Source organism: Polypterus senegalus, chromosome 4 (genome assembly GCF_016835505.1).
Source record: "Polypterus senegalus isolate Bchr_013 chromosome 4, ASM1683550v1, whole genome shotgun sequence".
Classification (NCBI taxonomy): domain Eukaryota; kingdom Metazoa; phylum Chordata; class Cladistia; order Polypteriformes; family Polypteridae; genus Polypterus; species Polypterus senegalus.
In genome coordinates, this window is record NC_053157.1 from 123,363,866 (window position 1) to 123,613,757 (window position 249,892).

Here is a 249,892-nt window from a genome sequence, read left to right on the forward strand (position 1 = left end):
TTAAAATTAATCAAGGTAAAACAAAGTGTTCAAATAGTGCAGCAAATCTATAAATAATCTATACAAACCAGTGAAAAAGTGTGGAGATTAAAAACAAGTTAGTAAATAATCCTTTAAAATGAGGTTAATATCACAAAGCAGGAATCTGTCCTTTAAAAAACTCACAAGCCCCGGGGCAATCTTCTAAAACCAAAGTCTCCCCTCTTCGGATCCAGCAGCACAACGAGCCGCCCTATGTGCAGGCACAGCCAACCTTCATATACCGTTTTCTTTTTATTTCTTGAGTTCCTTTAAAGTTTGTTTTTTGTTAAGATTTTGGGATGTGTAGTTTTCAGTTCTGTGCTTAGTCTGCATTTTCATTTTGTTATAAGGTTTTTGGAAGTGATTTTCAGTTAGTGTGAGGTTTCCTTGGTTTTTGACTTCTGTTTACACTTAGAGTTCTCCTTATGAGTTTCTCCCTTTTGAAATTAAGATGTGCAGCATTGACATTATTTGTTTTTTTTGTAGGTGATTCATTTTATTATGATTTGCACACACAAAAATGGCAAAAATGTATGTCGCTTACAACATAGTCAAAAAGCCCAAAAAGCAGGCAAGGCTTTTTCTAATGCCTCCAACTGAGGTGAGTAACATCGTCCCCTTTACTGTGTAAAAATGGCAAAAAAAAGAATCGTTATAAGAAAAATGTTTATTGAAAAAAAGTGAAAAAAATAACAACAAAATATTCAAAAATATACCAAGGCAAAATGATCTGCCTAATCCACAGAGACCAAGTCCCAATGCAAAATCCACTAATTCAAATGCAAGACAGGCATTATTTACAGGAAACCACGAAAATTCAAATAAGGGCAATATACCCAATAGGAAACTCTCTTCCATCAATGCCTATTCAAAACACTCAGTTTCCCAGCCTGCCTTTACAGGCTGGGGCGGATTTTTGCAGTGAGGTAATGATGGTCCTGCCTCTTTAGGGTCCACCCACAAAACACAAGAAACTTCAAAGAACATAATTACTCACATAAAAGCTAAACAATGGACATAAATAATAAAACTGATTGAGAATAATAATTAAGAATAAAAAATGCATTTATATGCCTCCTTTCACATACTCAAACCACTTAAGAAATATTGAAACAGGTACAAAGGGAATTATAGCACAAAAAACGCATAGAAAAAGCTCAAATTAATAACACTACATATAAACTAATATCAAATAATAAATACCAAATAAATGATTAATACATGAAACTCAAAGTTCTGAATTAGAGTGACAAACGGCAAGCAGGAATTAAAAAATACAGAAACACAAAATTCTAGAAGAAAACAATGAGCAATGATAATTTGCGTAAGACTATATAATTAGAAAAAATATATAAGCAAATAACAGTATCAACATAAATTATAGTAATTAATAAATCAAGGTGAATGCGCGCTCATATCATATGATTCTTTTTTAGCAAATGGCATCTCAAAATAATAATTATAATCAGATTATAAACAGATTAATTGACTCAGGCTTACGCAGTGAATTGCTGGTTTAGACTGATTTAGCAATCCTAAGGACAACAATCCAATACTTTATTCTACAGCATTCTGATCAATGTTCAGTTGTGTGACCACTAGTGGAACTGTGGTTCCTGAGAGAAGCGTGATATGCTATTCTACAGTATATATGGTGGAAAATAAGAGAATAAAGTCAGCTCTCCCCATGTTGAAGAAGCCTCTCTACCCCTTTTTTAACGGTACAATACACAGCCAGTACACTAGCATACACTAGACCAACAAACAACTCATACGGGATCAGATAGACGTATACTGAAAAAAGTATAACATGGATGTCGTTCATTCAACGTAAATTTTCTCTTTCAAGCAACTTAAGATTAGTCATTTATTGTTGCAGCTTGAAATATTTGGTTTCAGATCTCAATCAAAGTAAAAAAATTGTTTGTACTAAATGAAGTTATGGTGGAGGGAATAAACGTAAAAATCCTATTTCATTTAAATTAATATTTTAGGTTGTTCATGTGCTGTGTTTGAGGGGCCGTTTGTATATTCTTTCGGTCAAACTTTCCAGTTTGATGGCTTTCCAACTGCCAAAAAAGAACAACTTAAAAAACAGATTTACTTCAATAAAAAACACAAGTGAATTGCACCCTATCACTCTAAATGATTTGCCTCAACTTAAAAATTGTGGGATCAATAAGCTAAAATGAATTACAGTATATTGGTTCAGATTGAAAATATTAAGTGTGAATCATCACATTTTTTTTTCAGTGTACAGGTTAGTTTGGTTGGTGCTTTGAGCAAGTGTGCCCTGTGATAATGCGGGGATCACACACTAAGTGGCCTGAAATCGAAAGACCGATTTCCGCAATCCTCCCACATACCTGTATAGCTCCGTGATTCAGGAGCTCTGCAGGGCAGCCAATTGGATTACGTTCTTTTGTCACATGGTTTTCTTGTTTTGAGTCAGATAACGCTCCCACAACCCTAATCTCAAACTATAGTGTAACCTGGCATATCACTTAACTTCACTGATTTATAATGTATAGTGACAACGTCCTCATCGAAGCAGAGGTCTGGAGGTGTGCAGCTAGAATCTGTTGGTTATTTTGCTTCATGAATCATCAAATTAACATTGGTTCGCAGTCACCTGTTGTAATAATTTTCCATTAACAAGCAAAGTGATGGCTTCGCGTCAACAAATGTCAGGAGCATAGAAAAGAAAAAAGAAGAAACAGCTTGTGCATCACTTGCAGCATAATTAAAAATCTAAATTTGTGTAACTTCCATTAAGCTAGCTAATGTTACATTAGTTGCCACTACACAAAAGCTAGTGATATATATCAAGTGTTTAACAGATATTATCTGATGTTACAGTAACTAGCTTACACATGGTTGAGGATTACTTATTACCACCATGTAGACCTTAGGACCACGCATGTTGTTAAAGGCTGCTAACATTAGTTGACATATAAAGTGCTCTGAGTGTTGTTGTATTGAGGACATGTTTATAAATTTTACTGATACACAGACTGCATTTATGCTTACTAGCTAGTTATTGGCTGAATTATGAAAAACAAGAAGACAATCAACTTTGACATCCAAAAAGAATAATCAGCTCAGATTAACTTCAACCGTTGGTTTGTTTTACTGGTAGCTAATATCACCGATTTAGTTAATGCCTTAATGCTATCTGCTGTCATTGAAAGGACAAAACTGAAGTTTACATAAATTCATAAGTGTTAATTATATTATTTTTATCTCAATATTCAGCTTCATTTTTGACCCTTTATTTACTGCATTAAGTAAGTTTATTAAGCACATGCAGTATTAGTAGTTGTTCTTGCATTATATTATTATTAGTAACGGCGCACTGCAAGATAACATGCAGATAATACACTTGACTTGAGCATTCCTAGTTTTCATACTGTTTCTCTGTACGTTTAGCATTCATTTTCTCAGATGTCGATGCGCTTACTGCTTCCTGAGCAGCTCTTCTTTTCTCCACCCTAGCGGACCGCTTCTTCTCTTCTTTCATCTGCATCTTTTCGCGTTAAAACTGATTAAGTCGGCGTTTGTGTTGCAATTACGTTTTCTTTCATTTTTCAATTAAACTGGCACTTACTGTAAGTCTTCAATCAGCCTCAAAAATGATTTAAGATATGAAGAGGTAGGGGAAATGATGGCGAAGGTGGTAGGGATGAGAACGGCGCCGGTACACATGCGCCACACGGCCTCCCTGTTGATTCTACAATAAAATAAAATAAAAATAAAAAGAGGAATAACCTTGGAGGTCAATCATCACCCCGAAATCAGACAGTAGTCGTCACGTAGTATATGTGTACCAAAATTTCAGGTCAATCGGTCAAACGTTTTGCGAGCTACAGGTGATTTAAAATCCTGGACAGACAAACATACAGCCACGGTAGCATATTATATATAAAGATTATTATTGTTGTCGTTGTTTTTAGCATTAGCGATACTAGTATTTTATGTATTATTATTAGCAGTACTATTAGCATTTAATATTAGCAGAAGTAGTACTATTAGTATGTTATTAGCAGTAGTATTACTATTAGTATTTATTTTCATTAGCAGTAGTAGTATTAGTAGTAATTGTAGCAACACAATTGTTTTGTTTTTTTTTTGTATCACATGTCACAATTGATACTGTTGACTATATCAAATAACAAAAGATACCCTGAACCATTATTATTATTATTACTAATTAGGCCTTAATTTTTAAAGGAAACAAATCAAATATAAATGTTGTAGTTAAGTTTGTGATTTGTACTTCTTTGTTTATTTATTTGTATATTTGTTGTTCAAGCTAAATATGTTATAAGAAATACTATCATGGTGGATTCTTGGCTTTGGGTGGCAAGGAAATTCTGTTTAGGGTTCCAGTTTGTGTAGGGGCAGCACTGCTTGTCATGACAATATTTTTAAAACAAGAGGAGTTGAGCTTGAAGACTGATTTAAGAAAGTTGTGAATTTCAGATGAGAACATATTAAGCTCTGTTTTGTCATTAACACTGGAACCATTTTAATTATGAATTATGGGCAATATTGTAAGAGGAAACTATCAACATAGAGATAAAAAAAAAAACCTTGGGGCTTGAAAATTCCACAAAACATTAGGAGCTGTTCACCAAGAGATTAAGCATCAAGGCATGCTTTTATTAGACATAATATCATTTTCATCCATAAAAAAGCACCACACAGATGCAAATAACACATTTTTCATAACTGCTGCATTCATTCGCTTTGATCTTGGTTAAGCCTGGTGAAGGTCTATTTGAAGTCCATCAAACACTGGTCACAAAGATGTTGATGAAGTGTTTCGTAAAGAAACAACAAAAGCATTATTTTCCATTTTAATTATCTTTTTTGTATCTTTTACAAAGAAGAGCATCTCACTGAGTTATTAACTTGCCCAGCCGGATATTTCTGCTTGCAAGTGAAATTTTAAAGGAAGCCACTACATATCAGAGGATTAAAATGAACAAAGAAATAGAAGCAGACAAATAGCAAATTATGGAAGCCTACCGATTTGATGATTTGCTTGTAATAAAAGTATATTTTTGTTCCCTAGGCTGGTCTAAAATACTATTTACTTAAGACAGGGTTGGGCAAAGTCATTCCTGGAGGGCCGCAGTGGCTGCAGGTTTTTGTTCCAACACAGTTGCTTAATAAGAAGTACTTACTGCTCAAGTAACACTTGTGCTTCACTTTAGTTGTCTCGCTCGTTACGATTCGGAACCCTTATTGCTTGTTTTAGTCTTAAACAGCTGTTCTCTTGGTTTTTAATGGTGTTTTATTAGCAACTAGACATTAAGCCCGTTAAAATAACGGGCGCTAGAACAGTAGTGCATAAACATTAGTAGGAGCAGTCTATATTAAATGGCAAGGGACCTTGTATGTGGCTGTAATATGCGTCACTGTATTGTGTGCCTTTAATTTTCTCTCTCAGTAATACTGGTTTGTATTTCCGTGAAATGCCTGTAATTTTGTCTGACAGTAATACAGTGGAACCTCGGTTCACGACCATAATCCTTTCCAGACCATATGAACTGTATGTAAATATATATTTTTTTAAGTTTTTAAGCACAAATATAGTTAACTACACCATAGAAAGCACAGCGTAATAGTAAACTAAATGTAAAAACATTGACTAACATTAAGAAAACCTTGAACAACAGAGAAAACTAACACTGCAAGAATTTGAGCTATAGCTCAACGAACCACTCGCTAAAAACTCTTTTTTAAATGAGTTTTAAGCACAGGGGAAAAAATTAACATTTGAAAAATCTGTAATTTAATAAACAACCAAGAAAAGTAACATTGCAACAATGCACGCGCACGCGTGTGTCTCTTTCTCTCGCGCGCTTTTGTGTGTGTCTCTTGCGTGTGTGTCTCTTAAGCGCACGCCTCTGTGTCTGTGTGTGTGTCTGTCTCTCGCCTGTGTGTGTGTCTGTCTGTCTGTCGCGTGTGCCTGTTTGTCTCGCGTGTGCGTGTGCGCGCCTGTGTGTGTGTGTGTATGTGACTCGCGCGCGCCTGTGTGTGTGTGTGTCTGTCTCTCTCTGCACAGGGAATGCACAGGAAGAGACTGAACACGTGCTGTGTGGCCCTGCACATGCGCACTTCTCCAGAAGACACACACACGGACTGTGCGCGCCTGTGTGTGTGTGTGTGCGTGACTCGCGCGCCTGTGTGTGTGTGCGTGACTCGCGCGCGCCTGTGTGTGTGCGTGACTCGTGCGTGCCTGTGTGTGTGTGTATGTGTGACTCGCGCGCACCTGTGCGTGTATCTCTCTGCACAGGGAATGCACAGGAAGAGACTGAACGTGCTGTGTGGCCCCGCGCATGCACACTTCACCAGAAGACACACACACGGACACTGGACGCACACAAGGGTTTTATTAAAGAGGATAAAATTCAAATGAAAAAAGAAACAGCTTTTCTCCATTTAGCTTGTTACCATTTACACTTGTGCGTGTTTATCATGCACTATTGGGTTTAATTAAATACTTGGAAGGAAAGTGAAGAGAAAAAAGTGAAAGACTGAGTATTACTCATCCATTTTAGCCTTCAAATCATTTGGATGATTTCCTTACAAAGGGGAAGAACATCTAGGATATGACAATGGCCTGATATGGCAGAGTTAAAGCACTAACAAGCCATGAAATTAAATTATTTGCAAGGATTGTTTTCTAACTAAGCAACTAGGTTGGAGCAAAAACCTGCAGCCTCTGCGGCCCTCCAGGACTGACTTTGCCCACCCCTGACTTAAGACATGTCAAATCATTTTAATAAGACTGAATTATTAATTTAGTTTATCCTTATAAGTTCAGTTGAAACATAGAAGCAAGCACACTATACACTATTACAATTATTATTAAATCACAACATGGCGTACACGAAAAAAAACAAAATTGTGTTAGTTTCTTAAAGCATGAAACATTTTAATCCCAGATTCCAACTATCCTCAGTACGCTAACTGCCCAGGCCCGCTATGAAAGCTCCACAACATGTCACAGCACAAGTAAACAGCAATCATTCCAGCAGAATACAATAAAACTCTAACACTACCTCCAAAACCATTTGATAATCTTGTTCCAACATCAGAAAGGAAAGCTCAATAAAAATGGCAGAGACAACAAATGCCATGGCAGGAACCTAAAAAAGGAAAGAGAATGGGAGAAAAAATTGTTGCAGTCAATCAAAATGATTATTAGAATTACAAACATCTTCAGCAGAAGCTCTAAGAAGAATGAGACATGTAAAAATGTTGAGTTTTTAATGAGAGGTTATTGGATCACTGAATGAGTTAAAGTTCCCAGGAGAGCAATGCTGAAAGGTACTGTACATTAAATTCCGGGCTGGAATTGTGCAAGGGATGAAGGGATGCTATAGCATCAGCTCATACAGAGCAGGCAGAGGATACAAATGAACTAAGAACACACTCTGTGTTTGTCAGAAAAGAAAGGAAGGTCTTCAGCTTCTAATTCTGGAAATTCAGTTTTTAAAATTTCTAATTACATGACAAAAGCCAAATGTTAAGGTTGTAAGATGCACATGCATATCACAGTTCAATGCAATGGCCTAGTACTGCTCAGAGTAACAGAAAGAGAAAGGGAAAGCAAATCTACATACCAGAATGTCGTGAGTCATGTATATGTTATGGGTGCTTTTAATGAAGTTATTCAGAGGGCACCAGAATAAGGTTAAAAAGTTTTAATTAGAAGCCAAAATGCCACTAAGAAAATAGTGGTTAAACATATTCCACAGCTATGAACGTTAGGCTCATGTTGACTTTTCAAATATGAGAATCAGAAACACTACAAGGGATTTTCAGCCCGTTAAATACTGGTACGTAGGAGCTGATCACTTAAGGAAGGCAGGGCAGATGCTGTCTTAAAGTGCAGAATCTTTTAGGGTTACATAGAGCTCAAGGGAGAGGTACCAAGATGAAGCTTTTCCTTGCTCACTGAGTTTACAAAATAGGCTGTCTTCATCTATTAACAAATTTCACTCTAGGATAATAAACTCTACCTAGCCTAACCCAAATGGGTTAGTGATTCTGGAGTTTGAATGAATTCATCTGCAGTGGTCAGGAAGTTCTCTCTCTCTCTGTCTGTCTCTCTTTCACTCTCTCTCTCTCTCTCTGTTAGCTGAGGTGTCCTGGTGCTCTCTTGGTTGGGCAGAGGGTTTAGAGGTTGAAGTTTACAGGGGGTTGCAATTCAAACGTACCCAAGGGTTGAGCAGATTGGAGGTTGTGGTGGTCCAGAGTATTCCAAGGTTCAGCAGTTGTGGGGTTCTCATTTGCCATGGTGTGATAATGGTTTTAAAAGCTGTTAGATAATATTGTTTTGGTATAAAAAAATCAAACGATGTTTACCTTGAAGCTTTGCCTTTCTTTTGCTAGAAATCTCTGAGAATAACATTTCTGTTGGGAGAGTTCAACATAATATTGAAAGCTATCATTAAGAAGGCATAATATAAAAAGAAAAGGAAGCAATGTAACATGAGAATAACAGTAATTAAGAGTTAAATATATATTGCATATGAAACAATAATCTGTTTTTTAAACAAATTGCGTATGTTTGTGCAAAGCTTATTAAATACACAGACCACATTGATGTAGGATTGGGCAGTATAGTCATACATCCATCTCCTGTTATAACCAAACATTCTGATGCTTTTGGTAAATACTCATCGAGTGTGTTTATATACACTTTTCTAACTGAAACCTATTTTAAAAAAATAAACTTATGTCTCAAATGTGCGCATGGGAGGTAGTTTACATGGTCAAATAAATGTGTTTCTCAGCCAGGCCAGGGTTAGGCACTGCCCTTTGACACTTTCTCCTCTTTTCACTCTACAGACCATCAGAAGAACCAGCCTCCTAAGACACCAATTCCAGTTCTGGTCCCCTAGCACCCGTATCTTCCTGTCCATGGAACATATAACTGCCATGTTTTGTTTTGCTTCTTAGTTCCTTTCTGAACTTGTGTCTGTAAAGAAATATTTTCATTTGCCTAATTTTCAAGCATATGGGGTGGAATCCCCAACGCTTCACATGTTTGTTTCTGTTTATTTCACACTTATTACTAATAATGTAATGATGTATTGTAATGAACACATATGTACCGCTTATCTGTTGAACCAGTTATTAATGCTATATTCCACAAATAGATCGATTTCAGGAATTCACCTTGTTTAAGCCACTTAGATAACAGGTTTTCTCTCTTCTCCATGCTACTATACCTTGTTTATATTGCTGCCACCTGTGACGATGTGGGTTCTGGCTCCACACTCCCTTTGCTATTGGAAGCACTCGAACCCAACACCGTCGATAATGAAACCGAGAGAGCTAGTCAGTGAAGGCAATAATTGAGCATCTTAGCAAGGGGATGGTTAAAAGTGAAAACAGTGCGTTTATTAAAAATCAACAACCAAAACAAAAACAGTGTTCATAAATAGTGCAGTACTCCAATAAATAAATAAATAATCCATTAAATGAACGTGGAGGTTAAAAATCAATAGAAAAACAATCCTTTAAAACCAGAGGTTAAAATGATCAGGAAGCAGTCTTAAAAACCATCAAACAAATCCGGTGCTCTTCTGTTAGCGTCTCACCTGCTAATCCCGTTTGGGCATCGCAGCAGGCAAGACGCTCTCTGCAGCTGCCCTCCTGAAACACACGCACGAGACTGGAGACCTCCCGATCCCTGGCTTCGGTCTGGCACTCATCCCAGTCCCCGAGACTTGATTACCCTCAACGGCCAGGTCGCCCACGTTGGGGATTCCATCACCAAGTCTCCCGACTTCCGTTGCCTTTTCCATGGCCTCTCTGCGGCCCATCGCTTTCACCTTGTCACTCCCGCTACCAGATCACTCAGCGGGAGCGACATCTACACAAACACCTGGGTGTCGGCCTAACACCCAGCTTCCTCGCAGCTGCCCACGAGCGCTCGATCGCGCGCTCACCACACGCTCCGCATGTCCGTCTCTCTCCTGCACCGCTTGCTTCCACGCTCCCTGTAACCTCCGTCCTCTCCTTTCCTTTCTCTCCAATCGATTCTCTCTCCATTTCTTTTTCCCCCCGAACGTTTCTTTCTTTTTCCCTCCAACCGACTTGCGCTTCTTTTAAAAACGAGAGGGGCCATCACAGCTGCAGCATTAGCCACGGGAGCAATCACGAATGTGGGCAGTTCCTCACCTGTGCACACGGTGAGAAACGCCCACATCGACGACTGCCCCGCGGCTCGCTACGACAACGCCCCCCTCACGAAGCCGCCTCGGGTGCGGTGATTATTTATTTAAAATCAATGGCCTTTTCTCCACGAGCTGTGGACCCATAACACCACACCACCAAGCAAACATTTCACAAGATAGCTTCTTCCTGGCCAATCTTCTTTTTTGCATCAACTTAGCAATTAGGTTGAACTGTACAGCAATTCGGGTAATGTTCTTAAAGAGGTGTACTCACTACTACTCACTTATTAAACACAGTTGTCACACATGAGCACTTAGGAGACAGCCAGCAAGCCCTAAGGTGAGTGGAAGTACACAAGGCAAAGGGTTGATTGTGTGTAATAATCCCTGTCTCTCTATTTCTACAGAACCAAAGAAGACAAATAATCCAAATGTCCGCTTACCTATAATACTTCCGGTTTTCCAAAATGTCCACCATATATCTCAGAATACCATTGGTAACATCACTTCCGGGTCCCCTGCGATGACATCACTTCTGACCTGTAATAATGACGTCACTTTTCAGCTCTGCCATGATGACATCACTTCCAGACCCTGATGATTACGTCACTTCCGGCCCTCCACATTGACATCTGCTTTGTTGTCATTTCCTGCCACCAATTTGAATAAAAACACCATGTAAACTTCTACACTTTGTCAAATGCCTTGGCTTTTTGATCCATATTTCATTACTTTTGTACTTAGTCCGATGGACATTATACGGGGGTAATTCCCCAACTCTTCTTGAAGTTATCCGTGTGATTTCTTCTTATTACACAGTGCATACACAATCACATTACTTTTAAGACACTTTTATGCCGTCACAAAATCACATTTCCATTTTTCTTTTGCATGCACTTTTTGCGTTTTATGTTTTATGTTTGAATATGTTGGAGGCTTTGTACTAATTTCTAGCATAACGGTTGAACATCTGATATACCGGATCAGCTGGTATACTGCATACTATTGCATTAATGTTTTGAATTGACTTTGGTTGAATTTGACTGTTGCATACACAGTACTTAGTGAATATTATTGGAAATGTATTAGCATTGACAAGGTTTATATTGCAAAATTAAGCTTGTTTACTGTTATTTCTCTTAATAAATAAGTCTCAAAAAGTTTTCATCACACCTTGTATGCAGAAAATATCAGTCATGGAAAAATTGTTAGAGTGAGAGGGATATTTCAGACAATAATAAGAACTGAAAACACAGGCAAAGGTCCGAATGATTGATCTTTTTAACCAATTAAAGTCCACACCAAACTTCAAGTCAGATAGACATAGCTGAAGAACTTGAGATTGTCAAGCAAAATTTATTTCTTTTATCAAGAAGCAAAAAGTCTTTCTACTTTTCTCCCTTATAAATTCAGAAGAGAAATGCACCTAGCCCCCATCCTTTTGTAGTATACAATGAAATGCCGCTGTCTGTGTGTGTGTGTGTGTGTGTGTGTGTGTGTGTAAGTGTCCTTTACCTCTGAGCAATCCAATCTGTAAGTGATTTTTGTTCAGATTGTACACAGACTTTGATGATGCTATGATATGTTGGGGGTACAAAAGTTCAATTTCTGATTGTGACAATTTTTTTTTTATTTGTACTAAAAAGCCTTTAGAATGGAGCATTTCAATGACAACATAGCAAATAACTTTTGTCTGCTAAGTACTAATGAGGCACAACCTGTGGAGGAGCTATTTGCAAGACTACAAAGGATGTTTTCCTAGGCCTGTCTACCACTGGCGGTAGTCACAAAAAACAGACTAGAGGTGTGCAGGGTGCCTCAAAATGTCAGTGTGACAAGCAGAGTTCATAGGAATACGATCAAAAAAAGAAAGCATCGGGCAATAGGGGTCGAGACACACAAAGATACCGAGGAAAAGAGTAGGAGGAATGCTGAGATTCTCCTTCAAAGACAAATAGTATTTGCAAGAACATGAATGACGTATTCAAGGCAGGTAATTGGGCCCATGCTCCATTGATGGAAGTCAAAAAGAGGACACAAGGCACGAAAGGGTCTTCAAAATCATAGAGTCAAAGAAGCAGGTTTTATAGAAACTCGATAAAGGTCGAAGCACTGGGCAAGAAAGGTTGAGACACATAAAGATACCAAAGAAAGACTTAGGAGGAATACTGAGGGCACATGTAAGGTAGGAGATATCAAATATTTTTACATTTATTGTGTTACTTGTCTCTGACAGGTAATGTAGCTAGTATAGTATAAAATGGAAATAGCTATACTGTATCACAAATTGCCATATGCACCAAATCACCTGGCAATGAGCATGGAGCTGAAACTTGGACATAACAGATAAAAACTCACCTAATGCGTAAATACAAAAAATAAGTTACACGATAAAAATTACTTTCTACCAAAGTAAACTGTGAAGGAATCTAAAAATAACTCCAGTGAAATATTAAGAATGGGCAGCGTTTACATCTTTTGTTTTTTTTTTTACTGTTCATTTATTTAAAGTATACATTTTGCATTTTTTCCCCTACTGTCTTTCAGACACTCATTCTGTGAAGAAGAGTGGACCATCTGATATATTTAATTCAAGCTATAGAGAGGTGTCTGAATTGTGTAAGTTTTCAGTTTACCTTCTTGACCAAATGTAGTTTCCAATTCTATTTAATACAGGCATACTGTATATTCTAATCCAACTAAGATCATAAATCATGGTATTTGTAATGACAGGGCTAACTGTCTAGTTAGAAAAACCCAACAGAAGGAGAAATATGGGGGAACGGTATAGGAAGATAGCACAATTATTTTACCCATGCATTTGTAAGGGCCTATAGAGGGGGCTGAGCCAGTATGTCTCAGAAAATACTTCACAAGGGACTTTGTCTGAGCAGTAACAGCACTGTAATCTGCATACATGAGGGAGTTTTGCACCCAGTTTTCAAAAACACTGCACACTGCACTCCTATTAAAGAAGGTTTCATAAGCCGTTCACCTGGCTCACTGGATAACATGTAGCTATAATGGAAACTTATTGTAAACATATTTCCAGTCATTTGTTGTTATGCCACATACTTTGAGCTTGTGTGTATACTTTTTGATAATAGTGCATTGCTACTTTCTTTCTGTCTTTAGCGTGCATATATTGTGGAACTAATTGATATATTCACTTTCTCATAATGTTCTATAAAATGATTATGTTTTAATTTTGTTTTGATACTTTTCACAACTTCCACCATTTACTGGATTTCCTCATCGAGTCTGCTATTTTGACTGGCAGTTGTTAGTCAAATGAAATACAGGTCATGTGGCCTATGACATCATGGAAGCCGTACTATATAGGATGTTGATGCACAGTATTGAGCTCTTTAGTGAAGTCCTCTGGACTATTAGGTTGCAAAACCTCCGGTTTCCTTTTGTCTTTTCTTTTTTTTTTTTTGCTGATATTGTTGACTTTTGATACAACTGATACAGGCATTTTTTGATTATCCTTTTTTAGGCCGTAATTTGTGCTCTAATGTGCTAGTCAAAGATGTTGTTTCTCCCCTCCTTTCTAGGACTTACCATTGACACTTTAGTTATAATAATATTATATATATATATATATATATATATATATATATATATATATATATATATATATATATATTCATTTTATTAAAATCAAATAACAATCAAATAACATTCCATACAAATAACTCAAGTTTTACAAAAAAAAAGGTTCGAAACATATCAACCCCCACCTCTGAGAAAGAGAGCTAGGCCAGCAGTGTAAAACTTTATGCTAGTAGAAATAAGTAAAAAGATAAATTAATAAATGAATAGAGGTAAATGGAATAAAAGAGGGAAGAGAACCTACTTTATCAATTTAAATGCTTATTCCAAAATGTTATTGATTAGATCCTGCCAGGTTTTGAAAAAGTTCTGTACAGATCCTCTAAGTGCGAATTTGATTTTTCCATTTTCAAATAATATAAAACATCAGTTACCCACTGACTTAGAACAGGAGAATTAGGATTCTTCCAATTAAGCAAGATAAGTCTGTGTGCCAATAGTGTAGTAAAGGTAATCACAGTTTGTTTGTTCTTCTCCACTTTAAGACCATCTGGAAGAACACCAAACACAGCTGTTAGTGGATTAGGAGGGATTGTGACATCCAAGATGTCTGATAGGCATTTAAAGATTTTGGCCCAAAATGATGTTAATTTGGTGCAGATCCAGAGTATGTGGCCTTGTGAGGCTAGAACTTGATTGCAGCGTTCGCAGTTTGGATCTTGCCCTAGAAACATTTTGGACAATTTTAAGCAAGACAGATGTGCTTGATATATAATTTTAAGTTGAATAATTCTATGGTTTCCGCATATGGAGCTCAAATGAATTCTGTGTATTGCTACTTTCCACTCCTTTTCTGAAGTATTGAGTAAGAGATCCTTTTCCCACTGTTGGATCTTTGAATGGGAGGGACTCTAGAATGGTTTTATATATTACGGAAATTCTGTCTGACTCCTCAAGACTGAGCAATAGTTTTTCCAGCATAGAGGAAGGTGCGAGATGAGGAAAATTGGGCAGGTTCTGTTTAACTGTTTAACAAAGTTTCTAATTTGAAGATAGTGAAAGAAATGTGTTGCTGAAAAGTTAAATTTGGAGTGTAATTGTTCATAGGATGCAAAGACGTTGTCTATGTACAGATTTCTAAGTGATTTAATCCCAAATGTTTTCCAGGCTTTAAAAACTGCATATGTTTGAGAGGGTGGGAAAAGGTGGATCTCATGCAGAGGAGCCAGAGATAAAAGCTTCTTTATCTTAAAATCCTTCCTACATTGGTTCCATATTCTGAGTCAGTGAAGTACAATTAGGTTATTAGTATATTGGCGATACCTTGTATTTATTGGGGTGCAAAGCAAGGAATATAAAGAAGTACTGCAGGATTTTATTTCTATTGTGGACCAAGCCTGTGTATGTTCATCTATTTGTGTCCAGGTTTTTATAGCTTGTATGTTTGCTGCCCAGTAATGAAATTGAAAGTTAGGTAGAGCCAAGCCAGGTCTTTTGTAGGGTCGCTCTTTGGATACATGGATGTTTTGAATTCCAAATAAATGAGGTTATTGTTGAATGTAATTTCTTAAAAAATGATCTATTGATAGATATTGGAATGTTTATAATAATATAAAATATTTTTAAAAATCCTAAAATACTTTATTGTGTTTTGTGGAATTTTTTGTTTCATGTGTATGATGTGTCAGATAGCCACAATCCATCGACTTTGAAATCTACTCAATCCATTTAAGAGCTGGGGCTCTAAACCTATCCTAACAACAAGGTGCCAACAACATAAACTTTGTCCTTTTGAAAAGAACACATAAACTGGTGACAAGCTGTTTCCAATTTTAAACTATCAATTTGCTCACGTTAGTGCTACTAGATTTCATTGTTTTTTTCACATCTTGCTTTGCCTTCTTATGATGGACAACTTGTAAGTAGAGAGAAAACCCAGAAGGTGGCGTAATGGGATACTCTAGATATCACCAGAACATGTTCCTCTGTCTTTTTGGGAGGGGACCGGAAGCATCTCAAGAATAACAAAGCCCAGAAAGAAATTGGAGGTGTATGGGAGCACACAATAACCTTGTCCCGAATAAAAGACAGCGTACATCTTCAGGTCACATGACCCAAGTATGCCATTAAAAATAAAAGCAGAAAAGAGTTCATCCTGGAGGAGCACAAGAGAAGGAGCGCCATCTGCAAAACTAAGCTGTTTCCTTTGGAAAGATTTGGGGTGGCACCCTACTCTTTTAACTAAGAGCTGAGGTTTATGAAAAACTGCTGTAGCTTAACTATTTAAAGACACAGTTGCAATAAAATAGAGTTATCTCTGGTAACTTTCGAAGGAATTAAAGATAATCTTATCATTGCTGTAAAACCATATTTTTATTTTTTGAATAAAAATACTTGTGAACGGCACCCGGGCACAGACAGGCGGACATGTTGTTTTTAAACCACCACACGTTTATTACCGAGAATATTTACAATAGTTATGGTCACAAAGACCCCCAAATAATGGTCACAAAGCCGGATGAGCACCTGGTGTTCCCGGCATACCTTACGCCACAGCGTGGCGGAAGTGCCGGCTGTCCTCCGGCTGCTCTCCGGCGCCGTCATAAATCTTCCCCAGCACTTCCTGGTGTGGCAGGAGTGCTGGGGAAACAAGTCCCAAGGCATTGGGGCGCCTCCTGGCGGTGACCCGGGCTCCTACAGGGAAGGGCTTCCATGCCCTTGACCCGTGGCCCCAAAGCAACCCGGAAGGCAAACCCCACGTGATCCAGGCAGGGCTCTGACCCTCTTCCGGTCCCTCCTGGCGTCCCGGCCGGGTCATGGCCCCTGGCATCCCTGACAGTGCCCCACAGCCAGCGAAGACCACTCGTGGGAAAGAGCGACCCGTCCCGCGAGGGCAGCAGAGTCCCGAAACGGGTCCCACCGAGGATAACCGGGTCCGCCCGCACTCCTAGCAGGGACAGGGCGGAGACACAATCTTAGCCCCAACCCATGGTGCATCCCTGTGCCTCGCACAGGTTGTGCTCCCCCCTTTTACCGGCCCCCCGGGGCCTCCTCGGTCGGCACCCCCTCCGAGACCTCCACGCCCTTTGTTCCGAGCCACCTGTTCCCCGTTGGCTCCTCCAGCTGTGAGCGCACCTGCACACCGGCAGAGATCATTCTGCAGACGGCCCGACATCAGAGGGCTGTTCCGCCACGAAGGGGTTCCTTCAACTCGCCCGGGGTCCGTCCCTACAAAAGAGAATACAGGGGCAGAACCGCTGCCAAAGCACCCAGCTCGTGCCATGCACGGGCAGCGTCCCCCTCAACCGCACCCGGCACTTGCCTGATCGGCACCCTCTCCGCGGCTTCCGTGTCCCTCTAGATAGTGGAACTGTCGGCACCGCCTGTTCTCTCACCGCCGGCCTCAGGGATTCCCTCTGCTCCCTCAGAGGGCGGCCAGCCGTACGCGTGCACCCAGCAACGCGTCTCACTGTATTGGAGGAGGCGGCACCCAGCCGCTTAATCCTCCCTTCACTTTTGGACGCCTTGACGATATGCGACTCCGTATAACCCAACACGAGCCCCTTTCCGTCTGCGTCCGCAACATATCGGAGGAATCGGCACCCAGCCTCTTATTCCTCCGTTCACTCTGGGATGCCATGACGGTTTGAGACTCCTTATGGAATAAAAGGCGCTCTGTCCCGTCTGCGTCCCTATAGTGCGGCGCAAGACCGCAGCCGACTCGGGCGGGGGCGCTAGGACCCGGGCACTTAGCAGCCCGTGTCCATTCAGCGCCCTCTCGGACTCCCCTCGCCAGCGATACAGCCCGCGGCGCCGCACTCCTGTCGGAGGGCTGCTTACTCGGAACTGATCGTTATCATCACAGCCTTTTTCAACAGACCCTCCCGCATGCTGTACGGAGTCGGCTGTACTCACCGTCTCCGCCGTACCTCTCCGGCTGGAGATTCCAGCGTGCGCCGTCCGTTGATCGAACGCTTTGCAGCGCCGCGGCGCCTTCCTCTCCAGTTCCAGCACCTCAGCCCGAGGGCACGTAGCATCTGTAATACACGCTGCTCCACGGGCTGAAGGGACGCCTCCAGCTCCGCCAGAGCAGCCGGCAAAGACAGGAAGTTAACCGACGCGAGCCTACCTGTCTGTCAGCCTCCGACGCCGCCACTTCCTGTGGGCCTTTTCCTCCGCCCAATCGGGTCTTCCCCTGCCCGTGATGGACATTCCTTGGTCCCGCCTCTCTGCAGTCATCGGCGGGCACACAAGACACACCGCCCAATCGCGTGCCTGTCAGGGGAGGGACTTCTGGTCCGCGGCCATCTTGGCTCCCCTTCTGCGGCGGCGACGTGCTTGCCGGCAGCCTTGTCGTTGCCAGCACCTTTCGAGCTGCAGCGTTCTTCCTCCGCAGCCCTCGCGCTGCCGCCGCTTACCGGAGCCCGCAAACCAGCATGCGCCCGCCACTGACGCGGATCCGGGAGGTCCCTGCCTGGAAAACAAAACACGCCCGCCCCAAGGGCCGGCTGCCGATAGGCAGGGAACTCACCTCCCAGGTCCCGCTCTAACCGAGGAAACGCCCTCGGCGTGGCCTCTCTGGACGCCATGCCGCCCGGGCGCCTCCAGCAACGGCGCGATCGTGGGAGCCCGCTGCACTCCTCCAATGCACGCCGCCCGCCCGCTTCAGGGAATAACGGCCCTCCTGCGGACCCCTGGCGGTCCGTGGGGTTCCTTTACCCCGCGGGGCTGTGTGCACGCAGCACCCGCGGTACGTGGGTGGGGTCCCTGCTGCACCGGGCCGCCCACAACAATATTTTTGAACAGGTCTCCGCCTTGAAACAGGCGGAGCATCCTGCCGACTACGCCAGATGTGAATGGCACCCGGACACAGACAGGCGGACATGTTGTTTTAAACCACCACACGTTTATTACCGAGAATATTTACAATAGTTATGGTCACAAAGACCCCCAAATAATGGTCACAAAGACCCAGTTCAGTGCACAAACCCCTAATCACACAAAGTCCTGGCCACAATGCCTTTCTTCGGGCCGCCTCCACTCTCCACTGCTTCGTCCTCCTTCCACCCGACTCCAGCCCTGAATGAAGGGAGGCGGCCCCTTTTATAGCTGACCCGGATGAGCACCTGGTGTTCCCGGCATACCTTCGTTGGCCACGCCCCAGCGTGGCGGAAGTGCCGGCTGTCCTCCCGGCTGCTCTCCGGGCGCCGGCATAAATCTTCCCCCCAGCACTTTCTGGTGTGGCAGGAGTGCTGGGGAAACAAGTCCCAAGGCATTGGGGCGCCTCCTGGCGGTGACCCGGGCTCCTACAGGGAAGGGCTTCCATGCCCTTGACCCGTGGCCCCCAAAGCAACCCGGAAGGCAAACCCCACGTGATCCAGGCAGGGCTCTGACCCTCTTCCGGTCCCTCCTGGCGTCCCGGCCGGGTCATGGCCCCTGGCATCCCTGACATACTCTATTAGAAAAACATACATAACTGGAAAGAAATTAGTCTCTCTCCCTGTCAGCTTTTTTTTTTTGTTTCAACCCACAATCCAGAAATTTTTAATTAGAAGCCAATTATTGCTGGCAATGCAATATTTGCTCCAGCACCATTATGATGCTTTATTTTAATTACCTTGCTTGTTAAGATTCCCAACCCTGAACTGATTCATTTAGGCTTGTGAATGAAAAAGAAACCATCTTAAAATCTAAACTAGGCCCACATAAATGTATTCATTATGATGAATATGTTGTAGTTAAACTCTTGGAAAAAAATGGAATAGAAAGAAAGTAAAGCACTAAGGACCACTAATCTTTCCTGAGCCAAAAATGATGTGGATGACATTGTTGGAAAATAAAAATCTACATTTATATGTATTGAGTACAGTAGAATGAAAGAAAGCCATTAAATAAATACCAGGTTCCAGTTTCAGCAAGGATTGGCTCCTAATTAAACAACTGTGGTGCTTTAATAAATCTTGCTTCTTTTTAGATATGACAAATACAAGTACTGTAAAGCTGATTGCCTTGTATTAAATTAAAGTAAAATGTAACAACACTGTGGGGTGTTGAGTATTGGTCAACTGAAAATGATATGATAATCACTAGTAATGAAAATAAATATGCCAGCACTAAATCCGTTCAGTCTGGGTGTCTGTGCAAATGTCTTTTTTGCTCATTGCTACCAGTGCAGGCTCCCTTAACAGGTAAAAATAAATATTTCATGCATGCGAGCCTCAGGTCCACCTTCCAGGCTTTGAGACGGTAGACATTACCACCCGGTAATGATGAGGTCCCTGAGCACAGTGCCTAACCTGCCCACAAGGGCCTGAGTAGGCCGTGCCCTTCCATCTGGTAGAGCATTTAAACAGGCATTCATTCTGGACCAGGACCTCAATGGAGACAAAGCACATGCTGAAGTGACATACTATAGGCTGGAAAACCTCACTAATCGAGTACTGAGGGCCAAATTTTATTTCTTCTCAGTTTCATTAAACAGGGTTTCCCAGTTGGTATCCCAACTTCTCTTCTGGTATCCTCTCTCTGTTCACACAGTCACAATATATATTAGTTTGCACTGTATTTCTGGGTTAAAATGCAAAATTACTCTCAAAGAACTATAAATAAACTATAAACCTATTTGCATTCACACAGGAGTTAAATTATGAAGCAGTTACTAGCTTTTCATCATTTGGTGGATGTGTGGTGGCACTGGTGGGTGTTATTATTGGGAATCTCTGCTCTGTTTCACTCGATTATATGGATCCTTTGCTCACAGCATCTCCTCACTACCTGGTAGATTTCTGTTCAAGAACTGCATTTGAACAATTGTCATAATTAAGGCATAATAAAAGGAGACATTGACCTTTCCTCGCAATTTGCGATGTACTTCGGTCTTTTTCTTGGAACCAATATAAGCTAGTAAATATTTAACAGACATGGTCTTGTTTTATATTTTTATAATACATACACACTCTTTGTATTATTAATATAACAGATATTTATCATACCATATACAGTGAATGTAATGTATTTTATAAATATTTCAGTTACATTCAGTTATGACATAAGAAGATGAATAGCAATAACTATTTGGATTAGCCAATAAGAAAATCATGCCATAATGCAGTGAGTAGCTTTAGCTGCATTACATTAAAACAATCCTGTTTAACTGTTTTGCGCTAGTTTATGATTTCTCTTTCCTAGAAATATAATCAAGTCTGTAGTTAATGGCACTCTAGCCTAAAATGGGTCTTTAAATTGAATGGTGTAGCTTTCTATAATATAGAAACAGTAAAGCAGCAGTCTAAACTGGTTTAAAAAGAGATCCTCCTGTTGTGATGTAAGATTTTGCATATAACTTGATAAATGTTTTGTATGTCTTTATTTTTAATTTAGGCAAAGCAATGTAATTTAGTGTTACTTTGGTGAGAGGCATTCGTGTTTGCCCCCCTCCTTTACGACTAAGTCTCTTTGTAATTTTACGACAGCTGGGAGAGGATGTGTCTTAAACCAGTTTGGCGAGTGTTTCTCCGCTAAAGTCTTTTAACTCCCCGCTAGGAAGCCAGGATGTTTAACATATGGTTTGGGAGCAGGTGTTAAGATGTTCTATTTCCCCCATTGGTCTGAGGTATGGCTGTTTGGAATTGGCTTGTCTCAGAGGCCTTTAAGTACCATGATGTCCTATTGGCTGTAGGGGTTGGACAGAAAAACCTATAAATTTGCTTGCTTTATCTCACTCTCTCTCTCTCTTATTAACGTCTGAAAGAAGCTCTCTCTCGTTAATCTGTGATGATGAAGACAACACAATAAAGAGCACAGCTCATCAGCCATAATGAGGCAGGCACTGCAGCCTGTTCAGAAGAACGCTGACCACCAATGATGCCTCAACTAGAGACATTTGAAGTAATTACAAGTCTGTGTGCCAGCTGAAACTACACATCACCATTTAATCAGGTTGTATGGTTGCCAATATTCAAATGTACTTTGCATTTTGTTATTATTTATTAATATTACCAATAATACATTTTTTTATGTGTAACTTAACTCCTGCTTGTCTTTTTACTACATCTAATTGCCTGAGGTTATAGATATAGAAGGGAAGGTGGGGAGAAGTTATATACAATACTACCTTATAAACAGTGGTAAGTCTGTGAGATTAGGCATTGTGACAAAGGCTACAAAAATAATAATACATTAGGGGAAAGTAGAACAATATATTACTCTACCAAGATAAAACACCTCCCTTCCTTATATATCATTCTCAATCTCACTTAACTTAATCATGGAAGTGATGGACCACTGCCTATACTGTCAGCATCAGACATAAAGCTGGAATTAGCCCTAGACAGGAAAACCAGTTCATTTCAGGACACACACTCATACACACCTACACTTACATTCACATTAGCTAATTTAGAATTGCCTGTTCCACTAGGGATATGGGAGGAAAGTCAACCCAGACACTTGCAGAACATGCAAACTCTAAAAATGACTGGGTGCAAAATTTGAATCTAGGATGCTAATCAGTGAGGCTGCAGCACTAAACACTGTGCCACAAAGCAGCACTTTGATGAGTTTACTAATTTTGAGAAAACAAATAACAGAAAAAAAGCAATCAATAATGTACATTCTGTTAAAATGGCTTCTACAATGCCCATTTCTGAACTGATCTGGCAATTGAAATTCAAAGAATTGTAAAATATTGTAAGAAATGCAATTTGTATGGTAGGGCTATAGCTGGCATTTCTGCCTTACTGCTCTACAGTCCTGGGGTCTAATCACACCCTGGTCACTGTGACGTTTGCCCCTACTCCCCTTGTCTGTGTTGGTTTCTTCCTGGCTACTCTGCGCTTCCTCACAATTTCCAAAGCTAACAAATGTGCATGTTTGGTGGGCTGGTGATATTAAATGAGTGAGTATGGTTGTGTGCCCTGCAATGAACTAACTCCCAATCCAAGACTGATTCATGCATTGCATCTGATGCTGCTGGGGCCCTGAACTAGAATACTCAAATTTAAAAAGGAATGGATGGATAGTTGTAGAAATAATTATTTCTGATTTACTGGACACTGTGTGGCTATCACTGTTATTTTATGGCTGAAGTTCAGGTCTAGTCAACATCTTTGTGGAGATTACATGGTCTTCCTGTGTCTACAAATCAAACATAATCATTTTAGGTTAATTGAATTGGACAGGTATAAGTGAATATGGGTACCTGCATATTTAATGTTGCTTCCTGAATTCACACCACAATAGCATAAGGCTACCTGCAACCGTGTATGTACTTGTATGTGTATTTTTATTACTTTTTTATTACTTTATTACTTTTATATTGCCACATCAGACAAATGAGAATTTCTGAGTTGCATGTGTGAAAACCTGCCACTTTGTGTCAGAAATCTGATATCCTAGCAAATAATCTGCAATATAACAAGAACCTGCTGACAGTTACATGTCAATTGTATTCTAACTACAGTTGAGTCATTTTAATTCAGTATGAAAGATGGGGATTAGTAGGATGTACAGTAGAAGACTTTGAAACAGCATGACAGGGCATCCATTTCTCACTCAGTAGACAGGTTTTCAATTGTGATTGACAATTAGCCCATTACTGTCTTGCCTCGGTGACAACTGGAAAGGTCATGTTTGGATTTTAACCATATTTACAGTGAAGCCCAATTTCAATAAAAACACTATTGCACCAGGGAAGAAAGACCAGATTTACATTTGCTTTTTTTGATACAAAAATTATATATATATATTTTTTAGTAAATATAAAGTGTATTGTTCTCCAGAGACCTGTGATGCTTTTTTCTCATGTATCATTGTCATTTTCCCTGTCTTGTTACTTGCAGGTTGGTCATTACCACTGTATTTAGATTCTATTGGAACTACTGGATCTGAAGATTGTTTTTACTACCAACAGCATTCAGACATCAAGATGGGCAGTACCATCCATCAGCAGGCTTACAGTTGCCGAAGCCCAGACCAAATGATCAACATCAACAGCAACAGCGTATTTCTAGTCCAAAATCACACAAGCAATGCGTCAATGGGCTTTAATGGGCTCTATTTTATAGATAGACTAACTGATTACCCAGTGGCTTTCCTCACTGAGTGTAAGGGAAAATAATAAAATGCAGTACTTATAAAATAAGTTTGTTAATTACCAATTTTATTTTTCAACAAATAAAGAGCATTTACAATAACATAGGAATCAATATAAACAACATTATTAACATCATTATCATATGAGAATATGAAGCAATATATAAGAAGCACATTGCATATAAATATAAATTATTAAACAGTAAAACATTTTGATAAAAGAATTTGAACAACATATAAGATAATAATAATAATAAATTATTAAATTATTATTAATAATAATATAAATTATTAAACAGTAAAACATTTCAATAAGGGAATTTGAAAGACATATAAGAAGCGTATAAATTATTAAACAGTAAAACATTAACATTTTAGAAGTAAAGATACATTGATTACTACTGCAGTGCTTTTGGGTAAACTATATTTTTTGTTTGCCCATTAGGTGCATAAATGTATACATTTCTTGGTGTACCCACCCAAGAACACATTACATATAACTGACCGTGGGAGGAGCATGGATTTTTGTTTTAGGTCATACGCACGTAGTGTATTATAATATGTTCTGTGGTCATACGTAATTTACATTTCAAATGCAAATCCCCCTATCAGCATTTGTCAAGATTGTCGTCTCAATAACATTTGGCATAAAATGTAAGCGCTAGTTATGCTGTTCAAGAGCACGCTACATATAACTGACCGTGGGAGAAGCATGGATTTTCTAAATTGATACCTACAATTTTAAGTGATTGGCCTTGTGCTCTATTTATTGTAATTGCAAATGCAAAGCGGACCAGAAATTGCAGCCTTTTGAAGTCAAATGACATGTCCCCAGGGATGAGCGGGATACGTGGTATGAGGACATTATTCCCTCTACTGGCATTTGTCAAGATTGTCGACATTTGGCATAAAATGTAAGCACTAGTTACACTGATTCTGGTCATACGCACGTAGTGTATTATAATATGTTCTGTGGTCATACGTAATTTCCATTTCACGTTGTGGTCATACGTAATTTCTGTTTCAAATGCGAAAATAATTTTATATATTTAGAATGACTGCCTAAGACAACAAGAAAAAAATAAAAAAAACACTTGTAGGAAAAAATTGGGAAACATTCTGGGAAAAGCAATTCAGACAGAGAAAGAGATCACTTCTTCTCCACTCCAGTGCATTATGCATGCAGATAACCTTGAACAGGGAGCCAGGGCAGACTTTATCTCTCCATCACATAGGTCATCACTGAATTTAAACTAATACTGAGTGCCCCCAACCAAAGTTTATCTAGCATATGGATAAACATACTAAAGTGTTCAGTATATCAAAATTTAATAAACTCAGTGTGATGGACAGCTGGTACCCTTTACCAGCCAGGACGTTTTCATAGAAGAACCAGGGGGGTGAGAGAGTGCACAGGGTCGCTGCCTTAATTTGGGGAGCCAGAGTTGGAAAGAAGGAGATGAAGCTTACTGGAAAGAGAGGAGGATGCAGTGATCAAGAGAGAGAGAGAGGAAGAAAACAAACGAAGACAAAGACAGAGAATGTTCCTGTGCTTTGTAATTGTGGTTGTGTGCTGGGAAACACTTACTGGAAGGGTTTCCCACAATAAAAGCCTTTCTTCCCTGTGACTTGTATCCAGAGATTGTCTATATCAGTTGTTTGGGGAGCTGCAGCACCCCCTGGTGGCTAATTCAGTCAACTTGTTTTCTAAACATTTGCAGTATTGTAGCTTGCATGGTTATTGTACTTGCCTTGAGTTATGTGTTTAAATATTCATTGCACACACCTAATATGTAAAATTTGCATGCTCTGATTTCCCCCTACAGCCTTAGGGATAGAAATTAGTCTTGAACTTTCGTGTCAGAAGGTAACAGACCAGCAACCTAATCAGGATTTTGTCACTGCTTTTAATGTCATTGGGCACCAGCTTTAACAAGCAATTGAACAAATAGATACACAAACTGCTTAAAAGGGCACTGCTACTTCACAGTTCCAGGAACATGGGTTCAAATTTCAGTCCCAATCACTATATGAGTTGAGTTTGCTTTGTCTGCATGCCTAGGTAGAATGCCTAGAGGGGGCTGGGTGGTCTCGTGGCTTGGAAACCCTACAGATTTTATTTTTTTTTCTCTAGCCGTCTGGAGTTTTTTTGTTTTTTCTGCCCTCCATGGCCATCGGGCCATACTTTTATTCTATGTTAATTAGCGTTCCCTTATTTTAATTCCTATTTAGTTTGTCTTTTATCTCTTTCGTCATCATGTAAAGCACTTTGAGCACTTGAGCATTTGTATAAAAATGTGCTATATAAATAAATGTTGTTGTTGTTGTTGCATGCGTTTTGCTTACATATCTTAATCACATATCCTCCCTTGGTAAAGTGGATTTTTCCAAAGGCCTGGTTCCTGATGTTGTCAGTCTAGGCTCTGCTCTCCACGACCCTTCATTTGACTGAATGTGTTTAAATATGCTTTCATGTTATATCTAATTGACAGAGATTATTCTCCCAAGATTGCTCTCCCAATATCTGCATAAGGTTTTCTCTGGGTACTCCAGGTGTGCAGCATAGGCTAACTGGTAACATTAAGCTAGACTTGTGTGAGTGTGTGGTCCAGGTACCTGTCCCTGGCTGGCTCTGGTCTTGTACCCAACGTTGTCGGTGTAGGCCTTGAACCCCAGTGAACCTCAATTGGATTAAGCAGGTTTGAGAAAAATATTTTATGATATTTTTTGGCTAATTAGTTGGAAAATAGACCTTTAAAATATGACTAACTGTACAAAAGTTTTAAGAATACACCACATTATAACAAGATAACTCAAGCACTAGACAGAGAGAGAGGTTACTGAAACCACCACGCGTCAAACCATCTGGATTGGGACCCGAGTGCAGTGGGTGACACCTCAGCCCCACACTGGAACAGTGTAAGGTTTTTATGGTGGCTGGAGTGCCATTCCTGCCACCAACCCCCAAGTTTTCCCTGTAAGTTGGAGGACCTACTTGCAGGGCTGGATGCAGATTAATGTCATACCCAGGATGGAGCAATTGCAGGTTAAGGACCTTGCTCAGAGGCCCAATGGAGTAGAGTCTCTTCTGGCATTTATGGGTTTCAAACCGGCAGCCTTCCAATTACTGGCGTAGATCCCTAGCTTGAGGGCCACCACTCTGCTCCAAGCACTAGATACATTGCTTGAAAATGTTTTGAAGACCCTGCAATTTTAATGGTGTCAAATGAGAAGAGCAAATTGAATTTACTATACACACAAGTCAGTTAGCAATATAGATAACATACTTGCTCCCTCAAATTTTAATTTATTATTACCCTGGTGGGGTTTTCACGGCAGAGTCTATTTGCAGCCACTGCAAACTGGTTCATTTGTAGCCTGCAGGAAGTTCACAGAGGTCTTGTATGTCTGTGTATATATAGTACGTGCAATGCCTATAAAACACCTTAGAAAATTTCACATTTTATTGTTATGCAACATGAATGACTGTGGATTTAACTTGGCTTTTTTGACAGTGATCAACAGAAAAAGGCTCTTTAATGTCTAAATGAAAACAGATCTTGGCAAAGTGGTCTAAATGAATTATAAATATTAAACAATAATTCACTTGATGACATACAAATTCATTGTCTTTAATATGACGCACCTAAATAAGCACTGATGCAGCCAGTTGGTTTTAGATGTCACATAGTTAGTTAAATGGAGAAAACCTGCCAGTAGTCAAGGAGTTTCAAATGACTGTAGTATAAATGCAGCTTATCTGTGAGGTCTGAGTTGTGGTGAGTCAGTATTATAGCACAGCCAACAAAACAAATACAAAAGAACACTCCAAGAAACTCTGTGAAAAGCCGAATGAAAACAGATACAAAAATATATCCAAGTTACGGTATATGCTTTGGAGTCTAATCAAATCAATCATTAGGAAGTGAGAAGAGTATGGCATATCTGTAAATCTGCTTAGAGCAGACTGTCCATGAAAACTGAGTGATCGTCTAAGAAAAAGACTAATGAAGGAGGCCACTAAGACACTTAAGATAATTCTGAAGGAGTGACATACTACAGTGAATAGGATTGAACAGACATATAGTATCTGTTGCCCACATGAGTCACTAGTCACAGCTTAATAGGAGAGGAGGAAAGACTAAAAACCCACATGACATCTCTGCTTGAGTTTGCCAGAATACAATGGTGTCCACTGTCAAACGCGGCTAGGGTCAGATGAGACCCAAATTGGGCTTTTTGGCTATCACAATAAATGCCATATTTGCTGTAAGCCACACGCTGCACCTTAACAAAAGCACACTATCATGTTGTGGAGATGTTTCTCTGCAGCAGGCTTTGGATGGCATGTAAAGGTAAAAAGTAAAATGAATGCAGCAAAATACAGGAAAATCCGAGAGTAAAACCTAATCTAGTATGCAAGAAACCTGATCTGTTTTTCAGCAAGACAATGACCTCAAGCACAAAGCCAAAGCTTCACAGGAATGGCTTAAAACAACCATGTTCTGCAGTGGTAGAGTCAGATTCCAGATCTCAATACCATTGAGAATTTAGGCTGTTCACTCACAATTCCCATGCCATCTGACAGATCTTGAGCAGTGTTACTAAGATGAATGGGGAAGAATTGTTGTATCCAGATGGGTAAAGCTGATAAACGGTCATGTACACACATATTCAAGCTTGCCAGGGCTGCCAACAATGAACCTAGCTAAATACTGACTTGAAGGGGTGAACATTTGTATGATCAGTCATTTTGTGCCTTATACTTGTAAATAACAGACCACTTTTTAGAAATCTGTTTTTACTTTGACATTAAATAGTCTTTTTCTGTTGATCAATGTCAAAAAAACCAAATAAATCCACTCTGATTTAATAATGTACTAGCAAAATACCCGCGCTTCGCAGCGGAGAAGTAGTGTGTTGAAGAAGCAATGAAAAAGAAAAGGAAACATTTTGAAAATAACGTAACATGATTGTCAATGTAATTGTTTTATCACTGTTGTGAGTGATGAGTGTTGTTGTCATATACAGTAATCCCTCCTCGATCGCGGGGGTTGCGTTCCAGAACCCCCCGCGATAGGTGAAAATCGCGAAGTAGAAACCATATGTTTGTATGATTATTTTTATATATTTTAAGCCCTTAGAAACTCTTCCACACTGTTTATAAATATTCTCCGCACAGTTATACAGTAAACCCTTGTTTATCGCGTTAATCCGCTCCAGACAGATAAATGAATTTCCACGAAGTAGGATTCTTTATTTATAAATCTAATATTTTCGCAGTTAGAGCATAGAAAACCTGTTTACGACCTTCTAAATACGCTTTTTAACATTATTAGAACCCTCTAGACATGAAATAACACCCTTTAGTCAAAAGTTTAAACTGTGCTCCATGACAAGACAGAGATGACAGTTCTTTCTCACAATTAAAAGAATGCAAACATATCTTCCTCTTCAAAGTGCGCGTAAGGAGCGGAGAATGTCAGAGAGAGAGTAAAGTAAACAATGAAAAATCAATAGGGCTGTTGCGCTTTTAAGTATGCAAGCACCAGCGATAAAGCAGCGGCAATGAAGGGATCAATGCGAAGGTAGCCTTTCAGCATTTTTTACAGGAGCGTCCTATCTTCTAAGCAAACAGCCTCTGTGCAAAAAGCCCTCTGCTCACATCTCCTCCGTCAAGCGCAGAGAACGTCAGAGAGAGAGAGAGAGAGCGAGATTAAAGCAAACAATCAAAAAATCAATAAGTGTGCTTTTGGACGCACCTCGATAAAGCGGCATTTCTTAGAGGATCGTCCGTATCCACTAGGCAAACAGCTTCTGTGCAAACAGCACCTCTGCTCACACCCTCCGCCAGGCAGAGAATGTCAGAGAGGGTGAGATAGAGGCAGAGACAAGCAAACAATCGAGCACCGCGCAGGAGGCATATCTTATAGCATTGAGGAGTTTTAGTTAATATGTAATACGTGCTCTGATTGGGTAGCTTCTAAGCCATCCGCCAATAGCGTCCCTTGTATGAAATCAACCGGGCAAACAAACTGAGGAAGCATGTACCATAAATTAAAAGACCCATTGTCCGCAGAAATCCGTGAATCAGCGAAAAATCCAAATATACATTTACATATGCTTACATATAAAATCCATGATAGAGCAAAACCCTGAAGTCAAAGCGCGATACAGCAAGGGATCACTGTATATATATATTTACACACACACACATAAACATATATATATACATATCTATACATATACACATATATACACATACACATATATACATACATATATATCTACATATATACACATACATATACATACACACATACATACATACACACATATATATACACACACATATATATATATACATACACACACACATATATAAACATATATATACATATACATACATATCTACACATATACACACACAGCTATTTCGTATCAGTGCAATACGCTGCTTGCTAAAACGGATAACTCCCGCTCTTACGCAAGTCTGCGTGGATATTATGAACTATCGTATTTGTTCAAGTTCTATTTAAATTTTAAATAGAAGGAATTTTTATTTAGTCGACAGAAATATCTTTGGTAGGAATGGTAAAAACAGACAGGAATATTATTTGTGAATAAATCAACTCAAACCTTAAATAACTTAAAAGAACAAACATTCAAATTTCTTTACTCTTATGTAAATTTATATAAAAATAAACTTAGATTTTAAATATCCCAAAAGATTTTGCTCTCCATAAAAATATATCCTTTCAAAATTATACAAATTCAAATATGAACATGCTGCATAACAAAACCTGGAAATATAAATAAAATGTGTTCCTTTCAGCAATAACAAATCAAATCATTAAGTTGTCTTTGCTCATATGTCATTTTAGAGCTGGACGCCTGGCATCTATTTTTGGCAACAGGTTCGTTTCTGTTTGGTGTGAGGTTCTGTGTTGTGGAGATTCTCAGGATGGATTGCAGGTGCTCATCAGTGAGGCGACTCCTGTGTGCTGTTTTGTTAGTCTTTATCACTGAGAAGAGCTTCTCACACAGATATGTGCTACCAAACATGCACAAGGTTCGAGCCGCATGTAGACGGACTTTTTGTTCTTCAAAGTCACCAAAGCGCCGTGCAAACTCAGTGCGCCGGTTTATCAGCAAAGTGCGATTTGGGAACACCGTAGTGACGACTTGGTTTAACATTACTTGGCAACAGGGAAAGTTGCACTGGTGCATTTGTGTCTCCCATAAAAGCAACTTCACTTGAAATCACTTTGTGATTGTGCACGGGTAAAACGTCCGCTGGTGTCAGATTCTTATTTAATTCTTCTGCTTTCTGTATCTTCTGCATTGCATTCAGGTCTTTCAGCCTCACTGATGAGCACCTGCAATCCATCCTGAGAATCTCCACAACACAGAACTCCCTGATGTTTTGTCTCATAGTGCCGTCTTAGATTAAATTCTGTAATTACAGCCACATTAGCTCCACAAATGAGACACACGGGTTCAGTAAACATATACTCAGCCTCCCATCGGTTTTAAAGGCTCTATTTTCAGAATCAACTTTTCTCTTCAGCATCGTGTGAGCTAGCTTCGCAATAACTTGCAGCATCATAAGCTAGACTTGATTAACGCGTAAGTGTTCGCAAGGCAGCTGAAGCGCTGCATTATGGGATCTGTAGTTTATTGTGTTACCAGCGCTTCATATACCGGGCCATTAATAACAATAATACAGTATATAAAATGATCTCGCGGGCTGGATATAATTACACGCCGGGCCGGATGTGGCCCGCGGCCTTGCGTTTGACACATATGGACTACATAGAACTTGAAAAGATATATTTTTCAAATGTGATCGCAATTCAGATAGAGTTGGCGCACTACAGCCTGCATGCCTCAATAAGTCATCCTCCCCTCGCTCTTACTTTTTTACCGTTCATCTAATGAATACACTGAGTATGGCTTTACCAAAACAATCATTGATGGCGAATAAAGTATCCATTATTCGAGTATGTAGATCGGGATATATATATATATACATATATATATACCCGCGTATCGCAGCGGAGAAGTAGTGTGTTAAAAAAGCTAGAAAAAGAAAAGGGAACATTTTAAAAATAACGTAACATGACTGTCAATATACAGTATTTGTTTTGTGAGTGTTACTGAGTGTTGCTGTCATCAAGGATTTGATTATCATTATTTCTTTCAATCAGGTTCGTATTTGTAGGATGTGTTGTGTTCAAGTTACATTCCGTGTTTGTCAATCGTTGTAAAGATGACAGGTTTCATTCATCGATTCGTTTCTTACTGCATCAATAAACAGCTCGTCTTCTTCTTTATCCGAGACCTGACACACTGCATGCACGGGTTTTTTACACTGTCTTCCTTTAGCGGGACATTGACTTTTTCCACCGTGTGCTTTGTTTCCACAGTAGCAGCATTTATGAATATGCTTGTATGTATCAGACGCTTCATATTTTTTGCTGCCTTTTCAATTGTGTAATTCGGTTTTGTTCAGCTCTTTGGAACTGTTGCTTTTATCTGTGCACTCGTCAGTTCACGTGAGCCACTCGGTGTACATGCATCGAAGGTTCCCAGCTGTGCTGGTGCCATCTCGTGCTATGTCCATGGCTGTATTTAATGTTACCTTAGTCCTGGCACTTAAAACTTTCTCTCGCAGTTTCGCTGAGTTTGTGCCAAACACCACGCTGACCATCTCATCTTCCTCTGCATAAGCACAGTCCTTAACCCGTGAATATTTAGTGGGAGTTTGCTATTGGATTGCCACTGATGGACGGCCTTACATGGGTAGGCACTAAATTACAAACGCCAGCGCAGCCTGTCTATGAACTTAATTTAAAGTGTAGGTTTACATCGTGCTTTGTTTCCGAAGTAGCAGAACTCATGAATATGGTTGTATATGTCACTCGCTCGCTTCTTATTGTTTCGCTGCCTTCTCAATTATATAATGCATGTTTTCTTCAGCGCTTTTTGGAGGTCTTCCTGATTTTCTATGTACTGCGTGATTACGTGGGAGGCGTGATGATGTCACACGAAACTCCGCCCCCACAGCGTTCAAGCTCATCTCCATTACAGTAAATGGAGAAAAACAGCTTCCAGTTATGACCATTACGCGTAGAATTTCGAAATGAAACCTGCCCAATTTTTGTAAGGAAGCTGTAAGGAATGAACCTGCCAAATTTCAGCCTTCCACCCACACGGGAAGTTGGAGAATTAGTGATGAGTGAGTGAGTGAGTGAGTGAATGAGTGAGTGAGTGAGTGAGTGAGTGAGTGAGTGAGTGAGTGAGTGAGTGAGTGAGGGCTTTGCCTTTTATTAGTATAGATAATAATTATATGTGAAAACATCCAAGAGAATGATTCCTTTTTATAGACTCTGTATGTATGTTGTGATAATAATACACCAAAGACATCATAAAGGTTTGGGGCAGCCACCCATATATTGTTTTTCTCAGCTGCAAAAGGGTTTGTTGTATCAGAAATACGATGTGCATCTCACAGAGTCTAAACTAGAACTGGCTATAGCAGCCCAAGATGGAGGCTTTAAAGGCCTGGAGAGGAACTGATGTCATCAAAATGGCTGGAACCAGAAGTGACGTCAGCTAAAGGGGCCGACTTCGGAAGTGACATCATCAAAAGGGCCGGCTTTGGAAGTGATGTCATCAAAGGGGCCGTCGGAACCTTGCAGGATTTCCCGGGAAAGGTCTGTAGGGAACTGAGAAAGACAGTCAGCGCAATCCACCACCCCCTGGTCAGATGTTTCATTACACTTACTCAGGCCCTTTAGCTGCCTCCTACTCACACGTGTGACAATGTATATATTATAAATAGAGACAACTGCAGTGAGTGCTCAGCAAACTAAGAAACAGGACACCAATGTGATGGGTGTCCTTCCACCTATTTTGGATATATTTACTTCAATATATGGTATTTTTGTTGTGAAAGCCAAGGTTGACTTGGATTGAATAGTTTTGAGTCTCTAATGGACCTCATATCTACCCCAGTCTTTATTCTCCTTGTGAAGTACACAGACAGAGTGCATGTTGTATGGGGTGTCAGCATCCACCAACATCTGCCTTTTATAAGTCTCTCACAAAGGGTGTGACTAGAAGGACTTTTGTCCCCTGTTGAATGTCTTCTGGTGACCCTTTAGGCACATACAGTAGGTAACTTGTTTCCAATAAAATTGAGTTTGACACCCCTACCTTAAGTTATTTTTAATTTTTAATTCAAGGTCAGTGATTACAAATACTGTGGTGGGCTGGCACCCTGTCTGGGGTTTGTTTCCTGCCTTGTGCCCTATGTTGGCTGGAATTGGCTCCAGCAGACCCCCGTGACTCTGTAGTTAGGATATAGTGGGTTGGATAATGGATGGATGGAAAAAAGGGGACTTTTGAGACATTTTACCTGTGTTTGCAGAGATTCTGTTAAAAAGAGGTACAGTGGAACATAAATATATGTGTACAGTAATTTTTTTTTTGGCCAGTTTTAATGAGGTGCTGCTCCTTGCTTGTTGGTTTACACAGGCTCTCCTTTATTCATCTTTCAGAAATCTGCACCATACAGCGCTGGATTAGAACTATAGATAGATGTTATGGTGCAGATATTTTTGGTTGTTATTTTATTACATGTAAAATGGATGTTCGTTTCTTTAAGATATTTTTTTTATCTCCTTTATTAAATATTTGAAAATAAAATACATTTTATGTTCAATTTCAGTAGTGTCACACATGCATATCGGAAGGTCACCTTACAGGTTCATCGGAGGTATTTACTCCCACTCTTGGATAGAAGGGGGCGCTGTCTCTAACGTTATCATCATCTTTCTCATTCACAGCACCAAGAAGTTGACCCATGAGGAGAACTGACTCCAGTCCTTCCAGCTGGAGTCCTATAAAAGCTGTCTGTCACCAAAAAAATGGGGTCTCACTTGCGCCAGAGCTGACCACTCGATGGAGTACCACCACACCAGACCTGCTTTACTGAGCAGCATTAATCTCTATCAGCAGCAACCATTACTTACTGTTTTCTATTGCACTATTGTGCATTACTTTCCTTTCTATACTTAAGACATTGTACTAAACAGGGAAATTCATTGGTAGCATCAGGCCCCAAAGTAGGAATGAATCACAGACACATGTTCATCTATCACTATTTCTACAGTATATTTTAAGTTTTTGTTACATTTTATTCTAGGCTTTAATTAAATGTGTTTTATAATTAGTTAATAAATGGAAGTATGCTTTATAAGAATAAAGTTGACATTTTGAAAGGCTAAGGAAATCAAAACTCTTCAGTCTGGTAGCAAAGAAGGCCACATGAGGACCTAATTCAGGTATTTAAAACTCCCAAAAGCATCATAAAGTTAATCCAGCTGAATTCTTTTGATTAAATGGGGAATAACGTACCTGTTAACACTGGTCCAAATTAAGGGGGTTGCTTTTAAGAATGAATCTATGAAATTCTTTTTCAGGCAAGGTTTCATAGGAAGCTGGAACAAAGAATGAAGAGAAACCTTGACATTTTTTTAAAAAAGTATCTAAATGAGACATGGGAACAAGTCCGCTATTAGCAAACCAAACAAATTTTGGGGACTGAATTTTCTTGTCTTGTTGGTTAACCTCATGTTCTTAAAAAATGGATTGAATTACATTACTATTATTCTATCTGTTGTACAATGCATGCTTAAATGCATGCTCTGCTTTTTGATGTATCAAATCAGGGGACCGTCCTGCGGCGGGCTGGCACCCTGCCTGGTGTTTGTTTCCTGGCTTGCGTCCTGTGTTGGCTGGGATTGGCTCCAGCAGACCCCCGGGACCCTGTAGTTAGGATATAGTGGGTTGGATAATGGATGGATGGAAATCAGGAGACTAGCATTTTGTGAAGGGTGAATGAGAGGAGCAGAGGTGGATGCTGTTAGGGAACTAACTAACAATCATTATTTGCTTGGCTAATCAAATCCTATTTTTAATTTGTTTAATCCAGGTCATGCAGTGGTTAGCAATTCTGCCTCAAAGTTATATCAAATTGGGTTCAAAAACAGTCTGTGTGGATTTTGCAAACTCACCTCTATCTGTGTTTTATACTCAAGGTTGTATGTTTCAGGTTCATTGGTGGCTCCAAACTGAGTATGAGTGTGTGCCATACAATGGACTAGCTTTCCCTTCACCATGAGTGACCCTTAAATTTCTTTAACTCTGTCCAGTAAGTAGACATCTTTATGCAATACTCTCTGTGTCTTCATCGCTTATCCTGTACTGCCCTACTTTGGGTTTATAGATCTAATACAATGTGATGTGAGCATAATTGTTTATATCCAAAACTTGAGAAGAACTTTTACCTTTAAACACACGTTGTTTTACATCAACAAATGATAAAGCATGTAGCACTGATTTTGCATTAAAAAAAGCACTGGCATTCTTTCAAGAGGTGAAAAAAGGCAGCTTGAGATTCAACGTCTTGCACGGTTGCATGGTAACTGGCAGCATCGCCCCATGGCTACAGAAACCTGGACAGGATTCTGCTCCTTGATTCCCTATCGGCAGGTTGTCATGGGCTAATGAGCTGCTTTTAAAGGCATGCTTTGGAAGGGAGAACAGTGATATCTAAGGATACGCATTCCAAGGTAAAATAAACAAAGAAAAAAGTGCTTTGTTGTATTGATTTCTCCAGGCTTTTAGGTGAGATAGGGATAAATATATTACCATAAGTAACACAACACAAGTATCTCAGAGTATCTTAACTTACTAATAAGTACATTAAATGAGTTTAACTGGGCAGTTAATGAGGTAAAAATCAAGCAAATAGGGGGTTTCTGATCAATAAAAGCCACAAATTAATAAACCATTTCATACATAGCTAAATGGTTACGACAGTGTAGGCAGTGAAGTATGAGACCCACTTTTTATATCCAAGCAGGAAAATCAGAATTAATATAACAAGGAAAAATGACTTTTAAATATCAGAAAGTCTTCCTCCTGAAGTGCCATTTGCAGCATGGACCCCATGCACCCTGATTCACTTGACTATAGGGTTCATCTACAGCAGGCAAACCACAGAATCGCAAATGTTGAACAAACACTTCAAAGGGTACAGGTTACAACAATGTTCCAATAGATGCACTTCCAAATTTTACTTTAACATTAGGAGTTCTTTTAGTGTGAGCAATTTAGCCGTGCAGGCCTAATTTCTGCCATTACACACTTTTTAAGATTCTGAAGAGAATCCCTTCAATGTCTAGGCAATGGATCTCAGTTACTTGTGACAAATCAAAACAAGAAAAGCACATGACACCTCAATAACAAAAACTTAATAAAACGAAATTGATTCTAATCTAGAGATGAACTGAGTTACTAAAATGCTATTATATAATTACACAATATCTGTAATTGCCAACGGACATCAGGAAAGGGAATAGACCTGGAAGGAAGAATCAGAAAAGGTGGATGGACAGCCCATTAAAAGAGAAAATGTAGATGGAGGTTTTTTATTCCCCCAACACGCTAGATGGCAGCAGCCCTCGAGTTAGGTGTACCATAAGGAACCAGCAGGGCATGCCAGGTGTGGAACATGGCCCGGACACAGACGGGCAGACAGCGATGGTTCACCCAACACACATTTATTATACATTATTTACACAAGTGAAACATACACAACCCCAAAACTCCCCCAAAGTCCAAGCTTCACACAATGCCTTTCTCTCTTCAGGCCGCCTCCTTTCCTCTCCTCCCGAGCTCTGTCGTTCTCCGCTCCCGACTCAAGCCCCTGAATGGAGGGAAGCAGCCCCTTTTATAATCACCCGGATGTGTTCCAGGTGCCTCCCAATAATCTTTCGCCTGCACTCCTTAGTGTGGCAGAAGTACCAGCTGCACATCCAGAAGCACTCCAGGTGTCCCTGGTCTTCTTCCCCCCGGCACTTCTGGGTGTGGCGGAAGTGCTGAGGGCCAGGGCTCCTCAGGCATTGGGGCGCCCCCTGGTGGTGACCACAGGCCCCTATAGGGTTGAGCTTCCAAGCTCCGTTCCCATGGTTGCCAAAGCCACTAGGGTGGTCCCCCCTCGTGGTCTGGAGGAGGCGCAAGCCCTCCTACGGTCCTCCTGGTCATTCTGGCTGGGTACCACCCTCAGCCACTCGCCACACAGGATATGTAGTCCGGCAGAGCAGCCCTGCTGGGGTCTCTGGGTACCATGAGAGGGCGCTGTAGGGAGACTTGCTCCCTATTATGGACTTCCATATGACCTGGAAGTACTTCCATCGGGCACTTGCCCTGTTAATAAAAGGAACCGTGCTCCATTATTCAGGCGAGTCAGAGCTGGGTGGTTGAGAGGCAACACTTGACTGGAGTAGGGCAGTGTGGTGGTCAGAGAGTTATTGGGAGAAGAAAAACTTGTGGGTTGTGCTTTTTTTACCATAAAAAAGGTAATCGTGGTTAATAAACACAAATTTTGTGTTTACAGCTTTGCAACAAGCTTACGGCTAAAATACAAATTAGAAATTTTACAAATTACATGATGAACACCCTAAAATACAGATTAGGATAAGCCTTCAGTAAATAAAACAGTAATTTCTGATGGGTTAACAAAACAAATGATTATAATTTCATTAAGACTACTGTTCAGATATGACCAGTTGACAATGAAGAAAAGGAAAAGCAGCATTCCTGGACAAATAAACCTCTAGCTGTCCATGGAATCATTTATAAAGTCAGTTCAGAGGCAATGTTCTGGAGACCTGGGCCAATTGGCTACCTAATCCAGTTCTGGGAATTGTTCATGTGCACATAGGGAAGAGCCAAAGGGCTCTAGTGACTGCAGTTCTACCACCGCTCCTGGTTTTACCATTGTAACCTAATGTCTCTCTCTCTCTTTCTCCCTCTGTAGACTGGTTGATTGATGGCTAGGACACATCTGATGTCACTTCTGGTGTCTGTCCACTTAGATCTGCCTCTTCCTGTCTGAAAGGCCCAAAACATGGAAGCTCCACCATCTTGGAACAGTTCTGTCTTGAACTTAGGTCTATAGAGATGACTCTGCAATATTTTGTGTGTATTTTTTAATCTCACCCCCTCCATCCCAACTCTTTATCGTTGTCTTCTCTTTCTGTTACAAGTGTTATGTCAATTTGTCACAGTGACTGAAGAACCCATGCATTTCAACAATTTAATATCAAACCTATCTAATTTAACTGGATTAGTGATAAGACAAGGAAAAATCAATCTACAGTACAGGACAAAAGCTCATTGCAAGAACGTAACTTACATGTCTTTGGTATGTGGGATAAGAACTATTGCACCCAGATAAAAGCTCACACAAACACTAGGAGAATTTGGAAACTCCACACTGTACGAAAATACAGTTGTCCCCTTATAATGTTCAATGATCTTCAACAAAAAAGTTGCAAAAAGGTTGATCAAATGCATAACAATTGATAATACATGACAGTGGAAGGTGGACTTAATACAAAATGGCAAATGGAAGGAAGTATTAGTGGAAATGTCGTCATAACTGTGAGATCGTAAGTGACATCATCAAGAGGAGACCAGAAGTGATGTTATCAATGAGTGTCCGGAAAGTGACATTGTCTTTGGGAGTCGGAGGTGGAAATGACGAGCAGGAATAGGAGCCATTTTGGGAATCCAGGAGAATCGGTGAGTAAGCTTGTTTACTGTTTTTCTTCATGAATTCTGATGAAAAAGGGAGGGAGGCGTTAATACCCAATACAGCCCCTTTCTCTCGTGAACTTTCTCTCACCTCTGGGCTTGTTGGCTGCCTCCTAAGGCACGTGTGTGACAATACTTAGTGACCACAATAGGATTTGGACCCAGTGTTCTAGAGCTGCGAGTTAACAATACTAATTATAGCACCATCATGTTAACCAAAAAAAATGAAATCAAATTATTCCTAATTTAAGAGAAAATGGAAAATGGCATGTCTTTGGTGTATATTTACTAATAGCCATTCACAAAATATAACATTCCAGATTCAGATTTTGCACTCGGTCAGTGTTACTTGCGAGGGTTTCCTCCATGTACTCCAGTTTTCCCACCAACATTGGCCTTATGTAGATGTGAGTGAGTGTGTGCGTTTGTGAGTGAATAGAACTTGCAATAGACTGATACCCCATCCAGGGTTGGTTCTTGTCTTGTACCCAATGCTGTTGGAACAGGTTTGGAGACCCAGCAACTCTGAATTAGATTTAATGAGTTTGAGAAAGTTATGTTATTTGTTTTTGATAAAACGTTTAATCTTGAGTTTTGATAATGATATAATGATTGAAATTGCTACATCATAACCTACTAGACATGTCAAATCCCTGTTTTGGTAAGATTCCATGTGAAATGTCAGTGTTGTCTATAAATCTACAGATCATGTGGGTGCAAACTGAAGATGGAAATGATCCACCTCCTGTTTATTTCTCCACATGACCTTTTAAAGTAAAGTGAGGTCATAAAAGCAATGCCTTGAAATATCTATCTTCTCATCTATCTTATCAAAATCTAGTCATTCATCTTCCTACGTCCCATTCATCATTCCAGAAAGTTGATACTGAAATAAAATAATAGTGCTGACATTTTCTATCATCTAGGCTCAGTCCAGGGAAGCATTTGAGGGATAAGATGAAATCAGACTTTCTGAGTAGAGAGACAATACTAGACCACTGTGGGACACATTGTAGTTGATGTGGAACTGCATATCTATGTCACTTTCAAACATCTTGTGGAGTCCATGACTAAAAAAAAACAAGCTTGAAATGTAGCACATTATATTTCAGTCTCAAATTCCCATTCAGGTGTGTGGAGGGTCAGAGACAACTTTGGGTGCAAGCCAAAAACCAGTCTTGGATAGGACACCAGTCCATTACAGGGCCTATTAACGCATTATTATGTTCAAATAGGACATCATATTCCCAGCAACCAAATAGCATCATAGTAACCAAAAAATATAGAAAATGGCACCATTCATTGCAAAACAAATGCAGCCAGAAAATGATGATGTTACCATAATAACATTTTCACACTGTTGTAACGGCCGACCCCTTTACCCAGCCGGCAGCTACACCTGTGGCCTGGATAATTTACTAAGAAATAATCTAACTATCAAGCTGTACTTCTAACCAATTAAACTTTTCCCCACAATCGACGGTGTAAATGTAAGTACACAAAAACAGGATGTAAAATTAAACGAATTAAATGAAACAAGACATGCAAAAAACAGAAGGCAGATATAAATATCTCTCCACCCCAGCAACAACAAGACACCACCAAATATAAATACAACAAAAACCCTCCCTTGCCCCGTAACATATAACACACAACACGAATAACAAAATGACTGATAAACTGAATGATTGTGAACTTGAGTCCGATAATAAAAATGTCCTGAATACGGATGACTGAACTAGCGGTAAATGCATTGTTTGATTTTCCCGGCGACTGGAGCAACCTCACCGTGATTCCTCGGCGTATGGTGGATGGCGAATCGACCCCGGGGTCTCAGCAGATGGAGGTTGAAAGACAGTCCGGCAAAATGAAAAGCAAACTGGTGAAAAGGCGCGATGTGAAAAAACAGCAAGTAAGTTGAAACGTGGTTCAAACAAAATGGTCTCCTTTCTCCTTCTTCTCTCCTTCCCTCTCTCCTTCTCTTCTCCTTCCTGATTAGTTAAATAGTCTATGTGACGGTTGTGATTGATTAATTAAGAACAGGTGTTTTCCAGGTTTGCGGCTGTGGTCTCCTTCCATCATCCGTCCTCCTTTTCGGGGACGGCATTAACTGATACACATACAAACAGCAAATGGGACAATGAAACGAGACGCACTCAGAACTGACATTTAACACTAACTATGTGGCCCCGCTATACTGTTGCCAATTTTGAAGCATCAATTCACCTATCAGGGCATAGGCAGAACATGCAAGCTCCCCACTGAACAAGACCAAGCACAGGACTTGAACTCAGAACACTGGATCCATGAGGCTTCAGCAGTAACTACTAAACCAAATTCAGGTAAAGGCTTCTAAATAGAGGCCACTTGGTTTAGAAGTGCCTTGTGACTGAGGAGATAAAAGACTAAGTTCAGACTAGTGTGAGGAGCATGAGTGTTTTCACTCTCTCTCTTCTTTCCTTTTTTTTTCTAAAAGTATTATATGTACTGTCTTTACCCAAGTCTCTTCTTTCCTCTTACAGAATGTTCTGCTTAGTCCGAAACAGTACAGTTTCAGGAGGGTTCATTCTTCCAAGATGACTCTGCTGACTATTGTCGACACACTACCACTAGCTAGATGTAATACCATGTCATCTCTTTTCATTCTTCTTGACCTATTATTTGCTTTGAACATGGTAAACCATCAGATCCTCTTTGTTTTCCCTCTCCAGCCTAGGCTTCACAGGGTTTGCTTTCACTTGTGGGGAAGACCCCAGTGGGTGTTGTGGAGTGGAATGGTGTCAAAGTCCTTGCACAGCAAGTCCCATCCATCCATTGTCCACTGCTCATCTGAGGTCGGGTCGCAGGGGCAGCAGCCTAAGCAGGGAACCGCAGACCTCCCTCTCCCTGGCCACCTTCTCCAGCTCCTCTGGGGGGACCCCGACGTGTTCCCAGGCCAGCTGGGAGATATAATCCCTCCAGCGTATCCTGGGTCTGCCCCGTGGCCTTCGTCCAGTGGGACATGCCCAGAACACCTCCCAGGAAGGTGTCCAGTGGGCATCCTGACCAGACCCCCGAACCACCTCAACTGACTCCTCTCAATGTGGAGGAGCAGCAACTCTACTCTGAGTCTCTCCTGGATAATTGAACTCCTCACCCTGTCCCTAAGGGAAAGTCCAGCCACCCTGCTGAGAAAACTCATTTCGGCCTCTTGTATCCGTCATCTTGCTCTTTCGGTCACTTCCTAAAGCTTGTGGCCATAGGTGAGGGTAGGAACATAGATCGACTGGTAAATCGACAGCCTCGCCTTTTGGCTCAGCTCTCTCTTCACCACGATGGACCGTTGCAGAGCCCGCATTACTGCTGATGCCACATCGATCCATCTGTCAACCTCCCACTCCATTCTTCCCTCATTTGTAAACAAGATACTTGAACTCCACCACTTGAGGCAGTAATGTGTTCCCAACCCAGTGAGAGCATTCCACCCTTTTCCGGCAGAGAACCATGGCCTCGGATTTAGAGGTGTTGACTCTTATCCCCGCTGCTTCACACTCGGCTGTGAACCGCTCCAGTGAGAGCTGGAGGTCACTGTCCAATGAAGCCAACAGAACAATGTCATCTGCAAATAGCAGAGATGAGATTCTGAGGTCACCGAACCAGACCCCCTCCGCTCCTTGGCTGTGCCTAGAAATTCTGTCCATAAAATTTATGAACAGAATCAGTGACAAAGGGCAGCCTTGGTGGAGTCTAACCTCAACAGGAAATGAGTTTGACTTATTACCGGCAATGCGGACAAAGCTCCTGCTCCTCCTGTACAGGGACTGAATGGCTCATAACAACGAGCCTTATACCCCGTACTCTTGGAGTACACCCCACAGGATGCTTCGTGGGACACGGTCGAATGCCTTCTATAAATCCACAAAACACATGTGGACTGGTTGGGCAAACTCCCATGCCCTCTCCAGGATCCCGGCCAGGGTGTAGAGCTGGTCCAGTGTTCCACGGCCTGGACGGAATCCGCATTGTTCCTCTTGAATCCGAGATTCGATCATCGACCGAACTCTTTTCTCCAGCAACCTTGAATAGACCTTACTGGGGAGGCTGTGGAGTGTGATCCCCCTATAGTTGAAGCACATCCTCCGGTCACCCTTCTTAAAAGGGGGGACCACCACCCCGGTTTGCTAATCCAGAGGCACTGCCCCCGATGTCCATGCGATGTTGCAGAGATGTGTCAACCACAACAGCCTCACAACATCCAGAGCCTTGATGAACCCTGGGTGAACCTCGTCATCTCTGAGCTTTTTAACTACCTCGGTGACCTCGTTCCCTGATATGGATGGGCCCACCCCCGGAGTCCTCCAGCTCTGCTTCCTCTAAGGAAGACATGCTGGTGGGATTGAGAAGATCCTCGAAGTATTCCTTCCACCGGTCAATAACGTCTGCAGTTTAAGTCAGCAGGGCCCCATCTCCACCGTACACAGCACCCTACTAAGGTGCTTGATAGTTTGCCAGAACCTTCTCGGTGCCGACAGAAAGTCATTTTCCATGGCTTCCCCAAACTCTTCCCATGCCCGAGTTTTTGCCTCTTGTAACTGCCGATGCTGGCACACACTTGGCCCGCCGGTACCCCTCAGCTGCCTCTGGAGTCCCACTAGTCAACCAGACCAAATAGGACTCTTTCTTTAACTTAGGTGTCCACCACTGGGTTCGTGGACTGCCGCCATGAGAGGCACCGACAACCTTGCAGCCACAGATCCATTCTGCTGCTTCTACAATGGAGGTTTGGAACATGGCCCATTCAGACTCAATATCCTTCGCCTCCCTCGGAATGAGGTTGAAGTTCTGCCGGAGGTGGCAGTTAAAGATCTTTCTGACCGGTTCCTCTGCCAGATGTTCCCAGCATACCCTCATTATATGTTTGGGTCTGCCTGGTCTGTCCGGCAGCCTCTCCTCCCATCTGATCCAACTTACCACCTGGTGGTGATCAGTTGACAGCTCAGCCCCTCTCTTCACCTGAGTGTTCAAGACATAAGGTTGCAGATCCAATGACACGATTACAAAGTCGATTATCGAGCTGCGACCTCAGGCTCTTGGTATCTTCAGCACTTATGGACACCCTTATGCTCGAACATGGTGTTCATTATGGACAATCCATGACCAGCACAGAAGTTTAACAACTGAACAAAACTCGAGTTTAGATTGGAGAGGCCGTTCCTCCCAATCACACCTCTCCAGGTTTCACTGTCATTGCCGACGTGAGCGTTCAAGTCTCCCAGCAGGACGATAGAGTCTCCAGGAGCTGCGCTTTGCAGTGCTTCTTCCAGGGAATCCAAGAAGGCTGGGTACTCTGACTTGCTGTTCGGCGCATAAGCACAAACAACAGTCAGAGTCCTTCTCCCAACTCGAAGGCGCAGAGAAGCAACCCTATCGTCCAACGGGGAGAACTCCAACGTGCAGGCCTCAAGCCGGGGGGCCATAAGCAAGCCCACCCCTGCCTGATGCCTTTTACCCACAGCAACTCCAGAGTGGAACAAAGTCCAGTCTTTCTCAAGAGAAATGGTTCCAGAGCCCAGACTGTGCATAGAGGTGAGCCCGACTATATCTAGCTGATACCTCTCAACCTCTCGCACCAGTTCAGGCTCCTTCCCCGCCAAAGTGGTAACATTCCATGTCCCATGAGCCAGTTTCGGCAACTGAGGGTCGGAACGCCAGAGTTCCCGCCTTCGGCCACCACCCATATCACATTGCATCCAACCCCTATGGCCTCTCTTACAGGTGGTGGGCCCACAAGAGAGCGGAACAAAGTTGCTCCTTCGGGCTGAGCCCAGCTGGGCCCCATGGTCAAAGGTCCAGCCACCAGGCACTCGCCAACGAGTCCCACAGCTTCTCATATCACTGCTATGCAAATGACGCTCAGCTCCGCCTTACAATCCAAACTGGACTTAACGACGCACTTGATTACACCTGTTTTCTTTAAATTTCTTCTTCCCATCACTCCCTGTGAACATCTACACAGTTGAAGAAGATGCCATTACACTTATACACTTTGGTAAGGACAATGTGTTTTCTATCCAGTTTTTATTTTATACTTTGTTGTTACATTTATTCTCAACTTGGCATTTCTCTTATTTTTAATCCATGACCCTTTTTATTTTTACTTAATTTCAGCCTGTAGTCGATAATTCAATAAAGCATTTCATTCATTTGTGTTCAGATTTAAACGAGATGAGCCCATGCTAGCCCATTAATCTTTAGTTATTGCACTGCTCTAATTAAAAATTTTTTTTTGCAATCTCTTAATTTATGATTGCTTTTTTATATTACTGTACTTACTAGAATTAGTTTCTTTTGTTGTGTTTTACTTCAGTATCCCTGTCCTACTGAGTTGTTGAGTTAAATAACCTTTGCAAGATAGCTTTTTTTGTTTTTCTCAATTTCTCATTCTGCCTTTTGTAGTATTCAAAACTTTATTAACTTCTTCTTTAAAAATATTTTTACACGGCCCTGGAGATGAGGCCCTTTACCCTTTACTTGTTTATAGTATAGCCAGTGCTTCCTTGAAGGCAATGGACATTTCTATTTCACACATGTGAAACTACAGAGCTGGAAGGTGTGTATTTACAGTGGGATGCAAAAGTTTGGGCAACCTTGTTAATGGTCATTATTTTCCTGTATAAATCGTTGGTTGTTACGATAAAAAATGTCAGTTAAATATATCATATAGGAGACACACACAGTGATATTTGAGAAGTGAAATGAAGTTTATTGGATTTACAGAAAGTGTGCAATAATTGTTCAAACAAAATCAGGCAGGTGCATAAATTTGGGCACCACAAAAAAGAAATGAAATCAATATTTAGTAGATCCGCCTTTTGCAGAAGTTACAGCCTCTAAACGCTTCCTGTAGGTTCCAATGAGAGTCTGGATTGTGGTTGAAGGTATTTTGGACCATTCCTCTTTACAAAACATCTCTAGTTCATTCAGGTTTGATGGCTTCCGAGCATGGACAGCTCTCTTTAACTCACACCACAGATTTTCAATTATATTCAGGTCTGGGGACTGAGATGGCCATTCCAGAACGTTGTACTTGTTCCTCTGCATGAATGCCTTAGTGGATTTTGAGCAGTGTTTCAGGTCGTTGTCTTGTTGAAAGATTCAGCCCCGGCGCAGCTTCAGCTTTGTCACTGATTCCTGGACATTGGTCTCCAGAATCTGCTGATACTGAGTGGAATCCATGCGTCCCTCAACTTTGACAAGATTCCCAGTCCCTGCACTGGCCACACAGCCCCACAGCATGATGGAACCACCACCATATTTTACTGTAGGTAGCAGGTGTTTTTCTTGGAATGCTGTGTTCTTTTTCCTCCATGCATAACGCCCCTTGTTATGCCCAAATAACTCAATTTTAGTTTCATCAGTCCACAGCACCTTATTCCAAAATGAAGTTGGCTTGTCCAAATGTGCTTGAGCATACATCAAGCGGCTCTGTTTGTGCTGTGGGCGGAGAAAAGGCTTCCTCTGCATCACTCTCACATACAGCATCTCCTTGTGTAAAGTGTGCCGAATGGTTGAACGATGCACAGTGACTCCATCTGCTGCAAGATGATGTTGTAGGTCTTTGGTGCTGGTCTGTGGGTTGACTCTGACTGTTCTCACCATTTGTCGCTTCTGTCTATCCGAAATCTTTCTTGGTCTGCCACTTCGAGCCTTAACTTGAACTGAGCCTGTGGTCTTCCATTTCCTCAATATGTTCCTAACTGTGGAAACAGACAGCTTAAATCTCTGGGACAGCTTTCTGTATCCTTCCCCTAAACCATGATGGTGAACAATCTATGTCTTCAGGTCATTTGAGAGTTGTTTTGTGACCCCCATTTTGCTACTCTTCAGAGAAAATTAAAGGAGGAGGGAAACTTACAATTGACCCCCTTAAATATTCTTTCTCATTATAGGATTCACCTGTGTATGTAGGTCAGGGGTCACTGAGCTTACCAAGCCAATTTGAGTTCCAATAATTAGTTCTAAAAGTTTTGGAATCAATAAAATGACAACGGTGCCCAAATTTATGCACCTGCCTGATTTTGTTTGAACAATTATTGCACACTTTCTGTAAATCCAATAAACTTCATTTCACTTCTCAAATATCACTGTGTGTGTCTCCTATATGATATATTTAACTGACATTTTTTATCGTAACAACCAATGATTTATACAGGAAAATAATGACTATTAACAAGGTTGCCCAAACTTTTGCATCCCACTGTATATAGGTGTGCATTTTGGTTATTAATTTGTTATTTATATATCTTTCTGTGTTCATTTTTTCTGTTGGAAAATAGAATACAAGATTACAGATACAAGCACTTATGATATTTTTTGGTTATAAATTTATATTTATTTTCTGTGGATGAATACAAATTGGTTTACAAAATGATAAATATTACATAAGAGAAGTCATTCAGTCATACAGGATATCTTTATTTTTTTCCATACCGATTTTCTTTCTTGTTGATTTTTATACATTCTGTAGTACTGACTAATTTTTATTTGCATCTCCAATTTTTTTCTCTGCATGATAACATATTGTTGATTGCTGTGTTTTTCTATGAATATATCATAGTTTTAATTTTTTGCTTATTATTTTAAATATATTTCTGTGATTTATATCTCCTGCTTATATTTGTCTTTACTAATAGTTACCTGTTAATATACAGTAAGTGGGCATATAATTACAGTGACTTTTTTTTAAATAATGTCTAATTTCATCCATCCATCCATCCCCTCTTCCGCTTATCCGAGGTCGGGTCGCGGGGGTAGCAACTTAAGCAGAGAGGCCCAGACTTCCCTCTCCCGGCCACTTCTTCCAGCTCTTCCGGAGAATCCCAAAGGCGTTCCCAGGCCAGCCGGGAGACATAGTCCCTCCAGCGTGTCCTGGGTCTTCCCCGGGGCCTCCTCTCGGTTGGACGTGCCCGGAACACCTCACCAGGGAGGTGTCCAGGAGGCATCCTGATCAGATGCCCGAGCCACCTCATCTGACTCCTCTCGATGCGGAGGAGCAGCGGCTCTACTCTGAGCCCCTCCCGGATGACTGAGCTTCTCACCCTATCTTTAAGGGAAAGCCCAGACACCCTGCGGAGGAAACTCATTTCAGCCACTTGTATTCGCGATCTCGTTCTTTCGGTCACTACCCATAGCTCATGACCATAGGTGAGGGTAGGAGCGTAGATCGACTGGTAAATTGAGAGCTTTGCCTTACGGCTCAGCTCCTTTTCACCACGACAGACCGATGCAGAGCCCGCATCACTGCGGATGCCGCACCGATCCGCCTGTCGATCTCACGCTCCATTCTTCCCTCACTCGTGAACAAGACCCCAGATACTTGAACTCCTCCACTTGGGGCAGGATCTCTCCTCCAACCCTGAGAGGGCACTCCACCCTTTTCCGGCTGAGGACCATGCTCTCGGATTTGGAGGTGCTGATTCTCATCCCAGCCGCTTCACACTCAGCTGCGAACCGATCCAGAGAGAGCTGAAGATCACGGCCTGATGAAGCAAACAGGACAACATCATCTGCAAAAGCAGTGACCCAATCCTGAGTCCACCAAACCGGACCCCTTCAACACCCTGGCTGCGCCTAGAAATTCTGTCCATAAAAGTTATGAACAGAATCGGTGACAAAGGGCAGCCCTGGCGGAGTCCAACTCTCACTGGAAACGGGCTCGACTTACTGCGGCAATGCGGACCAAGCTCTGACACCGGTTGTACAGAGACCGAACAGCTCTTATCAGGGGGTCCGGTACCCCATACTCCCGGAGCACCCCCCACAGGATTCCCGAGGGACACGGTCGAATGCCTTTTCCAAGTCCACAAAACACATGTAGACCGGTCGGGCAAACTCCCATGCACCCTCCAGGACTCTGCTAAGGGTGAAGAGCTCGTCCACTGTTCGCGACCAGGGCCGAAAACCACACTGTTCCTCCTGAATCTGAGGTTCGACTATCCGACGGACCCTCCCCTCCAGAACCCCGAATAGACTTTTCCAGGGAGGCTGAGGAGTGTGATCCCTCTATAGTTGGAACACACCCTCCGGTCCCCCTTTTTAAAGAGGGGGACCACCACCCCGGTCTGCCAATCCAGAGGCACTGTCCCGATGTCCATGCGATGTTGCAGAGACGTGTCAACCAAGACAGTCCTACAACATCCAGAGCCTTAAGGAACTCGGCGATCTCATCCACCCGGGGCCCTGCCACCAAGGAGTTTTGACCACCTCAGTGACTTCAGTCCCAGAGATGGGAGAGCCCACCTCAGAGTCCCCAGGCTCTGCTTCCTCATTGGAAGGCATGTTAGTGGGATTGAGGAGGTCTTGAAGTACTCCTCCCACCGACCCTAACGTCCGAGTCGAGGTCAGCAGCGCACCATCCCCACCATATACGGTGTTGACACTGCACTGCTTCCCCCTCCTGAGACGCCGGACGGTGGACCAGAATCTCCTCGAAGCCGTCCGAAAGTCGTTCTCCATGGCATAATGTCTAATTTTCAGCCATTATTTTCTTCTCAGGTCCTGGTAGCAGCACACTTCAGATCTTTGGGACTTGCCTACAGGACAGTGATGGGAGGCCTTCACTAGGGCCTAAACCAAATCCTGCTCACTCAATGGCGATGCTACCTCCATGCAGCATCAGATTTCATGTGTACCCCTTTGCTGGTGGAATGAGCTGCCTGCATTCATTTAAATATTTGCCCCCCTCCGTGTGTTTAATACTGTAAATGTTTGAAGACTTTACTACTTTGTGAATATTTTCATAATTGTTAATGTTTTTGAGGTTAGGTTCTTCTTTTCTAGTTAAAGTAAGTTAATTAGTTTTGTGTTTGAATTGGTTTAATGGTTATTTATTTTTAAGGTCTACTGCATTTTTCTGTTTACGTCAACTTTTGTAATCTGTTCTTGTAATACTTCTTTGAAAACAGACTACTTAGCTGATGTTAACTTGAATATGTTGAATTCATGTGTAAGATGCTTTGGATAAAAGCATCAACTAAATAAATAAATGTAAATGTACCCTACTTTATGGTCATGCACAGGGAAGAAACAAATGGAACTAACAATGACAACCAACAGACATGTGGATTAAGAAATAGGTTGTGAAAGACAGACCAAAAATAAGCCAAATATAGGAGCTACACCTTGAATACAATAAAAATAGTTTTAATGTTTGGAATTATGCAACAAATACTGTTGTGTCTGAAACAATTAGTTTATATTCTGAAGGTCAGAACTTTCAAGGCAAGACAAGTTTATTGTCATGTATACATTGCACAATGAATGTCATGCTTGCATCTCTCCATGGAAAAATTGACAAAAATAAAATACAGAAAAAAGTTTAATGAAATTAAAAAAGTAGTAAACTTCGCATTCAACATACTGCATATATGATTACATGCTATATATACAATATGTTTTTAAGGGGAAATGGTGGTGTAGTGGTAGTGCTGCTGTCTCGCAGTAAGGAGACCCATATTTATATCCTGGGTCATCCCTGCGTGGTGTTTGCATGTTCATATTGGTATCTTCTGGGTGCTCTGGTCTCCTCCCACAGTCCAAAGACATGCATGTTAGGTGAGCTGGCATCATCAAATTGGTGTGGGGGTGTGTTTACTCTCCGTGCAATGGATTGGTGCCCTGTCCAGGGTTTATTTCTGCCTTTCCCCCAGTACTAGCTGGGTTGGGGTAGGTTAATAAAATTACATGACAATATGCATTTGTAAGTATTGTATATTTGTACTCAAAATAATTGCTTGTTATGTTACAATATTAGAACTCTTATGATAGATTGCTCAGCAACCTTACAACTTGTGGATTGAAACTGTTCATAACTCTAATGGTGCAAGCGTATCCTAGGTGATGATAACTGTTACTAAGGTCATTATAAAATTATTGCATCTTAGCAGCTGTGGCATTCCACTGTCAACAGGTCATTTCCTTCTGCCTTGGGCCTCGAATGACACAGTCAGTGATCACGTAGATACGTTAATAAATATTTCCATTTTAATGGAGTATTCAACCATTTAATTTACTTTGTGACTGCATGAATGTCATCTTCCATCTATTCACTTTCAAGTCACCTTATTTCATCTACTGCATTGTGGGCAGCTGGGACCAGTACGGTACATAAAGAATTAATCAGTCTAAGACAGGATATCACCAGCTTTCAATGTAAACAGCAAAAAAAATCACAATGTTACTTTATCTCAAATTGATGCCTGGTAGACTGAGGAAGTTTTGGGACTTTGATTTTTGGTCAGAGATACGTTCTGTCAGAATTGAAGTAAAAATGGCACTATTTTGTTTTGTTTTTAACTATTGACACACACGTGCGAGTTGGGGGACGTTGTGCGGACCGAGTAAAGGTAATTCCACGCCAGGCCAGGGGAGGGCGGGGTGCACTAAACCTTCTCCTGTTATCTCTAAAGACCAGCCACGGGAAAACCTATCTGAGTCAGTGATGATACTTCCGGTTCCGGCGCCCAGAAGAACATCATTTCCGGTTCCGGTGCACAGTGTGATGTCAGAAGGACATCACTTCCAGTTACCCTACATCACTTCTGGTCTGATCCCTTAAATCTGCCATCTTTCACAACCTTTGTCAGTTCTATCTTGGACTCAGTACTATCAACAGCTCTGTAGCATTTGAAAAAAACATTTGCAGCCAGGAATATGATACGGGTGGCTGCCCCAAACATTTTTATGTGTGTCGAGTCTGTTTCTTTTCACACTGTCTTGAGTAAATACTGGTGACATTGTAGGTTCCACCATTTGCTAAGATAGCACATGCTGCTATTGTCGTGGTCTAGCTTTTGTTTTTAATTTTTCACAGGTGTTCCTTGTGTTGTGGTGTGAAATTCTGTATACAAGTTGATAAATATTTTGTATGTCTTTATTTTTAACTTTTGCAATTAACACAATGTAATATTAGTATTACTAGGGGGCTTTGCTCCCTGCTCGCTTTGCTCGCCAACCCCCCAGCCTGCGCTATGTGGCAGCCACTTCACATTTCTGCCACTCACGTATGTGGATTTCACGTTCACCAATCAACAAATCTTTTAATTATCGCGGATATGCCACTTTATTGGGAAGAAACACTTCTTTTCCTGGTTTGCAACACGAATTAGACAATTTGTAAGTCTCCGACTTAAAGTTTAAATCCGAATATATATTCAATCTCTTTTCGCTGTTCCATTATTTCACCGAGTAATAATTTCCATTTATTTGCGCTAATGTGATCTTTACTATAATTTTTTTGAGACTTTCAAATTTTAGTACTTTCATTACTCTAAGCTGCTCTGCATGTGTATCACACCAGTTTTTTAAAATTCTTTACGACATTCTACTTTGTCATCTACTCTTTGTCTTTTATTTCTAGCCCTAGGTTTGGTTAAATCACTTGGCACAAAGTCTCATCTTGCGGGACTTGAAAGTATCTCTCTGATAAAGTCACATCTCTTCCCAAGCTCAAAAGTCTTATCTCATCCCAGGATTTTTTTATATAATAGAGAAATATCATTGATAAGAACAGCAATGGTTTGATGTTTAATTAACACCCTGCAGGCACTGAATAGGGTAGCAGTGCACTAGTCCAAAATTCCTCCTCACATGAGGAAGAAACATAGGTATATATTGTGGACACCAGAGGGTGCTTCAGCTCCCCAAACAACCTACACAAAGGCTCAGACACAAGTATAAAAGGATCAAAAGTGTTTCATTGCGGGAAACTCTTCGGATAAGTGTTTCCCACCACAGCCACAAGTACAACAAACCCAGCAAGCACACAGCAATGCTTTTCTTTTCTCGGTCTTCTCTCTCTCTTTGTCACTGCCTCCACTCCTCCGTGCAAGGATTGTCCTCCTTCCTGTGGACTCTGGCTCATTGAGTTGTGGCAGGCAGCCCTTTATATCAAAACCCCGGAAGTACTTCCAGTGATATGAAGCTGCAACTCTGAAGCATTTCCAGGTGAGGTTGGAACCCTACAGAGTATTGACTCCCAAATCCCATCACACCCTGATGGAGCCCACAGGAACCTGGAATGTTGTCCCCTGGGACTATAATACCCGGCAGGAATCCCAGCCTTGGTTGGCTGCCATCTAAAGTCCAGGAGGAGACAGAGCCCTGTGTAAGTTGTCTTCCCCTGTCCTTCCAGGTTGAGAAAATCCCGCCTGGACCAGGCTATGCAGTAATTAATTAAATAATGACAATACAGTATATAATAATGAGCACACTCATTTTAAGAAACAGAATAATGCAATTTTTTGATAAATGCAAGGATTATAAAAATAGGATAACTGCATATAAATATTGACATATATGGCAGGGCACAGGCAGAGAAACACATAACACAGAAGGGGTTTGCTGTTTACTGGTTATTTAGAGTTCTAATTTATCTTGGCACAGATAAATACTTTTATGATACCAATTCTTTAAAGATGATATCTAAAGTTGTGTGGAGCGGTTGCTGTTTTTACTCAAATAGAGGATTCTTCTTGCATTGGAGTTCACTCTGTCTCTTTTCAACGTGGTCTTTCGTCTGTGGTGTGCAGTACTTTCCAAGTTAGGTTCTTGGCTGTGACATCTACTACTTCTTAAGAAAAAGCATTATTCTTTCCATCACAAGAGTGTAGATGCTTAAGTTCCTTTCTTGAAGTAATGGCTGCTTCTCAGCCTTCTCAGCCCAATGGAATGGTGCTTAGCTCAGCTTTCTGGTCAATAAATAGAAGAGACTATCAGCTTTCAGCTCTGCAAAGAGGGAGCAGCTTGTCAGCATTATGGATTCAGAGAGTGATTTTAGAGGGAAGAAGAGTTTCACTCTGATCTGTACATTTGTTATTAGATGAAGTACAGGATGGTCCTAGTAGGAAGAGTTCAGTTATTTTATGGAATTTATTTTGAGGGAAATGAAGCTAGATGTTTGCCTCCCTGTTAAATCTGCTTTCTTAGCAGGCCTGGTGTTCCACTAAAGCCTAGCATAATGAGCAATGCCTATCTTGTCCTACAATAAACAGTATATACACCTGTATATTTATATATATTGTGGCCTGCAGAAGGTGCACCACTGCCCACACCCGACACAAACACATGCAGGAGACAAGTTCAAGGCACACACAATTTTTTAAGTTTTCTTTTTCCTTGTGAGAAATGCCTTCCTCTGTTTCCCATAAGCACAACACAGTCCAGCACAGTCACAGCTCAAAGCACAATACCAATCTTTACTTCTGTTTCTCTTTTTTCTCCTCCCCTCCTCCAGACAAGGTTTGTCTTCTCCCACCTGACTCTGACTCCTGGAGTAACTGCTGCTGGCTCTTTTTATAAGGCACCTGGAAGTGCTCTAAGTACTCGTTGTTCCACTTCTGGCAACACTGCAGCAGCAGCTGCAGCACCCCCTGGCTGTGTCAACGGATCCCAACAGGACTGCATCAAACTCCAACTCCCATAGAGCCCTGTGGGAGTCTGAGGCACTGGCTGCAAAAGTTTGCAAAAGTTTGAACAGATATGTTCACATGACTGAGTCCAAAATAGAACTGAATACTCACCTGACTGAGGTTTTATGGTCTGGGGAAGGAAATCTTTGTCGGAACAGGAAGTGACGTCATCAGAGGTGCCGGAGCCAGTGAGATTTCCTGGGAATGGTCTGCATAAAACTGAGAGAGACAATCAGCACACTCTGCCACCCCCCTGGCCTGGTGTAATATTACATTTACTCAGGCCCTTCAGCTGTCTCCTACTTACCACATGTATATATATACAGTAATCCCTTGCTATATCGTGCTTCGACTCTCGCGGCTTCACTCAATCGCGGATTTTATATGTAAGCATATCTAAATATATAACGCAGATTTTTTCCTTGGACAATGGGTCTTTTTACTTCTGGTACATGCTTCCTCAGTTGGTTTGCCCAGTTGATTTCATACAAGGGACACTATTGGTGGATGGCTGAGAAGATACTCAATCAGAGCACGCAGTTAAGTTCCTGTGTGCTGATTGGCTCAGCGACGGAGCACCAAATTCAATTCTGCTGCATTAACCGGGAAGTCTCATCTCGTTCATTCAACATCAACGCGTTTCGCTGTGTAAAGAGCTAACTTTTGTGCATTTTCTTGCATTGTACGTATTTATTGCTGGTGGCCTGTCTATCGTAACGGCTGTAACATAACATGTAACATATGTGATATTGGAGACGCTCGATATCTTATCTATAATATTTAGGTTTTACTGTATATAAACAGTGTTTACATACATAATTTCAACGAATCTTACCTAATATCTAAGAGAATACAAAGGGTTTATGCTGTATAACTGTGTGGGAAATGTTTATAAGAGTGTGGGAGAGTTTGTAAGGGCTTAAAATATATAAAAACTAGCAAAATACCCGCGCTTCGCAGCGGAGAAGTAGTATGTTAAAGAAGTTACGTTAAATAATGTAACATGATTGTCAATTTAATTGTTTTGTGACTGTTATGAGTGTTGCTGTCATCAAGGATTTGATTATCATTATTTCTTTCAATCAGGTTCGTATTTAGAAGATGTGTTGTGTTCAAGTTACATTCCGTGTTTGTCAACCGTTGTAAAGATAACAGGTTTCATTCATTGAAGTGTTCACTACCCAAATCGGTACTCGTGAATCTAAGATGCTTAACAGGCATTCCTATTAAGTTGGTGATTTGCCTGCGAATATTTAGCAGCAGCGTGTCTATTAACTTAATTTAAACTTAAGCTTTACATCTTGCTTTCCTATTGATATGTCTAAAAAGGCTTGTTCAGCTTCAGAGGGTTGTTCCTTTCTTACTGCATCAATAAACAGCTCGTCTTCCTCTTTATCTGAGACATCACACACCTTTCCCAGTCCTGCAAACTTTAGCGAAGTGGTTTAATTTACCACATTTTTTACACTGTCTTCCTTTAGCTGGGCATTGACTTTTTCCACCGTGTGCTTTGTTTCCGCATTAGCTGCACTTATGAATATGCTTGTATGCGTCACACGCTTCATATTCTTTTGCTGCCTTCTCAATTGTGTAATGTGTTTTTTGCTCAACGCTCTTTGGAGCTCTTGCTTTTTTTGCGCATATTGCGTTCACAGTCAGTTCACGTGAGCCGCTCTGAGTACATGCAGCGAAGGTTCTCAGCTGTGGTTGTGCTATCTCGTGCGATCTTGCAATGTCCACGGCTTTATTTAATGTTAGCTCAGACCCGGGCACTTAAAAGTTTGCTGAGTTTGTGCCAAACGCTATTCTATCTCTGACCATCTCATCTTTGTTTACATAAGCACAGTCCTTCACCAGCAATTTTAACTCCGTTACAAAGTGATCAAAAGTCTAATTTATATGTTACATTTTCTCACTAAACTTGTATCTCGCGAAAATCGTATTCGTCTTAGGCATGACAAACGCCTCGTAGCGGCAGCGTGTCTATTGGATTGCTGGTGACGGACAGCCTTATATGGGCAGGCACTCAATTACGTGGGAGGCGTGGGTAAGGGGGACGCAATATAGGCAGGCAGCCAACTCTGTGGGAGCGTGTTGATGGGTCACGCAACTCCGCCTCACACGGCGACCGAGCTGCAGGCTATGGCCGTATATATGTACGTAAGTAGGATTCTGTTATGACCGTTACGCGTAGAATTTTGAAATGAAACCTGCTTAACTTTTGTAAGTAAACTGTAAGAAATGAGCCTGCTAAATTTCAGCTTTCTACCTACATGGGAAGTTGGAGAATTAGTGATGTGTCAGTGAGTCAGTGAGTCAGTGAGGGCTTTGCCGTTTATTAGTATAGATAACCATATAAACAAATGGTTTTTACTTTGCGGACTTTCACCTTTCACGGGGGGGTTCTGGAAAGTAACCCCCGCGATAGGTGAGGGATGACTGTATATATATATAGAGAGAGAGAGAGACAGAGCAAGAGAGATGCCATAACATTCTCAAACCTGTTTTATTTCAATTCAGTGTTGCAGTAGGTAGCATGCTATCTTTTTCAGCAAGGAAAGAATTAGTCCTGAATGAGATATCACTTATGCAGACACATACACTGATTCTTACAAGGCCAAGTAACCTAAAATGGTGATAGAGAGAAAGATAGAATAATAACAAGAGGCAAATGACAGAAAAACTTAACATGAGCTGCTAAACAGATCAGATAAAGAGTCTGATGACACTTCACCAACTTGGTAAGCTTCCTCCTTAAGAAAGAGCAACCTTTCTAACACTGACACTGTCCAAAACTATTCTGAGTCTTAAGCATTGATATTTAATTATTTATAATTTTCTACTTGTTGAAGAAGTTGCAAAATATGTATTGCCATCTTAGATGCAGCTTTGAGGACAGATGTTGCATTTTTCGTTTGAAAGCATTAACTGAGCTAATCATATTGACCATGGTTTTCTCTTTTCCTTGCAACGCCCAGTAAAACTCATTCAACATGTTGGTCAGATCAGAAAAAAAATGCCAAGTCTAGCGGCCACTGATCGTTATTAAGTTGCTTGTATTCTGCATGTTTAATGACAAGGAGAACAGGGGTCTTGAAATCCCAGCAGGAATTTCTCCCTAGCCATCTGCCTCAACGAAGGCATCGTTTATCATCTTTCCATCTTGGAAGGACTTCTTATGTTTAATGATCGAGTGACACACCCTGAAGGATGCTTTGGTGTGCTTGCCTTTGTTTTTGAATTCAGTCGAGTGAAAAAGGACGGCTGTCCGATTAACTGCGATTTTAGTTCCCTCTCCTTCCTCTTTCTCAGAAGCTTTTCAGATGGAAGTCAGTTTCGTAGTTTTTATGAACAGCTTGAAAGTGCCTTTTCACATTTTCCTTCTTTTGAATAGCAATGATAGATTGACAGATCAGACAAACGCACTTTGATTGTGACATTGTGAGAGAAACAAATCCACATCCAGCCCATAAACAACAATTTTTAGTCGATATAAATTGGAAGGCTAACTAGATCACTTAGATAGCCGGAGTTTTGCAGTGACTCGCGCGTTTGATCGTGCGTGCGGGATGACCAGTGTGCTAGAAGAAAAGAGATCTTAGACTGGCTGCCCTGTATGTCAATCCAGTGGCAAATGCCATAGGGGGGATATATAGACTAACATTTAAAAAACATTTTTTTTTAATGCAACGCGATCTACCTGCACTCCCTTTCCGATCTACTAGTCGATCACGATCGACGCATTGGATACCCCTACTTTACATAATTTCACAATAATACAGCATATACTGAAGATTATGTTGTATTCTTTTTGGGTATGAATGCCAAGCAAATTTGTCAAAGTGCTGTTTCCTACTACACACCTCATAATAAATGACAGGTTTAAAGCACTGTGTCAAGGAATAAAGTTGTGAAATAAATGGTGAAAAGCTGTAAGAAGCCTGGCTGCAAAGATGTGAAGGCCCAGACAGTTCTGGGTTCCTGATTTTGTGTTTTCTGATTTCTTTCTTCATGATAGTAATTATTTTGTTATCTCTGTTCTGATGAAACTGACATATTACTGATTAAACAGTGTTTGTCTTTGACAAAAGATTTTTTTTTTCTGATAAGGATGTGTGCCCTAAATACTTGGAATTAAATATCATTACTTATATCATACAATATCATATCCACTCAAATTTTCAGATCAGCAATGATGCAAGTGCCACTTTGTGATTTAGTTGCATATGGCGCTAAGACAGATCCTAAAAAAAAATGCATTGGGTGCTCAACGTAGTTAAAAATAGTTTAGTACTTAACCACGAGGTTCTTTGTCCCAAGGTAAAAGAAATTAAGCTTTGCTCATTAGATAAAGGTGCCATATTCAAGACAATCTTAGGATCACATGCAATAAGACTTTTAGGTTGAAGCTAAAGTCATGCAAATCTAGTCAGTTATTTTTGAATTAAGTAGCATAGTGTCTCAGGGGTTAGCACAAATGCCTTCTATTTTTTCAGATCCCAGTTCATTTTTTGAACATGCTAGATGCGAATGACTGCTTTGTCTACCATCATCAATGGATCATTAAATTACTGCCTCAAAGGCTTGACACTTGTGTTAAATTGAGGCTTCAAAATGAGTGAGTGTGGCTGTGAGGGTGACTGTACTTTCTGATAGCCTGATATTCTTTAATTTCCACTTTGAGTCTATTGGTAGCTGTCCAAAGGTTTATCAGAAACAAACAGAAAGTCATACTTATGAACATTACATTTCAAACCAGCTTCAACCAAATTCAGGGTCACAAGGGGCTGGAGCTTAGCCTGCCAGGACTGGGTTCAAGGCAGGCAACAGCACTGGACAAGTTACTATAATGAATTTGAGTTTTTGGCATCATATTCTGTTCATCCATTTTTGGACTTTTTAAAATTTGTTTTTGGTTGGTTTATTATTTATTATCATTATTGTGGTATTGCCCTTTTGTTTCTTATCTAAAGATGGTCACCATCATTTTATGTCGCTCTTTGCATGACATGACCATACTATTTACGGCTACTACACCTGTTACCTGCCACATCGAACTGACTTGACATATATTATCATTTAGTCCCACATATACAGTTAGGTCCATAAATATTTGGACAGAGACAACTTTTTCTAATTTTGGGTTTGCACATTGCCACAATGAATTTTAAATGAAAAAACTCAGATGCAGTTGAAGTGCAGACTTTCAGCTTTAATTCAGTAGGTTGAACAAAACAAGTGCATAAAAATGTGAGGCAACTAAAACATTTTTTTAACACAATCCCTTTATTTCAGGGGCTCAAATGTAATTTGACAAATTAAATAACTGGAAATTAAATGTTCATTTCTAATACTTGGTTGAAAACCCTTTGCTGGCAATGACAGCCTGAAGTCTTGAACTCATGGACATCACCAGATGCTGGGTTTCCTCCTTTTTAATGCTCTGCCAGGCCTTTACTGCAGCGGCTTTCAGTTGCTGTTTGTTTGTGAACTTTTCTGTCTGAACTTTAGTCTTCAACAAGTGAAACGCATGCTCAATTGGGTTAAGATCAGGTGACTGACTTGGCCATTCAAGAAGTTTCCACTTCTCTGCTTTAATAAACTCCTGGGTTGCTTTGGCTGTATGTTTTGGGTCATTGTCCATCTCTATCATGAAACGCCGCCCAATCAATTTGACTGCATTTAGCTGGATTTGAGTAGACAGCATGTCTCTGAACACCTCAGAATTCATTTGGCTGCTTCTGTCCTGTGTCACATCGTCAATAAACACTAGTGTCCCAGTGCCACTGGCAGCCATGCATGCCCAAGCCATCACATGTCTCCACCGTGTTTTATAGATGATGTGGTATGCTTTGGATAATGAGCTGTTCCACGCCTTCTCCACACATTTTTCTTGCCATCATTCTGGTAGAGGTTGATCTTGGTTTCATCTGTCCAAAGAATGTTTTTCCAGAACTGTGCTGGCTTTTTTAGATGTTCTTTAGCAAAGTCCAATCTAGCCTTTCTATTCTTGAGGCTTATGAATGGCTTGCACCTTGCAGTGCACTCACTGTATTTACTTTCATGTAGTCTTCTCTTTATGGTAGACTTGGATATCAATACTCCTACCCCCTGGAGAGTGTTGTTCACTTGGTTGGCTGTTGTGAAGGAGTTTCTCTTCACCATGAAAATGATTCTGCGATCATCCACCACTGTTGTCTTCTGTGGATGTCCAGGTCTTTTTGCGTTGCTGAGTTCACTAGTGCTTGCTTGCTTTCTCAGGATGTACCAAACTGTAGATTTTGCCACTCGCAATATTGTAGCAATTTCTCAGATGGGTTTTTTCTGTTTTTGCAGCTTAAGGATGGCTTCTTTCACCAGCATGGAGAGCTCCTTTGACTGCATGTTGTCTGTTCACAGCAAAATCTTCCACATGCAAGCACCACACTTCAGATCAACTCCAGGCCTTGTATCTGCTTAATTGATAATGACATAATGACGGACTTGACCACACCTGCCCATGAAATAGCCTTTGAGCCAATTGTCCAATTGCTCTTGAGCCCCTGAAATGAAGGGATTGTGTTAAAGAAATGCTTTAGTTGCCTCACATTTGTATGCAATCTTGTTGTTCAACCCACTGAATTAAAGCTGAAAGTCTGCACTTCAACTGCATCTGAGTTGTTTTATTTAAAATTCATTGTGGTAATGTACAGAACCAAAATTAGAAAAAAGCTGTCTCTGCCCAAATATTTATGGACCTAACTGTATAAGATGGTAAAGCACAGCTTCTGGGATCCACGCATCAGATTCTTTTCTTAAAAAAAAAACTGAGTTAGTTAGTGGCAAATAAGATAAGCTAGTATGAGGACTTGGACACATTTATTTTCAGCTACAATTTTTGGTTTAGCATATTGGCTTTGATGAATAATTTTAATGGCTTCCTTGGTTTTCTAATTTTTCCTTATATATAGTCAATGACTCTGCCTGTTTCTATTTGTTCCTCCCATTACCTCATAATTTTTAAATTGCTCCCTGGCACCAGTTAATTGCCAGGGAATCATAACAGGTATCAGTCCTTTCAGCCTCCAATGAACACACACACACACACACATGCACACACAAACACAAACACTCGCACTCACCCAGAGGCCAGTTTGAAGTTAATTATTTATATAACCTGCACATCTTTGTGTATGTGGGAGGAAAATGAAGTACCTAAGGAAACACTCATATAAACAAAGAGAGAATGTTCAGATTACACAAGGACAACAGTCAAGTAAAGGATTTGAAAGCAGGACACTGAATATATGAAACTGTATACTACTCACAAAACAATTAGGTTATTGTGATTCCTGCCTAAACAAACAACAAGAAAGGGAGAAGACCTCCAAAAACTCAAAACGGAACAGCCCTAAATTAAGGCCTCATACCCTAAATCGGCCTCATTCTAGGCAGCCAAACATCTACTCAAATGTCCTTTTGGCCTGCACTTTCCAGAAATGGGGTTAAGGATTATTGAATTAAAAATGTTAAAAAAAATCCACAGGAGACCATAAAACCTCCAGACCAAAATCAAAACTTTAGCTCAGAATACACAACCAAGGGCAGATAAACCAAAGTAAAACATTGAAACTTAACATAATGCGAAATTAAAAAAGAATTAATGAATAACACAGTGTTACATAAGTATAAACTGAGGCAAAACCAAACCAAAAATAAAAAAAAACAACAAAAAGTGAAGAAAAATAAACTTAAACAAGGGCAACAACCCTGAATGAAACATAGCACAAGTCTTAGAACATTAGACAAAGGCAGAATTCAAAAGGTAGATACAAGCTCACTAATGGCGCTTTTCCACTGCATAGTACGGCACAGCACGGTTCAGTACAGCTCACCTTGGTTCGGCTCAGTTCGCTCGGTTTGCGTTTCGACTGCAGTTTAGTACCGCTTTAGAGTGGGCGGGATTATTCACGTATCGTTATAGTTGCGCCGCCTCTACTGCCGTGACACCGTGGCACTTTTACAACAACACGCAGACAACGACAACACTTTAGCTCGACGACGCACAAGGGTAAGCATCTAAAAAAAGCATGTCACTAGCTAACTTTTATCACTGTTGCAAAGCATAAAATGAACTTAACTGCCAGTGTAACATTAAAATACTGATTCTGTATATTACAGATCTTCCACATTTTGCAAAAAAGTCGCCGCAACAGACCATCTGTTTGGACATTTAACCGTGCTTCAGAGTGGTGGGATGTGATTGTTCCCGGTTTTACAAACACTCAGTGGCTGGAGAACTTTCGAATGTCTGAAGAAACATTCATCCACTTATGCAACAAACTGCGTCCAGCGATGGAGAGACGGGACACAAACTTCCGCGTGTGTGTACCTTTAAAGAAAAGAATAGCCAGTGACGCAGTAATGACGATTTTCTCCGGCCAATCAGTGACCAGCAGAGTTTACACATCACGTTTTGGTAACGGTTCGGCGCACTTGGAACCTCGGCTGAGGTGGTACTAAAAAAGGACCAGGTACCAGGTACTGTTCCCAGTGGAAAACGCCCCAAAAGTGAGCTGAACTGAACCGTGTCGTGCCGTACTATGCAGTGGAAAAGCGCCATAAGTACAACAAACAAGAGCAATCAGGTCATAATTTTACTTACGCTTCATATTATGTGACCCCTTAGCATTGCTGAGTAATAGATAAAAGGGGCAATGGGACAAAGTAAAAGTGAAAGGAGGGTTTACATCCCAATTCCTGCGTACTCAGCATCTCCCTCCCACATTCTCTTGCAACTTTTCATCAGCAGGTACTGGCTATTTGTATCTCATCCTAGCTAGTCACATCCAGGGTTATTATGTTGAACAGGGTGACCTTTGAACACCTGTAACTCTGGATGTAAGTAGCTAGAATAGGACCTACAAAGGAAGTTTTATCCATTAAGTTTATTTATAAAAGTGAGATGTAAAGTCCTGGGTCCAGTTTCCTTTCTTTAAAAGCTTCCCATTCAGGCAGTGTTTTGGCAAACTTCATCAATTCTTTGCATCCTGCCTAACTATTTTATGTGTTTTCTTCAAGTGACCAGAAATCTATTCCATGCACATGATATTGAGTGACAGTAACAATTTAAAAAGCGAATGGATATGTAGTATGTTTTTTCCACTGACATTAAAAGACAGAGCATCTAGAGAAACTGAGGTTAGAAAATTGTTTAAGAAACATCAGGATATGTTAAATCACTTACCCTTCCCTGATGAGCACAATGGCTACTGCTTATTTGTAAACTTGTCTTTATATGCTGAGCAATTCCTCTTGAGAAGGGTAATCCATTTCAGATTTTTTCCTCTTCGCTGCACAAAAGTGGTATTTTTATATTAACTGTCTGTTTTCATGCTACTTTGAACTCAGTGGGGTTGCAGAAACACCTGCTTGCTATGCTGGATTTATCCACCCTCCACTGACACCAATCAACACGTGTATCCTGATGTCAAAGTGAGTTACATCTGGGGCAGGCAGCCTGTCTTCAGGCAAGTAGAAGTGTGGAGATATCAAATTATGCAAAATGTTACAAATATATGTGAATAGCATACTGTGAATACTGCAAGGAGAAAAATGTCTTATTTTTATGAAGGTAAAAACCTACAGAGAATGTCAAAGCAAATGTTATCTAAGGTCCAAGAAATTAGAAGATGGTAAAAGATTCAGATCTAGATGCTTCTCTTTGTTTCCCTCAACCAAGCCAACAACTCCTTCATATACTTTCTGAACCTTCTTTCTCCATTACACGAGCGTAACGATTGAAATCCTTTCACAGCATAGGGTACAAGATAGAAACTGATCTGGATAGTGGCCAGTACATTATAGGATTCACTCTTGCACTACATGAAACCCTACTCCCCATATTCTGAGTGATGAAACTAAAACAGATATGTATGAGATGTGGGGCAAAAAACACAGTATTTAGTGAAAATGTTCATATTTAAAAGAACTAGGAAAGAAACTGACCCAAGACTGTAAGGTAGCAATGCTAATCAAAACACTGGTTTAATAATATTTTAGTAGAACCTGTTTATGGTTTAGTCATTGATTTTCTGAACACATTTATTACAGTGCAGGAAATGGGATGATGCCAGCCATTTCTCAGGAGTTTTGCGTACAAGTAAGTAACTAACTTGGGATGGGATGTCATTCTACTGTATATCATACTAACTTATGCAGTACCACTTTAAACTTAAGCCTCCTTATTATAATTTGAATATTTATGTGAGTCAATGTTTTGGATTATTGTTTAAATTGCACCCCCTTTTGGACCTGATCCATACAAAGATAACCTACCAGGAGCAGAAGGCTCATGACAATATACCTCTCTGATGCACACAAGATGAATCCCTCCCAAAAAAGGTCAAGCTTGCAGTTGCAGAAAGGGGCATGCTGCTTTTGTGATATCTGTACATTCTTCCCTTGACTGTGTGGATTTTTCCATTTATATTATGGTTTTCATCCCATGCAAGTTAGTATCCCTGGTATGATGGTGTAGCGACATACAAGGGGGGACCCAAAAATAACGAGAATTATTTCCTGGAGACTGGATGGGCATTAGTTCCGACGTTTGCCGGCTAGGTGCGTGTACTAGACTGCCCTCTGCATCATTTGGCCAAGTGGCGTCCTTGGGGATAGGTCTGTACGGTTGGTATAATTTTTTTCTTTAGCCTCTGTTACCGTCTTTATTGATTTTGCAATGGCAGACTTGAAAGAATAATGTGTTTGCATCAAGTTCTGTTTCCTTTTGGGGAAAACAGCAGCAGTAGCTGTCACAATCAGGGCAGGATTAAGGTGGGTGCTATTGATGCTGCAGCATTAGGCCCATTCCTGAAATAGGCCCAGATTAAAACAGATTAGAATTTTCCAGAAGCTGAACAGTTTTCCTTTGCTATATTAACCTCAAAATAATTCTTAGAATGAAATTTGGAGTCTGACTTTTGGACGCCTAGACACATAGTTACTTATTATACAGTTACTATTGTTCTTTGCGCTGTGACGTCATTGTGTTAATTGTTAACCGAAGATCTCAAGTTAATGCTATCAATTTTACGTTAAACAGTTTACTTAGTAATATTTTGCAATATCTTGGGGGTTCTTGCCACTTTATTATTCGGTAAGTGCCACGTAGTAAATTTTTCACCTTGAAAGTTAGTTGTACAGTAAAAATCGATGGCTATTTAAATGGTTATTTGTAAAGGTAAAACTAAAAGCTGGCCCACAGGCCCGGCATTGATGTTTATAATTTTTAAAATCCTTGACAGGATTCTGGTCTATTACGAAAGTTAAATCGTGGACAAATTTTTACCCTCAAGAGCCTGAACTTAAGTCACTTTGACCCAATGTCTTTTTTTCTTACTCTGTTTCATAAGAGAATTGTGAAATTTGGTGTATTTCATTGTTAGGTTTTTTGTATTAAGTGCACTTTTCATACAATTGCTATTGAATGTTGATGTTACATAGTTTGATGTTAATCTCGAGTTGTTACGATACTACATCATTATTATTATTCATGTTCAATAAAGGCTGGCTGGTTGCGTCACAAGCAATTAAGGCTCCTGGATTGGTCTGAGTGCGCATGTACGGTGAGTGTCGAATGCACATGCACCAATGGCGAGAAAAAATAGGGCTTTTTTGCGCTGCAGCATCAGGCCTAATTTCATCTTAATCCGGCCCTGATCACAATGCTTCGAGTGGCTTTCAAAGAAGAAGCTTTGAGTCATGTAAGGTTTTACCTTAAAGTGCTCAAGCGATTATGTGATGCAGTATGGAGAAAACGACCTGAATTGCGGCAATCAGGCGAGTGGCTTCTGCTTCACGACAACGCTCCCGCCAAAACACCACTGAGTGTGTGGCAGTTTCTCAGAAAAAAACAGGATGACAACAGTCTCCCCCGCCTTACACCCTAAACCTTGCACCCTGAATGAAGACAGACCTTAATGGAAAGCGTTTTCAGGATGTGGAGGAGGTCAAGAAGCAAATGACGGAGGCACTGAAGGCTATCACTTTGCAAGAGTTTCAGAACAGTTTTGAACAATGGAAAAAGTGTTGGTACAAGTATATTGTGTCTCAGGGAGAGTATTTTGAAGTTGATTAAATTTTGGAAATGTTCACAGAAATATTTGATTTTTTACAAAAAAAAGTCTTGTTATTTTTGGGTCCCCCCTCGTATACAGGAGTGTTTATTTTCACCTTGTGGCAAATGCTGTCCAGTTAAGCTATTTACAACTTGATCTGGAATGAGACTAAATGAATTAATTGATAGATGTAAATGTTATATAAAATGAAAAATGGTTCTCTTAAAATGAAGGCCAAGGTTTTTGTAATTTGCCACAAAATGGATGCCAAAATGTGAAGAGTACAAAAAACTTAACTGAAATAATTATTTAAAGAATAAAGTGACTAAAAGGAAAAATTGACAAAATATCAAATATACAAATGAAAAATTTAAATGCAACGATCCAAAGTAAAAAAAAAAAATTAAACAAAATGAATTGATCACAGCAAAATCTGTAATCTTTTACTTGAATTCTGAAAATAAGCCAAAAGTTCAAAACACCTGGAAACAAAAATAAGCAAAGAAGCAAATTACAAAAGAGAGCAGATGAAAACTACAACAATGTTAATGCCATTATAATGTGGAAATGACCCTCAGATGCTTTATAGCCCTCAGGTACTGCCATACAGCATAATGACAGCACTAAAGGTAAATTAAATAATTAAGGGTCTTACCCTCCTCAAATCTGAGCAAGAAACAAAAGTACATACTTATCTACATATATTAATAACGATAATAATAAGTTTTATTTATGTAGTGCCTTTCATACACTCAAGGACACTTTAAAATTCAATACAAGACAGTAGAAATTACATACATGAAGAAGAATAATACTCATTGAAGAGATATGTTTTTAACAGATGTTTGAAGTTAATAATAGCCTTTTCCATGCGAAGACTGAGAGGGAGAAAATTCTAAGTTTTAGGGGCTATCATTCTGAAAGCTCTGCCACACATAGTTATTAACCTGTATTTAGGTACAGTGAGTAACTTAGCGTCCGATAATCATAGTGCATGGGCAGGAGCGTAAAGAAGCAGCTGCTCAGACAGATAATCAACCAACATTTATTTATATAGCACATATTCATACAAAAAATGTAGCTCAAAGTGCTTTACAAAATGAATAGAGAAATAGAAGACACAATAAAAGATAAACATAAGTCAACATTAATTAACATAGAATAAGAGTAAGGTCCGATGGCCAGGGTGGACAGAAAAAACAAAAAAACTCCAAAGGCTGGAGAAAAAATAAAATCTGTAGGGGTTCCAGACCAAGAGACCGCCCAGTCCCCTCTGGGCAATCTACCTAACACAAGTCAAACAGTCCTCTTTGTATTTAGGGTTTTCATGGAAGGACCTGATGATGATGGTCACGTAGACTTCTGGCTTTCAGTCCATCAATGTTGGTGCATCGTGATGCTTTGAGTAGGTGGTGGTGGCGCAGGCCGCCACCACAAAGAAACCGGAAAAAGAAACAGAAGAGAGAGTAGGGGTCAGTATGGATTTTAGAGCCACTGTGAATAGTTATTATGAAGAATTAAACATACAGAGTATCAGTATTAAGTTAAAGTGAAGTTATGAGAAGGCCATGTTAAAGTAATGTGTTTTCAGCAGTGTTTTAAAGTGCTCCACCATATCAGCCTGGCGAATTCCTATTGGCAGGCTATTCCAGATTTTGGGTGCATAACAGCAGAAGGCCGCCTCAACAGTTCTTTTAAGTTTAGCTTTTGGAATTATAAGGAGACACTCATTTGAAGATCTAAGGTTACGATTTGGAATATAACGTGTCAGGCATTCCGATATATAAGATGGAGCGAGATTATTTAAGGCTTTATAAACCATAAGCAGTATTTTAAAGTCAATCCTGAATGACACAGGCAACCAGTGTAGTGACATCAAAACTGGAGAAATGTGTTCAGATTTTCTTTTTCCAGTTAGGATTCTAGCAGCTGCATTCTGCACTCTTTGCAAATGATTTATGTCTTTTTTGGGTAGTCCTGAGAGGAGTGCGCTACAGTAATCTAGTCTACTGAAAACAAAAGCGTGAATTAATTTCTCCGCATCTTTCAGTGATATAAGAGGTCTAACTTTAGCTATGTTTCTTAAGTGAAAAAATGCTGTCCTAGTGATCTGATGAATATGCGATTTAAAATTCAGATTACAGTCAACGGTTACCCCTAAATTTTTTACTTCCGTCTTAACTTTTAATCCTAGTGCATCAAGTTTATTTCTGATAACCTCACTGAATCCATTATTGCCAATTACTAAAATTTCAGTTTTCTCTTTATTTAGTTTGAGAAAATTACTATTCATCCATAATGGTAAATGATAAACCATGAAGGGCTTTCAAAGTGAGAAGGATAATTTTATATTTGATTCTTGAAGAAACCGGTAACCAATGTAACTCACAGAGGACAGGAGTGATGTGAGCAGATTTTTTAGTGTGTGTAAGTAAACAAGCAGCAGAATTCTGAACATATTGTAATATTTAGTCGGGAGGCCATAAAAGAAAGCATTGCAATAGTTCAGACGGGTAGTGATGAAAGCGTGAATGAGTGACTCAGTATCTTTCACACTGAGGAGAGAATGCAGATGAGCAATGTTGTGAAGATGAAAAAAGGCTGTCTGTACTATTGAGCTAATGTGTGATTGAAAAGTAAGAAGCTGATCAAAGATGACACCCAAATTACGGACTGATGCTGAGGGTTGAACCAGGATCCCATCAATGTCAATTTTTAGCCTACAAAGGGTAGAGAGGACAGATTTGGTGCCAACTAATAAGATTTCTGTTTTATCAGAATTGAGTTGTAAAAAATTATCTGTCATCCAATGATTGATTGACATATGCAAGGGAATTAATAACTTAAAAAGTGGAATGGCACAATTATTAAACAATTAACACAGAACATATATATTTATTTTTTATTTTAACAAATCTTGACCAAAAGGAAGAGAAAATAAAATGCAAAGAAGGGCAAGATCCAAGGAAGACCTTTACAAAGGTAAGACAAAGCAAATTGTGTACTGCAATTTTCTGTTTTAGCTTAACAGAAAACAAGATCCAATTTATAGTTACTGTTAGCGTGCTGTGAAACAAGAAGACCAAATTGGTTGTGTTAAAAGATAAGGCATAATTCCTTAATGGGTCCACATTACTGTGCCACTGACATATTCAATCTGTTATCTGACTCTTCAACAACAAGAAGAACAAATAAACACTACGGGAAATATGAAATGCATGCAACAACAACCTTACTGACAACATTCTGTTAACTGCTTTCCCTTCATTTGCCCTCCGTCAGCCTAACTTTCCTTTGCTGGACATTGATTGATGTTTCTGTGGCTTCATTATGTTACCCTCTCCCACAAAAAGGTTAATTGTCTGTAGTTTGTCAATTAGTTTTGTTAAATGCAAGTAAAACAAGCTAGATTGTAAAAATGCTTAGTGGAAACATAAAAAAAAGACTTAATTGTGCAGCCCCACATATAATTGTGTCATTTTCAATAATCTAGCCAATGGTCCTGCACTAAGTTGAGTGGTTCAGAAAGAGAAGGATAGTGGTGGAAAAGTTGGCTCTACTGCCTTGTAGCTCCAAAATCCTAGGTCCAGATCTAGGCTTTATCACCCTATACAGTATGTGAGAGTTTGCACTTTAAAACAGTTGTAAAACAGTTTGCTATAGTGCACGCGGTCGTGCGTCGTAACCGAAAACTCCTTTTTTAAAGACTGCTCACTTCATTGTGTTTTAACCTCAGTTGTAAAGGAACATTTTAAGGATCCCATGGGGTACCCCTCGCAAACAGTTTTACACGCTGCATATGGCGATTCACCTCCGCGAGAAACATGCCTCTATTAACAGTCAACGTGGGTCGGAGCTGCATGTGACCTCTACGACAGACGAATATAAATGACGCCGGTTTTTCTGTGTTGTCGCGTCCGAGATGGTGGGCGTCGCTCTGTGAGTTGTCGTCGTATCCAATGGTCTTGGAGTTGGTGGGCGTGGCTCCTTCCTTCCTTGTCGGCGGCTTAGTGAATCCACGCCCCTTCTGACGTGCTTTCCATGGTTGTCTTGCCTTAGTGAGTTATATATATAAATTCCTGTCATGGTTCAGCCAGGGTTTAATCCCTAGCTCAGTTATGTTTTCTGTTTATTTAACTTTTAAATAAATTTCTTTTAAAGCAAAATTTTATTACTGTTAATAATTTTACCTTAATTTCCTTTCATATTGTATTATTCAATTAATATTTTTAGTCTATTGAAAATTTTGTATTTATGAATAATGTTTTATTGGTGACTTATAGTTTAAATTATTTTTCTTGTCTCTTACTGTACATGTCGAGCCCAAGGGGGGCAGTGCCACCTAATGCTGCAGCTGGGAAACTGACCACATTGCTATGTTAGGATCAGCTGCACATAAAAAGATTTTGGTTGTGCTTTGTGTGATTTACTTTGAATTCTCTGGTTTTGGCTAATGGCTCTTGAATTAGGGTATTGTTCCTAGTGTGTGATTTTTGTATTAAATCACTTTTAGGTTGGCCTTTTTATGCAAACCTATTTTTGCTCCTCCTCCTTTTTTGTCTACTCTTTTGCTATCTTCTTTTAAAAACATATAAATATTAAAGGAAGTGTGTTTTATCCTTTGTTTAAAGTTTTTTTTTTAAAGACATTTAGAATCTCGGGCACAACCTGTTCACTGGGCTCACACCTGCAAAAAAGGCAGGTCTGGAGTGTGTTTTTTTGAAGACTGCAGGTGCTTTTTTTCTTTGCTGTGGTAGGAATCAGAAATCTCCATGTACATATTATGCTATGTCACACATGTGCGCTTAGGAAGCAGTCAACAAGTCCTAAGGTGAGCGATATAACAATTGATAAGGGTTTGTTTCAGGGTACTAATGCCTCTTTCTCTGACCTTATAGAACCAAAGAAGACAATTAAAACAAACACTCACAGCATAAACAGTAATTCAGAGACTGGAACATCCACCACTTCATCATTTACATCACTTCCGGCTCCTGGAGATGACATCACTTCCGGCGCCTGGTGATGACGGCACTTCCGGTCCCCCACCGATGACGCCATTTCCGGCTCCTGGTGACGACATCACTTCCGGTCCCTCAATGATGACGTCACATCCGGCCCCCTTCTGATGACGTCACTTCCCTTTTCATCATTTCCTGCAGCCATTTTGTCTCCCATATAAAAGCCACCAGTTCACCAGTTATTTTGTCAAATACTGTATTTGGATGTTTTTTCATTTATTTGGACCAGCTTTGCTTACAAGCAATATACGGGGCAATTCCCCTAACACTTTTTGAGTTGTTTCCTCAACTTATTTATCACAGCTAATATATTAAGTGTTAAAATAAATATGATCTTCTTTGATCAATACATCTTAAGATGCTTAGTAAAGGATCACTGTGTCCTATATAGACAAACAGAAGACGTAACAACAGAGAAAAAGACACCCGGATCTAAAGATCTAGGATTTTGGGCATGCACCTCTTATCTTTATCCCCTTGGCAAAAACTATCTGCCAGAATATCCACATCTAACCTTCCAGCATAACCTTTCTGCAGTAGCATTAAGCAACATTGGGTGAAGCCCCTGTGCATTTTTGTTTTTTGAGACAAAGTTTTGTTTTTTTTTTTTTAATAAAAATTCTGGTTGGAGCGCATGTAGCTTGGAAAGAGATGCTGTCAGGGGCAGGGCTGGCGCCACCATTAAAGTAAATTAGGCATTAGGCATTTTGCCTAGTGTGCAGATCATAAGGGGGAGAAAAATTCAGCTGACTGGGTTAGCTACTGAACAGTCGGTTTGCACAAGAATAAGCTTGGCAAAATAACCAAGCACCAGCACTGGTCAGGGGAGTAGATCCATCCTAAGAAGCTGTGCAGTGTGTGTGTGTGTGTGTGTGTGTGTGTGTGTGTGTATGGGGAGTGGAGAGAGAGAGAGCGAGAGGAGCAATCTCTTGAAGAGCAGAACTTGTAAGACATTGGCCAGGTTACTTGGCTGCCACCAAAATCTCAGGAACGATCCTGACTTGAAATGCTGTGCCGATTTGTGGAAAGTGAGTGGATATGGTGTTACCTCTGACCATAAATACTGTAAGTGGTTTAAGGAGGAACCAACAGCATGAATGTGTTGTCAGTGAACAATTATGTAAGGAGTCATGAAAGACTGGAGCAGTGACATTTGTGTTGGAGCGTGGCAGAGATACCTTAACACAGTGGTTCTCAAACTGTGGGGTGGGCCTCCCTGGGGGGGAGCGATGTAACAAAAAGGGGGGTGCGAAGATGTGAAAAAAAGAAACAAGAATCGAAAAATACATCGATTGAAACCAAAACAAATTAACTTAAACTTCATTCTGATACTAGAAAAATAAATATAGAGTTAGATAAATGTTGATAAAAGTTAAGTAGGTATAATAAAATATGCATCTATGATATATCATTAATTAAAAAAGAACAAATTGGTATAAGTGGGCTCCTTTCAAAAAAACCTTAGGGGGGTGCAATTAAAACTGTTATGAAAACTCGGGTCGCAAATACTTAAAGGTTGAGAAATGCTGCCTTAACATCAAAATCAGAAACATTAACAAATTAATTTCTATTTTTTGTTCAATGAGCAGAGTGATACATTGTCTTGTGGACAAATAATCAACATGGTTTATGATGACAATGACTACTCCACAATAGTGAGATTAAATTGTGTCAAATAAAAACAAATCATAGGTGATCTAAAAGAACTCTGGCCTTCAAACCCAAAGTCAAAACTAAGAATGTCTTGTACATTCATGAGCAATGTCAAGCAAAGAACGGTACAGGATCCAAGGTCCTGCCCAAACAATCTGTTTAGCAATCTGTTTAACAATCAGGTTAGCAGTGTCATGCACAAAGAAATGTTGGCATAATCCTAAAATAAATATTTTTTCTAGATAAGAAATTGTTTACTACTTATTTAGAATTTGCACAACAGTGCTAGCTGCTGGGAGAAGGGTGGCAGTGCCCCACTTGCCCCTACTGCAAAGGCACCACTGTAGCCTTTTAAAAGGCTATACCTTATAAAGCTACCATGGACCTTCACTGTCCATGAGTCATTTTTACCTTTAATTCATCATGTTTCTTCTTTTATTTTACATTCAGAAAAGTGCATTAGTATTAGATTTACATTTATACAAGACTAAGAAATATTTGCATTTCCCCCATATCTTTAAATAGTTAACTCTGTCACTTTCCTTTTAATTTACTTTTTCTATAGAGTTTGCGCTCTTGATTGTATCTGAATACTGACAATTAATGACAAGCATAGTAAATAATGGCATAAATAAATCAAAAATTACAAAGATCAGAATTCTTAAAGGTAAAAAGAATTGTTGTGTATCTGAATTCCTCCTTCATTCAGTAATAATTTAGCATAAGTAATTTATAATGTTGGATTGATTCAAAAAACATAAAGTTGGGAGTAATAGCTTGCTTAATTAACTCATTAAAAAATTTATAATGTTTAAAAAATGAGTAGATTTTTTTGTATAAGGATAATGTGCATATCCAGCCCAGGAAAGTGCTTGATTGAATTGATTAAAGTGAAATCACCTCTGAGATATGAGCAGGTGACAAACGCATTTTTTCTATCCACTAGTTACACTAGAAACTGTACTGTTTAACCATCTTTATTATACATTTGTCATCATTTTTATTGACTTTGATATTTCTTTCTTTTGGGATATTTTTATACAATTTAGATGCAATTTGAACTCTTACAACAAAAGGATTTTATCTGGAAAAGCAATGACAAATAAGAAGCAGCTGGAAAATGTAATAGCCTGTAATTGATGGGCTAACATTATGATTCATGTTTTAATAGTGTTTTAAAAATGATGTAGAGATATTGAAAAATCTAAGGAAAATTGCCTACAAATTGTTCCTCTTAAGTCTGACACAGAAGAATTAGAGATATTAAGTCATATTGAATGTAGGCATACAGAAAATGCCTTTTGATATTAGTTATGTCCTTATTTTTCAATCAATTGTTATTGTATAAGTAAGTACTCCGAAATTTTAACCAGTAATGCTTATATAATCATTATGTGAAAAATTACATGCAATTATGTGATGAAGTAGCACTCAGTAAAACCCAGTCTTCACTGTCTGTAAACCTATTACAATATTCACACAGGCATTTAAGACCTTAAATTCTACTATAAAATTTCCATATTTGTATAGATAGATAGATAGATAGATAGATAGAGTACATACTGTAGATGTATATGTTAATGAACGTATTGCTTGGTGATTTAATGAATGTTATTTTTGTGTTAAATCTATTTTACTTGCAAATGAGTATCACAGAGCACTGACTTAGAACCTGAGAATTTTGGGTTGAATTCCTACACTCATCCATGTTTCTATGTTTACATGTTCACCTTTCATATATGTGGTTTTCTCTTCCAGTAGTGTAGTTGCCATTGTTTTATCTTTGATTTGTTCCTGCCTTGCCCAAGTGCTACTTTATTGATGGACAAACCACATAACAACATTCAACACCATAAAACTTCATGTTGTGACAGTATATGTTTATCTGCTTTTAACTATGAGAGCTTTGCAACCCCTCTCTGTTCTGGATGAATAAATCCTTTATTTCACTATTTTTGTCACCTCTTATGTTTGCAAACTAGACAAGTTATACTGGGTGCAATTATTGTTTTCATTGCATTTAGAAATATATATGCAGAATACATTGCGATATATTTGAATGGTAATATCACTTCAAGAGAGGTCCATTGAATCAACAAACTAATTAAAACGTCAGGCTCAGTTTTGTAGTTTGTAGCAAATGAGAGATTTATAACAAAACTGAGTACCATTATGAACAATGCTTCACATCCTTTCTCTGACACAGTAACACTGAGTACTTTCAAGCAACAAATTATTCAGCAGAAGTGTGTCAAGAAACACCACTGAGGCTCCTTTATACCAACAACAATATCTTCTTATATAATACGCTGCCGTGGCTGTCCGTTTCTCTGTCTAGGATTTTAAATCACTTGTGGCTCGCAACCCATTTGACCTATTGACCTGAAATTTGGTACCCATATACTACGTGACATCTACTATCCGCTTTTGGGGTAGTGATTGACCTCCAAGGTTATTCCTCTTTTTATTTTTATTTTATTTTATTGTACAATCAACTCTTGGCAGTGGCCAGCAGGGTGGCTGTGCAACGCATGCGTACAGGTGCCGTTCTCATTCCCTACCACCTTTGCCATCACTTCCCCTACCTCTTCATTTCTTAAATCATTCTTGAGGCAGATTGAAGACTTAAGTGCCAGCTTAACCGAAAAATTAAAGAAAACATACTACGTAATTGCAACACAAACACTGACTTAATCAGTTTTAACGTGAAAGATGCCAATGAAAGAAGAGAAGAACTGGGCCTCTAACATGGAGAAAAGAAGAGCTGCTTAGGAAGCTGCAAGCGCATCAGCCTCTGATCAAATGAACGGTAAACGTACAGAGAAAGAATATGAAAACTATGAATGCTCAAGCCAAGTGTATTCACTGCACGTTATCATGCAGTGTGCCATTACTGGTGTCTGTATAATGCCACACTATGACTGTGACAGCCAAGTTAGAAGTTTTCTTTCTTTTTAATTTTCTTCCTTTTTAGTCATTCTGGTGTGTTTTCAGATCAGAGTGTGTGTGTATATATATTTATTTATCTGTGTATTTATGTATTTTATTATTTAAAAAGCTTCTGTAAAAGGCCATATTTCCCTCAGTGGACAAATAAAGCAGGCCACACATTTACACAGAAAAAAGCATTGAAAATAAATTGTGCAGGAAAGGATACACAAGAGGGACAGTACAAAATCCAAACCCACCACACAACAAAATAAAATCCTGTTGTTAATTTGAGCCTTCCTTCCCAGGTCTTGAAATCTTAATCTTTCACCACTTAAGAAAAGTTTATGATAGTTTGACATTCTTTCTTGTTTATCATCTACTAGCTATGTTATTTGTTGAACATAGTTAATAGAATAAATGTAAAAATATTTGATATTTGATATCTCTTGCCTTACGTGTACCCTACATTCAGCGTTCCTCCTATGCCTTTCTTTAGTATCCTTGTGTGTCTCAATCTGTCTTGACTTTCACTTTCACGCCTGCTTCTCAGTCTCTTTCAAATTGACACGGAGACACTGGCTCATAGTGGTTTTCATCGCCTTTAATAGTGAGAATAAGAGAGATAATATTGTAAAATGAGTTTTAGGATGCCTGTTTCCCATTTTTCCCATTTTCGCTCTTTCTGTGAACCCTTCAGTTTTTTTTTTGTTCTGATGATCATTTCACTGTGGCACTGTCTAGATTTTTTGTGGTTGTCACTGTTTTGTGCTTGTTTTGCATGACCATGGTTTTACTGGTAAAGTCTATTACTCTTTTTTGTCTTTGAATTTAATTTCAGGCTTTTGTTGGTTGGAAGGTTTCACTTCTCTGTTGTATTTTGATCATTTTGCCTGACCTCATTTCTGCTATGGTGTGCCTTTTGGTATCTCTTAACATTAAAGGAACTATTAGGTGCTTATAAGAAGACTAGTGCTAAGATCTTTACCCGTGTCTTTTACCACAACTTATGTTTGTGAATGGTCAGCTTGTTTTCTCCAATTTTCCCAGTACCAGACATGCAACTACCTCTTTGACATTGATTATTGCCTGTCCTGTCTTGTGCCATCCAAAAATTTGACCACCTCTTTCAGTCTCTGTACGATAACAGAATAATGTTCTGATCTGTTTGTGAAGCACTTCTGTGAACTGATCAGATACACATTTCTACCCAGCAGGCACTTTTCCAGATTTTAGAGACAAGAAAAAAGAGTCTAATGAGAGCTTGTAAAAGTTCTGTAACAAATATTTTGTAGCACATGTGGATCAGTCCCCTTATGGCTATTGGCTTTGCTGCAATACAGGCCTGCCGAGGATTTCACAGATCTTGACATTGTTGCTGCCAAAGCAGATGTCAGTAAAACTGTTCAAATGTGAAGGATCGGCAAGGGTAGCCTCACCAACAAACCTGCATTATTGCCTACCAAGAGGTTTGATTAGAACCTGTCTTAGGTAGGAGGAATTGTACAATGGTGTCAGTTCTTTTTTTGGTCTTTTTACTTTTTTATGTTAATATTGTTATTTTTTTTTATTATTTGTCTAATTATGTGTTTTATACCAGTTTTGTTAAATTAGTTTCAGTACATTTAGATTTGTTCTCTGATATTCCATGGATTTTGTGTGAAGTTCCCCAAGAGTTAAGACCACCTGTCCATCACTGTTGAGAGACTGCTCCCAGCCCTATAAAGGCTTATGGGAAATACATTCCAACTTTAGGAGAAGACACTCAACAATCATTTCCCAGAGGATGCTAGACTTTGTCTGAGAAGCACCAATGCCTGGTCTATGATGATGAGCTGTAACCATAACAGATGATGGTCAGCTTAGTAAGGTCAAGGTAGTGCACAGATAACCAAAGACATATACTATGCCAAAGTACCTCTATGGGAATCTTGGTCATGCTGGAACTTGATGAATCCCAGAATCAAAACATCTGAATCATAAATGTCTGCATTCAGGAAGATCTCCCATAGGCTAATGATATCATAATCTCCAAATACTCAATGTTGCTCCTCAAAGCTTGATAGGAGGCCATGGTTGTACCTGACAGAAGGCATAGACAAATATTTTAAGTGCTGGAGACTGATCTGCTGTCGGTAGCATCTGGGAGAAAATTATAATCATAATGGACCATACCATTCCAGCCATAACTCCATTGAAAAGTGTATGGTCTGCAATTAGCAGTTGTCTTGTTTAAAATTTAAAACAAACACCTTAATATAACAAATCATACTCAGTACAACTTAATCCAATTAGGGTTGCAAGTGGCCAGGGCCTATTCCAGTAGCATCTGACACAAGCCTTTAACTATCCATTGCATGGCCCTGTCACACCCCTCACTGGGACCAATTCAGAGTCGCAAATTAATGTAACATTTAGGACATGGGAGAAAATTGTATGCAGACAGGAGGAGAACATGCACATTCCACACTGACAACAACCAGTGACAGAATTTGTACCCAGGATGCTGTATCTGTAACACAGCATTGGTAACTGCCACGATATTGTGCTCCTCTAAGCTTTGTCATCCATCAATTTCCTAAACCCACTTATCCAGAGCAGTGTCATAGAAGCCTATCCCAGCAACCAGCGGACACAATGCAGGTACAATAAATGGTGCCTGGTACCAGTGCATTGCATGATGAACACACTCACAGGCAAAGACAAATATTAAGGCCAATTTAGCAATGCCAGTTCACCTAAACTGCAAGTCTTTAGATTGTGTAGAAGAAATCAGAGCACCCAGAAGAAATACACACAGGGAGAACACATAAAACCCACACAGGGATTACCCAGGGTGTGAACCCCAGTCTCCTTGTTGCAAGACAGCAGTGCTACACTGTAATTTTGTGCCACCCAAACTATGTCATGTTTTTTCTCAAATATGACTTCAGTACAACAGAGAACCTTTCTACATCAGTAGTTTTAAAATTTTAAATATGGCATTTATTGATTTTTGCGATAAAATGAATGCATATCATCAACCTCAGCTAGCTTAACTAGATCAACCAGTGAAGCAGCAATTCAGCTACAAGGTCCTCCTGATACTACTGAATTCCTAACCTACCATGGACAGTGAGCTCACCAACCTTATGCTGGAACTTTTTTTCAGCCACCTATACTTGTAAATCACATTCTTTTGCTCACCACCCATATTTAATGATCAAATGTAAGAAATGTGGATGTGGATTGAATTAAAAGCTCTATCTAATAATTTACTTCCTGTTTCGCCACCACTGTCTGGTACAAAATTATTGTATGAGTACATGTGGCCATATGAATGAATGTAATCTGCAAGGGAATGGCACCCTATACAGGGCTGGTTCCTTCTTGAGGTTGATACTGCCAGGACAGGATCCAGCATCCCTAACTCTGAACTGGATTTAGTGAACTTAATAATGTATGGCTATGTTATGGCTTAGTAAATATTAAATTAAATCATTAAATAAAATTTTTGCATGGTAAATTGAAAAATGTACATTTTTTCTATACCTTGGTAGGTCTCCCAACTAGGGAACTAATGGAACACCTTACACCTGATTCACAACAAAGGAGTATGAATTTGTTTAATTTAGGGTCTCATGAAAATGGTCTATATTATATATAAATTATGGCAAATGAATTACAGCAATTATACACCAGACACGGTGAAACTGAGAGGACATAGAAAACAGTACTATTTTGATATATACATTGCTTTATACTACTCTATAATCCTCTTCTTCTCAGCTTCCCCACACTGTCAACACTGCAAAAGACATCTGAAGCTTATTCATAATGCAAAATATTTAAAAAGCTGCAGGCCCAGACCTTATTTCCCCTTCTACAGGCAGGCACTGTGCAGACCAGTTGTTTACAGCATTGGTCCCCAACCTTTTTGACACCAAGGACCACTTTACTAGAAGCAAATTTTTCCAGGGACCGGAGGGGTTGGTAGGGATATTGGTTGAGGATTCAGGGTGGGTTCGTAGGGCAGTTTTATACACAATATACATTACATTTCTATTATTATTAAGTTATAATATCATAATAGAAATTATACAACTTACCATAATGCAGAATCACTGGGAGCCCTGAGCTTTTGTTACTGCAACCAGACAATCCCATTTAGGGACGATGGACGACAGTGACACACAACACAAGTTTGTTGCTTATGTTCAGTCTACTCTGTAATCTCGTTTTAGTTGCTGTCACAGCAGAAAACACTGCCTTACAAAGATAGGATGTTGGAAATGGAAGCAGACTTTTCAGTGTTTTTGTGGCAAGCTCAGGATATTCTGCCTTGACTTTCATTCAAAATGTATGGAGATTTGAACTTGTCTCAGACATACTTTTAAGGCCACCATTATTTGCAGCCTCAAGCAGTCGATCCTCTTCAAATACAGACAAAGTTGATTCACCTGGCTTATTCACAAATGGGTCACATATCCATTCCTTCCCATTTCGGGGTTCTTTTGTGGTTGGGAATAATGCTCAAACTCTATTGAAAGCTAAGATAGGTGATCATACACCAGCCGGGAGAAAGTCGGCCCTGGCTTGGTATCTTTAACAACCTCTGCTAACGTTTGAAACATATCAAAAATCCCAATGTTCACTTGTCGGCCACATAAATCAAGTTTGGCTTTGAATGCAGCCAGTTTATTTGCCAACTTGAACAACAGGTATCTGCTGCCTCTGCCCCACGTGCTGCTGCTGCACCGCTGCCTCAGATTTTCCTCCTCAGGCTCCTCCAGCACTCCTCCAGCCTAGCTGGATACTGAGTCTGCAGAGTGGGTAAAGGTGGGGTGCTCAATAGTGCCTGTATGCCAGTTCATATTGTGAGGTTTCTGAACTCTTTCTGGGATCCCCAGAAACAGGAACATCACGTTGAAGTGCCTCCTGAAGTCAGATTGCTTCGCAGTAGAGCTGTGAGCCTGCTGTTGCCCCGGCAACAGATAAACAGTCTTAAACAGACGTGGTGATCGTACTTCGGGATGCACTTCAGTGTGTTGTCCAGTTGTGGGAGGTCCCAAGAGTGTTTAGAAACCTCACATTTTCTTGAATGAGTGCTGCATTAATAGGAATATTTCTTGAACAAGCATCACTGAATCACATAAAAACTGTCTTCAAATGCAGCAGTACGCAACGTTTGCAACCAGAGATTTTTCTTCTTTTTTTGCATATAACAAAGGCATATGCATTGCATTTGTCATTCCAACAGATTTCATATCACAAACATTAACACTGTCTGCTGTTTCTATAGGAGAGTGACAATGAGTTAATTTCCAATGGATGTTTTTCAAATGTTGACAAGCAATAAGCAAAAGTTATCACTGAAAATCACAGAAAACAAAAACAGCAAAAAAACAGTACAAGGAAAGTTTGAAGAAAGACTTTTTTTTTTACAATGCTTCTTTTTGGGGATCGTTTTGCAAATGTGCACAACTGAGCTATGACCACAGATCTAACTGCTCTGTGGATGATTCATTCAAGCATTTCAAGGTCACTTCGTTGTAATGAAAGTATCTGCTGAATGTACTTCGTAGTAACGAGATTTCTATGGACTCGTGTCATATGGGGAATCTGTCAGGACCATAAAAATACTTTGTTGTAATACTCTCTCACCTCAGTCTCTCTCCTCTCTCTACGCCGCTGCAAAGCCCCACCCCTTTTGAAAAGTGTCTTCATTGAAGGGGGCAGCCAATTTGCTGGTGGGCTGCAGACCGGGGGTTTGGGACCCCTGGTTTACAGTATTTGCTGACATTTTCACCTGATCTCTGAATCTATGCACTGTTCCTGCCTCCTTCAAGACCTCTACCATTATTCCAGTAGCAAAATAAATCATATGACTACAGACCAGTAGCTTTAACCGCTGTGGTAATGACGACCTTTGAATGTCTTATTCTGAATTATCTCAAGAATGGTACAAAAGTCTTTCTGGACCCATTTCAGTTTACATACAGAGCCAACTGGTCTGTACATGATGCAATGAATTTAGGTCTGAGCTTTAATATTAAAAGCCAGGGACATATGTGGGGATCTTGTTTGTGGACTTTAGCTCTGCTTTCAGTACAATCATCCCAGAGCTCCTAGAGAAGAAACTCACCCAACCTACCCGGTTCAATCTGCCATTGGATCACAGACTTTCTTACACAAAAGAAACAGTATGTGCGGTTGGGCACACACATGTCTGACCCATTAAGTCATAGTACTGGTGGACCACAGGGATGTGTCCTTTCCCCACTGCTCTTCACAAGACAAACAAATGACCGCACCTCTGGCAATTCGCCTGTGAATCCTCTTAAATTTGAAGATGACATTGCATTAATAGGCCTTGATTCAAAAAATGATGAGTCCATATACAGACAAGAGGTGAAAATCTGTTTCTGTTTGGCTGCCATTTAAATAAGAAACAAATCAATTAAGAGGACTGAATCCTTAAAAACAGGGCTATTAAAATGAAGGGAAAAGGAGTTAATTAGCAGTTAAAACTGCTTGCTGATTAAAAAAGGGTTAGAGTGAAAACCTGCAGCCACTGAGACCCACCAGGACCAGGGTTGGACACTGCTGCATTACAGGGATCCTTCAAGGATCTTTCAGAACTGAAGTACAATTGACAGAGAAAAACTGAAGAAGATGCTGAAAAAAAAGTTTTGCTTTGTGTTTTCTAAAAAAAGTTTAACTGAGTAAACAATTTTATTTCAGCAGGATAAAGATCCACAGGCCAATAGCAAAACTACTTCAGTATGACTCAAAATGAAAGTTTTGACCTTAATCCTATTGAGAAATAATGACAAACTACAGTATAATAATTGCTGACTTTAACTGGTGCAAATGTTTCCTGATTGGAGTTTTTATTCTGTCAAGAGGCTGGAACCTTTCAGTTAGAAGTGGACCTAATACTTGGTTTTGCAAACAGCACACTGGTACAAATTGGTGAGAGACATTAACTGGAGTATGTGAATGTCCCCTTGGGATTAATAAAGTATCTATCTATCTATCTATCTATCTATCTATCTATCTATCTATCTATCTATCTATCTATCTATCTATCTATCTCTAGGACCAATCAGAGTTGAAGGGTTATCTGAGTAAACACTGGTTTCTCTCTCTCTCTCAGCTTATGTTCATTGTATGTATTTCTAATTTATGGTTTTAAAATATATTATATAGTCATGGGCAGAGTTTAAGAGGTGGCCAGGGACCCACCACCAGATGCAGTGTTACTAAAATAAATGTGAAGTTTGCATTTGGGTCTGCACGTGTTTGCTCCGGTTCCTCCCACAGTCTGAAGATATGCAGGTTATGTGAACTGGAGATGCTACATTGGCCCTTGAGGTGTGTGTGTGTTCATCCTGTGATAAGTTGTATCCTGTCTAGGTATTGTTCCTGCCTGCACCGATTTCTTGCCCCCTGCTCTGAATAAGTGGGTTTATAGGACGGATGGACCAACAAACACTATAATTTATCCTGCACAAAGCAACTCTCTCTTGCACACTACCTTACCTGAGAAAAAAGAAATATTTTTTAAGATTTAAATTGCAGATTAGTGTACTGTTTTAGATTTATAATGAGAGAGGTTACTTCAGTTTGGATGTTTTGTATTCAGTATCTTACTCTTTTACATGTTCGATAGCTACTCCTGTTGTTAGCATGAATGACTGAAAGGGCAGTGCGTGCATGCTATGTGCTTATATAAGTAACTGTCTGCAAACACAGTGTGGCAGTTTGAGCAAATTGTAATCAAACTTCATACATCCCACTGTGACAAAATATTTTTAAAATCTGTCTCTGTGGGCAGCACGGTAGCGCTGCTGCCTCGCAGTTATGAGACCTGGATTTGCTTCCCGGGTCCTCCCTGTGTGCAGTTTGCATGATCTCCCTGTGTCTGTGTGGGTTTCCAATGGGTACTCCGGTTTCCTCCCACACTCCAAAGACATGCATGTTATGTGCACTGGCCACCCCACATTGTCCCTAGTGTGTGCTTGGTGTGTGGGTATGTGTGTGTGTGTGTGTGCCCTGCCCTGGGTTTGTTTCTTGCCTTGTGCTCTGTATTGGCTGGGATTGGCTCCCTGTAGTTAGGATATAGCGGGTTGGATAATGGATGAATGGATCTGTCTCTGTGATGAAATACATAACAGAAAACACTCCAACTTCCAAATTAGTTAACTAAGATTCTGGGCGCACAAAAAATTTGCCGTATGTGTACATTTTCTAAATTCTAAAGTAATTTTGCCACAAACAACCGTGTTTTCTGTCATTGAAATATTGTTAATAGTATTAGTGTAATTTTTTGTAATATCGAAGTTTTAAATGTGTCAATGTAAGTGAGACTTATTTCATATATTAAGAACAATGTAACTATTTGACATGGGATGTGATGTAAATATGCAGCAGCACAGCCGAGCCTCCAAAAAAATAAAATAATTTTTTATGGTTCATATAGACACAGCAACAAAAATGTCAGACTTTGCCCATGAACATAATGGTCTAAACCCAGCTTAATTCTTTTTTGGGTCACAAGGGATTAAAGCCTCTTCCAGCAACATGGATGCAAGGCAGGGACCAGCCCTTAAACTGGCTGCCAGATGCAGGGCTCACTAATGTATATGCCCACAAGAGGCAAAAAGCCTGACCTGTAAATCCTTTGAGATGTGGGAGGAAAACCTTGAGAACAGGAACAGAGTCCACTCTGACATTAGCCGAACATACAAACTCCACAATCATGTGCAGGATTAATGCCCAGGATGCTGGATTCATCAGTTAGTAGCAATCAGCATCGTAGAACTCCTCAGTTTTTTTTATTTTTTTTATATAAAAAGATTGAATCAGTACTGCACAGTAACAATAAACTCTAGTGCAATCCCCTGATGGGAAGCAACTTGCATACGCTTCCTTGGGGTAGTGTTCTAGTTTGGTACTCTGGCTATCTATCACTCTCCAGGAGTGACATTATGTATTGAACTCCTCGAACATACTACTGTAAGACTGCCAGGTTGACTAGTGGTGCCTATAGCTAATCCCTCTTGTGTTGAACTGTCTGGACTAACCTTCACTTCCTGAAACAGCGTCAAAGAAACTTAGCTTTTTAAAGTGAATAGATGGAGGCAGTCTAGTTTATTAATATAGAACTCTCAAATTAAATGGTTAACGATCAAGGTTAATCACACTAATGGAAATAAAAAAGAAAAGCATGAATTCTTTTAAAATACCAGATGACGGGTTCCATTGCGGCATAAGCATGATCAGCCGGTGCACAATAGAATTAATAAGTTGACAAGACTTACTATTCATTGTTTTTCTAGAAGGATACACATCTGTCTGTTGGTCTGTTGCAGTTATAGGTAGGTGGATCATTCCATCCATCTTCAGAGGGAGGCGTGGTAATAAAGTTTAACCTGGGACTGCATGTGCTCCTCACTCCGCCGTCGCTTATGAAAGCAGAACGGTGCTGCGTGCCCGTGATTTGCTGGCAGAGCGCTGCTCTCCTCCGGCGACCGCTGACGAGGGCGCTAGGCTGGTCTCGTCTCAGCTGTTCCCCACAGCTCCACTTCGCTCCAACTAGAGAGGAGTGAGCATCTTGAATAGAAGGGATCCTGCAGCCGGTATAAGACACGGACCAAGACCGAGGGAGGAAAGAGACAGAGAGAAGCAGAACGCACACTCCAGGGGAAGGGGTCTTCGCTGCCCTAATGTCAGCTAAAGGGAGGAAATATCAAAAGAGGGTCTCATTCTCCGAGGACGACAACGAACAGGACTGGAAGGAGGAGAATGGAGGACTGGACTCCCATTATTTGAAATCCGTGAAAACGGTCCGGGATTCTTCCGGATACTATCAGTGTGCCGCGTAAGTCACAGTGCCTGAGCTGCCGGTGCGTCCCTTGTAGTCTGCGCCACTGTAGCTTTGTTATAGTAAAGCAAAAGTGTGGAAATTGGTCATCTAGTAATAGCTGGTTTTAAAGGGAATGCGGGAACTTTACCTGGGAGAAACAGGTCTAACAACAGGACGATCGGTTGTGTTGAGTGGAGCGCCGTGAGTTACTTTTCATCGTTTGGTCGAACATTTGCCACAGACCTGGAAATGTTCTCGTGCAACATACTTGATTTTGGGCATTTTATGGAAGATGATTTTTTGATGCAATGGCAGAAAATGTTTCATAGACGATGTATTTTAACGATTAAATTAATTTACACTCGTGTGGTTAAGGAAACCTCCGCTATCAGCCCATCCATCCGTTCTCTGATCTCACCTCTTCCAAAGTACGAGCGCGGGTAGCATGGAGGGGATAACAAGCCTTTGTTAGCAGTCCTAAAATAAATTAAGACAAGATTATGACCCGTCAAATAGCCACCCGTGCTTAAATTGTTCAACTCGTTTAGCCTAGTGTGGTGGCGCGGGGAAGCGGAGACTTCCCCTGTAACATCGGGCATAAGGCAGGAATTAACTCTGGATGAAACACAAGTCAATGCAAATAAGACTTAAATGAAAAAAATATTTTTTGATCGTCTATTCACATACAAATCTCGTTAACGCAAAGTTACAGACGGCGAAACGGAATCAGCTCTAGCAATATGGGAAGCAGGAGTCGACTACATCTGTTAGCTGAACAAACGGATATACTTAAATTACTGTGAGTTGTCATTTTTTAAGTTCTTTTCTTGAGCCCCGTTGCTGCCGGGATATTCTCACGGTCACCCGATACGCTATTAATAAACGGAATTTGTAGTTTTCCCGTCGGTCTCGTCACTTTGTCAATTTTTTGAAGTGGAATCGGAAAAAGAATGTACAGTTAAAAATCGAGATGACAAAAAAAAGCGTTTCTTGTTGGCATTCCAGGTTTTTATTTGCGATCAGACAGAGAACGTGGAGAAAGCAACAGAGGTCATAGAAAGGCTTTACTTTTAAATGGAAAAGATCTGTTGTTATCCGTATGATCCAATGATAGGGTGTCTTGACCTGTACAGCCAGAAAAGTCTTGACCTCCGTTAAAACTAAGGCAGGTTCAACTTGGAATAAGTTGAAGAGATTAAATCATATGACTTAATCAGTCATTGTTTGTTTAAGTTTATCACAGTATATGCTTTTATATTGTGATTATTTGGATTGTTTGGTTGCAGTGGATAGTGGTATTGCTTCTCAGATCCAGCGTCCTGGTTTTAAATTCTGCTAGACATTTTCTGTGTGGTGTTTACATATTCTTCCTGTATCAGTGTGGGTTTTCCCCTAGTTTTTTTTTTTTAATCAAAGGTGCTGCTTTCTGTTTCCAGAATAGCCCCAGTGTATCTGTACCCTGTGCTGAACTGACACCTTGTCAAGGACTGTTGCCTGCTTTGTTTTCCAGGATAGATTCCAGACCCTGTGACACTAAATTGCTAAAAACTGGTTTGAGAATGTGATTTTTATTAGGCATTTTATCCTCTTTTTAGGATATCAGTGTTTTTTTAAATATGTATAACCTGTTGAAATAAGAGAATGATCTACTTAGAAGTATGCTATGTAAAAAAAGATACGTGACTTAGGCTGACTAGTAACTCCATATTGTCACAGTGTGCGTGCTTTGGGATGTTTGTGTGACTGTGTTATACATCTCATCCATGGTTACTTCGTGACTTTAATCCAATTATCCTGGTAAAGGCTCTGACCCTCTGCAACCTAGTACTGTATTGTAAGAAATGAGTACAGAAAATTAACGGATGGATTAATTAGGCAGTCTGAAAAAAAAAGTATCCTTGTATACATTTTCAGATGACTTAGAAAAACACAGAATGTTATTTATTTTTGGGGCCCTGCTTTGTAAGGCAGTTGCTGAAACCACTTATTTTTCAGGTTGACTTTCATTTATTCACTGTATCGTTTTCTAATGTAGACATGAGAGATCAACATAAACCTTTGAAAATCACCCCCTCCTCATAAACCCCACACTCCCTTTCTCTCTTACATGCAGTTTATTTGATATTTAATTAGCCAGCCAAGATATGGCTATTGTATTCTCATTGCAGAATCTGTTTTATGCTGCGGCGATCCTGTCAAATTATCCATATATCCATTCCTTCTCACATTAACTTAATCCAATTCAGGGTCACTGGGGACTGAAGGCTTCTTTACTGTCAAATTAGACATAGTTTAATACTTTAATCCTGTATGAATCTATAAGGCATTGGTAATTCCTCTTTACTGCCCTATAGACTCATCTGACATGAATATGTAAAAGAAGTAAAGTACCTTCTAAATAGGTATCTGCCAGAAATCATATGAAAAAGTGATATGAAGAGGATAGAAAACTGCACTGTGACATTATAGAATAATCCTTAAACTTAAATAACTTAATATTGAGTTCCACTAGAGATGAAACATGGATGTCTAAGCTAAAGGTATCTATTCTCATTAATTAAATGCATGTCATGGAAGATTTTCTTTTGTGCATAGATAGACAGGCGAATGACAAAATAATCTCAGCACTGGGCATTGTGGCCTCATAAATCATTTTCTGTGCTCCTTCGACTCCTTGTAAAAACTTCTCACTGTAGTATTAAGTGTATCTGCCATAGATGATTCTTAGGCAAGTCCACAATGACCAATCACTAGACAAACAGGCCGTGAGTGTCCAGAGAAGCTTATGAGGTAATTATGCAGGATGGTCTTACAGAGTATTCTCTAAAGGGTGAAGAAGAAGTATTTCTGTCTGCTAAAGATTAATGACAGTTTGTGTACTTTAGTTATTATAAAGTTTGAATTTAAAATTTACTTTATAATGTAATATGTTTTGCATTCAAGCTAATTCTTGCATCCATTATCAAACTCTCTTAATCCAGTTCAAGGTAGTGGGCAACCAGACCCTATCCTGGAAGCATCATGTACAAGGCAAGAGCCCATCTTCGATAAGCCACCATTTTTACAACGTGTATTCTCTCATTTTGATCCAATTCTGGGTTGCTAACTAACCTAACCTGTACATAATTGAGATTTAGAGGAAAACTGAAATACCTGGTAGAAAGCTGACACATACACATAGAGAACATTTAGGCCTCCATGGTATAAGTATTTGTGCTAAGTGATTTATGACAGTTATTATTATAAAATGTGCAAAGTAAATTGTAAAATGTATTAGCGCCTTAGGGTTAAACATTATTGTGTTATATATTTCCAAAGTCCAGAGAATGGTTTAAAATAACTTCATAATTATTTTGAATTTAAAACAAACAGCTAAGTATTGTATTATAGCTCACCATCAGATAAGGAGCAAAGGTACAGATAATGCACCAATGCATATTCTACAGTACATTGTCATGGAGCACATAAAAACTGCACAGAGTAGCTTCAGATAAGACCAAACAAATCCTTTGCTATAGAGTGTGAAAGTACAAGAACAGTGTTTCCTGAACGGCTGTAATTATTTTTTTTTTATTTAGAATTTTATATATATAGCAACCCTAAAATTATTTGGAATATTATGTGTAGTATGAGTATTAATATTTCAAGTAGGTTTGTCATTTCATAACATAAATGCTGGCATTTTTTAGATCAAATAAAGGAGAACATGCTTCAGAAAAGATTATGATATGATGTTGAAGTTGTTTTCTACTGGGTACTGATTGGAAATCTTGGTTTAGTCACTAACTGTGCAGAGTTTGCACAAATCTCCCGGAGTAGGATTTTTATGAGTACTCTAGTTGTTTTTGCACATCCTAAATACTTCAGATTAGATTGATTGGCACTGCTAAATTGGCCTAGTGTGTTTGTGTATGCATGAATGTTCTCCTGTATGAACTGACAACTTATCAGGGATTGAGTCTTCCCATGTGTGCAATGGTGCCAGGTGAGGCTTCAGCTGTTAATGACATTGATTTGGAATAAGCAGGCATAGAAGATGAGTGGGTGAATGGATGGATAGACTAATTGTCATTCCTATCTATGTAACATACAGAGCATACAATAACTTTCTCAGACCTGTACAAACTGGGTGCTTGGAAAGGAAACAGCCCAGGATGACACTTGCACAGATGCCCATATTCACATAAAGGCCATTTTGGAATCACCAGCTATCCTTTCCTACAAATTTTTAATAAGTGGTATGAAAACAGAGTAACTTGAGAAAATCCATATAGACAAAAGCAAGGAACAGGTTTTAACTTCAGAATGCTGGATGCGGAGGCAACCATACCAACTACCACACTACCGTCATTTCTATACTTCCTTTTATAATATAAAAACAACTGTAGAAATACTATATTCAATGAAATTTACATCATTTCTTCCATATAAATCATTCATTTTCCTTTCATCATATTTCCCATTTAATTTTAAATGTGGAAATGGCCATTAATTACATTACAATAAAACACAAAGATAATGAGTCACCAAATACAGTAATCCAGGAAGCCAATAATGTTTAATAAATATGATTAACATGATGAATGCTTCATATTAAAAAAGTGGTAACTGTTCTTTTATTAACCACCAATAAATTACAAGTATAAAACAGGTTTAATTTGTATGAAAGTGGATCGCTGAATGTACTGAAGTTAAAAAAAAAAAAAACGCTTATAATATCATTTGAAAGAAGAAATCATACAATTTAATATGTGTATGTTTGTGGCAGCGTCACTCAGTGTAAAGCTGCCTTGGGTAAGGTGCTAAATGATTAAAACCTAAAATTACAAAGGTATATATATATATATATATATATATATAGTGACAGATTGGGGCGCTCTTGAACCCTCAGACCACTCGTCAGACACCACATAAAAGTCCAGAACTATTATTTATTATAATAATAATGTGCACAAAGCACCACTACTCCACAATACTCTAATAATACAATCAATCAATAATTCACAATAACAATAAACCTCCACTCCCAGCAGCTCAGTCACCCTTCCTCCCAACTCGGCTCACTGCTGGGATTTCCCAGAGTCCTTTTAAAGACCCGGAAATGCTTCTGATCCCCCCAGTCCATGTGATTCCTAGCACTTCTGGGTCAGATCAAAACTCCTCTTTTTTTCAGCCTGGAAGTATGTCATTTCTTCCATTTCTGCGATTGTGAATTACTTCCGGGCTATAAGGAAAGTATGTCCCTGGGCCTCTCTGCAGTGTCCTCCGGTGGCCCCCATGGAATCCAGCAAGGCTGTGATGGAAGACTACAAGTTCCATGATGCCCTGCTGGAACTCGGGGCCCTTCCATTTTGCATGGATGACTCCATCTGGCGGTTTGGGGGTGTTGGCCGGGATACACGGCTGGCACTCCCTCACAATATATACATATGCCTGTGTTAGGATATAGGAGGTTGGATAATGGATGGATGGACAGATATATATATGTTTAGACATTGAAGAAGCCTATTATGGTGATTTCTTGTTGCACTTTTGTAGATGAAATTTAGCAACTTACTGGATGAGCCACTATGTAATTCAGTTGCACTTTGTAGTCTATGATGCACGTTTAGTTATCAGTTCTTCTAACACAGCTTAAAATGATAGAAACTGATATTGTGCCTGTTTAAAATTTTGTCAAGCTTGAATTACAAAGATAGTTTGTATTTTTTTTGGAAAATAGTCTCTTTCTCAAAAATGTATAGGGCTATTTGTTTGATCCTGAGGCAGTTTTTTCTTCCTCACCTCCCAGCCCTTTCCCAGAGACTGTTGATGAAGGGTTTCTAGGGGTCTGAGGGATGAGATGGGTGTAATGATATTTATGGAAGGAGAAACTGAGGCAAGATGGTTCACAACAGATTTATATAAGAGAGCTTGATTGAAAGTCTCCATCTGATATTGTTTGAAAAAAGGAATAATTAATAAATTATGGATTTTTTATTTTAGAGATACAATACAAATATTTCATTTTCTGAAAAATTATTTAGAAAGTTTGCCATAACAAGTTTTCAACTGGACCCAGACATGGAATAGACACCAGACTATCCTAAAACATAGTTGTCTGTTCACCAGTTAATATCATCTGCATGTCTTTCAGATTAGTCTAGACAACTTGGGGCAGAACACAAATATTATAGAACCTTCTCCACTGCTGACAGGTGCGGAATTTGAATTTAAGTCTAGAATTTTAGAGCCTTGTGAGACAGGATTGTCAACAACTATGCTACATAAAAAGTCTGTAATGTGAATGATTGCTGTTTGTTGTCATGCACTGTCTTGTGTAGCCTGTTTAATGTTTAGATGTAATTGAACTTTGCAAATTGGACATCATTATTCATTTTGGAGCTCTTAAAGATCTGTGGTATTTTGTTTTTACCTTAAGTTAAGGGTGTCAAACAAAGTCAAGATCTGTGGACCATATCAACCCCTTAGGCCATTTTAATGCAGCCCATGCCATCTGTATTCAAAACATGTTACATATGGCAATCCTGCTCGGGTGTAAGGACTGACTACTCCTTAGTGGAACTGACAGGTCTATATCGTCTATTTTGTATTTGAAAAGAAAGTTTCATGTTCTTGATTTGCTGCTGTGAATTATATGTATTCATGATGCTAGTTTTTGTTTACTGTGAGAAACTTGGTCAACCTGAGGTGATTGAGGAATTCAAAGGTATTATTCTGCCAATGGACTTTGCTGTTTACTTTGTTTTACACTGTTGTTTAGAAAAGTTCTTCACTCGTTTCATAGACTGTGAAACATCAGTATGCATTGGAAAATGAAAAACGAAGCAAGAAGAGAGAAGGATAATGGTGCATAGAGAAAACAGATGTTTCTTTTCTAATTTTTCAGTTATGAGCATCGGAAGAGTGTTGTGTCAAAAAGCACATATAGAAACTAAAGCTGCATCTGATTCTTTTAGTAATGATGACGTAAAAGCACATGAGACAGCCCATTACTATTGTCAAGAAGAACTATTTACCTTCCACTGTAACCCAAGAACATTTATTTAGTTCAGCAAGTCTAGTGATTGAATGCTTTGCTCTGCAAATATGCATTTTGATAAAGTAGTTGACAATTTTGTGCAAAATATATACAAATATTTACTGAGTTACTATTTTTGTGTGTATCATACAGTATAAGATTGGTAAGAAACCAGTACTGCATAAGTAAAAATGATATTTATAATTACACCTTAACAGTTAGGAATGACTTATTAGTAGAATGTAAAATAATTCCCATAAAATGCATTTACTTAAAGTTATATCTAAACAGTAAAAAATGTAATAAATTAATAGTTAAAAATAATTTAGTAAATTTCTTTACTATAGCAGTAGTTTTCAAACTCAGTCCTGGCAACTCCATATGGCTGCAAGTTTTTATTCCCTCTGGTTTCACAATACTGAATGCTGAAGTGCTGCAACTGCTTCAGTGTCAGCCTCACTAATGTGTCATTCATAAAGAATGGAGAATGAAAACTATAAATACTAAGTTGAAAAAGAACACTAAATGATTCCAATGTAACATACATCAATTCTTGGTACACTTGGTACACAAAAAAAAACAAAACAGTTATTTTATGTATTTCTACATTGACACTCAAAACATAAAATCTGGTAGATAACTGTTTACCTCATTAGACTGGAGGTCCAATTAAAAAACAGAATTAGGTTTAAACAAAAACCTGCTGTTCTCAACCACTTTACTGTATTCGAAATCTAAAGCAACATTGTTGGGTTGCAGCGTGTTAAAATCTGTTCTGGTAAAATAATAGGACCCTAGTAAAATTTATGTATGCAGCCCCATGATCTCTTAACCTGCTGCTGATTCTTGCCAATTTTTGGATATGTAAAGTGTTATTTTTAGCCCACAGTAAAATTGAGTTTGACACCCGTACCTTAAGTTATTTTTAATTCAAGGTCAGTGATTACAAATACTGCGGTGGGCTGGTGCCCTGCCTGGGGTTTGTTTCCTGCCTTGTGCCCTGTGTTCGGATTCAGCGGGTTGGAAAATGGATGGATGGATGATTACAAATATGATGGTGTTTTTGATTTATAATGTTTCACTTGGGATCTAGCCCTCTAAGGACCCTATCTGAGGGTGAAAATTACAAATTCTATTACAATTGAGAATATTTAGACTTAAAACATTTACATTGAAGCACATAGTGTATTTCAATATTTCAAATATTTGACACAACTATTCTTGTTTATTATACTTCTACCTCATGAAGCAAATCATTGCATTTCTGATGAACACCCTGAATTAGAATAGCTTATGCTAAATCAGACTTTTGTTCTTTCCGTTAAATTTTTTAAATATATTGTTAATTTTGATATAATTTTGTATATATATTCTAAACCTAATATTGTCGACTTGTTTTTAATGTTCAGTATTCATTTGTTAATTTAATCACAAATTATTTTATTACCTTGACTCATGAAAATGAATACTCTGATATGGTGGTGCTGTTTTTAGTGTAGCTCCCTCACAGATTCATCATACTGCACTACAGTAATGACCTAATCGCTGTCTGCGGGGAGTTTGCCTGGGCTAACTGTGTTCATTTGTTTTTTTTTCTCCACGTATTTCCAAAGATGTGTGGTTTTGTACATCAGTACACTCAGTGATTAATGAATTTCTTTTCAGGGTTCATTCTGCAGTATGGGCTTCTTGGAACCCTTAATGAATTAAGTAGGTTCATAAGATAAATGGATGAAACTGAATATTTATCGCCAGCAAACTATCCATTCATCTACTGTTTAAATAACATATAGTATATCAGACAAAATCTGCAAGTGTGAAGTCAGAGTACACTTGGCTAATCTTCATCTTCCAATAGGGATCATGTGATTTAAAAAAATAAACACATAGCTCTGCTTGGCTTTTCTTCAGGAATGCTTCAAAATTTACAGTTACTGATGATGAATTTCAGCATATACAGTATATTTATCAAGTTATACTGCTTTTCATGTTTACTAGTAAATATTTGATAACAAACTATTGATAACAAAAGAACAATGTTTTAAGTTTGATTAGTGTGATTTGTGTACACCATTAATTAATTAATGTGTAAAGATGTGGTTTATTTATTCACTAAGCTTTATCCATTTTGCTTTGGACAGCCCATTTTCTGATCCTGCTTATATTAGTTGATTACAAAATTGCAAGGAAGAGAATAGAATTAGTACACTCCTTTGGAGAACACACTCCTTTGCACTGGGCCCATTTGGAAATAATCAAGAACATTTGAGAAAAATAAAAAACATGTATACATAGGGAAAACATACTAACTCCATACAGACAGGGACTGGGCCAAAATCTAAACCTAGCACTTACAGGCACTAACACAGCACCATCATGCTTTTCACACATTAGTAATTAGTTTGATTAACATGAATAGTTTTTGGAACAGTTTCAACTCCTTCACAAAAACAGCTGTAACACAATTATATGCGTGTCATCAACTGCATGCCATTTTCCATGACAAAAGGAAAACTGTAAATTGCCTGTCTTGTTTATTTCCAAATTAATGGAAAACAAAATCAAGTGTTGGTGTTACGTTTAACAAACAGAACACAGCATCACCTCTTCACATTTAATACAGTGATCCCTTGCTATATCGTGCTTCACTCCATCGTTGATTTTAAATGTAAGCATATCTAAATATATATCACGGATTTTTCGCTGGTTCGCGGATTTCTGCGGACAATGTGTCTTTTAATTTAAAGTACATGCTTCCTCAGTTTGTTTGCCCAGTTGATTTCATACAAGGGACGCCACTGGCGGATGGCTTAGAAGCTACCCAATCAGAGCATGTATTACATATTAACTAAAACTCCTCAATGATATACGATGTGCTTCCCGAGCGGATTGTTTGCTTTTCTCTGTCTTTCTCTGACATTCTCTGCGCCTAATATGGACGCTCCTCTAAGAAATGCCGCTTTATCGCGGTGGCCCTAAAGAACGTATTGATTTCTTGATTGTTTGCTTTAATCTTGCGCTCTCTCTCTCTCTCTCTCTCTCTGACGTTCTCTGCTCCTGATGGAGGGGGTGTGAGCAGAGGGGTGGTTTGGACAGAGGCTGTTTGCCTAGAAGATACGGACGCTACTCTAAAAAATGATGAAAGACTACCTTCACATTGCTCCCTTCTTTGCGGCTGCTTTATCGTGGTGCACATACTTAAAAGCCCAACAGCACGTATTGATTTTTTGATTGTTTGCTTTTCTGTCACGCTCTCTCTATCTCTCTGACATTCTCTGCTCCTGACGGCACTCCATTGAAGAGAAGATATGTTTGCATTCTTTTAATTGTGAGAAAGAACTGCCATCTCTGTCTTGTCCTGGAGCACAGTTTACAATTTTGACTAAAGGGTGTTATTTCATGTCTAGAGGGCTCTAATAATGTTAACAGTGTGGGAGAGTTCATAAGGGCTTAAAATATATAAAAATAACCATACAAACATATGGTTTCTACTTCGCGGATTTTCACCTATGGCGGGGGCTTCTGGAACGCAAACCCCCGCGATCGAGGAGGGATTACTGTATATGTGTTTTTGTGGAGTGTGACTTTTTTAAAAAAGTTGGTTCCTTAAGAAATGGCCAAGCCTCCAACATACACCTTTATGATTTTGTTGGAGGCGAAAAAAGCATAGAATAATATTGTGATTTTTCAACTGAAGATGGAAAATTTTGGTGCTGTTAATAATGTATGTCATCTTCCATCTGTTACTCCAGAAATCAAAAATTCACAACTTCTTAGTATATTATACTAGCTGTTCCCCATGGCTCTGCCCACGTAGTAGTGAAACAAGACAAACTTTAAAAATCAATAAACAAAAAGGTATCACTAGCTAAATGGAGGCAAGGTACGCTCCAAAACACAGAGGTAGACTGACTCCACACTCCTGACGTCACGCTTCCCCCTCCCCTCGGCCTGTAGCCTCTGTCTTGGATTTGCGCGAATATATCGGTACCACAAGCGAACTATGATGAGAGTAGTCACAAAATCTAGCAAATTATAGAAAAAAAACAATCTAAATCCGTTAAGTAGTTCTCTTGTGAAAAGCGGACAGTCAGACTGACGTTGGATTTTATATATATAGAGATGTTGCACATCTGTGGACACTGAATAAGCATAAAGGTTATTCAGGTGCAGTATGCTTACATAATTTATAGAGTACATCATGAAACAGGTAAAAGTAGCAATACATTTACCTCCTTCTCAGAATCCATTCTCTCATTATACTTTTTCAATTTTAGATTAATAGGCAACAGAAGCCTATCTTAGATACATTTTCATAACAGTCAAAAACTTCATTGAGTGCACATTTAAATATTTGCATAGTAATCTTCATTATTAATAATGATGTTAATAAGATATTTTATGAGAGTGGCGCTGGCAGTTCTCCATATTTAGAACAGTGGAATACAAAATATCAAGTAGAATCATTTTGTTTAACCAAAAACAAAACAGAAGAATGAGTCAGTGAAGAATATAAAGTGTCTAAGTAAACAAACAGGAAAGAAAACTCTTACTGAACATGTTTTGGCTTTCCTACTTTTTCAATCCTCAGTACCACAAATTTAAGTGTTCCTCTTATCACCCATTTTTGTCAGTTTGACAGTACCCCCAATCTCCCTGCTTCTTGCAAGGGGGCCTTGACTCTATCTTCAGTTTAGACGTATTCTAGCTTGGAAATATTCTTCTGTTCTCCAACAAGGCTGAGGCAGCTGTACGAAGATTAGGGCCACCAGTTCAGAGGCCCTCTTTTTGCTCTTTGAGTCCCTCCATCCTTGAGCTCATTGTGGCTTTTTAAGATCAGGCCTTCAGGACAACTTCCAACTTTATTTTCTTAATCTTTTTGGTAACAATGTCACAGTTTTTCTAGGCATGGCACACCTTTATGTCATTGTAATGCATGGCCTCTGCTACTTCTTCAGAGCTTCACTGTTTCTCTCAAGGCATCACTCATCCTTGCTTGGGGTTACATGTTGCCCTCTCATACACTAGGAGTATCCTGCAGACTTCCTAATAGGATGCCACACTCTCTTGTCACTCATGTTCTTGCAACTTTTACAGTTATTGGGAATATAGTATATGCACTCTAGCACCTAATACCTACTCACACTGGCATGGGATGTGGAAATGTTTTATTTTTGCTAATTATATCTCTACTCCTGGCAAGAAAGCAGTCAGAGGCCCCATTTTTGCATATAGCTGATTGGGTAATAATAGGATTTACAACTGCTACTTTGCAGCTTCAGGTACCTAGGTTTCAATTCTGATTCTTTGATAAAAATTAGTTATTTATCAATAAACATTGTATGTGAGGTCTCTGGGCAATCTTTATTTTGTATTTCACCTTTCACAAAGAACATCATTGTTTTTTAGATAAAAGTAGTTATTATTATGTATTAGTATACTAAAAACTCCTGCATTTATTGCAAGAAAGACAAACATTTATTTCAGGAAGATGTGAAAGAAAAGTAAAAACCTTCATTTTTCCCAGCAGCATGTGCACAACCTTGTATTTTTGGCAGTGGACAACTAGAATGATTAGCTTGATGTTAAGAGAGAATCTGGTGCCAACTTCATTATAGGAATAAAAGTCATTGTTATGTAGTATGCAAGGGTGGAGTGGGAGTTAACTTGCTTCAAAGGCTGGGTGGTTCAGGATGGCTTCAACTATTTGGACATATTCTTGTGCCCTGTAGTATACTGATGACCAATACAGGCTTGGTTCCTAACTTGATTTTTTTGTCTCTTTGGAGGTGAAGGACTGTAGCCAAACTAGTTGTGTTTTTATACCTTGAGAAAAAAATGAAGAACCAAAGATGAAAATGGTGATGATAATGGTATAGTAACCACAAGAAAACAGCATCAGAAATAAAATATCATAATCTAATCATGCTGCATTGAAGAATCTATGAGAGTCCACTATTAATAAGGTAGTCCTCCTCTGGAAAAAGAACTAAAAGTATTCAGTCAATGTTTAAAGATTGGATTTTGTTGTTATTTTTGTTGATCTTATCAATGTTAGTAGAGTTCACAATTAGCTGTATTTTCAATTTAATATTTAACACAGTATATTTTAATGAGCATTTTTGTGGAATGAAACTCTCTTCTTAAATATATTTCAATTATAAGCTTCTACCAGTTATTAAAGAGTTGTGTGCCACATCAGGAATACTTTTCCAGTGTTTGATAGGTGTTTAATCTAAAGTTGCTGTTTTTGGCTGAAACATACAAATATATTGTAGATCAGACCTCTGTGGACCTGTACTTAATGTTGTTAGTGACAGAATTCATACAGAGCCAGGATAAAGATTCCAGAAAAAATAACATAACAGATTGTGAATATATATTTACATAATATGTTCTAATGAGGTGGGCAAAGTAGTTAGACCGGTCTCATGGATCTAAAGAGGTTTGATTTGTGAGGACTGTCTGTTTTGCCTTTGTTAGGTTTTACTTGCATTTGCACATGTTAGATTCTCATTCATGCCTCTCCTCCAGCTTTACTCATTTTATTTTTTATTTTGACTTTTTATCCTGTAATTAACTAAACTAATTTAATGTGGAGTCAACCATGAGAAGACTTAGGTCCCTCAAGTGTAGGTGGAATTAGGGCTGCAATCACTGAAGGGAACGATAAAAGATGTCAATCTATAGCGCTGTAAAAGATCTTAGTCTACCACAGGTCCTTGTTGTTGCATTACCTCTGGCTTTCTTCTACTTCAGATTAGGTCCTTAGAAAATCTTAAGTCGTTTTTTGAAATTTCTGACATTGCATGTTTTTTTTATGTAATAGTTTTGTTTGCTGCTTCAGTTTTGGTGAATTAATAGTTTAGATTGTAATAGTTTAATATGGTTTAAAGATTTCTAGTTTTACTTTTTTTTAATTAAATTTGTCAATTTTGGCTTTGGATCTCTTTTGTTCTCCTTTTTGTTTTTTTTAAGGTTAATTTTGTTCCTTCCTTTCATTAATTTAGTTTAAATTACCTGCCCTAGTTTTTGCTATTCTGTTTTTGTTTGAATCTTCTTACTGTCAATTTTTTTAGATATCCATTTGTGGTTATGAGGAGGGATCTTTTATGGCTTTACCTTCCCTATTTAACTAAGTCATACCAGCATGGGTTTTCTCCAAATATTTTGGTCTCCTGCAACATTCTTAGGACGTTCTTGTTAACTGGTGATTATATTTTGACCCAGTACAAGTAAATGTGATTATGTGATTGTCCTGAGATAGACTACCATCTCATTCATGACTAAATCTTTCCTTGTACATAATTCTGTCTGGATTGGCTGCTTCAACTATATATAATGGAAAAATTCATTTGAAAAACGGATAGATAAATGGATGGATGGGAGAATAATTTCCATAGAGGAGTTAGGAGGTTAGAGGTAGAAATTAAAAGGTAAAATGCATATGACAATAAAGATCTAATTAAAGTTTTATTTCTTTGGCAGGAATTAAATGTTTCAAAGTATTTGTTATTAACAGCCTATTTTTCCATTTAGAAATACTTGAAGGGTGAATCTGCTAACCTTCTGTCATTCTTGTTTTCAAGACCGGCTGACAATAATCCTGCACAGCGAAGACTAACAATGATGAGGGAGAAGGGGCGAAGGCAGGCTGTGCGAGGTCCTGCATTTATGTTTAACAACAGGGGTACCAGCCTGACAACGGAAGAGGAAAGATTTCTTGATGCTGCTGAGTATGGCAATATTCCTGTTGTGCGCAAGATGTTGGAAGAATCCAGGACCTTAAATGTCAACTGTGTTGACTATATGGGTCAAAATGGTCTACAGCTGGCAGTCGGAAATGAGCATTTGGAAGTGACAGAGTTGCTCCTGAAGAGAGACAACCTGGCACGTATTGGTGACGCACTTCTTCTTGCTATCAGCAAAGGATATGTCCGAATCGTTGAAGCCATCCTGAACCACCCAGCCTTTGCAGCAAGTAAACGCTTAACACTCAGCCCCTGCGAACTACATGATGATGACTTTTATTCCTATGATGAAGATGGAACTAGATTCTCTCCTGACATTACTCCAATCATTCTAGCTGCCCACTGCCAAAAATACGAGGTTGTACACATGCTGCTTATGAAAGGGGCTCGTATTGAGAGGCCTCATGACTATTTCTGCAAATGCAATGAGTGCATGGAAAAACAGAGAAATGATTCTTTCAGCCATTCCCGGTCCAGGATTAATGCCTATAGAGGGCTGGCTAGCCCAGCTTATTTGTCGCTGTCCAGTGAAGACCCAGTACTTACTGCTCTGGAGCTCAGCAATGAACTGGCAAAGCTGGCAAATATTGAAAAGGAATTTAAGGTAAGATGGCAAATATTTCAATTGTGGCTACCTTCTTATGCTGGGATTTGTTTTTAGTTATAACCCATGTTTGGAAATTTGAAATGGCTTGAATTTTTAACAAGAAAGTATTTACTGGGTAGCGTATATACGCCATTGTTCTACGTGGGGAGTATAGGGAGACAGGTTACTGTAAAAATTTGATGGTGCTTCAGTAATTTAACTCTATCTTTCTTTCTCTTGTATTAACTACATGTTAATTGTTTTGTGTCATGTAACTTACTGCCCAATATTTGTGTGCTGCTGTCATCACCAGGACCACAATAAAAAAGAGGCTGCACAGCTCACTCGCTTCTCCCTGGTAAATATCTTTAAATCCATAAACTAACTAAATAAGTATCGTCTTCATTGTTTGACTGTAATGAAATGGATGATGAGCCCTGAATGGGTTAATTGTACCATATACATTTCTGAGCTTTTGGTTTTGTTCTTCTGAAAAAAAAACTACCATCTGATTTTTTGTTTAAGGATTATTAGAGCAGATAGCAACTTTTTTTCTCAGTTGGGCTGAACATGCATTGTTTTATTTCCAGCTTTAGTTGATATAATTAACATCTTTATCATGTGCCTAACATGTGAAGTTTGCCTGTCACCTATTAGTTCCTTCATTGGTTGACACTATAACCAAGCAATGCACTGTTCTCTGTCTTTTCTGTATTTTCAAGTAGGCATTTTAATTTTAAGTAATCAGTTAAATAGTTAATCATTTTAAAAATATGGTAGTTAAAAAGTGATGCATTATCTAATTAATATAAGAACTGATGGAATTTGTTTAGCTTAGACTAAAAGCCTATGGGCTATTATGAATTTAGGGTCTCTACTTCTCTTGCATTTACCTCTAACTAGAATCAAATTCATGTTGCCATTGTTTCACAAAATGACTGAATAAATTTAATTTATCAAAGCCTTAACTTCATGTTGAACAGTAAATTCCTTTAAGGAAAGACTAAAATTTTTAATTGCGGGCTCCACAAAAGTTCTCCCCTTGCTTTATGTCAGTTGTTTCCATTTAAAAAACATTTTTTTGTAGTGCAATTTTTTAATTGCTTTATAACCTGGTGTTAACGATTATTTATTTTTTAATTCTGTTTATTTAATAAAGGCTATGATGTTTTATAATAAGTATGATGATATTGGTATGTTCATTTTTTGTGACTTGTTCATTAAAGGCTGACTCATCAGTTAACCTAGAGGACAGTGACAATGATTGTATCATTGAAGACTGATCACGTGGTTCATTTAGTGGTGACTAATGCACTCTCCACTTAGCAGTCCTTTCCAGCTGAGGACATATTAAATTCATAATTTAATCATTTTTTCCCTTTTCTCTTATAGTATGTATGATTCTTATTATCTACTTAGTTTTTATGAATCAGACTTCCTTAATAAAATTTTGTTTGATTTGTTTTATTTGTATTTATTTGACAAAATTAATTCTGTGTGTTTCTACCATTCAGTGCTTCTGGGCAACTAAGCAGAGTAGGCAACAAAAGGGTACTTGGTATAACTTCTGTCTGAAACAACATACTGATTCTTCATTCTTTCTCTATATCTTGTCAGTGCTGGCCAGCACATAGAGTTCTTAAAGGCTACATAAAAGAAATTTGTGAGTAGGACAGGGGTTATTTGAGAATGCTAGTCTTCTGGTAGCATAGATTGTTTAAAGATGCCTTCTCATCACTTAGCAAGTAGGTCAAGCTTATACTTCAACCTGGCTATACCTGTTAGTCCTCAGATCGCAAAAAGGCTATGTACAACCTGTCACAGAATGTTAAGAGGCTTCAATTTAATATCAGTCTAGGACATGGCATTTACAGTATTAAAGTGGGCTAGCACAGGATGTAAGCATAAAGAATGTTGTGTTAGGTTTGCCCAGGGCTTCTTAGAGCTTCTTACACTAGACTTTTCTATTTTTATGCTTTCAATTTTAAACATACTTGATGTTAATGATACCTTTTTATAGGCAATTCATTTTCAGGATAAGATAATGTGTGAGTGAAAGATGGAACTATATAAAAAAAAAAAAAACTGACCAAAGAATTTAATTTTTTTAAGGACTATAATTTCAAGGAAACTGCTGTCTTGGCTTAACCATCAAGATTAAGCAGACAAATGTAGTTAGTCATTATATTGTTATGTAAGATAGGCTGATATTGATACAAATTAGCCCCTCATAGCAGACTCCAGCAAGGACATAGGTAAGTCCTTTTAGTAGATGAATTTGTTATACACATGAGCACAAAATATAATGTTTGTTTTGTAAGGTCTGCCATTAGGAAAATGTTTTTCAAAAAGAACAGATTTTGAAGCTGGGAGATTAGTCACCATCCATGCCAATGAAAATTGTCATGAGACTTTAAGGAACATTATACAGTATATGTATAAAATATAATATTAAAGTATATATAAAAATGTTAATTACTGTTTATATTGGTGTATGATGATGTTTCAGGTTGTAATACTGACTTGCTCTGTTGGTGTTCTGTTGAGCTTGGTTCTGACAATCTTTAAACCACAAAAAGGAAAACTTAATTTGCAAAAAAATCAATAAATTCCATTTTATAACATTCTTCCAGTTTACCTTTTAATGACATTTTCTTTCCATCCACAAAATTGTTCCTTATATACACTCTTATTACATTTTTCCAGTATTTTCCAATATCATTATCAGTGTTGATTGGCAAAATTTGCCAAAGTGTTTTCTTGCTATGAATATGCTGGTGACCTTGTTTATTGAATATTTTCCTGGAAATTCATCTTGCTTAGACACACATTTTTCCTAGCTCCCCATGATGCTTTGCAAGGTCAGAGTGACATCACACAGCTGTAACAGCCATGCACAGAGCTTTCACACATCTGTACTATAAAATCATTGGTGGTCTGCTTTGGGCATGCATGACATCACAACTCGATCACTACTTCAGCATTCCACCCTGCATGTGTTTAAGAAAAAATAATGAGCATATTATTATTACTGCCACTGGATATATAACACTGATCCTGTTTGGGTGCATGCATAATTAAATATATGCTGGAACTGCAATCCAAAACAAATCGTAAAGGAGTCCTCCCCCTCCCAGAGAAAAAAAACACGTGACCCTGATAAAAAAATAATAATAAATAATTTGTAGTCTTTACAGGCGTTCTTATCTTCTTCATAGAAGAAAAAAGTGCAAAGTATTTGTATAGTTGCATGGGAAACAAAAAAGACATTACTGCTGTGCCTGGAGCCACATCTTAAAAAAAATGGAATAAGCCACTCCCACACCACCGCTTTGTCCCACATTGTATGTTTCAAGGTTGGAACTCTGTGAGTGCCATGACATACACACACACATATATATTTATATGTATATATATATATAATATATATATATATATATATATATATATATATATATATATATATATACTGTGTGTATATATATATATATATATATTGTGGTCCCCGGCCGGGCTCCAGGAGGACGAGAGGAGGGCTTGTGCCTCCTCCAGACCGCGAGGGGGCGTCCGTCTTGGTTATGTTGGGGGCCTTGGGTAAAGGGCTTGGAAACCCAGCCCTGTAGGGACCCGTGGCCACCGCCAGGCGGCGCCCCGATGCCGGTATATCCCGTGTGGGGACCAGAGGAGGGCTTGTGCCTCCTCTAGACCGAGAGGGGGCGTCCGTCCTGGTTATGCTGGAGGCCTCGGGTAGAGGGCTTGGAAGCCCAGCCCTGTAGGGACAGTGCCTTATTATCCTGGTGTGGCGGAAGTGCCGGGGGGAAGACAACAAGGGACACACGGACGGCTTCCGGGTGCGCAGCCGGCACTTCCGCCACACTGGGGTGTGGCCAGGACTAATTGCCGGGAAGCAGCTGGAGCCCATCTGGGTTACCATAAAAGGGGCCGCCTCCCTCCAGTCATTGGTGGATGTCGGGAGGTAGCAAGACAGAGCTGGGGAGAGGACTGGAGGCGGCCAGAAGAAAGGCACAGAACTGTGAGCCCTGGACTTTGGGGGAATCGGTGCAAGAGGCACTGAGGCTGAGTGCACGTAATTATTGTATATAGTGTGAATAAACAGTGTGTTGGGTGAACTTACGATGTCCGTCTGTGTGTGTCCGGGCCAGCGTTTACAATATATATATAATCTTCATTTGGATCTTGATCTTTGTCCGCAAATGAATTAGAAGAAGAAACACTAGATGGCAGTAGAGAGACAGCTAAAACATAGGCATTGCATTGAGAATCTCCTCCAGGCTTATACTACTGAAGACTGTAGTACAGTCAACCCTCGTTTATCGCGGTTAATCCGTTCCAGACTCTGCCGCGATAAATGAATTTCCACGAAGTAGAAACCATATGTTTGTATGGTTATTTTTATATATTTTAAGCCCTTATAAACTCTCCCACACTGTTAACATTATTAGCGCCCTCTAGACATGAAATAACACCCTTTAGTCAAACGTTTAAACTGTGCTTCATTACAAGACAGAGATGGCAGTTCTTTCTCACAATTAAAAGAATGCAAACATATCTTATCTTCAAAGGAGCACAATCAAAAATCAATACGTACTTTTAAGTATACAGAAGCACCGCGATAAAGCGGCATTTTGTAGAGGAGCGTCCTATCTTCTAGGCAAACAGCTACTGTGTAAACAGCCCCCTCTGCTCACACCCCCTCCGTCAGGCAGAGAGTGAGAGAGACAGAGAGAAGCAAACAAAACAAGCGCCACGCGGGAAGCATATCTTTTAGCATTGAGGAGTTTTAGTTAATATGTAATACATGCTCTGATTGGGTAGCTTCTAAGCCATCCGCCAATAGCGTGTCTTGTATGAAATCAACTGGGCTAACAATCTGAGGAAGCATGTAGCATAAATTAAAAGACACATTGTCCGCAGAAAGCGGCGAACCAGCGAAAAATCCGTGATATATATTTAGATGTGCTTACATTTAAAATCCGCGATAGAGTGAAGCCGCGAAAGTCGAAGCGCGATATAGCGAGGGATTACTGTACTCCAGTCACACCTCAAAACACAGACATCCAAACTAAACAAATTGTTGTGCTTTAAAATAACTAAAGAGATCTTCATTTACATCTTGATCTTTGTTTGTCTGTGAATTCCACGCATTTGTAGACCACCGTCCAGTTTAGTACGTTGTTGTTACTCACGGATGTCAACAATATGCCGGAATAACGAAAGGGGTGGTGGACAGTGTTACGCTGGTTAGCTCCTGAGGCCTGGTTAGAGAATGAGATTGCCGAAGATAAAAGGTACGTGCCTACGTAACATATGAATGAAAGAAAGACAGTGGGTAAAGTGAATGACAACGTAACAGCACGTTCCGGAAACTATTATCGTTACGCTGTAGCCAGCAAGTGCTGCGCTTCTCACAGTTGTACCGTGCTTTGCTCACATGTCAGTGAAGTGATCCCTATTTATGCTTTAAAGAGCCTGGATACCTGTGTGTCCCCCTTTTATAACCATTGCTCCGTGTATATTGCCTTGCTTTGTGGCAATCCAAAGAGTAACCTGTGAGATTGGAGAAAGGTTGAGAAGAGATCGTGAGAGGAAACGATATCATCGTGAAAATGAGACGGACTGTGAACGGACAGAAGCAGAAATGCTCCTACACCACCACATAATTACGATTCGGACAGTGATTCCGAGTAGGCCGTTCCTATCGAATCAATATCCAAGGGATATATATATATATATATATATATATATATATACACAATGGAACCTTGGTATACGTCCTTAATTCGTTCCAGACGCTTTGACTTATACCAAGCAGGACGTATACCAAACAAATTTTTCCCATAAGAAATAATGGGAAAATGATTAATCCGTTCCCATGAAAAAAAACATCCTATTGCTATTGGCATATTATACATTGATGGGGTTGTATAAAATAATTTAAACACTGCTTAATACTAAAATACATAAATACAAAAGCAATTAGATGAAATAAATGAAAATTTTACCTCACTTTACTTTTTAATAACATCTTGGTTTTTCACAATCGTAGATACCGTCGTTCTCGGCAAACGGTATGCAACAGCGATGTCCCGGATATGCATGCCACCTTCATACTTTTCAACAATCAATTCAAATTTACATGAAAAAAACACAAAATCACGTTGTGACGATGCAGGTTTGCTGTATGCTCCCATCTGCTGCCGGGGAGCCCTTGAACCCTACACCGTCGGTAATGTGCCTCACTGCTAACCTCATCGGTAAAGCAAGGGGATGGTGAAAAAGTGCAAAGTGCCTTTATTAAAACAATTAACAAAACAAGGTGTTCAAATTAAAGTGCAGTCTCCAAAGTTCCAATAAATAATCCATAAAATCAGAAGTGAAACGTGGAGGTTAAAAACAATAGAAAAAAGTCTTCTTAAAAACAACAAAGTTAAAATAGAACAGGACGCATTCTTTAAAAATAAAAAAATAAAAAAAAAAACAACAAGAAGCCCGGTGCCTTTTTACCTGGCGGCCCCACTGCTTCCCAACAGGGTAGTCACCCTACTTGCAGCTGACGTTAACTCTGCCTACTTCAGCTATAGTACTTCGCTTGCTCTCTCTCTCTCTCTCTTTCTCTCTCTCTCTCACTCACTCACTCACTCACTCACTCACTCACTCACTCACTCACTCACTCAACCTCCTGTCCGTTCTTTCTTTTTACTCCCCTTCAAGCCAACTCGCGCTTCTGTTTATCAAGATAAGCAGCCCCAGGAACAATCATGAATGCGGACGGTCCCTCACAAGTGCACTTTGGTGAGAAACGCCCACATCGCTAATCGCCCTGACAACCTTCAGCCACATAACCACCACACCCCCTCACCAAGCTGCGAGCACGGTGATTATTTATTTTAAAGCTGGACTTTGACAGGAGCTGTGGACCCGCTATATCACACACATGAAAGTTCACAGAGAGTTATAGCGAGGGTTGTTCACTGAATGCTAGCAACTGGCGCAGTAACGCTCGTGGACAGTCGTGGCTTTGTCTCGAGAGAGGTAAACAAGGTTAGCACGCGAGTCGTATTCCAAACAAAGGTCGTATACCAAGCAAAATTTTTCGTGTCCAAACAGGACATATACCAAGTTGGACTTATTCCAAAGCAGACGTATACCAAGGTACCACTGTATATATATATATATATATATATTGCTTATTGCCAGTTTGCTGTATTTTGTTTGTGGTTATTGTTCCATCTGCATCTTTTGTTATTTGAGACATGATGGCACAGTGGTCAGCACTGCTACCTCTTAGCTCAGATTATATTTTTGGTTATAGTAATCAGTCCAACTTGTTGGCAGATGCTTCCCTTGACCCCAGGGACACTTAAAAGGCCATTGCATCATTATAAGCCACTGAAAACTAGTTGAGTTTCTCCTTTCCAGTTGACTTAAATGCATTTCACAAAGTTCAGCGAAGATCCACAACATTTCTGTGATTTTGCCAGACTCACAGCAAAGTGAACTTTACAGGGTTCACACATCACTAATTATCATGCAATATTATTCAAGTTTTATACATAAATTGTCTGACATTTTGCATCCCCATTAATTTAGAGAATCAGCTCTTCTGAGTGGTTTGTACTACCTTTAGCATACAGGTTGGCTAAAAACATATTACAGGGCCATTTAGGGGAAAGATTTCTGTCCCTGCAGGAATAAGAACAGGTGTATGATGGAACACAGCAGTCTGTGTATCTTTATGTGTGCGTCTCTAAAGATGTAGCCTTAGAAGAAATTAAGTAATAGACTAAAAATATGTATATATACAATAAATGCATGTATGTGTACATATATACTGTGTGCATTTATATATATATAATATATATATATTATACTTTATAAATACACAATATAAATTACAGCCATGAGAATAAATGTTAAAACCTGCCAGCAGCAGGGCTTTTGTCCTGCACTAATAATTACATGAGTCACAATAACACACTCAATTGCTAATAGTACTAAAGCAAGGAAAGTGGAAAGCTGTACAAGCTCTGTTGCTAAGCCTTGAATTTCATAACTCATTTATGAAATATGATACAAAGGTCTTCAGTGAGCCATAAAAACATGCAGAACATCAAACATAATAAAGTAATAGTCTCATACATGTGCAGAATAAATGTAACTAGTAAAATATGTAAGTTCTGTGTACCACTGACCAAAAAGCATTGCTTTTATTTTATATTTCATATGTAGGTCTGGCAAAGGGGCAATGTCCACTGTGTCTAATACCACATTGGCTGTCGAGCACAGAAACAACTCTTTTTAAAAGTTAACCAGAAGTCATGTGGTCAAGGTCACTGGCCAATAGTATATTTGTAAAATCAGACTTTGATTAACTAAAACACAAAAGATGTCTGAGGGATGTGGAAGAAATTCACCTCTAGTGGATGTACTTATCTATAGACCACATACATATATACAGATACATTCTCATCCATCCATCCATTATCCAACCCACTATATCCTAACTACAGGGTCACAGGGGTCTGCTGGAGCCAATCCCAGTCAACACAGGGCGCAAGGCAGGAAACAAACCCTGGGCTGGGTGCCAGCCCACCACAGCAGATACATTCTCAACCCTCTTAATTCAATTTAGGTTGAAGAATTCTGCTGCAAATAGATTAGTATAAAAAAAGAGCAGCTGGCATCTTAAATGGTGTAATTTAAAATATTTGAAATCTCTCAATTTCAACATAAAAATGCCATGTAAACATTAAAACTTCAAAACAATGGAGGATAACTTCTTAAAATATTAATAGTGAAACTTCATTTGATAAGACAAAACATGCATATAAACATAATGTATTGGTTACATATGCACAGCACCATGAAATGGATAAATCTTGGGAGATTACAAATGTTATTATTTTCAGGGCCAGTGGGCATTGAGCCAAATTCTGAATATGTATGCGTTTATTTTATTGTGAATAGCTAAATACACTTATTTTTACAATTAGAACTCTGGTATATTTAGCGGCTGACAAATATAAATGCTTATACTACTATGAGAAATTTACTTTGTCCTATTTGAGGTTTGAATACACCACTTTGGTTAGCACAGTGATAATTATTGATGCTTCAAATCACAGACCTAGACATTATCTGTGTAAAGTTATCACATTCTCTCTATGTTCTCCTGTTTGTTTTTCTCAGTGCTTTTTTCTTGCACATCCCAAAGATATACTTGTTGGGTTAGTATGTGACTCTAAATTGAGCCTGCATGAGTGAATATGAGAGTGCTCTGTAGTGATGTTTGATCCAGTATTAGTCTTGATTTGCAGCAAGTGTACTCTAAAGTGGATTAAATAGGTTTAAAAACGGATTGAATGGACTTCAGTCTTGTTTAAGATAGGCAAACACTTTTTTGCTGGAAAAAGAGTGTTTTTTTCAAAAAGGTGTAAATTTATAAGTCAAACTCTGTCCAGATTCAGTTTTGTGTTTAATTAATTTACCACAAACATGGTTTGATTCAGAATATTTTTTTCCGTGACTTGGTATCCTACATGAAATGGTAAGGACCTGAGTAAAGAGAATTACATCATGAATCATTATTCACTGTTAAGTGATCAGCCCTGTTGGATGTTGACATTGACTACTTTTTTTTGTAAGACATAAGGTATAAGCATAAACCTTTTTTTTGCTTCTTCTTGACTTTAAATATTTCAGTCTGTTGCAGATTTTGTAAAAAAAAAAAAAAACTATGACTGAATTTTGATTCATATTTAAAGAACATGTAACTGTTTACATGTAAAGTGGCAATGAAACTAGTGATCAAGAGAGGTTGAATGAGGCAGTGAGGGGTGGTGGTTTAATGGATCTTTTTTATCTGTGTGAAATGTCACTTCTCTGGTAAAGATAAAGACTAACCATATTATGCAGGTACAACTATTAGTGAGGGTACTTAGATTTTATTTATTCTTTCATTTATGGTATGTTTTATGATTTTTTTTCCTATATTTGTCAGTGTTCAGGTAGCATTTTTTCCTTGTCAGGATATGGTAGTACTCGCATCCTCGACTTTTTTTTTTCTGCAACTGCATCAAAAGTTCTCAGGCCAGGATGGTCATTTATGTTGTGAATCCTTTGGCAAATCAAGGTAATTACAAGATAACAATTTAAGAGGGTGGCACGGTGGCGCAGTGGGTAGCGCTGCTGCCTCGCAGTTAGGAGACCCAGGTTTGCTTCCCGGGTCCTCCCTGCGTGGAGTTTGCATGTTCTCCCCTTGTCTGTGTGGGTTTCCTTCGGGTACTCCAGTTTCCTCAAACAGTCCAGAGACATGCAGGTTAGGTGCATTGGCGATTCTAAATTGTCCCTAGTGTGTGCTTGGTGTGTGTGTATGTGTGCCCTGCGGTGGGCTGGCACCCTGCCTGGGGTTTATTTCCTGCCTTGTGCCCTGTGTTGGCTGGGATTGGCTCCAGCAGACCCCCGTGACCCTGTAGTTAGGATATAGCAGGTTGGATAATGGATGGATGGACAATTTAAGAACAATAAGATGCAACATATTCAAGTTTTCAGGTAAAACCAGAAACTCTCCTGAAGCTTTACAAAACTTAATGGGCAAAGGAAAATTGGCAAAAAGTTATGGATAGGGTCCTTTTTTCCTTTTTTTGTTATGGCTTGATTACTGTTGTTTAAGTCCTTATTTCTATCTTCTTCTACTAGTCTAAAGCCTTTTCGTCCTTTGAAGACTAATCAAACATTAATTAAACAGTAGAAATGTTTAATTTTAATTTTTGCACGATGACTAAATTTGACTGTCACTTAATTAAGGCTTTTTTTTTACTTCTACCATTCTGTGCTTTTACTGACATGGGCATTGTTGCTTATGTTATCTCCATTAGCTTAATGTTATTATGGTGACACTATTTAAGATGGTGATGTGCTACTTTGAGTGTCCAAGCTTTTCATTCAATTCACTAAAACTAAGATAATACTAATCTACTTTAAGCTCAGACAAAGTAATTTTTAGTTAATAAAGGATAGTTTTTCTTTTTATTTTGACTTTTAATGCTGACTTTATTTTTTGATTTAGTGTTTAATTTTGTGCTTTGATGTTATTTTTTTTTACTTTTGGTCATCTGACTGGTCTCCTGACCATTCTGGCACTTTATGAAAAATATTCTTTATGTACCAGTTCTTTTCAATCAATGTGCTTTTCGAAGCTGCCTCTTAAAATAGGCATTATACCAAAAATCTGCCCATGTGACCTGATTAAATATTAATTTTGCTGAGCATAGCAGAGATCAACAACATCTTTCTTTGGCGAAAATGAAAACAAACAGTCAAGAAGCAAGCAGTGATCAGCAACAGAAATGATCTTTCATGTCTAAGATCAAAAACACAGTTTTAAGCAAGAAGTTCTGGTTGATGTTTTAAGAACTTGTCTTAATACAGTATTGTGATGTTATCATCTATGATTTTATAGGTAACATAGCACATGTATAACGTATCTGGCAACCAGACACAAAAAATGGCAGTGCCCAAGAAAAAAAATTGTAAAATATTTGTGCGACCTGAAAAACCTACACAAACAAAATGGTGATGAAATGTCACCAAATAACAAAATGTCTCAAAAATAATTAATAAAAAATTAATGACATTCAAAAACAAAAAAGATGAATTAAACATTTGTGAAATATTCCTCTTTTCACATTTCAGTCTGATTCTGTTGTTCTGATAATGTGCTGTTTCTCTGTGCTGTGAACGCTGGCCCCGGCACAGACAGACGGACATCATATTTTGCACCCAACACACTTTATTTACACTATGTACAACAATATCAACAGTCACGTGCACTCACAAAACCCCAGTGCCTTCTGCACTGATTCCCCCAAGTCCAGGGCCCACAGTTCTGTGCCTTGCTTCCTGGCCGCCTCCCGTCCTCTCTCTCCAGCTCAGTCCTTCTGCCTCCCGACTTCCACTAATGACTGGAGGGAGGCGGCCCCTTAAATAAGGCTCCCGGATGAGCCCCAGGTGTTCCGTTCTTAGCCACGCCCAAGCGTGGCGGAAGTGTCGGCTGTCTTCCTGGCAGCTCTCCGGGTGCCACACAAAGTCTTCCCCCCGGCACTTCCTGGTGTGGCGGAAGTGCCGGGCTCCCGGGATAATTAGGCACCGGGGCGCCGCCTGGCGGTGGCCACGGGTCCCTACAGGGCTGGGCTTCAAAGCCCTGTACCCGAGGCCCCCTGCCTAACCAGGACGGACGCCCCCACTCTGTCTGGAGGAGGCACTCGCCCTCCTCCGGTCCTCCAAGGCGTCCCCGCCGGGCTCCAGCCCCATCCGGCAACCGCACGGGATAAACCGGCATCGGGGCGCCGCCTGGCGGTGACCACGGGCCCCTACAGGGAAGGGCTTCCATGCCCTCAACCCGTGGCCCCAACAGAACCAGGACGGACCCCTCGCGGTCTGGAGGAGGCACAAGCCCTCCTCACGTCCTCCTGGCGTCCCGGCCGGGCTCCAGCCCCGGCCGGGGGCCACAGTGCCCCACCGCTAGCGAGGACACGTGGGTCCGAACGGCACAACCGAAAGGGCAGCACGTTCCCGGTGAGGGTCCTACTATGCCCCAGGGTCCAACACGGCACCCTGGGACATCCGTCTCGGCACCCCCGCGCGCAAACGCGCCCCTGTGGTCTGCGCCGCTCTCGCCCCCGCTGTTCCCCGCAGTTGGGACACTATTGGCCTCTCGGCGTGGAGCCCTCCCGCGGAGCGGCCCGTTTCAGGAGGGCAGGTCCCTGACGACGTTGTCCTCAGCGCTCGTCGGGGCTTCGGGCCTGTGGAAAAAAGGAAAAGAGGGCCAGAAGCACTGCCAGGACACTCAGCCCGAGTGCCCTGCCGGTCTCCGTACCGCAGTGCTCCTGCCCCCTCCTACAGCCCCTGACTTGCCTGCTGAAGTCCTCCGTCGCAGGTTCCATGCCCGTCCGCCTGTTGTCCGCGGCACGCTCGCAGGCGGCTCGCCCAGCCGCCCAGGGATCTCCTCTGCCCGCACAGAGGACGGCCCTTCTCGGACGCGCACCCAGCGCGCGTCCTCTCTATCGGAGGAACCAGCATTCACCCTTCGGTTCCTCCTTCTTTTCTTGACGCTGGCGGTCTGGGTCTGAGCACAGCAAAGCTCAAATCCAGCCCGTCTGCGTCCAGGCAGAGCGACAGGAGACAGCTGCAGGCTTGGAGCGCAGGGCGCTGGACCTCGGGGCATGATCCCGCTGTCGGGAGAGCTCCTCCTGTCGGCCTGGGGTGCGGACCGGCCTCGGAAGCCGGCAGTCTTCCACAGTTCCCCCTTAGTGGCGACTTCTGGGCGGAGCGTCCGGCCCCGAGAGGGACGTCCTCCTCCAGGAGGACGCCTCATCCGGGCCTTGAATGCGTTGTCCCTGTCCTCGAGCGAACCTTGGAGGGACGGTGTACTTCCTGTCTCCCCGGGGACAATAGCGCCTCTCGTGGCCCGGTCGCCGGCAATTATAGCACCGGCGGAGTCCTCCTGGCTGTTCCCCTCTGCGGGACAAAAACATCTCGGGAACTCCGTCCAGCGTCGTCTCCGCCCCTTCACCTGCCAGGGAAGTCATCATGGCGCCTGGCGCCCTCAAGCCTTCCTTCCATCCTGTTGGGAGACCCACCATTCCTTTTGGGGATCTCCGCAATGTGGGCTTGCGCTCAGCCTGAGGCCCTCCATGGGAAGAGGAGAGCCTCTGTGCTGTCTGCACACCCGCTACCTTCCGCTTACTGGGAGTCGGCGTCATTTGCACCGTCCCGCACCGATGAACAGCACTATTCAGCTGCACCGGCACGAGCGGCGCATCCCCCGGCACTCCTACCACCGGCGCTACCCCGCGCTTAAGACCGGTCGGGTCCTGGTGAGCCGTACTGCCCGGAAAGCCACGCCACGCGCATGCCGGGCTGTTTGCTCCAGTCCCGACCATTCGGTCATCGTACCCCAGTCTCTTGTCGGGCACACAGTGCTTTGGCAGCGCTCCTCATTCTCCGCGGTGCCTGATCGCACTGTGTCCCCTTACTCTCTACGACACGGGAGGGACTCACCTGTACTCCCGCATCGATCATCTCCGGAGCTTCCCGGCGCAGCCTGCGAAATCCTTCAGCGCCTTTACAGGTGCTGCTGCCGTCGCTCCTAGTTCCTCCACTCGTTCTTTAGGTCTTGACACCCTGCAAGAACGGTGCAGGGGCTCGAGGTATTTCTCGAGACCCGTAAGTCCAAACAGTTAGTTACTACGGCCGGCTGCATTTTCGCTTCCGCGTTGTGCTTACCTTCCGGCCGGGAACCAATGAGCACGTCGCCCCCAGGCACGCAGTTCCGCTGGGTCGCGCAAAGGCTCCTGGGAGTTGGAGTCCTCAGAGGGACGGCTGGCTACTACAAGCCGGCTGCGATCTGCCTTCTCCTTTACCGCGGCAGACTCGTCAGCCACAACCCGTCCCTCTTTGTCGGTGGCTTTTTGTTTGGCGCCGCCGCCTTCCCCCTCCCGAGGAGGCTCGGACCCGTTAGGGGCGACCGGCCTCGTCGGCGGACTCCGGGTTTCCTCCACCGTCCCGACATCCCCCGCGGGTGACCAGTCTGTTGTCGCCGACCGCGGCTGTCTCTAGCCGTCTTTCACCGCGACTTGCCTTCTGGGAGCGCGCCATTTTGCCGAGGCATGAGGCCGTCGTCAAGACGCCGCTGCAATCCTCCGGCGGACGCCTGCAAAACAGGATAAAACAAAGACGGGGCGTCGGGCGGTTTACCTGCAGCCGCCTCCGTAGCGGAATCGGCACCCCGGACCGTCTAAGGAGTACGATCGCTCGGCATTTGTCCGTGTCCGGGTCGCCGCGGCCGGGCTTGTTTGGCCCGTATCAGCGCTTTGTCTTCTTCGCTCCCGGTCAGGAGGGTCCAGGACATCGCGGCGTCCGTCATGCCCTGCAGGCGGCTGGGACTGACCTTCTTTTTTCCCGTTTTCTTTCCCATGGCCCTGTAGAGCGGGATAGCACGCACTGTTGCCGCTTCCTTGGCAGCGGGTGGTGTTGTGCACCTCCGTGAAAAAATGGGGAATCGACCGAGGGTTGTCTGCCCACACGAAATTTGTTTTTTATGCAGGTCCTCTGCCAACAGACGGCCAGAGAATCCTGCCGACTACGCCAGTGTGGCAGTAGGGGGCAGTAGTGCACCCTTGAACCCTCAGGTACAACTCCGGAGACCAGGTAATAGTCCAATAATCTTTTATTTTCTTCCAGTGCACCAAGCACCTTCCACACTCCTTTCAAATCTCTTCCAACACACACAATAACCTCTCCTCCTCGCCCAGACACTTTGCTCCTCTCCCACCTAGCACAGCTCAGTGTCTGGACTGAGGCACCGTCCTTTTATAGGCCCCGACCCGGAGGTGTTCCTGTCCCAGCAGTCTATTATTCCTTCCGGGTCAGGGCAATCAGTCTATTACTTCAACCCGGGAGCACGCCATACCTTCCTGTCACGTGACCGTGACGTACTCCCGGGTCATAAGGCACAACAGAGCCCATAAGTCCCCCCACAGCGACTCCTGGTGGCGCCAAGGTATCCAGCAGGGCTGTGTATAAACACCACAGAGTCCATAAGGCCCTGCTGGACCTCGGGGCATGATCCCGCTGTCGGGAGAGCTCCTCCTGTCGGCCTGGGGGTGCGGACCGGCCTCGGAAGCCGGCAGTCTTCCACAGTGCCTTAAAAAACCATTTGTTTTCAGTACTTAATTCAGTTTTAAAAGTAAAGCTTTTACATCATGCATTATTGTTACTAATTTTATTTTTGTTTTATTGCTATTTATTTTATTTTAATTTACTTAATGTATTTGTTAGATTTTACTCTACTGTGTATCTTAATGTGTCTATGTCATCTTTTGTGACTTCTTGTCTGCGAAAGGCACTTTAAAAAAAAACTTTTCTTACCTAAATTTTCTGTCGTTTTTGACATTTTCTCTCCTGGTCTTCTCTATTTTTCAGAAACTGTGTTTGTTTTCACAGCTAACATAACAATCAGCTTAGTAACCTTCTATGAAATGCATAGAGATTCATGTTTTTATTTGACTTTTGTTGAAAAAGTGAGGCAGCACAATGGATCATGCCTATGCCTCTTGTGACCAGCTTTCTGGATTTAAATAAATCTACTGATAATTCCACATTATCCAAGTGAGAGCATGGGGCAATGAACTGGTGCCCCAACAGGATTGTTTCCCACTTTGCACCCAGTACTATTAGTATGGGCACTGCTCAACCACGACCCTTAAATAGATAAGTGGGTTTGAGAATGACATGATATGAGATGGGACTGTTCTGTTTTAAATAAGCATGGAATGGATGCTGAAATAAATACAGTATGTTTGCAAATAAAATGCATGTATGACGGGTTTTAATTAGAAAAACATAAGGCAGTCTGCTGTATTTACTCAAAAATATTTTAAAAATTAGACAAATTCACAGGCATATTCCTGGAAAACTTGTAATACTGTGTGTTATTTTTCTTATATACGGTTATCATATGAGCTGTATCAAACTATAGACAGTAAAAAAGCTCTTAACAGTTGTGCTATTCTAAAACTGATACTAAATTAACTAGTAAAAATGTACATGCATAATTTTAAAAGTTACATGAGATTATAAATTAATACAGCATGTCTTTATCATCAGTTTTTGCTAGTGGGAGACCTCAGTAGAAGATATATGCTAGTGCATGTCACTAAAAGCACTATATTAAATGAAAACATAGATCAATCTCAAGACTTGCATTGCAGAGTTGGATTCTTGTGACTTTGTAAAGGAGTAGGCAGTGAGTTCATCTTAAGATATTTGTATACTCCATAATGAATACTTAGCTTGGTGCACAGGTGGATTTTGTAATTGTGTAATTGAATCAGCTTTTTTGTTGTTTAACTGCTTTATTGATTTGTTTCTATCCATGTAGCTAAAATCATATTATTTATATAATTGATCCCTTGCAGGTTTCTAGAATCAATTGTGGTACATATCTGTTTCATCAGACATTGGATTCACAAGGGTACATAAGAATGAAGAGCAGTAAGCCTGGCTAGGAGATAATAATTCTTTGCATTTATATAGCACTTTTCTCACTACTCAAAGCACTCAGCAATTGCAGGTTAAGGGCCTTTCTCAAGGGCCCAACAGAGCAGAGTCCCTTTTGGCATTTATGGGATTCGAACCGGCAACCTTTGCAGAACCTTAACCTCAGAGCCATTAACACTTTGTAAATGCCCTACATATAAACCACAACTTACTTTTACTTATTTAAAAATAAGTTAAGGATCCTCATTTTCAAATAAGCATTTTTAAAGTGGCATATGTCTGATTATCTATATATATAATTCACTAAGTCGCCCGACCATGGGATACGCACGACAGAGCCACGCCCACCAACTCACAGAGCCCCGCCCACCAACTCTAAGACCATGGAATAAGCACGACAGAGTCCTGCCCGCCAACTCTAATCCTCCTTCCGCGTCCACCTTCGATCTTCAATCATGCGTACTGCCTGCTCATGTGCCCGCACGCGTTAATAGTCTTACTCCCACTGGCATGCCTCAAAATTAAAATTGGTTCAGTCGTCATGCTTCTCAGAAACCTCCTGCCAGCAAGAGGTCTCAGTAATGGCACTAGACTTTCTGTTACCAGCATTCACGGCAATGTACTGGAGCTGCTACCTCACAAACTGTCCTTATTCCCCAGATTTCCCCAGATTTCAATAACCCCAGATTCAAATTTGCATTTTACTTTTACACGCAGACAATTTCTTGTTAGATTGGCCTTTGCAATGACAATTAATAAGGCACAGGGCCAAACTTTCAAAAAGATATGCCTGTATCTGCCAAAACCAGTTTTCAGCCACAGACAATTGTATGTTGGTCTCTCCAGAGTTCCATCTTTTCATTCACTCACAGTCGTATCCTCAAACCCACCCCATTTGGACAACTGTGTCTTTCAGGAAGTCTTCACCCATCAATGAATAATTATGTGGCGTATGCTACGCCGCGGGTTGGCTAGTAAGCTAATAAAAACTAAAGAGATTCTTGCACTCATTCAGTCATTCTTTTGTTAACTGTACCTGCTTTTCTCAGTTCAGCGATATTGGGACTGGAGCCAATCCCAGCAGCTTCAGATGTGAGACAGGAATCAGCTCATTTCAAAGTGCACAAAACTAAAGACACAAGTCTAAGTCTTTCATGCACTCTTTTTTTTTGCTTTTCTTAATAGGCAGTGTGACCTAGTAACTAACACTGGACACTAGTTGTTGGTTCTGCCTTTTCCTCTGAGTCACTGTAATACTCTAAGAAATCACTTTACCGGCCTGTGTGCCATCTATGAAAAATATACAGTATGTAAACAGTTATATTATTTGTTTATAGTTGTAAAGCATCTTAAGATAGCAGTGGCTGTTGAAATGTGCTGCATGAAATAATAGTGGCAAGTCTGGTCAAAGTATGTGCATGCAAGGAATTTCTATTTTCAAGTTTTTTAAGTCTTTGTAATTCAATAAAATATGTGAAATAAAACTCTTTGTGACAGACAACTAAAACGCTAAATATGTATATCCTTATCAGTCACTAGTTCTTAGAGTCCTGTGAGACTAACATACCATTCAGTTTATGGTATTGAATTGCTTTGTGTTTTCCTGACTCTTGTCTAAGTCCTTTGTGATTCTGCTCTTGTTATTTGGATTTCTGAGCCTGTTGCATATTGTTAATGTATCTTATCTGCTCTGCTTCTTGCTGCTTTTGTCTGTGTTTCACCAAGGAACACTGACACATCCACATTCACCCCATTCAGTAAATCCAGATTCAACAATCAATTCCACCAACGTGCCTTTAGAAAATTGTTGGTAACTAGAATACCCCAAAAAACACCCTTGATAAACATGGCATAATTATGTAAAATCCATGAAGCCAGTTTTTAAAATATTACTAACAAAATAAGTCATTTCAAATTAAATAAAGAAAAAAATAAAATGCTTCTGGGATTTTCTGGGACTTTCTTTGATTGTGGAGTGAATGAGCAGCTTAGATGATGTATATGATGATGATGATTAAAAGTCATATTAGTCATTTTTATATATAATCTTGACAGGATTTAATTTTGTTACAAAATGTCATTTTCCACCGCATGAAAAACACCTGAGTGCAGGATTCAGTCCCAAGAGGCTGAGGAGCAGAAGAAAGCAAAGTGCCACAGCTGTATGTGCTTTGTGAAAGTGCTATGACAGTTGTTATGAACTAAATGGAGGAACGAATGCATTTTACAAATTTAATGTTATTGTTTCAAGCATCAGGTTAGGGGAATTAGTAGTGTACATTTAAAATGACAACCTGTTAACTTATAACATTTACACATGACAGTCCCAACTTGAGAGAGTATGGCATTTGTGACTTGTTAGTTCATACAGAAACCTTAATCTTGTATGAATTTAGAACCTCTGTAATCTGAGTATAGATTATGCCATTTTTCATTTCAGAATATTGCATTGACACGTTACTCCTTGGCTTAAATGGAGAATAGTTCAATCATTTCAAAGTTCATGTCCATCCATCCATCCACTTTCTAACCCGCTGAATCCGAATACAGGGTCACGGGGGTCTGCTGGAGCCAATCCCAGCCAACACAGGGCACAAGGCAGGAACCAATCCTGGGCAGGGTGCCAACCCACCGCAGGACACACACAAACACACCCACACACCAAGCACACACTAGGGCCAATTTAGAATCGCCAATCCACCTAACCGGCATGTCTTTGGATCGTGGGAGGAAACCGGAGCGCCCGGAGGAAACCCACACAGACACGGGGAGAACATGCAAACTCCACGCAGGGAGGACCCGGGAAGCGAACTCGGGTCTCCCAACTGCGAGGCAGCAGCTCTACCACTGCGCCACCGTGCCGCCCAAAGTTCATGTCATTTCCAGATTTATTTTAATTCTGTGTTTAGTTGCAGCCTGATATAACAAGCATCATTGCACGAGTCCCTATTTATGTTTCACTCACATTAATGTCTTTCATATTATGGTCATGATGCATTTTGTGTTTGTTGCAGTTTTATACCTTTTCTTATTCTTAGTTCAAAGCAATAGATTGTCAAGTGTTACATTATGTCTTGACATGTAAATGTTTTATTTCCTCGGAATTTGACTCAAGATTTTATTTGCATATGACTTCAAATCAGGAATTTTCTCATTCCTAGCATAATCAGTATGGGTGAAAGGAGTTTGAAAATGGAGAGAACAATATTTAGTGGGTTTGGTTTATAGGACTGTAGTTGAACCACATTCTAATTTTTCAGTGTAGTTTGAGGTACAGTAGCTTTCTTGTTTCTAACAGTTTGTCAGTTTCTAAGAATGTCTGCCATTTTGTTATTCTAATTTTTGTTTTAGTTTTTTTTAAGAGATTCAATTACTGTCATTACTAAGGTGACATTTTGTGTTTACGTTGTTGTGATGATGTGCTTTCTTAAGGTTTGTGTGTGAGAGTAACATCTGAGTGACAATGTTCAAAAGACCATGACATGGATCATTTAGTGGCTATATCTTGTTTGTTTTAAACTAAAAGACTGGTCTGCAAAATAATTTTTTCTTCTTGTGCAATTTTGACCCTGCCTTTCTGACAAGTGTTTTGCATCACGTCGGAAAGACTTGAACTACTTTAAAATAAACAATTCTGTGCTATACACATTTGTACAATCATGAAAAGATACAAAGTATGTACATAACTAACTTACTATTTTTTGACTAAATCACTGGTGTCAGGAGGGAGAGCTTTAGAGACTTAAAGCCATAATATATTGTTGCAAGCTCCTGATCTTTTCAATCTAACCCCACCTTGATGTTATATTTGTAAATCAACTTGCTTATAAACTTAAGGGGAGCATCAACTGTATCCTCCCAGATGTTATATATGTATATTAATGTGTTTGAAACACTAAGGAATACTCATCCCTCGATTTTTGGTTCTACTTAGATACCCATAAAGGGGGCTAAAGGCCCTGAGACCATCACATTTTAGAAACCCCCCGGACTTATTACAGTATCACTTAGGCGTGTGCCATATACATCATTTACGATTATATCTTAATTGTGTTTTAACAATGTGCCAGATTAAATCATCGAGTATGTAACTCGCTTTGCAGAAAAAAAAGAAAGTTCATTCAATAATGCAACAGTATAGACCACTGCGCGTGCGCAAAGCGAGTTGCGTAGGTGTGCACGTCCAGCAAGCCGCAAGTTAACGTCGCTCGCTGCCTCAAAATGAGTGAACAAACAGCGCCAGATGATAAAACAGCCTCGCCATCTACGTCGTCAGAGTTAATTGCCAGGCGTGGTTCATTCTCACTCGCATGGCAGTGGTTTGGTTTCGAAAAGTCTGATGTTGCTCAAAAGACGGCAATCTGCAAACTATGTGGTAAATCGGTTGCCATTAAAGACAGCTCGACAACTAACTTGTTTCACCATTTGCGAACTAACCACCGTACAGAATACGAAAAGCTTAAGGAGTCAACTGTCCAGCACAAGTCTAAAGTAACCAAGGTACAAGCACAAAAATACACTCAGCAAACTTTAGCGGACTCATTCTGCAAAAAAGTGCCTTACGACAAGAAAAGCAACACATGGCATGACATAATAAACGCCGTCACCAATTACATAGCAAAAGATATGGTGCCAATTCAAGTGGTTGAGAGAGATGGTTTTAAACAACTTTTGAAAACTTTAGACCCAAGGTACACACTGCCTGGCCGAAAATATTTCAGTCAGACAGCTCTGCCTAAGTTGTATGATTCGTGTCGCCAAACTCTGATGCATAAACTGCAAAAGGTTTCATATTTTTCCACAACAACGGATTTATTGTCAAGCCGAACATCCGAGCCATACCTCTCCCTGACGGTGCATTTCACTGACGAAAACTGGCAAATGCAAAGCTTCTGTTTGCAAACATCATACTTCCCAGAAGATCACACTGGCGACATCATTGTGCAAGGTCTGAAAGATGCGCTGGCATCATGGACACTCCGGAGACCGAATGGTTTGCATGACAACAGACAGCGGGGCTAACGTTGTCAGTGCACTACGGATTAATAACTGGAAGAGGCTACGTTGTTTTTGGCATAGGCTTCATATTGCGATTGGTGAGTAATTTGAGGTTCATTTATAAAATGCAGTTTAGGTTAAATTGATCTTATTTGTTATGACGTTTAAAAATACAAAAAGACCTGATAAGTAAAGCTATAGATGACAAAAATATAATTCAATATAATTTCAAATAATACATTACATTATCTTGGAATTATCGTTATCGTCCACGTCCCAGAAAATATTGAGATATTTTTTTTTCCAATATTGCACACCCCTAGTATCACTTAGCTTCTTATTGGAAAACAAAGTTCCTAACAATTGATGCAAACTGGAAATGATTTTTTTGAGAAAAATTGAGCAATAATGTTAACTTAATTATGCAGACAAGCATGAATAATATGTTATGCTACAATGAAGAGAAACTGGAAATCACAAACAAATGTACAGCTTTCAGGCCAGTGAACACACCTGATACCATTATTGTACCTTATTAGATTATTATTTTCTATAATGAACATACACATTTTATTAAAGTTAAATTTACTAGTGTTAATTTTTTTGTGTGTTGTTTCTACTTTCATTATTTAAAAGGTAAACAAAGAAGAGGTTCATTTACATTTACATTTTTGACAATTCCACTTGATCTAATCATTTTTATAAGTGATATTGTTTAATATTTTCAGTGTATTATTTAGTAAATAGTTTATTTATTATACAGGAAACAAGCATCTTCATCTTCTTTCAGCTGCTCCCGTTAGGGGTTGCCACAGTGGATCATCTTCTTCCATATTGTCCTGTCTTCTGCATCTGTTATACCCACTACCCGCATATCCTCTCTCACGACATCCATAAACCTTCTCTTAGGCCTTCCTCTTTTCCTTTTACCTGGCAGCTCCATCCTTAACATCCTTCTCCCCATATACCCAGAATCTCTCCTCTGCACGTGTCCAAACCAATGCAATCTCGCCTCTGACTTTGTCTCCCAAACTTCCAACTTGAGCTGACCCTCAAATGTACTAATTTCCAATTCATATCCATCCTCATCACAATCAGTGCAAATCTTAGCATCTTTAACAATGGTACCTCCAGCTCTGTCTCCTGCTTTCTGGTCAGTGCCACCATCTCCAACCCATATAACATAGCTGGTCTCACTACCGTCCTCTAGACCTTCCCTTTCACTCTTGCAGATACCCGTCTGTCACCAATTACTCCTGACACTCTTCTCCACCCATTTCACCCTGCCTGCACTCTCTTTTTCACCTCTCTTCCACAGTCCCCATTACTCTGTACTGTTGATCCCAAGTATTTAAACTCCTCTACCTTCGGCCAACTCTACTCCCTGTATCCTCACCATTCCACTGACCTCCCTCTCATGTACACACATGCATGCTGTCTTGTTCCTATTGACCTTCATTCCTCTCCTCTCCAGAGCATATCTCCACCTCTCCAGGGTCTCTTCAACCTGCTCCCTACTATTGCTACAGATCACAATGTCATCAGCAAACATCATAGTCCACGGGGATTCCTGTCTAATCAGCTCTGTCAACCTGTCCATCACCATTGCAAATAAAAAAAGGGCTCAGAGCCGATCCCTGATACAATCCCACCTCCACCTTGAATGCATCCGTCACTCCTACCGCAGACCTCACCACTGTCACACTACCCTCGTACATATCCTGTACAACTCTTACGTACTTCTCTACCACTCCCGACTTCCTCATGCAATTCAACAACTCCTCTCAAGGCACCCTGTCATATGCTTTCTCCAGGTCCACAAAGACTTTTTCTTTGCCAACCTCTTCCTCTGTGTACTCTCCTGTACTTCCCCATTCCACCACCAGGTTTCCTTTTCCTCCTTCCTCTTTCCAGATGTCACGCCAAACACCCTTCTTGCTGTCACCCTTACTACATCTGCTGTAGTTGCCCAACTGTCTGGTAACTCTTCACTGCCACCCATTGCCTGTTTCACCTTCTCCCTAAACTCAACCTTGCAGTCTTACTTCCACCATTTAAAGCCCTTGGCTCTGACCTCACTCTCTTCCTCTTCTTGATCTCTTTTGCTGATCAAAAAAAATCAGTGTAGGTATATGCATGTTGAGTCCTAATTATTAATAACTGTGAGATCAACACTGATGTCTCAGTTAAGGTGAAATAGCTTGAAAATACAGTACAGCGGGGAAAATAAGTATTGAATGACTGAACGTTTTTTTCAGTAAATTTATTTCTAATGGGGTTATTGACATGAAATTTTCTCCAGATGTCGGTGACAACCCAAACAATCTGTACATACAAATAAATGAAAACAAATAAGTCCATAAATTAAGTTATGTGTAATAAAGTGGTATGATACAGGGAATAAGTATTGAACATGCTTACTAAAATTTATTTAATACTTAGTAGAAAAGCCTTTGTTGGTAATGACAGCTTCAGCATGCTTCCTTATATGGAGAAACTAGTCACATACATTGCTCAGGTGTGATTTTGGTCCATTCTTCCACACAAACTGAAATCTTCAAGGTTCCAGGATCCCCTTCTATGAGCTCTGAACTTCAGTTCTGTCCATAGATTTTCAATTGGATTCAATTGAATTGGCCATTCTAGCAGCCTTATTTTATTTCTCTGAAACCAGTTGAGAGTTTCCTTGGCTGTGTGTTTGGGATCATTGTTTTACAGAAATGTAGACCCTCATTTCGTCTTCAGCATCCTGGTAGATGAAGTCTGCCAATACCATATGCTAAAAAACAGCCCCACACCATGATGTTACCACCTCCAAACTTTACTGTTGGTATGGTGTTTTTGGGGTGATGTGCAGTGCCATTTTTCTTCCAAACATGGTGTGTGCAATGACATCCAAAGAGTTCAATTTTAGTCTCGTCTAACCAGACTATATTCTCCTAGTATTTCCTTGGCTTGTCCATATGTTGTGCAGCAAACTTTAAACGAGCTTCAGCATGCTTTTTCCTCAGCAGTGGAATCTTGCATGGTGAGCAAGCAAGCATAGAGGCCATGACGGTTGAGTGCATTACCTATTGTTTTATTAGAAACAACTGTACCTGCTAATTCCAGGTCTTTCTGAAGCTCTCCGCACCTCCTTTTCTTCATGCATTCAATACTTTTTCCCTGTGTCATTCCACTTTATTACACATAGCTTAATTTATGGCCTTATTTGTTTTGATTTTTTGTATGTGTGGATTACTTGGGTTGTTATCGACATTTGGTGAAAATTTCATGTCAGTAACCCCATTACAAATATATTTACAGAGATAAACATTGTCACTTTCAATACTTAAGTGCTATTTTGTTAAAATGTTACTCCATAAGCTTTATAGTGATGACTGAGAAAAATGTAATTGCATATTTTCATGCAGAAAAGAGGTAGGTTAGTTTATGATTTAAACTATTCTATATTTAAATCATAAACTACCATAGGAGAACAGCAAATAATAGCAAAACATTCAAGAAAAAAATCTCACATTACTTGTGTTGCATAATCCAAATGCAAAGTTTTCTGTTTGTTTGCTCACAAGATCCCAAACAGGCATTTTACTAAAATATTTTTAAATAAACTACTTCTGGAAAACACTTTTGGAAACAACGAAGAAATGTGCATAAACTCACAAGTTAACATCTGTCTGTCCTCCTCATTTACTGGTGAAGAGCTCCATCTTTGAATCAAAAGCACAGATTTGTGGGAACTGTTGTAATGTTTACAAAGCATTCTGCTTCTTCCAGACATAAATGTTAGTAATATTTTAGCAAAAATGCATACTTTTTGGATGTTTTAAGCATTCAAGTTTATATATGAACTATACAACATGAGTAAAATGAATTTTTTTTTCCATGGATGTATTTCATGTTGTTTGCTGCTGTTCAGCATTTGTGACTGTTAGGTTCCATTATATGATAAATCTATTTTCTCTTGTTCTGTCATGAAAACATGAGTTTTTTTTCTTGCCCATTACTATAAAGCATATGGGGTACTATTTTAACAAAATATCCATTTTGGGTGTAGTATTCCTTTAAGCTAGAGCTATTACTGCCGAGGCAAAGCATTCTGCTAGTTCTTACAAATATATTTATAAACAATGGCCAAAGCAGATGGAATGAACCAGGTAGTGATTGTAACTAGATTAAATAACACAAGAGAAATACACATCTTTGGATTCATATTCCATGAATAATAACTGCTGTCATGATTATATTTTTCCTTTATTTTTTATGCATTCATGTTTAGTTCATTTTATGTTTTATGTATCTCTGTGGGTGTTTTGGAGAATGCATATTTAAGGTTTATTCTGTAAAAAAACAATTGCTGAAATAGTTAAACTATTGAAAATCTTTGTATGATGCCATTTTTTTCATGGGTTGTGCCATTTTCGGTTTAGTTTCTGTACTGTTGCTAGACACATTGCTTTGCAGGACTTGTGAGGGTTGCAACCCATGATGTCACTGTAGTAAAGGTTTAAAGGTCTAGGGCAGGGGTGCCCAATACGTTGATCGTGATTGACTGGTAGATCGGAAAAGTAGTGCAGGTAGATCGCGTTGCATTCAAAAAAATTTTTTTTTTTAAATGTTAGTCTATCATATATCCTCCCTATGGCATTTGCCACTTGATTGACATACAGGGCGGCCAGTCTGAGATCTCTTATTTTCTAACACACTGGTCATCCCACATGCACCCATACAATCAGATTGTGATTCAGACTACGAATGCCATAAATGTAATTACCCCAATCTACATGCTGTCAAATAAACGAACCACACGCCGTGGCTCCTCATAGTATAGAGGCTTCGATGCTAACGTCCGAGGTTCGATTCCCGAGAGGGGGTGCAGTGAGTGTGTACGCCTGATGAGCCCAGAATTAGGGCGAAACATGTGTCGCGTACTCTTTGCATTATCTGACAGTAAAACTATGCTATATACTAGTCAAATTCTAAAGTGCATTTACCATACTCAGTTAAAAATGAAAATTAAAACTTAATATCCATATAACAAAAAATTAATTGTTGGCATATTAGGTAACGTCCAATGCTTATTATTATAAACCAGTAACTGCGCACTGCACGATAATGTGCAGAGAATACTCTTGACTTGAGCATTCAAAGTTTTCATACTCTTTCTCTGTACGTTTAGCATTCATTAGCTCAGAGGTTGATGCGCTTGCTGATTCCTGAGCAACTCTTTTTTTCTCCACCCTAGCAGCCCACTGCTTCTCTTCTTTTGTCAGCATCTTTTTGCATTAAAACTAATTAAGTCAGTGTTTGTGTTGCAATTACTTAGTACGTTTTCCTTAATTGTTCACTTAAGCTGGTACTTAAGTCTTCAATCTGGTAGAGATGAGAATGGTGCCGGTACACATGCGACGCGCGGCCGTCCTGCTGGCCGCTGACGAGAGTTGATTCTACAATAAAAGAAAATAAAAATAAAAAGAGGATTAACCTTGGAGGTCAATAATCACCCTGAAAGCGAATAGCAGACCTCACATAGTATATGTGTACCAAATTTCAGGTCAATAGGTCAAACGATTTGCAAGCCACAGGTGATTTAAAATCTTAGACTGACAAAAGAACAGCCACAGTAGCGTATTATATATAAAGGTAGCTGAAAAGACTTTTCCATACCTTAAAGTGTGGTTGAAAATACTGAAGTTTCAGGATTAGACACTACCCTAGATTTCAAAATGCTTCCACAAATAGGATATAGATGATCTGTGGCTGAGAGGAACACATCAAAAAGACCCAGACATACAGTATCATGTAGACAAAACAGGACATAGCTATTAAAAATACCGATACATTTTTGATTAAGGGATATTGCTTGTACAAACTCATTTCAATAATTAAAATAAGTAATGAAGAATTTTATTGAAGGTTGTAAATTTAGAGAGTTGGTGATTGAATTATAATGTTGTAAAACTTGAACCCTGGACACAGACAGACACGGACTCAGAATGTCCAAAAGCACACACGTTTATTTCTTCTTTAATTCCTGCATACAACACAGTGCACCAAACAGCCACACTAACTCAGTTCCCTTTCCTTTCTTTTCTTCTGCTGCCTCTACTACATTCCTCCTAAGCTTCATCCACCTTCCACCCAACTCTGGCCTCCCGATTGGAGTACGGCGGCCTCCTTTATACTGCACCCAGAAGTGCTCCAGGTGTCTCCCGGGTGTGGCAGAAGTGCTGCATAGGAACTCGGCTCCTCTTCTGGCAGCACTTCTGGGTGTGACGAAAGTGCCGCATGCCCAAACCCTGGAGCTGTGCAGGCGCCCCCTGGTGATGGCCACGGAACCTCGCCAGGTTGAGCTTCTGAGCTTCAATTCCATGGCACCGATGTAAACCAAGCTGGCTGCCCTCTCGTGTGTTGTGGGAGGTATTGCTGGTAGTATGTCTATTCCCCCAGTCTTCTCTTCAAAGGAGTGTCCCATCCGGGCAAGATCCCCAACCTTCCATCACAATGTGCATTTATAACCCCAGTTTTCAGAACATATACCTGATAGCAAGAATTTTAAATCACTGTGAAGCAGGCAAATGATTAAAGCCATAATTGATTTGCAAATATATTTACTGTTCAATACATCTAAATACAGTGACAGTTCATAAATAAAATATGTATGTATTTGAGAACAATATACCATTATATTTTGGAGTAATTATGTACATTGGATTGGCAAGCTTATTAGGCTGAAGAGCCTCATCAATAATGTTGTAATGTTCTTAAAGTTTAAATATTATGGCATTGCTTGTAAAAGTGCTATGTGAACAATAGTGCTGGGCGGTATGACCAAAATTCTATATCATGGTATTTTTCAAAATTATACCAGTTTCATGGCATTTTTGTCCTACGCATGAGTGGATGTTAACCACATTTTCCACTGCAATTACCGGCTAAGAATAACCTACTCCACTGTCATGAGAATTGTACATTGTACAAAAAAAACATTTTAATGTGCACACAGGTATTAATACAGGTTTACATGGCCCCATAAAGTGATAGTTTTCAAGGGGGTAGCACTAATGAAGAGAAGGAATCACATTGCATGACAGATGCAGTCAAAATATAGAGCCTTTTTATTGAACAAAGTTTGCAAACAACTTAAACTATAATTTTGACAAAATATTTTCAACCATCCAAAGAGGCATTTAGACTTAGTAAAATATCCAGAGTGCTTGTCAAAAGTTGCATTGCACTGAACAGTCTTAGAAAAGGAATAAATAGTAAATATTTTTTGTAAACCAACTACACTTTGTTAATGTTAACAATCTCTGTCCACTGACACCTTAAAGTGACTTTTTAAACAACTTTACCATCATTAAATTGCATAATATTTAAACTAATAAATAATAATAATCCATTCATCCATTATTCAACCTGCAATCTCCTAACTACAGGGTCACGGTAGTCTGCTGGAGCCAATCTCAGCCAACACAGGGTGCAAGGCAAGAAACAAACCCCGGGCAGGGTACCAGCCCACCTCAGGGCATAAATAATAATAATAAAATAAATAATAGTGCAACTTCCAGTAATAATACTATTACTTCCAAGACTTCAAGCCCAGGTGCATTAAACAGTATTCACCAAATTGAAATAAAATAAAACAAGTGCAACTTGGTGATGCCATCTTTACCAAGTGAACCATCATTAAGGCAAACTGCATTAATATGGACCTTGCTTCAAGCTAAGCTATATACATAAATAATAAAACTGCAACTTGCATTTATAATGTTATTTGTGGTATAGCCCTACAGAAGCATATTAGGGCCACGGTAAAGAAAAGAAAATACAGACACAGTGAAGAAAAAAAAAAAACAAGTCGACATGTTGACTTTATTCTCGACATTTCCACTTTAATCTTGACGCTTATGGCAGGTGTGACAAGGCTCCAAAAACTGGATGTATGAATGGGTATCGCACAGGTTTAACTTAAATATTGTGTAAATATTGGGTTTTTTGTGAGTGGGCTTTCTTTATTGCATGCGTGCTGTCTCTGTCTGACATACCAAACCCCAGTTCCTATCCTTCCTTTTTCTTACTCCACATAACCAATCACCACACGATAAACGTCTTTGTGAAATTAAAACTAGTTATAAACTTAGACCACGGAGTGTTCAGAATTTTAAAAAAATCTTCGTTATACATGTTTAAATATGCCATCCATTCAGTGTTGCCCCCATCCCAGCAAACATTGTGTGCGAGGCAGGAGCAGATCTTGAACAGGGCATCAGCACATTGCAGGGTGAATACGAGCAACACATACACACTAGCAGGGTCAATTTAGCATCAGGAAACCCCACTTCCTACATGACTTTGAAAAAACTGAAGCACACCGAGTAAACCCACCAGAAAAACATGCAAATTCAAGGCTGGGAACACCCGGGACCCCCTTGTTGCGACGCAGCAGTGCAACATCCATGCCACCGTGCCACCACATGATTAATACATGCTTTAATGCATTTCATCATTAAAATGATATGAAGTATTTATCTTAGCATTCTGAACGTTCAGGGAGCAGGAATATCATGAAATCAATGTATTCAATGTGTGGTGATCGCTGCCTGCGCTTACTCTTAGTGCAAAAGGAAGTCAGTTTAAGAAGCATGTAGTGATTAACATGGCTCAGGGAACACTTAACACAAAGCATTTAATGTGCTACTCAACTTATGGCGGGGTTTGAGAAAATCTACTAAATTAAATATTCATTTTAAGATGAAGTTTAGTTTACGATGTTCTACTTTAATGACAAATTATGAGAATAAAGTCAGTATGACGACTTTAATCTCAAAATAAACGGTGAGAATAAAGTGGAAATGTCGAGAATAAATGTTGTCACACTATTACACAGTACCCAGGTACATTACACAGTATTAAAAAAAAAAAATAAAACAAGTACAACTTGGCTTACAGTATTATCCAGTAGTATAGAAACAGTATTCACACATTTGAACATAATGGTCCACATCCGACCTTTAAAAACCAAACTTTCTCCAGACAGCAGACACGGCTCCTTTTTTCTGCAAAAGTTATTCTGTGTCATCATGTTCAACTTTTTCGTCTGCTACAGCTTCAGTTTCAGAATGTTCTCTGTCCATTTTTACCGTTCAATACCTCCACTAATGCATGTACTCTAGTGCAGCAGTGAAAAAGGTCCCCCCTTAAACGGTTTCCTGCTGCGCCACATTCCAAATGTTGTTTAGGCTATTTAAACCGGTGTTGCGGTATAAGAAAAATCCATATCATAACAAAAATAAAAAACGTTTTTTGGTATGAATCAGTATACCACCCAGCACTGGTGAACAATAGGTGTATTCCTGAAGCATAACACCCAAAGCAGCAGAAAATTGTACTTGTAGAAGCTACCTGTGCATCCTTACTGTATTTATGTATATATTATAGATGTCCTCAACTGCATAAACTTTTTTAAATCATTGACTTATGCTCAGCCTACTTTCTAAACAGTGCTATAATAAAAACAGACTTTCCTGGTGGGGGTGATGCAAGTTTCTTGATACTTTGATCATTGGCAGCTTATCTGTTCTCAGTAGGCCATACTTAATACATAACAAAGCTAGCATCTGTACAGAAATGACAGGAGGCTGGAAACATTTGGAAACTTCAAAGAAAGCTTTGAATAAAATTAGTAGACCTTTTTATTTTCTATTAAAAAAGAGGACAACCATGATGCAGTGCATCCTTCGTAAGTTTTTAAATGAGCAGAACACTTTAAATTTTTGATTTTCTGTTTTTTCTTTTTATTTATTTTTGTGGAAACATGGTATCAGTGCTTTGTTCCTTTTTTAATCACATCTAATTATCTGAAAACAGGTTATTGATAAGGTGAGCCAGATTTGGTTAGCTGCACTATGACAAACTCTGTTTTAAAACCAATGAGGATTTAGGGGCTGCATGTCTTGGTACAGCACAGAGAATGCAACTGGATAGAAGAAAGTTAGATTTTGCAGATTCTCATATAATAAAGATTCCTGCCTTAGGTAAGTAGTAGCCCATGCTACAGATACTCACAAAGGATGAGATTGGATGTTTAGTTCTACCATAGAAGTTCAAAAACTCTATTTTGGTTACACTTTCACATTTTTAGGAAGAAGGCGCACATATCCTTGCATGAAGACTATGGTTGAGCATGCATATTGGGACAGGTTATCACTTGCATATGGACATTTATTGATAAGAATATTTGTAAGGTACTACATTCTGATTGATGGAAGTTCTATTTTTTCACTAAATAATTATTTTATAAGAATTCCTGTTTCTTCCTTTGTTTCTTTGAAGTCTAGTGAAGTGTGATCTGACATCCCACTCCAGGAGATTTAGTCAGTGTAGTCCTTTAATTTTAATGTTACATAGTAGGATAGAAGCTCAGAGGTATTTTGTTCTCAGTGTAGTAATTATACAGAGACTTTGAAATTTAAGGATTTTCTTTCTGTTTGTTTATTTATTGTTTTCACTAAATTATTCCTTTATAGTGATACTCTGAGATAGTTAAGAAATTAGGTATGCTGGATGAACGAACTGAGACACCTTACTTTTGTATGTATTGATCTTGGTTTACATTCTTGTATGGTTTATGTCTGTTTGGAATTTGTAGGGTCTTACATCTACATGGTACTTTGATTTTCTCTCACATGCTAAAGATATATAGGTTAGTTTAATTCAATACTTGGCCCAATATGAAATAGTGAGGGTGCATGTATGAATGTGCTGTTTGGTGGCCTGGCATCCCAGGGTTGGTTTTCGCATTATACCTGATGCTGCTGGTTACACATCCCTGTGACCCTCTTTTAGAGACAGTGTATGCAGAAAATGAGTGGACAAATAGGAACATCTGTTAAACTGTACCAGTAATAACTATGTTTGATCAAAACACTGAGTTCTGCTGTATGTCATTTTGTGCCTTGTAATTGTTGCTTCCTGTACAGGATTCAGCTGCTTTTTTGCATTCAGTTGGTTAAATAGATTTGAAAATGACTGAGGAATTAATAATTAGAGTTATATATTTTTTTATCAAAAGATTCACTTGGGATTTTAGGGAAAGAAGAGAGAACCCAAAGGACAACTAGACATGTTCAGAACATACCATTATGAATACCTAATGAGTGAGTCCTTAAGGAAAGAATAAAACCTGGTATAGTGACAAAATCATGGTTCATTCTGAATTAGCAAGTGCCATACCGAAAGGAAAGATGAATATATTTGAGAGTTTTGTGAAAATGCAGGCACTGGGAACAATCCACCTAGTGTCAGTTATCTTGTGACAGTAATAATATGTTCATACATTGAGTTATTTAGGTGGCAGTGATACATCAATAGACAGATTGTTTTTTATTTGTAATCGTACTCTCATATGAAAGATTCAGATTAAATACCCTTTGTAGGGCCATTGGAATTCATTAGACGTGCATTTTATCCTCAAATTTAACTGGTACAACTAATCAGTTATCTAAAAATGTTTTTTAAGGTAAAGATGTCATTTTATTCAGATAAATCTCTTGCGATTTTTCCCCTATGAATAGAAATGTTGAGTTTTTTTTCACATCATCTGTATATTTCTTCTCATACATGCAACCCTTCTACAGTATATATCCTATTAAAGGTTTGGATGAACTAGTAGTAAAACAAGAATGAAGTAAAAACTTAATGAATGACTATATGAGTTAGTAGCTTTGGTATGACAGGACAAAAACCAACTGCTGTTTCTGAATGCAGACACTGATAACCTGACTGACTGATAATCTGGAAGAGTTTTTTATCGGTAATCTTAAATATTAGTGCATTAAATATAGGGCTCTATATAAAATATAATTTTTTTTTAAAAACACTGTGACAATGTGGTAAGTCCTGTTTTCTCACTGTTCCTGTGACTTTAGTTCATACTTTTGTCTGGATACCATCTTTTTTTCATGATGCATTTTACTCTCCTCCCAAAGAAGTGCACATTAGGTTGGTTGACATGGTGTGAGTAAGCTTGAACTGGTATCTTATTTGGAGTCATTTCCTGCCCATATACAATCTGGCTTCTTATGACCATGCAATAGCTAAAGCAGGCTAAGAAAATGAGCATTTGGAGGGATAGACACTTACATTTGTACGTCCTAGAGCAGAGTCAGCTGATGTTGTTTCCAGTCAAGTGGTTTTAAATACTGTAGAGTTCAGTGGAAATGTTTTCTGGTAACTTTCTGTCTTATTTCTTTACATAAGTGAATAATTATTCAATTAGTTGGCTTTAGTCACTGAGCAATACAGCAAGACAAGCATTCTGAAATCCTGCCTGGCCCAACAAACATAATGATTTAAAATTTCATTACCATATAAATAGAAACTTGTACTGATAGACAGGCAGACGATTAATCTTTGCTTGTTTCAGCTGTGTAAGCATTTTTGTGCAGTTTACTTAAATAATCCGCCTGTCATCCACCTTTACTGATGCTCTTCTCTGTTATTTAGAATGACTATCGCAAGCTTTCTATGCAATGTAAGGACTTTGTGGTGGGTGTTCTTGATTTGTGTCGAGACACTGAAGAAGTTGAAGCAATCCTAAATGGAGATGTGGATGCCGAACAAGAAGAAGGACAGCGCCACAGAGCTTCCCTGAGCCGAGTGAAACTTGCTATTAAATATGAAGTCAAAAAGGTGAAGTTGCAAAATTGTCTGTTTTCTGTAATGTTAACCATTCATATTTCTGACTGTTTCTGTGCCAAAGTTCTACTTTTTTACATTTTAATAGTAATATTCACAGTTCATTGAATTAGAAAACTCATGGTATGCAGTAAATTTTCCTTTTTTATGATAGGTGGTAATCTAAATTTAAGTATTACAACAGAGCCTGAAACAATCACATAAAGCAAATTTTAGATTAAATAATCAGTCTAATGAGAGCATTCCATTCCTCTGGTGCATTTTTATTTTAGCTCCTGTTATTACCAATTTAATTTCAGACAGAGTCTGGAAGATGAAAAGAATGCCACAAGAATTGAAATTTTGAAAATTAAACTTCAGAGCGCTTATCATTATAATTTTTGTAAGTCTTTAAACAGACAATGACCTTCAAAAGGTTTGCCTAGATGTCCTATAATTCATAGGATGAAAATGTTGTATATAGAAAATGCAAGCTTGAAATTGTATCCTGGGGCAGTGCTTATAACTGGTGTCTTACAGTCTGGCAGTCTTGGTTCACATCCCAGCACCATTACTCTATGTATGACCACTTAGTATGTTCAGATTGAAAATTATTTTCTTTGCAATCAGAGTGGTAGATTTTGAAGATATTATGTAGATATCTGTAATAGTCTAGGCACACTTAGGAGTGAGGTGCTGGGAGAGAGCCAGCTTGATATCACGGATAAAGAAGTGCACCATTTTCAGCTTAGAAGCTGCCCGATTTCTCTGGGAGTGCTCTTCTGTGTAAACTAAAGGCGTCCAGTTCACAACTGGCAGGGAGCTTTAGCTAGACAACACAGAGTGAATTCCCAAATGGAGACAAAATCAAAAGAAAAGTGAGGATTGTATGTAGTTCTGTCAAAATAACAATTAAATTATTATTATTATAATTATTATCTAGAGAGTGTTTAAAAAGGAAACCTGAAATTCTTAACAAGAAGAGGCTTTTTGGTGACCTCAATGGCGATTTCAGTAAATGGGTAGATAGAAATTAGATGTCAAAAAACATTCTTTTATTAAAAAAAATTATAATAACATTTGGAAAATTAATGCATAAATGAAACATCCATCCATCCATCCATCCATTATTCTACCCGCTATATCCTAACTACAGGGTCACGGGGGTCTGCTGGAGCCAATCCCAGCCAACACAGGGCGCAAGGCAGGCCGCTAGCCCACCGCAGATAAATGTCACAGTGTAAACAAAATAAAATGAAGAAAGTGACACATATTATAGATTTTATTTTCAGTTTTCATTTTTTTATCATTTAATTTCAGTTTTTACAGTATATGATATGCATTTCATGGAAATTTTCATGGTTAATTTAGTCATTTGGTAAATAATATAGTTAAAATAACACAAATTAACATTTCATAAAAATATGAAAGACTGTTATATACAGATAACAAACAAAATGAAGAAAATCATCTGAGTGAATAAGAAATACAAATTATATTTTAAACGGCTACCTCTACACAGGTATAGCCTTTAAGAAAATTAAGCATTTAACATTCCATAATGTTTAAGGCTATGTATAAATCACTGGGCAGACCAGTTGCTCATTATGTTAGGTAAGACATCTACTTGACTTTAGGAGAGGACTGACTGTTGGAATATTTTGGCATAAGTTCAGGTATTGAAGACTACTCATCTTATTAATGTTTCAGGAGGAGCAGTGGTTAAAGTGACATTAACATAGAAGTCTGAGGAAAAAATTGTGAACAACTTTGGGTAACTCTTTCCCTATGATCTCCATTAATTCAAAATGCAAGGAAAAACAGACAAGCTGCTGTGGATTACTGGACTAAAAGTCTTAATTTAAGGCAGGAGCAAATAGTTCATAAAAACTGTCCATCAAGAACTGCACGGTGTGAAAGACTATTACTATGTTGTGGTGTATAAACCACTTATTAGTTTAATTCAGTGGTGCGTAAAGTACAACCAGTTGTGTATGGAGTACTGTGAAAATGTAATTTGGTCAGAACAGTCAACCTTCCTTTTACTCTGTTGACATAAACATAATGTTTGTGTCTGGAAATATTTTTACATGATCTAGCTGAGCAGAGAGTTCAAAGAGGAGCAAAATATCATAACCTTCCAACCATGCATAGCCACACTAGTCCAATTAGTAGTCAGTAAACCTGCTACATGTTATCAATGGATTTGGTGCCATAATAGTGTTTGGCTTCAATAGAGTTAATTAAAATTTGCTGGTAATATGGATTGGAGGAATGCATGTCTATCTTATGTTAATGGTGAAATGAACATTGTCGAAATACATGGCCTAACTACAAGGGATAATGTAACATGGTGAAGTATTTCTTCTCCATTTACAAATATACAGTATGTTATACAGCTGTATATTGTTAAATGTTATGATTTAAAAAGGTACTATTGTACAGATATTACTTTACATCATTATTATAAATGATGAAAGTCTCACTGCATTAAATAGGATGATAATTGAAACAAACTGAAAAATATATAATGTAAAAATATTTAACACTAAGGTATAAAGATAGCTTTAGTTGTCATATTTTGACAATGACAGAATTACAACAGAACATTAAGTAGTGTTTTAATTTACCTTAGCAATACCCACTATGTATAATCCACATTAGCTGAGAGTACAGGGTGTAAAATACTTCCCTTGTGTTGATCACAGGTTAACATCTGACTTTCCAAGACGTGATTTCACATAAAACTATGTAAGGATGTTCATTGGTTAAAATTATGTGAGACTAAAGTTAGATAAGAAACTGAAGAACAGCTCAAGTACATAAAAGCTTTGAAGTGTGTAAGCATGCCCTCCACTACACTTGAAGTGAAAAAAGGTGTTTCATTACTAAGGAAAGTAGGGATTGATGGTATTTATTATGCATTGTACTTTTTGTTATCCTGCTTTTCTTTAACTGCAATGAGTATGAAGTATAGACAAAAAGAAAATTAAAGATTCTGCTCATACCTGCTGTCTAGCATATTTTATCAAGGAAATGCACGTTTTCCAAACTAGCACTCTGTCACAAAATATATAAAATTAGAAGGCAATATGTGAAGCAGTGGGTATCACACTGTACATGGAAACAACGAAGTGGAAAACAACTCAGCACAAGACAGAAATTTGAATGCACTTTCTGAAATGGAATAATGCAACTTCGTGGCAAACTGAGTTTTCTTAATGACATCTGCTAAACAGTTTCTGATTTGTTTTAACATTGTGTGAATATGCCATACAAATTGTGGTCCATGTGGGACGCCCCAGTATATCTAGGGTTTCATTGACCTGGGATAATTAATTGCAACTTTTCAGTTGTGTTTTTTAAGAAAATTCATTGGCCTTGTCAGTCTCTTACTTAATGGGTTTTCTCTACGACAGTGGTTCTCAATCTTGGTCCTTGGGACCCACTGTTGTGGTAGGTTTTTGTTCCAACCAACTTCTGTTTCTAATTGGACTGCTAGCCTAATAAAGTGATCTGTTCTTACCCAGTTTCTGTGTTTTGGAGGCAATCTAGAAATTCTATAAGTTTGGTAAATTTTTATTAAAATGTACTACGAAGTTATATGGGTGATTTATTTTTTATTTCTTAACGCTATTTTCATCCTCCATGCATCCATTATCCAACCCGCTATATCCTAACTACAGGGTCACGGGGGTCTGCTAGAGCCAATCCCAGGCAACACAGGGCGCAAGGCAGGAAACAAACCCCGGGCGCCAGCCCACCGCAGTATTTTCATCCTGATTTTCATTATTCTTTTCCAGGTTTTCTGCTTATTTAATCCATTATTTACTATTTAGTGGGTCTGACGGTAAAGTAGTTGCAGCCCTTCATCCATCAGTGTTGTTTTCCCAGGCATCTGCTGTGCTTGTTTTTAATAGTCATTATTAGGATACAATGAAAGAAACAAACTAAACAGAAAAGATAAATGAGTTAAGCATTTAAAGATATTGAAAAAGTAGAAATACTGCTAAATATTTTATAAATGTAAAAATCATACTAATTGTGCTTTTCTGAATGTAGAATAAGAGAAGAGAAAAAACACCAGCTAATTAAATTAGATCAGTTATTATCACTGATTTTGATTCTGGTGGAACAAAAGCCTGCAGCTATAGAGGGCCCAGAGGACTGAGTTTGAGGACCCCTGCTCTCGACATGCATGTTAGGTGATTAGCTGGCTATGTTGTGTATGTACCCTTCAGTGTACTTTTGCTCCATATATGTTTTTTTTTTTTTTTTTTGACCCCAGTGTTATAGTGAAAGGTCTCCTAATATTGCTAAGCAGGTTTAGAAGATGAATGGAAAATTCTCAGTATGAATCCACAATAGGTTACAAAGTGAAGCCAAAACCAACATAAAATTAGTCTTTGAAGTTGTTAGTAATTAAATTAATTAATTTATAATCTTCTTTTATACAGTATATAGAAGAATCCAGTAATACTATTACTGACATCAGTTAATGTAAGAAAAAATCCGTAAGACTTTTTAAATTAATGTCCGAGGATACCAACTACACTTCTAAACCAGCAACTACATAATTCTGTATGTGTGCTATAGTTAATACCTTTGAAAAAGCCTGACTCTCATGTAATCATCTCTCTCCCCCTCTCTCTCTTTCTGCTCATTAACTAATGATTTATTGAGGGAGTCATCTCTCTCTCACATTGCTCTAGAAATGTGTCAGGTGTCTTCTGTACGCATAGCCTAAAATAGAAGAAATAAGATGGCATGCTGGCGCAGAAAGGCAAATTAGCAGGGAAATTGGTTGCTGAAGTCTTTTCCTTCGAAGCAACAGCACATTTCACCTCAGGGTGAAACTTTTTTGTCTACTGGACATTTTTCATCCTCTCTAGATAATATTATACCAGTCCCTTTCAGGAAGTAAATTATCTCAAGTGACCTTCACTTATAATATAGCTATCGTCAGGTCACTTTTATGGGGCATTTTCATAAAAAAAAAAAACTTATTACATCATATCTGCTTACCTATCTGACTGTGCATTTAATATCTTCATAATCCATTAAGGCATTCTTCTAAATTCTTTTACATTAGCTAAATGACAGGGTCTCATTTTATGTATAGAAATTTCTAGGATATCCATGAGCATGGAGTGTGTCTGTAATGACTGTATTGAGCTATGTCAGTAAAGATAGACACAACAAGTAACACCAACCTTTATTTTATTTCATAATAGCCTAATGTCATTTTAAAAAAGAAAATGTCTTACACAGCAGCCATATTCATGGAAAGTCTAATCCCTCTTGATAGCTGTTGTCTGCTCCATACCTTCAGCATGTGTGGATTGGAAGCATCACATTCACCCCACTCTGACCCCCAATACAGATAATTCCACTTGACAGTGTGCTGACTATCCTTCTGTACTCCTTGATCACTTTTAAGCTTTGTGACCAGACACAGTCCCAATTGTTTCATTAAATTGCTGATGCTGACACCATCCTAGGCCTGATCACCAATGATGATGAAACAGCTTATAAAGAAGATGTTGATCAAGTGACAAAGTGGTGCCAGGACAATAGTTTTTCCCATAATCAGAGGAGTTGCTGGTGAAAAGATAAACGGTTTCAGATTTATTGAAGTGACCATTATATATGAACTGAAGTGGGAACAGCAAGCATATTTCAGCTATTTTCAATAAGGCTTACCAATCCCAGTACTTCCTCAGATGTCTGAGGAAAGTGTAGACTTTTCCATCTCTTCTGATTGACTACCACAGTTTGCAGAGTGGAATCCATTCTCACTGACTGCATCACATCCTAGCATGGCACCTGTTCATTTCAAGATTATGAAGCACTACAGTGGGTGGTTAAGGTGGCACAGAATATTATCGGTACCCAGCTTCCTTCTATTTACGATATATACACGACTTGCTGCCTTAGAAATGCAAACAAGTCTCATTTCTCACTGCTTCATTCTGGTAAATGGTACAGGGCCGTTCACACTTACACAAGTAGATTTAGGAACAGCTTCTATCCACAGTTTGTAATGTTACTGAACAGCCAAACATAATAAAACATATTACAACAAATATTGTAACATAAAACCAAAAAATCTATCTATCTATCTATCTATCTATCTATCTATCTATCTATCTATCTATCTATCTATCTATCTATCTATCTATCTATCTATCTATCTATCTATCTATCTATCTATCTATCTTCACTTAAAAAGGTTTGTGGTAGCCACCCTTATATTATCCATGGCTGCAATGGGTTTGATTTTGTAGTCAGAAGTGTCTCTGTTGGAGTCTAGACATGAACTGGTAGAGGTTTGGAAAGATTGCGGTTTTAACTGATAAGACCAGAAGTGATGTATGGGAACCGGAAGTGGCCTTCTTCTGACGTCATTGTAGGCACTGGAACCAGAAGTGACGTCAGCCTGGGTGCCCAAACCAGAAGTGATGTCTTCAGGATGAGTCAGATAGGTTTTCCGCGGCTGGTCTGCAGGGATAACAGGAGAAGGTTTAGTGCACCCCGCCACCCACTGGCCTGGCATGGCATTACCTTTGCTTGGTACATACAACGTTCTCCTATTCGCACGTGTGTGACACTATTTATTGTAATAAGATCAAAGGAGACAGTGAAAGTGTTGTGACACCTTTGGGCAAACCCTGTCTAAAACAGATGCTTGTAAATGTGAATTGTATTAAATTGCATATTTCTTGTGTTTTATGTGTAATTTGTGTGTTTGAGTTTGTTGTTATTGTATTTTTGTCATGCAAGCAAGAATTTAATTGTACTATGCACACGTCAGTAACCTTGAATTTGAAAGTTGAATCTCTTAAGATCTTTTGCATTACTGGAAAAGTTTTTGCAACAGCTTACCTTTTGGCACATCCTTGTCTTAAAGACAACATAGATGCTTTTATCACTTTTTTTTAGAGTAATGTTTTTACTTAAGTTTCACTTTTTTCTGAATGCCAGTTTTCATGTACAGTACTTTTACCATTGCTTCTAGATGCAGCTGTTTTTTTTTTTATGGAGTCTGTTTTTATTATATTTAAAACAGCATAGGTTGTCTTCCAATCCAGTGACCTTAATTGGAGTACAAGGGCAGGAGCCTATCCTGGTAGCCGTTAGCCAAATGCAAAATTCATACCTCATATTACCTCAGTTTAGAGGTGCCAGTGAATCTAACATAAACATTTTTGGAGCATTAGATGAGTATAGGGTATAGGTGTTCCTACAAAGAAAGCTATGTCAACACATCAAGGACCTTGAAAATGCAGTACAAACTTTGACCTGACCAGAATGCATTTCTAATCCCTTGGAACTGAATCCCTGGTTCATTGGTGTCAAATTTAAAAAAAGCCAGCAGTTTGAACCAATTTCACTTTATTACACTATAGTCCTTAAAAGATGTTTGTTATTGTTAAAATTAGTTTTTTGCAATGCTGGCTTCCTGGGATTTTGGCCACACATATGCTTTGCTTAATAAACCTAATTTTGTTAAATAAAAAAGCCTTTTATCCCTAAATAGCTTACAATTGATGCCACAAGTCAAGGTAAAAAATGAAAGCTTTAATACTCACTGAATTTGTGCTCTTTTAACCAGTGTGGACGCTAGAGGCGCCGTTACCCCGTTTAACCCACCAGACAGACGTCCAGGACACACATTTAAAACACCAAGAAGATTCTTTAATAATAATACTTCAATAATAGTGCACAAAGCACCGCACACTACACAATTCTTTAATAAATCAATAATCAATAATAACCAATCCTCAACTCCCAGCAGCTCCATGAAACTTCCTCCCAACTCGGCTCCATCTGCTGGGTTTCCCATAGTCCTTTTAAAGTCCATGACCTGGAAATATTCCTTCTTCAGGTCAAACACCTTCTTCAAGTATCCCGGAAGTACTTCGGAGTCACATGGACAGAAACCCGCAGTACTTCCGGGTTAGCGTCATGTTTATAGTCCCTTGGTTCTTGGTGAGCTCCCCCTGGCGGCACCCACGGCACCCAACATGGCTGAAGAGACGGACTCCATGTCCCATGCTACCCTGCGGGAATCTGAGGAACCATTTCCATCCAGGGGAACTGCCATCTAGCGTCCCGGGGTATGTAGTGCCCTGAAAAGGCACTGAAACGCCAGCCGCCCATCACACCAGAGAATATTCCTATGTATTCATTTGTTGACATTGCATAAATAAATAAGTGCTTATGCAATGTGTTTTCATAACAGTCAATTCTACTTTTATGAGATTCTACCATTATTGAAGTAATTTTTGGTATACTTGTCACTGTATTACGTGATTTAGTTTCACTCCAGGGCATGTTTACGGATACCTAGTTTTCAGAAATGTAAGCACTAGTTTACTTTTAAGGTATTTCTTGTACTTTGGTTATACCTCAAGTATACTGGCTAGTTTCTTTTTTTAACATATATGTACTGTATATTTAAAGGAACACTTTTTAATCAGAGTATAGCATCAAGTCAATGAAACTTCTGAGATATTGATCTGGTCAGTTAAGCATCAGAGGGGTTTGTTAATCAGTTTCAGCGTCTTCTTTTTGTTAATGAAATTAACAGCAGGTGCACTAGAGGGGCAACAATGAGATGACCCCCAAAACAGGAATGGTTTAACATTCTTTTCTGACTGTTTTTTCACTAGTTTTGCATTTGGCTGCGGTCATTGTCAGTACTGGTAGCATGAGGAGATTCCTGGACTCTACAGAGGTTGCACAGGTAGTTCAACTTCTCCAGGATGGCACATCAGTCAATACGTGTCATTGCCAAAAGGTTTGCGTATCTCCCAGCACAGTCTCAAGGGCATGGAGGAGATCCAGGAGACAGGCAATTACTCTAGGAGGGCTGGACGGGGCCGTAGAAGGTCCTTAACCCATCAGCAGGACTGGTATCCGCTCCTTTGGGCAAGGAGGAACAGGATGAGCACTGCCAGAGCCCTAAAAAATGACCTCCAGTAGGCCTTTGGTATGAATGTCTTTGACCAAACAATCAGGAACAGACTTCATGAGGGTGGCCTGAGGGCCCAACATCCTCTAGTGGGCCTTGTGCTCACTGCCCGGCACCATGGAGCTTGATTGGCATTTGCCATATAATATCAGAATTGGCAGGTCCGCCATCGGTGCCCTGTGCTTTTTTTTACAGATGAGAGCAGGTTCACCCTGAGCACATGTGACAGACATGAAAGGGTCTGGAGAAGCCGTGGAGAACGTTATGCTGCCTGTAACATCGTTCAGCATGATCGGTTTGGTGGTGGTCTGGGGAGGCATATCCATGAAGGGACATATAGACCTCTACAGGCTAGACAACGGCACCTTGACTGCCATTAGGTATCGGGAATGAAATCCCTGGACTCATTGTCAGACCCTATGCTGGTGCAGTGGGTCCTGGGTTCCTCCTGGTGCATGACGGCCTCATGTGGCGAGTGTATGCAGGCAGTTCCTGGAGGATGAAGGAACTGATATCATTGACTGGCCCCCACGCTGTCTGACCTAGTCCAATAGAACACCTTTGGGACATTATTTTTTGGTCCATCCGAAGCCACCAGATTGCACCTCAGACTGTCCAGGAGCTCAGTGATGCCATGGTTCAGATCTGGGAAGAGATCCCCCAGGACTAAATCCATCATCTCATTAAGGGTATGCCCCAACATTGTTAGGCATGCATACAAGCATGTGGGGGGCCATTTTGGCAAAATGGACTGGCCTGTCGCATCATTTTTTCACTTTGATTTTCAGGGTGCCTTAGAATCCAGCCCTCTGTAGGTTAATAATTTTCATTTTCATCAAATGATGCAACATCCTTTTGTTCCTGACATATTTCCTAGGCCATATCAGTATAGATATCCAGCCAGATTTTTTTCCCATTGAGATCTAATGTGCTTTCAAAGTGTTCCTTTAATTTTTTTGAGCAGTTTATTTTGTATGCATTTAGACAGGCATATAGTTGGTGTAAATCAAAACAAATTGTCAAACTACAAAGTGACAGAGAGCCACAACAAATTAAAATCAAGAGAATAAGGATAAAGGTGTAATTTGGGAGAAAGATAGACGAAAACATACAGCTAATAGCTGCTGTGAGACTCAGTGTAATTGGTGTTGCACATATTGGAAATGTGTTCAAATGAATGAATTCCTGTGTTGTACTGTGAGGCAATTTTAATTTCTGCCATGCCTTGCATTGTTGATAAGCTTCCAACCATCATTAAAGAGATGTTTGGTACCATTTTCTGTTTGTCAAGGAAAAAGTGGAAAGACATGTTAGAGGTAGGCATAGATAATATTCATGATAGCAAATTTAATTATTGTAATTGTTCAACTGCCATGTGAATATCTGGCTATATGATATAGTGTTACAGTTTTACCTGCCACATGCCAGATCCCATTGGCTTCCCAATGCATATTCTGAAATTCTGTGTTACCAAATTGTGTGGTTTACATCCAGGCTTAGAACTACAACCAAGAGTTTCAATGTTTTAACAGGAGGTGTGTGCACATGATGGTTTAATTTTGTTTTTACTTCTGGGGTATATACATTTATGCATTTATCAGCTTTTTATTTCTAGGTTGTTTTTGATGACCTACTGCTGTGCTCTTCAGTTAGTTTTGTTATGCCTGTCTTGTGTTTACTGTTTATATGAAAATTGTAGCCACACTGGCATTGTGAAAGACAGCAAAGATAAAATATCTATCTCACAAAAAAGACAGCATTGTACATCTGTGATGAAGTGAATTATTGTAGTTTCAGATTTGCTTTATTTTCATAAACATAACTCTGAAACAATGAGCTTTGCAATTTCAAGTTTTAAGAGTTTTGTTTCACATTTGGAATTTTGCCCTGTATTTTTATTTTTAATAATAAACTTACTAAGTAAATATCACTTAACAAACCAAATGTCAGATGCAAATGATAACTTGCTACCACTGTGAAAATGTGCTAAAAAGATCTTTTGACAACAGAAAATAAAATTTTTCAAAAAGTCATATAGGAAATTGAAGTGATAAAAAAAGATGTCAGTTCTGGCTTTGATGAGCTTGAGAATACATTCATGATTCATTTCATGTAGATGTGCTTTACCATTCTGTTCAGCTTCTATTCAAGCCCTTACTTGGGTTAATAAATCTCAGAACCTCATACCCACCCTTCTCAATCCCAGCCACTAAACAACATCAAACCTTGGGTCCTGGTTTTTAAATGATGCGTCCATACATTTTAGAATAAAAAAGCCAACAGCCTTATCGCATGCCTTTCAGAACATGCTAAGCAGACAGTACTTGAATGGGAGACCATCTAGGAAAAACTTGAGCTGCTGCTAGAAGAGGTGTTGGTGAGTGCCCCAGTGCAGTGACAGGGACAGTTTGCTGTAAAACAGGCCATCCTTTAGATGAGATGTAAAATCGAGGTCCTGACTTTCTGTGGTCATAAAAAATCATGAGCATCATTTGTAAAGAGTAGTTTGTTTCCCAGTGTCAAAAACTAAATTGCCCATCTCAGCCTGGTCATTCTGGACCCTAGTCATCCATTCTCCCTTACTGCCTAACTATCTCTCGTATCCCTTCATCATGTATTATTATTATTATTATTATTATAGCTAGTGTGTGATGAGTGTACTCGTGTAAAATGGCTGCTGCTGCAACATCAAGGTGGATGCTGCACATTGGTGGTTGTTGAAGTGGCACCACACTCTCTGCGTAAAGCGCTTTGATTAGTATGAAAAGTGCTATACTGTATAAATGCAATGATTTTTTCTTTGACCCTACTACCTGGAGATGGAGAAAGGTCTTGCGAGCATTAGCAGTGTCTGAGCAAATTGAACCCCTTGTTCTCCATTTCTACATTTCCATTTCATTTTAAATGTAATAATATTTGTTCACTAACATCTACTCACATGGGACAGATTAAACTCAGCAATTAACATACTGTAACAAACATGTATTTGAGAAAACTGAAGTACACGGAGATAAACCTATGCAGACATAGGAACGTAGATCGACTGGTAAATTGAGAGCTTTGCCTTATGTCTCAGCTCCTTTTTCACCACGACAGACCGATGCAGAGCCCGCATCACTGCGGACGCCACACCAATCCGCCTGTTGATCTCACGCTCCATTCTTCCCTCACTCGTGAACATGACCCCGAGATACTTGAACTCCTCCACTTGGGGCAGGATCTTGCTCCCAACACTGAGAGAGCACTCCAACCTTTTTCAGCTGAGGACTATGGTCTCGGATTTGGAGGTGCTGATTCCCATCCAAGCCACTTCACACTCAGCTGCGAACAGATCCAGAGAGAGCTGAAGATCACGGCCTGATGAAGCAAACAGGAGAACATCATCTGCAAAAAGCATTGACCCAATCCTGAGTCCACTAAACCGGACCCCCTCAACGCCCTGGCTGTGCCTAGAAATTCTGTCCATAAAAATTATGAACAGAATTGGTGACAAACGGCAGCCCTGGCGGAGTCCGACTCTCACTGGAAATGGGTTTGACTTACTGCTGGCAATGCGGACCAAGCTCTGACACCACTTGTACAGAGACCGAACAGCTCTTATCAGGGGGTCCGGTACCCCATACTCCCTGAGCACCCCCCACAGGACACATGTAGACTGGTTGGGCAAACTCCTATGCACCCTCCAGGACCCTGTTAAGGGTGTAGAGATGGTCCACTGTTCCACGACCAGGACAAAAACCACACTGTTCCTCCTGAATCCGAGGTTCGACTATCCGATGGACCCTCCTCTCCAGGACCCCCGAATAGCCTTTTCCAGGGAGGCTGAGGAGGGTGATCCCTCTGTAGTTGGAACACACCCTCCGGTCCCCCTTCTTAAAGAGGGGGACCACCACCCCTGTCTGCCAATCCAGAGGCACTGTCCCAGATGTCCATGTGATGTTGCAGAGGCGTGTCAACCAAGATAGTCCTACAACATCCAGAGCCTTGAGGGACTCCGGGCGTATCTCATCCACCCCCGGGGCCCTGCCACCAAGGAGTTTTTTGACCACCTCAGTGACCTCAGTCCCAAACATGATGGAGCCCACCTCCGAGTACCCAGGCTCTGCTTCCTCATTGGAAGGCATGTTTTTGGGATTGAGGAGGTCTTCGAAGTACCCCCCCCCCACCGACCCACAATGTCCCGAGTCGAAGTCAGCAGCGCACCATCCCCACCGTATACAGTGTTGACACTGCACTGCTTCCCCCTCCTGAGACGCCAGACGGTGGACCAGAATTTCCTCGAAGCCGTCCGAAAGTCATTCTCCATGGCCTCCCCAAACTCCTCCCATGCCCGAGTTTTTGCCTCAGCAACCACCGAAGCCGCATTCTGCTTGGCCTGTTGGTACCTATTAGCTGCCTCCAGAGTGCCACAGGACAAAAGGGTTCTGTAGGACTCCTTCTTCAGCTTGACGGTATCCCTCACCGCCGGTGTACACCAACGGGTACGGGGATTGCTGCCAAAATAGGCAATGACCACCTTACGGCCACAGCTCCGGTCAGCTGCCTCAACAATAGATGTGCGGAACATGGCCCATTCGGACTCAATGTTCCTCACCTCCCTCGGGACGTGGTCAAAGTTCTGCTGGAGATGAGAGTTAAAACTACTTCTGACGTTCCCAGCAGACCCTCATAATACGTTTGGGTCTACCAGGCCTGACCAGCATCCTCCCCCACCATCGAAGCCAACTCACCACCAGGTGGTGATCAGTTTACAGCTCCGCCCCTCTCTTCACCCGAGTGTCCAAGACATGTGGCCGCAAGTCCGACGACACAACCACAAAGTCGATCATCGAACTGAGGCTTAGTGTGACCTGGTGCACATATGAACACCCCTATGCTTGAACATGGTGTTCGTTATGGACAATCCGTGACAAGCACAGAAGTCCAATAACATAACACCGCTCGGTTTCAGATCGGGGAGACCATTTCTCCCAATCATGCCCTTCCAGGTCTCACTGTCATTGCCCACATGAGCATTGAAGTCTCCCAGCAGAACGAGGGAGTCCCCAGAAGGTATGCCGTCTAGCACAAACAACAGTTAGGAAACGTCCCCATACCTAAAGGCGGAGGGAGGCTACCCTCTCGTCCACTGGGGTAAACCCCAATGAACAGGCTCCAAGTCAGGGGGCAATAAGTATGCCCACACCTGCTTGGGCCTCTCACCGGGGGCAACTCCAGAGTGGTAGAGAGTCCAGCCCCTCTCAAGGAGATTGGTTCCAGAGTCTAAGCTGTGCGTCGACGTGAGCCCAACTATATCTAGCCAGAACCTCTCGACTTCGCGCACTAGCTCAGGCTCCTTCCCCTTCAGAGAGGTGACATTCCACATCCCAAGAGCCAGCTTCTGTAGCCGAGGATCGGACTGCCAAGGTCCCCACCTTCGGCCACCACCCAACTCACACTGCTCCCGACCTCCATGGCCCCTCCCATAGGTGGTGAGCCCATGGGAAGGGGGACCCACGTTGCCTCTTCAGGCTGTGCCCGGCCATGCCCCATGGGTACAGGCCCAGCCACCAGGCGCTCGCCATCGAGCCCCACCTCTAGGCCTGGCTCCAGAGGGGGTCCCCAGTGACCTGCGTCCAGGCGAGGGAAAACGCTGTCCAAAATTTTTATTCTTCATAGAAGGTTTGATGAACCGCTCTTTATCTCATCCTTTACTATAGGATTACATACAATATTGTCAAATTGTAGCACTTTTTTGGATTTTGCAGTTTCACTATGCAGATTGCAAAGGTTTTTTTTGAACATTAGACTGACCACCACATACTGTATATAGTATCCAGCCATCCATTATCCAACCCGCTATATCCTAACTACAGGGTCACTGGGGTCTGCTGGAGCCATCACAGGGTGCAAGGCAGGAAACAAACCCCAGGCAGGGTGCCAGCCCACCACAGAGCACACACACACACTAGGGACAATTTAGGATCGCCAGTGCACCTAGCCTGCATGTCTTTGGACTGTGGGAGGAAAGGCACGCAGACACGGGGAGAACATGCAGATTCCCTGCAGGGAGGACGCGGGAAGCGAACCCGGGTCTTCTAACTGCAAGGCAGCAGTGCTACCTACTGCACCACCGTACCTCCGTACCGCCTTGTATATAGTATTGCAGTCACTTTTTTATTTAAAAAAAACAGCTCCCAGCATAGATGTGGCAATGTTTTCAGTTGTGGATGTGCTGTAGTGAAGTGTAGTAATTGACTTTTCATGGGACATTGAAGAAATCAAAGGGTCAAGTGATCACTTTATTCACATAATGCATTTTTTTCTCTTTTTTTGTGCTTATAACAATTGAGAACTTTTCTTTTATCGTATTGGCTTGTTTATCCATCCATCAATTGTTAGTCAATTTCATCCATCCATCCATTATCCAACCCGCTATATCCTAACTACAGGGTCACGGGGGTCTGTTGGAGCCAATCCCAGCCAACACAGGGAGCAAGGCAGGAAACAAACCCTGGGCAGGGCGCCAGCCCACCGCAGTATGTACCAATATTTCTTATTATAATTGGCTTTTCAGTAGCATTACAACCCATGGATAGAAACTTCTCCAGAATTTGTTACTACAAGGGGCAATTGTCCTCTAATGTTGACCAGTGGAAAGGAGGGAGAAAAATGATGGGGCAGAGTGGCTAAGGTCTATAATAATACTGTTTGCCCTTCAAAGGCAATGAGTCTTATATGTTTTATTTTACTGTGCATATACTGTATGTGTATATATTCCATTTCACTGTGTGTGTGAGCATCCCATATTTTCTCCATATCTGTAAGGTTTTTGTCCACAGACAGCTGAGTTAGGTTTATAGACTTTGTATAAGTGGGTGTGAGCGAATGTGCCAAGGTGTCACTGCTTTGGTTGGTTTCTCACTTGTGCCTGATGCTACCAGGATAAGACTCAACTTTGTGACATTGTATTGGAGTTCAATAAATAGATGAGTTAGGTGGATGAATATTACTTTGCATATCTTTTTTGAGACTTGTGTTAATAAATCTAGTTGACAATTTCCCTAATTTTCTTACAATTATTCCTTTTTTAATGAGATGAGTTAAAGTAGGACAGTCTCAGAAGAAAATACCGTAATATTGAAGGAATTAGGACAATTAACCAACTAGTTCTTTTAGGTTATATATTGCCCCTGTGGTTTTGTTCCAGTTTTTCAAAATTGAGGTTACATTGTCGTGTTAACGTCAGACCAAAAAAATGATTAATTTTTCCTATCAGAAATTCTTATTTGATTTTAAGATGCTGGCCTTTTTTCAAATATAATCAACCAATCCCAGTAGTCCAACATATTGCCACCACTGTTTCCCAGATCTTGTTAGTGGCACAACAGAAGCATACGCACAGAAAAACGTAATGTGTTTGTGGAGATTTGATCAGGCCCCATAATATCATTACTTTCCTTTTATATTCTACAGGCAGCCAAAGTACAAATTGTAAATGAAAAACCCTGGTGCCACTGTGCCTGCCACTGTTGATCTGAGTATTGAAATTAGGACTGTTTTCCCCCACAGTTTAAATAATGTCTCTCTTATTTGTTTTTCTTTTATAGTTTGTAGCCCACCCAAACTGTCAACAGCAGTTGCTGACAATATGGTACGAAAACCTCTCAGGATTACGGGAGCAGACCATTGCCGTGAAATGCCTCGTCGTTCTCATTGTTGCCTTAGGCCTTCCATTGCTTGCTGTCGGCTACTGGTTCGCTCCATGCAGCAGGGTATGGTGCTTTTCATTTTAAAAATATCAGAAAAAATTAATTCTTAAAAGTGTTACAGAAGTTGACAAAATTCCTTATTTTTAATGCAAAACAGTCTTGAATCTTGTGATTGCAATCAAAGCTCTAATAGCTGTTCTGAAATATTGATCATCTAGTGTTAGGAAGTCCTTTTTTAGCATTGGAAAGTAATTCAACATTAAAAGCAGCTTGATGGTAAGTAGACAGCCTTTGTCATCATCAGCTATATGTAGACTAGTCCTTTCTGCCTTATAATCCTTATTTTGTTCATGTAATGATGGGAACAGCAATCACTGATTTACCAATTACTTTGATATAAGGTAGCAGTATTGAGCAAGCTTCCCAGTATCTTTTTTTCTAAGAATGGGTAGTCAGGTAAAATTTGAATAAACACATTATGTTCTCAGCAGCAGGGTGGCACTGTGGTTAGAACCTCTACCTCTAGTTTCAGGGACCTTGTGTGACATTTGTACATTCTGCTATTGTGCTTCAAGACAAGCTAGTTAGGCTGAATGAGGATTCTTAATTAGCATACTGTGATTGAGTAAGAGGATATGTGTATAAAGGTACCCTGTGATAATCTGGCTTCTCTTGAAGTGTTGGTTCCAACTCACATCTAAAACTTATGGGATATGGTATATACCTCCAGACAAAACTCAGATTTTAAAGAATTAGAATGGATAGATCATTAGATAACTGAATCGATCAGTGATTGTGAGCTTTTGCATGAATGTGCACTGCACTGAGATGGCATTCCACCTCATGCTGGTTCCCACCTTTCTTCCAGGAATTTCACTCTAGACAAAACTAAAATGGAGTTTTAGAAAAATGAATGAATAAACAGAAGAACTTTATGATTTGAAATGACAAACAGTTTAGGGTATCCTTAGCTTACAACACAGGACATCTTAATTATAGAGAAGGCTATATGCTTCTAATCATTTTATTAATCAGAGTGGCTTATTAGTGAAACTAAATCACCATCTTTGGGCTCCCTGCAGTTCTAACCTGGACCAAAAAGGTTCAGAGAGGACATAAGCGGTTAGTATTAGTATGGTTCCCAGATTTGTGCAATTGGTAGTATTAAGTGTACAAATAAAGCAGGTCATCTTTAATATATCTTCTCATTGTGTCCCCCTTCCCTCCTTTTTCTTTTAGTTGGGAAAAATCCTGCGGAGTCCCTTCATGAAGTTTGTAGCACATGCAGCCTCCTTTATAATATTTTTGTGTTTACTGGTGTTTAATGCTTCAGACCGCTTTGAAGGAATAACAACTTTGCCAAATGTCACAGTCACTGACTATCCCACACAGATATTTCGAGTAAAAACCACACAGTTTAGCTGGACAGAGATGCTTATCATGGTTTGGGTGCTGGGTAAGTAAAGATTTCTTTACTATTTTTATTAGAGGCTTTCTATATGCTACAGAGTGACAGTTGAATATATGAAGTTCTTCCCTTTGAATTTAGTGGATGGGCTTTCCATTTTTTCTTAATAATTAGCAACTAGCTGCATTAGTAGTAAAGACAAAATGGTAAAGATAAACAGTACTGCAATTTAAGCATTGTCTGCTTATGGCATCTACCATAGCAAACTTTGGAGTGCATATGTTTTTTTAGAAGTACCTGCATATAGTTAAGTCTGTTATTGATTGTTTTTCCCTCTGTTCTATCCTTAACCTCTTCATATTATAGTCTTTGTGACAGTTTAAACCATAAATTAAGTTTCGAAAGGTAAAGAAAATTGATTAATAGTCTATTCGCTGCTGATGCCAAAAATCACCCAAAGCCAAAATATTTATTATAATTTTATCTGATATTATTAAGTCGTTATCTGACATCATTAATGATCTCAAATGACATATTTGATGATGTATTATTATAATTTAGAGCTTCATGTTCATGGCCTATATAAACACTTAAGTACAGTATGCTGCCCTGTGATATTTGGTATGAGGTGGTAACAAGGATTTGGGAGGGGGTCGCTTTCTTTAACATCTCACTGACAAATAGGTCGGCTTTTATAGGTCAACGTACAGAAGCACTTACTTATGGCTGCATCTTACCAAGGCGATCAGCTACCCATCATTTTGATATGTGACAATAGGAAAACATTATTCCCTTGGCAGTCGTGTTTGAGGGCATTATATAAAGTCATTAATTGTAATAAAAAATAATAGTACTATATATAGGTATCATATAACTATTTATAACTCATATCCTCTGTGCAACCACCATTTTCTGGTTTTACCCAGTTTGGCCATTTACCCCCCAAATCTTTATCACCCACTCTCCTCAGTCCTGGAAATTCCTTAGTGATGAGACCCATTGTTTTACTTTCATTTGACACCAACTTCTGCCATGTCTTCTTTGGCCTCTTTCTTGTCCTCATTACCTCCTCTTCAGTCTTCGTGTACTTCTTCATCCAGTCATTCTCGAACTTTCACCGTATGTACTTAAATCATCTTAATCTGTTTCTCCTCAGCACAACACATGTCTCCTCCATACCAAGTCCATCTCTTAACACAGCATTCAACTTCTTTTTACTCAGTGTCTCTCGACAGATTCACCTGATCAATCTCATCTCTGCTCTTCCCAGTTTTGCTTCATGTTCCTCCTTCAGCACCCACCGTCTCACTCCCAAACAGCATACTACTTCTTGTGATACTTTCATAAATATTACACTTCAATACAAATAGTTTGCATTAGAAACCAAAATGGAGGACAGCATCTGGTATTTCTTCCATGCATCTCTCATTTTCACGGTCTATTCTGTGTGCGTACCTTTGTCTCTCAAAACATGTCACAAAAGTAATAGAATTTACCTACAGTATTTTCTCCACAAGAATTCCATTGCTGATATTTAAATTTACAATTACTACATGCATTCTGCATCCCTCCCTCTCACAAACTTTCTACAAACAAAGATCATACTTTCTGCCTGGAGATTAAAATTCACACTGCTAAATTCGTTATGTACCAATACCACCTCTACAATACATGCTGCATGGTAATGCACCCACCTCTTCGACTTCTCCTGCCATTCATCCCTAACCTTGGTCTTTCATGCATTTAGGCCTTGAGGCCTTTCATTTCCGAACAAGCTTTTCATTTCAGGATTTTCTTCTTCAGTTCTGTTTCATTTTTTGCCATTACATGCCAATCCTTAATGCACTTTCTTCATCACCATCTTCATTGTAATTGTAAAGAGCAACAAGCTCATGGCAGATGCCAGGTGCAGACCTCATTTTTTATATCAACATTTTTATTAGTAACAAAAAGCTGGAGAAAGTATAGAACAAACCAATTTAAGGAGATAATAAAAAAATCATAAATGGGTCAACAATCTATCCAATCCATGACAAATACCCCCTCCCCCAAAAGCCAAGTTAAACACTATATTAAAAGAAATTGAAGGGTAATGGTAAACTTTCTCAAAGTCCATCTCACCACCTCTTGTAGATATTGTCTCGATATCTACAAATATATAATGCAGCTTCATTTTTTGTACCTGATTTTTTTTCCTTCCCAGGCATGAAACATAACTTAAGTTTTGCAAGCTTTCACCTAATCCACCTCTATAACTCCATATATCTCAGTTGTCCCTTTTTTCTAAACACAGATGTCTTGCATTGCTTTCTGCCAAACATTCTGCATCACTTCCCACTTAACATTCACACCTGATGTCTATGACATCTCACTCATTCTTGCTAACAATGTGTGAGCAGATTTACTATACACACTCTCCTTCTTCAGCTTTTAGACCTTCAGCCTTAGTATATACTTTGGCTTACTTTTCTTTATACCTCCTACAACCAGGGCTCACCCTTTGAATTTTTTACCATGGCACATCTCACTGACAAATAATCAATTATTCTCCTCACACTATCAGAGTTAAAAGTCAGCAAGTTCCTAAATATGAAATCCCCAGTACAGAAACTAAATTCTGATATAATATAAAATTACAGGTTTGCAGTCTTCATTATAGTTTCCAAGGAGATAGCTTAATAATAATAATAATAATAATAATAATAAATTTTATTTATATTGCACTTCATATTTTAGAAATCTCAAAGTGCTACAGAGTAAAAACAAAAATAATAAAACAAGAAAATCTATGTATGCTTTAACAAAATATCTTTCTAAAAAGATGAGTTTTTAGATTCCGTTTAAAAACATTAGTCGACTGTGGGGCTCTCAGGTAGTCAGGGAGGGCGTTCCACAGTCTCCGCGCCACAGATGAAAAAGCCCTGTCACCCATACTGCGAAGCTTGGTTCTAGGGACTTGGAGAGTGTTAGTGTGTACAGAGCGGAGAGTGCGTGAGGAGGTATGAGGGTTAAGGAGTTCCTGTAAGTAAAGGGGGGCATGTCCATAGATGCACTGATGGGTGAGGAGAACGACCTTGAACTCAATTCTGAGTGGAACAGGGAGCAGGTGAAGGTGATATGGTCATGCTTTCGCACCCTCATCAGGATCCTGGCAGCGCAATTCTGAATATACTGGAGTCAATAAACAGCTCAACACAGTAACTCAAACTTGAATATGTCAAAGTATAAGAGTAAGTCAGGGTGGCACAGTGGTGCAGTGGTAGTGCTGCTGCCTCGCAGTTAGGAGACCCGGGTTCACTTCCCGGGTCCTTCCTGCGTGGAGTTTGCATGTTTTCCCCGTGTCTGCGTGGGTTTCCTCTGAGCACTCCGGTTTCCTGCCCAGTCTCTACTTTTCATGTGTTGAGCTGCACTGCACATGCTCCCTCAAATGTGCTTAACATTTAATGTAAACTACAATTACACAGGACTACAGTTTTATTTCAAACATTCCAATAAAGATAAAGAGCACAATCGTTTACTATTTGCATCCATTGGAACCATTTAGACAAATAGCCATATTATATCTTGTCTAAAAGTAAGCTACCTAGTTTAGCTCAAATACCTGCTAGTCCAGAAACATACAGAATAGGAGGTTAAAGACAACTAAGGCTACACGTTTTATTGAAGCTACCTGCATCCAGCCAAAACCAGAGGATGTTCTGGGACTGAGGAGAGTGAGACTAAGGAGAACTTCCCATCAGCTTATGTTGACAGCTTGCACCAGCAAAGATAAACATACAAGTGACCACATTTGAAAAAGCCTATGACATAGAGAGGACAGAGCCGACTATACTTCCTTAGAAGACTGGTGTCCTTCAACATCTGCAATAAGATGCTGCAGATGTTCTATCAGACTGTTGTGTCGAGCGCCCTTTTCTACGCGGTGGTGTGCTAGGGAGGCAGCATAAAAAAGAAGGACGCCTCATGCCTGGACAAACTGGTGTGGAAGGCAGGCTCTATTGTAGGCATGTAGCTGGACAGTTTGACATCTGTGGCGGAGCGACGGGCGCTGAGCAGGCTACTGTCAATCATGGAGAGTCCACTGCATCCACTGAACAGTATCATCTCCAGACAGAGGAGCAGCTTCAGCGACAGACTACTGTCACTGTCCTCCTCCACTGACAGACTGAGAAGATCGTTCCTCCCCCACACTGTGCGACTCTTCAATTCCACCCCAAACGTTAACATTATACAAAGTTATTGTCTGTTTTACCTGCATTTTTAACACTCTTTAATATTGTTTTTTATCAGTATGCTGCTGCTGGAGTATGTGAATTTCCCCTTGGGATTAATAAAGTATCTATCTATCTATCTATCTATCTATCTATCTATCTATCTAGAGGTGTAAATATAAGGACAAATATATTGAACTTCACTTCACTTCTGTCAGTCCTTTTCTTAAGAATTGTATGATGCTGATTTTCTTGTTGTCCCTTCTTTCCAACTTTCCACAATGAAAGGGCAAGCATTAGCTATGAAACATACAAGCTTTGAAATTTACTTCCTTTACATTTTAAGTATTCAGACTCAATTTTATCGTTTAAAAAGCAACTTAAAATTATTTTTTTAAACTTGTCTTTTCTGTGTTGTAGACTTTTCCCTGTTATTTCTATATTATTTTTACCCTGTTCTATTATTTAATATTTTTTAATTTCTGGTGTGTTATTATATGCTTTGCAATGTGACCTTGAGTGTTTTGAATGGCTCAAAAAAAAAAAATTATAATAATAATAATTAGTACCATCAATCACAGTGTGTGGTGTATGGCAAGGTGCTCACCAATAATATTTTGAAACCTTTGCCACTAAGGAGACTCTTCTAAAAGCACTCTTGACAACATAAGAATAATCCACAAATATTAACAAAAAAATAACCTCAGCTTTTGTTAAGCAAGTGAATTCTGAATATTCCAGGTGACATTAACAAGAAGGCCCTTGAAGCATCATATATGGTTAGTTATTGAGTAGTTAATTCAATCAAGCCTCACAACATAGCTGAGGAATTATTACTTCTACAGACATAGCTGATAACATGCTTCGAGAAAGTCAGCTAACGAATGCAATTGGTGCCATTATCAAACAATATTGTCACACATCACATTGCTGACATGGCAGGAAATATCCTAGCACAGTTAATGTAGTGCGTATAGATCAGCGATTATTTTGCTTTACAACTGGATGAGTCTAATGACATAGAGAATGTGGCACAACTCCTTGTCAGGTCCTGTTATGAAGGTAAAAATAAAGATGGAATTTTTGTTTTGCCAGCCATACCTGACTTGAATGACAGGTAAAGATATTTTTAAAAGGTTTAACACTTTTGTCAATGTACATGGACTTACCTGGGCCAAATATATCAGCATTTGTACTGATGTTGCCAAATCAATTACTGGAAGTCACAGTGGTGTAGTGATCTGTATACAGGCAGTTGTTCCTTGTGTACCTTGGAACCACTGTAGCATGCACAAGAGAGGCTTTTGCTACAAAGTACATGGCAACCAGTCTAGAAGAATTTTTGAACAGCACTGCCTCAATTTTTAATTTCATTAATGGAAGGCCACTGAAGTCAAGAATATTTTCAATTTTGTGCAACAAAAAAAAAAAGTTTTCTACTTTAAATTGAAATACATTGACTTTCACAAGGTAAACTGTAGAGAAAAGCCAAGCAAAATGACACCTTTTATTGGCTAACTAAAAAGATTACAATATGCAAGCTTTCGAGGCAACTCAGGCCCCTTCTTCAGGCAAGATGTAATACAGAAACTGAAGTTCCCTGAGTTTATATCCACACACTAGGACAAGAAACAACAATGGTAAATTTTTGAATGAAAACTCTTAAATGTAAAAAATCAATAGGTTCATTCAGGCTAAGATTAATTTAACAGGAGATAGAAGAACAATGTATGGTCAAGATCTTTAGATAAGATAACTGTCCAAAATTTACCATTGTTGTTTCTTGTCCTAGTGTGTGGATATAAACTCAGGGAACTTCAGTTTCTGTATTACATCTTGCCTGAAGAAGGGGCCTGAGTTGCCTCGAAAGCTTGCATATTGTAATCTTTTTAGTTAGCCAATAAAAGGTGTCATTTTGCTTAGCTTTTCTCTACATTCATAATGGCTAACACGGTACAACAACCTAGTACTACAAGGTAAACTGTTAAGACATTTTTTAAGTTATGAATTACATCATGCTGATAGGCTCTCAGGGTTAGCCTACCTTTTTGACATTTTTTTCTCATTTGAATGACTAAACATTGGCCTTAGAGTATATGTAATGTGCACGATAAAACCAAGGAAATGATTAGCATGCTTGCATTTCGATGACTGGAGGATAACAATATGCATGATTTTTTCTTCCCTAAATTAATTCTTGTCTGCAGATCAAATGAACTGAGGCATCAAAAAGCATCTCACTCATTTGGCTGGGCATTTAAGTGTGTTACTTTCCTGAGACTGACAGTGCAAAAAATAATTCTTTCAGTTGTTGCACTATGGCATCCACCCCTCAATCCCAATAACTCAGCAAGAGAACATTATATAGATTGCCACAAGTAGAGACTTGATAAGGGAACAACACAAATCAATGGGGAACTTTTGTTAAATTTTATGCTTAAAATCCAGAACTTTCCAACATGGCTGTGAAGAGTCTGTTGCCATTGTCAACCACATCCCTCTCTGAGTGTTTTTTCTGCACTCACTACCCTAAAATTGAAGTACAGGCATAGACTTTCTATTGAGAATAGCTTAAGATGACAACTATTATACATTTCACCAAGCCTGTAGAAACAGTGCACCAAGAAGCAAACCCACCCATTACATTAATAGTGAGTAGAATAGTTTTAAGAAATAAGTAATGATTTTTGTTATGTATATATGCCATGTTAGTTTTTTGTACAATACTCGTACTAAAATGTACATGGCATTCTTAAGGCAGTATGCAGTGTTAAAAAAAAGTTGCAATGATGATATTTTAAGCATTAAGAAACATTTGAACAATTGTTTTATATATATATATATATATATATATATATATATATATATATATATATATATATACTGTATATATATATATATATATACTGTATATATATATATATATATATATACTGTATATATGGTTAGAACTAAACATTCCAAACTGCTTAGTTCAAGTCAGGGTAGTAGGAGACATGAGGCTGTCCCAGCAGCTTCTTGCAGAATTCAGGAGCTTATCCGGGATTCTTAAATAGGGCATCGGTCCATTCACACACATACACACACGCGCGCGCACACACACACCCACCCACTCTTGCACCCATGCACACACACGCACACACCAACATTCAGACAGTCACCAGTAAAGTTTTGTTTTTTTTTAATAATTTTATTGATTTTGTTGAAATCACACAACATTCCATACAAATAGATCAATTTTACAAGAATAAGATTGAAAACAAATCAGTCCCCTGTGGTGTTGTGGGTCCACAGCTCGCTTAGTAATAGTAAAGGCCATTTTTTAAATAAATAATCCCGCTCTCGCGGCGGCTTAGCGAGGGGTCGTTGGGCCATAGCAAGCCACGGGGCAATCTGCGGTGTGGGCGTTTCGCCAGATGCCGCCAGATCTGTAGTGGAGTGAAGGTCAGCTGCAGGTAGAGTGGCTCCCCTGTTGCGAAGCCTGGGGAGTCACCAGTTAAAAGAGGGCACCGGGCTTGTTGTTGATTTTTAAAGACTGCTTCCATAAGAACGTTTTAACCTCGTTGCTATTTTTAACCTCCACGTTTTCCTTTAATGGATTATTTATTTAATGAAGATTTTTGCACTTTGTGGACACTTTGTTTTTGATTGTATTTTAATAAAAGCACTTTTGCACTTTTTTATACCATCCCCTTGCTCAGTTGTTATTGCCTCCACTGACTAGCTCACTCGGTGACATTATCGACGGTGTTGGGTTCAAGGGCTTCCAAACAGTGATAGGAGCATGGAGCCAGAACCCACATCGTCACACCCCCACCCCTGAGAAAGAGAGCATGGGCAGCAGAGTAAAACTTAAACCTAGTAAAAATATGTAAATAGATAAATTAATAATTGAATATAGATAAATGGAGAAGAAAAAGAAAAGAAAAAAGAGAATGGGGAGAGAATCTGCTTCCTCAGTGCTTTAAAAGCTTATTCTAAAATGTTATTGATTAGATCCCGCCAGGTTTTGAAAAATTTCGGCACAGATCCTCTAAGTGAGAATTTTATTTTATTTTATTCTCAACGAGTGGTGTGGTGAAAGCGAGAACTTTGAAAGGTAAAAGAGATCTATCTTTTTTAGGTGTTTTATATACTTTAATAGAAAAGATAACTTTTGCATAACTTTGAGCACTCTCAGCCAAACAGTGACACAGCTGACTGGGAATTCACCAGTAAATGTGTCTTTAATCTAGCATGTTTATGGCAAGCATAGCAGAACGAATTTGATGCCTTGGTATCAGATATAATAGTTTGGTCTAAAATCAGCCAACTAACAAATCACGTTAAAAAAGATCAATTGTTGCATGTGTCACAGATGATTGCTTTTGGTTGGTGTGTCCTGCAACACTCTGGTGAATATTTGCTTGCCGTCATGCTCTCAGCATTACTAACAGTCAGTACAGGACTGACAAACTTGTGTATGTACTACTTTAAATGTATCTCCGGCATGTATGCAAAAGTTTTATATGCAATCATTAAAAAAATAGCTAAATAGACTGTAGACATTCAGCTTGACTGTTTCCACCACACCACTTGTTAAGACCCAGTAATTGATAATTGTGGTAACATTTCAAAGGGTGATCAGACTAAAATATGAAGACAGACATGAAAGACTTCTGGATTTAATATAAAATTACCATACAATAACATACATACTCACTTTCTAAATATGGTGACAGCAAATGCTGAAAGTGAAATACAACTAAGCATAGCACTAAGTACCTGAATTGCACTGGATCTGGGACTGAAATTATCAAAAGTACTCTTGCAACAAAACAACTAAAGCTCATCGGTTGTAATGTTTGGCCTTCGGTGAGCGTCATATGTGGACCCTAGCCTTGGGTCGGCTCACGGAACTGGGGGGAAGTGTGGTGTATCAGTTACCTCTGACCCTGGGCGAATGAAGTGACATGGAGCCAGGTGGCATATATGAGCTAAAGAAGCTAACGGTGATTTTTTAGGGCCATGTCCCAGCAGTCAAGTTAAAGGTGGCTGATTCCATTTCCCCTTCTCCCCTACATAGATAAAAGAATGTAATACAATTATAACCAATATTATTATTAATCCATAAGTTCATTTGGAGTGTAGTATTTTCATCTACAGGAAAACTGAAGGCACACGGGTTATCTTAAATGCCTGGATGATGAAATTAAGATATTGCATAATGAAACTAGCGCAGTAATCATATACAGTAGGATAGGTTTTACAAATGTATGAATTTTGTTGCTTGTATTATGAAAGCCAATCCAAACCTAAAGATGTTAAGAGCAGCTTTTTCAGTCACCATGAATAGGTGACAGATAAAGCAGGGGGCCATTTTATTGGCCATTCAAATATTATTTGTCTTCCAGTAAAGAAAAAGCAGTTCATACCTTCAAGCAGTCTACGCTAACTGTCTTATCATTTACATCATGACCTTTAGTAAAATTTATTTTTTATCTAAAGATAGCACAGTCTACAAACAAAGAAATCCTTGTAATGAGAGCGATTTATCTAAGAATACGAAATTACCGTCTTTATTGTTTAATTTTAAAGGATTATTGTATTGCTAACCTCTAGCTTTTGTGATCATGAATAGTCTTATACTCCACAGCTAAATAAACTGTCTGCAGGCTGTTGGACTCTGCTGTGCCACTGCCACAAAACTGGTTATCAAACTGTTATGTATAATTAGCATTAAAATTGCAACTGCTTGTAATGACTTCATTTAAAATAGCTACATCCTTTTATTTAGTAAGTGAACAGTGGGAAGGTTGTGAAAAATTCAGGGCCTAAAGTGTTGTTTATTTTAGTATAATGCTTCGTAATATTTTTCTCAATCAGCTCAGAAACAATTTACAGTACTTATTTTTTCATTTCCTTCACTTGTAAGCTAATAATGCATATTCAGTGTTAATATTTTGACAGCTTAGAATATTGTACATTTTAGAGAATGCTAATTACAACAGTAAATTAAATGATACACTATATAGCTAAATGTTTGTGGACACCTGACAATCACCCCGTATGAGCTTCTTGGACTTCTCTTTCCAAATCCATTGGAATTAATATGAAGTTCACTCTTCTAAGCCCCTTTACAGCTTTTGCAGCAAAGTGTCTGTGGGAATTTGAGCTGATGAAAAGGTATGGCTCAGAATTGGCATTCTAATTCATCTCAAAGGAGTTCAATAGGGTTGAGGTCAGGGCCCTATGCAGGTCAACCGAGTTCCTCCACACCATACTCAGCAAACCATGTCTTTAAAGACTTGGCTTTGTTCACAGAAACACAATCATGCTGACTTATAAAATGTGGGTAGGGGTTCTTCCAGTTGAGCAAGAAAAGTATATGTGCTAGTAGTAGGGTATAGGCAGTTACAATCAATTTGTCCTTCTCAACCTTAAGCCCATCTGGGAGTTCACCAAACACAGCTGTTAATGGGTAACACCAACGCAGTCTGATTTAAAGATTTTTGAATGATTTAATACTTTGCGCATATGAAGCAAGAGTGTATTCCATGCATAGCTACCTTCCACTCCTTTTCTGAGATTAATATATAGATCCTTTTTCCAATCATATCCTAGGATCTTTGAAAGGAAGAGACTTTAATATGTTTTTATATATTATTAAGATGCTGTCTGAGTCTTCAAAATTGATCACTATTTCTTCTGAAATAGAGATGGGTTGGAGGTGTGGAAAATTGGGTAGGTTTTGAGTTTTAAGTTTCTGATTTGAAAGTAGTGGAAAAATTGTGATTATGGGAAGTTAAATTTGAAGTGTAATTGTTCATAAGATGCAAAGACATTATCTATATACAGTTGTCTAAGTGTTTTAATCCCAGAGGTTTTCCAAAGATTAAATACAGTGTAGGTTTTGGGAGGGTAAAGAAAGGTGATTATCATATAGTGGTGCAACAGATAAAAGGTTCTCTGTCTTCCAGTGCTTTCTTCATTGGTTCAATATTCTAAGTATTTGATGGACAATTGGATTATTGGAATATTGATGATAACTTGTATTTACTGTGGCACAAAGCAGGGCATATAAAGAAGTACAGCAAGATTTTATTTCTATTACAGGCCAGGCTTGTGTAGATTCATCAATTTGTGTGAAAATCCAGGTCTTCATAGCTTGTATATTTGCCACCTAGTAATAAAATTGAAAGTTAGGTAGTGCCATGCCTGCCATTCTGCTTTAGAGTTGCCTTCTGAATGTGTGGATGTCTCGAATTCCAAATATATGAGGTTATATTTAAGTTTAATTTCTTAAAGATCAATTTGTTAATGTATGGGATGCTCTTAAATTGAAAAGGAAGCTTGAGAAGGATGTGCATCTTGACAGTATTGATTCTCCCTACTAATGTGTGATGGAGGGTAGACCATCTGTTGATATGTTGTTTGAATTTTTCAAAGCTCATAGCAAAGTTTTGTTGAAAAAGATCATTACATTTACTTGTGATGTTTACCCCAAGATATTTAAACTGTTCTGATGAAATAAATGGAAAGATATCCAGTCTAGTATTATGTGCTAGAGAGTTCACTGGATAAAGCACACCTTTATTCAAATCGATTTTGAGTCCAGATATCTTGAAATTCTGCTTGTGCATTAAGGACTACTGGTAAGGATGTTTATGGGTCTGATACTGTATATACAATACCATATCATCTGCTTATAGTGATATTTTCTTTGTTTTCTGATAATCCCCTTTATCTCTAATGCATTTTGAAAGTGAATAGCCAATCACTCAATGGCAGTTGCAAAAAACAATGGTGATAGGGGGCATCCTTGTCGAGTGCCATTTTCTAGTGTGAGATAATATTTTTAATACAGACAGAGGCTTCTGGACTGGTATAAAGTAATTTTATCCATAGAATTATATTTAGGCCAAACCCAAATTTGTGAACAGGTAGTCCATTCAACAATGTCAAATGCTTTTTCTACATCCAAAAATAATAGGATCTCTGGTGTGTTAGATTGTGTGAGTGAGCATATTACGTTAAACAGACAGATAAACAAATATGTAAGCAGATTAGAAGCTAAGTTTCTGCTTTTAATAAGTCTGGTTTGGTCTTGTGATATTACAGAAGGAATCACTTTCTCAATCCTTCTAGCTACATCATTATTCAGAAATAAAATTGGTATGTATGATACACATTGTAATAAGTCCTTATTTTTCTTTGGAAATATGGTAATTAATGCTTGGCAAAAAGTTTGGGGTAGAATTTTGTTGTCTCTAGCTTCTATAAACGTTGCTAATAATAGTGGCATGAACTTATATGATTTTTTTTTTTTAAATAAAATTCCACTGGATAACCATTAGGACCTGCTGCTTTCCCACTTTGGAGTGAGTTTATAGCATCCAGTAATTCTGAGAATGTCAGAGATCTATCCAGTTCCCCTGCACTAAGAATATCTAGCTGTGGTATTTGTAATGCTTCAAAAAACTCATTAGATTGTGTCTTGTCTTCTAGTGAGTAGACTATAAGAACTTGTAGTAGGTTCTAAATATGTGAGTTATATTTTTGTGGTCAATGATTTTATCTCCATCTGTTTTGGTAATGTCTGTTAGTATGAACTTCCTGTTTGTGGATTTGTTGAGCTAATAAGTCAAAGTCAACTTTATTGTCATCTCAACCATATACAAGTATACAGATAGACGGAATTGCGAAGTTCAGGGTCCACAGTGTAACAACATGAAATGCAAATAATAAAATAAAAATAGAATTAAAATTAAAATTTTAAATTAAAACACAAACAAGACAAGACATTGTGCAAAGTCAAGACAAAGAAGTAGCAGCAATATTGACGTGTAGTAAGCAATATGAACATTGATGCAATGTATGGTATTTGCAATCTAGATACATAAATAAAGTCAAGAGATATGTGATATAATAAATAAATAATAGATATAGATAATACAGAAATTATCAGTATATGATAATAGTTGTTTAAGACGTGTAAACAATGACAGATCAGAATGTTTCACAGCAGAAGTATATCACAAATGTCAAAATACTTAAAGGTCAGTATGAGATTTTCAGTTCTTTTTTACATGCACACTAGTCTTTACAGGAAAGTGGCCTGCATGTATAAAAATTCTGTTCTTAGAGGTGGTTGAGGCAGTATGGAAGATCCCAGGTGGCAGCATGATGTTAAGGAGTCTGACAGCTTGGGGGTAAAAATTATCCTGCAGCCTGTCAGATCTGGCTCTGATCCTGCAGTATCTTCTCTTGGATGGCAGAAGTGTGAAAAGTCCATGTGAGGGGTGTAAGGACACTGCGTTTGTAAAATATGTCCTATAGTGAAGGGAAAGGTACCCTAATAATGTTCTCTGCTGCCTTCACTATCCTTTACAGGCACTTGTGGTTGGATATGTTGCAGTTGCCATACCAGACAGTGATGCAGTTGGTCAGAACACTCTCAATGGTGCCTCTGTAGAACACAGAGAGGATGGAATGGGGAAGACTTGCTCGCTTCAGCCGCCTCAGGAAGTGTAGTCTCTGCTAGGCTTTCTTGATTAGTAATGAGGTGTTATGCTCCCACGTAGGTTCCTCAGTTATGTGCACACCAAGGAACTTGGTACTCCTAACAGTCTCCACATCTAAACCGTTGATGCTGAGTGGGATGTGGGTAGGATGTGATTTTCTGAAGTCCACAATTATCTCTTTTGTCTTGTTGACACTGAGAGATAGATTGTTGTCTTCACACCATGCAGACAGCCGTTCCACCTCATCTCTGTGTGCTGTTTCATCATCCCTGCTTATCAGTCCCAGCACTGTCATATCATCCGCAAAATTGATAATGTGGTTGGTGTTGTGCATGGCTGTGCACTCGTGAGTGAGCAGGGTGAAGAGCAGTGGACTAAGCACGTAGCCCTGTGGTGCTCCAGTGCTCAGTGTGATGATGCTGGAAGTGCTGCAGCCCATCCGAACTGACTGACTAATATCTTATTAGCCTTCTCTCCATGTTCATAGTAATGATGTTGTGAGCTATTCTGTTTCTTTTGTTATCAAAATGTTAAATTCTGATTGCAGAACTGGTCTTTGCCTATAAAGTGCCTCATTTGGAGACCTGGAGAACTCTTGATGTACTCTGGTAATTTCACTGATTACCTTTGATGAGTTCTTGGTCTCCAATTTATTTTTATACGAAAGACAAAGAATGAAATAAACCCTTCAGAGTTTCTCAGAGTTTTCGTGCAGAGACTTTTGAGGATGCATTTGTCTCTAAAAACAATCATTTTGGAGTTGAATTTTGTAAAGTTCACATCTGCTAATGAATGGTGGTTAAGACACCAGCTACGAAATGAGTGTGTAAGGTATAGTGATTCAATTTCCAACATCAGAGGGATGTGATTGGAGACAACAATAGTGTCAAACTTGTAAGATTTGATAGTGGGCAATAAGCTATTATTGATAAAGAAATAATTAATTCTTGAGTAATTATGATCTACTGGTGGGAAGAAGGAATATTCTCTTGATTTTGGATTTAAGAATCTTCATGGTTCTGATCAAGTTAGGATCCATTACAAAGTGTGTGATTGTTTTTACAGTATTAGATGTTATCACCACTGTAGCTGAAGACCTGTCTGGGTCTGGATTGAAAATACAATTAAAGTCACCAGCCATTATAATTTTGTAAATGCTCATATTGCGAATACAGTAGAGTCTCGCTTATCCGACATAAATGGGTCGGCCGAACGTCGGATAAGCGAAAATGTTGGATAATGGCAGGTGTTAAGAAAAAGCCTATTAAAAGTAAAACTATGTTATAATTTTACACATTACGAATGTAATAATCATGTTTTACAACAAAACAACAATAAATTAACTGAAAAAATGAACTTACAGTTACAAAATTGTCTGATGTTAAATACAGTATGTACTGTACTTAAAAAGTTCAGTCCTGTGATGATTTAAAGACATTTTTGATCGTAGTCTGCTTTCCTGACGAGTGCCGTTTCCTCGCTGTGAAGTATCACCATCTTTGCAGCATCATTATGTTGATTCCTGTAGCTGCTTCTTGTTGCTCAATGTAATTAATTGCAGTTTCTAGCCTTAACTCCGTCACTAATATAGTCAACATCCGTACGAGCGTATACTGTTTACTACAGCGTTGTGACTGCGTGTGTGTGTTTGTGCTGTGACGTGCAAGTCCCCGTCTTGCACCCGAAAACTCGAAGCTGAGTCTCAGTACTTTAGCAACACCAACTTTATTAAGCTTGAAACAGCAACAGTGCGGTTATTTATCGTAGCAGGATCTGCCATTCTCCTATACACAGACACAGCAGTCAGGCAGGGTCAGGGGGACAGTAATACTGAGCCCAGCGCATTTATAATGTCCCTTGTTCCTTGTATCACCCATCAACAGCAGATGCTTATAGCATGTCCGCGATCTTTTCGGATTGGCCTTTACATCGAACTGCTACAGCGCTGGGAGACTGCGATTGCTTTGGGACGCTCTTCCGTGTGTCGTCCCGTTGGGTGGAATCCCACAAGAGTTTAGAAACTCACTCACACCAGCCATGATTCTTTTCAAAGGTAAAGTGCAGGTTAATTTGCTTTATGTATTTTTACTTTATATTTTGTATTAATCATTTTTATATGAATAGTTTTGGGTTGTGGAACGAATCATCTGAGTTTCCATTATTTCTTATAGGGAAATTCGCATTGATATACAGTGCATCCGGAAAGTATTCACAGCGCATCACTTTTTCCACATTTTGTTTTACAGCCTTATTCCAAAATGGATTAAATTCATTTTTTTCCTCAGAATTCTACACACAACACCCCATAATGGCAACTTGAAAAAAGTTTACTTGAGATTTTTGCAAATTTATTAAAAATAAAAAAATTCAGAAAGCACATGTACATAAGTATTCACAGCCTTTGCCATGAAGCACAAAATTGAGCTCAGGTGCATCCTGTTTCCCCTGATCATCCTTGAGATGTTTTTGCAGCTTAATTGGAGTCCACCTGTGGTAAATTCAGTTGATTGGACATGATTTGGAAAGGTACACACCTGTCTATATAAGGTCCCTCAGTTGATAGTTCATGTCAGAGCACAAACCAAGCATGAAGTCAAAGGAATTGTCTGTAGACCTCCGAGACAGGATTGTCTTGAGGCACAAATCTGGGGAAGGTTACAGAAAAATTTCTGCTGCTTTGAAGGTCCCAAAGAGCACAGTGGCCTCCATCATCTGTAAGTGGAAGAAGTTCGAAACCACCAGGACTCTTCATAGAGCTGCCCTTCAGCTTAGTCAGGGAGGTGACCAAGAACCCGATGGTCACTCTGTCAGAGCTCTAGAGGTCCTCTGTGGAGAGAGGAGAACCTTCCAGAAGGACAACCATCTCTGTAGCAATCCACCAATCAGGCCTGTATGGTAGAGTGGCCAGATGGAAGCCACTCCTTAGTAAAAGGCACATGGCAGCCCGCCTGGACTTTGCTAAAAGGCACCTGAAGGAACAAAATTCTCTGGTCTGATGAGACAAAGATTGAACTCTTTGGTGTGAATGCCAGGCGTCACGTTTGGAGGAAACCAGGCACCACTCATCACAAGGCCAATACTATCCCTACAATGAAGCATGGTGGTGGCAGCATCATGCTGTGGGGATGTTTTTCAGCGGCAGGAACTGGGAGACTAGTCAGGATAAAGGGAAAGATGACTGCAGTAATGTACAGAGACATCCTGGATGAAAACCTTCTCCAGAGCGCTCTTGACCTCAGACTGGGGCGACGGTTCATCTTTCAGTAGGACAACGACCCTAAGCACACAGCCAAGATATCAAAGGAGTGACTTCAGGACACCTCTGTGAATGTCATTGAGTGGCCCAGACTTGAATCCGATTGAACATCTCTGGAGAGATCTTAAAATGGCTGTGCACCGACGCTTCCCATCCAACCTGATGGAGCTTGAGAGGTGCTGCAAAGAGGAATGGGCGAAACTGGCCAAGGATAGGTGTACCAAGCTTGTGGCATCATATTTAAAAAGACTTGAGGCTGTAATTGCTGCCAAAGGTGAATCGACAAAGTATTGAGCAAAGGCTGTGAATAATTATGTACATGTGATTTCTCAGTTTTTTTATTTTTAATAAATTTGCAAAAACCTCAAGTAAACTTTTTTCTTGTTGTCATTATGGGGTGTTGTGTGTAGAATTCTGAGGAAAAAAATGAATTTAATCCATTTTGGAATAAGGCTGTAACATAACTAAATGTGGAAAAAGTGATGCGCTGTGAATACTTTCCGAATGCATTGTACTGTACGAGTGCTTTGGACTGCGAGCACATTTCCAGAACGAATTATGCTCGCAAACCGAGGTTCCGCTGTAATTAGCTACAGCAGAGTTGGGAGCAACAAAAAATAGACTACACTCACGCTTGCAACTTGCAGTTCTTTTTGCCGATTGATGCATATTTTTTTTTGTTTGTTTTTGTTTTGCGGTGGGACGTCGGATAATACGGAATGTTGGATATCGGAAGGTAGGATAAGCGAGACTCTACTGTGATTGCAAATATTTTTGGATAAAATCTCTATTATCCACATTGGGTGCATACATATTTATGAAAATTACTTTACAAATGAGATTGTTTTATGTATTAAGATTTCCACACCTCTAGATTTGTTTGTATAGCTGGAGTGAAAAATTTGGCCAATCCAATCTCTTTGCAATCAAAAGTGGTCCTTATTAAGTGAGTCTCTTGTAAAAATACTGTCTTGGCATTTAGGCCTGTTAGGTGAGAGATTTTTTTTCCTCTTTAGATCGTGATTGAGACATTGCTTCAGAACTTTTTAAGACATTGTGTAATCTTAAGTAAATGTAATATGTTTTTTCATAAATTAGCTTTAACCTTGATTTCATATTATTGTCAGACATTATGCTGAAGAGTCTGTTATTATGTTGGCACTTACAGTTGCTGGAGTGAAAAAGACAAATAAGAAATAACTTGCTGTCTTTTTCTTCTCCTTCCCCAGCCCTCTCCCATTTTGCCTCCCCAAGTGAGGCTAGACCATACTTCACAGTGTCCCAGTCCTCTGACATGCCAAGACACGTCCAAAACAAAACTAACCCCCAGCAGTGGTGTGGTAAGGATTGAAACTGAGGTATCTTCAAATAGTACAGTCCAGATGCAATATATGTAGGATATGATGTTAAACAGTCCCCTTAAGAAAAAAGGGAGGACATTTTTAATTCAAATTTTTAATAAAACTTAAATTACTATTAAATTAAATGATTACCAAAATGTGCACATATTTAACAGAATAAATTTTAAAATAGTAACTGAAAAAAGTGGCCAAAAAGGAAATAGAATGTATAGTTACAGCAAATGCTACATTACAAATACACTAAGTTGCACACAGTTTAGCTGGAAACAAGAGGCTGTATATCATTTCAGCTTTGCGTAAGCGCTGTGAAATGCTGTCGAATACAGCTTGTTTGGCAGCTGTTGAAGGAGAGAAATCTGGGAAAATACAAATGCGTTTATTTTCAAATATAATCTCCTGGGGCCTCATGTATAAACAGTGCATACGCACAGAAATGTTGCGTAAGAACATTTCCACGTTCAAATCACAATGTATAAAACCTAAACTTGGCGTAAAGCCACGCACATTTCCACCGTACTTCATACCCTGTCATACGCAAGTTCTCCGCTCGATTTTGCAGACCGGCGGCACCCAGCATCAAAGCAGTGCTTCTGTTCCTGTGTGGTTATCCTTTCTTTTCCTGATGCAGCTTTATAAATACACTGAAATTAACCACATATTCTTTATTGGTTTAATGCATCTGATTGTAATTAACCAGTAACAATATAATGGTCCACGGAATGGTCAAACTATTCTAAATTCCATAGCTGCTTTAGCATTGTTACTCTCACTTCACCTTCTTTTTCTTCTTTCAGCTGCTCCTGCTAGTGGTTGCCACAGCGGATCATCTTTTTCCATATTACTCTTACTACACCACTCGGAGAATCTGATCGGAAAGAGAATTATCGGTAAACAGCATCAAGCACACGCTGCCTCAGCCATGCTTCCTATTTGAACTGCTTCTCACATGGCAAACACGGACACTGCATAGCCGCCTCGTGCTTATGACACAAGCGTTTAAATTTTGGCGAAATTTGCCGCTGTGTTTTTAACTGTATCGTTATTTTCTCTTTCTGTTTTATATTCAGTATATATTGGTGTGGCGGCCCCTGGGATTTGGTGGCCCTGTGCTTAGTTTATTCTAAGTTTTGCTGTTATTTTTCTGTATTTGTTCATCAATTATTGAGAGATTTTTTTTAAAGTTTACATCAAAGTTATTGCTTAAATGTACCTCGTGATCATTTATATCCTGAAATAGCTTGTCTTTTCAGTTGTCTATTCTGTCTTTTCTCTTAGTTATATTCTTCTTTATATCCTCCCATGCATCATTTATTTTTAGCCGAAGTGCGGTAATCACTGCCTTCAGCTCAGACATCTCATTTCCATCTTCTCCATGCTTTGAAGGCGGAATTACCTCTCCTGATGGAGTTTGAATCTGTTGACCCACAGAGGGTGTTGATAATAATTGACAGCGGGAATAAAAAGGTCTTGCTCTGTTCTGATATCTCACCTGACGTTGGTGAATTCTCGTTGCCTGCCCCACTTGCAGTTTTTCTCCCACATTTGCTGTTGGCTGGAGCAGATGCTGCACCGTGAGATCCTGACTGATCCATTCCTTTGCCTGTTTCTTCCAACTCAGTCTGTGTCAGGCCTTAACATGAACTTGACACTGGCTTAGACTTTGATTTAACTTTTGCTAGCTTTTCCTTCTCTTTCTGACCCCTTGGTGTTCTACTCATAATTTTAATACAGTATATTGTACATGTAATTAAATCCTTCTGGGTTGACTAAATAGAGGGTATCTTAGATATATTATAAAAAAGCTAAATAACACTGCTGCCAATGGAGCAGTGCCTCAGATGTCCATCTCTCGCAACAGACGGGACCAACCGACTTTATTTAAACTTTTAATTTTAAATTTGTTTTATAAAGTTTATAATAGTAATATTAGAAGTAAAGATATTATAATGTATATTAAGCCAAGATTAATGGACAACAGAAAAGCTGCAGCTGGTGTATTCCAGGCAAAATAAATCAGGACCTTAGCGAGAATCAAGTCAAAGTCTGTCTGACCTATGTCAAGTGACCAACCAGCCCATCAATGAGCATTCTACATTATAGTAAAGTTGCTACAGCTACTGCTGTCACATAGTGATGATGCTGATATCTTCCATCCATGCTAAAGTATGAGTCCATGGCAGAAGGAAGTATCAGTTGCTCACTCAATTACCACAATTATTAAAAAGGGTTATGAAATTCATATTTGTGTTTCCACCAGGTTATAATTTTACAAGTGTAGCGGCTGGTTTGTTATTTCAATAAACATTTACCTCTATTGAATACAAAAACAAAGTTGACAAAATATCTGAATTGTTGGGGGTAAAAGAAATCTTATTCCCCAAGATCAAAACAGCTAAGTTTGCTTCAGTAAAGTACCTTCTGCAGAGTCCTAACAGCTCATTACCAACAATGCCATGTTAACTGTTACAAAACCATTTTTTTGGCATTTCTTTATTGTGTTTTACAGTACATATAATGTTTGCTTGGCTATGTCAAGTGTTTCTACTTCTCTGCAAATTCTTTAAATATTTCCTTGAAGAAACTAGTTTCATATTTGTCATACGTTTAGAAGCAGAGAAAATCATTATTTTCAAGATGGTACACTTAGAAAGTGTCAGGTTAAAAAATATTACAATGACATCTTGGTTAATTACAAAACATATTTCATGCTAATCATTTGAGCCACAGAGCAGGAAAAATGGGAACTTGGCCTGTTGAGATGAAGGAATATTGCATCAAAGCACTCCTGAATGTATCAGTTAATCTCCTTAACTCTGCTGCATACCCGCAACCCCTCCTAAATTCACGAGTCTTGGAAATGACTGTCCACTTTGAACACAAATATAACATATGTATAATTTGCAAGCTGCAATGTAGTCCCTTTGTGGCCTTAAGTCAGTGGTTCTCCTGAATAAAGAGTTGCTTTCATAGATCATCAGTTAGTATCTGGATCTCATTTGTTTTGTCCATCTTCCAGAGTATTTTTTTTTTGTTCTGGATTTTTGGTGATCTTTAATAGTGTGTCCTTTTTTCATCATGAATTGACAGAGAAAACAGACCCAGAGACATTTTGAGATCTTAAATAGAAAACTTGCCAGGAAGAGGCAGAGCTGAGATGCTGAGCTATAAAATAAATCAACAAATAACTCACCTAGGGAATCACCATGTGACATTATTTTAGCTAACAAGCTAAATAATTAAAATGAAAAATCCATTTGAGCTGGAATTTAAATACTTTTGATGCAGATATACATTATTTGGCTATACCACTCATTTCTTTATGTAACTGGGGGAGTGACAGGAATAGGGCCCATCCATCCATTTTCCAACCCGCTGAATCCTAACTACAGGGTCACAGGGGGCTGCTGGAGCCGATTCCAGCCAACACAAGGCAGGAACCAATCCTGGGCAGGGTGCCAACCCACCGCAGGACACACACAAACACACCCACACACCAAGCACACACTAGGGCCAAGTTAGAATCACCAATCCACCTAACCTGCATGTCTTTGGACTGCGGGAGGAAACCGGAGAGCCCGGAGGAAACCCACGCAGACACAGGGACAACATGCAAACTCCACGCAGGGAGGACCCGGGAAGCGAACTCAGGTCTCCTAACTGCGAGGCAGCAGCACTACCACTGTGCCACCGTGCTGCCCGGAATAGGGCCAGGCTGAATAATAATGAAAAAATGAGAGAAAATTTTTGCTTAGTCATTAAATGTCATTATGTCAACATAGGTAAACAGACACTGCCGGAGAGAGATATAGCTTAAATTTGGGCTGTGTAATACATGGTCTATGTACAATACTTGATTCTAAGACTGTAGAGGACAGGTGAGCAATAGCTTTACAGGTATGCATCACCCCCTCATAAAATGCATAGCAATGCCTAGGAGTAAATGTTAAAGATGGCAACAGCTCTTGTCCTCTACAAGGAACATAGTCCTAGAAGAGAATATTCTGATTTGTAATCTCAAATAGGTCTGATGCCTCCTAAAACGACCATAAAGGCAGGACCACAACCTAAACAGCCTGCCCAATTAGACCCAAATCCACCACTGAGTCCAAAAACACAGACACAGCAATACTCCACACAATTCCACAATCCTTTATCCTGGTCGTGATGTCCTTCTTTCTGGACACCCCCACTAGTTAATCGTCAATACTGCTAACTGCAGGCTTCCAGCCTAGCAGACATTTAAAATAGAAAGATGGGTTAAAATTCTGAAAAATACACAAAAAAATATCTAAAGCCCCTGAATAATATAGATGACTGTTAACCTGTGGCCTTTAAGACCAGGGACAAATAAATAATCTTTATAAATGAAGTAATTATTAGGAAAAATAGAGAAATACAAGCAAAATGCTCAAAAGACCAAAAATATCAAAAAGGAGTTGCCTAAAATGCCATCCTAACCAGACAAGTCTCAATCAAGAAGAGACAACCTGGTACAGAAGCACAGTTACTCAAGAAAAACAGAAAATCTGAAGCAAATAACAGCACTCACAAGTCCTTTCACAAACAATGTTCTCCTGTTCTTGAACTTTTTCTGCTTTGGTTAAATAGCCAGAAGGAGTGCTCAGAAATTGTAAAGCTATAGTGGCCCCGCCTCCTGGGGCTTCACCCACAAAGCACAAGAACACTGAAATGAACAATACATAAATGCAAATATCACAGCAACGCATCAACACACGTTAACACGTAACAGGGTAGATGGGGGCTCTTTTACAAAAATAACAAGTAATTGCTTTTGAGACTTGGGATCACTTGTATAAAACTTGCGTATGCTCGAAAACGTGCATAAGCCAATTCTTATGTAAAAGTCAGGATTTTTAAAACATGAACTTGGTTTAAGGTTATGGCAGGCCTTAACCATCAGTAAGTCGCATGTAGACGTTTTTGGTATTGTCACTTTAGCGACACCAGGTGGAATGTCAGTCACATTCCAATAATCTTGAACTAGTTAATTTACAGTTAATTGACATGCTCTTTCAATACAGCTGTGTTCAGTGTTGGTAGTAATGCCTAATGCATACACTTTGTGTTAATTGCTTTTAGTGTGTAGCCTATCTATTTTGCTTTAAAGAAAGGGTTTGATGTGTGTTGTACAACATAATCGACAATAGCAGCATTTGCCCTTTAGAAGATATCGCCAATGACAGGCTAGAGCAAGCTTTGAGGGATCACAATAATTTTTTGGCTCATGATGATAACTAGCTTATAGAGCTATCCTCTTGGGAGTAATAATTTGCTGAATTGAAGCCTACATTAAAGAGGCCATCATGTAGAAATCATATAATCCATGTTCCGTTACAGGTTTTAACAAACCTAGGGTGTTTTTGTGCTTTTCAATATGAACTGGCTGACCAGTCCTGAATCTTGTGGCCATCCCTTAGCCATGCCATCTGTATGGGATGGTATAGTTAAGACGCTACCCAGATATGTGCAATATCTTTACCATCAGGGTGAGCAAGCTGAGATAAAAAAGGTCATTTGCATTTATTGCTGATTTTCCTAATGTAGTCAGCACAATTGACAGCACTTACTGTATAATGTGATAAAGGCACCATCATAAAATGGATTTGTTTTTGTAAACAGAAAACATTTAGTTCAACTAATATACAGAACTTCTATGAGATGGTCAAAGGTGTCTGACTAACGCAATTCACAATTCCTTTATTTTATCAAATAGTAGTGTTGAAAGCTGACTTCAGGGTTATGCTCTGTGTGATGGTTGTCGTTTTGGAAAGTAAGTGTAATTGATAGTGCTGCAAATAAGGTTAGTATATTACAGACAACTTGTATAATCTTTCTTTCAGGTGATAGTGGGTACACCACAAGAGAGGAGATATAATGAAAGGCTACCCCACATATGATTGGTGATAAAACAGACAACTGGTTCTTTGAAAGGTAAATGGTAATGTTTGGACTCGTTGGGCGGCACACTGCTATACAGCCCCACTAAAGTTTTGCCGCATTTTAATGGCTTGTGCAGTACTGCACATGTAGCACAGCAACATGGATGACCACAGGATGGCAACACAATGGCACTTAAATGATTTTTGGATATTGTACGTTGAATGTAAAGAGGTCAGTATTGGAACATTGATCTCACTAGGCAAAGTTGATTTGGACATGTGCAGAGGAGAGATGCTGAGTATATTGGGAAAAGGATGCTAAGGATAGAGCTGCCAGGGAAGAGGAAAAGAGGAAGGCCTAAGAGAAGATTTATGGATGTGGGGAGAGAGGACATGCAGGTGATGGATGTAACAGAACAAGATGCAGAGAACAGAAAGATATGAAAAATGATTCGCTGTGGCAACCCCTAACGTGAGCAGCCGAAAGAAGAAGAAGAAGAGGAAGAACAGGCATGCTTTAAATATCTTGCAGTTCTTTGCATACAGTCTGTGGCAATTCACACTTTATGCTGGTGGTACATTGCTATTGCTCTCCTCACTCAGCTGCTATCACACTTGTTTTTTTTTCTTTTATTTGTAACTCCCAGAGAGAGACCAACAAAAAGAATGTTTTTGTAATTCTTCACTTCAGTCAGTAATACCTCAACTTTACGTTCACTTAAGTTTAGTTTTATGCCCTTTTTACCTCTGTTCTTCAATGGTTTGTAGAAAAGTGGTCACTCTGGAACATGGCCAGATATATATGGTGATTATATTGTGAATATTCATAAAAGGCATTTTTACACAATAAAGTGTATGGTTACTGACAGGCAGGGACAGAAAATGGCTGTGTGCAAAGTTTATGTTGATTTCAGATTTATGAAGGAACTTAATGTGGCATGTGGTGTATATACAGTTTTATAAATTAAATGCTTCTTTTTGGGTGTGCTGTTTTTGCTGTTTGAGCAAATTTTAATATGGAATCTAAGCAAGATTGTATATACAGCATGAAGCCCCTGGAGCTTTAAGAGTAACAAAACTTCAGTGGTGAGTAGAGGACCATTTGTTATCCTAGAAGTGACTTGGTCTTGGTCAGATGAAAGTCTAGTTACTGTGTAGTTCAGGTCTAGAGAGGTTTTACATCTTTTTAGTTTTTTTATTTAGTTTGTAGTTAAATTTTCCTTTTTTTCTTCATTTTTTCCTTTGTATATATTATGGTTTAACAAAATTGCATTTTATAACTTTTGGCCTCTTTGGCATGTACTTGTGTTAGGGAAAAACTACATTTGCGCCATCATACGTTCACAATGTAAAATGAAGGCTAAAAAGTGTTTCACTCTTTAATTCAGTGTATTCCAAGCCTATTTAATTACTATATATATGATCTACCAATATGGTGAACTAATTACTTTTTTCCTTGTATATCTCTTGTCATAGCCTACTGAATCCTGGATGTAGCTCAGAACTGCCAACTTAAACCATATATTCATTCATTAATTTTTAAACCTGCTTATCCAGTTTCATATTGGCAATCTAAAATATCTCACTCTATTCTTTGTATTGCAGTGAAAGATTAATTTGATGATCCGTTATTGCCACTTTCCAACCATAGATTTAATTGCAGACAGCATTTAGTAATTATTCTCAACAGATTAGTACTCCTTTGAGATAAATGCCTAATAGTTCCTTAGGAGGCATGGCCATACTGTTCTCCTTTCGTGCAGTTCTGGTGAGGGGGACAGATGCTTGTGCTAAAATCTAAGGGGGTTCTACAAAGTGGAGCATGGTGTTTCTTATTTATTCCAGTAGCATTCAGATGAACGAGTATGAAGGCAAACTTTAGTAATCCTGCATATTCATTAACTATTTGAAATAACTGATATAATTGGGATTATAGTCAGCAAATCTCAAATCACACTGAACACATTATATTTATGTTTCTGCCACTTGTCTATTAAGATTTTCCCTACCTATAGAAATCTTTCTAGCTCAACTACTCAACTAACATAAGAAATAAAAAATGTTTGTGTTTGCAGAATATATTTAATTAATAATAAGTTGCATTTTAATGACTATAGTTCTGACTGTTCCATTTGGTTACTGTATATTATTTCACAACCTCCTACTCAATGGAAGCTTTGTTCAAACTTTATACGCAATTTAACATAAAGAAATTTGATAATAAATAAATTTATTTTTACATTTCAATCATGAATACATTAATGATTAATTCAATATTAATTCACATACAACTTTATTACAACATCAATTCACATACAATTTTATTTTTCCTCCACCATTATTGTAAATAAGCACCTTTCGCATTGAAGTATGAATGTAGTGCATAATTCTATATGATAATATTAATAATGCAGGTACAAGTTAATTCAAATACATACTAATTAAGAAATTTTCAAGTCATTTTACTACAAATACTTATCTTAAGAAAGCATGAATAATTTTTTACTGTTTTGTTTCAGCATTCAGGATTAAAAGATGACATTTAATATTGCAGTAAATTGTATTCATTATTAAACCACTTTTTAATGAATAAGAAAATAGTTTCTTCTGAGAGTCACACAGCTACAGAAATGTAATTTCCTTTACATTTTTATTTTTATTAACATTGCTTTAAGTATGTTTTTTTAATGTTAGATGGTAACTTTTCATTAGTTGTTATATTACTTTGTTTTTTTGGAACATCTTTGACTGAAGTATATTTGATAGAGAAATATATTATGGAATGCTATATTATTGGATTTTTAGATAAATATATAACCCATTTTTTCTCGGTAGTTAGACTGCTTTTTTGCACTTTAAACAAAATTGTGTGATTTTCTATGCTAAAAAGCCTTCTGATTAAGAAAATGACACACAATTAACTGCAATACTCTGCAAATGATTAGTCGCTAAACTAATTGAAAAGTAATCAAGCAGACGTGATGGGATTAAAAACAATAGAAGAAATCTTCTGGGTTAATTTTACAGATATAAATAATCATCCATACATCCATCCATCATCCAACCCGCTATATCCTAACTACAGCTGGAGCTGAAGACAATAACACAGGGAGCAAGGCAGGAAACAAACCCCGGGCAGGGCGCCAGCCCCCCGCAGTATAAATAATCCATCCATCCATCCATCCTCTTCCGCTTATCCGAGGTCGGGTGCGGGGGTAGCAGCTTAAGCAGAGAGGCCCAGACTTCCCTCTCCCGGCCACTTCTTCCAGCTCTTCGGGAGAATCCCAAAGGCGTTCCCAGGCCAGCCGGAGACATAGTCCCTCCAGCGTGTCCTGGGTCTTCCCCGGGGCCTCCTCCCGGTTGGACATGCCCGGAACACCTCACCAGGGAGGCGTCCAGGAGGCATCCTGATCAGATGCCGAGCCACCTCATCTGACTCCTCTCGATGCGGAGGAGCAGCGGCTCTACTCTGAGCCCCTCCCGGATGACTGAGCTTCTCACCCTATCTTTAAGGGAAAGCCCAGACACCCTGCGGAGGAAACTCATTTCAGCCCTTGTATTCGATCTCGTTCTTTCTGTCACTACCCATAGCTCATGACCATAGGTGAGGGTAGGAGCGTAGATCGACTGGTAAATTGAGAGCTTTGCCTTACGGCTCAGCTCCTTTTCACCACGACAGACCGATGCAGAGCCGCATCACTGCGGATGCCACACGATCCGCCTGTCATCTCACGCTCCATTCTTCCCTCACTCGTGAACAAGACCCCGAGATACTTGAACTCCTCCACTTGGGGCAGGATCTCTCCTCCAACTCTGAGAGGGCACTCCCCCCTTTTCCGGCTGAGGACCATGCTCTCGGATTTGGAGGTGCTGATTCTCATCCCAGCCGCTTCACACTCAGCTGCGAACCGATCCAGAGAGCTGAAGATCACGGCCTGATGAAGCAAACAGGACAACATCATCTGCAAAAGCAGTGACCCAATCCTGAGTCCACCAAACCGACCCCTTCAACACCCTGGCTGCGCCTAGAAATTCTGTCCATAAAAGTTATGAACAGAATCGGTGACAAAGGGCAGCCCTGGCGGAGTCCAACTCTCACTGGAAGCGGGCTCGACTTACTGCGGCAATGCGGACCAAGCTCTGACACGGTTGTACAGGACCGAACAGCTCTTATCAGGGGTCCGGTACCCCATACTCCCGAGCACCCCACAGGATTCCCGAGGGACACGGTCAATGCCTTTTCCAAGTCCACAAAACACATGTAGACCGGTCGGGCAAACTCCCATGCACCCTCAGGACTCTGCTAAGGGTGAAGAGCTGGTCCACTGTTCGCGACCAGGGCTAAAACCACACTGTTCCTCCTGAATCCGAGGTTCACTATCCGACGGACCCTCCTCTCCAGAACCCCGAATAGACTTTTCCAGGGAGGCTGAGGAGTGTGATCCCTCTATAGTTGGAACACACCCTCCGGTCCCCTTTTAAAGAGGGGACCACCACCCGGTCTGCCAATCCAGAGGCACTGTCCCGATGTCCATGCGATGTTGCAGAGGCGTGTCAACCAAGACAGTCCTACAACATCCAGAGCCTTAAGGAACTCGTATCTCATCCCCCCCCGGGGGCCCTTCCACCAAGGAGTTTTTGACCACCTCGGTGACTTCAGTCCCAGAGATGGGAGAGCCCACCTCAGAGTCCCCAGGCTCTGCTTCCTCGTGGAAGGCATGTTAGTGGGATTGAGGAGGTCTTGAAGTACTCCTCCCACCGACCCATAGCGTCCGAAGTGAGGTCAGCAGCGCACCATCCCACCATATACGGTGTTGACACTGCACTGCTTCCCCTCCTGAGGCGCGGACGGTGGACCAGAATCTCCTGAAGCCGTCCGAAGTCGTTCTCCATGGCCTCTCAAACTCCTCCCATGCCCGAGTTTTGCCTCAGCAACAACGAAGCCGCGTTCGCTTGGCCTGCGGTACCTATCAGCTGCCTCCAGAGACCCACAGGACAAAAAGTCCTATAGGACTCCTTCTTCAGCTTGACGGCATCCCTCACGCGGTGTCCACCAGCGGGTTGGGGATTGCCGCCACGACAGGCACCGACCACCTTGCGGCCACAGCTCGGTCAGCCGCCTCAACAATAGAGGCACGGAACATGGCCCATTCGGACTCAATGTCCCCACCTCCCTCGGGGCGTGGTTGAAGTTCTGCGGAGGTGGGAGTTGAAGCTACTTCTGACAGGGGACTCTGCCAGCCGTTCCCAGCAGACCCTCACAACACGTTTGGGCCTACCAGGTCTGACCGGCATCTTCCCCACCATGAAGCCAACTCACCACCAGGTGGTGATCAGTTGACAGCTCCGCCCCTCTCTTCACCCGAGTGTCCAAGACATATGGCGCAAGTCCGGCGACACGACCACAAAGTCGATCATCGACCTGAGGCCTAGGGTGTCCTGGTGCCAAGTGCACATATGAACACCCTTATGCTTGAACATGGTGTTCGTTATGGACAATCCATGACGAGCACAGAAGTCCAATAACAAAACACCGCTCGGGTTCAGATCGGGGCCATTCCTCCCAATCACGCCCTTCCAGGTCTCACTGTCATTGCCCACGTGAGCATTGAAGTCTCCCAGCAAAACGAGGGAATCCCAGAAGGTATGCCCTCTAGCAACCCCTCCAGAGACTCCAAAAAGGGTGGATACTCCAAACTGCTGTTGGCGCATACGCACAAACAACAGTCAGGACCCTTCCCCCCACCCGAAGGCGGAGGGAGGCCACCCTCTCGTCCACCGGGGTAAACCCCAATGCACAGGCTCAGAGTGTGGGGGCAATAATTATGCCCACACCTGCTCAGCGCCTCTCACCGGGGGCAACTCCAGAGTGGTAGAGAGTCCAGCCCCTCTCAAGGAGATTGGTTCCAGAGTCCAAGCTGTGCGTCGAGGTGAGTCCGACTATATCTAGCGGAACCTCTCGACCTCGCACTAGCTCAGGCTCCTTTCCCTTCAGAGGTGACATTCCACGTCCCAAGAGCCAGTTTCTGTAGCCGAGGATCAGACCGCCAAGGTCCCCGCCTTCGGCCACCACCCAACTCACACTGCACCCAACCTCCTTGGCCCCTCCCATAGGTGGTGAGCCCATGGGGAGGAGGACCCACGTTACCTCTTGGGCTGTGCCCGGCCGAGCCCCATGGGTGCAGGCCCGGCCACCAGGCGCCATCGAGCCCCACCTCCAGGCCTGGCTCCAGAGGGGGGCCCCGGTGACCCGCGTCCGGGCAAGGGAAAATGTTGTCCAAAGGTTTCGCTCATCATTGGAGGTTTGTTGAACCGCTCTTTGTCTCATCCCTCACCTAGGACCAGTTTGCCTTGGGTGGCCCTACCAGGGGCATAAAGCCTCGGACAACATAGCTCCTAGGATCATTGGGACACGCAAACCCCTCCACCACGATAAGGTGACGGTTCAAGGAGGAGAGTATAAATAATCAATATTATAAAATAAATATACAAAATTAAGTACCTGCATTTTTTCAGATGACTAGACATACCTATAGGCTCACTAGTGAGCTTAATTTCAGTACCAGTAGGAAGACTGAAAATAAGACGCCATTCACTCGGATCATAGCTTTATTGTACTGTATAAACTGCTTATAGTGTGAGCTCCTTTTATTTTTAACATACTGATTACCACTCTCTTATATACACAAAACTTCAGGTTAACATACATCTTTCAGAGTCTCATCTTATTATGTCTGTTCCGCAATTGAAATAAACTGTCAACACTCAACCTAATTTTTAGTTCAGTTGATTGTAAAAAGAGAGGGCAAATTGGGCTGCTGTGGTTTTATTCTGTAGCATGGAATGTAATGATCACAGTAAATGAGGGAGAACTTTTAAAAAAACAATAGGGTGCACATGGTCTAGTAAATTAGTTCTGCTATTATTCATTTTTTTTAAATAATTAACTATTACAGATTTTTTTATGTCTATAAATACAATCAATACAATCAATTTTTATTTTATGTATCAATGTATGTTTATATTAATGTAATTTTTGTATATTGCTGACTACATCAAAACAAATTTCAACTTGAGGACAACAAAGATAAACAAAACTAATTGGAAGAGAGAAAAGCTTAGGATTGCAAAGACAACTAGGTACAGTGTAAACAAGATGTATAAAGACCATAAACCTTTTCAGACCTTGTTTTAGCTCACTATGCAGCATGAAAAAATTGACACGTTACCTTATTTTCAATCTACAGTCTTTGAGTACTGGATTTGCCTGTCTGAAAGAACAAAGGGTGTATCACTTTGGACTAAATATTTCTTCTGAGCAGCAGAGGTAGTATGAAAATGCAAGACAAAACCATTATTATGATTTGTGTCTCTCAGTTTATTCCATATGTTAGAATTTTTTTCTAGCTAATCGCCGAATTGTTTTATTTGTTTTGAAATATGAGGATTCCAAATATTAACTTACTTTCACTATGAATTATTGTAAAGGCTTTAAGGAACTGATTGCTTATTTTGGAAATGGCACAATACCATTTTGTTTTTCTTCAGATGCCACCATTTTGGCCACCTGTGGCTAAGGACTTATTCATAGGTTGGTTGGCGACGTCTCCCTCTAGTCATACTGAGAGATGCCAGTAAGAAATAAGTAACAAATTTAGTCCTTGTCATTATATTACACAAAGGATACTGACATCACACTTTGGCATACACGGATTTACTCTCAGCCAAAGCAACCATGTGCATGACAACTAGTGCAGCTATGAAGTTTTATAGTTAAACTAGCTGAAATACCCAGCTTTGCCCGGGAGGAAAAAAACACTTTATCTTCGATAGCTTGCCTTGCTCTCTATTAACAAAATTTCGGAATTTGTTAAATGAAAAAAAAAATGTTTTTGATATAATTCTCTGAGTTATAAAATACATATACAGTATATATAAAACAAAAGTACTATATAGCTAATACAGTTATCTATCTGTCTAGTGCCTTCTCTGTCTGCCTATTATATAGTGCATTTCCTGTTAATATCTGTTATACAGTGCCTTCTCTATCTGTCTGCCTTGTGTCTTTTACATCTATCTGTACTCTCACTGCCTGTTTGCCTTTCTGCAGCGCCTGTCATATAGTGCCTTTCATATCTATCTATCTATCTTGCACAGTGCATTCCGTGCACCCTCACCCTGTAGTTAGGATATAGCGGGTTGGATAATGGATGGATGGATAAACACTCACTAATGTGCTTGTCTTGCTGCTCTGTATGTATGTTATTATCCAGTTGACGCTCAGAACTGGCCAACTGTATTTTATTTGAAAAGCAACAGGGAAGAATGCAGGCAGTCACCTCCAGTTTGCCCTTGTGTTTTTTTTTAATTGTTTGAGAAAAACATAATTAAAAAAACATGTTAAAAATTAAAATAAATTAAGAAACAAAGACTCACTAATATCCTTGTCTTGCTTTCTTGTATGCATGTTATCATCTAGTTGACGCTCAGAAATGGCCAACTCTATTTAATTTGAAAAGCAACAGGGGCGCAGTGGTACTCAAAAATAAAGAATGTTGGCAGTCACCTGGTATATACTAACTGTGTAAGCCCATTCTGTTAAAAGCACGGGATCCTAGAAAATATTTAAATTGTCAGAACTACTCTGGGCATCTCTCTGCTAGAAGGATTCATGTTGCCGAAGTGCTCGCATCGTTTGTGCATTAGCAGCTAAGCGACTGTCTTTCTTAGGAGGTTTCCTTTTGCCAGCATACTGGCCTCACTTGCGTATCCTCGGAGCTGGAACCCTCACCCCGACTCTACGTCTCACTTCCGGGCTGGACAGACACGCACACACTTCCACGCGTAGAACTCTTATTTAATTTCAAAAGCAACAGGGGCGCGATGTTGCTGAAACATAAAGAATGCTGGCAGTCGCCTCCAGTTCGCCCTCTGGTGGTCGTTCTGAATGTTAACTGGATGATAGCATGCATACAAGACCGCAAGATCACCCCCGGCCCTACCCAGAAGGGTGGGTTACGGCTGATTTCACATTACAGTATTTTTAGTTGACCAATGAGGAACATGTGTACCAAGTTTCATGAAAATCGCTCTATCCGTTCGGACGTGATGCTGGAACATACAAACATGACTTTTATATATATAGATTTTTTTTGTCACATTGCTGTGACATCACTACAGTAGATGCTGTTTTCTGCTGCTGTTGTTCACAGGCATTCACACCTCATACAGATGTGTCGGTATATGATGTTGCTGCTAGTCTTTCCACATTTAAGGACTTGGTTTATAATAGGTAAACCTTTAATGTTACGTTTTTCAAGATCGCTTTATGCTCTTCTCTTCATGCATTGAAACTTTAATTTACTTTTGTTGACCTTGAAATTTGTGAGAATTTAGTTTTGGTTTAATACGCTATGTAGTCCCTTCCTTTTGTTAGAAGTTAGCATTTTGTACTTTTGTTTTTGTGGTGAGATATTCAGTTATTGAGATTAGGGTCTCTTTTGCCTTGTAGAGCTTAATAGACAGAATAAGTCTTGCTGGTTTTATTGTCAGGAATTTCATAGTTTCTCCTTTTGTTCAGTTTTGCATTAGCTGTGTTATGGCTTCTCTCCCTCCAGAAAACCCTCTGAGCAGTGGTACAACTAACTTTTCTTTTCTCATAACTACTTCAACCACTGAAACATACTGGTATCAGATTTCATTGGCACAATACCTCAAATAGAAAAAAATGATCAAGTTAATGAAATGGACTAATAAGAGAAACACTAAGGAATCACAAATAGCCTAATATTACAAACATTCATGATTTCACGCACATTTCACAGAGAAGCATTTCTTGCATTATTATTACTGAATAAAGAAGTCTTAGAGATGGGCAAGTAAAGGCTAGATTAAGCTTTACACAATGTTTTGCACTGTCTGCAGCTGAAGGGGTATTTTATATTAACTTTATATTCACTTTCAGCTCATCAAAGTAATGTAAGGATTTTCTCCCATTTGTTGCTGTGCATGGTACTGATCTTCTATTGCTCAAAGAAGAGAACTATCATGTCCATGTTATTTGTTCTTATATTTTAATTAATTTGTGTAAATAGGTTTTTTTCATTATTCACTTTGTAAAAGTAATAAAGTTATAAACATTTTTTGCACTATAGTTTACAAATTATTACCAGTAATGTAAATAGTGCTGTGTTAATTGTGAACTCTCATTGAATAGTCATATAGGATGTCTTTGCACTTCAGCCACTAGTCTATCTTAAAAGTACTGCAGTTTTATCAATGTATTCATAATTAGTTCTGTGTAGTTAGAAAATCGGAGATGAGCATGTCTTAGTGTAAAGGAGCTGTATGGCTCTTCCTTAAAAGGTTGCGCCTGCTTGTGTGACTTAATTTGTGTCAGGTAGCCCTCATGACCCTCGCAGACATGTTACAGTTCAGCCCAAAAGTGATTCACTAGGTAGCAGATACATATATTATTCATAACAAAAGTTGGACTTCATTAGGATAACATATCAACTTAAAATGCATACTTTAATAATTATACTGTATCTTATTGAATTTAATCATTTGTTTTTCAGTTCCGTCCAAATAATGTTTCTGGATTATAACGTGATATGGTGTACTCTCTGATGCTCTGAAGGTGCAATAGGCCTTAGTTTTTAGCATACAGCTCAAGAGAACTAACTGATTTAAGTGGCTGAAAATTGGAGCCTTAATAGTATAATAAGAACATACAGCATATGGAGAAACCAAGGGTGGCGCCAGACGTAAAAACCATGGTTACTCAAATTGTTTGTCCCAATAGCCAGAAACAGCATATGAAGTTAAAAATGAAGATTTCCAAAACTGTGGTCATTTTAGGAAACTAGTTATTTAATGCTTAATATTGCGTTTTTACATTGCTAAAAACCTGAAAGATTTGAAATGAATGTAAGTGAAGTACAAAAACTGATCTTTTTTTGCATTTTCTCTCACTTTCCAGGGATGATGTGGTCAGAGTGCAAGGAACTTTGGATGGAAGGTCCAAGGGAATATATTTTGCAGTTGTGGAATGTGCTGGATTTTGGCATGCTGTCGATATTTATTGCTGCATTTACAGCACGATTCTTTGCTTTCCTTCAGGCCACAAAAGCTCAACGGTTTGTAGATAAACACTTCCAAGTCAGCGATCTGTCTATGGTTACTCTTCCTCCAGAGATAGAATATTTTACTTATGGTAAGACATATTATATAGTGATTATTTACAGTTGATAAAATTACTACTGAGAAAATGGCTGGTTTAAACATTTGGTTTCTGCTTGTTTTTGTTGTCCATCTTTTTGAATGATACCTGGACATACAGTATATGTCTGTTAACAATACACCACACAAAGTTAGTACACCATTAACTAAAAGTAAATCTTACTCTGTTTCAGCAAGAGACAAGTGGCTCCCATCAGATCCGCAACTCATATCTGAAGGTCTATATGCAATTGCAGTAGTTCTGAGTTTCTCCAGAATAGCGTATATTCTTCCAGCCAACGAGAGCTTTGGTCCTCTGCAGATCTCCCTTGGTCGAACTGTGAAGGATATTTTCAAGTTCATGGTTCTTTTCATCATGGTATTCTTGGCATTTATGATTGGAATGTTTATCCTCTACTCATATTATCTTGGAGCAAAAGTGAATCCAGCTTTCACCACGTGAGTAAATTTTAAAATTTTTATTATTGATATTTTTTCTTTCATCAACTTAATAACAACACATAAAAAATATCATTATCAGTATATATATCTATATAATATACTGTATATATAAAATATATTGTGTATATATATATATATACATATACATATCTACATTTCCCAATACTATGTTCACATTTAATAATCTCACAGTCTGGAAATTTGATTGGGAATTAAATTAGATTGGGAAATTTTATTTTTAAGTGACATATGTCATCATTGTCTGAGTATTTATCCCCTAGGTCAGTACTTCTTTATCAACAGTGTGTGTCAACTTGAAATTCTTGCAAATTTCTAATTTTGTTTGGCAGTTAATTTTGAAGAATTATGGTTATTAGGAGTGTATTGGGGATCTGTTTCTTTTCCTGTTGTTTCCTATATGTTACTGATATTTGTTTGAATTTAGTAAAGCCATTTCTTTCCATGGATACTTCTGTATTGTTGATAGAAATAACACTCTTTGAAAGTCACATGCACATCAAGCAGTTAGAAGTGTGGCATTCAGACTTAAAGACCACGTAAAGACTACTCAGGAGACACTACTATTCAGGGTTACTTCAAAAAAATGAATTACAAATGACTTGGTTTAGTTTTGGTTAGCACTTTAGTTTTGGTAAAAGACCATAACATTGACTCGGACATTCCTCATGTTAAACCCTAAAAGAAAATCATTATATTTTTCTGCTGATCTCATAAATATAACCTGTCCAATTGGATTATTATTCTGCTCAGTACGAACATCACAAAGGTCAGTACATTTCCCAGCTACTTATGGAAATTGTTTGTATTTTCTTCATTTGAAATGATTTTCTTGTTGCTTTAGCAATGTGTTTTGAATCCTTGCTCTTTTGAAACTCAATTTTTGCAAATATGTCCAGATTATTTTTATTTTGACTTATTTATTCTTCATAATCAGGACAAGCCAGCATGGACCACCAGAATTTTATTTTCAAAGGATAACAATACCATTCACAAGTGTTGTCTTATTTCAGGTTAAATTCTTACTCATTGATGAGCTACTTCAGGTATTACTCCACGTTATCAATTCCAAGAAAATTCTTTGTAAAGCTTTTTATATATGAAAAAGGTTTAGAAACTAGAAAGTTCACTAATTTTAACCAACCATGCAGCACCATGTGATTTAGTATTTATACACTAACACCCAGTATTAAGAGACCAGCTATGCAGGCTTTCCTTTCACTTTATATATCCAGTAATCTCATTTAGTACTGCTTGTTTAAACAATCAGTATAAAATATACAGACATTATAGTCATACTGTATATAACACATATAATACACTACTTTAGATGCATTATTTATACAGTAGCCTTATTAAATCCTTCATTTTCTTATTTCAAATAAAAAAACTAAAATGCAAAATGTTGGGAGCTGAATACTGTTTTATGTCATAATGGAGAATCCCCCTGTTCTGACAGTGTGATTTGCTGACACAAGACATAGAGTATGTTGGCACTGTGAACAAAACCAGAGCATGCTTGTAGGAAAACAAAAACGTTTGATATTTATCTGTTTGATTTATATTAAATGTAAGTGCCTGCATCTATCATTTGCTATTTTTCAGTGTTCTAACTGTCTGCAGATACTTACCCCAATTGTTTTTTTCTTTTCAAAAAAAGTTATTTTCAAACTTTTGTAGCTACATGGTTCAATCAGGTGAAAATATGTTTTACCTTTAACGTGTTCTCTGTTTATGGAGAATATACCGTCCTTACAGGACCAGAGTTGTTTCTGAAAAGACAGATGTTTTACTTAGCAAAACATAATATTTCCAGGTTTGCTTAATCCATTTCCAAGTTCATGTGGAGACTGAGACTCTCCAAGCAACTTAGCATGCAAAGAAGGAATAGGCCTTGGGCTCGGCATCAGTCCATCACAGGTCTCACTGCTGCACTCATGGGATCAAACTGGAGTCTAAACTGAAAAGCCATATAGACACAGGGAGAACATAATCGTAAACTAAATACAGAACACTACATCCATAATGCAGTAGTGAAGCACTACTGTGCCAACCCTCTTCATTTACATAAAATCTATAAATGACACTTTCTATAAAGTCAGCTCTTGTTAAGTTGCTTGAGGCTGAACATGGGAAAGATTTAGTTTACCTTTTTTTCAGCCATAGTAATACTTGTACCAATACTTGCATATCAATTGTTGTAAGTCGCTTTGTATAAAAGTGTTGGCCAAATAAATAAATAAATGTAAATGTAAATATGCTGTAGGTCCTGTAGACTAAAGTTTTCAACTGTCAATCCTGCTTTACTCCTTAACAAAACTCATATTAAATGATTAAACTAAATATGAAATACATGGTAATTGTTGCCTAGATATCAGTTAATATCTTAGAGTATCTATCACTTAGTTAAGAATATGTCTGACAGACCTGTATCACTGTCACATAGGCATGGGAAGGGGTTTCTGATGGTGCTGTAGGATCCAAATAAAAGGCAAAAGTGCACAGAGTTTGAAATAGGTAATATTATAAAGATAATTCAAAATTACTTGAAGATGGTTTAATACAGGAACATGTGACAATTAATCATTTTATATAAACAACAGGTAGTGACAACTAACTATTGGCATTAGAGCACTTAACCAACATTACATACTGGGTCTATTAATATGGCTGCTGGCTAAAAATGTATTTCAGATTTGTTGTATACTGTGTATTTTAATGTGTGTGTGTGTATAATAGATGAATGACATTCTGCCTTAAAGCAAAAACAAAATGAAAAAAAAAGCTTACTTGAAATGGGTCCTCATGGTTTTGATGGTGCACTGATACCATTTTTTTGAGAGCTAATACCAAGATGGAGTGATTATTTTGTTAACTGTACGGTTTGAAATAAAACTGTCACTTTCACTCATCATGTTTTGATTGATAAATTGTCTTCTGCTCAATGGAATAGCAAAGGATGTGCATTCAGGGCAGGTAACTTCGTCACTTGAACTGGCATGTAACCTAAACTGTTTCACCAGTTCTTTGATGTTTTCTAAAATAGTTTCATTGTTATCACATTCTAAACGAGTTGCCAACATTGTAACTTCTTCTGATAAAACTTAAATTTCCACTATGAAATACGTGAAAACTTTGGCAGAATCCATTTCATTGGCAGTAGAAAACGTTTTTCTAATTTAGGCTTGTGCTGTTTCATTAACCTCAATCTCCCGCACAGACATACTGAATTAGACATGAGCAATCTACAGAAGACAATTCACCAATCAGAGCACAGTATGTGCTAGGGCCCATTGTGTCAGCTTTGACGAGTGAAAGTGACAGTTTTATTTCAAGCCGTATTTCATGATGCATTTGGAAGAATATAATGGACAAAATTAAATAAATAAATAAATTTGCGACAAAAAATATATTTCATGACACATTTATTTAGTTATGCTAACATTTCATGGCACATTTATTTGTTTATGCTTACATTTCACAACACATTTATTTATTTATGTTCACATTTCACAGTACTTTTATTTTTTTTGTACATTTATTTATTTAAATTTGTCCAAAATATTCTTCCATAGTCTTCAGAAACTAGCACTAGTGACAGAATTGAAAGAGAAGTGTATGTTGCCACATTACCATGTTATAGAATTAAACTCCAACTTTAAAATTAAAGTGTAATATGTGAAACAAATGCTAAAATTATCTGAAGATATTAAAGTTAACAAAAAATAATCTTACTAAATGTTTATCAAGAGTCTGCATAACAAACAATTTATAGAACCCATTTAAATATAGTAACATTTTGTTTTAGTGGTAGCAGAATCACTTGTTAAACATTCAACTGACATATAATATTTTTGCTAGAAATTAACTGAAGTAGTAAATTTAATCTTGCTATGAAGCAAAATTAATCAACACTCAATAAGGTTAAATTAAAATGTTATTATATTAACATATTATTTTCCCAGGGTAATAATAATAATATTACATCTTATTAATATTGCACTTTCCCCATGCTCAAAGTGCTTAAGTGTATAGCTGTGTTTCTATGTACAACTCAAAATCCAGAGCAAAAAAACATGGAGATTATTAAAATAAGAGGTTCTTTGTCTTGTTAAGCCAAACTGTGAATCAGTGAAAATCCCTTTATAAGGTGAATTTTTGTAGCATCCATCCATCCATTATCCAACCTGCTATATCCTAACTACAGTGTCATGGGGGTCTGCTAAAGCCAATCCCAGCCAACACAGGGCGCAACGCAGGAAACAAACACCGGGCAGGGCGCCAGACCACCGCAGAGTTTTGTAACATAAACAGATAATTACAATTAATTTAAATTATAAAAAATTTGTAAACATTCCCTGGACTTAAAAAATTACACCCCTTTTGCTCAAATAACACCAAAATACTTGACAAAGTCAGTTTTTATATCATTACCGTAAATAGTGATTAACGAGGCTTTTTGTACCTATGCATTATTGCTTCAAGTTTATTATTCAAAGAATAATAATTTGAGTAATAATTTGTGCTTTTCCAACTGTTTCACAATTTGTTTGGATCCATGATGCACAAAATAATGGGAGAAGACACCTGAGCAAGACCTGTGACAACATAAGCATCCATCCATCCATTTTCCAACCCACTGAATCCAAACACAGGGGTCTGCTGGAGCCAATCCCAGCCAACACAGGGCACAAGGCAATCCCAGGCAGGGTGCCAATCCCGGGCAGGGTGCCAACCCACCGCAGGACACATACAAACACACCAAGCACACACTAGGGCCAATTTAGAATCGCCAATCCACCTAACCTGCATGTCTTTGGACTGTGGGAGGAAACCCACGCAGACACAGGGAGAATATGCAAACTCCATGCAGGGAGGACCCAGGAAGCGAACCTGGGTCTCCTAACTACGAGGCAGCAGTGCTACTACTGCGCCACCGTGCCGCCCCATCAGCATCCAGTCCTACTGATTTCCAAAGTGAAGTGTACCTGGAATGACTACAGTGATGATCGAGCGTTATTTCTAGCAGCATGTGTTTGAAAATTGTTCCAGACACCGGCTTCATAAATGCAAACATTCATCTTCATTGTGGTTCATAAAATAAAAAGGGGTACTAAAAGACTGTCTTTGTATACCAAATCATAACCATAAAGTGGTTTATCATAATTCTGAAGAAGCCTATATACCAAAAAAGACTTAATTTCACTAAACAAAATACTGCAGTTTAAATATAACAGGAAGAAACACAAAGATCTTTGATTGAAGACCATGCAGTAGGAGCATTACTTCTAAATAAACCTGCATCACAACATTTTCTTCACGGCTTTCATTTTGTCTTCTATATCCCAGAAGTAAGTAGCATAGCATCTGTTCTGAGTGCCCCATGCCTCCCATGTTTTGTAGCCTACCCGCCCTAAACATTTTTGGCAACAGACAGTGCCATCTCCCTCAGACTATTTTATTGTTAACCACCATTAAATCATCCAGTACATAACCTAGACTGATCGTACAAAGGTGTACGCAAGATGCTAATCACCTACATTCAATTTTACGTATCTGTTTAAACAAATTTTTTCACCACGTGGCTCCTCATTTCAACGCTTATCATTCCTCAATATAGTACCAGGTCCATTTTTAATTGCAGGCAGTGTTTATTTCATATTTAGAAGCTTTTCTGACAACAACAACATGATGATAGTTGATTTTTATGCTTTCGTATTTTTCCCTTTTGGCATCACAAAAGATTAGTTTTTCAATTTTATGTCTTTTTACTTTTCAGCATTTTTTCAGCAGCTCCTAAATTTTATAAAATTATTGTGTTAGAAATACTGGAATGTGACTTTATAACTGCATGATTTGGATAACAAGGAGCAGAACAATAAGCAGTGCTACATCACAACTCTTGGAGCCCGAGTTTGATTTCTGACCTTGCCACTGTCTGTATAGGGTATGCATGTTCTCCCTGTGTTTATGTAGGTGTTCTTTGAGTAGTCTGGCTTTCTTCCCCAGTCCAAAGATGTTCAGGCCAGGTTCATTAGTGACATTTAATTGGCTATGTCTGAACAAATGTGACTGTATGCTATGTGTGTGTGCACACACTTTAAAATGGACTGGTCTTCTGACCAGGATAATTTTTTTTCCAGTAAAAGCTCATGCACCTTATAACTTTGTAATAAAAAAACTTTTATAGAATGAATTGTTGGATAAATTAGGGGAAATAAAAATGTTAGTTTCCTTCTTTCTCTAGAGCAGTTCTAATTATAAATGCTACTGTATATTATTAATCCCAGAGTCAGCTTCCTAGTTCCATATGCTCCATCTACGTTTTAAGCATGGCTCACTGCATCGATTAACAATGAATGTTAACAGCACAGAATATTAACAGAACAGTCTGCACTGGAAGACGTGCAAATCCCTGTCCTCAATAAAAATTAGAAAGCAATTGAAAATAGTTTTTTTTCACTCTAGCATGGAACTGACATTAGCTTGACTATGTATTTTTTGGGGGGCTTATTATACCCACATCAAACAGGAGAACATTTTGATAGACATGTAAATCCTTCTTTAAACAGACAATATTAAACACAACATACCGTGTGTAATAGTCAAACAGCAATGCTACATTGACTTTGTAATTCACTATTCAATTTAAAAAGTCTGCAGTAGTATGCCAATGCATTTGTGGAACATGTTTGCAATAACTGTAGTCAGACAAGATTCAGTTAGTGCTTGACAGCAATTAGACTCAAGATGTTTTTGGTCAAACAAGCTTACTATTGAAAAAAATAAACTTAAATATTCTATAATCTGAAACATTGTGGCTGGTCTTAATAGTTAATCTCACCCTTTCATCCCCTTTTTTAAAAATATACTTTAGATCGCCCTTCTAAGGTATTTCATAAACCTGTCTTCTAAACACAGAATATAAATTGTTGCAGAATAAAAATGTAAAAGTGAATTCCTCCAAAAAAAGTGACTTAAAAAATAACACAATGACAGATAACTAAGTCCACTTTTTAAGTTTCTGGAGCAAGTCTCTTTGCTTTGATTTTTCTGACTAAGGATCAGGAGAAGAATTTATTCTGAGCTCAGAGTCTTAACACAGGCAAGTCCCAAAAACTTAACCAAAAATGCCCACTGGAGATTGAAGCATCCCAGCAGTTCGTGGCAGTGATGGAAGGACTACCCACAAAACATAAGGCACATAACAAAGGCTTAGATACAGATATACAAAATAAAAAGAATACAGCAACTCATAAATAAAATAAATACTAAGATATACAAATAAATAAAAAATGTACACCAAAGATTGAAGACATGCATTTGAACCAAAGCCAAAATATGTTGTCAAAAGTCGATCAAAGTTTGTTAACCAAAAATCAAAGTCAATCTGTCATCAAGCCTAAAAGTAGTTGTAACAATCAAAGTCAAAGGAATCAGTGCAGGAAATTGATAAACAAAAGTGCACTAATAGCAGTCAAGGTTTCTATTCAAAAATACGAATAAACAGGAAGTTTAGGTGAGCTATATAAACTCTAGCCCGCAACATCATAGATTGCAACTTCCAGTTGTTCCTGCATAGCAGTATAGCTAGCAATAGCTCATAACCCAGCCCAAAATGGTGGCACCCATGAAAAAATAAAATGGCATTGTCTAAAGGATGAAAAAATATTTAATATCTTTAAATATTTCATAATACTGTTTAAAACCTTCAAAAACCATAAATAAACAAAACAGCTCTAAAAAATAAAAAACTAAACTAAAACACTTATAACAAAAGCACATCATAACAACCATAAATATGTTCTGTCATTTCTTTGACCAAAATCTGTTCCCCTTTTCCTAAAAAAGAAAAAAAGTTTAAAAAAGATTCACCTTTTTTACACCCTTCAGCCGAATTGGAGTGATCTGCTTAGCTGACATATTCGTTTCAGTTTGCATAGTTTAACTTCTCGGGGTACTTGTTAAGCTTTTCTTGAACCCAAAAGAGATGCAAAGAGGCAAAAATAATACAAAAAGGGAGTTTTTAAAAATAAAATTATAACAATTAATTGTAAGGAAAGACACAGTGAGAATGCATAGTACCAGATGGATAACTGTGGAACCTGAATTTGGTTTTCTGTCTAACAAGAGACTTGAACCCCTGTCCAACAAACAGGGTGCCTTACACCTTTACACACCAAAGTACTTACACAAAAAACTCCCATAGCACCCACCATTATCTTTTTCCCTAAAAGGACTAGACCCTCTTCATCCCACTAGCTGAGACCTTGCCAAAGCCAATGTATTGTCTACATTATGTGACTAAACCCCTTACCTGAATAATGTTAAATTACCTGTAGCCCCTGTTCTGACTAGGTAACCTCTCACAGTAAATTCAGTGTCACCTGGATTTTCCGTTGCATGTGCTACCTCTAAGATTTCCCACCATTTTAGAATGAATCAGTGTATTTACTAATGTGCAGCAACCAACATTAAATTAAAATTTAGAAAACGGGGCCACTGCAATCTAGTTTACATTCTTAGGCTTTATATTTAAAAATTTTCTGACTGATATCTGTCCTATAATACTGCTTTCCTCCTCTGTTTTCTTTCTTTCTCTCTCTTTTCTCCTTTTTAGAGTGGAAGAAAGTTTCAAAACCTTATTTTGGTCAATATTTGGTCTTTCGGAAGTGTCATCAGTTGTCCTGAAATATGACCACAAGTTCATTGAAAACATTGGTTATGTTCTTTATGGGATATATAATGTCACAATGGTGGTTGTTCTTCTCAACATGCTGATTGCCATGATCAACAGTTCATACCAAGAAATTGAGGTATGGGAATTTTGTCTTATGTTCTGTTAATCTAGAAAGGTACTGATGTGGCAAATGTTTATAAAGGTGTGAAGTACTCGTGCTGTCTAGGTTAACAAAAGATTGTGGAGCAAATTTTATGACAGTTATATTAAATCATGAATTGTTAATTGTACAGAAACAAAAGCAGTGCAGTTCATTAAAACTATAATCAAATACACTTATACTATTGGATACCACACTGAATGGCCACTTAATCTGAACTGTTCAGTGAGTAACAGTGTCACATGAGTAGACAGTTCATTTAAACAACTAGAACCAATGGCAGTAGGAACCAGATACTTTCTTGGATAGGATGCTCCTACTTACCTAATGTTGTGAATCTTAGTTTTGAAACCTGTAGATAAATTTTCATTCATTTTTTTTAGGAATTATTGACTTTTTTCAAATATTTATTTATTTTGTTTTTATTCTGGAGACACCATTTTGTGTTGTGTTTTTGTAAGGTTGCCCACTGTTTTATGACATTTTTGCATGGCCACAGCCATATTGTTTACAGTTGCTATGCAAGTTGCCAGTCTTTTGTCATTAGGCCTGCCTATGAAAGATGGTTACATGAAAACAAAACATTATACTAGAATGGAATTGAACTTTATTGACAGTAAATGTAGTTACTAGGAATTTCTCTTGGTGTACATCCATACAAAAAGCAAAAGTAAATACATGTAACAGCAGAATATAAAATACATGACACCATCTCAACATTGTATATAGTCATGGAGAATAATAGTAAAATATTGCACAAAAATATATAAAACAATTTGATGATAGAAAATTGTACTCATACCAATGCATTACGTAAGCCTTCATATAATAAAAATAATATTGCGATCAGGAAGAGACAGACATGAATCCGAAACTGTTATTAACTGACCATGGTAGAAGAGGAATTTTTTGTGTTTAGTATTACTTGCTTTTAGTTTTGTATTTAATATTGTTTCCATGATGGTGATAACTGAAAGAGATGGGGTCTTGAACTTGGTGTTATTTACCTCAGAGAGTCCAAAAATACCTCAAAATGCCCATTAGAGAAATGGAAAACTTTCTGACTCTGACTAGTAATGGGTAGAATCTTTATAAATAAAAATAGCATACAGAAAATGCTCTATGAACAGTGAAGCTCCAAAGAGCACAAAAGGCACAGCAAAGGTTGTCTGAAAAAGTAATATCTACCTAAGGCAAACAACATCCCAATATACGAATCCAAAAATAGTTGGAAAATAGTGCACAGAGGTCAAAAATCCAGAAAATTAGCAAAACACAGTGGTAATCGTGATGAAACTCACCAAAACGATTGTGGGCATTTCCCAGCCTAGGACTAAGGACTATTTCTTAACAGTAACGGGCAGATGGCATTGCCTCTTGGCAATCATCTACAAAAGACATGGCATATAGAAACATTATTAGACATGCAGAAACTAACTGATTAACTATGCTAACATAAAAGTTTGAGCAAAACAGACGAACAAATAAATTTGAACCCCAGCCATGGTAGGAATACTGGCTGTCTCAGGAAACTGAACTGTATCAGGCAGGACCCCAGCCACACTGCATTGTCACTTTTCACCCTCCTCCTATCGGGTAAGCGACTAAAGTCCATTTGGACGCGCATCTCCAGGTTCAGGAACAGTTTCTACCCAACTGCAATCAGACTCATGAACAATCAGTGTCCCTGTGTAACCTCCACTGCTACCTGCACATATACTTCTGCCACTGTCTCTATTTATTCTTAGGATTCTGGTTTTATGTATTTACAGTACTTATTATATTCATTTAATTTATTGTGTGTGGGTTTTTTTTTTGTCTATGTTCACTGTCTGTAGGGGCACATGCAAGCAAGCAAGCATTTCATTGTACATGGTACTTGTACTTATACACATGACAATGAAGAATTGAAATTGAAATTGAAATATCACAGAAGTAGGGCTGTTCGATATAACGATATATATCGGATGACAATATGAAAACGTCTATCGCTGCACATTACGCTATCGTTTGTTCGCTACCACAGACTCCAACACGACAAACCTCTTCTACCACCTCCGCAAAAAGCACGTGAGCGAGCATGCAGAGAGTTTCCAACTGAGAGGCAGGCCACGCAGGATATTACAGTTGTAAAGGTACTATTTAAACGAGCATGTTAAAAGCTTGGAAGATTAATTGCTACCAAAACAATTTGCTTAAGGCATAATTTTCCCTGCAGCGTTTGCTGTCAGCGTTAATCTTGTTAAAATTACTGTAGCGTCTTCCAGACGTAATGACGATCCGAGACGGTCACTTGGTTAGTTCCCTCTTTATTAAATACAAACAAAAAAAATGGTTGCTGTTGGCCACAACCATGTCGAACAGACAGCAATACAAAACAAACTCTCTTAGCTAGGGGCGACAAGATCGTCGTCCACTCCTCCTTTTTCACAGCGCTTCCCCCCCATCCCTCCGGAACCTCCTTTACCTTCCACTCTATTACAGTCCATCAGAAATAACAGGGACAACAGAATAAATAACTGAGAGGGATGTAAATCACAGAACACAAACTGCAGAACAGAACTCTACAATAAAGAACAGAACGCTACATTACGTTTACGCCACAACTGCATTAACACGGCAAATCTCCGTTAACGAGTTACCGCGGATCGCCCCGTGCTTGGGGCTGGACGGCATCAACACGTTAGCGCCGTCCAGTCCCACGCACGGGGCGATCAGCTGTAACTCATTAACGGAGATTTACCACACTACGATGTGCAAATTAACATTTTACTAGAATGTAGCCTAAAAAATATTATATTTAATATTATATATTTAATATATTTTTGTCGTAAGCCTTATTGCTGCTACAGTTTGAAGTACAATGTTTACATTTGGTTTTGACAGTTAATGTTAGACTTGTATTTATTTTGTTTAAAGGGTTTATTGGCCTTGTATAGTTTAGTTGTTAGTGCTTTGATCCTTTTATATTTAATATATGTTGAGAGTTATTGCTGCTACAGTTCACATTTTGTTTATGTCAGGCATTTTATATAGCAGTATTTTATATTGGGCCTTTAGTAATTTGTTTTTGAAAAGTTTTATATTTGATACATTAACATTTTATGTTTACATTCTAAGTCAAACATTTGCTCAAATGTTCTAAATAAAAGAACAGAAATAATTACAAGTTGAGTACTTATCATTTTTGATTTTTTTAATTTAAATGAAAAAAAGGAGTGGTGATTATATAAACTATTCACTGAATACAAAGAAAATGTACTATATCGTGATATCGGGATATGAAATGAAATATCGGGATAAAAGATTTTGGTCATATCGCACAGCTCTACACAGAAGGTTTCCCGGGCGATTGTAGTCTTTAATTATATTTTCACCACATTTTCTGACCCTTGATGCATGCAGGAACACAATAGAATCCAGTTTCATGAGCACAATCAAATAATAATCACATAGCAAGTCAAACTATGTTTTGAAAGCAATCCATGAAACTTGGCATTCAACCCCCATCCAACAATTAGCACATTAGAACAGTCCAGACAAGAATAGGCCATTCAGTCCAACAATGCTTGCCGATCCTATCCCCTTAATTCTTTCAAAATAATGTCAAGTCTAGTTTTGAAGATCCCCAAAGTCCTCATGTCTATCACACTACTTAGTAACTTATTCCATGTGTCTGTGGTTTTGTGTGTGAATAAAAACCTACTAATGTTTGTGTGAAATTTACACTGAATCAGTTTCCATCTATATCCTTGTGTTTTTTTTTGAGCTAATTTCAAAGTAACAGTTTCAATCCACTATACCAATTCCCTTCATAGTTTTTAACATTTTAATTGTGTCACCTCTTAATCTCCTTTTGCTTAAACTGAAAAGGCTTAGCTCCTTTAATCTTTCTTTATAATTCATCTTCTGCATTCTTGGAATCAACATGGTTGTACTTCTCTGGTCTTTATCTAGAATTTCTATGTATTTTGTGTAGCCTGGAGACCAAAACCATATACTGTACAGTACTTCAGATGAGTTCTAACTAGTGCATTATAAAGCTTGAGTATAACCACATTTGACTTGTACTCCACACTTCTTGCTATATATCAACAAAGGGCGCAAGCCCCATTTAAAATGGTTGTTTCTATAGGGTAAAACATAAAATAAACAGGTTCGGTACAAGCCCGGCTTGTTTACATTAGGATTATAATGAATTCTAATCCTTGTAAAGAGATCTTGATTTTTCCAAAGTCTCCTTCTTGTCTCAGAAACTCAGCTTTCATTTCTTGGTTTTCTAAACTCTGCTACACCTTAGGAAATACTTTTTGCAAGAGTAATCCACAACACTCCAGTCAAAATGTTTTTGCAGCCAACTGCTGTCTTGTAAGAGTTTTAGTATACTTTTACTAGTCTCTCATGGCTTCATTCTGTCTCTAACCCCTCCTCCATGTCTCTCTCTCTCTCTCTCTGGTACTCCCCTCATATCCTCATATTCAGTTTTAGGGCAGCTTTTATAGTAACAGTGTTTATCAACACCTATTGGCTTCTGTCTGTCCATGCTGGAGTACAGAAATGTTCTTTACTGGCAGTGTGGGTTTCTCTTCCCATTGGTGCTTTTAAATATTTTGATCATCCTTGAAAACATACAGAGTGCTTATAATACTGACAAATTAGTGAGGCGGTCATGTAACCCAAGATTGACTCCAGCCTGGTGACTGTCTGTTACTGGGTGCTGACATTCAATGAAAATTTTTTGTTTGTATTTTTAATGCAAGAGAAAAACACTTAAACATTAAGAAAAATAGAAGTTAGCTATGCTTTTAACTAGTCTGTTGCATGCATAATGTGTATTGATTCTAGAGTCATATGTTGCTGAGGCATCAGCTAATTCCAACGAACTACCTAAGGCAGGGGTCATGGACCCTCCCTGTGTGTGCTGACTCATGGGCTTCCTATTTTGAAGGTACTGGCAATGTCATGATTAGGTTTTGCTTGAATTCAGTTAGTATTGAGTAAGTAAGTAAGCCTTGAATGGTACTTCTTAGGGCCTTCATTTTGAGTACTGTTGTTGACACCTCTTCCGGTGTTGCTAGGGGTGTGGCTTCTAGGCTCATGACCCTCAGGTAATTGATGCAATGGGATAAAAAATATACAAAAATATGTAAAAGAAATTTTATTTAGTGATTCTCACCAGTTTCGTTTGGTGTGACTTGTTTGCTTGTCTTTTCAACTTTGATTTATGTCTCTCGTTAGGATTTCATAGCTAACTTTATATTTATTTGTTTTGGTTTTTATTTTTACATGCTTTGCCCAGTTTAGCTAATTAAATAAATCACCTGTCTGGTTCTCAACAGGACAGGCAGCATATTTAACTAAATCAATAATAGTTTTTAATTTTGGGATTAACAAGGTACTTTCATAGAAACATTTTGTGTTTTGTACAGATTTTGCTTGCAGTGGTGTCTGAATATATGAAAAATGTATAACTGTTTATGCAACACTACCAAGAAAATCAATCACAGTATGTACTACTGCCAAAGTACAGTACACGTAAATGAAATTGTGAAAACAAAAACACTAAAATGAAAATTGAACGCATCTACTGTATGTGTCACATTTAATAACAGAAAGTAGAAAATGAAACTGAACTAAAAAAAGCTCATCAATCATTCACAATGAAATGTTTATAAGACAAGAACATGAACTTTGACATACGAGAGGAGACCATTCAGTCCATCATTCCTGTTTGTTTAATTAATAGTTAAGCTTTCCCAATTTTTTCAAGCTGACTAGTAGTGACAGTGTTATTTTGGAAAAACTATCACTTCTTCCAGAATTGATTTTTGTGGTATTATTACTACTGACTACTACCTACTATGAGCTGTGTCGACTGCCAGCTGCAGCTAAGTTAATGGAAATGATTGTTATTGCTGTTCATTATTTTTTTGACTGTATTAAATATCATTTATTTGTCTGTTTTTACATGAAGGCCACCATTTTGTGTACTGTATTTTGTAGATGCCACCATGTTGTTTATGGCAAAGATGACTGTCTTGGTCTTGTGGTTCGGATGTGACACTACACATCATATAATCACATTGCTGCTATATAAGGTAGCTGAATGCTTAGCAGGATGTTTATTTTTAGAAGACTTTTGTGAAAGTCATTAAACTTCTTTGAGGTTCTTGGTGAGCATGCACTGATATAGCACGATGCAACACAAACAACATGACGACCCACCTTAGGATCCAAAATTAGGACCCAATTGCAGTTGTGCAGCAGGTGACACCTCAGCACCACACTAGTTTGAATGGAGTGGAACAGTGTGAGTTTTTTTTTACAGTGGCTGGAGTGCCAGTCCTGCCACCAACCCCCAAGTTCTCCAAGTTGGAGGACCTCCTTGCAGGTTAACATCACCAGGACAGATTAATTACAGGTTAAGGGCCTTGCTGAAGGGCCCAACGGGAATCACTTCTGGCATTTACAGTATTCAAACAGGCAACCTTCTGATTGCCAGCACAGATCCCAAGCCTCAGAGCCACCACTCCTCCCAAACTTCTTTGAACTGTTTTTGCTATGGTATTTTGGTCATTCTTGAAATCTCTGGTAATGCCATACAGACCTTGGAGAGATAGAGAGAGTGAACAAAAGATTATCAAGTACTTATAGAGCTTGACTTAAAAGACTTCTTCAGTCAAAATCCATTGTCCTGGGAACATGACCATGATCTTGGGAAGGATCCTTGTATGAATAGGCTCACATATATATAAGCGAGGGAGCGAAAGTGCTTTTGATAATGTATTTGATTACCAGTACCAGTGATGATAAAATATTGACCAAATAATTCCATCAACATAAGATATCTCACTATCAACATCAAATACTCAAAAGCAAAAGCACACATGAATATTCATGCATTTAGAATTTTTGTTAAGTGGGCAAATCATATTGTAGATAAGTACTGAAATGATGTACAGTAATGATGATGACTACTCCAGAACAGCAGGATGTATACATTTCACGCACCTTTTTAAATTCTGTCACAAAAATATCAATCAATATAAAAGGGGCTCAACCCATAGGCAGTACTAAAAAGTTCATGTGCACACTTTAGCATTGATATGGCAGGAATACTGCAGGGCCCACATGCTTACCCTAGCAATCTGGAAATAGCCTAAAGTCGTCCGTCAGAAAGAAAATTTCACATTCTCCAAAAAGAATTTTTTTCTAAATAAGAAATAGCATTGAATACACATTATAAATTTGGAAAATCTGAATGTGACCATTTTTCATAGAGTGAGTCTTACAAAAATTGCTTCTGAACATTATGAAACTTTATTTGGATCACTTTACGAGAAAGCCCATTTAGCATCTGACTCATTAATGTTGTTGTCCAACTCACATATTGCTCCAAACTAATCTTGTTGCCCAGAAAATGTTGTCTTCAAAGGGCCAAACCTTTACCGCTCAGGCAACTGAAGCACACTCTACATGTGTTCAGCAACCATGAAGTGCAGCATTAGTCATGTCTTTTATAATGAACAATGAAAAAAATTGCCTCAGCAAAAATGCTATGAAAAATCCTTATGGCACTGAGCAGATTCCAGGCTCCTACTTTAAGGCAACCTTTTGATAAAGGTAAAACCTGTGCCACACTGACAAATTTCATTTCCAGCATGAAACAGAATGAATGTGTACCCAGGAAGGTAGATTTATTGTTCATCAAAAGGTTTCTGCTTGAAATACGACTATTGTAGAAATCCTTTTTTTTTACAGTGTTCTCTCACTGACATAATTCATGGGACCTGGCAAGGCCATGCATTGATCACTTCTGGGTCCTGCCTCTGGGAATAATGTATAGACACCTACCATGAAAAATCTTTGCAATTCAGGGACTTGCTGCAATAAAATTCAGTCTTATTCAGATAGTTGTTTAATGTGCTGTTTTATCTTGCGAAGCATTTCATTGTTTTTAATTTACATTAACACATGTTCATTCTCCCAACGATATGTGTTTTTCTTACAGTAAATCTATCATCAGTCTCCACTTAGAAAAAGATCTCAATAGTTGCAGTGCTATTATGAATGCTAATGTTAATGAATTGTTAAAGAAAAACTACCCATTTTATGTGCTCACATTTTTTCAGTAAAATAAAAATCTGGAGCTGTTTCCATAAGTATCAGGTGCAAAATATGACTAATCCTTGACTATACAAACTATATAAACATCTGTCACCTTTTGTGTACTAGTATATGTGTGACAGATAGGGGGCGCTATCGCTCCCTTGAACCCTTGTCCAAGATGTCAGACGCCAAGTAAAAGTCCAAATGTTGACTTTATTAACACAGCACAGTACACAAAGCACCCTCTCCTCCACAATACTCATTAAACACAATACAAATACTCAATAAACAATTCCTCCACTCCCAGATGCGTTGCCACCTTTAATCCCAGCTCAGCTCTCTGTCTGGGAGCTCCCACAAACCTTTTATATTCCCTGACCCGGAAGTGTTCCAATCCCCAGTCCATGTGATCTCTTATCACTTCCGGGTCAGATAAAAGTCCTTTTCTTCACCCCGGAAGCACGTCATTCCTCTTGTCCATGTGACTCGGACGTACTTCCGGGGCGTAAGGCAAATAACCATTGTACCTCCCTGCAGCGTCTCCTAGTGGCCCCCATAGTATCCAGCAGGGCTGTGTATAAAAACTCCAATGTCCAGGATGCCCTGCTGGTCTTCGGGGCACCTCCATACTGCAGGGAGGGCTCCACCAGGCGGCTTGGGGGTATTGGCTGGGATGAACGGTCGGCCATACATCACAATATGGTACAAGATCTTGTAAAGATTCAAGAGGCCTACTTCAGCAGCCTGTAGCATTACAACAAACCAGTCCATTAACTCTAATCTACTCTGGATGGCATTCTTGCGATTACCTAAAAACACAAAGCTCTATGGATGACAGAACCTTTGGTGGTATTGCACAGAGAATAACTGCCCTGAAATTATTGTTTCTGCTCTGTTTACTCAATAAAAATGCACTCAAACCCCATCATTTTAAGAAGGCATATCTGTCTTATGTTCACATCTTTTCAGTGTTACTCCCTCTTACCAGGTCCTTTCTATATTAACGTACATTTGTGACCACTACAATGTACTTGGCACAAACACATGGCCATTAAAAGCAAACTGCTATGGGTTCAAATGAAAGCTGCTTTTGCTTTTATCTTCAGTATAATACCTGTAGAAACAGTAGTGCATTGGAATGTGCGCCATCCTTACTAGGTGAGCTCAAGCTTCTTGGACTTCCAGTGTGCCCTCTGATTTATGACTGAAATTCCTGATTCTATGTTTCTGCTTGAGGAGAGAGATGAAAAAAGAGTTCTTTATTCTTTCCCCAGTGGCTTCCCATATCCTCCCAGAATGTCTGTTTGTTTCCTTTTTGTGTCTTTACTGTTTTGCATATGTTTATTCTCATTTAATATTTGCTACTTAGAAGTATAGTTATATTTTTTGATTTGATATACTTTGTTAATCCCTGATGGGAAATTGTCTTTTTGCATAACCATTTAGGGTTGAAGTGCATGGTCAGCCATTGTACAGCGCCCCTGGAACAACCTTTAGGTTAAGAGCGTTATATGCTAACCTTTTTTCTTATAATTGTGATATTAGCTGAGGGATTAATTATTAGTATTTGCTTTTTAGCTTTGTAATTATTCCTATTTATACATGTATAAAATGACTTGGACATGGGAAGCCTCTGTAAATAAAATCCATTATTTTTAATCATACCAGGCCAAATTCAAGTTCAAATGCATTGCTGTGTGTACATAATATAACTCAATTCTTACATCCATATATCCAATGGTAACAGTGGTACAGTGTCTACAACAGATTTAAGGCACAAAATCATCCTGATTGGATAAAACTCACAGACGCACAGGCAGAGTGTACAACATCCACATAGTGAGCTATACAGGGAATGAACTCATGCCTTTGACCTTGTGAGATAGCAGCACTTTCCACTAAGCAAACATATTCTCATTTTCAAAGTAATTTGATCATAGGTAACAATGGCGATATACAAGCAAGAACTCATATGAAAGTTTTGGTACCTTTTTTGATTCTGGGTTGGATTCTTCGTTGTTTCCTTTATTATGCTTCACCAATTGTATTACATTGCGGAAATGTGGGTTGGTTGATTGAAGATGCTATAATATATGCATGTCTGTCACAAGGACCTACAGTAGGTTTTCTTAAACTTATTGTTAGAGTTTTATGACCCTGATTACAACAAAACTTAATCTGGCCCATTTACTAATTTTCATCACCTTCTTTTTCATTGCAGAGACTGTCTCAGGAGCATTGGGTGGTATCCCAAGTGTGAGACAGCATACACCCACATACACACAACCTACTAATTCAAAATTACTAGTTAACACAACATGTGCAACTTTGGGATATAAGAAAAAAACAGAGTTTCAAAGAAAACCCACAGAGATATCAGAGTTACAGTATGTGGAGTTTCATAATCTGTCTTTTGATTTTAATTTTTCTAAATAGTTTCCTCTTCTCTAAACATATTTAGGTTTTGGGATCCAAAGAATCCAATGGTTTAGTTTATTTCTTGATCCAACATGTCTTTAACAATGTTGAAAATTAAGTATGTTATCCTGTGGCACCATCTTGTTTTTCATATGAGTCCTCCATTCTGTGACCTTTCTGTTCTTGGTTGCTGTGCCATTGTTAAGTAAAGTCAAGAGGAAGTGCATGACATGTGACATGTAGGTTAGAGAAATAAAATGACAGTGTCATGTACTTCATGGTTGTCCAAGTTTCTAGATATAACTGTAAATCCTCTCTTGATTTTCTTTGTCTTTCTATATTGATTACTGAACTTTTTCTGTCTTTAGGCTATGTTCCTCAATTTATGCCATGGTTCAGTTCACAAAGTACTTTACTAGGTTTCAACTGTTTTGCTTCATACCTTAACTATGGTTTTGGTTTCTCATTCTGAGCTTGTTTCTTTGACTCTCTTGTTTCCTTGTTTTGACCCTGACTAGTTTATATTATCCACTCCAATCTTTGGGTTAAATTCTTATTTCACACTGCTGTCAATTAGTGCAGTCAGTAAAAAGAGAGTGCAAAAACTGTATGCAAACCATGGCTGGGCTGGCAACCACACCTGGACTGTGGAGCTATGACACAGAATTACCAGCCACTATTACATGCTTGATTCAGCTCAACTCTTACAATTTCCAAGCTTCCTTTTCAATTTCAGGGTTAGAGGGTACTAACACTGATCCCATCTATTATCAGGTGAAAGGCAAAAACCAGTATCTGTATATTGGGAGGCACATTTAGTCAAACAGGGAGAGTTTAGAGTCGTCAGTCAGCCAAATCCATATCTTTGGGATCTGTGAGAATACCCCTAAGGACAAATGCAGGCTGTAAAAACTCTATATAGTGACCAGTCAGGAATTTGAAAACTAGTGCTTAGGACTGTAGGGCAACAATAAAGTGCAGTATACCTTCATACCAACCTATATTCACATCTGTTTGGTTTTTTTTTGTACATAAAGATGGTCTAAAAGGAGATGTGCATTTGGTGCTTTTTGATTGTAATTGCCTCTACCACACTACTAGCACATAGACTTATCTTTCTAAACTGGATGGATCTACACACAGATTTACAGATATACTGCAGTACCAGAAAAATGTTCTATAGTGGCAGAGCTTTGGGAAACACCTGCCAGTACCCTCAAAGCATATGCCTTCTCTTACCTGCACATACTGTATCCTTTTAATGTGGGCCCACAGTATAATGTCTGGTTCTCTTTTGCACTGACTTTTAACAGCATTTATTCAGAATGATGTATATAGTGCTACAGCATCAATTCTATGCAGCCCATTCTTTATTTTAAATCATGCTGCTGTAACAATTTTATTGGTGTGTCCTCCTCACTTTCCGACCTAAATAATGCTCTTACTTGTGGTAGAGTAAATAGTAATGCAACTCAGTTAACTTGGTTTAACATTCTAATGTTCAAATTATTAATGATGAATAATCTTATGTGCCAAAATGAAAGCAAATCAAGATGTTGCCGTCCACACAGTACAGCGTAGTAAAGCAAGATGTTAAATTTTCCAGACAACTCTGTTTTTGTGCACCTGTTTGGTACCTTAACATCTTCTTCGCTGCACATGTACCTCACTCAAGGTGGTTGTGGAAAATCCTCTATCCAGCTCTTTCGCTGAACCTATAGAGTTAAGCTAAACTGTAGTGTGGACAACCTGTCCCATTTTGTTTGGACCTTATAAATTTAAGTCCTTCCTTTCCTCCAGGCTTTCTGCCTTTATTTAGGGACTCATAAAAGCATAAAATGTGCACATGCTTCATGGTAACAGTTCTTAATTGTAAAATCACACACAGCCAAAGAACAGAGCAGCATTATGAAAACTCTAGACATCAGATTCTTTTGTCTTAAAATAATTTTCTAAATATTCAAGTTGTTCTTATCTGAACACAATGGCATTTAAAAATGTGGTACACTTTGCTTAAGCAAAAGAAAATAAAATATTAAGTAATTATTAATTAAGTTAAGTAATGGGAGTTGTGGAAGAGAGGTGAAAAAGAGAGTGGAGGCAGGGTGGAATGGTTGGAGAAGAGTGGCAGGAGTAATCTGTGACAGACGGGTATCGGCAAGAGTGAAAGGGAAGGCCTACAGGACGGTAGGGTAGTGAGACCAGCTATGTTATATGGGTTGGAGATGGTGGCACTGACCAGAAAGCAGGAGACAGAGCTGGAGGTGGCAGAGTTAAAGATGCTAAGGTATGCATTGATTGTGACAAGGATGGATAGAATTAGAAATGAGTACATTAGAGGGTCAGCTCAAGTTGGACGGTTGGGAGACAAAGTCAGAGAGGCGAGATTGCGTTGGTTTGGAAATGTGCAGAGGAGAGATGCTGGGTATATTGGGAGAAGGATGCTAAGGATAAAGCTACCAGGGAAGAGAAAAAGAGGGAGGCTAAAGAGAAGGTTTATGGATATGGTGAGAGAGGACATGCCATTGATGGGTGTAACAGAACAAGATGCAGAGGACAGGAATATATGGAAGAAGATGATCCGCTGTGGCGACCCCTTACAGGAGCAGCCAAAATAAGAAGAAGAATTATTAATTAAGTTAACAAATTTGAAAAAATGGCCAACTGAAATCAGAGAAAGAGAAATAAATGGATGAATAAAAATATATCTTTTTCCATCAGTGTGTTGAAAAGGTAAAAAGTTTAACATTAAATCACATTCCTATGCAGTGTGGATTGAAGTTTTACAATAAATGTATATGATCTCTTAACGTTAAAATGTAATAGAAATGTTAAAACATGGCCATTTGATAATGGAGAAGGTCAAATAAATACAATAATAATAACTCAACATATCCATTTCCATCAGTGTATTGAAAAGGTAAAAAATAACATTAAATCACATTTCCATCCAGTGTGGCTAGAAGTTTTAAAATAAATGTATATGATCTCCTAATGTAAGTCGAGTACTTTAGCAGCACTGGCAGGTAATTCTTTAATTGGAAAGCAATTTGGCACCTGCTGGTAGCGCAGACAGATGAAGTGGCATCTTGACACATCTGCCCTTCACAGTGAGCCTACCCTTGACAATGTCATAGTAGCTGAGTTGTTTGATTTTTTTTTCTTCCTCTTTCTCTGGAGACTGACCATTAAATGTGAAACATCTTTAAAAATAACAAAAATTCTTCTCATACACATATATCTTTCATAGATAAAATTTTCATCTCCCCTTTGCATTTTAGAAATTACACAAATTTTTAGAATAGAAAAGAAATAATTTCAGTATACTCTGAATGATTTGATTCTGCATTATTTGTTGAAGTCTATTTTGAATTTCTCACATCTGATTATTTTAATTATTATTTAAAGCAATGATAACCCTCAGGTGGAATATTTTTTGAACAGCTAATTTGTGATCTAAATGGGAAAAATCACAACTCTTAGCTCATTACTAAGGCCACTTTATAATATGCACCCATCCACACAGGTTTTGATGTATGAAGGAGAATTATGTCATTCTTGAAACTTAATACTTTATCCCATTGCACCTTGAAGGCTGCATTTTTATTTTTACTCAGAAATAACGTAAAATGAAGCTTAAAACTTTACAATAGGTTATAAAAATTAGATTTAAATAATTTTTTACATTTTAGGGTAAAATGAGACCATAATAGACAACTATAAGTACCAGAGCATTGACTAGGAATAACACACTCTTATCCAATTTGATGTTAAGCCCAGAAATTCAATGACATTTCTGAAATATATCTAAATTACAATGATGAATTTGGATAGGTGATATAAAGTAGCATGACATGAGCATATTTTCTGCTCAGGTGTGTTCATCTGATACTCCAAAAATATACTTGCATACAAATATGACCAGGGCAGCATGGTGGCACAGTGGTAGCGCTGTTGCCTCACAGTAAGAAGTCCTGGGTTCGCTTCCTGGGTCCTCCCTGCATGGAGTTTGCATGTTCACCCGTGTCTGCATGGGTTTCCTCCAGGTGCTCTGGTTTCCTCCCATAGTCCAAAGACATGCAGGTTAGGTGCATTGGCGATCCTAAATTGTGCTTGGTATGTGTGTGTGCCCTGCAGTGGCTGGGATTTGTTCCTGCCTTGCGCCCTGTGTTGGCTGGGATTGACTCCAGCAGACCCCCGTGACCCTTTGTTAGGATATAGCGGGTTGGAAGATGACTGACAAATATGAACAGTGAGAGGTTCAATAATAATGGCAAATAGCACTGATGACATAGGACGGCTTACTTTTGCATTCTAAAACAAAATATTCAGAGTTTGTTACAAATATTGCGGACATCCCTGAGATTATTTGATCAATGTTTTGAATTTTTATAAATTTATTTTGTGTATTTATTTATTATAGTGTGTAAAAGAAAGCACAGATAACAAGATAAAGACTTGGGTGTACCAAGGGTAACCCCTTTTAATGTTGTGATAGAAAAAATATAAAAAATTGCCATCACTAGTCACATGTTGCTTCTTCACGCTGCTGTTAAGACCTTTGTCTTAGAGAGCCCAGCTCCTGTTGGATGTCAAGTCACAAAAGACATTGGTTTTCTGGTGTTGCTGGTATTTGAAGTGAAGGAAAGTTGAAGGGGAGGAGTTGGAGTCGATAGATAGGAAGTAGCATCAGTTGTCCTTGAGCGAGACCTCCTCCACTCTAGTAGAAACTAGTAGAAACAGACTTTGCGCTACATGGTATGTCACAACCAAATCCATCCCAGTAATCCTTTTGGACACACTCAGAACTGTGTAACATGCCGCAAGCTCACATGTTTGACATGCAACCACCTTGTTGCCATAGGGTGGAGCAGACGTAGTTGAAAAATTACAATACCTGGGACAGAAAGTTGGTGTGGAGAAGTCCCTTGTGATGAATAGCCTTAAAGCAATATCCCTGCAGGTTGTAAGTGGCCATCCATTGCAGGGGCCCATGATCCATGTTAAGGATGAACTCTCAACCTAATTTATTTGATGGCAAGGGCCTTTCATTCTACTAGTGTATACCCATTTCCTTATCCAACAGTTTCTAGCTTAAATAAAAATATTGGGTGTTCAGCGTGGGGTGGCATTGTGGTGCAGTGGGTAGCGCTGCTGCCTTGCAGTTATGAGACCCAGGTTTGCTTCCCGGGTCCTCCCTGTGTAGAGCTTGCATGTTGTCTGCGTGGGTTTCCTCCCACAGTCCAAAGACATGCAGGTTAGGTGTGTTGGCAATCCTAAATTGTCTCTAGTGTGTGCCCTGTGGTGGACTGGCGCCCTGCCCGGGGTTTGTTTCCTGTGTTGGCTGGGATTGGCCCTAGCAGACCGTCATTATAACAGGTTAAATAATGGATGGATGGTGTTCAGCACCATTGATGTTCTTGCTTAATACATTTCCAAGGCTGGTTTCAGAAGTGTCGATCTGGAGAAGGAAGGGAAGAGAGAAGTTAGGTAACATTAATGTAGGCTCAGATGTCAAGGCCTACTTTTGGTTTATTAAATGCGGTATGCAGGATTGCAGACCACATGTGTTGATGTAGCCTTTTGTGTCAAATTAGTTAAAGGTCCAGCCTTTTTGGAAAAAAACTTGGCAGGAACCTTCAATAGAAGAGAGCTGGAAAAACTTGAACCTGCCTTTTAGTTTTATGTTGAGGTCACTCTTGTGTAGTGCCTATATTAGGTCATTGTGGTTTGACTTGGTCCTTCCTGACTAAATACCACAAAACGTTGGCTTCCAAAAGGCCAAAATAGCATTTTTTAGGGTTAAAATTAAGGCCTGCATCCATAAAGGTTCTGAGCACGATCAGGACACGATGTAAGTGATACTGTAATGTACTGGGAAAAAAATGATAACATTGTCTAGGTAGGTAGCACTAAAGTTCGAATGGGGCTGTAACAGCCTGCCCACAAGATATTAAAAAGTCAACAAAACCCCATGTAACCTAAAGGGTAAGAGACAATATTGCCTATGACTACTAGGGGTGCTACAGTAAATGCAGTTTTTTCTTTTGTCTCAGAGACTAGAGGAATTTGCCAGTACCCCTTCATCATGTCAAACATCATGAAGTAATGCGAGTTCACAAGATACTCAACAAGATTGTCCACCTGAAGCATCAGGTAGGCGTCAAAGCATGAAACTTGGTTGAGTCGATGGAAGTCATTGCAAAACTGCCAAGACCCATTAGGCTTTGAGATGAGTATGATGTAACTTCACTATGTGCTGTTACTCTCTTCAGTAATGCCCAGTTCTAACATTCTTTGGACTTGTAGTTCAACCTCTTTGTATTTTGCCTCGGGGATCCGGTAGAGGCAAACTCTTATAATGAAACCTGACCTAGTAATAATATTGTGTATAATTAGGCTGACTTGGTATTGACAACACTATTTACCCATGTGATCTTGTCTTGTAACTGGGCTGTTATAGCAGGAGTTAACATATCGCCAATGTTAAGTGTTTCTGTAAACAACACAAGGATATTCTCCCTGGTGAGACTGACCTCCACTCATTTCTCCAGGGTTTAAGTGATATACCCATTTGGAGAGTCTGGAATTAGGTTGTTTGACCAAGTAATTTGTGATCCCCTTACATTTTTTGATGTCGTAGGGACCCTGCCAGAAATGTAGATTGAGAAATGGCAATTAACACCATGACATGTTCCCCCAGCTGGAATTCACCGATCCTACATCAACTACAACTTTTCTAAATGGATCTGAACAGGGGGCAGAACACATTTAAAATGATCTTGCAGTTGTGGAATACGTATATTCTAGAATACTGGTTCTTCCCGTACCTCTTTCACCAGATCCGAAATGCTCCTTGGCTGTCTCCCATACAGCAGATGGAATGGAGAGAACCCATTGGAAGCTTGTGGTGCATCTGGTTAAGTGAGGAGCATGTACAGAATAAGTTGATCTCCATCCTGTCTATCTCCTCTAACTAGCTTTCTTAACATCTTAAGGTTTCATAAAAAAGCTCAACCAAGCCATCCGTTTGTGGATGATAAACAGATGTTTTAATGTCTTATATAAAGAATGGCAGTACGTTTTTTAAATAACTAGTACATAAATGGGGTTCCCTGATTTTTAGGACTTCTTTAGGGAACCCTACCCTAAGTAATTTTGGAAAATAGTATGGAAATTCACCAGATTCAAGGGAATTGCTTCTTGGTGTTGAGTTACATAATCAATAATAACCAAAATATTTTTATGTGGCCGGATGTAAAGTTCGAGGGGTCTGATGATATCCATGCCCAAACATTCGATGGGAGTGTCAATTATGGAGAGAGGAACCGATGCCACTTGCAAGCATCTCAGTCTCTGTCTCAACTGAAACTCTGAGCCAAAGGCACAGAATTAATGGACTTCTTCATTAATTCCAGGCCCAAAAAAATGTGCACTGATGCCTTTAATACACCGTAATGTTTTCTCAGGACACAAATGACCTCCCAACAAGTGAGGGTGTGCCAATTCACAAATCTGTAATCAGAACAGGAAAATGACTATGAGAAGCTTCTCCTTCCCCATTATGATCCACAACTTGATATAACAGAACATTTTCAATTACAAAATTACCCTAGTGGACTGTAATCCACGGTAGGTGATACACCTGTATTCTGGTCATACTTCACTGAATCATTCCATTGGTCCCCTTTAAATACAGATGGCAAATATTTAAACTACATCTGTAGATTCAATAAAGGTTCGTAGGGTAGATTGTCAAGTGTGTCAGGCAGAGGTAAGTCAACTGAAGCAGACAAGGTCCCATTACACTTGACACCTACACCTTTTGTGACTCTTTTGGCCATATAGCACATCATACATGAACTGGGAGTGTTTGCCTTTCTCTGGAAGTAGGGTTTTGTACATACTAGATTTCCCTGTATGGGTTTGTTCATTTTGTACTAATGTCAGGCCAATTCCATACAAAAAATTACTGCATACGGAGCAGACAAATGCACTGCTACCTTGAGACGCTAGGATTACCCCCAAAATGAGAGCACACTGTCTGCCAATGGGCATGCCTTAGTGGCCCTGTGTATATAGGTACAACTGGTCTCTTATCTAAACATTGTCTTGAACGAAGGAAACGCCATTTCACCCATCCATGGTGCATTTGTTCGTCTAGGTGTGGGCAGGTAATGATAACATGAACCAGTTTTCCACACTTGTTAACACCAAACTGCTGGAGGAGATCTCTCTTTTGGGTATACTGTTAGTGTCCCAGTGAGTAGTCTCTGGCTGGTATAGTTTGGTATTTGTTGCACTTTTGCTTTCTTTCTTCTAAGTTTTGTCAGTGGATTGATGTCATTCCACCACTCTGATTAATTCCACCATGTCCTTTCAGATCTGTCGTTTTATTAATGTAGCAAGATTTTTTTCAGGCAACTATTTTGACTGTCCTTTAACCTGAATTTTTGTTGGAGTAAGGCCATCTGTTAATTCATCCCATTAAGTTGAACATGTGAATTCTGACCAGAACACATTCGAAGTGCCAGTCTTGGCATTTTTTGATCAGTATGTCTTAGTTCATGGCTTACCTTGCTAAGATTTCTTTCTTAACAACTTTGCATTTGGCTAATATGTCAGGTTGTAGTATGCACATTGTGAGTATGTGTGCCCACTCCTTTTTTGGACAAACTTGTCAGACCATGGTCTGTTCAATCATAAAAATGTCTCTGTATCATCAGATTTGCTAAAGGGGAGAAGTACTTGTGAGGATCCCAAGCTTCTCTCTTTTAGAAGTATGACTTAGCTTCTGCCAGACTGTTACTTTGAATGGACTTCAGTATCTGAAGCTGATTTATCTGTTCAGCCAATAGGTGGACTATTGTAGCCAGGTCTACCTGTTCTGTCATTTCCCCAGATAATAAAACCTAAACTCTAAAGCAATGGATGAATATCCATCCATTATCCAACCTGCTATATCCTAACTACAGGGTCACGGGGGTCTGATGGAGCCAATCCCAGCCAACACAGGGCGCAAGGCAGGAAACAAACCCCGTGCAGGGCGCCAGCCCACCGCAGATGAACGAATATTTTAAAGAAAATTTGCCAATTGAAATTACCATGCGCATCCATCTAACTTAATGTAATTACTAATATTAATGCTCAACATCAGCTGTATTTTAACTGCATTTTAAATCCCCCCCCCCCTTTCCTTCTCTGCATTTCTTAAAGTGGCTGTCTCTTGCTTACTTGTAAATATACATTAATGTTTACTTCAATATATTTTATTGTTTCTCTTCTTCTTTCCTCAATTCTTCTTTGCCTTGCCTGTCATATTCAGATATAAAATAAATCAGGTCAGAATATTTGAAAGACTGTTTGAAATTACAGAATCTAGACAACCACATTATAGTGTATTTAGCTGGACAGACTAAACCATTACAAATGTATAATATTGCAAGTACTTATCAACAGTAATCTATTAAAGTCTCATAATATATTATTATTTCTTTTTAACCATGATTGGAGCATTTGCCAGAAAATATACTATAGATCTGATTGTTGATAGATAGATAGATAGATAGATAGATAGATAGATAGATAGATAGATAGATAGATAGATAGATAGATAGATAGATAGATAGATAGATGAAAAAAATCTATCAAACAATATTTGTCCCCATGGGGAGATTTGGCAGTTTACATAAGTTCTACATAGATTCTGAGTTTTCTCTCATTAGTGTAAGAGAAACATTTTCTTTGTCATGAAACTATTCAATCTTCAGATTTTAGCAAATAATTCCAACCTGAATTTAGTGACATAACCATAAGGCAACCACATATAAACATATTTATTATAAAAGCTAGAAAAGATCATATTTAACTCAAAATGATCAGTTACCCCACTCACTGCCTGGATTTGACAGCCTTCTACCTTATGTTTGGCTCAGTTTTAGCTCTTGGCTCTTAGCCTTTATGTTACAGCACTATAGAACAAGATGAAAGAGGCCTGACATGAAAAATAGAATGATAACTGGGGTTCCTTTTTCAATTACCTCACTTGAGACTGAACTTCATCTTCACTGAAGTTATAGAATGCATGCAGGGTTCACCACTGGATCATTACCAGCTTTCTAGTAATAAATACTGTACTTTGACAGATGAGTGACAGCGAAGGTGAGGTTTGAAAGCAAGCATTAATACTGATCTATAACTTAGTGCAAAAAGAAATTACAGCACCCTGTAAACAGCTTGTTCTTCCTAAAACAGTTGTGAAATAGTGAAATTCACAAATAGGAATGTTCCTTTTATATTTTTGAGCTAGTGGGTAAAGAGATGAATATATAATATAAACAGCCTTCTCTCTAGTCCAAAAGGATATAAAAAACTTGGTGTGACAGCAAAGAAACACATCATACACTAGTAAACTGTTTTAAGTTAGGGCTGCTGTGATTATTCAATGCAATTGACTATTTGAATGCAAAAACTGAATCTAATTATATTTTCTTAATGGACTAATTGCACCCACCTTTCCTTGAAATTGGACACTGCCATGATACAATGCTCTGTACATTTTTGAGTATGCTTCTCATGGTGGCAATTGTACCTTATTCTGAAGGGCAAGGTCCCTCTAATTACAATGCAAAAATCTACCCTTTGTGGGTGTATTTCACTAGAAAAACTGACAAAATGTTTTTTGTTCACTGTGTAAAACACATATGCTGTTCCACAACAGCACTATTTCTGTGTACAAACACCTGAAAAGGAAACTGGGACTGTAGCACAAGACAACAACAACATTTATTTATATAGCACATTTTCATACAAATGATGTAGCTCAAAGTGCTTTACAGGATGAAGAAAGAGAAAAAAAACGAAAAATAAGTCAGTCAGTCTCCAACCCGCTACATCCTAACACAGGGTCAGCCGGAGCCAATCCCAGCCAGCACATGACGCAAGGCAGGAACAAACCGTGGCAGGACACCAGCCCACAGCTGGACAAACACACACCCACACACCAAGCACACACTAGGGACAATTTAGGATCACCAATTCACCGAACCTGCATGTCTTTGGACTGTGGTAGGAAACTATTCTATTATTTTAGCCTTGAATATCTCATAGTGGATACTCAGTTTAGTTTTTCTCCATTTACGCTCAGCTCTCCGGCATGTTCTCTTTAGATCAGACACTCTTTGAGTCTTCCATGGTATAACAGTACTAGAAGATTTTTTAACTCTGTTTTCAGGAGTGACTATGTCAGCAGCAGCTCTCACCTTATCAAAACTTTCCACCTTACTATTTACATTATTCTCACTATTGTAGTAAGCACTACAAACGGACTGGTTGCTTAGAATGTTTGTAAACTTTGAAACCGCTGATGGATCAAAGAAGCTTTTTTTAACAATATGCTTCTCGTGAAGTTTATGAAAGTTGTGTTCTATTGTTCAGGTTCCTTGTCCATCTGTAGTGCTGTTGCAGTGTTTTGATGTCTAATATGTGTTACTGTCTTGATGGAAAAAAGCACATCTGCTGACATTTACTGGTAAGTTAATCCTTTGCTTCTTTTGTGTATGGTGTCTCTTTCTTGTGCACCTCATGGACTTGTTGTGACACCAACATCAAACATTGTTGTGGACTGTTTTCCTCTTCTGAGATATAGTTACAATAATTCCCACTGGCATAGCTATTTGTTGCGGGCTGTGGTCTTAAGCAATTGGGAGGCTGCTATGTAGTGGATATTTAATCCAGAAATTGGACAGATGTAAAGAGTAAAAAATCTGGTATTCACCTTTTGTTGTAAATATAAGAGGGTTGACTGTTCATTGAGTTCTCGTGTACGTAAATCCCAACATTTTGGGAGACAATTGGTGCATAGGTTTGTGTATCCAAGTTTTGCAGAAGTGCATTATGGCCTCTCTCCCTGCTGACAAGGCTAAGAACAGTATCAGCAAATTATGATTAATACTTCATTATCTGATGGTAAGGGGAACCTGTCTAGCAGCTCCACAGAATCATTTTGTAGCTGCATGAAGCTGCCCAAACCCTGACACAGACAGGCACAGACACAAGTCTTACGACACAACTTGGCTTTATTACTGTGGTGAAGCACTTTTGTTTTGTTCCATGCTGCACAGCATAGTACAAGCACCAATAACGCAAGGCAACACATTCCTTCTTTCCTTCTCTTCCTCATTCTGCCTCCACTCCTCCTATGGCAAGCTTCATCCCCCTTTTGCTCCCGACTCTGGTTTCCTGAGTGAAGTGAAACGGCTTCTTTTATGCTGCTCCTGGGAGTGCTCCAGGTGGCTTATTAACTAGATCACTCCCAGGTGTGGTGGAAGCCCAGGGTGGCGCTCTGCAGTTCCCCCTGGCGGCCCCCACAGAACCCTACAGGGTCGTCCCGAACTCCAACTCCCATGAACCCTTGCAGGAATCCGCACCCTCTAGCTCTCCTAGAGTGTCCTATGCACATCTGTTTCCCTGGCCCTTCCTTTATATCAGCCTCCCGGCCAAGCAGGGGATATGGCCATCTGTCACATAGGACAGAGATGGGTTTTGATACTAAATATTAAGATTTCCATCCAGGGAGCTAATGTGACAGTCTCACTTGCTGTGCCAAAGTAGAAGAAGGACGCCTCACACATGGACAAACTTGTGAGGAAGGCAGGCTCTATTGTAGGAATGAAGCTGGCCAGTTTAACATCTGTGGCAGAGTGACGGGCGCTGAGCAGGCTCCTGTCAATCATGGAAAATCCAATGCATCCACTGAACAGTGTCATCTCCAGGCAGAGGAGCAGCTTCAGCGACGGACTGCTGTCACTGTCCTGCTCCACTGACAGACTGAGGAGATCGTTCCTCCCTCACACTATGCGACTCTTCAGTTCCACCTTTGGTAAACGCTAACATTATTCAAAGTTATTGTCTGTTTTTACATGCATTTTTATTACTCTTTAATTTAATATTGTTTTTTGTATCAGTATGTTGCTGCTGGATTATGTGAATTTCCCCTTGGGATTATTAAAGTATCTATCTATCTATCTATCTATCTATCTATCTATCTATCTATCTATCTATCTATCTATCTATCTATCTATCTATCTATCTATCTATCTTAGGTTAGATTTTTGTATATTTAGGAAGCATTAACTGACCCTATAACTATGTACAGAATAAGAAAATATAAGCATTCATAGCTGTGGAGATAAAGATTGCAATATGAAAGAGAGTCAGTTAGCTGTCTGATGGTTTTGGACAACTGTAGTGCGTATGAGAATCCAAGATGAAATCAATCACCACTCATCCATGATGGGCTAAACCAATGGGAAACTGTTAACGTTCAAATGTGTGTAACTTTTATACTCAAGTGCTTAAGTAAGTTATCAATTATATTCATAAACAATGAATGCAGATTTTTTCAGAGGTCACTGTAAGTTAGAAAATGTTGCCTATTATATAAAACTAGCTGTATAAGCCGGTCATGGAAACTATTGAAATCGTCAGAAAAAAAATTGATATGTAGAGATGTTAGGTACTTAAAAGGAACTACTCTGGGCATCTCTCTCCAAGGAGGTTTCGTTTTGTAGATGTGCTCACATTGTTTATGCATTAGCAGCTAAGCGACTGTCTTTCTTCAGAGGTTTCATTTTGCTGATGTGCTCACCTTGCGTAGTTGCCATTTTTGTCAATAAATGACTTAGTCCAGAAATTAACGTAGTACATCTCAACATAGTGCTGTAGATGTTGCCTTGCTCATGTGGAATACCATAGCAAACACCATCCCTGCATTGTGCTGTACTGAGTTAGGGGTAGAGGTCAAAGGGACATTGAAGGACTGGTCAAAGACACCAGAAGCAAACTAGGATAAATTTGTTTGATTTTTCTGTTAGTGAATACCTGATGTGGGTGTTTGTGTGTACATAAGTGCATCCTGCAATGGACTGAAACAGTGACTAGTGCTTGATGCTGCCAGGATAGACTCCAGCTCCCACAACTCTGCCCTGGATTTTGGTAATGAAATTCACAGACAAAAAAAAAATAAAATCAGTAAAGTACTAATATATGTTGTACTCTTTTTAATAAGTTACTAACAGTCATTTACAAATGTTTCATCAAAGTATGAAACAAGCAGCCAATTTTTGTATTTTATAAAACAGACGGTGACACAATGTTTTTGGATTACATGTCTCATTGACAAGGTTGCCGAAGGGAGAATTTTATATTTTTCTTCTTTTGAATTTTTATACTTTCTAGTAGCCAGGCACATGTAGTTTATTTTTTTGTAATTGAAATAATTTTAGAAGAATATTGTATCAGCCCCCTAGCTAATATTCTAGCTTGAAATTTCTGAAGCTTTCCGAACATATGCTCAGCGGTTCACACCTTCCAACACCATAAAACTGCGTCAGTCTTATTTCTGCTACAAATTAATAAACATAAGTACTTAGTATGAATTACTAAAAGTGAGAATTTGTTTGTGACATCAGCTTGCAAAAAACATTTTTGTGTAAGATGGAAGGAGCAAAGAATCTGTGTCATTAGTAAAAGTTCAAATGATTTTATTCAGTGACCCCTTTGTCATAAACCCTTGACCCGTGTACTCTTACAGGCCACAAGAGTTTATTATCAATAAAGGCAAGCTGACACTTGGAACTTTCTTATTAGACGCTCCCAACTGTTAGCATAAAATATTTTTTTTTAAAGCAAGACTCATCTCTATGCCCATATATGATAGTTTTGACATTACTTATTTAAGTATTTCTTTTAGAATGGTTTTATTTAAAAACGTATTTACCCTAGGTCTTCCAATGCATATTCATGACAGATCTATATCTGAAAAGCTTAATTAAAATGGCAGAGGTGTTTTCTTTCAGATATGTTCATGTTCCTTTGATGCTTTATCAGTGGTTCCCAAGTTCTGTCTAGGCAGTACACTCTGGCTGCAGATTTTAATCCTAACCAACATCTACCTTTACTTGAACTCCTTTTTTAGTTGAATGAACTGTTATTTTCCATTTGCTATATTTTGTCATCAATGGAGAAATTACAAAACTGAAACTGCTCAATTTCTATTAACATGTATCAAACATTTCCGTATATTATATGGAGATAATTTAGTATTTTCTATCATGATATTAAACATTTTCATCATTACAATTATGATTATGTTCTAGTTCTATCAGTCATTTCCTTATTTATTTATTAATGGACATGCTAGTAAGTATGATACTCAAGTAAGTGCATCTGCTTCAGAATTCACAATGATTTGCCCCAGTTGACATTGTCACATTTAGACAATATGAAAGGAGTAAATGATACAGAACAAAAGGTAAATTGATGGAAGAATGACATAAAAGAGTTAATATCTTCAAAAATTATGTAAAAATATGAATTTCTCATGAATGCAATATCTATAGTATGTCACTCTTCTGCATTTTTCTAAATGCAGAATTAGTAGACAAAAATAAAAAAGGCTAATTAAGCAATTAGATCAGTTTAAGGTAAAATAAATTATAGATTATGAAACAGGAGGCCCCAATGCTGAGTTTTTGTTTGTCACAATGCCTAAGCTTTCGCTGTTCATGTTAGGGGGCCTTGCATATATGCTGTAGTTGTTTTTGTCTTCTTTCACCACTTATTATTAATTAAAATTAACAACATATACATGTTTTAAACTGTGCCATAAAGAATCAACACTTATATTGTGGTAATGCTTTCAAATATGGTTTGCTAATTCTCAGTGTGTGTAAAAGTGATATAATCAGTGGTGGACCTTCATTTTTGGTTCCCTGAAGCTTGAACTGTTATAGGGGCCTCTTCGCAAAACGGCAACTTGATCTGCATAACCAGCGTTCGTAAAAATAATAGGCTTAAGCTATCCATCCATCCATTATCCAACCCGTTATATATCCTAACTACAGGGTCACGGGGGTTTACTGGAGCCAATCCCAGCCAACACAGGGCACAAGGTAGGAAATAAACCCCGGGCAGGGCGCCAGCCCAGCGCAAATTAGGCTTAGGCTAATCTAACTCTGTTTCACCTTTATTACTTACCTAAAATTTCTAAATCTAAGATTTAGTTTTGTGTAGGGTTAATTTAAAAATTTTATCCCTATGAACATTTTATTGAAAAACATTCTTGTCTAGATCACTATCATGAGTGCTATCATGTTGAAAAAGCAATCAACAGCTCTCCGTTTTTGTTACAACATGTCATCTATTGTTTGTATCTACCAAAGAAGATATTTTTCTTACCTTTTAATGTTTACTGTATTTTAATTTGAAGGGACAAAATAGTTATTTATTGCAATAGTAGTATATGTTTAGTATAGTATTAGTATATTTCAAGACTTTATAGGATTATTTGTGTAAATAAAAAGTGATTGAAATGTTGTCTTTTACAATGACTATAAGCAACGAAATATGCTTTCATTTTTTCAATTATGGCTAGCCTGAGATAAACAGTTTTAATAAAAAAATTATTTTTTTTCTGTCTTAAATGTTAATGGTGGTTTAAATAGTTTTTAATTATTTTATATTAAATATATTCAGAAGGAAAACTATTTAATTTTACAGCTATCCCAAATAGTAATTTATTAACATTTTTATTTTTTATTTTTAGCTACCATTTTGTATTGAATTACACTATATTATTTTTTAAAACCCCCTTCTCATGTGGACTAAAGTCGCTACTCGGGCCCTTTGGGATTTGGGGGTGCTGAAGCTTAAACTTAATTAGTTTCATAGTAGATCCAACTCTGTATATAATGTCTACCTAGCATCAGTGTACTACTGAATTCTAATTCTAATCTGGAAATTGTTTGGTGCGTTTTATGAAAAAGCTGTAAAATAAGAGTCTTTCTTTTTTCTCAGATTGCATATTTGTGCTTAGCCAACTAATATTTATCCAATGTTGACCCTGAGTTGCATTGTTTGAACGTTTAAAATTAATAATATGAATGTGGCCTTCTAAATTTTCATATTCAGCAAGCAAAAAATGTTGAATTGTTTTGCTATGGTTTCCTTTGATGTCAACTGTGCTCTCCCTTTTCCTTTGTCTGTGCCATGCTCTGATTCAGTTCTCTAATGTTAACATTGGTTGTACATCAGAAAGCTTAAATTTCAGCCTCACTTTTAGCCAAAGACTGACACCATCTGCTAGGTGATCGTGTGCCATAATGCCTTTTGATATGTTGCATGCTTGGTGTCCATGTCCATCCCACTTGCCTTTAGTGTGCACGTATGTTGAAACTGATCAGCTTGCAGCAATTCTATGGATGTTATGGTGGGCAGGAATGTCTCTGACGATGTGAGATCTAAAAGGCAGCTCTTAATGCAAAAAGACTGTCATTGCAACCACTTGCAGCAAAGCTAAAGCTTTATGTGATTCAGCAGTAACTTATGAACAACTGTGAGAATGCAAAATACATGTTTGAAGCAACATGTTATTAAGCAAATTTTTAACTTAAGCAATTAGTAATGGTGGGAATCACTGCTGCGTAAAATTTGCCCCACAGTTAATCAAGAGAGGTACACCATGTATAACATGAAGAAGCATGGCTTCCTTACACTGTCACAAATGTGCAAGAAAAAGGTTTGCAGAACATCAGCTTGCTGTATATACAATATATAACATTCCAAGTTTAAAGTATTATTTGTCAAGTGTAGAGTGGCACAGTGGAGCAGAACTTAGTACAAATGCAAGAAGGCACAAATGTTCATTTGGAAACCACATTTTCTAACTCAGGAAACTCAGATGAGAACACTTTTGTTAACTGAATACTTTTGACTTTTACTGGTGAAAAGTAAAACTTTCGACAGTTTCCTGCTCTGTGGTCATTATGTTCAGGTTCCCCAGAAAGAAATAAACATTTAAGCTTATATACATGTTCACAGAGGTTACCTAAAGAGACTTATTTCAAAGAGAACTATGTGCATGATCACATTTTATCAAAATGATCATGAAAATGTATAGTTGGCTGTATATACAGTATGCGATTTAAATCTTATATTACATGTTTTGTTCACTGTTTGATTCTGTACTTTATTCAGAAGACAAAAAAGACAAATTATTAAATGAGAACAAAAGTTTTGTTCCAACATTAAATTAGATCCACAGGCAGAGGTTCGATCCAAGGACACAGAAACAATAGGAACTATTATTCAGCTAGAAAATATTTTTAATAAATTCATATGCTAGTTTGCCCTTGGCACAGCAGAATAGCCAAAGAATGGCTGAAGGATGTTGGCTTGTACAGATCAGTAAGCTGTGTGGGTACCCAATTTGTACAAACTTTACCTGAAGTTATCATTCGCTTTAGGCATGTGCAGATCCATAGTTGATATCTAAATGTTCAGCAACAGCGGATGACGTAATCCATCAGTCTACTCTGTAGGCTTCTGTGCGTGTTGTTGATGGTCGACCAGATCAAGCATGTTCTTGCCACTTTAAACCTTTCTGCCCATTCATAAACATTTTATTGTGTCATGTTGGTTTCACTTCCATACCGAGCTAAGTAAGTGAGATATGTGGTGAGTTTCAGCAGGTTTCACTCCCTCTGCCCAAAGAAATTCACTATGGCATGTTGTTTAACCATGGTGCAATCCGACAGCAAAGGCTTATGGGCAATTGAAACAAGCACAGTGCAGTGCCCTGCCATTAAGCTAGTTGAAACCAGGGTCAAATGAACATGGGCGCTTGTGTAATAGCACAAATAGTGTATTATCAATAATAGTGTGTAACAAGATAGGCTCACTTTCTGTCAGTTTTCTCTCACTTTCTCTGATTGTTACTTGTCTTATGCCTAGTGCTGCTGGCATAGGTTTCAGCTTTCCACAACCCCGCAACAGAAATAGAGATCTCAGAAAGCAGAATAATATTAAGGATTATGAAATTAGTCCTTAATTATATTTATTGTTTCCTTTAACAATTCACAATGGATAATGGTATAATCCAATTTGACAATATTCTATTGTAAGGAACATGACAAGGTAAGGTAATTATTTCAGATACGAAAGACAGAGGTTTCAAGGTAAGGAAGACAGACATTTTGAGGTTAAGATAGTAATATTCACTGATCATGGTGCCTGAGAGTGGCAACGTTTTGCTTGTTTATTAGCATATGCAAGTAAGAATGTATTGACACTATGAACAGTATTAACATTCATAAAATATTTATTGTATGTTATATACTTATTTTAACAAAGGATGATGCTGATGTGGAATGGAAGTTTGCCAGATCTAAACTATGGCTATCATATTTTGATGATGGAAAAACATTGCCCCCTCCATTCAGCCTAGTGCCGAGTCCAAAATCTTTCTTTTACTGCATTATGAGAGTGGTGAACCTTTTTAAGTGCAGACGAAGAAGATTAAAGAAAGATGTTGAGATTGGAATGGACAATTCAAAGTCTAGGGTATGTATTCTATTGCAAATACTGCCTTGACCCATAATCTGTCTTTCTGAAACTGTGTAAAATAATAACCTGCATGCTTTAAAAAACTTCATTTTATTTGTTTTTAATAGATAATCTAGTAACACAACATGACCAAGGGAAAGCTGTAAAAAATATAAATAATCAAAACATATTGCATTCTGGTTTCTTTTTAAGGAAGCTGAAGATACACGTTATGTTGCAAGCTTATAGTTGCCAATGCCAGCTATTCTATGTGATAAAGCATAGCAATTACTGAAGCAGAGGTTTGCCAAGTTCTTTAGCAAAGTATATTTGTTAAGAATATCACCTTGGTCTCAGAAACAGTGGCCTGAATAGCAGCAGGGAAGCTTGAGGAAAAATTAGAGCCAAGGTTTCATTCCTTGGTCTCCTCTACCAAATGCAGCAAACCTTGGCTAAGAGAGAGGTTAGGAGCACACGCTGATAGAGCATATTGCCGCACCCAACACATGAAAAACCAACTCAGGATTCCAGATTAGGAACCGAGTGCAGCCATGCAATGGGTGACACCTCAGCACCACACTAGTTCATATGGATTGGAACAGTGTGAGGTTTTTTATGGTGGCTGGAGTGCCAATTCTGCCACCAACCCCCAAGTTTTTACCCTGTAGGTTAGAGGGCCTACCTGCAGGGCTGGATGCAGATTAACGTCATACCCAGGACAGTGCAATTGTAGGTTAAGGGTCTTGCTCAGGGGCCCAACGGAGTAGGGTGCTTGTATAATTAGACATTTTAAAAAATGCAGTGAAACAATACAAACTTTTCCAGTTCTTATAGCTTTTATCAGGTGAAGTTTTGCCTTTTATTTTTGCTTGGCTTCTTTTCTTCAGCTCCTTGACATTTTTATTCAAGATGGAGCTACTTTTGCACATATATCGAACAACTGAACAGTGTGGTACTTTTGTATTTCACAAAGTATTATAGAGAACGGCTGCACAAATATTATTTTTAACTTTCTTATTTTAGTCATACAATTCTTTATATTGTAAGGATTCTTATTAAAGAGGTATAGTAGGTAGACAGAGGAACATAAAGCTTAATATTTAGCTCTTTTGTTTTTATCTTTTTATCTCACTCAATTAGTTATCCCAACCCACCAGTAAAATAATTCAGTTCTTTAATTCAGCAAAAAACAGAGCCGTATGCTATTTCTATTTTAAACTGCTTGCTTTTTCTGTAGTATAATTTTGTTTTTTGATAGTATACTGTACATCTGTGTGCATAATTGTGTGAAGTTACATATAGATGCATGATTCAGATATTTCACACAAGTACAAATAAATAAATACCCCATTTGTGCAATTAAATGTTTTATGATTTTTAAATCAGTCAGAGGCAGAAACCAAATTTAACATGAAAGTAAAAGAACCCACCCCCGAACCCAATAGAAATCTATCCTTGCATATTCATTAAATGTAAAATTATATTTTTAAAAGAAAAGAGCTAAGTAGCCTGATAAAAAAAGGAAACTCTAACAAAGGAAAAGCAGAAGTCTATAGAAATTAAGACCTAGGATTGCAGCGGTGACCAGACTGCACCGATCTAATTGTGCCATATCTCTCCATTTTTAAAAGCCAGACCCCCATATTGATGCTTTCTGCAGAAAGTTTGGTATTGTCCAGTTTAATGCACACTGCTAAGAAACATATTGTCGGACACTATTCCAAATGTTTTACACAGCAGTTATTTTAAATTCTTTTAAAAAGAAACACTCTTCAATAGACCAAAGCTGTGTGGAGTGTAACTGGCTTCCCAGGACCATGAAGTCGATTTGTATAGCCCATGTCACTTTCAAATGCTTAAATAGGTTTACTTTTAAAGCACAAACAGGGACGGTGGCTCACTCAGGTTTGTACTGTGAGTAAAAGGCAAGGATCAATCTGAAATCCTTACAATTTGAAGTCCAGTCCCTTAGCTGCTCAGCCACTCAGCCTACTAATCTCAACTCTAGTATGTTAATATCAGCATTGGGGATAATAGACCTTTATATTTTGTTCATTTTTTCTGTTTCTGATTGTATTTTTTGATGCCAATTGACTTTATCCCATCCTGCTTTTCAGAGTTACAAGACTAAGCTATGGATCTGCTAAACTCAGTAATGAAATAAATTAATTTAGCAAACAGATGGCTATTGCATTATTATTAAATTAGAACTCTTTTATACATTAAACCATCATTTAATGTCAGAGTGTAAAGATTTGCATCTGTAGTGCCTTTTTTGCCTACATTCTAATAATAACTTTACATTTCTTTATTGATAGTTGAACTTGTTCAGTCATTCAAATCTGAAAATTGCAGAATCACACAGTTTTAACAGCATACTCAATCAACCTACCCGCTACCAGGTAACTAGTATTTTTATCATGTTCTTTTACTGATTCCATGGTGTCAGCTTTATTGTAAAGCATGATTGTCAAAAATATTTTCTTGCAATATTCTCTGAATGTATGAGCAGTGTTTGGCAATAATGAATAAATGTAACTTGCACAGAAGTTGCCTCGTTTCATTTCTAGGTTGAGTGAATCAGCCAAAATGATACAAAGTGCAGGATACACAGTTGTCCTGTCACCTAATCTATAAAAAACAGCTCCTCTACTAAAGACAAACTCTTTCTTCAACTTGCTGACATATTATTTGCGCCTGCTGTCCTCCAGCATACAATACTTTACAGCAAAGGTTTCTGTGAGTTCTGAATCAGTACCACTCCAGAGTCATAACAGCCACCTACATAACCAAGGCCATGTTCATACCGCAGCTCAGTTTAAATGTTTTTTCTCTTGTGACACAGATCAGATCTTTTTAGAGAACCTTCAACATTAGAATACTTTTCAGATCAGATTTAGAGCAGTTTCATATGTGGTACTAAATTTGGTGCAGAATTATGGTACCTGCATCTTAATGTTTGAATTAGAATTATCTGGAAATGCATCCATCTGAACTAATTTTATCTCAGTATTTACCCAACCTTCACCATTCCTCTACACTGGAACTCAATATGGATAATTCAATTCTTATTCATGGTTGTCTGGTTGATCACATCTGTCTAATAGTTTTGGATTCTCCTTGAGGATTTCATTTATAGGTTTTAGTTCTGCATTGAATACTATTACTCCACCTTTGCTGCAGAACAAGCTCTCCCAGATGAAAATATTTGTTTTCATCTATCAGTGGATTGTAGACTTCCTATCTAACAGCAAGGCAACAGGTGAAGCTGGGGAGACATTTGTTTGATCCCTTGACCACCCCTCAAGGCTGGATACTGTCCCTGTTGCCCTTGTCCTTATATACCAATGACTGCACCTCTGGCCATCAGTCTATTAAACGCTTGAAGTTTGCAGATGACACAACTCTCATTGGGCTAATCTATAATCAAGATGAGTATACCTATAGGAGTAAAATCAATCATCTAATGTCTTGGTGCAGCCAGTACAACCTAAATCTCAATGAGCAGAAGACAGAGGAAATGGTAAGTGATTTCAGAAGTTGTCTGCTCCCATTGGCCCAAATTACAACTTTGTGATTTAATAGTAGATAGACACAGTGGAATTTTTCCATTTCTTCTGCACTATTATTGCTCAGGATTTTATGTGTGAGTTAAACATTAGTTCACTCTTTAAGGAAGCTCACCAGAGGAAATGTTTTCTTCAGCAGCTGAAGGTGTTCAACCTGTCAGTGACAATACTGGTACATTTTAACACTGCCACCATTGAATCCATTCTCACTTCCTCCAGCACAGTCTGGTATGCTGCTGCCACAGTTAAAGATAAGGTCAGATTGAGTTGTATCATCCAAAATGCAGAACGGTTGATAGTCATCACTCCATTGCTTACATTCTGCCAGGATTGACAAGTGTGCAAGTAAGATCATAGATGGCAGTAACCACCCTGGACATGAACTATCAAGAACATTTGCCTGCCAGCAAAAGACTGAGGTCTGTTATGACAAAAACCTTATATCACAAGAACAGCTTTTTCCCCTCTGAAGAACTTTATATAAATATGTATGGGTCCTGTTGATTGTTAACTTGTTTATTCAATCACATTGTCTTAGAGAGGTTTATTCTTACTTTTTTCTCTTTTTATGCATATAGGGGCAAGTGCACTATGTCAAATTCCTAGTACATGTAAATGCATATTGGCAATAAAATGCGATTCTAATTCAGATTTTGTTTTTATTAATTTTGTGCATGATTTAAAATAGACATCTCTACACTACACACTTATATTGGATGTGAATTGCTTGCAGAACCTATTTCAACAGTCAAACACAAAAATCAAATCTGAACAAAAAATCTAAATCAAGTCACATACGGTATGAACATCGCTTTAGAGTTTTACATAACTTCATTACCACATTAATGCATTAGGTTTCTGAAGCAAAACAGTATCCCACCATCATTTTGGAGGTCTAGTTTATCAGTGACAACAACTACGCCATGTGAAACCACAGTTATTGTTCACTCTTAAAGTTGGTAGGAAATTATTTTCTGCTTTTATCCTGAAATGATGGTTTGGTGTTTAATATCCTGAGAATTTCCAGAAGCTGTATTGACTCTGGAAGGGTTCAACAGATGATCAGTAAATGTAAGTCACATGTAGAGTCTTGGATTGCTTTCGTGCCATCCCTTCACAAATAGCTATTTGGTGCTTACCCATTAATAATTTCTTTTACTGTTTATTAACAGTAATTGAAATTACTGTTAAATGGTGGGCAGTATTGTGGCACTGCTGCCTCATCACTTGAGAGGCCTGGGTTTGATCAATGTCCATGTGTGGATGAAGACTGTAGATTCTCTCAATGTTGCAAAGGTACACATACGTGTTAATTAAATTCTGAACCTTAGACTGAAATGACATGAAGAACTGGCTTTTGCCTAATGCCCAATGCTACAGAAGGAAACTTTCCATGACCCCATCACTGAGATGGTGCTTTCAGAGAACAGATAGAATATACAGTAATCCAGGGTGTGTCTCATGACACAGTTATAAAGTGCTGGAAATTTCTATCTATGCTTAGATTTTCATTAGGTTTTTTTAGGAAAAAAATAAAATGCACTGAATTGTAATTGATGTTTGCTTTATTGTCTTTTCCAGCAAATAATGAAACGTCTAATAAAGCGATATGTGCTTAAGGCACAAGTTGACAAAGAAAACGATGAGGTCAACGAAGGTATGAGATTCTATAAAGTTCTTATTCTCTTCCCTCATTCAAAAAAAAAAAAGAATTTGCTTTTCCTTACTGACTGTCTTTTTTTCAGGCGAGCTAAAAGAAATAAAGCAAGATATATCTAGTCTTCGATACGAACTTTTGGAAGACAAATCCCAAGCAAGTGAGGAACTGGCGGTTCTCATCCAAAAACTCAGCGACAAACTTAATGCCAGCACCACATGATGTGAATAACACAAGACACCTCCATAACTGGAAACTTGGAACCTGCAGAATTGGATTTTTTAGCAAAAGCACTTTTGTCATATTTGGAATGCCTTTTTTTCCTAACAAAAGGGATATTCCAAATGTTTTGCTTTTAACAATCTCTTATTTGTGAATCCTTATATATAACGCCAATGTTAGAAACATCTTAGACTCAGTGAGTTGCCATTTTCATGTACTGCAGCCTGTCTGCCTTTTTTAAGTTGGTCTTGTAGAGACTGTTTTCACAAAGGAATCTTGAGACATTTAAAATGATTAAGAGACAAATGCTCTATTCAACATTTTTAAATGATATTTCTCAATAGAGGTATGCAGTGACATTGAGAGACTGTTGACATGTGCAGCTTTTTGCTCTCACTATCATTCCCTTGCCTATTTAGGAATTTCTTTTCTGTAGGAAAAACGAAGAAATGTGTTACTTTTTTAGCATGTAAATACATCTGGTTTAAAGCAAGAGCACAATGTATGGCAATAATGCTTCTGACCAGAGAATGATGCAGCGTGTTTAATTTAGTCAAGTCAGTGTAGTGATTTTGCACAGTAATAAGATTATTGTACAGGATCTGCTTCCATCTAACAAGGAAGCTCCCATAATTAAACTTCCTCAGTGCTGTGTTATCTCAAGTCTGACGCCTTCACAACAGACATAAGAAGGAGAAATAATAAAATAAGGAAGATTTCCATGTTTCATTCAGATCAGCACTTGCGGTAGGTGTAAAGTCAAATATTTTTAAATATTTCATTAATTTAGAAATCTTAACATTATACTTAATTTAATAAGTTGGAATATTTTACTTCTTTAAAACACTGCTTTTGGAAGTGAGTAGTTCTTTTTTTATCATGTAAGGTTTGTAATCTCCTTCTTTGTTATTACAAAGAAACAAGCACAGGCTTTCATTTAAATTTAAAAAAAAAAAACGCAGGAAAATCCTTCTAATAAAAAGTGTGTCATATATATGGTATTTGATAATCTAGATAAGTATATTAACTCATCATAATCTTTAACCTTGTGTTTCAGTAAATCAGCTTTTGCATAGCTGTGGTCAGGGAAAATGATCGAGAAAGTAAGTCATTTTTCTACATGCTGCTTTTTAGGTCTTTCAAAAAAAAAAAAAGAAAAGAATAAGACAGGTTTTAATGATTTAACTGAGCACTACTCACCCAGTTGGGTGTTTTATATTTATTATATTTATTATTATATTAGGTTTTGAGTATTGTGAAAATAAAGTGTTACAAATTAAAATAAATCTTTACTTTTTTACAAATCTATGCAGGGCAAAAGAACAACTGCTGAAACTTAATCTTGGCGCGAGATTTATAATGTAGCAAAGAAGAAAGCTCAAGTCAGTCTGATTTTGTATTGGGACTTTTTATATTGTATAACAAGAGTCAGATTTGCTTAAATTGAATTTTATGTCAGTATTCAACAAACTGTAACAACAGTAGCTGGCTATTGTATATCAGTACTGTTTTGTTTTTGACTTGCTGATGACAAAACCACTAACAGTAATGTTATATTTTTACTAGATGATGCTGTAAAGAGTTTCTAAAAGAAATCTTGTCAGTGCATAACAGATGTTAGTGAACCTCACGGGCTAAAGTACAAATGTTATTAGGAGTGTGTCAGAGGAGCAGCTCAACTGCTTATTTATTTTGAAATGAAGTTGAACACTGTGACATTATCTGCTATAAATTCACATACAATATAGCAAGTCAATAAATGCAATTGTTTGAATTCTAATATTTAGACTGCTGTATGCTCAGATGGATGATGGGAAGTGGAAAGCATGATTCTTCTATTATGGTGTTCCTTGGTCATTTCTTCTAGTTGCAAAGCTGACTTGAACTGCTGGTCTGTTTCTTGACCATCAGCTAACCACTAAGGGTTAAAGAGTCATAAAATGTACTTCACATTACACAAATTAATCATCTTAGCATGATAATGTTAACTGGAGAGATCCCTATATCTTGATTTTATGTCAACTCATAGGTTATGTTCTCCTTTCATTCTGACTTGTGTAAATGATGAAGGTAAGAAAAGGCAGAACACACTGTGAATGAGATAAAAATAGGCAGCATTGAAAAGTCCTTCACTTCTGTGATAAAACAAAAAAAAAACAGCTTCTATATGTTTTTTTAATACCCTAAGGTTTAATGAAAATGTTTGAGTTTCTTTTAGAATTAATTTCATTTTTAAAAATCACACAGGCCAGTTCAAGATTAGAATCTGGGACCTACCCATTAAATAGATGACATAAGACAAGCAGACACTGTGTTTGAATATAAAAATATCATTATCAATTCTCATTAGTCCAGGAGATAAGTACTGATCATGATCATAGCTTGAGGAGGCATACTGTCAGTGATTTAATGAGTGATAGCAATGCTCATGCACATTTAGAAACATTTATGGCAGTATAAATGAAAGTACTGCATTTTTGGTTATTGCACTGTCAAAATGCAAAATATAATTAAACATTTTATATATGAATTAGGTCAGAGCTGTGGTTAACTCTGCTGCTTTACTGCTAACCTTAATACGAATAAAAAAAGATGAGATTAGAAAAAATTACTTCTGTTTTCATATTACAGTACAGAAGGATCAGCACGATCTCTCAGAAAACAAAGTTGAAATCTCACCTTGGTCACTGTCTGTGGAATTTCTCTGTTCTCAGGGAGATGTTCTGTGGGTTTTTTTCCAGGTACCCCTGTTTCAAGGTGTGCATTTATTTTGATGTACAGTATGATATTGAATGTGTGATTACAACAGACAATGATAGTCAAATTATGGAATACACCTACATCAGCCAAGATCATTTGTGGTTCACTTGATTCTGGAATGGAAAGAAACGGTTTTAGAAAATGAATGAGTAAGCTTTATTAACCCTAACCCAGTTATAACCAGGGCTGTAGAGTCAGATAAATCGTTCGACTCAGACCCCTTAGTTTCCGGTATTTCTGACTACGACTCCCCTACTCTGACATATTTAGTATGATAATGTATTTTCCATGTTGATTAAAGGAAGGCAACATACACGTCATTTAACCACAGAACTACTGGTTAGGAAGCTGACTCTCTACCATATTGGCCAGTTTAAACAAAAGACAAGAACCCCTGAACACACATCAGACCATAGCATACACCTCCACCTACATCATTACACTTGTTTGCTCTCAAATTAACTTGTTAAACACATTCTATCTAAAATAAAATGAAAACACTTTTTGTAATGTACCATTACATTGTAACGTACAATATGTGAATGTCAGGTTGTATAATCGTTCAGCTGAACTTCACACTAGCAGTAACACAACTATGCACTGGGCTTTATTCTTACATCAGAGAAGTACTTAATTATGACTATCGTTTGTGAAATGAGACATTTGAACTTGCTGTATTTTTTTTTCATTACAATTTAAATTTATTAGGAGTCGGAATAGATACATTTTTGCTGACTCCGACCCCAACTCTAGGTACCCAAAATTGTCTCCGACTCTGACTCCTTGACTTCAACTCCGACTCCACAGCCCTGGTTATAACATTAATTATTTCAAAAAATACAACATACTGAAGAGAATTATGAAAAATTAAGGAGTGTAATGTATTTAATTTTTTATTAAACATTTTTCAGAACCATTTAGATTCACATTTTCTACATATCAAGACTGACACCTAAGTACCGTATGTGCACATTATGGTGATCAAATTTCTTGATGTGAATGTGCACGAGCATTGTTGTCCTTTTATTACATCACTGCTAGTAAAACTAAAACCTCTCAGCAGGTTCAATAAGCACAGTACAGTATTTACCAGTTAATTCATGTGGGAACTGACAAGTGAGAGCATTTATTGACTAGTGTAATTAGAAACTGAACAAATGAAACAGAAATCCACCCTACATAGTTTGACAGACTGTCGTGAAAATCCCAAGTTAACAGAAGATATTTTATTTGATGATTATTCCCCCAGGTGGCATGGTGGTGCAGTGGTGGCACTGCTGTCTTGCATCAAGGACGTCTGTCCCTTGTGCTCCCTGTGTGGAATTTGCAAGTTCTCCCTGGCCAAATGTTCACTCCCATAGGCCAAGTACATGTGGGTTAGGTGAACTCGCGTATTTGAACTGACCTGTGCATGTATTTCACCCTGTGATGAAGAGGTGCCCACTCCAGGGATTGTTCCTGCTTTACACCTCATGCTGCTGAGATAGGCTTCATCTTCTCCACAGCCTTGCCCTGGATAAGTGGAAATGGGCAGATGGATTACTCCCCCTGGTCTTGGGTTACAATGACAGAGAAAACACACTACTGTCTTCTAGTGTTCACAAAGGCCAGATAAAAGAGACTATACTTAAGATGACAAAGTGGATACTTTTTATTTGATGCTTAAACAGTCCTAATTAATTTGTGCTGAAATCCATACATTAAAAACATATTAAAAATAGATTAATTTGTTTATATTTAAGCCCAGCAGTTCTCAAACTTTGTCCAGGACTGATGCCTGGGGCTGCAGGTTTCCCTTCCAACCAGTTCCTGCTTGTAATTGGGCTCATACCATAGTTAGTTCCACAAGATATTTCTTATTTTCTTTTTTTATTGTGTCAAACCAAAAATTCACAACAGGATTATTTTTACATACGTTTTTATATGAATGTATCAAGTATTGCTAGGCTTTATACACATAAATGCAAATCGCAGGTCTTCCTGATTGATGTATTGAAAACCATTCGGAAACAACAACCAGAAAAGTGTGGACATGTTATGACAATAGAGGCAGAGCACCATATAATAACAACTGATTTCATATGGCGAAAAAGAGCAAGGGAAAGGCAAAGGTGGGAATATCAGGACATTTTGGATGATTAGTTAGAGGGAATATCACCACTGGATATAATAGAATGGGACACAGAAGTTATTTTGGGCAACTATGTTTGTCATGACTGTTGGTGATTAGGCACATTTCATTAATTCATTTGTTTGTTCATTTCATTTTGAAATATTTCACTTATGTTAACAGGCCAAATACATATTCTGTATTTGTCTATGACAAACAAAATTAGTCTCTCTGACTTCATACTAGTGTAGAATATCCTTTTGTAAGTGGTGTGGAGATCCAGTTAGAGCTCATTTGTTGAATGAACACTGAAATGCTACCTTTGTGCTATGAATTATGTGGTTTGCTGAGTAGAATGTTATCGGCTAGGAATCAGATATGTGTATCTTAATTAGACAAATAGAAATGCAATCTGCAAACAAAAGTCATGCCATGTCATATCTCTGACTAGCATCACTTAGAAACAGCTACTTTTCATGAAACCTATGCATTTCTATGTGAGACCATAAGACATCAGCTCACTTGCCATAGCAGTGCTGATGCTCAAATATGTATCTGCCAAATTGTGGTTGATTTTCTGTGTTTGGAATATTTTCATTGTTCTTTTTTTTCTAGATATATCCAAAATTTGTAAGCTGGAAAATGTGTTTCCATTTCTCTGTTTTGGAGTGGCAGAGCTAATGTAAACAAAATATCAGTAGCCACCCCTTTGAATTCAGGTTTTCATTTATTTTCTCCCAGATCCATAAATGGGCACTGAGTGATCTTTAACACTAGAACATGTCTTTAAACATTTGATTCAGGGACCCTCTGTAGTTTTGACTTTGAGTCAATCAGAGCTTCCTTGCTATGCTGCCTATCTGACAACAGTATTAGACAGGAGACAGCCAGTTGATTAAGTAAGGAGTTTCATTGGAGGAAGTCATTGATTATGGTATCAGCTGCCACTCAAATCGTGTAGCCAATGTACAAAATCTAGTGGTTATTTGTACACGTAGGAATTTTTATTTTGCATACATTATTAATAATGTGAATTAATTTTTTTTTAATTTTTATTGCATTTTCAAGATTGAGAGTGTTAAGGCTGTCTACCTTTAAAATTTACCTCCTGATAGATCTAAGCCTTTTATGAAGTTTAGACATGTTTTATGTACAGTATTATAGAATGTTTCTAGCCATTTTTCTCTCTTATTCATGAATTTTGGAAGGTAGCACTATTATTTTTATTTTTAGTTACTGTCCTGCAGTGCCATTTTGGTTATTCATGGGTATCACCATTTCATTAGCTCCATGGCTAGGATGCTGTTCTATGCATCACAGGGACTAATGTCATTTATGCAAATGTTTAAATACCAGCAAAACACTTCACTTATTGTCTGTGATTTGAATAACAAACAACTAAATAACCTGCTTGCATGCCCTAGTTATGTTTCTGGTTTTGAATCCTTGCTGTTCTTTTTGACTTTGTTTTCTGGTTAACGTTTGGATGTTTAGTGAAATTGTACTTTTGTCTTCTCGGAAATGACCCTTTTCCTGACTTTGACATTGATTAATTTGCCAGTCCCCTGTGTTCTATTTTTTTTCTCTGCTCAGTTTGCTGCCAGTGCACAGAGTGAGACTCTGATTATGTCATGGAGACAATGCAAAAAGTTGTGCTGTTTACCAAGGACAGACATGACATGGAATTTCATGCAGATTTATACAGCAACTCAAGCTGTTATCTGTCTGTATTTTAACCTGGAATTCTTCGCAATGTTTATGATATTGGACCATAATGTCAAGTATTCTAATAGCAGAATGGCTAATATGTTATAATATAGTCTACGCTAACATCCTACAAGCCATTGTTAAAAAAAAGTAGCATTCTGAAGTAGTTGGCTGTACTACTATCTTAAGCAGGTTAACTGGGTAGAGACACAAAATTTAAGGAAAAGGGTGCTGCTGCCAATTGCAAATAAATGTATGATGCTGTTACATGTTTTAATTAGTGGAGCATGTGTAATGAAACCTCAAAGGGTCAGCCCTCTTGTGGGAAAAGTTGCCTTATAAAGCAGGTTGTGCACACCTTGGTTGGTATGTGGATTGAAATGAGCAAAAGACAACTTTAAAGATATTGTTTTAGATAAAAAGAATGTAACATTAACTACAGTCCAAAATAATAAAAAAAAGAATCCAGTAAGGGTCAAATGCACAAGGCAATAAAGGTCAAGTAAATGTATCCAAAAAACTAGACAGAAGAAAAATCTGAAAAGCTGGTTAAAATGTGTGTATCAGTAAGCAAAAAGAGTTTAGTGGAGGCTTTCACACAGGCAGGAAGTCCAATGATAGAGAGAAGGCCTCCGCTATGTTTCTCCATTTTCTGAGAACCTTCGCCCCATCATGTGACTGCTGTGTAGTAGGTGTTGCTTAGCAATAGCCACAAATAGGAAAAGCAAGAGGAACATGACATCTAAGAGAAAGGACTGATGGGGAACCCAGACATGTGAGTTCTTGTTTTGATGCTCCTATTTTTTTATTATTATTATTTCTATACTAGCTGAAATACTCAGTGTTGCCTGGGAGGAAAATAAAGTGTTTTTTTAATTGTTTGAGAAAAATATAATAAAAGAAAAAAAACACAACTTTAAAAATAAAAATTAATTAACAAACAATAAAGACTCACTAATGTGCTTTTCTTGCAGTCTTGTATGTATGTTATAATCTAGTTGATGGTCGGAACCGGTCAACTCTATTTAATTTCAAAAGCAACAGGGGAGTGATGGCGCTCAAACATAAAGAATGCTGGCAGTCGCCTCCAGCTCGCCCTCTAGTGGTCATTCCAAGTATCATCTGGATGATAACATGCACAGAAGACCGTAAGAACACCCCCCACTGTATGCAGAAGGGGGTGGGTTAGGGTTGATTTCACCCTACAGTATTTTTAGTCAACCAATGAGAAACATGTGTACAAAGTTTCATGAAAAGTGCTTCAGTCGTTCGGAAGTGATGTTGGAACATACATACATACACACATAAATTGACTTTTATATATATAGTTCTGTTTTATCATAACTTCCTTGTTTGTAAAGGCTATGGCACATTACATGACTTCCATCGATTTTCAGTCATAGCCTTCATTAACATAATCTTAGCGAGTCAGAGGCAGCATGCCCTTATGAAGCCAGGTCATGAAATATGACATACTCAACAACTCATTCCAACTAGTCTGTAACACAGTAAGTTTGATTTTGTTTTTAGTTGTAGGGGCGGGTTAACAGCTAACCATAGTGCCTGCTCCGTCAGGCAGCACGCTATTGGCTGTCAAACATAGGGCTGAGCAAGACTGTGCTGGAAGATCAGCACTTGGTCACTAAATATGATATGGCCAGCAATTTTCATTTAAGTTGTCACAGTCCAGCAATAACATCAGCAAGTGCGGTCAGAAAATTTGACATACCCTATAACAAGAAGTCACATAATGTGACATGGTTATGAGATTCTGATCTCCGTCTTTTTTCCTCACAATATTCTCACCTGCTTCTTCTTACGTGTGTCTTAGTCAGTGTTTCTGGTCACTTCAGTAAGTCAGATTCCACTGACTTTACCAGTGGCTGCTTTTGCTCTTTTAAGTGTCATATAAAGTAGGCCTCTGCCTTCAGAGTTGGCCCTGTTCTCACATGGCTTGATTTTCTGTGTGTTTAAAAGAAAAGGTGAATTTGTTAGTTCACAAAAGTTTTGTTGCAGGCCATCAGTGGCATTATACGCTTCTCCTTACCATTTTTTAAATTTTTTAAAATCAACATCAAACTTTTTACAGCAAGGAATGCCAGTGTGCATTCTGCAATTAATACAATTAATTAATTAATATTAATACTAGCATTTAGTAAACACAGTTGAACTAGTAGAAGCAAAAGTTTTAAGACATTAGAAAGTAAGAGAAAAAAATGAATGGGCGTTCTAAAAAATGCCCTTTTTAAAGTCTTATTTCTGGTGGCTTTCTAAAAAATGTCTAAGCAGTCCTTTCTTACTATAAGTACATTACTCTATGCATTTTTTACAATTAAACATTTGGTCTAATGGAAGTGTTTGGCTTGTCTGACAGCACTGGGTATAAGGCAGGAAATGGTCCTGGAATTTGCACTCTACAGGGGAAAATTACGTACACATCTCTAGTCATTCAAACAAGGATAGTTTATAGGTATACATCTGAGATGTGGCTGGGATACCATATCGGTGTTAACCTGAAAATTGAATTTCCTGGTTTTTTTTTTTTTGTTTACTTTCTGTCCACTTTCACTGCAAAACGTATGACCGAAAACAGTGTATCCACTTTCAAGCCTGATGCTCTCATTTAGGATGATGGCAGTAATAAAAACAAGTAATGTAGTTTCTGTACTAAAACAAGCAACGTGTTTTCGTGATGAAGGACAATTATGCGGTGACACAGCAGAGATAAAACAGAAATTCTGTAAGAACAATGTTGATTTACCTTTTAATTAAAAGTGCTTTCAGTGAGATAAAAGAGATTATTAGTTAACATTTCCGTTTAGATGTCCAGACAGTAGCCTGGCTCAGTCGTGATTTGCCACACATGGCAGTCCAAAGATAATAAACATAAAACATACAACTGAAGTTATAATTCAATTACTGTAACCTCCCCTGACCCCGACGAGCAAATTTCATGCAAGACAATGACAAGGAGCTTCCAAGTACTTCATCAAAGACTCCAGGCTAATCATTTTTATGACACAATTACAAAGTAAATATCTGTTCAGTCAAACACAGTCTTAACAGTCGCTCAAATGTGTTTGAAAGTTGGGTGTCATTTTAATTTTCCAAGTGCGTGCTAGAAGATGAGAACACTTAAAAATATAACATACTAGGGGGCTCTGCCCCCTGCTTGCTTTGCTCGCCAACCCCTGTGTTTGGTTAATCGGATATACAATTTTAAAAGCTTTTTTTTTTCCTTTGGAAATGTTTCAATTTCATTATTTGCACTTTTACTTTAAAGCTTCATTAAAAACAATATTTGGAATTACCTTTTTTTCAAGATCGCATTGAATTTTGATTCCTTTTTTGGAGAAACATTGTGACAACGCAACGTATAACTGTCCGTGAGTGAATATTGTTTCTGTTTCTCTAATAAATAATCCGACTTTTTCTAATGTTTGTCCCTATGATTTATTAATTGTAATAGCAAAAGCTATTCTCACGGGAAACTACAAAACATTTTAATATGAATGGCAAATCAAGATCTCCTTTGGTGTCTAATGTTATTTGTGGAATATATACATTACCTTTCTTGTCGCCTGTTAAAATTTGCATCGCTTCTCTGTGATCATAAATATACACCTGACCGAATTGTGTTTTCTTTGAAATTAAACTTGTTGTTGCTTTAACTGTTGCGGGACCACAGATTCTCATAGCATATGGTCCATTATCGTGTAAATCTACATTTTGTGCATTGAATGATGCAAAGGCGAAAAGACTTTGTTTTCTGCTCTTTGCCTTTTATTTCTGACCTTGCTTTGTCCTGCTACTTTCTCAATTACACCTGGTTCTGATGATTAATCACCTTTTGTTTGCACTAATTTGATCTTTACTATCTTTTTTTTGATACTGTAGCGACTGACGTAATAAAGTGTCACAAAAGTTTTACTTGAACAATCGCTGACTTCGTAACCCCAAACACAATTTTCTAGCACCCTCTCCAACCCCTCATCCCCCGCGTCTCGCCCCCCCTTACCGCTTCAATCAGTACCCCGCTATCAGTCTTCTGTGCTGTACTCCGCCCTCCCTCAATTGGACCTAACAGTCACTTAAAACAAAAAAGGCTTCAACCTGGCTGGGACGCTACAATACTTTCGAATTTTACTGCTTTCATATTCTTTACCTCTCTCTGCATGTGTATTGTCCCATTGTTTGTTTGAGCCTTTCGAATTCCACTGCTTTCATAATCTCTTATCTGCCTTTTTTTTCTCTCCAATGCTTTTGGGTCTCTTCTCTCCGCGCTGCTCTTTCTTCTTTGCTTAGTTGTTGACGGTTCATCTAGAACATATTCTCCTTATACCCTTTATATGTGTTGTGAGCATAGGATCTGTGTGTGCTACGTGCCTTTACACGACTGAGTGTTTTGCTGGCCGTGCTCTTATTTGATATTGTTTGTGTCTCGCGGGTCTTTTAAGTGTCTTCTGAGAACTTCCTAGAAGATCACATCTTGTCGCTCTGCTTTTCCTTTCCAGGATTTATTTTTTTATAATAGAGAGATAGTACATTAAACACATAGAGAAGGAGGAACATTGCTCATCATCCAGTTCCTTTCTTCTGGAATTACCTTTGAAGACTTTCTACTGATACACCCAAGGATTTCATCTTGAAAAATACAATGCAGCAGTTTTATTATTGTGTTCATTAAGAATTACTTATGAATGCTTTGAAATCACTTCAGTTTTTTTTGTTTTTTTTTTTGTCTGGTGCCTCCTGACTTACTGCTGTGAAAAAAAAACGTGGTATATCGTTTGACTCATCTTGATATCCAGTTATGCAAGATATCAAGCTTTTTTAGGGTTGTCCTCTATTTTTGGCCCTCTACACCCAACAAACACTCATTTTAGGTCATTTGTGAGCAATAGCTTGAGTACCCTTATAGTAAAGAGTTCACCTCCTAATGGAATATGAGGGGTCAAAATGACACCTTTTCACAAAACTTTGACAAAATGTGGATCCATTTGACTCTTTACTAAAGGTCCTTACCCTCTAAGATCCACTCTCAGAAGGTTAAAACGGACAAATTTCAAACATAAGCATGTGGAATAAAATTTTAGTCTATTTCAGGGTTAGTGATTATGAATACAGTATGATGCTATTTTTGATTTTTGATCCTAGGGGTGTAGCCCTGTATGGACTTATATCAGAGGGTGAAAAATGACAATTTTCTATTATAACTGAGAATATTTAGACTTTAAACATTTAAACTGAAGCACACATTTAAAATGTTTGACGCAGCTATTCTTGTTTATTGTGTAATTCTACCTTATGAAGTAAATCACTGCATTTCTTATGAATGCCCCAAATTAGAGTGGCTTACATTAATTCAGACATTTTTCTAACTGGAGTATGGCTCTTGCCACAGTGCTTAGCACTGCTTCCTCCCAGCTCCATGAGCCAAGGTTTAATTCCCAGCCTGGCCATTGCCTGCGTGGAGCCTGCACCTTCTCCTCATGCTCACCTGTATTTTATTTCAGTACAGCTCAAGGTATGAGCCCAGTGCTTCCGAATGTATGGCAGTCCAATCTTAAGATGAAATCAGGCATTGCAGTCCCTCTCATACTGTATGTGAAACAATGGATGATGAAGCTGAAGTTTTTGCCAACTCAGAAAAAGAAGTCAGCAACCAAAATTCAGGACCAAAATCGCAGTGTGTGCCTGGCATAAGACATGAAAGTTTCACTACCAGGCCTGTGTAAATTAGCAAATGGTGTGGATGAGTGTATCACACTAATGAAGACATGCATACGGGTGACACAGACATGTAAAAATAAAAAATATTTTCACGGGGGCAACAAACGTTTTTCCTTAATTTTGTGAGGATTTGATTCCAAAACAGCAAGGTCAAACCATTAAAAAACTCTCCTGAACCTAAAAAGAGGTGAATTTTACTTTTTAATTTATTTTTTACTAAAGAATAATTAAAAGTAACAAAAAAAAACTAGAAGAATGGAACCAGATGCAAAGTAAGCAATGCTAACTAATGCCACAGCAATCTGAGAGGACAAACATGATTAAAGGCTCCAGGAGCAGAAGAGGAGGCCGAGTAACATTTTCATTTAACTTGTAAGGGTCTGGAGCCCAAAGATCAGATTAAAACCTAAATAAAAAAGACATATAAACAAACGCCTATTCAAGGAAACAGTAAAGCTCTGAGTCCATGAAAAGAATTAATGTAAGGCTTGCAGTATATCCACAAACGTGGACAGTAAAAATAGGTCTCTCCCATCTTACTGTATAAAGACATGAAGCAATTGCAGAACATATCACAAGATAACTGAGTCACATAACTGTATATGCATTGTACGCTTTTGAGAATGTATTCTCTGTCTTAAAAACATTTTTAGAACAATATATTACGTGAGAATTTAAGCTGATTTTTCTGTGACACTTTCTGTGGGGGTTCTTTGCAGTTACAGTATATGTTTCCTGAAGGTAATGAACAATTATTTATAGTGCTGTGACATTAATATGTTTTACAATTGGGCACCACCAGGTTATTATTTCTGTTACTGGGCTGTAGCTCTCATTTGCCATGGAAGTTGCATAGCATGACACCCTGCCTTGTATCATCAGCACCATCATTTAAATATGACATAAAGATTAATTTAGTATTTGTGATTGTGATAAACACACTTTTAAATTATTTTCTTTCTCTACATTTTGATGTCTAATTCTATTGTTTCTATCTCTGACTTTAATTTCAGGTTTTCTTGGTTTAGGGTTTGGTTTTGTACAATTTCAACTAATTTCTGGTTTGACAAACATTTTATCCCCTGGTCATCTCCTCATCTTTGGGCAAATTAATATCCGGTAAACAATATGCCCACATCCATGAGAAAACATTCAAAATGGTGGCTAGCTAAATAAAAAATGGCAAAGTGAAAACATCATATTAATAAGAAAAAATGATTGGCAAAGTCAGGCTGTACAATTAAATAAAAAATTGTGCCAACGAGTTAAGAACAGACACTGTTTCCTCGTGTGAGAGTCTTGTATAGTCCTCTTAGGTAATTATGACCATAATGACTACAGCACCTGAGAGTCCTAAACTCCTTCCCTGCAGATTCAGTGTAAAGGACTGGAAGAAAATAAAAAATTATGACACAAAATGTAGGCAAGGACTGGAGGAAAAGCTCATTGTTAATGGATGAGGTCCCATAAGTTGCACCTTATAGGTTTCTTGACACAACATTATTTAAACTCCGCCATCCAAGATTATGGATATAATCTAAAAAATTATTTTAAGTGCTGTGGTTTAGATCTTTTGGTTACATTTTTGATTGGTTTTTGTTTCTTGTTTTGTGACAATTGACAAGGCAGTGATTCCATCCTGACAAATGTTGTCAGTGGCAAGAACACCTAAACAAAAAAAGAAGAATACAGTGCTAGAAAAATCTAAACCCTATTATTAATCTGATGCAGCTAGCAGCACGCCATATCACAGATAAGAAAGCAAATCTGCAAACTGGCTAACAGAGGTCATATTTAGCTAAACAGCAGAACTTGATGGCTGTCATCCCAGCAACCTGTGTTTGCATTCCACTTCTGATGCCTTAAGAAGGATAGTGATTTCCCACTGGTGGGATAAAACTTAAAAATAAAAGGTATTACAGTTTAACCTTTGCTTTGCTTATTAATTTCTATCATACTCCCAAGAGGTGGAAAAATGGCAGAAGGATAGGTGGGAAGAAGAAATGTAAGTAAGTATTGGGCAAGGTCAAAATGTAATGAAGCAATTGTGCCTATCATCAAAATGTTAATCAAAAATTAGAAAAACTATCATTAAGTTAAGTTTCAAAAAAACATTTGGACATGAGTGTCTGTAGGCTTTGCACCCTAGCAGCCAAGTTACCCAAACTATTCTATAACATCTGCAGTAATTATTTATCGCTCTGATGCTTATCTTTCTGATCATAAAATGGGTCATTATGATAGTAATTGACGAGAAGAATTCATAATTAAATGCAGAATTACAGTGTTTGAGGTTTCCTCTAGAGTGCCTCTTTCACTTGCATGATTTGCCTCAAAAAATAATCAGCACATCATCATCTCATAACAGGTTTAAGTTTTGAGTCCAGCCCTTTTAGCTGTAGACTGTCCTCAAGAAACTATGACACACAGACAGACAGACACACACCTGTCATCGAGTTACCAATGTTTTTATTATCAAGGGACCCTAAAATGTAAAGATCTGTCGAAAAACGCAAATTTTTTTTTGATGGATCTAAAGCTTTCAATCCTCTCCTATAGACAAAAGGTCATGGTAAAGAATGGCACAAAGGAAAATTCCACAAACTTGGAAAAAAGTGTTTTGTAATGCCTGCTTATATACTGTGTTGTCACACCAATGACATCACTGGGAAACATCCCGTAGCAACCCATGAAAACATGCCTAACCCTTAACTATTCGCACC

General features: G+C 38.9%; 1 protein-coding gene across 2 annotated transcripts; it reads left to right on the forward strand.

The window, feature by feature from the left end:
* Nucleotides 1-86,141: 86,141 nt before the first annotated feature.
* Nucleotides 86,142-236,565, forward strand: trpc3 (transient receptor potential cation channel, subfamily C, member 3). Of its 2 annotated transcripts, XM_039751247.1 has the most exons (13): nucleotides 86,142-86,553; nucleotides 101,149-101,914; nucleotides 102,210-102,254; nucleotides 136,484-136,669; nucleotides 153,221-153,385; nucleotides 154,562-154,778; nucleotides 189,943-190,176; nucleotides 190,376-190,640; nucleotides 199,282-199,477; nucleotides 229,220-229,429; nucleotides 231,730-231,813; nucleotides 234,562-234,637; nucleotides 234,726-236,565. In XM_039751247.1, the coding sequence occupies exons 1-13, from the start codon at nucleotides 86,399-86,401 to the stop codon at nucleotides 234,857-234,859; spliced, it is 2,733 nt and encodes a 910-aa protein (XP_039607181.1). In that variant the 5' UTR covers nucleotides 86,142-86,398; the 3' UTR covers nucleotides 234,860-236,565. The 2 variants fall into 2 exon arrangements, with proteins under 2 accessions (XP_039607181.1, XP_039607182.1); XM_039751248.1 differs by lacking the exon at nucleotides 102,210-102,254.
* The last annotated feature ends 13,327 nt before the right edge of the window (nucleotides 236,566-249,892 follow it).

Coding starts and splice junctions, on each gene's coding strand:
- trpc3 (XM_039751247.1), top strand. CDS start 86,399: ATGTCAGCTAAAGGGAGGAAATATCAAAAGAGGGTCTCATTCTCCGAG. Junction 102,255..136,483: donor AGCTCACTCGCTTCTCCCTG/GTAAATATCTTT, acceptor TCTGTTATTTAG/AATGACTATCGCAAGCTTTC. Junction 229,430..231,729: donor TGGACAATTCAAAGTCTAGG/GTATGTATTCTA, acceptor CTTTATTGATAG/TTGAACTTGTTCAGTCATTC.